At 48.6% G+C, this 287,183-nt stretch overlaps 2 protein-coding genes across 3 annotated transcripts; one reads left to right on the forward strand and one right to left on the reverse strand.

The window, feature by feature from the left end:
* The first annotated feature begins 65,169 nt into the window (after nucleotides 1-65,169).
* CPXM2 (carboxypeptidase X, M14 family member 2) lies at nucleotides 65,170-211,979 on the forward strand. Of its 2 annotated transcripts, XM_088020155.1 has the most exons (14): nucleotides 65,170-65,482; nucleotides 77,292-77,390; nucleotides 99,884-99,993; nucleotides 118,365-118,504; nucleotides 169,817-169,901; nucleotides 170,870-171,020; nucleotides 183,285-183,373; nucleotides 189,531-189,654; nucleotides 190,874-191,070; nucleotides 192,076-192,255; nucleotides 197,564-197,861; nucleotides 203,088-203,227; nucleotides 205,234-205,333; nucleotides 210,693-211,979. In XM_088020155.1, exons 1-14 carry the CDS (start codon nucleotides 65,170-65,172, stop codon nucleotides 210,944-210,946), a joined length of 2,280 nt encoding a protein of 759 aa, XP_087876281.1. In that variant the 3' UTR covers nucleotides 210,947-211,979. The 2 variants fall into 2 exon arrangements, with proteins under 2 accessions (XP_087876281.1, XP_087876282.1); XM_088020156.1 differs by lacking the exons at nucleotides 65,170-65,482; nucleotides 77,292-77,390 and adding an exon at nucleotides 84,166-84,293.
* A 35,908-nt stretch (nucleotides 211,980-247,887) lies between these two features.
* Nucleotides 247,888-272,197, reverse strand: GPR26 (G protein-coupled receptor 26). The gene is made up of 3 exons (XM_028119881.2): nucleotides 271,530-272,197; nucleotides 262,211-262,324; nucleotides 247,888-248,119 (listed from the first exon to the last, which is right to left on the reverse strand). The coding sequence occupies exons 1-3, from the start codon at nucleotides 272,195-272,197 to the stop codon at nucleotides 247,888-247,890; spliced, it is 1,014 nt and encodes a 337-aa protein (XP_027975682.1).
* Nucleotides 272,198-287,183: the final 14,986 nt, after the last annotated feature.

Here is a 287,183-nt window from a genome sequence, read left to right on the forward strand (position 1 = left end):
GCAGGGAGAGGGCTGGTCTGCACAGAGGAATGCGAATCACCTGCCGGGAGACGCACTTTAACCAGAGGAACAGCCGAGAGAGATTGGAGGGAGAAAGCCCGGCTGGAGCTGCGAGAGGCTGGGTCCTCCCTGACGCCTGCCCCCCGGGTCTGGATTCCACTCACTGTTACTAGGGGAAGAGGGGCTGGGCTCCCAAGGTTAAGTCCAGAGGCGGAGAGCTAATGCCTATCCTGCCCCCTGGGCTGTGGCCTGTCAAGTGCATCCTTGCTACGGATGGTGGCCCACGAGCTTCAAAACCCAGCTGGGGGAGAGCAGACTTTCTCCCACAAATACTCCAGGAAAAGCAGCTGATGAGAAGCCAGTCTGACCGGAGGCTGGGATTTTACTGGTGATTAAGTTGGGGTCATGGAAAGATGCAAATCGGCTGGATTTCTGAGCCTCTGTCGCTGTCCTGTGGGGTCAGAGAGCATGTCTGTGGCAGCCGGTGAAAGCTTTGAAGATATCTAGACTGACTGACACAGGGGGATGAGCAGAGGGGAAAAACCCCTCATAAAAAAAAGTTTTCTTCATGCTGTTTTCTGAACCCACTTCAACACCTGTTCTTAAATGTTGAGGGTTTCTGTTAAGCCCTGAGTCCAATGTTTTAGGCATTTTGGTCTTGACTGTTGAGTTCCAAGTGGCCTCTGGACCCTGAGCTACGGCTTGTATCCCAAGGTCCTTGTTAAGGACCTCCTGGCAGCCGGTCAAGGGGCTCTAACTTTGAAAACAGAGCAACACTCTTACCTGCCACGTACACGTGAATGGAGCCTGGCGTGTGGGGATGGGGTGACCTGGAGCCCAGCCCTTTTACCCCCAGCCCTCCGCACCCCCTCCCTGCCCCCAGCTCTGCTGCTCACACACGTGCAGTTCAAGCAAGCAGCGATTTCATTAACAAGCAGGACATAAACGAACGTTCTTGGTCCAAATAAGTGGGTAGAATGGGTGGTACAGGGTTACGTGGGATTCTGTTACTGACTTGGTGAATTGTCACTCCCAGGTTAGGAGCGGGGACCTGAAAGGGACACCCGAGTCCCCAACTTGAGAATGTGGACTCCATTTTCCGGTCCCTCGACAGGCCCAGCAGAGGGCAGGCTGGCCCTGGGAATGCGCTGGAGGCGGCTCCAAATGGGAGGCGCCGGCTTCCCAAGCAGGAGCCCGTGGAAGCCTGAATCTGTTACTCCCTCCAAAGTCTCTCTCCCCACTGGGCCCTGCCAGGACCCAAGTTACTCCCCATCAAAGGTCTTTTACCTCTGGGAGTTCTCAGCCAGGTCCCCCTCCCTTCCTACACTGCCCTGCCCTGCTCCATCAATAACAATGTCCTGGTTCACCTGTCTCCTGGGGGCTGGGGTTCTGGGCGCTTGGAGTCCAGGTCTTGAGAGAGGGCTGGCTCCCTCCCTCCTTGCTGCTGCTTTAGTAGGGCCAGCTCACTTGGAGCCAGCTCTGGGCCTGCTGAGCCCACATGGCAGCCCTGGGCCATCTCCCAGCCCACCTCAGCTCCCCGCCTTCCTGCCCAGAGAGCCCGGCCCAGAGGAGAGGAACCTGCATTCTAGACCAGCCCGGGCTCTCCCAGGTAGTGCCAAGTGACCTTGGCTCTCCACACCTTGTTTTTTCATCTGTAAAATGGGACTCAGTGGGTTCAATTTGGAGAACTGTTGAAGAAGAGTGTCTGAGATAGATACTTGATAGATGATAGGCGATAGAGATGATACACATAATTTTCTTATGCTGTGGGGCACTTTGTTTTTCCACCTGAAACCTTCAGTGACCTCAGTGTCCTGAGGCCAAGTGTCTGCGGCCTGAGGGGCCGCCCCTCACCCATCAGAAACCCGCTTGCGTCCGAGCTTTGTCAGCAGGCGGGGCCGGCAGCCGTCGCCCTCCTGGATCTCTCGGCTTCTGCGGCCCTCGCCCCGTGCTCTATGTGCTTTGGAAGAGACATGAAACTGCAGAGTGCTGTGGAAGGAAAGGGCATTGAGTTTTCCAGCCCTTTCTTTTAAATCCTTAGAGGCTGAGTTTCAGGGCCAGGCTGAAGAAGTAAGGAAACCCTGAAATTCTATATAGGTCTGGATCATTCCAGAAGCCCCCAGAGATATGCAAGACTGCAGAGAGCTACCAGGAGCTGCAAAGCCTCCTCACGGCCCTCCCTGGCGCCTGGGCACAGGTGGCGGCTGCTGAGGCCGGATTCGCCTGGGCACAGGTGGCGGCTGCTGAGGCCGGATTCGCGTGTGGCTGGAGGAAGGGGGAGGAGTGCAGAGGACGCAGCACCGCCCAGGGCATGCTCATGTCCACCGTTTGGATCACAGCACAGGAGATCGGCCCCTTCACGAGGCTTAGCCCCAGCCCCGAGTTTGCTCCCCAGGTCACCCCAGGCCCCCGCCCCACCCCAGCCCATCCCGCAGGCCATTCCTTCCGACAAAGTCCCCTGGGAATGGCTTTCTTTCCAGCTTCAACAGCATGGTCGGCTTCTGTGGCTTAATAGGATGTGTGCCTTGTGTGAATTCCCATACAAAACCTCTTTGGGCTCATCATCTTCATTTTGTTGGGTTTCCTCTGACTATGTAATCAGTTGAAATGTTAATTCTAAAAAGATGGCCCGGCGCACAGAGCTGGAGGTGATTTGGTCTGGCTCCTTCATAAACAAGGAGGAAGAGGGCCCAAGGAGTGACTTGCCCTAGGTCGCCAACCCCTGGCAGAGTGGGAGGGTGGGGGCTTAAATCCGGGTCTCCCGAGCCCCTTCCTCGGTCCCCAGGGCTTTCTTCTATGCCGCTGCTGACTCAGCTTGCATTTCCAGCACTGATTTCCCTGCAAGTAGCAAAGCACTAGAATGACCCAGGAACTCAGGAGGCCCCAGCAGGAGCTTGGGCCTTCTTGGAAAGGAGGTCTGGAGTGGCGTGCACCCACTGTTTGCTGCAGGTGTGGGACAAGGGGAGGGGGCAAGGAGCTCTTTCTTTCCTGCTTCAATCATTCACTGAGTGGGGATCGCAGCATCCCTGACCCCCCTGGGGGTATGGGTGACATCGGGGCTCTGCTGTCACAGAGGCTGCCTTCAGACTGGAAAGGGGAGGGGCGCTGGCGGCCAGTGCCCCCGCAGGAAGGTGGCCACGCTGGCCCATCCAGGACGGGGGACCAGGAAAGCAGCACTCATGGCTATGCCCGGGGCCCTTGGGCAGATCAGAGCCTTGGTTTTCCCATCTGCACACAGAAGGGGGGGAGGGGCACAATGCTAACAGTTTATTTCACAGTGTTGTAAGGATAACATGGAATCTCTGAGAGCCTTTACCAGCAAGAAAGGTCAAAGAGGAGCTAACAATGACTATCATGACCCAAGCGCACAGGTCCTGTGGGTTTGGCTGGTGGGAGTGGGGAATGAAAGAGCCATGTCACCAGTGTTAAAGTATCAAACAAGGAGGCTGCTAGGCTGGGTGGCTCTGACACATTGGTAGCTTCCTCAAGCTAACCCAAACCGAAGCTGAGTCAGTGCGCTCGCTCGGAGAAAACGAAGCTTGAGAACAGTGGATCACGGGCAACTAGCTTTCCCCCAGGAAGGCAGCCACTTAAGCTATAGCCAGTCAGGGGCGCCTGGGTGGCTCAGCCGTTGAGTGTCTGCCTTCAGCTCAGGTCATGGTCCCGGGGTCCTGGGATCGAGCCCCGCATCGGGCTGAGCCCCGCATCGGGCTCCCTGCTCCGCGGGAAGTCTGCTTCTCCCTCTCCCACTCCCCCTGCTTGTGTTCCCTCTCTCGCTGTGTCTCTGTCAAATAAATAAATAAAATCTTAAAAAAAAAAAGCTATAGCCAATCAAATACATTTCCTTGCTTTGTTCAGCGTCTTCTGTAAAAACTTCTCCCCAGCTCCTGTCAGTGAAGTATTCCTAACCTTTGGATTCAAATCAATGTATGTTCAAACAAACGTACCTCAGTTTATCTTTTTACCACTAAGCACGTTGCACAGCATGCCACCGTCAGCCTCCTGCAGTCCCTGAAGGGAGAGCAGGTCTCCAGGGGGAGACAGGAGGGGGCGCCCAGGCAAGTGGCTCAGGGACTGAGAAGGTTTTCGGCCCCCTGTGCCCAATGCCCTCGAAAACCTGCTCTTTCCCCGGGGGCAGCTGTAGCTAGCGGCCCGAGGGGGCCCCTCACACCCCAGGGCCCCCCTAGCATCATGAAGGATGGGAGATGGGCAGACCTGCCCCTTCCTCCCAAAATGAATCAGACCATTTCTCGTCACCGAGGGCCTGCAGGTCTGGCTGGGGAGTGGAATCCAAGTTTCTGAGGGGGGAGGCTTCTAGGTTCAGGGTAAACTGAGCCCGGCCACTGCTGAGGCTCAGGGAGAACAGGCTCAGCCTCACGCGGAGGCTCTGTGTGGTGAGAATGTGGGGATTTGGGCACCGGGTGTGAGTAGTGGCTAGTAAATACCCACGGCCTTTCGAAGAAGGTCGGTGCTAATCTTGGAGATGCAGGGTGTGCAGGGTCCAGCGTCGACACGCAAACCATGCCCCTCAACACTGCATTTACTTCAGTCTGTTCAGTGCAAGCCATGGAAGGTCAGAGTGCCTGATAGTGGGCGGTCGGTCTCCCTCCCTTAACAGCTGGCCCAGGTGGCGCGGGTGCGCAAATGCGCACATGCGTGTGTGTGTGTGTGTGTGTGTGTGTGTGTGTGTGTGTGTGTATTTTGGGTGGCAATGCTTCCCAGACTGGGCTTGGAGCACATGGGATCGTTCCAAGTTTAGAAAGCAAATGTGTGAAGGATGAAGGGGGCGCTGCCAGAAGGCGTGGTCTGGTGCATCTCGGTGCCTCTTCTGGAAATTAAGGAAGAAGAGTTCTAGTCCGAGTCCTCCTGCCACCGGCCGTGTGGTCTCGGAGAGGCACTTCCCTCCTGGGGCTGCCACTTCTCATCTGTTATCATTCATCACAGCCACGGCAAAGACTCTCCCAGGGGTGTGTTTTGGGGTGAGGAGGGACCCCCATCTTCTTAGGGGTTGGATGGGGTTGGGAGATGGCAGGGGAGACTGGGAGTCTCAGGCTTATTCTTCCGGGAGCACAGAGTGAAGGCGCCTCCGGCTGTAGGCTCCCGCCTACCTGCCGTCCTCCCACGGGTCTCAGAAAGTTTGCATTTGGCACAAGGATTCTGCAGCTCCATATCATTTGGACATCTTTGCATCTACAGCTCGAACATTCAATGATTCTGTGGCAAGTCCTCCTTCTAGGATACCAACCATGTTGGTTTTCCCAGGACTGCGGCTTCGGTACTGAAACCCGGAATGTTCTAGATAAGTTAGGCCAGTTGGCCACCCTATCATGTCCTTACTGAAGCAGCTTATCTTTGGGGAAGGGAAAGACACACCATTTAGAAAGCCTCCTTGATGCCCATGTGCCAAGAAAAATGGGATCAGTAACCCAATCCAGTAGTAACACTGGATGGGAAGGGGAGGGAAGCTCATCCCATCTGTTTCTGAAATAGTAGCTTTTATTTTAACTTGCAAAACACAGAGGGAAAGCAGCTGGAGCCCATGTTGGTGTGACTGATGGGAGCGGAGGGGAAGGGGGCACTTTTAAAAAGGAGAAGAATTTCACAGTGAATCTCTTAATCTGTTTCACAAAGAGACTCATAAAACCTTAATATAGCCCCAGGGCTGTCATATTTATCGGTGCGCAGCAAGCAGCCGCAGCGCTTGGACCGAGCCCAGAGAGCCTGCAGCCATGCCCCGGGGTGGGGTGCAGCCCACAGCAGCAGAGCCCCCGCTGAGCTGGGTACAAGTGGCACAGCAGGCCCCACACTCCGAGGAGGCCGAGCTAGGACCCCATCTGAGGTCCCACGTCTCTCACTCTGTCTAAGAGCTTGATCATGCCCAGCCCTGCCCCAGGGAGGAGGTGGAGCCCAGGCCCTGGGAAACCCTGGAGCATATCACTCCCCAAGCGCAGACCACATCTACGCAGCGTGAGTTCACGAGCACGGTGGACACACTTGAGGCATCGGGTATGGCTGGAGGTAGCTGAGAAGGAAGGGGGGCTGGCTCAGGGATCAGGGAGGCTCCCGTGGCTTCCTGGGGAGGGGCCCCGGGCTGGGCTCCAGAGCATCTGGGAAGGCAGGAGGGAGGGCGCTGAGGGCCGTGCAGGCTGGGGGTGGCCTGGGGAGGGCAGGAAGGGGCGGGCACCCAAAGTTAGGATGAGAGATGAACTCCACCCTCGTCCTGGCCTTGGGGACAAGAAGAAGAAAAGCAAAGCAAAGCCTGTCCTTCCAAAGGGCTTACCGTCTAGACTCCACCTGAGGGAGATGAGCTTAGAAACCCGTGCAGGAGCAGAGGGCGAGCCAGGACCACGGGCCAGTCTGAGCCAGTGGTGGCCGGATGCTCCAACAGAACTGGGATGAGCCATGGCCATGGGCGCACCTTCCAGATCCTGTTCTCCCCTCTTTCTGCTCTGCTCTATCACTGGCCCAGGAATCTGGGAATTTTTATCTCTTTCACGCTTTAAAGAAGTAACTTCCAAACAGTGGTCTATGTGGGAACAATGAAGAATCAAGCGTTTCCTGCTCAACGGCAAAATGTGAAAAATAGAGAAAATATGAGTTTTTCATAAAGCTGAGTTTTTCCACCTTATAGGCGCGCCCTCTGCACGGAGAGCACACTGTCCTTCCTCCGTTGCTGTTTGATGGGCATCAGTTAGTGGAATTGTGGTGATGGGATGGGGCTCTGGTCGTTCTGGCTCTGCTTTGTTTAGTATATTTGTTTGTTTTAAGCTAGCAACCCAGTATCAGTCCCTGATTCAACTTAAAATGAAAAGTAATTTCAGATTCCTGAAATCCTCAAGCCTGAGGACCGCTGATTAGACCACCGACTCTCTCCCTGGCTAGAATATATGTCTGTGTAACTTGGAAGTTTGACGTAGGGACATTTGGCATCAAGAAGACAGAAGCGTCTGGACCGTGGGGGACCAAGACCTAACTGACTGTGCCCGAGAGTACGCTGTGTCCACGGGAGAAGCCAGGGCCCATAGAAGGCGAACCCCACAGCTTCCCTCCTGCCTCCTTGGCTCCGCCCCTTGGAAGACATGTGCCTCTGTGGTCATGGAGGGTGGGGACAAAATGGGAGGGGGTTTGGGTGATCCTGCAAGATTAGAACCTACACAATCTTTGCGAAAGTTTGTGAAGGTTTGAAGCAGGTATGGGAAGGGAGAAAGGGGAGGGCAGGCTGGGGGCCAGCCACCCTCACGCCGCACGTTCCGCGGCAGAGGTCCATAGAGAACCCTGGCAGGTTGGAAATATGACAGCGTCATGTACACAAGCCATAGACAAGTCAGAAGAAATCGGAGAAAAAAAGAAAAAAGGGGAAACAGGGGAGACGAAATAGAAAGTTAGAAGATCAAGTTAGAAAGTCTAATATCTGCAGAAGAGAGCCAGAAAGAGCACCCAGTGAAAATGATTAAATTCATCTGCTAATGTGATGTCTTCAGCTGGGTGAAAAGTAAGCGTGTTGAAGCCAAAGCAGAACTCTGAGCCCTCTTGCACCCCACTCCCCGCTTGTAACGCACCCCCTGCTCCCAGACAGGCCTCCCCTGCTGTCCTACGTTAATGACGAGCATGGTCATGGGCTCGGGAGACGGAGCTGGGAGGAGGCAACACCTGGCTTGCCATTATGTTGTCTGTGACTCTCTTCCTAAGTCAGGAGAACTGCTGGAGACGAGGCAGGGCTGACGCCACCCTTCTGGACCCGGGACCCCGGGGAGAGTCATGGCCCCAGGGAAAGACCTGACTTGATTGGGTGAACGGTGCCATTTGCTTCTGTCGTCCCCACCGTTTTCAGCAGAGAGCTGCCCCATCAAGCTGAGTGGCGGGCAGGAAGGAACCAGCCTCAAACTGGAACCAGCCTCAAACCAGCCTCAAACTCAAACGCAAATCTATGCGTAGATTCAGCAAGAAGAAAAGACCAGGAGGAAAGGAATCTTAAGTAAAAGTCAGATGAACAACCTGCCTCCAAAGAGGGCTTGCTCACAGAAGCGAAGGACAAGATCAAACGAGTTGCCCACAGTCCAGCAGAAGCCACAGACACAGCCGTCTGGAGAGTGGGGCTCACCTGAGATCTGGGGATGCTTCCGGGAAGAAGCTCTGGGACAACAGAAAAAGATGAAGGGCAAGTTGGCAGAACGGGGAGACAAGTGGAAAAGAAAAAGAAAACATCACAGGGACGGAAACTATGTGCAAAGCAACAAACCCCCTGAAAACACGAGTTTGATCCAATCATGCAAAACAAACCCGCATGAACAAAGATGCAAACGTGATTGTGGAGATGATTTGTGTGGAAGGCAAAGGATGAGCAGGTGCTTCCGAAGAGGAGAACAGAAGGAACAGAACAGAAAAGACATTCAAGGGAATTACAAGAAGCAAACTTTCCAGAAGAAGGACTTGAATCTTAATTCAACAAAGTACATTGTATCCCAGGAAAGAAAAAATGAACAGAGTGATGAATGCTGAGACATAACTGCGTTTAGCTACTGAACACCATGACGGAGGCAGAATCCTATAAAGAACAAACCCAAACAGGGGCGCCTGGATGGCTCGGTCGGTTAAGTGTCTGCCTTCGGCTCAGGTCATGATCCCAGTGTCCTGGGATCGAGCCCCACATCGGGCTCCCTGCTCAGCGGGGAGCCTGCTTCTCCCTCTGCCTCTGCTTCTCTCTGACAAATAAATAAATAAAATTAAAAAAAAAATGAACAAAGCCAAACAAACTGAAACAAAACAAAGATTCTCCCCCGACATCCCAGTGCCTGTGGATGGTGGCCAAGGTCTACAGAGTGTGGAGAGAAGAGGAGAGAGACCTAGTATCCCTGGGATGCCAAAGGTAGCAGTGGCAGACGGTTCCAAAAAGCCTTTTTAGGACAGAACCCTGAGAAATCAGACCACACATCTCAGAAACCAGCCACCCTCCTGCTAGAAGGGTTGGTGGTGAGCACTGAGTCTATTCCGTCCTGGAATTAAGACTCTGTAACTCTTGGATTGACGGTATGGGACAGGACGTCGGCTTCGCAGAGCTGGCCAGCATGAGTAATGATGCCAGTAACCGAACTGGGGGGGGTGGGGGGGAGGGCGAGAGGCACTATTTCCCTCACCTTTCGCAGCCGGAAAGACGAACACACCTGAACACACAGTCATCTCAAAATATCATAGCCCCAAGCTCTTATTATTTGTATACTCTTTCCCTCCCTGAACTTTATTTTTTTTTTAAAGATTTTATTTATTTATTTGAGAGAGAGAGAATGAGAGAGAGAGAGTACATGAGAGGGAAGAGGGTCAGAGGGAGAAGCAGACTCCCCGCCGAGCAGGGAGCCCGATGTGGGACTCGATCCCGGGACTCCAGGATCATGACCTGAGCCGAAGGCAGTCGCTTAACCAACTGAGCCACCCAGGCGCCCCTCCCTCCCTGAACTTTAAAGAGATCTTTTGGTCCTTCTTATATTGCATTTTTGCGATTTTTTTTTTTTTAATGAGCATGATTTTTTTTAATCAAAAAAAAGGTCGTTATCCTGAAAACATTTCTTTTTGAGTTTTCTCTTTTCCATCTGGTTTGTTTCATTTAAAAGAAGGAGAAGGAGAAGGAAGAAGGAGAAGGAAGAAGGAGAAGGAAGAAGGAAGAAGAAGAAGGAAGAAGAAGGAGAAGAAGAAGGAAGGAGAAGAAGAAGAAGAAGAAGAAGAAGAAGAAGAAGAAGAAGAAGAAGAAGGAGAAGAAGGAGAAGAAGGAGAAGAAGGAGAGGGAGAGGGGAGGGGGAGGGGAGGGGAGGGGAGGGGGAGAGGGAGAGGGAGAAGGAGAAGGAGAAGGAGGAGGAGGAGGAGGAGGAGGAGGAGGAGGAGGAGGAGGAGGAGGAGGAGGAGGAGGAGGAGGAAGGAGGAGGAGGAGGAAGAAGAGGAGGAGGAGGAAGGAGGAAGAGGGAGGAGGAGGAGGAGGAAGGAGGAGGAGGAGGAGGAGGAAGAAGGAAGAAGAAGGAATTCCCATGCCTTCGAAAGGCAGCTATCCTGACTCAACATCCCCAGGGCGAGGAAGGAGCTGAGGCAGTTGCGGGCCAGAACCTGGGAAGGGTAGGTGCGGGTCTCCCTGCTTCCTGCTGAGCGGCGCCAGGCTGAGAGGCTCTGGGAGCCCCTGGCTCTTGGAGAAAGTGTCCGTGGCCAGCAGGGGGCTTGAGGGGGTGCCCTGTGCTGGGGATGGGTCCTGCTTTGTAGGACAGAGCCCTGGGAGGCAGGCAAAGAATATGATTGCCCAAAGCCAATCTGGAAGGAGATGACTGGGGGCTCCCCTTCTCCCTCCTAGCCCCCTACCCGCCCCCCCGTCTTTATCTGGGGTTTGGAGTCAGACTCTCCCAGAACAGCAATCTGGCCTTCTGCTTTGTCTTTCCCCGGTCGTGAACTGTGCCCTGTCCCAAGCAGGAGCTTGAGCAGAGAGAAACTGGGTTATGCACGTGGGGGGAGGCAGAGACAGGGGGCACCATGCATGCATCCTTGTATTTGTGCCTTGAGCGGCCCCTCCCTGCAGGCTCGCACAGTGTCCCAGACACAGAGGTGGTCTGACACTCTCAGGCCTCTTGGCGTCTTTGTCCAGCGTGAGGAGACCACCGAGGAAACCGTCACAGAAGGCTCAGGGCCCTAAGGGAGTTGCAGGGGGCGGGCTGTGTGCCAGGCACCACCCGAAAAGTGGGCACAATGGTGGCTCCAGGCTGGGAAGAGGGTTGCTTTTTGGAGGAGGGCCTTCTCTGGTGGGCCTCAGAGGGTGACAGTGGAGTGGCTCATGTGGGGTGTCCTCCTGGCTCTTCGCTGGCAGAAGCTCCCCTTTCCTTCGCTGCCCGTGTCTTCTGGCCTCCAGGCCTTGCTGACTGATCCGGGGGTGGGGGGGGCGCACCTGACCTGCTTGGCCCAATCAGAACGGAACAGCGCCAGATTGCTTGCTTCAGATCCCTGCTCCCTGACCGATGGGTTGGGTGAGCTAGCACCCACTCTGTGCCTCTGTCTCTCAACATGAAGTGGAGCCAAGTGCACCCACCACACCGGCTTGTGGGATCCCCCGCTGAAAAGCATGTGGCACTGTGCCAGGTGCCTGGTGTGTGGCGGCACAGTTGTACCCAGGAGATGGGAGGTGTCTTGGGTCTCCAAGGGCACAGCTGGCTGTGGTTCTGGTCCTTCCAAAAGGCTGACTTTTCTCTCGTTCTTGGAGTTCATAATCCAACCTGTGTTTTTATGATCAATTCTCCTTTTTGCTAGCATGGTGGTGTTGGGGGTGGTGGTGTTCTGTTACTCGCAATGGTGTCCCGGGGCGGGGGCGGGGGGCAGGGATGTGCAGATGGGGTGGGCTGGGGGATGCCTTCTAGGGCCTGATGGACAGGAGCAGAGCTAAGCAAGCTTGGGCTCATGCCATTCACCGGGAGCACAGAGTCTTAGAAGGGGCAGCATCAGCTGGGCGGGAGGGCGACCCGGGACCAGGCTGTAGGGGATCGAGGTGGCAGCCAGGAAGCTGAGTGTGGGCCTTGGCACATCGTAGGCACGCAAGAGGAATTAGCTTTCACCTCCTTGCCGCCTGACACTAGCGAGCCACTGCCCCCCCCCCCCCCCAGATCAGCCTGTTCTGTAAGGGGGCGGTTGAACTAGAGGATCTCCCAGACCCCTTCCAGCCCAAGAAGCTGAGTTCTCTGGGCTAAGTGATGTGCGATTTGTGAAATGTAATAATACGGCTTATGCTGATGTAGGCACCCTTCAGACCCCCACGCCGGCTTCATCCCACCCAACCCTCACATCCTAGCTCTCTGTGGATAGACGGGGACGTCGAGGCTGGAGAGGTGCCCACCTGCCAAACAGTAAGTGGCCGAGACACTTGTACCTGGCTTTTCTGACTCCAAATACCTTTCGTTCAATCAGTATATTGTTCCTGCGTATTGGTGGCCTATTTAAATAATGCTTTTTTCCCCCTTCTAACTGGTGAGTAACAAAATCCCCGAAGGGAAGAATCAGTCGGTGCACAGAGAAAGGACAGTGGGCAGGGAGGGAAAGAATAAAGGGTCGTCGGGGAAGAGCTGTGCCAGAGCCGTTTCCCCTTAATTGAGAAAGTGTTTGGAAAATACCCGCTTTCCTGCATAATGAAAGACTGGAGAAACCAGCTTATTTTAAGATACCATGAGCTAATGCATATGCATGTGAACACTGATGTGCAAGCTTGTGTGATGTCTGCCTTCTCATTTGTTTTCTCCGGATGTGTCTGCATTCAATATACATAACAAAATGCCTCCATTGTGGTCTGTTTCTCGTTTAAAGAAAGAAAGCTCAAGATTTAGAAACGCAGTATAGACCCAAACGCTTTTAACTCATCCGCGTCATTAAAAAACAAAACAAAATAAAATAAAATAAAATAAGGCACCTGGTTTCCTGAAAAAGAGGTTTCGCAACGGTCCGGGTAGGCTGCCTCTGTGTGCAGCCCACCCTCCCCCAGCGGGTTGTTATTACTTGCCCCACAGAGCCTCCCTGGCCTGAACTTTCAAGTCAGTATTTGCTGTGTGGACACACAAGCAAAGAGCTCTCCCTTTAGAGAGAATCCAATTATCTGACCTTTTGTATCAAAGACCCATCTGGAGAATTTTAATCATTCCAGCAGAATGGAAGATTCCGGTGGCTCCCGGTTGGTCTCTGTGACTGCATTTTAAATCTCCATGATTATGCGGTTTTATTATCTCTCTAGGTAAACAAGGACGCTCTCTCCGAGATGCTCATTGCCAGGGCGTGTGGGCCAAGCGCCCTGTGGTCTTAGGAGGGGATGTTGTGTCTCCAGCTGAGATGGGTTCTGCATTGTATTTTAAGGGGATTAAATCGCATACATGCCCTTGGTTCTTTGGGCCCCGTTAGTATTGCTGACCTGGCTGGCTTAGATCCTAGGCCGGCACTGTCGCCGCCTGGCCGCGGCGCTGCTTGCGGTGAGCAACGCCCTCCCCAGGCACTTTCACCAGGCTGAATTAGCAGGTGTCTTGCCAGCCCTGGGGTGAGCAGGGGATGGTGGCCATGGTCCAGGAAAGGCTTGGGTGGAGAGGAGAGGTGTGGTAGGGAGGGGATGGGGACAGTGAGTATTTTCAACAGCGACCTGCCCAATTTCCTCCGGTTCCGGCGACCCTGCTCTACTAAGGGAAATGAGCTCTATCCTAGTGGCAGTGGGAAGGTTCCAAAGGGCTGTGAGCAGGAGAGCACGGGATTATAAACGTGGCTGTGGGGAGTGGGTTGGAGGAGGAAGGAGAGGAGGCAGAAGCAGCAGCTGGAGGTGACGGGTCTGCTCTAAGGCTGTGCTGGGGAGAAGGGTGAGGGAGATGTGTTGTGTGTTGGGAGAGAAGGGGGGTGTGTTCTGCAGGGCTTGGAGCTGGAAAGCAGCAGCGCGCTGAAGACAGAAAATGCCCAAGCCATTGTAAACACCTTCAATGAATAACAACAGTCTTGTAAAATTAGCTTCCATTTGTCATTGCTTATGCACAGAAACTTTCCAGGATTTTTCTCCTCCACAGTTTTAGTGATGCTTGAAAAATTATTTTGCTTGTTGCAGATAATATGCACACTCAGAGGCAGTTCCTTGTTTCACTATCTCTTCTGTACTGATGTTCCACACCTTTTCTCTCTCTTTCTTTTTTGGAGAGACAGAGAGAGAGAGAGAGAGTGTGTACACATGTGTATGTGGGTGGTGGGGTGGGGAGGGGAAGAGGGAGAGAGAGCGAGATCCCAAGTAGGCTCCGTGCTCAGCGTGGAGCCTGATGCAGGGCTCGATCCCACGACCCTGAGATCATGACCTGAGCCAAAATCGGGAGTGGGACGCTTAACCTACTGCGCCACCCAGGTGCCCCAATACCTTTTCTCTTTTATGACTTAAAGAACGCATTTGATTCGTACAGTTCTCCCACCGCCTTAGTTCTGGATAAATGGAAAAGCTTGGATGCTTGAGATGGAAAAGCAGCAGTGCATCCAGCCCCAAGTTTGCGTCCATACCCTCCCCAGTTAGTGCTTGCAGCGATGTGGCCTCAGCCGTGGCCGAGCACCCCCAGCAGAGTTTGCTAGAGGCTGACCCCACCCCACGGCTCAGCCCCTCACCCTCAACACCGAACGGTTGCAATCCCCTCACCTCCTTTCTGCCTCCACGGCTGCCCTGAAAACAATCCGTCCTGCTTGGTTGTGTCCCAGCTGCTGTGTTCTGCATAATAGAGGAACTGGAGTTCCTCGAGGTAGGGGTGAGGCAGAGGGAGGAGCGGTGGAGGGGAAGAGAGGACCCAGGGACACATGGGGAAGATGAGAGAGTTTCTGGGGGGAGAAAGAGTTCCAGTGGCGGCGTGGCCAGAGACCCAGCACGCGATTCGGATGGAACTATCTGCACAAATTTTGTGTGGGCCGGCTGTTCTAACAGCAAAATCCACCCAAGTCGTGTTTCGAACCAGGGCTGTTCACTTGTTGCTCTCAGAACAGCCTGGGGGTTGGCTCCCCTGCACAGTCGCTCAGGGACCAGGGCCCCCCTGCCCCTCTCGGTCCTCATGCGCATCGGTCAGCGGGAAGGGAGGGGACCCAGAGCGGGACCTGGGCGGGGCTCTTACAGCTCAGTCCTGGGAAGGGCACCCTCACTTGACTTCACTGAAATATATCTTACATATCATAAAATTTGCCCATTTCAGATGTACAATTCAATGCTTTTTAGTAACTTCGGAACATTTTCATCATCCCCTCCCCCCATAAGATCCCGTGTGCCCATTTACCGTTTCTACTCCATAGATCATTCCTAATTCACTTTTCATCTCTACCGATTTGCCTAGTCGGAACATTTCCTATGAAAAAAAATCATACGACACGTGGTGTCTTTGTCTGGCCTCTTTGAGCACAATGTTTTTGAGGTTCACCCTGACACCGCTTGGGTCAGTCGTTTGTTCCTTTTCAATGCTGAGGAGCATTGTCCTATACGCAGGGATGGTGACAGGTTCCCTCCTGCTCCCCTTCCATTGGCTAGAGCTCGAGTCACATGGCCTAACCGGACCGCAAGGGGAGCTGGGAAAGGTAGTCCGCGTGCCCAAAGGAAGGCAGCCTAGTGTGAGCAGATATACCGGGCACTCCCTCGCTGCCTCCGATTACCCCATTAAAAACCTGTACACATGCAGATGCCACACATGAGTGGTGTGCGTGTGTATCTATAGAAACCACGAAGTCCAGGTCTCAGCTGGCTCCATGAGCAGCACACGGTGTGCATGGCAGGACGTGGGAGGGGACACAAACCATACCTTGAGGGCCAGAGGTGATCTTGGGGACATGAACGTAACTCCTCCCCTGCTCTGCGAGACTGCGGACTTCCACGGACCCTGGAGGAGCGGTTGGTGCAGATCTTACCCAGCTCCTCCCAGGCAGGAAGACGCATGGGTCACAATTAATGGAGTCCTTTCAAATGCACTTGAAACGGTTCTTGAGAGGGACCTGGGGGCGGGGGGTGGCAGTTCTAAAGACATCTCTTTTGTGCTTTCACATTTCCACATCAGCAGCTTCTTGTTGACTCTGCTTAGCTGCTGATGCATATACATCAGCCCCCAGCTCAGAGTCTGGAGGCAGAATTTTAGAAGAAAATATGAACTCTCCTTACACTTGGAATAGTCATCAAGGGGGAAAACGACTTTCAGAAGAAGCGTGGTCTTTGTAGGGGAGGGAAAGAAATTGTACCCTTGGGCCCTTCCCAAAGTCGATGCTGCCGCCAGAAGCTAGGTGGGGCGGGGCGGGGGGGAGAGGGGGAGAAGCTACTGAAGTGCAGCCTGGGAGTTATTTCAGGACACGTCTCACCCTGGCTCTCTTTGATTCCCGGCAGTGTTTTTCACTTAATATTAATCATTTGACCAGAACGGGGATGCTAATTCTTTCATGGACCCGGGGAGCTTTCCGGGCCAGAGAATTCCATCACCTTCCATAAAGGCCCAGCTGCCCATGCCGACCTGCGGGTGGCCAGCTTCTCCTGCCACTGAGGTCCCGCACCTGCTCTGCGGAGCTCACACGCTGGCCTCGGGTGCCTGAGACCCACCAAGCATCTTAATGACAGAAAGAAGTATTGCTCTTTCTTCCCTTCGGAGGTGGGCTGTTGGGAATGTGGCAGAGATCCTGTCTGTTTTCCAGAAGGTAGGGGCGTGGGGGTTATAGAAAATCCTACAAATAACTCTGAGGAGTTATCCGCAGATTTGCTCTGCCCCTTCCAGAAATTCTTGTCCAGCCACAAAGCATCTGGGGACGGTCAAGAGGAAGAGAGAGTGCGGTGGTGTTTTGCCCAAACTTTGCAGTCATTTCTTAGGAAAGCAGCTCCATTTTCTCAAGTCCTGCAAAATGGCAATGTTGAATGCTTGGCTTTCATACCTGGTTCAGTCCCCTTATTTTAATAAGACCCGGGGAGCAGAAGTGAGTGAATCTGTGTCAGAGGTGGAGGTAAAACACTGCAGATCTTGTTCCGTGCTTTGAAAACCTAATTCAGCCCTCCTGGTTCCACTTGACACAAAGGAGAGGTGGGCAGCCAGTATTTGGATGGACTCTGCTCTGTACCAGCGACCGTTTTCGGCATGTTTCCTATGTTCTCAGGTAATCCCCCCAACCCACTAGGTGCACACTATTGTTATTCTCCTTATACGAACTGAGGAAATTGAATTGAGTACCTCTCTGGAGGTCACACAGCAGGCAGGAAAGAGAGCCGGGATTCGAACCTAGGTCCGTCTCATGCCCAAGCCTGGGTTCTTTGCAGCACATCATGGATGAAGGGTTTCTGACTTTCTAACCTCACAGGGCTCCCATATCCTGTGCCAAGCTGTGAAGTATTGCAGGATGGCCCCAGTTAGAAACAGCCACAGGTGACCAAAATGATGGGCTTCTTCATTTTTTTTTTTTTTAAGATTTATGTATTTGAGAGAGAGAGGCCATGCGAGCATGTGCAAGCAGGGGGAGGGGCAGGGGCAGAGGGAGAGAGAGAATCCTCAAGCAGACTCCCTGCTGAACGCGGAGACTGACATGGGGCTCCATCCCAGGACCCTGAGATCACAGCTTGAGCTGAAATCAAGAGTCGGATGCTTCACCGACTGAGCCACGCCAGTGCCCCACGGTGGGCTTCTTTAATTAGAATTTCACAAAGGACCTGCCCCAGCTCTGGAGTCAGAAATGCTTTCCTAGAGTCACCAAGCTCAGAGACCCTTCTCCTCTGTGGGGCAGCAGGGGCTCTGACTCCTCCTCCCTCCAGGACCAAGGCAGGCTGTGTTTGTCTGTGCGGGTGGAGTAACCACAGTGAGCAGCCCCACCATGGCCTTGGCCCTGGACCCGCACTCACTGGGGCTGTCAGCAGTATCTCGGCAACCTGGCTTCAGCCCATTGGCACACGCATACCCCGACATACAGCCAGTGGTGATGCTCTCATGATCCTGCTTGTTATTTTTCTCTGCACTCTGTGGACCTGAAATACAGCCCAAGGGAGCGTCGGGCCTTCCTTGCAACCTACTGGCCACCTGAAACTTGCCTCTTGCAGATCATTCTGAGATGATGCTCGGGTCCACAGAAATCCCTGGGGTGTCACATCCTGGTATTAGTATTATTGTTGTCGTTGTTGTCATCATTTGTGACCATACATCGCTCCACTTTCCAGGAACTCGTACATTCACGTGCTTTACTGTTAAAAAGATCATTTAGTAAAGATTAAAAGCATGAGTCTCAGAAAAATGTGAAGTGAATACAGGCAAGTTTAACTCAACACTTAATGAGGAAACCAAGAGTATGTTACCATCAGTTCAAAGGAAAAGTCAAAGAACACGCAAATATAGAGGCAATCGGGAATGCTGAAGTGAATGTAGAAAGAGATGCAAAGCTGACCAACATCCATGGGGCAATTGTCAATTGCATTCTTACAAACAAAACTCATTTGCACTTCTAGGGATAAGCACCATTTGTATTGTTCTAAGTTTTCTTTAACTTGTAGAGTAGTCAGCTGGCTCAGACAACGAGAGGTGCAGACCCCTAAAAAATCTGATAACCCTGGCTGGGTGCATTAGGCAGGGCGCCAGTAATCCTTTCTCTCTATTTCAAATTCTTGCAAACTTCCCCGACGCCCTTATAAAGGTCTACCCACGTGTGTGCTTGTGAGCCATCATGCCTGCTCCTTCCAGGTTTGCATATTTGCGTTCCCTCAACCTTATCTCAGATGACGCTGGGCGGGGGTAAGTGGCCTGCCCAAGGAAAAGGCTCTTTTCCCCAAGGCTCTCCCCCAAAGGCAGAGGGGGGGTGAAGGACGTCTGAGGTCCCGTCTGTTGCAGGTGCAAAGGTCTTCATTATAGCCTATGTGGATTTTGCATTTTATTCCCTCATTTGTCCATGTTGGGTTAAACATTAAAAGGATGTTTTAAAATTACTCAGTTATGGGTTGAAATGTGTCATCCAGAAAGATATGTTGAAGTCCTGACCCCTACTGATGTAGGAAAGATGTTAGGGTTTGAAGCCAACAGCCAAGAAAGAAATCTTGAGACATCTTCAGTGCAAAAAGGCGGTTTCATTAAAGCCCGGACACAGGACCCGTGGGCAGAAAGCTGCGCTGGGGTCATGAGCAGTGGCCCATTACATACTTTCAAGTTGGGAGGGGGTTAGGGAGAGCGTAAGTCCCTAAGGAATTTTGGAAGCAAGGTTTCCAGGACCTTGAGGGGGCTAGCTATTGTTGGGAAATTGTCCTTTATTACTGTCTAATAAAACCTGAGTCATGAGACCCTTCAGATGTATATCGGAGGGTCATATGCTTGGGGGATGATTGCCGACACGTATCTTGGGGGGTAGAGATAAAGGAAGTTTCCAAAGGAATTTCTATATGTTAAAGTAGACTCACAGGATCCCGGGAGTCGGGCTAAGAATACCTTTTGCCCTTGCAAAGTATTAACATCGAGGCAGCCGAGGTCCTAGAGGAATGTTGCTCTGCTTGTTTCAAGGACTTGTCAGTGGGCTATAGGTAGTAAGGAAATTTATTTTTTCTTTTTGTCTTTGTTTTCACTACTACCTCAGCATGTGACATAATTTGAAATAAGGTTGTTGCAGATAAAAATTTTGATGGGGTCGTACTGGAGTCGGGTGGGTTCTTATAAATCCAACATGACTGGTGTCCTTAGAATAAGAGGGCAGAGACCCCGAATGGCAGACAGGAGGGGAGAACGCCATGCGACGGTGAGGGCAGAGACCGGAGGGCTCCCGCTGTCAGCCAAACGACACTGACAACTGCCACCAAGCACCAGGGGCTGGGACAGGCAAGGAGCTGCTCCTCCAGAGCCTCCACAGGGAGCTGGGCCTGCCGACACCGCCATACCGGACTTCCATCCTCTGGATCTGGGACACAAGGCCTGTCTGTCCTTTAGGTACCCCCATTCTGAGGGACTTTGTTATGGGAGCCCCGGGAAATGAGCCCCCACCGCGGAGCCCATAGACGCTTCCCGGAGAAGTGCGGGCTTTTCTGTCCCTTGGCTTCCAGACCCAGGGCGCGCTCATGTCCCGGAGAGCCACGGGCTGCCGCTTCCCACCCCGCCTCCCAAAATTCAGTGTCAGCTTTAAACTCAGAAGAGGACGGAGAAGAGCTGCTGACACACAAAGGTTTCTTAGGTAGACGCCGAGGGATCCCCGAGGACTTGGAAATGAGGGAACGCCCATGTGACCACCAACCCGGCAGCCTTCCGATCAGAGGTGCGCACACCTGCCGGAGAGGGATCGCCGCGCCTGGAAGCTCCTCCGTGGGGCTGATTCCTGGGACTCTCCCAGAACGTCAGGACCAGGGCTCGTATGTCAGCCACGGGCGGGTCAGAGAAGAGGCACCCAAACAAGTGTAGGTGGCGCCTCCCAGGGAAGGAGGCAGACCAGGCGGCGCCTGTGGCCCTCTCCGCGGGGGCTGCGCTTTTGGGGTGAGCCGGGTGCAGGGAGCTTTGTAGTCAAGACACCAGGAGGACGATGTGCCCAGCCAGCTCTGCCTGTGGAGGGGAAGGTGCGCCAGCCACCCTTCGGATGGCCTCTCTCTCCGTAGACGTGGCCTCTACACCACCCCAGATGCGGGTCTTCTGGTGGCTCGGCACCAGGCGCTGGGCCCAGCCCCACACATGCATAGTCTTCTTTTGATCCCAACAATCGTGTATAGCAGGGACGATGCCTTGCTCTTCCCCCATTTTAAGATGGAGAAATCGAGGCCGAGACAGATCAGTAACTTGCCTAAGGCCACACCCGGGTCATTGGCCAAGGCAGGATTGGAATCCAGGTTTGACTCCAACGCCGGGCCCCTTCGACTTTGCCTCACCAAGAGCTGCCGCATAACCCAGCAGGTCCAAACCCACCGGGACACAAGAGGGGAGATTTCCTGAACCCTCCTGCCCTCCGCCCCAGGGCCCTGCTCTGTGCTGCTGTATGGCTTTGGCTTGAATACATGGGTCCTGTTTCCAGCCTTACCCGAGGCAGGCCCAGGTAGAAAACATCACCATGGTAACCCTTGTTTCCGAGGGGCAGCATGTTGCTTCTGGAAAACATGACACCTTGGTTCCCAACACTCAGTGCTCTGTGGGTCTGCAGGGCGAGTTTAATTGGCATCGCTCACAGTTGGCTCAGTGGCTACGCTTCTCAGCTTTATGTCCCCGATGTGGTATCCAGGAGACCAGGAAACATGATGTGTTTGCTCCAAGAGAAGAGGGAGAAGGGGAGTTGGGTGTGTCATCTGCGTTGGCTCCAGGCTGTCTGATGAGAGGGGCTGGCAGGGCTGGTGCTCTGGCTGGGCTATGGGGACACCTGGGCTGGGTCCCACCTGCGTCCCCCCAAGGAGAGTCACCTGGGCTGGGTCCCACCTGCATCCCAGATGAGGGATGCCTTGCATTGTCACCACCTGTTCCATGTTGAAACCTGGCATGACCCTCCCCCCAATTTCCATTGGCCCTCAGTAGACAGAGAAGAGAGGGGTGCCATCGATCACTTGAATGACGGCTATGGCAGACATTGCTGGCCGGTCAGCCAGCAGCGAGTCCCCTTTCTTGCTTACTGAAAGCGTCTGTCATGATAACCTCTTTCCCTTTTGCCAGATGCCCATTCTCCCAGACTCCCTTGCAGCCCAGATGGCCATGAGACAGAGCGCTGGCCAGTGAGATATTTGGGGATGTCTCCTAGGAGGCTTCTGAGGCAATTACTCCCTTCCTAGTAAAAGGACCAGACCCTGGAAAAGTGTGCCTTTCTGCCTCCTGTCAGGGATCACTCATGTGAGGACATGCCATTTGCAGCCATCTTGGGATCAGGAGGATCGCAGACACAGCATGTTGACATGATGGGGCTGCAGACTGCCCTACATCTTTCCATTTCAGTCCTCTTGCTTGGTGACAAAAAAAAAAAAAAAAAAAGAAGTACTTTGTATCGTCTGAGCCTTTGTTACTCAAAGTGTGATCCCAGATCAGCAGCTTTGGTATCACCTAGGAGCGTGTTAGAAATACAGATGCTCAGGCCTGGCCCCAGACCTACTGAATCGGAACATACATTTTTTTAAATTATTTTTTTCTAAAGATTTTATTTATTTATTTATTTGATAGAGAAAGAGAGAGCACAAGCAGGGGGAGCAGCAGAGGGAGAGGGAGAAGCAGGCTCTCCGCCGAGCAGAGAGCCCAATGTGGGGCTCAATCCCAGGACCCTGAGATCATGACCTGAGCCAAAGGCAGGTGCTTAACTGACTGAGCCACCCAGGCGCCCCCGGAACATACAGTTAAAAAAGATCTCCAAGTGATTTGTGTGTACATAAAAGTGTGGGAAACACTGATCTCAGAGTGGGGGGTGGTGGTGGATATAAACATCTTGTAAGAACTGAGATTTTTCTGGAGATTAATTTTCTTGGTGGTTTTTTTGTGTTTACGCCTCTTTGAGCTAGGAACAATGAAATCTTAATTCTATTAAAAGGAAGGCGAGGCATCCCCACCCCCTCAGCACCTCCTCCCCATCCAGTTGCAGAAATGCAAGGGGGTGGGCGGGGCTCACAGGTCCATGATTGGTGGCTGTGGGCAAAGGACCCCTTTGAACTTGGCTCATCGCTCTCAGGGTTTGATTATCCCTCATCTTTTCTGAAGTCTGAGCTTTACATTTAGAAAGATTAAAACCTTCGTGTTCAAAACAGAGCCCTGAGAAGTAAAAAATGTTGCCTGAGGCTTTTTCTTTTAAAAAAGCTCGTTTCCCTTCTCAGACAAGCAGTCAGGATGATTGGAGGAGAAAACTCGCTGTGTATTTTAGCTTCAAGAAATAGTCAGGAGACTTTGTGGAAAAGTGGAGTTCTTTCATAAGGAAGGGTTTTTGGTTCCTGGAAGTACACAGAGAGCTCAAATCCTGTGGAGTTTCTCTCCACAACGCCAGGATTTTAATGTTTGGTTTTGCCCTTGTAACAGGGCTCAACACTGGAGAAGCACGGTGGCTAACAGGTGGGATGGAGGGACTTAAAATTTGCAGAACATCAGAGAGGGTGCTCAGTACCAGTGTGAGAAGGGAGGCTCCTCAGCTTATAGTTCAACACCTTCGCCTCCCACCCCCCATGCAGAAGGAGGTCTGAGGCCGGGAGGGAACCAGAGCTTTCCAGAGTGTGGAGTCAGGTCCAGAACCCAAGACCATGTGAGCACGGGCCCCGCCCCTCCCCCAATGCCTGAGTTATCAGGAGAGGAACTTGGGCCCAGGTGGGTTTCCCGTAGTTTGTCAGGGAGGCCAAGGCCCGGAGAAGGGGTATTGCTGGTGCATCAGATTTGGAAGAGGTTCCAACTTTGCTCCTTCTAGCTGCCCTTGATCTCTCAGAGTCTCCATTCCCTCCTTTGGTTGCGATGACAAGAGATGTGGTATTCACAAGCTTCCCCACCCACCTTCCAGGGAGGAGCCTTGGCTTGTGGCACTTGCTGCCTGGTCTTCCCCCTGCTGAATGAGGTGAAGGGTTCAGAAGTTGCAGAAGAAGCCAAGGGAAGGGAGCTGATGAGTGCTCGCAGAGGAAGAGAAAAGATCAGGTTGCGGCCTGAGAACCAGGGAGTCAGAGTATGGGGAAGAAAGAGGAGGGGAAATGCCACTGCGTGTGAGATCTGAGGACAGTAGAGAATGTTTTAAAGACATCTTGAGTGTCCTGTCATTTCATTCTCCCTCAGGACAAGACATTCAGCCAAGACCTTCATTCCTTTCCATGGCTTATTGGAAGTGTATTTCCATTTTGTTTGGATGCACATCGGTGGTGATGAAATGGGGCTCAGGGTGGCCTCATTTTACTTGGGAGACATGTAAAATGTGCATAATACCTCTTCTGTGTGCCTGTTGCCCAGAAACAGAACCCCTGCACCAGCCTGAGGCTCCCACATGCAGGAAGCTGGTGTGCAGCCAAGAAGAGTCACAGACCTTTCTGGAATCTTCTGAGTAATCATCAGTTTCTGACCCATCTGCTCCTGTAGTTACTGATGGATCTTCAGATGGCAGTAAAGGCATAATGGCTCAGACCATATGGTCTGGAGTCAGGCAAATATGGCTTCAAGTTCTGGACTGCCTGGTGACTTTGGGAAAGTTGATTTGCTGCCTTTGAGCCTCAGTTTCCTTATCTGTAAAATGGGGATGATGAAGTTGACCTCACAGGGTTGTTTTGGGGATTAAATTAAATAATAGATACAAAGGACGGAGCCTAATCCTTGGTAAAAAAAAAATTTAGTAATCATTAATGAGGATGATGATGGTGCTGAATATGATTATGATGGTGGTGGTGATGATGGTGATGGTGGTGATAATGATGATGGTGGTGATAATTATGATAATATGATGGTAATGATATGGTGGTGATAGTGGTGATGGTGGTGATGATGGTGGTGATTATGGTGATGGTGATGATATGATGGTTGTGATGATGGTGGTGATGATGATGATGGTGATGATGGTGGTGATGATGATGGTGATGATGGTGGCGGCGATGATGGTGATGATGATATGATGGTGGTGATGATGGTGGTGATGATGATGATGGTGATGATATGATGGTGGTGATGATGATGGTGATGATATGATGGTGGTGATGATGTTGGTGATGATGTGATGGTGGTGATGATGTTGGTGATGATATGATGGTGGTGATGAAGATGATGGTGATGGTGGTGGTGATGATATGGTGGTGATAGTGGTGATGATGGTGATGATGGTGGTGATGATGGTGATGGTGATGATATGATGGTTGTGATGATGGTGGTGATGGTGATGATGGTGGTGATGATGGTGATGGTGGTGGCGATGATGGTGATGATGATATGATGGTGGTGATGATGTTGGTGATGATATGATGGTGGTGATGATGATGGTGATGGTGATGGTGATGATGATGATGGTGATGATGGTGGTGGCGATGATGGTGATGATGATATGATGGTGGTGATGATGGTGGTGATGATGATGATGGTGATGGTGGTGATGATGATGGTGATGGTGGTGGTGATGATGTTGGTGATGATGTGATGGTGGTGATGATGGTGGTGATGATATGATGGTGGTGATGATGATGATGGTGATGATGATGATGGTGATGATATGATGGTGGTGATGATGGTGGTGGTGATGATGATGGTGGTGATGATATGATGATGGTGATGATGGTGATAATGGTGGTGGTGATGAAGATGATGATAATGATGATGCTTATTTCTCTGGCCAGATCTTTGCTCAGAGTCCCTCCCTGGCCCTCTTGCTCCCCTTGGCTCATTTTCCTCCCAACTGCCTTGGGTGGTTCCAGGCCTGGACTGCCACCCCCTACACCAGCTTGAAAGTGTCTGGCACCTAACTTACCAGCCACAGTGGGAAGAGCATTTAGGCCATGAGGTGGGGTGAGGGGAACCTTTATCTCCCTGCCGGAGCTGTTAAAGCTAGCCATGGACTGTCTCCTCAGTTTCTGGGCCTTCCTTGCCAGGGCAGAGCTGTACCAGCAGCCTCACCCCATCAGAGGTGGGGCTTTGAGTGACAGACGCTGCTGAGTCCTGAATTCTCCAGGCTGAGCTGGAATGGGCAGACGCCACCTGGTCCCTGGAGCCTAGCCTGATGGCTCCCCCCTGGAAGGGCTTTGTTGGGTCATAGCCCCTCAGTTTCCTGTTCCCGACCAGAGGGCCGCTGCCTCTGCTTGAGGCCCCATGGCAACTGAAAATGGCACCAGTTCAAGTCTTTATTCATTTAGAATACAGCTCTCCCTGAGACAGTCCATGCATTAAGCCAGCCATGTCAAACCCTTGTGCGTTCTGGCCGCCGTGTTTGTTCTCGCTTCGCGCAACAGCGTTAATAGCTCACAATTTCCAGGACCGAGCATGCTCTGTGCATCAGGTTTGGTGGCAGGCCACTTACCTCATTCTTTCCTGCTGTACACACCCCTCCCTTTAGAGAGAAAGAGACAGAGGATGTGAAGCTAAGTAACTTGCTAATAGATGCTGGAACCTGGGTTGAGATGGGAAAACATACAGAATGGAACAACCTAGAACTTTCTAGCTGGACTGTGCCTGCCTTACAGTTTTGCCTCAAGAGGGCTTCGGCTGCTTCTTCTAATTTCAGGTAGTGAGGTGCTCACCTTCACTGCAGCCTGACAGAACGTGAAGGCTCAGCATTGGGATCAAGGGGAACGTGAAACAAAGCCCAAGGGACATGGAGCCGACAGGATATGCGACTGCCATCCTTGTGCACGGAATTAGGTTTAAGTGGGAGACAGTGCATGGCAAATCCAGACACAGGGAGAGAGGAAGATGGGCCCCGCCATCTCCTCCCTCCATGTGGGTGGGGGCGGGCATGGAGGAATGGACCCTCATGCTATGTTCCTAGGACGTGCCTCCACAGGAGAAGGAAGAACGATGCCCACTTTTTAGTTTCCACAAAAGAGCCCTGACTAGAAACCAGGCCTGCTCTGGCATGGGATGCATAGGATCTCTTCTTTCCCTTGGGGGTTTGCAGCGGATTGAATAGTGATCCTCCCAAAACTCATGTCCATCTAGAACCTGCCAATGTGACTTTATTTGGAAATAGGGTCTTTGCACATGTAATCAAGTCAAGATGAGGTCAAACTGCTTAGGGGGGATCCCAAATCCAGTATGCCTGGTGTCCTGCTAAGAGGGAGAACCTCTGGATCAGGGACACAGACACGCCGGGGAGAAGGTCAGCAAAGACAGAGGCAGAGACCGGACTGATTCATCTACAAGCCAAGGGACACCAAGGATGGCCAGCCAACACCAGAAGCTGGAAGAGGCAAGGAAGGATCCTCCTCTAGAGTCTCCAGGGGCAGCAGGGCCCAGCTGGCACTGTGATTTTGGGCTTCCGACCTCCAGAACCATGAGAGAATAAATTTCTCTTGTTTTCAGCCACCAGTCTGTGGTACTTAGTGCCAGCAGCTCTGGGACACCCAACGCAGTGCTCTTGTCTCATGTCTTCCAGGGGACGGGGGCCCTGCTGGTTTTCTGCCTGCACATTTCTTCCTTCTCCTTTGCTAACAGAACCTTACCTTTGCTCAGTATATCACCCCCATGCCCTGCTCCAACATGAATAAAATGGAGGTGATTTTCCCTGACCCCAGAACACCCCCAGGGCCCCTGACTCAGTCCTGGGCCCGTCGCCCAGTGTCCCTGCCTGTGCCTGGTTTTGGGGCAACAAGACAGGAGGGGAGTCGGTTGGGGTGGTCGTGGTTTCTGGGAAGAAAGGTCTCCTCTCTCTCAAGAAGGAGCCTCCAGGGAAGACGGTCCCTTCCTCCTGCACGCCTCGCATCTTCCTGAGGGTGTCGGGGCCTTTCTCCACCTGCCTGGGGGTGGGGAAGAGAGGAGGCCAGCACAGGCCGGGTTGGGGCTCCATTTTGTGAGATAATGAATCATTATTGTTGAAGCCAACTTGAGTTGGGGGTTTCTGTTTTGAGGCCCAAGGCGTCCTGGCTGACCCCCAGGCCTGGGCGCCAAGTAAGGCAGGTAAGAGCGGGCCCTGTGGCCAAGCAGGAGAGGGCAGAAATGGTCGTTAAGTCCGGCTGCCCACACAGCTGCTGCCCAGATTTTGGTGTGCCTCCTTCTCTGTCTCTTGAAGTACAAATACGGTGACATCACTTTTTGGCTTTCTTCTTGACCCCTCTAACGGCTTGTCCGTGTTGAATTATCCCTTCCTCTGATCCAGGATCAGAACACCTGGGATTTATTTAATCCAAAGGCAACCAGTCCGGGGTCAACGTTGACCCTGGACGTGAGGTGGTCAGTGCGGGACTCTTGCCACTTGCCGCCACGTGGTGTTGCTGTTGGAGACTGGCCCTCCTTGTCTGCCCTTGTGACATCCTTGCCGTCCACTCCCTGTGCAGGCCACGGCGGGGCCCCGTGCTTGGTTCCAAGGCCATATGCAAGGTGACCTTTAATTTACACCTCCTTGGTCAGCTATTGTCCCTAACGCATAGTCACTCTACCAGGCTGGTTTGGTCTTGAGATCTTCTTGTCTCTGCCGAGGTCCCGGCTCCAGGAGACACAGGCACACTCTACTTCGGAGTTGCGCTCTAGGGGTCCTGTTGTCATACCCCTCCCCGGTCGGCCCGGTGCCTTGTGCACCCCCAGCCCAGGCCCCTCCCTCCTGTGCATTCCTTACTGGGGCCCTTGATACGTTTCATACCTGCCATGCTAGGAAGGCATCTTCACGGACACCAGCTCCCTCTCTCTTTTTAAAGATATTTATTTATGTATTTACTTATTTAATTTATTTATTAGAGAGAGAGTGTGCAAAAGCAGGGGGAGCGGCAGGCAGAGGGAGAAGCAGGCTCCCAGCTGAGCAAAGAGCCCGATGCGGGGCTTGATCCCAGGACCCCGGGACCCTGACCTGAGCCGAAGGTGGACGCTTAACGACTGAGCCACCCAGGCGCCCCTGTCCTCTTGGGTTTTGATGGAGGCTTCATGATTGGCTAAGACATTGGCTATTGGCTGATTCAACCTCCAGCCCCTCTCCCCCGTCCCCTCTCCGGAGGTGGGGGGCACTGATCATTCCAACCCTCGAATCACATGGTTGGTCCTTCTTCAACCAACCCCACCGTTGGTTGGGGTCCAATAGTCGCCTTCATTGATAACAAATCACGGATTTCCCCTTTTTGGCTCTAACGCATTTTCAGGAACTGTGCGTGAAGATCAAATGTAGCTGAGGAATATGTATTTGGTCATCTGAGTGATTGCCCATGAGTCACTCTGTCTTGGCATCTCTTAGTTTACCCCCACATTTCCTGCACTTGGAGCTCCGGGTACAGGCATCAGAGTTCTCAGCCCTGCTGCCCCGGAGGCTCTTGTGTTCCTTGCACATTGGTTCACTGTGTACCCAGAGCCTTGCACTCAAGGAGGAGAAGCAGACTGAAGCACACACTGTCTTAGCACTGTTGGGAGCAGAGTGGGGGTCGGGCGAGTACCCAGGAGGATGGGGAGTCTGCACAAAGATGCATACTGAGTTGGCCACTGTGAAAGACAGCTAGTTAGTTGCCCTATCCTGCAGACTTTCTGAGCATTCTCTGGAATGTGTTTTGGAACTGTCCCACCCAACAAAGTGGGAAATACTCTGCTAGCTCCTGACCCCATTGGTCAAGAGTGTCCCATGGGGTACTAACTAGCAAGTTGAGGGCGAGGACTTTCAGGTTAGCTGAGAGCCCTCTGGAGGGGTGCCCAAGAGCAGTGGGATGCCATCCCCCCCAGCACAAGAGAATGCTTGGCCTCTCGACCTTGCACCTGCAAACCAAGCACGGAGTCTGGACAAAGCCCTGGACAAAGATGATGGGCTTCACTGTGGCCACCATCTGTGCTTGGAGAGGTAGCTGATATGACCCTTCTGCTGTTTCACCTGCACCTTCCTAAGACTCACATCCTTTACTTTAACCGATACCTTGTTGCCCTGTTTAAAAAAAAGACAATTCAGACTTATCTTCTGTGTACAGTCCTGAATCCTGATTTTTCAACTATTGCAGAAGTATTTCTCATGTTATGTCAAACTCTTGTGATTTCCTCCTCAGTGGCCACCTAATGTTCCCCGTGTGGCACACATTTTGGAAACGGTGGTACTACTCCAAACCCTCCACGTGGTGGGCATCCTTCTGCAGAAGTTGTCTTCTCTCCCGTTTAATTGGTGGACAATGACTACCCTACTTCTTTTTTTTTTTTAAGATTTTATTTATTTGAGAGAGAGAGAGAGAGAGAGCGAGAGCGAGAACAAGTGGGGGGAGGGGCAGAGGGAGAGAGAGAGAATCTCCAGCAGACTCCGCACTGAGCACAGTGCCCGACAGGGGCTTGATCTCACCACCCTGAGATCATGACCTGAGCCAAAACCCAGAGAGTTGGATGCTTAATTGACTGAGCCACCCAGGCGCCTCCTATCCTATTGCTGTTTGCTTAATATGAGGGTAGCGGGAAGAGTTGAGAAGCATAATCATCCCTTTTTGATGAAGCTCAATTTACCAGTTTCACAAATGTTGCTTGTTTATGAGTTGTGGGGCTGCCTTCCCCCACTGGAGGCGCAAGTCTTCCACGATCCTGGAGACCCTTGGATTTGACAGTTGCCCAGAAGGACCACAGAACACACCGAAAGTGATTATGCTCACGGTCGTGGTTTATTACAGGGAAAGGACACAGATTAAAACCAGACAAGGGAGGAGGTATGTGGGGCAGAGTCCAGGAGCGTTCCAGGCACGAAGGGCCCAGATGTTCTCTCCCAGTGGAGTCAGGAACTTTTCCCGGCAGCCACGGGAATAGCACACCAAAGTTTGCTGACCAGGGAAGCTCACCTGAGCCTTGGTGCCCAGTGCTTTTATAGGATGTGGGAAAGGCAGGCCTGGTTGGTTGCTCATGGCTGACCTCAGTCGGCTGTCTCTCTGGAGGCCGAGCTGATCACGCATGGCCCAAAGAAGGCACCCACCATAAATCACAGCGTCAGCTTATCTGCTGTGGCCCAGGGCCTCCAGATAAACAGACACTCTTATCAGGCAGGACATTCCAAGGGTTTGGAGGTCACCTCCCAGGAGGCGAGGGCAAAGGCCAGATCTCTCCTTGGGCAAGGTTAACTCCTAAACGCACAGCACCTGAGTACACACGTGGCCACAAACATACACGTCTGCGCATAGACATCCAGGAATGCAAGTTGCATTAGTTTGGGGTTGTTCAAGGAGTCATTTTCCACAAAGTTCCCCTGGTCTCCCTTCCTCCTTTGTTAAGTAACAAATAGACACCTCAAGGCTCTCCCTTGTCACCCCCTCCCTCCCACTGGTGGCCAGTCTCTGCCCTACGTTTTGGGAGCCCTCCCTGCCTGGTGCCTTAGTCTGTGTGGGCGGCTAGAACAAAGTACCACCCACGGGGTGGCCTATAAACAACTGAAATTTATTTTGCCCGGAGTTGGAGGCTGAGAGTCTGCAATCAGTCAGATTCTGGCAAGAGCCCTCTCCTGGAGTCCGTGCAAGAGAGGTGGGGAGCAGAGATGGGGAGAAAGCACACTGGTGACTCTTACAAGGGCACTAATCCCATTCATGGAGGCTCCACCATGACCTCACCAGACCCTCTTCACCTTCCAAGGCCCCCCTCCTCATACCATTACCCTGAGGGGTCGAGTTTCAACAGGAGTTGGGTGGGGCGCAAACATTCAGCCCATAACCACCAGGGAGCCTCCGTGGTCTGCGCTGTCTGTTGAGGTTACCAAGGTCAAGTTGTCCTCACGGATATGGCTGGAGGCTCCAGCCTGGACCATAGACCAGGACATCATGGCAAACCCAGTGTGGGTAAGATCCCCCCCCTGCCTGCACTCAGATCTGCCGCTTTGGGGATGAAAGATTTATTAGCTCATTACCCAGTGCTGGCGACTTCCTGGGTCGCTCATGCTCCACAGCTGTGAAAGGGCTGTGATCATCAAACATTAAACTATCCAATTAAAATTAACGCCAGGAAATGCCATTGCGAATTGTTTGGGGAGCTTTCTTTTAGTGACTTGTTGGATCCACTCTTTGGATGTCTTTTTTGCCTGCTTTTACCGTAACAGGGAAATTAAAAGCACATGGCAGCTCCCAGGCCTGTTTTGAATTTTCAGATCCCGGCTCCCCAGCTGGAGGTCTGAGGGGCCGGCTATCTCTTGGTCGTGGGCACTCTGAGGCTCTGGCGGCGGTGGAAGGCCAGGCTGCTGGGAAGGCGGGTCTGCCGGGCCCGAGCCGAGGACCAGGCGTCCCGTGCGGGGGCCCAGCAAGACTTGCGCTCTCGCGCCGGCTCTGCCCGGCCAGTCCCTCCCTGGCCAAGGGAGGACCGCGTTCCTTTGGAATGTTTCAGGCCCAAGATAAACCGAAAGCCTGGAGCCATGGGGCTGCTGGAAGCTGCACGACCCAGTTTGTTTTTATTCCGCAGACAGCACCTCTCCCTCCAGCTCAGACGGCGCAGCAGAGAGCAAACAGAAGGCCTCTCATCGGCAGGCTGAGAGCAGGGCTGGGAGGCCAGCAAGAGGCTTCGGGGAGAGTCTGGGGTTCCCTTACAGTTCCCCTGTGTGACGCTGGGCACAGATTTTCCCAAGCAAGGCAATCAAGCCATCAGGTGTTTCGTGTTGAGCAGGCCCTTCCATGTGTGTGTGTCGTGTATCTGGGTGAGAAGGGGCCAGGGCCGCAGCTGTGCCCGAGAGAGGTGCTGGGCTCCCCGGGGACGAGCCATGGATGGGGCGGGCAGCGCACGTATGTCAAGTCCACTTGTGCAGGGGCTCGAGGCAAACCAAGGAGGCCCCCGACCTAGGGGAACAGGACCCGGCAGTTGGGAACGTGTGTTTTCCATGCTTTGCCCCTTCCTGCAGATTATGGGCGGGGTATTTAAACATGAGGGAGGGCTGGCTGGGGGCAGGGTATATATAGGTGTGGCGTATACTCGGCCCCCCAGGGAGGGCTGCTAGCCCCTCCGGGCCATCATCCCAAAGCAGGAGCTCTTGGGTGGCAGCTCAGGTGGAGGTAGCCATTTTAAGATAAGGCTTGTAGAAGGCAGAGGAACATTTCCCTGCAGGAGCAGGGGTGGGGCGGAGAGGCACCATCACCAGGGCTTTGGCTGGAGCACCCACTTCAACGCAGGATCTAAAGGGAAGTGAAACATCTGGTGCAGGGGCAAATGAGGCTTCTTCCAGGGTGGCCTCCTGGCGTTCTTCTTCCTAGACTTACTGTCTGCTTGGTCCTCAGTTTCCCTGGTCGCTGCTCAGGTGCAGTTTTGCTATTCTATAATTTCTCTTTTGGCAGGGGCCCCGGAGACGCTACCCCATAAAGCCACCAAGGGACCATCCAGGAAGGCCCCAGCTCCATAAGGGCTCAGTCAGCCTCATTCCCTCCAGGGGATGATCTGCTGGTGCCCCAGCTCATTGGCTTCTCAGAGCCCTCACTGTGTCTGTCCCAATCACAGTCCAGCTTGTATTCTGAGCCGTCACCTATCCTGGTCTGGCCTGCCCTGCCCCATCACCTGGGACAGCTCCCTTTCTCAGATCTTCCGACAAGGACCTCAAGATGTCTTCTGGCTTCAAGCCTGCTGGCTTCTTGAGGATTCTCTGGCCCAGCCTCCTGTCCAGCAGAGGGACCAGCTGCAGGCTGCCTGGGGAGAGGGAGTGTCCCCTGCTCCACTCAGAACCACTAGTGGCTTCCCAGGCACCCACTGGGGCAGCCCCGTATCCTAGTTACTACTGTTATGTAAGCAACCACCCCAAACTTAGTGACGTACAGCATCTACCTTTTTATGCTTCCAGATTCTGTGGGTCAGGAGTCTGCAAAGAAGTCCGTGGGGATGACTCGTCTCTATTTTCAGACGTCTGAGAAGATTTAAAGGCTGTGATCCCTTGGGCAAGGTGCTTCATCTCTCTGTGCCTCAGTTTCCCCATCTATAAAGTGAGGGTGACATTAGTATTCATGGGGTCACAGGGAAGGGTAAAGGAATTACTGCGTGTAAGGGTTTAGAATCGGGCCCGGCACGTGGTAGGTGCTGTGTAAGCCTCTGCTGTTCTGATGGTTTGTGAGAACCGGCTGAGTCATTTCTCACAATTCTTCCAGGCAGATACTGTTAGCATGCCCATTTTATGGATGAGGACACTGAGGCACAGGGGGCATTTTGCCGGTCAGTATCAGTGGAGGGTGGGGCACGGGAGGCTGCCAGAGAAGGAGCCTCGAGGAGGCCTCGAGGGAGATAAGAGGAGAGACAGTGCTTCTTGTTAAGGGAGCAACGTCTGCAAAGGCCCTGGGGTGAGCCAGAGCATGGGGCACAGAGGGCACAGAGGGCACTGTGTGTGGAGTGTGGCCAAACCTGGAAATCAAGAGAGAGAAGGGATGACAATGAGCTGAGAAAGTTGGTAGAGGTTAGCGGGGCCCGCCCTCCACACATGAGCATTTTCTGGGTTCTTATTAGGTGCTCGACCCTGTATTTCATCTGAGAGGCTCTATTGGTTAGGGTGCATTTGGCTGGGACTCAGGAAACCAGATCGACAATGACTGAAGGCGGTAAAGGAAGTTTCCTCACATCACAATAAATCTGGCGCCATGCAGTATGGAGCTGATGCTGCAGCTCAGAAGCTAATGGGGGCTCCATTCTCTTCCTAACTTTTTGCTATGCCTTGTGGTTTTAGTCCATGAGGCCGTAGTCCTCATGGTTGCAATTTGGTTGCTGCAACTCCAGACATCACATCATGTTCCAGGCTCTCTCATGTGTGCGCTCACCACCCCCACCCCACCACCAAAGGCAAAGAATAAAAGGCAAAACCAAGAGGGAACCAGGCTAGCTGAGTCCATCTCCTTCAAGAAAGCTTCGCAGTAAGCCAGACCATGCTGTGGAGCCAGCCTACTTGCAAGAGAATCAATCGAGGAAGGGGAATAGTTTCATCAGGACCCACTGCCATTTTGCCTACTGCCCTGTACAAAAAATGATGTTCTCTAAGTTCTGAAGGAGGGGAGAATGGATGTTGGGGAGTTGAGGTTGAGGGAGAGAGATGAACATGTGAGCAGATGATTCCAATAAACCTTGGTTGGTGGACAATAGAGATAAGCTGAGGTCACTGGGGGCCCATCAAGGGGTGTCCAGCCCAAGGAGGGCTTCTTAGAGACGGTGGTGTCTGGGTTAAATCTTAGGGACAGTAGGAGGGAGCAGAGACTCAAGACTAGTCCTTGGAAGACCGGGTTAGCGTTCCCAGGTCCTCACTGCCCCCCAGTGACTTGCTTTTGGCCAGTGGAACATTGAGAACATGGCACAGGCGCTGCTGGCCTTGCCCTCTGGCCCTCCTGTGACCGACCAAGAGAAGGGCACGTCCTGGGTAGCTTCTAAAAATGCGGTGGTCTTGGGGTATATGACCTCTGGGACCCTTCTGGACCTGCAATCCTGCCATGCTTTGAAAGCATTATACGCACATATCTGTTACTGGGATTTCATTGGGAGTCAGTGGAAATAGGGCAATTTTACCTAACGTGTAGATCTCAGAGGCTAATTTTGACTGTATTAAGTTATTGCATCTTGTTATAGTTACGTCTTTAAACTCCATGAATTTTGTTCACCACCACATCTCTCGTTTCCAGAACCGAGCCTTGACACTTAGCAGGTTATCAATAAGTATTTGGTGAATGAATGAATGAATGAGTGAACGAACGAACAAATGAATGAGTCTTATAGTCTAGAGGAGGAGCTCACAGGTACACAGAAGACAAAAACCTTGTGGCAAGAGTGGAGAGTGGGGAATCACAGCACGGCAGGAGCCGGAAACTCTACCTTGCAACACACAAGAGAGAGATTTGGGAGATGCCAGTTTTGTTGGATGTGTACAACTTACGACTATTTTGGCATAGGCTTGGATTTCCAAGAGGATGTTTTCAAATTAGAATGTTTTTGAAATTTATGCATTTCAATTAAATTCATTTTATTATGTGAAATTGTTGTTGAAGCCACTATTTCTCTTCGTACACTAATTAGCAATAAAAATACCGATGTGTTTTGCAGATTTAACAAAGCCTGGCAACGATGATTTTTGATTCACTGGGAAAAAAATTAATAAGCATGTGAGATGCTTTCTAATAATCTCCACTACTTAATGAACTCTGGAAACTTGCCAAAGAACTAGGCAAGCATTCAGAGCTGACTTCCTGGGTTATTTTAAAGTGATGCAGTTTTGGCGCCTGGGTGGCTCAGTTGGTTAAGCGACTGCCTTTGGCTCAGTCATGATCCTGGAGTCCTGGGATCGAGTCCCACATCGGGCTCCCTGCTCCGTGGGGAGTCTGCTTCTCCCTCTGACCCTCTTCCCTCTCGTGGTCTCTATCTCTCATTCTCTCTCTCTCAAATAAATAAATAAAATCTTTAAAAATAAATAAATAAAGTGATGCAGTTTTTACATGGTAGAGATTACACTGAATTGAGAAAAATAGCCAATGGGTAGTACCCCCAAATCTCTTGCTGCTAAAACCTTATGGGTGAAGCAGTGGAAAAAGCATCATCAGAGTTGGGGCTTAACTTGGATCCATCGGCCTTGTCTTTCTCCCCCTCTCTGTGGGTGGTAGGTTTCTTAAGGTGAGCTGAGGTTGCTGGACCATATAGAGCAGGTGCTCACTGTCATATCTGAACGGACACGTTAATGAATTGCTACGGGAACTAGAACCCCTAATCCTTTTTTTTTTTTTTAAAGATTTTATTTATTTATTTGTCAGAGAGAGAGACAGCGAGAGAGGGAACACAAGCAGGGGGGTGGGAGAGGGAGCAGCAGGCTCCCCGCCGAGCAAGGAGCCCGATGTGGGGCTCGATCCCAGGACCCCGGGATCATGACCTGAGCCGAAGGCAGACGCTTAACCGACTGAGCCACCCAGGCGTCCCTAGAATTTATCAAATTCACAGAAGGTACACTTCACCTAGATTCATTTGAACATTTTGCCATTATTTCACACCTAAATTCTATTTCTTCAGTATGTATCTCTTGAGAACAAAGACACTTTCTTGTATCAACCAATATTTTTGCTACACTAAAAGTAATTATTTTAACTATATGATATTCAGTCTAAGCTCATATTTCCTCAACTGTCCTAAGAATGTGTTTCACGGGTATTTTTTTTTAAAAAACTGCCTCCATTTCAGCCACACCTTTCGTTTGGTTGTCATGCCTCCAAGTCTTTTTAATCCAGAATGGTTTTTCCACTTTTTCTTTTTTCCACAACATTAGTTTTTCGGAGAATGCAGACCAGTTGTTTCTAGAATGCCCCACATTTTCAATTTGTCTTATTGTGTCCTTGTGGCTTTTGCATGTTCTTCTGTCCCACAATTTCTTCTGAGTTGGGAGGGAGGGCTAGAGGCATCATTAGATTTCTTTGGTGAAATACTGTGTCATCGGGTGAGGAGGGGGCACGTTGTCGGTATCGGCAAGCCCACAGCATCAGGCTGAGCCACTGCTGGGAATCTCGTCACTTGGTTAAGGGAGCATTAAAGTGACTTTTCTCTTCGTAGTTCGTCTTCTGTGGGATGACGTGCCATCCCCTCAGGAATGTCTTGCTTCCCCAACTACTTTTCACCCGTGTTTCCTGCCTGAGTTCATTATTGCATTGGGTTTGCCAAATGGAGCTCTTTTTCCCCTTTCGCTGGAGCTGGGGACATTCCATAGAGCAGAGATCCCTCCTCCACAGTCCTACCCAACTGGGGAAAGTTCTCTCACTTCTCTGAGCCTCCTTTTCTCTGGGGAGATCAATCTCAGCTCTCAGCGATATTGTGGGGCTTCTGCGAGGTAAAGTACAGCTTAAAAACTGCAAAGTTCTGTATTTGTTTCTGCAAACCAGGGAGGTGGTTACAGAGGCGAGCTGACCAGACCAGCTGCTGCCCAGCGAGGAGCTCTGCAAACACCCCACGTAACGAGCGTGGTTGGAGCGGATGAATGAGCACCCCGAATGCAAGAGGAGTAAGAGGAATATTCCAGTGGAATAGCAATAAATTAACATGGGGAAAACTGTATTCTCTCCACACAACATTTTACCCTTTTTCAAATTAGAAAAGCAAATCTTGAACCTGGCCTGTTTGGCCCTTATTCCTCTGGGCTCTGCTGGCCCCTGTGACTATGCTAATTAAGACAACTGGACCCACCTCCTGCTCTTCAGCAATCACTGCCCCTGGAGTTTCTAAAATGTTCTAGTTGATTTTGCTCCCCAGGGGGTATTGGCAATGTCTGCAGACGGTTTTGGTTGTCAGCCCTGTGGGGGTGGGTGCTTCTGGCCTCCAGGGGCTACAGGCCAGGGGGGATGCAGGACATACTACTGTGCACAGGCCCCCCCGCTCCATGACAGAGAAATGGATGCCCCCAAAGCCGACAGTGTTCAGGTTGAGAAATCTTGGAATAGACGAGAGACATTCTCAGTTCGAGGGAAAGGATCCAAAGGGCGGTGAAGGAAAGACGGGGTGGGGTGGAAATCCCACCTTCTCTTGGCAGAAAAGCACTGTACGAAGAGGAAAGGCTTCCGCCAGCCAGGATACCCTGCAAGCTTCAGACCTCAGTTTTTCCTCTCGGCTCCCGGAAGAGGTGGAAGACAGGACTTGGTTGTCCTCCCCGAGCCCGGAAGCTGCCGGGGAATGGTCAGCCCTGGCTCTGCACCACCACATCTCCAGGATTCTCCCCAGCTTCCTAAATGCCTGTCTTTCTCTTGCTGACACAGGCCGATCATGGCACAGAAGGCCGCCTCCATCACTGCCCTGCCCCTCCTCCCCCCCGCCCAACTGCCCTGAGTGACTCTGGTTGCATCTGAGCCTCTCAGTTTGTCCATGGTCTGGAGGCTGACCCCACGCCCCTCAGCAGGGTGTTCCACCCATTTGTCCACCGCTGGCTCTTGTCTCCTGTGCCCAGCATCTCAAGCTCTTCAATCCACTTTGGCCATTTGTGGCTTGCTGGTTTTTGTTCTTTTGGGTTTTTTGGTTTTGTTTTGTTTTGCCTTGGGCTTTGTTTGCTCCTTTAAATGGATGGTGCTATCAGTTGTAGGACAGTGATCACCATTAGCACCGTGGGGAGTCTTTTCCACAGAGACCTTGTTTTCCACGTCAACAGATTTAAGAACTTCAGGCAGGCTGTAGCTATAATGTTCAATGATACTGAACTCTAGTTCAGTAACGTGCCATTGGACATAATTGCAATCATACGTTTATTTACATCTGTATCATGATGTTTTAAAACATTAGGTTACGGGAACTTTTCAAGGTTATTACCAGCCCTTTGTAAAATAATTGTGTAGTGTTCTGACTTTTACAATTTATTTTGTAATGTATATACTGCTGGTGAGAGATTCTTCTGGTTTTATGTCTTTACTTCTCTTTCATTCCTAAGCAATATTTGTGCTACATGGAGGATTCTTGCCTTTAAGAACTTTAAAAATGGGGCGCCTGGGTGGCTCAGTCGTTAAGTGTCTGTCCTTGGCTCAGGTCATGGTCCCAGGGTCCTGGGATCGAGCCCAGCATTGGGCTCCCTGCTCTGCGGGAGGCCTGCTTCTCCCTCTCCCGCTCCCCCTGCTTGTGTTCCCTCTCTCGCTGTGTCTTTCTCTGGCAAATAAATAAATAAAATCTTAAAAAAAAAAGGAACCTTAAAATTAATTTTCAGCTGTCCTCTGGGCTGCAAGGTTTCTGATAAGAAATCTGCTGCCATTCAAATTGCTGTTCCCCTATGCATAATGCATCATTTCTCAGACTGATTTCATGAATTTTTCTTTATCTTTGGTTTTCAGCAGTTCAATGATGATATATCTTAACATGGTTTTATTTAAGCTTATTTTGTCTGAGTTTTGCTGAGTTTCTTGAATCTGTAAATTTATATCTTTTACCAAATTTGAGAATTTAAAAACATTTTTTATTCTTTTTTTTAATATCACGCTCTCTCTGGGTCTCCAATGACATAAATACTTGACCTTGTGGTATTGTCCCAGAGGACTTGGAGACTGTTAATTTTTTTCCCAATCTTTTTACTCCCTATCATGGGATCATTTCTATTGATCTATCTTCAAATTAATTGACTTGTTCCTTTGTCATCTCTATTCTGTTGTGCTCCTCTAGTGATTAAAAAAAAAATTATTTTTTTGGCTATCATATTTTTCAGTTTTAAGATCTTCACTTGGTTCTTTCTTATTGGTTCTATATCTCTGCTGAGAACTTTTGACTTTTTATTTGTTTCAACAGTGTTCTTTCCGACTTCGTGGAGCATGGTTGCCTTACTTATTTTAACTCTTTTTTCTGATCATGCCACCAACGGGGTCATCTTGGAGTTGGCTTGTCCTGATTATCTTTTCCCTTGAGAGTTGTTGGGATTTCCCTGGTTCTTTGTATGCTGAGTGATTTCAGATCGTATCTTGGATAGTTTGAATCCTATGTCATGAGACTCTGGGTGCTATAAAAAGCCTCTGGCAAACGTTGTTTTTTGTTTGTTTGTTTGTTTGTTTGTTTGTTTGTTTTAGTAGGCAACCAACCCTACCCATCTTCTGTGGGCTGCGATTTCAGTGTCAGCTTACTTTTCAAAGCCTTTGCAGTGCTATTCAGATGTGTCCTGTGTATGCACCATGTGGGGTCCGGCCTGGACTGTGCTTGTATTGGAGTTAAGTTCTGGAAGACATGTCTCTGCTGCTTTGTGTCAAATCCATACACACATGTGGTTCAGAGATGAGTCTGGGGCTTCATACACAGATCCAAGGGATCTCTTTCTCCAGCTTCCTCCACACATTCCAGCTCCCAGGGTCCCCTCTCTTGGTGCCCTGACTGGAAAGCTGGGGTTTTTAGCTTCCTTATATTTTCACACACGCCCCGTGCCTGGGTCTGCCTTGGGGACAAAGCAGCTCGAAAAAAAAAAGAGAAAGGAGAAGTCCCAGACATTCTTCCTGCCTCACTTCGAACCCTAGGGACCCCTCTTCCAGGTTCCTCTAGTCAGAGAAAATAGTTTTCTCAGAATTTTCAAGTGCTTGCATGACTGCCATGCCCACGGATGCTAAAGGGTGGCAGCTTCCTGACTGGGACTCGCTCAGGGTGGGGCTGGAGAGGAAAAGGAGAAGACTGTAAAACAAATTTGGGATTCTCCCCACACTCTCTATTGCAGGGGCTGCCCTGCTGGTTCTTCGGTCAGGTAGAGAGGAATTCTCTTGGAATTTACTTTGTCTACATCTGCTGCATGGTTTCGGGATTTGACTGCCTTCATGTCTAAGCCCGAAAGTACGGGAGGGGACCCCAAGATGCTCACTACCATATTTGTATTTTTTCAAGTTCTGATTCTCTCTCCACTCTGCTTTTTCTTATATATTTTTTAGAGTACTCTGATAGTTGATCCATATCATCTACCAAGGTTTTTAGTTGTAATCAGTGGGAGGGATGGAGTGGGGTGCACCTCCCAGCCAGAATCAAAGCCTGTAAGATTATTTTTCATGGCTGCATAGTATTTCATTGAACACATGTGTCGTGTTCTTTGAAATTTTCTCCTGTTGGATTTCAGGTCATTTTCATTTGTTTCCATTATTATGAATAAGCCACAGAGAATAACTTTTTTTCTGTGTTAAGAATTATTATCTTACAACAGATATTCAGGAGTAGAATTACTGAGTCCAATAAGGTAAACATTTTTAGACCTTGGGTTTCCTTCTGCCTGGAATGCTCTGCCCTATTTCTTCCTGCAAATGGGTCCTTCTTGTCATTCATCTCTCAATTTAAGTCACCTCCTCAGGAGGCCCCTGACTCCTCCATCACCTGCCATATACTCTTGATCACGACATACTGTTTTCATTTCTTCCTGGCTCATTTCTCTGTATAAAGTTGTCACATTCATCATTTCCCTGGTGAGTGTCCCTCCTATAATGTCATCCTCCAATACAGGGACCTGTCTCTCTCACTCCCTGCTGCTCCCTGGCACCCAGAACAATGCCTGACACATAGTAGGTGCTCAAGAAATGTTTATCAAACAGATGATGTGGCATAGTGTTTAAGAATATGTGTTCTTAGGGCGCCTGGGTGGCTCAGTTGGTTGAGCGACTGCCTCCGGCTCAGGTCATGATCCTGGAGTCCCGGATCGAGTCCCGCATCGGGCTCCCTGCTCGGCGGGGAGTCTGCTTCTCCCTCTGACCTCGCCCCCTCTCATGTGCTCTCTCTCGCATTCTCTCTCTCTCAAATAAATAAATAAAATCTTAAAAAAAAAAAAAGAATATGTGTTCTTAGACTGCCTGGGTTTGAATCCTCACTCAGAGCTCCAAAATTGTTGAGGGTAAGGGCGATAACATACGAGAAGGTCAGTGCCCGGGGTTTGGCAAGCGATCAGGGAACATCTGCGCTTACTGGTGCTATCCTCAAATTGTTCCCCTATAAAATGCGGCTACAAATCCTTCTCCCCTCTTCAATGTACAAAAAGGGAACGTTAGTGGGAGCACGTTTGGTTGTTAGGTAAGAAGGGGCCATTAAAATCTGAGGCATTCTGGCTGTAATGCGTACAAAATAGTAAAAAAATGTCAAATGGATTGTGAGCCCATTACATCCGTCTGCTTAGAGCGGCAGTTGAAATGAAGGTTCTGTCCGCGGGCTCTCTCCAACTCCCCAGTGGCTTTGCAATGTTTCATTTTGAAGGAAAGCATTGAAAAAAGTCCATGCTGGGTGTGAGAAATGACTGTGTAATTTAATTATTTTAATGACATTAAAGATGTTAGTCACTGTAACTTTCCTTCCTGTGGCTGGGTACCTCAAAGTGGATCCTTAATTAGAAATGGAATGAAGGATCTTTTCTATGGGCTTCTCTAGAGAGACGTTCCAGGGAGACTCATGACATTCGGAATATTTTGGCATCTGGTGATTGTATAGATCTATTTTCATCTCCCACTCCCTGCCTCCCTGCCTCAAGCTCTTTCTGCATGTCTGTGCCTCCACCCAACCTCACTCAATTTCAAGAAAGCCAGGCTCTCAGCCTCTCCACCCCACTCTCCCTCTCCTCGCTCCTTCCTGGCTTCTATTTTTGCATCTGTCCTTCTTCCCACCCTCTCTTCCTCCCGTTCTCCCTCCCTGCCCCAGGGCAGGTGGGAGGCAACTTGAGCCAGAACTTGAAGGGGCCCTTGAGATAATGCAGGCAGATCAAACCAGTGAACATTAATTTGATGCATGTTGTATGCCCGGCTCTGAGCTGAGGGTAGTTGAGATCCAAGGTCCTGCCCTTGAGGAGCTTCTGAGTTAATGAGATTAGACCCGTGCATGCACATGCACATGCAAACACACACACAAGCGCATGCATGCGCCCGTGCGCGTGTGCACACACACAGGAAAGTTAACAGAGAGAGCATAAGGCAATCTGAGAAAAAGGGCCAGCTGCAGTGGATAGAAACTCCGGTGGGGTGGGACTGTGGGAAGGAGTGGTCCCTGTCATACCTAGTTGGTGTATGGGGTGTTGGGGGGATGTTGAACTTTGTAGCTTGGTGGCTTGGCTGTCTCAGGCTCACAGACCTGGATTGAGAAGCCCAGAATAATTCAGAGCCTTGCGCAGTTTATGGCTCGTCAGTGCAGAGTGGCTTCTGCACCCCAGGACCCCGCCCTCACTCCATGGGTCCTTCCTCCCCTTCTCCCTTTACCCGGACACCCCTGTCACACAAATCATGGCGTTTTGCCCCTACCCCTGGGATGCAATTCCAGCTCAATAGTGGCCAACACATTGCTCCCAGGGCTGGAAATCTGTGGTGGCCGAGTTGGTCTCCCTCCTGCAGGAATTTGAATTTGCACCCACCTTCAAGCCTGAGAGCAGAACAAGTCTTATGCCAAGTGTCCTGAAATCTATAAGCTTCCAGAGCTGGAGGTTGGCTCCCCAGAGGGCATGGAGAGGGGCTCTGGTCTGGGCACTAGAGAGGACTCTGGCTGCAGTAGCAGAAACCTGCTCAACCCCAGAAGGGGACTTTGTTGGAAGATTCCAGAAGTCTTCAGGGGAGCTCCAGGGCTGGGGCTGCACATCGGCTTCCAGAGCAACCAGAACTAGAACTGGAATATCTAGAGTACACTTTCTCAGTCTCCTGTAGTCTGCTTAGCTTTCAAAGTAATACGGACCAAATGTTGACTCTGGACAGATTTTCTGAATTACAGTGACAGTAAGTCAAGACACAGTGCCTGTCCTCAGGGAGCTACAGACCCGCAAGGAAAGTTGATGTTATACAAGGCAACAAGCTAATAAAAAATGACCAGCCTGCTAAGTGCCAGGAAGGAAGCAAGCAGCTGGCCGAGATGGAGAACGGTAGGTGGGGCTTATTTTGGAGAGAGAGAGAGAGAGAGAGAGAGAGAGAGACGGGGAGGAGGGAGGTCTCTCTGGGGGATAAAGTGCAAAGGTATGAGGAAGAAACAGGTGCACAAAGGGCAGGGCAAAGAACATTCAGGGAGAGAATCAGTGAGCACAAAGGCCTGGAGGCAGGAAAGACCCCACATTTTGGAGACAATACAAGAAGCTGGTTGGAGGGAGGGATGGGGAAGGAGCCAGGGAGGCTGTTGGCGGGAACAGGTCCAATCTCAAATGCCTGCGAAAGGAGTTGGCCCTTGATTCTTAACGTGATGCGGGTCCTTGAAAGGGTTTAAAGCGGGGGGGGTGACTCGATCCAATTCTTGTAAACTGATCCCATGCAGAGCAAACTGGGGCGACCAAGAGTGGGCATCTGGACTGGTGAGGAGGCCGTTGAGCAAACTCAGGCTGGAGACAGTGGTGGCCAGAAGTGGGGGAGTTTAGAGAATAAGAAGAGGAGGGGGACCGAGGGTTCACCTTGGAGGCTGAACGGAGCCGTGGCGTGCTGATGGTGGCGCGGTGCTGCGGGTGTGGGCATCAAGCTGGGTACCAGGTTCAAGTCACCATCTGGGAATAAGATGGTGTCATTTACTGAGAGGAGAAAACAAGTTTGGGGGAGCCAGTCAAGAATTCACTTTGGATTGCCATCTGGGATGTTGACGCAATGTCTAAGTGGAGACGTCCAGGAGGCTGTGGACATCCGACCTGGAGTTTGGGGAGCCTCTGGGGCCGGGGGGCTGCCTGGGATCCATCTGCATGTGTGGCGTTTGAACCCACAGGAAAGAAGGAGAGCCCCTGGAGAGAGGAGCAGGGGAACTCGAAGAACAAGGGTTCACCTTCCCCAGGAGCCCAGCCAGGTGTCCCAGGGGCGGCCTGGCCCAGGACTCTGATGCTAGAGCAAGACCCTAGTGCGATGCAGCTGAGAGAGGAGGGGCTGTCTGAGGTCTTGGCAAAGGATGAGGAGGCAGAGCCGACCTGGTCAGGGGGGCGGGAGGACAGCCACGGAAGTCAGGCATTCAGGATCCAAGATGGGGGAGTATTTGGGAAGCAAGCCACGGTCCACTGTGTCCAACGTTGCTGAGAGATCGAGGAGGAAGAGGCCAAGTCGTGCTTGGCCCCCAGGGAGTCCACGGCCGACCTTGACAAGAGCTGCGTTGACCTTCAGTTTGACCATACTCACCTTCCCGGCTTCGCAGTCCACAAAGCGGCTTAGAATCCCTCTGAGCTTACGCGCTCCATCCACAGGATGAGCCTCCAGCCAACACGACTGCCCCTCCCTTGGGTGGAACCCAGGTCCCCAAGGGAGGGAGTTTGCGGTGGTCACCCCGGGGCCAGCAGGGGCAGCCAGGGCTGAGGGCAGCTCCCAGCCTCCGGGGTGCAGGAAGCTGCTGCTTTCTGGGCTGGACCAATGACTGGAAGGAGGCGCGCCGCATGTGGTTAGACCACTGGTCCCCAGCTTCTTCCCGAGCAGAGCATCAGAGCCTTGTCTCCATGGCCCTGGAGCTGCTGGTCACCATGGAAACAGAGGCTCTGTTCACCACTTCCCTTTCTCTCTCCCTCCTCCTCCCCCAGGTTTCCCCTTCTTTCCTGTCCTCACAGCCACTCGCGTCTCCCTTCTCCTTTTCCTTCCTCGATTTTTATTCCTCATTTTCTAATTCACTTGCCCTGCTTTTCTCACTTGTTATTCTATCATGTGTAGCTTTGTTAGCCACCTTTAATTCCCTCTGTGGGCTTCAGGTGGTGAATACATAGCTGCGTTCATTTGGACGTGTGCGCATCCCCATCTACACGCATAAGCACATTCGTGATGTGAGAATCCTGGCGCTCTTTGACCACGCCAGTGCTAGCCCAACGATTATTGAAAAGAGAATAAAGATCAGGGAAGGTGCATTCTAGCCTTGCCATTCACCCGATGCTCCTTGGAGTACAGGATTTTCTTTTAGATTCTCCTGAGATCCGCACTTAGATAAGACAGCTTCTTTGGCCTATCCGTGAACAAGTTAAAACAGCCAGGGTTTGATTGCTCCTATCTCAACAAGCATAGCTATCAGTCATGCTCAGCTACAAACACCCACAGCGCATCCTTTATTTTATGTACACACACAACCAATCCAGGTTCTTCCCAGAATGCAGCTTCCAAAGTCTATCCATATTAATCAAATCAAGGCTGAGAGCCCAACAGCCAAGGGAGAATTGTGCCGATCGAGAGCTCCCACCTCCTGAGAGCAGAGCCTGGAGCCTTCTCGTCAGTAGGTGGTCCCCCAGCATAGCAGGAGTTCTGGACTGGGGAGCTCCCCCAGCGGGCTAGCCCCGTCGGCTGTGGGGCGCCCTACCCAGGGAGGCGAGGGACCAGCTCTGGTACTTCCTTCAAGACCTGCAGAGCCAGTTGGCAAATGAAACAGCAACAAAACAATTGAACCTGTGAGCTGGCTTCAGAGAGACAAAAATAACTTGATGGTCAACTGGATTGGGAATGTTTGTGTCTTTTAAAAAAAAAAAAAAAGTTAAGTCATGAGAGTCAAATGGCAAGAGTGGATTGTTTACAAGGGTCCAGCACAAAATGAGTTCATTGCCCTTCACCCCTGGGCTGGATGGGGGGTAGGTGTGTTTGAGGTCATGCTCTTGAGCCCAGGCAGGTCTCCCTCAAGGGGTGAGCCCCAAGGCAAGTGCCCCAGAGGATGCTAAAAATGAAAACAAACTACCTGTGGCCATCAGCCTCCTCTCTCTTTCCCCCTTGAGGACTGTCTCTGGAGGGCCAGTCTGCAGATATGGGCTGTGGCCTGGGCTTTGGAGCAGGGTCCCAGAGTCCAGCCTTAGCTGCCCCTCACACGATCTGGGGAGATGGGCTTGTTTCCTCAACCGTGCGGTGGGCACGAGAAGCTCCCCCGCCGCCCCAGCAGGACTGCTGTGGGGCACAGGTGTGGATGCGGGCCCAGCAGCTGGCTCACAGAGGGTGGGCAACAATGGTGCCCAGGGGCGCTCTGGGATGCCTTGGCCTTCACAGTGACCTGGCAGGTGCCTCATGTGACCTCTGGGCTCACTCTGCACGCTTCTGGCCACCTCTCTGTTTCAGCGTTGCTAACTCTCCCGGTTCCTAAAGGCCCTATGCTTCTCTTTTCTGGGCTCTTGGAACTACCCTTGCCCTGGGCCTCACTGCCAGGGTAGCTGGTATTCAGCTGCAGTCCTCAGCTCTGTCACTGTCCCCTCCCCTCCGAGAAGCACCTGGTTGCTCAAAAGACCGGGAGAGGAGCCCCACCAGGGAGAGGGGCTGCTGTGCCCCCGAGGGTCCCAGCTCTGCACTATGTTGCAGTTTTCTGCTTACTTGTCCCCTGGCCCGTGAGGCTTTGAGGCCAGGGGTCCCTACACTTAGCATGGGGCCTGGAACATAATAGACACTCAATAAATGTTTGCTGAGGGCGCCTGGGTGGCTCAGTTGGTTAAGCGACTGCCTTCGGCTCAGGTCATGATCCTGGAGTCCCGGGATCGAGTCCCACATCGGGCTTCCTGCTCAGCAGGGAGTCTGCTTCTCCCTCTGACCCTCTTCCCTCTCGTGCTTTCTATCTCCCATTCTCTCTCTCTCTCAAATAAATAAATAAAATCTTAAAAAAAATAAATGTTTGCTGAATGACTCAGTGATATATCAAGGGGAACATAATTCAGGTTCATTCTGGGCTGAATTGTGTCCCCACAAAAAAGACATATTGAAGCCCTAACCTCCAGTATCTATGAACGTGGCCTTATTTGGAAATAGGGTCTTGGCAGATTTAATCACATTAAGATGAGGCCATTAGGGCGGGCCTTAGCCCAGGGCCGCTTCTGTTCTTATAGGGAGCGGGAGATCGGACCCGGACACACAGGGAGAATGCCACGTGACAGCAGAAAGGGACATCCAGAGGACAGTCTCGTGTTCTTTGAAACCACCCAGGTGGTGGTACTTCGCTACAGCAGCGTCCACCGTGAGTCAGAGGTGAGGGGCGGTTGGCCGAGAAACTGTTGCCACCTCTATCCTCTGCCCATTACAGTCTGGCTTCAGGCTTGATTCATGCTGAGATGTCATTGGAAGGCCTCTACCGGGGGAGGGCACATGGTCTTGGTCACTCCCTTGAAGAAGAACCCACGTTCAAGGCCATGGAGGCACAGAGGGGGCGGGTGTGAAAGAGCCCAGCCAGGTTTCCCAGGGGGGCCCTGGCCCAGGACTCTGACGTTAGAGCAAGACCCTAGTGCGATGCAGCTGAGGAGAGGGCTGCATCAGGAATGAGGCAGGCGTGCAGGGCCCAAGGGCGCAGGTTGGCCAATACAGCAGGGCTGGGCTCAGGGGCCGCGTGGCTACCAGAGGCTCACCCCGGTGTGCCAGGCCTGTCTGCAGAGTGGGCCCGTGGCGGTCCTGCCTACCGACCTCTGCACGGCTACTATCCTGCGTGGAACCGCCCTTGGACATTGAGGAAGCTCCGAATCCTCCCCTCCATTGTTCAAGAACATGACAGGAGAGAAGCATGTACACAGTTATCCACCCATCCCTCGCCTTCTTGGCTTATTTCAAATGAAATCAGAATGACTTGTTGAAAGCTGTTCCTGAGGGAGCTTTTACTGGCTTTCCATTTGAGGCATGCTTTAGACTTTGAGCACTGACTACCAACCTCTGCATGTGGGGATGTGTCAACAGAGGCAATGATATGCAATGGAAAGAGAAATATTCCAGGGTCATCGACTAGCCCAGCAAGTAAACATCACTGGATACAAGCAGGCCTGGACAAAGGCATTTAGAACTAAATGATGGGCCGGGGAAGGTTAACAAATGGCAGGCACACAGGCTCTGATTTGTTACATGTGACTGTGCAGAACATAAATTATATAGCTGCTTTCTGGGCAGGGCACCAGTTAATTACTTTATTCAACCCAGATTCGTACTTTGGCAAAAGAGGTTCTTAGAAAAGAGTTAAGCCTGGTGTTGACTGCAGTCTGAATTTACAGAGGCAGAATTTGGGAGGTGGAGGGAACTTGCCAGGGGCAAGCCATACCCACAGGCCCGAAAGACCTGTCACAGATGGCACGTGGGTCAGTGGGACATTCCCTGGAAGCCTTTCCTGGACGTGGAATCTCAAAGTAGGTGAAAAGCAAGTATCTTGTGATGCAGGCAATGCATGGATCCTGCTCTCTGGTGAGGGCTTCTTTAAAAAAAAAAATATTTATTTATTTATTGGGGGGGCAGAGGCAGAGGGAGAAGCAAACTCCCTGCTGAGCAGGGAGCCCAATGTGGGGCTCGACCCCAGGACCCTGGGATCATGACCTGAGCTGAAGGCAGACGCTTAACCGACTGAGCCACCCAGGCGCCCTGTGTTCACTGTTTTAAACCCTTTTTATTTTTTAAAGATTTTATTTATTTATCTGAGAGAGAGAGAATGAGAGACAGAGAGCACGAGAGGGGAGAGGGTCAGAGGGAGAAGCAGACTCCCCGCTGAGCAGGGAGCCCGATGTGGGACTCGATCCCGGGACTCCAGGATCATGACCCGAGCCGAAGGCAGTCGCTCAACCAACTGAGCCACCCAGGCGCCCATAAACCCTTTTTTTTTTTAAACAAAATTAAGGTTGTGTACTCTGTATACTATAACGAGGGAGATGAGTCGTTTATACGTTTGTCCAAGCCCCTTAAAATGTACGGTACCAAGGGTGCTCCTGAAGGTGAACCACAGACTGCGGGTGAGAGTGACGCGTCAGTGTCAGCGCAGATTCATCCACTGTAAGGAACTCTCGGCTTTGCTGGCGTTGTTGATAGTGGGGAAGGCTGTGTGCGTGTGGAGGGGCGGGGGGTATATGGGATTCTCTGTACCTTCCTCTAAATCCTACCGTGAGCCTGAAACTGCTCTTAAAGAAGCAAAGTCTTTCACTGAAAGAAAGTTAAGGCATAATGTAAGGATGGTGAAATTTACACATAGCAAACTAAGTGTACAGTGTGCTGAGCTTCAACGAATGTATAACCAGCACCCAAATCAGGATATGGCACATTTCCATCACGGCGGGAAGTTCCTGGGCACCTTGTTGCAGTCAGTAATTTCACAGCTGTTTAAACTATCAACTTTGAGCATGTGGACAGATTTGGCCAACTCCAGATGCTCTGGAAGACTGTCCTTGGTCGCCTGGTCCCTGTGGGGCTGTCCCTAGCACCTTAGGCAGACGGGCCAGCTGGCCCTTGAGACTTCCTCAGCGAGGGCTTCCCCACCCAACCCCTTCTATCTGCCACAGCTCCCTGCCCCCCTCACCCCCCTGCCTCCCTGTTCCCTGTCTCCCTGCCTTCCTCCTCCATTCCTTGTTCCTTGCCCCTCCCTGCCTTCCTCTCTCACTTCCTGTCTTTCTTCTTTGTTTCCTTTTAAAGTATCCAAAGCTGTATGTTTTGTTGATGCATTGGTTTATTTCCTAACACCTCCCTCTCTCTGGAATATAAGCCCCACGGGGGCAGTGGTGAGGCCCCTGGTGCACATCCGTGCATCCCAGGCCCTCGGGGTCAAGTCCCTCTCTTGATACCCAGCAGACGTTCACGGACTGTTTCGGGATGCACGAATGAACCTAGGGGAGGGGATCTGTGATTCTAGGATGGGAACACTGGAAGAAACATTTAAAAATTACTCTCCGGATAGGCCAGTGCTGTCAGGGACTCTTAACTGGATCCTAAGAGAAAAGTACACAGGGACTGCTCTGTGTCCCCTGCCGTGATCCTCTGCGGAGTGGCAGCAGGGAACCTGGGGTAGTGACACTATCCTCCCCCTGCTGCATGGGTGCCCTGCTCAGCTCACCCCAGCGACACGCTGGCTCTGTACATTGTACGTTCCAAGTAGATGCATTTTCATGATAACATCGTATAAAGCACAGACATTTGAGAAAGAAGATCTGGCTTGAAGAATGGTCTCTCCAAATTACAGAAAGCTGTGTGGTTTGAAAGGGAAAGAGTTTTCCATCAGGAGGCCTCTAAAAATAGTCACTGTGATTTGAACCACCTCCTTCAGTTTCAGCCCAAATGTTAATTACATTAGCAAATCATTCTGGCAGCTCGAACAGGTATCCCCACCATCCACGGCAGCCTCTCATAAACACTCCATGCTGATGGGAGCCCTCTGGAAACGCAGGTCTTTAGAACACATGCACACGCACACGCACACACCTGCACACACACACATACACACTCACACACTCAACCCCTTCTGGCGCTTTTCACAGGTGTCTCCCAGCATGAAGTTCATTGTGCTGAACTTGTAGGGGCAGAAACTCATAAATCCTCGAGGTGAGCTCCAGATGTGTAGCAGACATCCATCAAGCAGCTGCTGGGTAGTTGGAAATTTCCAGGGTGGAAGAAGACAGGGGCTGGTCATGGGGGCAGGCAGCAGTGCAGGTGTCCTCCCTAAGCTTTCCCCTGGCACCGTGTAGGGCTCGCTTTACATCGTTCCAGCCCATGGTGGCTCGGGACCCTGCTTCTCTCTCCCCTTCTAGAAAATGCACGGGAACAACGTGACTCCTGAGGAAACGTGAGAGGTTTCCTGCACAGATTTCTTATCTTTGGAAGGTCCCCAGGTCTTATGGAGCCCAGTTTGGGAAAATTCAGCACCCATGGAGAAAAATGTACAATTTATTTATTATTATTATTTTGCTTTGGCATCCCATGGCAGGGAATTTGCAGTGTGAGTTTTATGAAGTGTAACGGCTTCTGGATTTAATTTAAACTCTATTCCGATATTGTGCACAGATGGCCAGAGGCTCAGAGACAGCTGAGCGGGGCTGACATGATTGATGGCAGGGATATTTGGGGAGCGGCAATCCGGCACACACCTCAAGATCTCGTTGCTGTCTGAAGATGGGCCACATCTACTGGAGTGGGGAGGCTCCCATGGGCAGGAGGAGAAGCCAGCCTTAGCTTAGCATCAGCCTGAATTTTGTGAGGGGTTTCCCGTTTGTGAGGCATCTTTGATTCCATCTCTTTTCTGAGCTTGGTCAGCATTCGTATCCCGTTTTATAGATGAGGAGGCTGAGGCTCGGTAAGGTGAAATGATGAGGTTAGCCCGTGGTCTGTCCGTGCCTCCCTTTTTCACACGTTTCTAAGGAGACTTCTGGAACGAAGTTCAGAGACAAGGGAATCTGGAGCGGGAGCAGGTGGAGGAGCACAGGGGAGGCTTCCTGCAGCGGGGTGTGGGCAAGCAGGAGTGTGCGGGAGCCATGGGGACGCTGTGACTTCGTTTCCTACCCGGCCATCACTGGGGGGGGGGGGTGCGGGGAAAGCGTGGGGAGGTGAGGCTTGGCCTGTGCATGCAGACCAGGGGTCTGGACATCATCTTCCAGATGGCAGGGAAGCACCAAAGGGTTTGACTTGTGCACTGACAGAGGCGGAGAAGGCAGACTTTCAGGGCGAGGAGACTCAGAGCAGGACGCGGGATGGAGTCCGGTGGGTTGGTGGGGGGAGGCAGGGAGGCAGTGAAATGAGAGAAGTCACTGGTGGGAGGGTCTATGACTCTGCTGACTGGGTGACCTGACACGGGGTACACAGAGCCAGAGAAGGGGGTGGCCGGGTGGGAAGAAGGAGGAGCCGGGAACGTGATGGGCAAGGCAAGCATGAAGCGGGTTGGGTCCCGGGGCCACAAGGAGGTCTGGTGCCCCGTGTGGTGAGTCGAGGCACTTCTGGGTCATTGGCATCCTCTGTCCTGGGCTGAAAGCTTCAGAGGTGCAGTCATGGTGCATCAGAAGGTCAGGGAGCCTCCAGGGTCACCTGCCAACCCCCCTGGTTTGCAGATGGGGCAACCAAGGCTCTGAAAGATTAAGGCAGAGAGAGTGGTGTCCCTAGAACCAGTAACTCGGGTCCAGCGCCCTCTCTTTAGACTGCTGTCTCTGGGACTATGGCTTCAGCATCCTGGTCACACCTTCCGGAAATCTGGAAACACCTGGCTGCAACGCCCAGCAGCCAGGCTGCTGTGTCCCTCATCATTTTGTCCCGTTCCCTCTTTGCCTCTGTTGGAAGGACGAGGCACTGCGCGTGCCCGTTAGAAGTGGCCTCGCTGAGGGCAGCACGGGACATTTGATTGCAAGCACCTCGGAAGAGAGCTGCAAAGCCCTGCTCTGTCCTGGTCTTAGGGTCACTTCCCTGCACGGCTGCCACCTGCGTGGCCCTGAGCATGGTCACTGGACGCGCTCTCGGGGACTCTGGCTTCCCAGGGCCAGCGGGGCCGTGTCTCCATGAGGAAGGAGGCGCGGGGCAGTGGTTGGTGCCCCAGTGGGTGGGCGAGGTGGGGGATGGGGGAGGGGTGACAGAACAGGAAGCAAGGATAGGACAGGTGGTGGCGGAGGAGACAGTGCTGGTGGCAGGAGTGGGGGAGTCCGACGTGTGAATGCGGAAGAGACAGTTTGGCCAGAGAAGGGCTTCACGAATAATGAGGTAGGGGTGAATTTGGAAACACGGGTTAAGGGCAGAGTCAGGGAGAGCCTGTGCCAGCCTGTTCCGACCTTGACCCTGCACCAGAAATTGTGCTCAGTGTGGCCACGCCGCAGGGAAGACGACATACGAAGTTAACAGCGGGGGTGGTGATAATATAATTGAATCCTTCCCAGGCTCTGTTTTCAGCACTTCACACACGTTAGCTCATTTACCAGGTCCCACCAGTCTGTGAGGTGGGGACTGTTATTGTCCCCATTTTCCAGAAGGGGACACTGAGGCACAGAGCGCTGAGGGACCTGCTCCAGGACATGGCTGGTGAGTGACTGAGCCAGCATCTGAACTCAGGCATTGCTCCAGGGCCCACTCTCTTAGCCACTGAACCCGCCTGTCTCTTAGCTCCTCAAGCATCAGGGTGATGGGGAGAGAGTGAGCGACCAAGGGTGGCAGGTGCCATGAAGTAAACGAACAGGAAGCAGAGCTAGGAAATGAGGGGAGAAGGGTGAATCCTATCTGAAACAGAAGTGTCCAGAAAGGGCTCTCTGAGGAAGGGACACTTAACCTGAGCCCTGAATGGGGCGCCTGGCTGCCTCCGTCGGCAGAACACGTGACTCCTGATCTTGGGGTTGTGAGTTCCAGTCCCACGTTTAGAGATTACCTTAAAAACAAACAAACAAACAAACAAACAAACAAACAAAAAACCGAGTCTTGTAGGATGAAAGGGGTAGTATTTGTTTGGAAAGTATTATTTGGAGGGATTTAACTAAGACCGCGGAAGGCTTCGTTTGAAAAAGAAAATACTGCATATTGGCTTTAATTGTTGTTTTGCTATTTTTACTTCACCTCACCGCCTTTTTTTTCCTCCACAGAGGGAGCTAAGCACTCTACTAGCTGGAGCGAAGTAAACTCACGAAGCTCGACAGGGCAGGCACAGGTCCTGACCAGGCTGACCCACGTCAGAGGCTGAGAACTTCCCAGAAAGTCTCCTATTTTTGTCAGGCTGTAGCTATGCCTGGCAAACCGTGTTTAATTTGGACCTCTGGGGTGTTTAAAAAATTAATTGGTTTGGCTCCAGCTTTCTTCCTTTGAGAACAAGATCTGTTGTAAAATTTAAGTGGCCGTGCCAGCTGGGGAATGTTCTCTGCACCTTGCGAAGAACCTCCTCTCCCTGGCAGGGGGAGCTGCCCCTGGGAGAAGGAAAGACTCTGAGCTGGGCTCGGGGGAGGAGTGGGGTCTCCCTCCTCAGGTTGTGCACCCTTCCCTGGGGTGGAGGGAGGGGACCCGAGGGCTGGGCAATGATACAGGTGGTGGGATGGGATAGGATAGGAGGGTGTTCCAGATCTTCCGGCTGCGGCAGAAGGCCTGAAGGGGCCCCTTGGACGAAGTTGATGTGGACTTTGGAAGTTTCAATGCACAACCGTTCCTTGAGCACATACTGTTAGCCAGCCACTGGGATGGTGGTGGACACACAGAAAAATCAGGCTCTGGACCCTGCCCTCAAGTTCTTTTTGTGCAGCCATCCCGCCAGCATTTACTGAGCACCTTTTGCATGCAGGAGAGATGCCAACTGCTTTCCAACGTTTTCTCCCTTGGAGGAGATCACTGGGTAGTGAGGAAATCAGGGCTATGCCCACACACAATGTCCCGAGGGCTGTGGGGACCACGTGCAGGACGCCATGGGAGCCCGGTGGGGCAGGGAGGGAGGGTCAGCAGGGAGAGAGGACCTCCCCCCACTGCAGGGGCGAGGGCTTCCCCAGGAGTGGGACCTCAGAGTGTGAGCAGGAGTTTGCCAGGAAAGGAAGGGCCGGGGAGCACCCAGGTAGTGGAGCAGTGTGCACAAGACGGGGGTGATGAAGAGAGAATGATGGGCATGATGTGGAGGTCTCGTTCCTCCATTAAGCAGTAACGAGCATGAGCCCTGCTCCAATAGGGCAAGAAGACAAGTAACAGCCACATACCACGTGGCCAGCTTTATGCTAAGCAGCCATGTACATTATATTACTAGTGTCTCACCACCGTTCTCTGCTAGGTCAGCATGGGAGTCTCCCACTTCACAGATGGACAGACTGAGGCAAGGATGGTGCAGTCCGTCCCTGCCCCGGGCCAACAGTTAGTGAAAGGTTGGGTCAGGGTGAGAGGTCCTACCACCCACGTTGGTCTGACTTGGGGGGGTGACCTGCCTCTCTGCTCTGGGCTGCACTGCCCCAGACGGACCACTCCTGGTTGGGAAATTACAGTTGCAGGCTCTTTATATATCAAAATATACAATGTAAACACTTCAATACCTAACAGGCCTCACTCCCACCTCCCGGACGAAGAATGGAAACAAGAACAAGCATACTTTCTGTTTTATCCATTGGACTATGGAAGCTTGGGTTTAAAAAAAGATTTAAGAATTTGATCCAGGTTGTTCCAGTGGCTGCCAACTTTGGTTTGATACACAGAGCATCGGATTTTCAGCCTTGAAAGCTAACCTTCTTAGAAATAGAAATGGATTCTTTTTTTTTTTTTTTTTAAGATTTATTTGACAGAGACACAGAGAGACACAGCGAGAGAGGGAACACAAGCAGGGGCAGAGGGAGAGGGAGAAGCAGGCTTCCCGCTGAGCGGGCAGCCCGATGCGGGGTTCGACCCCGGGATCCTGGGATCGTGACCTGAGCTGGAGGCAGACGCTTAACGACTGAGCCACCCAGGTGCCCCTAGAAATGGGTTCTTAGTATAAACTTCACGGGGCGGGGCGGAGGTGGGGAGAAAAGAGAGTGAAAGGAAAGGGAGTGTTTGCTGCTCCCAAGAGCTCCCCGTCTTTTACGCCTGAGCACCTCCGAAGCTGCGTTTCAGTGCGTGATTTATGACTCGGCGGGAGTCGGCGGCAAAGCCCAGGTGTGAAGGAAAGATGCCAACACTTCTAAAAAAAATGTTTCCTGATTGTGCCCATTAAGGGTAGATGTAATTAAGCTGAATTTTAAAAACCACTGTGCCTCTGCTTTTGGTTTATGCTCGGTGTTATCTTAATCAGGTAATTGTAGCTTGAGAGCAGGATCTATTTTTCTCACCGTATGGGTGTATTTATATAATTTAGTCCCCGGATGGCAAAAGGGCGTATTACAAATGATTTTCATATACTGCATTTGCTTACCTGTGCTGACAGCCGTTGCTCCTTAGAAGTAATGAGAAAGGTAAGGAAGAATGAAAAGGTCACTCCACATTCCCAAATAATTAATTTGGGCTGACTCTAGAAGGTAGTGCCATAAAATTGATTGGTTTATTTAATTCAGTGAAAACGGAAAAAAAAATCAGTCTTCTGTTTTCCAAAGGCAATGTAGAAATTGTTTCTGTGGTGTGCATCCTGAGTTAATGTACTATCCTCTATTGATACAAGCATTTTAGCAGGAAAAAACTGCTTCTCAGCTAAATTTCTCTTTTCCATTGGGTTCGTCATTTTCTCTTAAACAAATAATGGGCATTCAAGGTTGGTGGCTGTGTGTGCATTCGGAATGCATCAGGGCATGAGTCTAGTCTGCCTGTCAGATTGACGTCACCTGTCTCCGTGCCCTGCTCAGTGCTTGAGGGTTCCTGTGACCCCCACCTCATCACCAACACTTGACATGACCCAGCTTTCTCATTTCTGCCCAGCTGATGGTTGCCAGTGGATACCTCCTCATTTAAATTTGAATTTCCCTGATTACTAAGGACTATGCGTCTCTTTATATATCATTAACAAAACTTTTGAGTTTTCTATCAGTAGCCTGTTCATATTCTTCGCTGTTTTGCTATTAGGGCTTCTCCTTTTTTCCTTCCTTATGTATCATGGATATGATTTTTGGGTCCGATTGAGACGTTGCTGGGTCACCTCCCAATGTGTTGGCTGCCCGCCCATTCGTGTCCTTTTGTGGAACAAAAATTGTGTTTCTCGGGGCGCCTGGGTGGCTCAGTCGTTCAGCGTCTGCTTTCGGCTCAGGTCATGATGTCAGGGTCCTGGGATCGAGCCCCGCATCGGGCTCCCTGGTCGGCAGGAAGTCTGCTGCTCCCTCTCCCACTCCCCCTGTTTGTGTTCCCTCTCTCGCTGTGTCTCTCTCTGTCAAATAAAGAAAATCTTAAAAAAAAAAAAATTGTGTTTCTCAATATAAGCAAGTTCACCAATTATTCCTGTTCTTATTTTCTCCTGGTGGTTTGTACTTTTGAGGTTTTATTTAAGAAGTTTGTTCCATCTCTAGGTTCCAAAGATATTTCCATTATCTTTATGGTCTCACTTTTCACATTTAGTTCATTCATCCATTTGGTGTTCACCTTTGTGAGCAGTGTTAGAGCAGGATCCACACTTAGTTTTCTGCCACAGAGAGCTGGATCTCCCAAGGCTGTATGGTGAGGATTCCACCTGGATTCATAAAAACGTTCTCATGTGGCGCATTGTTCTCAATGTGCTACACATAACTCTACCTAAGCTCTCCTTTTGCTACATGAGTCTGTGGCTTGTTTTGTGCTCATACCATGAATTCTATTCCTTTTTTTGAACTGTGGCTTTGTAAGGTGTCCTAATATCTAGTCAGGTAAATGTAGGCTATTTTAACTATTTTAGGACTTCTTTCTTCCATATATATTCTAAAACAAGCTTATTGAATTTCTCAAAAAATCCAAATGGATTTTTTTCTTGCATTTAACTTACTTATAATTATTTTATTTCTAGATTAATTTGTGTGTGTGGTGGTGTGTGTGTGTGTGGGGGGGGAGAATTGAATCTTTATAGATGCTAAGTAGGCCATGAAAAAGTATGGAGTATCTTGCCATTTGCTCAGGACATTTTCCATGTACTTTATTCAATTTCAAGACTGCTTCCTTGCAGAGCTCCTGTATTCTTGGTTAGACAAACTCCAAAATAATTCCAGCTTTAATTAGCTAATAATGTGAATTTATCTTATCTTGTATTATATTTTCTGGTTTGTTATTATTGGTGTAGAGAAATGTTACTGATTTTAAAAAAATTTATCTTTTATCTATCTTGCAAAACTATGTTTTATTTTGTCTGATGATTCTAATGGTCTTTTCCTGGAGAAATTATAAGATTATTAATCCCTAATAATAAAGATTTTTTTCTCTTTTCTTCTTAAATGTACACACTTTCTGTCCTTTTCTTTCCTTGTAGCATTGCCTACAGCTTCTAGAACCATAGGAAGTAATTACAGTGATGGTGGACATCTGGCCTTGAATCCAGTCTTAAAGAGAATGCATCTAACTTGACTCATTACTTATCATGTTTGCTGTGGATTTTTGGTATATAGCCTTCATCAAGATAAGAAACTTCCCTTTTATTTGTAGTTTGCTAAGGGTTTCTTCCCTAAATGGGTGTTGAATTTTAAGAAATGCTTTTCTGATTCAGATACTTCATTGACAATTCATTGATTCATATAATCATATAATTTTTGTCTTTTAGTCTGTTGATGTGATGAATTACATAGATTTTTTTTTTTTTTTTTGCTGTTGAACTATCCTTGTGTTCCTAAAACAAGACTGTCTTCCTTGTACAATATATAAAAAGAAACTATTGGATTCAATTAGCTAATATTTGACTTGGGATTTTTTGTTCATTATGTTCATAATGAAATGAGCCCATTATAGTCTTATGTTGCCATTCTCTGATTTTAGAATCAAGATTACATTAGCCACATAAAATGATTTAAGCAGCTTTCACTTTTTTTGTTTCCCAGAATAAAACTTTTGTAAGATGGGAATTTGGGCTTTTTAAAAAATTTGGTAAATTCATTTGTAAACGCACTGGAACTACTTTATAAAGACTAGTTGACTCCCATTTTAACTTTGGGTTCTCTCTTGTTTGGGTTCTCTCTTGTGTCAACTTGGGCATTTTTTATTTTTTCTAGGAATTTATTAAATTTTTTAACTTGCTAAATTCACATTACTTTCTTATTATATTTTTAGTCGCTATGCTACCAAGCTCAGTGGTGTGGGGAGATGAGGGGATGTTCTCCTACAGAAACTGCAGTGAGATTCCTGGTTTGGGGTTTGGTTGCCTGAGAATGGGCTACAGGTATAGGTTGACTTTTCCATCCCTAGGGCCTCCCCGAGTTTGTGGACCAACTGCATTTGGCATTGGTGTTTTAGACAGCCCTGCACCCTGACAGGGGGGAGAGACAGGGGAAGGCCTGAGCTTCAGGCTTTCCAAACCCTTTCTTCTGATTCTGGGCCAGAGTGTGGCAGCCCCATGAACATGGTAGTGGTGAGCTGGGGGACAGGGCAGTTTCTTCCTAGGCTTAGCTTCTTGGCCTTTTGCATTGAGTTTCTCTTCATGCAAATGAAAAGATTGTTGCTCCTTCTCTTCATGCATTAAGTGACCACAGGAGCAGCTCCAGAATTTCTGAATTTGTGGAACGTAGAGCTTAAGCAATCCCGTTGGAAGGAAGGGCTAGAGATGTGCTGGGTGAAAGCCAGCCCTACAAGAGCCCCTCATGATCAGCACCTGGGGCCTGTGCTACACCCCACTCCACACTCGGCTGAGTGCTTCTTGGACCATGTGGTGGGCCAGAATTGCCTTTGCCCTGAGATTGTGAAGGGCATACTGGAGGCAGAGATTTTGGAGCTGGACAGTTGGAGCTTAAATTCCCGATTCAATCACTTGTTAAGTGGGTGACTATCAGCAAGTGATTGAACTATTCCTGGTTCCCTCTGCTGCAGGATGGAGGAGAGTCATTCTCCCCTCACGAGGCCTGGGGAGGATTGTGTCAGTCAGGGGCCCAGCAGGAACAGAGGCACACACAGATGAAGTGACTTGAAGGAAGCTGGGATGCACGGGCGGGATTGAGGAGGCAAAAATGGGATACTGAGGCACCAGAGACTGGTGACATCAGGCTTGAGCCTGCAGGAAGTCATTACTGCTGTGAATATTAGTAAAGGGAGTCCTCCCTAAAATGGAGTTGGGGGCCGACCGGGGGAGCACTCACGCCCTACCTCTTGTCCTCAACTGCAAATCCAAAAGGAAGAGATAGACCTTGCCAGGTGGGTACTACTTTGTTACCCAGCAGGAGGAAGAAAGTTTTTCCTTCTCCAGTGACAACAGCCCAACCCATGAGAGATGGCCACAAATCAGCCAATGAAAAGCCACCATAACTCAAAACCCCAAGGGACATTTTGTTTATAACAGCTCTCCCGGGGGGCCTGGGTGGCTCAGTCGGTTAAGCGTCTGCCTTGGGCTCAGGTCATGATCCCAGGGTCCTGGGATTGAGCCCTGCTGCTTCTCCCTCTTCCCCTGCTCGTGCTCTCTCTCTCTCTCTTTCAAATAAATCAATAAAATCTTAAAAAAAAAAATAACAGCTCTCCCAACATCCCCCTTTCCTCTATAAAAGAGGGTTCCTCTCCTTTGTTCTCTGGACTTGCCTGTTCTTTTGCCATAGCTGATTCCAGATTGCAACTCTCCGCTATTCCTGAATAAACCTACTTTGGCTGGTGACATAACTGTCAGTTTTATTTTTTAAGGTTAACACCGCCCACTAGCCTGTAAAAACTGGAGCTGAGGAGGGGGGCTTCGAGGCAGCAAAAAAGATGCAGCCACCACCAGGACCCCTGGGGCCAAAGTAGGGAGGGATGGGGAAGGGTTGTAGGAAAAGGGACGAAGTACCCAGATCTCTCTCTCTCCTCTCTCCTGCTGGCACCTTCCGTTGATCATACCCCATCAGAAACCAGAGGGCAGGGATACTCAGCCCATGAGGGTCAAGCTCCAGGATGCTGAGGGCTGAGAGGGCTGGACATTGGACCGGCTGCAAACAGACAAAAACCAGCATAAAGCTTAGATGCGGTCGTATCTGCTCGTTGTCTTGCACACAGTAGGTGACCAGGAAATGCTGGCTCTCTGGGGCTGGTGAGCAGCCCCTGGCTATTCTGAGTCCGGTGTCTCCCCAGGTGTCCATGGGGTTGGTTTCTTAACAGTTTCACAACAGCATCTTATGTTTACAAATGCAATCTCTCAAGCCAAAGCCAATTTCCCCAGGTCAAAATGAAAATGAAATCACAGTAGTAGAGGTAATAGTGAAGAAGGGGTCTGGGTTGCAGGGGGACCCATGAACTAAGAATGAGCCTTTATCAGAAGATGCCGAATCTACAGAGCCTAGGAGGAAGAACAAACATGTTGAAAATTAAATATGAAATGGGTAATTATGTAGTAATGAGACTGAGGACATTACAAAGGACACTGTCATTTAAACCACCACATCTCAACACAGTAATGAACGGGAAAAACCCTCCAGCTTCGTAATTATAATCATAGTTGCCATAACAACTTAGTATCTCTTTCTGTGAGCATCTATCTCAAGACTATATTTTTAGCAACGACTGTGCCTGAGCATGTATTTCTCTTTATATAGCAGCTAATTTTTCAAATTACTGATCTTAAAAAAAAAACAAACCCACAATTCCATCTTCATTCTCTCTGAGTGTAAAAGTCTCCGGGATAATTAGGGAAATGAGCAGGTGTGAAAGTCCGTTATGAAAAATGCTATAAAAGTATTGATGTCTTGACAACATTGGTTTCAACAGAATGTTCTCTGGACCTGTACACTCTATTGTTCCTTGTCAAGCAGCTTAACATAAATCTTTGCTGTGCAGCTCATAAATATTTGAAAAATTATTAGCTCTGTAAGGTGTTTGAGGATTATTTGACAAGTACAGATTTATGTTTTGTAACAGAAATTGGCTTAATGGAATCCTGAGTCTCAGGAACGAATGAATGAGTAAATAAACACGGGCTTAACTTGCTTAATAGAAATGCCCATAACAGATTCCCAACTGAAGGAAACAATGGGTTGACTTTAAAGGACATCATTTTAAAAAGTCAGAAAAACCAGGAGGGATCCTGAGCTGCCATTTTGGTTTCTAAGTTTGTCCCCAGCTGCTACGCCCAGCTGGAAGGTTTGGTTTTATAGCATGGCAAACGTCCAATAAAAGTGAACGCTTTACCAAGCTCCACTTACACCCTCGGGAAATGCCAAAAGCCCCATGTTAGGATCCCAGACTTGAGCTAAATAAACAAATTATTAAGTTGAGAACAAAAAGATCTCAGAAAGCAGCAATCTTTGACGATGCTACAAAAAACCCTTAGCCAAGATTAGGCATGCAACAAGAATTTATTGAGAAGTTTCTGTCTTTCTCGTACTCTCTTATTTCTGTGGAGGATGTAAAATTAGCAGGTTAGAATAATTGCTGGTTTATAAAGAGCTTATAAACACCGTGTGAGGGGAAATGAAGAGTATGCCTTATTGTTTGGGGCCATGGGTGAACCAGGAGAGCCAAGTGTGGGTGAGCAGGTGAACCTGAATCCTACGCGGAGGGATTACGTGGGATTGGTAAGCAGCCTGTGCTTCAGTAGGACAGCAACATTATAAAATGGGTGTCTTAGGGAGAAAGCTCGGTAGCTTCTCCTGTGGGGCGGACAGCAAGTCATAGAGGCCAAGGCAAGGAGGCCTGCTGAGCACGTGTTCCAACAATCTGGCCTGGGGCTCTGAACAATGGGAACATTGTTCCCATTGCCGGAGGGAACGGAGGAAGAGGTGAATTCAAGAAGGTGTGCCACAAGAAGCACTAGGACTTCCTGAGGTGTCAGATGCAGTAGAAAGAAAAGCATAAATGGGACAAAGTGTTGATCTGGGGGGCTGAAGGATGAGCAGAGCCTCCGGGGCAGATGGTGGCTGGGTTGAGAAGCAGGATGAGGCTTGAGAATGAAGAGCATGAGTAAGCTTGGCCATCCTGTCTTTCTAAACTTCATGAACGCTGGCTGTGCCCAGCCCATTTCCAGGCAAGCAGCCCCAGAGGGAGGGAATCGGAGGGAGACAAGGCAGCTCCAGGAGCCTTGCAGGAGGCTGCTAATGTGTTGGGAGAATTGGCGTCGATGCAATCAATTCTTGTTCTCTTTGTTCTGCTTGCTTTAATTATGTGTCTCTCTGTGAAAAACAAGCAAGCCATACGAGGGAGAGCTGTGATTAGTGGGATTTGTTTCCTGATTTTAGGGATGTGTTGAGACTCACGTTTGAGTGGGGGCATTCTCTGAACATTTACCAGACACTGCAGGGTAGGTGTATGTTATTTTATTTGCCTAAGAGGTGCCAGGAAAGTAAAATGTTTTTAGAACTTATGCGTTTGGGGTTACCAAGATTCATACTGCCTGACTTTAATTATTGGATAAATGTTAGTCTTGGCTATAGTCTGCTATGTGTCCTTGGGAGAGTCTGGGCTTCAGTTTCCTCCTCTGTAAAATGGGAGAGAGAAGGTCAGTCTCAAGTTTTAACTGTATCAGAATGAGTTGTGGAAGTCCGGGGTGGGGCCCGGGCACCTGCGTGTTTAGCAGGCTCTGGGGGCTCCGATGGAGGTGGTGCACAGTGCCACCCTGTCTGGATGGGCTCTCGGCCCCTTCTGGTCAGGATTCTAGGCGATCCTCTTGCTTGCGCTTCGTGTAGCTGCGACTCCTGAGTGCACTACTTGCCGCAGCCCTGTTTTGTTGTCAGGAGGGCCCGGCTTCAGATAAAAGAGCCCCGCAAGGTTGAGCCCTGGGGATACATCATGGGCAAGGGTGGGCGAGGATCCACAGGGGGTCATGAACCGGGCCCAGAGCAGGCCTACGTGGAGAGTGGAGGGAGCGGAAGGGGACCCTTCTCCTCTGTCACTCTGGAGACCTCTGCTGGCTCTGGATTCCAGAATAGCCGGGGACCTCAGAAGACCTGCGCTAACGGATGGCCTGGTTGGCCGCCTGCTGGAGGACAATGAGAGAAAACGAGGTGGTGAATGGAGAGGCCAGTGGTAAAGGATGGCAGCTGGCCCGGCCCAAGCCCTGCCCACTGTGTGGGCTCAAAAGTGAGACTCCAGGGAAATGGGGCGGCCGTGCCCCGATGCCCAGACTCAGCTCAGTGGTCTCCTGGGATATCAGAGCCCAAAGGCCTGGGAAGGGGATAGCCTGATCTAGGGTCGAGGCTCAGGGGTAGGCAGAATGGCCCCCAAAGACCTCCCTAGCCGAATGCTGGGGACCTGTGAATGGGTTACAGGGCAAAATGGATTGTAGAGATGGGACTGAAGTTACCTGAAGAGAGGGGGTTGTCCTGGATGATCTGGGTGGGCCCATCTAATCACAGGAGCCCTTTCTCCAACCAGAAGGAAGGAGGTAAGATGCAGCAGAAGGGGACGTCAGCATGCCGGTGCTGGCTGAGGTGTCCGGCCCACAAACAAGGACCAGGGAGAAACTACTAGAACTCATGGAAAGCATAAGAAGGAATGCAGGCAGTCAGGCGGATTCAAGAGCGGGGTGCCGACAACCAGCCAGTACTCGGGGCCTGGGTGCTCCCATCTGGCAGAACTGAACTGGGCCAGCACCCGTCGGAGCCTGGAAGCAGGTTCTGTCCCAGAGGCTCCACTGGGGAATGCAGCCTGCTGATTTTAGCCTAGTGACACGGCTCACACTTCTAACCTGCAGAGCTGCGAGATAATAAATAGCGGTTGTTTTAAACCACTAAAGTTTGCCAGAGTTTGTTACAACAGCAAGAGGAAACCAAAGCAGCCTTCGTTTCCGCGATCCCAGCCTGAAGGACCAAAACATAGTTGTTCAAGGACAGAAGGGTACTTTTTCAAAAGTGACTGAGCTCCCTGCCTGCCCAATTAGAAAACCCTCCCGCAGGAGCCTGCTTTTTGGATGAACCGAATGACCTCTGTGACTCCATGTACGGCAGCCCTAGGGTAGCTCCGCTTTGTCTCTCTTGTCCAACAGAGTCCCTGTCTCAGGAGCTGGGGCCCTCCAGGGTCCCCAGGGCCCCCGCCCTCACGGAAACTTTACTCCTTGGAGCCCTGGGGACCCGGGGTCTCAGGAATCCCTTCTTCACAGTTCCTGAAATAGGATCATGGTCAAGTTGAGCGAAAGGTTTGTATGGTCAGTGGAGAACCGTGTCTGGTGTGGAGCCAGGGACGGAGCATTGATCAGGAGGGCTGGAGGCTAGGCTTCGGCCCCTAACTGGCTTTAGGACATTGGGCAAATCCTTTCTCATGGCGGGCCGCGCTTCTCCAACCTGTGAACCCGCTCAAGCTTCCTCCAGGATGGAAGCTCAAAGCTTGGAGACTCTGGGGAAGCCGGCGCCCAGCAGGGCAGCTCACCCGCCGGCGTCGGGGCAGCGGGACCGGACTAGGCTTGGAGGCGGCTCGTGGGATGAAGGGGGCTCCAACACCTGCCTCTGGGGCCGGCCTCCGCGGGGTCCGGGCCGAGAGGGAGGGCTGACGGAAGGGCGGGGCCGGCCCCCTGCGCCCGCCCCGCGCCTCGGCGCGCCCCTGCCCGCCCCCGGCCCGGCCCAACCCAGCCCGGCCCAGCCCCGCGGGCCGGTCACACGCGCCGCCGGCCGGCCGCCTCCCGCGCCCCGTGCGCCGTGCTGCAGTCCCGGCGCCCCTGCTCCGCGCCGCCGCCCGCGCCCGCGGCCCGCCCGGCGCTCCCGGGGCCCGTGACCCTGCCTGGGGCGCGGGGCCGAGCGGGCATGGCCCGCCGGGGGGCTGCCGCGCTGGCACTGGCCCTCGCGTTGCTGGCGGTGGTCCTGGCCGGGGTGGGCGCCCAGGGCGCAGCCCTCCAGGCCCCGGACTACTACGTGCAGGAGACCTGGAGCCGGGAGCCCTACTACGCGCGCCGGGAGCCCGAGCCCGAGCCCTTCTCGCCGCCGCTGCCCGCGGGGACCGGGGACGGGGAGCGGGAGCGGGAGCCGCGTCCGCCGGAGCCCAGGCCGCCCAAGAAGGCGACCAAGCCCAAGAAAGCGCCCAAGAGGGGCAAGTTGGCTCCGGAGACGCCTCCACCAGGTAAGTAACTGTGCGCGGGGCGGCCCGAGGGGGCGCCCGTGGCTGCGCGCCTCTCCCAGCGGCTGGCTGGTCTGAGGGGACAGCTGGCTTTCAGGCCTGTGGGTCGGCGACGCCAGAGCCCCCGAACCCACCCATCGCGCCCCCCCACCCCCCCGCCGCCTCCCTGGGGACTGCGTCGCGCATCCCTTTGGCCTCTCGGAACTTCCCGGACCGACACCGGACGGCGTTTCCCCCGCAGGTGGAGGCGGAGTGGGGAAGCTGCCTGCGGAGCTGGTGGCCCAGGTCTGAAATGGGCTGGGCAGAGGCTCTTTCCGCCCGACACCGCTACAGTCTTCCTACACTTCTTGGGAGTGAATTTACGATTTGGCCACGTGAAGGGCTGGCAGGCTTTGGCAAGACGGCCTCCTGGGGGGAAGCTCAGCAGTGGGCCTTTACCCAGCCAGCGCGCCTCTCCGCTCCCTCCCTCCCGCTTTCTGTGGGTCCCTGGAATCCTCTGCCCAGGTGGGGCAGGATGGCAGAGCCTCTGCTGGGGAGGCTCCAGTCCCCGTGGAGAGGGGGCGGGCTGCAGACGAGGGAAAGCCCAGGGGCGCCTGGCAGCTTGCAGTGCCCGCCTTCCATCCGTCCGCACACCCTTCTCCCATCCATGCGTCTCTGCCAGCCCTGTCTTGGCAAATGACTTCCATTCGGTTTCACTCCTTGTGAAGGGGAGACTTTTCTCTTAATTGTTCCAAATGTTCTTTGCTCAAATTGCAGAGGGTCCTAGTATTTCAGCACTGGGGAGTGAGCAGGATTGTAGCCAAATTCTCTGGCCCTGTAATGGCCTTCTTTGAAAGGAGATACATGCTGGTGGCACCGTTACACCGCTCCTGGCATGGAAGGAATTGCTTTTGTTTGGTTCAAGTCTTCAGAAAGTCAGCAGGAGGCAGCGGGAGAGGGGAGGAGGTGGAGACACAGATCTCTTGAATGTGTCGACCCATCTCAGCAGCCACGCTGCACATGTGTGGAGGTGGGGGTGCGTCCTGCCGTGCTCCAGCTTGTGAGCGACTCTGCCAATGGGCGGGCAGTTCTTTTAGTTGTGTGACCCCCAACAGAACCATCCAGAATTTCCAATGTCTTCTGGGGAATTATGGGAATTAAGATGTGTAAAACCACAGCGGTTCAGTAGGAGTAGGAAGAGACAGTCATGTTTGGAGAACATCTGCTGGGACTCTGTTAGGAGCTTCATGTACAACTGTCTCGTCTAATTCTTTCAGTGGCTCTGAGGGGTGGGTGTTCTTTTTACAGATGAGGGACCGTAGGCGCTGACAGTTTAAGTAACTTAGTGTCACTTGCTGGCTTAGGAGATTTGAAAGTCCTTCTGTGCTTATTTTTAACTCAAGGCCTTTCTTGTTTGATAGTTTGAATCAGATTTGCATGTGTTTTTGGTTTTTGGTATCTGCTGTGTGATTAGCGCAGTGCTGGGCATGGTGGGTGGGAGACACGTATGTGGGGATCTGGTACTTGCTGGAGGGAGTGCAGGGGGAGTGTGGAAGAAGCCCAGACTGAGTCTGAAGACCATACTTCATACCCAGGTCTGGGGGCTCAGCACTCAGCGTCCTGGGACTTGGTGTCTTCATCTGCAAAGGACGCCTGCACCTGCTACCTCTCTTTACTTGGTCAGGTGCTTTATTTTATTTTGTTATTTTTTAATTTTTTAAGATGTTTTAAGGTAGTTACTATTTATTTATTTATTTATTTATTTTAAATTAACATATAATGTATTATTTGTTTCAGGGGTACAGGTCTGTGATTCAACAGTCTTACACAATTCACAGCGCTCACCATAGCACATACCCTCAGCTTTTCCACAAAAGCTTTCAGTGTGTCAGCTGATGGTTGTGCTAGTCCATCTGTGAGCCATTCATTCGTTCTGCAGGTGGTTACCAAGAACCTGTTCAATGCCTGGTGCTGGGTGAGGTCCTGGGAGTAGAGAGCACAGGTCATCCCCTGCCCCTGTAGACAGCACAGAAGTTGGGGGACTTTGAAAAAGGGATCACAGTTGTGCTGAGGGCTGGACTGCTAATCCCCAAACTGGAAGAATGTTCTTGGAAATTCCAGAGACTCAGCTTTGAGGCCTCCTGGGACAGCTGCCTCCCCAGGCCTGCCACTCTTTCTAATGATCTGTGTGGGGTTTTAAAAGCCTACCACCTAGGACAAGCCAAGTGGGACATTTATCCCAACTCAAGACTCCTGTACTCTTTTTTTCCCCATGTTTTTGGGTGTTTGGCCAGTGGGACCCTCCACCCTGGAGTCTTTTTTTAAAAATTTTATTGTATTATGTTAATCACCATACATGACATCATTAGTTTTCGATGTAGTGTTCCATGATTCATTGTTTGTGCATAACACCCAGTGCTCCACGCAGAACGTGCCCTCTTTAATACCCATCACCAGGCCAGCCCATCCCCCCACCCCCCTCCCCTCTAGAACCCTCAGTTTGTTTTTCAGAGTCCATAGCTTCTCATGGTTCGTCTCCCCCTCCGACTTACTCCCCTTCATTCTTCCCCTCCTGCTATGTTCTTCTTTTTCTTTTTTCTTAAGATATGTTGCATTATTTGTTTCAGAAGTACAGGTCTGTGATTCAACAGTCTTGCACAATTCACAGCGCTCACCATAGCACATACCCTCCCCAATGTCTGTCACCCAGCCACCCCACCCCTCCCACCCCCCACCACTCCAGCCACCCTCAGTTTGTTTCCTGAGATTAAGAATTCCTCATATCAGTGAGGTCATATGATACATGTCTTTCTCTGATTGACTTATTTCGCTCAGCATAACACCCTCCAGTTCCATCCACGTCGTTGCAAATGGCAAGATCTCATTCCTTTTGATGGCTGCATAATATTCCATTGTGTATATATACCACATCTTCTTTATCCATTCATCTGTCGATGGACAACTTGGCTCTTTCCACAGTTTGGCTCTTGTGGACATTGCTGCTATAAACATTGGGGTGCACGTACCCCTTCGGATCCCTACATTTGTATCTTTGGGGTAAATACCCAGTAGTGCAATTGCTGGATCGTAGGGTAGCTCTATTTTCAACTGTTTGAGGAACCTCCATACTGTTTTCCAGAGTGGTTGCACCAGCTTGCATTCCCACCAACAGTGTAGGAGGGTTCCCCTTTCTCCACATCCCCGCCAACATCTGTCGTTTCCTGACTTGTTAATTTTAGCCATTCTGACGGGTGTGAGGTGGTATCTCATTGAGGTTTTGATTTGGATTTCCCTGATGCCCAGCGATGTTGAGCACTTTTTCATGTGTCTGTTGGCCATTTGGATGTCTTCTTTGGAAAAATGTCTGTTCATGTCTTCTGCCCATTTCTTGGATTATTTGTTCTTTGGGTGTTGAGTTTGATAAGTTCTTTAGAGATTTTGGATACTAGCCCTTTATCTGATATGTCGTTTGCAAATATCTTCTCCCATTCTGTTGGTTGTCTTTTGGTTTTGTGGACTGTTTACTTTGCTGTGCAAAAGCTTTTTATCTTGATGAAATCCCAATAGTTCATTTTTGCCCTTGCTCCCCTTGCCTTTGGTGATGTTTCTAGGAAAAAGAATTTAAAAATTCTTTAAAAATTGCTGTGGCTGAGGTCAAAGAGGTTGCTGCCTGTGTTCTCCTCTAGGATTTTGATGGACTCCTGTCTCACATTTAGGTCACATGTCTCACATTTAGGTCTTTCATCCATTTTGAGTCTATTTTTGTGTGTTCCACCCTGGACTCTTAAGTGGAGGAGACTGGTTTAAGAATGACTCGATCAGGGCAGTCAGTGGTAGTTGTATTCAGTGACACTGTGCTGAGAAAATTCATTCCTGCATTGGAATGTCTCACATGCAGCTGGTCATCAGGTCGTGGGGAGACATTAATAGAGGAAGGAACCTTGTACTGGGGTGTGTAGTGTGGGCTTCCGGACCCGGCTCCACGGGGTGGCTGATGCGTGCTACGTAGCAGGCTCTGCAGGACTAACCTGAGAGTGAGGGGTTGGATTTAGAGATGGATAAGAGGTAAATGTGTATATAACTAATTTAAAAGTCAATTAATTGCTTTGTCTTTATAGATGATAACATCTTTTTCAGATAGCTCTTGTCTTGCATCAAGGTCAGGCTCAAGGGAAGATGGAAGGCAAATGTTCTGTGTGGCAGACTCTGGAAGGAGTCTTGTCTTAATCCCAGAGGAAGGTTTGCTTAAGGAACCTAGGACACTGGGGACTTGATCTTAGTGTGAATTTGTCCCTGACCCATGGCTCTTCCTTAATGCCACCACAGAAATGTGCGGTGGATGGCCCATGTTGACATTCTCCTGGAGGTAGCTTGGGCAGCTGAATCCTTTGGTTAATTGAGACCATTGCATTTTCCATGAGGGGCTGACAGGTTCCTGGAGAAGAAGAGCTCTGATATGCTCAACAGAGTGGGATCTTTAAAGAATTTTTAAAATCTTCTGTTTTGAGACAATTATAGACTCACAGGCAATTGCAAACATAGTACAGTGAGGTCCTGTGTACCCCAATGATAACACTTCCTAGAACTCTAGTGCAGGATTGCTCTACCTTGGCAGTATGGACATTTTGTGCCAATAGTGTGTGCTGTGGGGGTGGGATGGAGGGGCTGTCCTGTGCATTGCAGGATGTTTAGCAGCCTTCCTGGTCTTAACCCCCTGGCCTCCAGTAGCACCCTCCTCTTAGATGTGACAACCAAAAATGTCTCTAGATATTGTCAGATGCAGATGTCCCCAGTGGGTTGAGGATTGCTGCTCTATACAGTCTCAAAGCAGGAAATTGACATTGGTACAGTACTATTCACTAGATTACATACTAAACGTTTCAGCAGTTTTTATGTGCACGTGTGTCTGTGTGTGTGTGTGTTTGTGTGTGTGTGTTCTCTGCAGTTTTATCACATGTACAGATTCCTGGAATCACTGTCAGCATCAGGATACAGAACTGAGGACCTCTTACTTATTTATTTATTATTTTTATTTGAGAGTGAGCGAGCACTAGAGAGAGAGAACAAGCACGAGTGGAGGACAGAGGGGGAGGGAGAAGCATGCTCCCCGCTGAGCAGGGAGCCTGACGCGGGGCTCGATCCCAGGACCCCGGGATCATGACCTGAACCGAAGGCAGATGCTTAACCAACTGAGCCACGCAGGCGCCCCTGAGGACCTCTTTTTTTGAGGTTGTGTGGGACTCCCTATCGGACAGTTTCTGAGGTCCTCGTTGTGACCATCAGTTAATCCCAGAATTTCAGAACTTGGAGGAAACCATGTGGTCGTTACATGCAAATTCTTGTTCACTGTAGGATTCTAACCCTGGGCTACCCAGTCTCTGCTCACACACTTCCACCGATGGACTCCTCCCACCATGTTCATTGGATGAGCAGTACTGATTGCTGGAGTGTTCTTTCTTGTAGAGACCTGACTACCTGCTTCTCTCTAATTCCATTTATTCAGCTGTTGCTAGGCAAATTCAATAGTTTCTAGGTCTTTGCAGTTGGACTGCTTTGGGGCCCAGAGACTGAGGCCCGGGTCCCTGATTTCCATTATCCCAGCATGAAGAATAAGATAGGGAGCACATTTTTGGCATGTGCGTGGATTTGGGGTGTACTTACCTTGTATGTCATCTCCAAATTGACGAGCTTGGTTTGTGGCCATGCTTTTGGTAGAGAATAAAATGGAAGAGAGAGTAAACCATGGTTAATATAAGTCATTTACCCTTTCCCTTCAAAGTGGTAGTAAGAAACAAACAGGCTAATAAACAAGACTCTAAATAGGTGATCTGAAGATTTTTTTTTCTCCCCCCCCCCCCCACTTTGGCCCTTGGGTTACTTTTGGGTTCCTGCTTGTTTGTTTATTTGGTGCTTTCTTCCAGGACTGGCAAGAATGCGGCACTGTTTTGAGTATGGGCACGCCTGCATTACACCCTCAGGCCTGGTGCATAGTCCTGAGCCCGTGGAATTTGCAGAATGGGCGGCGAGCCACGTTTGTTTGGATGTCTGTGCCCGGAATGAGCGAGTTTGTGTTTTGTACTGTGTTGTGCCCCAGCCACTGGGGGATATAACCAAAGACTTGTTATTTGAGCATATGTGGTTGTAAACAAAGCCCTTCTGTTGTGTGCTGCAGGCCAGTTGCTGGAAAGGGCCTCACTTTTGAGCTTTGCCTGGTCACTCTTCGGAGTGTCTTGCTATGTTTGGCCCTTGGATGGAAACGTCTTCTCTTGGGCCAAGCTGGAGCCTGAGGATCAGGAGAATGTTTTTGTCAAGATTTCATGATGTATTTTAAAAGCAATCACAGTGCTATCAGCACATGTGAACAAATAGCAATAACTCTTTACATCAGGATATTATACGCTTGCTTGAGGAGTTATATCCAAAGTGTTTGTCCAGATAAACTCCCTACAGAATCCTGAGGGAAAGGACATTTAATACAAAAAGGTTGCTTGAGGGGCGCCTGGGTGGCTCAGTTGGTTAAGTGTCTGCCTTTGGCTCAGGTCATGATCCTGGGGTCCTGGGATTGAGCCCCACATTGAGCAGGGAGCCTGCTTCTCCTTCTGCCCCTTTCCCTGCTCGTGCTCTCTCTCTCTTTCAAATAAATAAATACAATCTTTCAAAAAAGGGTTGCTTGATGTGCATCGGCAAGCAGCTTTCTAAGACACCACCTCTCTTTCCAAGATGCTTTCCAAAGTCAACTATTCATGCTGGCAAGTCCCTAGCCTGTGCCCATGGTTCCAGAAGCCAGCGTCTGTGCGTGGATCATGAAGACACTCCCGTGTTAGGGGAAGCTGGGCTGGAGGCTGTGGTTCTTAAAACTGGCCATCATGTTTTCTGTGGGCCTCAGGTGTCCATGGCTGTCAGATCTCATGGCAGATGGTGCCGTCAGTGCCAGGACAAGGGTAGCCAGGGCCTCCGGAGCTGGGCTTGTAGAGGTGAGTCTCTCTTTCAATATCCATAATGGGGTCGGGGAGCCTGAGTACTCAGGCTTGGCTCTGCCCTCTGTGGCCTTTTGAGGTCCCTGCCACCATGCTGCCACTCTTCAATCACGAGACCCATGAAATTAGGGTATCTTGGCCAGGGGGAAGGGCTGGTGTCCATAATGGGCTGGCATCCAGTTGGCTACTCATTCAGGCATCATAGAATGGTTGGAGGGGCACAAAACACCTCCAGAGTGTTAATTTAAGACTCCAGTGTCCCAGATTTTTATGGAATGCTCGATCATGCAAACCACGTGTGGTTGTTTGGCAGTTTGTTCAGGGTTCAGAGAGAGCTGGGACCAGAATCTGGCTCTGCTGCTCACGGGCATGGGTGTCTTCTCCAAGGCTCGGCCTCCTCGTTGTGACATGGCAAGGATGATAAGGCCATGCTTCCAGAGGTGTGACGGGTCAACTTCCAGCCTCCTGCGCTGAGACACGGTTCGGGGGCACCTTCTACCCTCTTCCCAAGAGTCCCCAGCCAGGCTGAGTCCTAGTGGGTCCTGCTCTGCACACAGCCCGAGTTACTGGAGTTTCCTTCTCCAGGTCTTTCTCCTTCCACTTATTTACTTGAACTTCATGAAGTCCCTTTCCAGATAACATGTCTGCACCTAAGTAAGGCTGCATCTTGGGCTCTTTCCAGATGGAAGCCAGACTGAGACAGGCCTGTGCCCGCGGTGCCCTACCCAGCGCCCCTTTGCGTCTGCACCTGCTGCTCTTAACTGTGCTGGCTCTAGAAAAGCAAAGGGCTTCTTACTTGGTTGCAAGTCAGGAAGGTGTCCACTGCTGCGTAGAGCATCTCCCTGGGGCCCTGAGGGAGACCCAAGTCTACACAAAAGGCTGGCCCAGAGGAACAGAGGATGACCACCTAGTTTCCCAGGGAAGACACAGCCGAGCGGGGAGCGGAAGGCTTTAGACTGATTGGTTGATGGGTTGATTTTGGCCTGGCCCTGGTCAAAAAGTACTGAGAACACTGCCCTTGTGCCCCCATCTCCACCCCAGACCTTCAAGGTCACCGATGAACGGAGCAAGCATCTCGTTCAACCACTCAGCCTGCCTTTCAGGATCTACCCGCTCCCCCGGTTGCTGTTTCGACCGGTAGCCTGCCTTTCTCAGAACTGGATACCTCCCTGCGTCAGGGCCCTTGGCCTGCTAACAGCCACACGGAGCACGTGTTTCCAACCACACCTGCGTAGTCGTGCCGGCCCTCACTCGAGAGGGTTCTCTGCAGACGTTCCTGTGTCTCGGTGCTTTAAGAAAGCCGTGATTGCTGGCTGGCCTGTGAGACTCCGCATTCCCGGGCAGTGCCCCTCGGGCGAGGCCTTTCCTCTCCAGCGGGTTCCTTAGCTAAGCAGGAGAGGAGCCTAGGGCCCTGGGCCGACTCCCTCACGGGAGAGAGAGAGAGAGAGAGAGAGAGAGAGAGCGCGCAGATGCTGTGGGGCTGGAATTTCCTGGGGAAAATGCAAATATGCAGCAAAGAATTTTTTCAGTTTCTGGGGTGGGGGGGGGGGTTGCTACTGTAAGCTCCTTGTACAGAGAGGGGAAAAAATAGTTTCCTGTCAACCCAGAAGCATGTTTATCACCATCGCCCAGAATAGAACATGTGGCCCGCGTCGGCACCTCGCTTGCTACTTTTAAGGAATTCGTTTTTGTCACGCGGCCCAGATGGAGTTGTTGATTCCTTTCTCTGCACACTTCTTGCACTGCACGCTCGTCTTTCATCCCTGCCGACCGTGAGCTGCCTTTCTTGCGGCAAGAGAGAGGACAGGCCTGGGCAGGGCCTCTCCCTGGAGTCCGCTCTCCCGCCTCCTGGCTCTGTGGCCGACCCCTGGGTGGGTCTCTTCCCCCCTCTGTACCCCAGTGTCCCTGTCTGTAAAGTCATGTTCATTGCAAGCTTCCTGCCCTCAGTGGGAACTTGCCGAGGTCCAGTGTCGTCATCCCTGTGAAGGTGCCGCCTTGAAGACTGTGAATCAGGCTCCGCGGGTGAGCCATGATTCTTCAGCGGCTGGGATGGCGCTTTGTGCCTCACGGGGGCTCGATGACGAATCCGGGACGGAAGGCCAGCCGCTGTCTTCTGTTGGGTGGTTGCTGCAGGCCCAACATGGCCTGAGGCGCTTGGCATGTATTGTTTGTTTCTTCCCCATAGCTTCCACGGGAGCAGGTGCTTGTCTTGTTGATGAGGGAACGGCTCCTCGAGAGGTGACGTGGGTCACCTGAGGACACACCCGTGGTCCGGGCTGTGGCTGGGACCAGATCCAGAGGCCCGTGATGAACTGGAAGGGTGCCCCCTGGAGGAGGTGGAAGGGCCCCGCCTGTGGTCTCTGCTTCTTTGCCTCCCCCTCGGGGGATTCTGTTCCCCACTGCCGGTCCCCTGGGGAGTCAGACTCTCAGAGCTTTAACATCTGCCCTGCATCTGCATCTGGGGCTTTGTCGGCTGCCCAGAGCTGTGTGGGAGCGTGTGCATCACGGGTGTGGATCCGGCACACGGGGCAGTGGGGGGGCGGTGAGGCTGAGGGTGTCACTGGGCCATGCTCTTTGACTCTTCTCCTGTGTTGTGAGGGAGGCCCCAGAGAGGTTGCCCTGGGAGACAGAAGGCTTGCAACCAATGGCCGACTTCTGGGGAGGGTTGGGATGGAACATTCTTTTCCAGAACTTTGGCTTTTTCCTCACATACTTTGTAAAACTTTATTCCCCCTTAACATCTTATCTTTCTGCCAAATCAGACTCCACATTCTTCAAAGTGATGGCACCAGTTTTTCTGAGCAATCAAGGTCTTTACAGACCCCTAGTCAGGCCCTTTCAGAAGGGGCCGTCTTTGGAGGTCACCGGCCATGACATTCCGACCCACAGAAGTGGGACCGATGCTGAGGTGACACCGGGCTGATGTCAGGTGCTCCTGATGTCAGCTCTCTTCCTCTGGCCTTTCTGAACATTCTGGTGTTTTGACTTTCTGGACCTGAGGGGGACACTGACCTGAAAACTGAATGATACTCCCAGCAGGCATCGCCCCAGAAGATGATGGAGAGAGCATTACTCTTGGCTGGACCCCACGTGGCCTTTGAATTTTTTGAAGATTAAAGCTTTTCTTGATAAGTATCTTTTTTTGGTGGTGGTGGGGGGGAAGACCGTAGAACAGACTGAAATGATTCATTAATTGGCACACAGTCCACTAAATGTTTTTGGTATTTCGACTTGCTTTGTAAAGTCCAAGCTAAGTGTCCCTCTCCTAACCCCTCCTCTTATTTTTGTGTTTGTCATTCAGTGACTCATTAGTACGTTCATTCACTCATTCATCACAGCTCATTCTGCACCAGCCTCCAGAGACAGAGCAGTAAGCAAAATGAGACACAGTCCCTGCCCTCACGAACACACCAGCCTGTGTTACGTGCATGTGATGAGTCTGCACAGCACAGGTGTGTGCACCTGCAGTAGGGGCCCTTTTCCTGCAGGTGCACACCCCTATCCCAGCCGCTGGGGTCTTGACTGTGATGGCTCATAGCTGATCCTTTCTCTGGAGCATTGCCCCCGGAAGCCTGGTTCTCATGCCCCAGTCGGTCCATCTGTGGCCAGAGGCTAACCAGCAGTAGAAAAGGTGGCTTCTGGTCTCAAGGTGGGGACAATGCTGTGTGTAGTTCCCACTGCAGAGGTCCCCATGGGCTCAGGCTGAGTCAGCCTCTGGCTGAGAGGGGGGGACAGCCTTACTTAGCTCCTTCCTCTGCCCCATCCTGCTCCCTCCCCTTTCCCTTTAGAGCCCTCCCCCAATATATCCTGTCCAACTGAACCTCTACATCAAGCTCTGCTTAAAGGCAGCTCGACCTAAGACAGGTGCTATCAGAGCCCACAAAAGGAGGCGTTGATTTAGGTGGGGAGTTCAGGAGAGCCAAAAGAGGAGATGCCAGAGCTGAGATTTGCAAAATTAGCAGGAGTCAATTAGACAGAGATGAATGGAAGGGTGCTCCAGGAGGAGGGAACAGCACATGAGCTGCAGGCTGCAAAGAGGCTGGTGTTTTCAGGAGTAGAGAGGGAGCTCAGTGTGAGAGGAAGCTGAAGGGGCCAGGGGCATGAGCAGGTAGCCTTCCTGGAACCTGGTAAGGATCTCTCCAATTGGTGGGAGCATCGCCCCCCACCCCCAGGTACCCAGCCGGGGCCTTTGGAGAGAATTGGAAGGAGGAGCCCAGCATGGTGGGAAACGCTAGCTCTGGGGTCAGAAGTCTGGAGTTCCAGCTCCGTTTTATCAATTAGGTGTGGTGTCACTCTCTGGGCCCCAGAGCAGGTCAAAGTACTACCACAAGGTACTTTTGCAATCTTAGAATAGTGGTGACCGACAAGTATACGTTGTCTTTGTGAAGAGTATTTCTTTCTTTCTTTTTTAAAATTTATTCTAATTTTACTTAATTTCAATTAATTAACATCATGTATTATTAGTTTCAGAGGAGAGTTCAGTAATTCATCAGTTGCATATAACACCCAGTGCTCATTACGTCACGTGCCGTCCTTAACGCCCATCACCCAGTTACCCCATCCCCCCCACCCACCTCCCCTTTCTCGACCTCCTCAGTTTGTTTCCTACAGTGAAGAGTCTCTTAGGTTTGTCTCCCTCTCTGAAGGAATGTTTATTTCCCTGGGTGTTCACAGTCACAAGCTGCATCTCCTATAACCTCCAGCAAGCACCTCAGAGTCCAAGGTGCCATCAACCGGACACAGGGGATGCAGAGGGGGCAGACATTGCTTTGCAGAAGATGGTTGAGCTCTCACCATCCTGGGAGAGCTCTGGCATATGTGGAACTAGAGGCATTTCTCTCTATCCTTCTTTTTAGGTAAAAATAGCAACAGAAAAGGCGTGAGAACCAAGAGCTCTGAGAAGGCTGCCAATGATGATCACAGCGTTCCCGTGGCCCGTGGCGATGTCAGCAAGGGTGAGTGAGGCTCTGCAGAGAACCTCCTGCTGGTTCCCTCACCGGCCCAAGGAGGGTGGAGGCCCCTGGAGCAGATACCAGCTGCAGATCCCCCTGGGGCTGCCTGGGGCGGCCGCCGGCCTCTCTGGCCTCTCCTTTGCCTTTATCCTTTGGGGGTGCAAACTTTCCAAGCTGTCCTCTCCCCCACAGTGCACAGTAATCCACAGCGACCTTTTCCCCATTGGCTCAACTGAAGTCATTTCTGAATCTCCCCGAGCCCTGGGTTGCCTTCCCGGCCCCTTCCGCTTCCCCGCCTCCAACCCCACAACAATCTCATTTCCTTTCTTGTGGGGCCTCACAGCTGCTCATGTACATTGCGTGTGCATTTCTTATCTCCCAACCAGACGCTGGGGCCTCTGGAGTCAGAGAGCAAGTCTTCTATTTACAAGCCCCGTGAAGCTAGTCTTGGGGTCTTACTCCCCTGTAAAAATATTAGTCTTTTAATTACTTACCTTAGGATGGTGGAAGCCATTACTTCTAGACTCCTGGGCCAAATCTGGCCCATTTGCAGTAGCTCTTACTATGATTGGCTACCAGCATTACAATTATTGTGTCTCTATTATAAGCTCATACTTCGGCTAATGCTAATAGTTTCCCAAATGCTTCAGCTCTCCATAGCTTAAGGCCGGGCCCTGGGCCTCCCGTTTGATATCTCCCCATGCCTCTCTGTGGTGTCATCGTCACCATTATCCATATTTTATAGATAAGGAAGACCAGACTTGGTAGTACGTGCCGTTTGCCTGTGGCTCTGCAGCCTCTAAGTGGCAAAACAAGGATTTGAACCCAGGTTTTCTGGGTCTAGGCTTTCTGCTCAGCAGTACAATGGCTTAAATAAACACAGCATTTCACAAATTTGCCTTTACAGAGGCGGGGTCCGTGGTCAGCTGCTATGTGAGCCTGTACACCATGTCACAGCGTCGATTGTTGGAAAGGGAATGGCATGTTCCCTTAGGCAGTGGTTGGGGGCTGTGTTTCTAACCAGAAACTCGCCACCAAAGCCATCATAGGTGTGAGTAACAGTGTATCCTTAAATAAAAACACAAATTCAGCAACAGGGACCTTCTGCAATCACTTCACAAATGAGCATCCTGTTCCATCTTAACGCGGCAGTTCTGTAGGGTACCCACGGCCATCGGGAGGACCCAGCGTTTTGGGTGGGGAAGGGGGGTTGTTGAGGACACGTGTGATGCGGGGCTGTGCCTCTGCTCATTCACCCTGGTGAACCCTGGTGACCTTTGGGCTCTCAGCGAGATGGGTGGTAATAAGACTCCCACCTGGGGTTGGCCTTGGGCATGACTTCCGTTCCCTTGTCCCTGCAGGCTGATCTGAACACCAGCTGTTCCTTCAGGATCTCAGATGCCCCAGGGCAAGGCGGCTCCCAGTGCTGGCCTCTACTCTCTGGGCTCTTGCTCCCATCCTACTTGGGCCTCGGAGTCCCTTAACTATCTTGTTAATTTTTAAGTGCTTTAAACATTTAAAAAATAATTTGTCTAGGTTTTTTTTTTTTTTTTTTTTTTTTAGCTGAAGCACAAGGGTTGGTTCGAATTATTTTAGTTATGCATTACCAGATTTGGAAGTTATTAAGATCTGGGAAGGCATTTTCAAAAAGAGTTTTCAGGGCCTATTTCTTTACACACACACACGCACGCGCACGCCCACGCACGCCCACACAGAGTCGCTCCCCTGGCCTTGGCGTCAGAGCTCTGTCTGATGGGCTGGGGTCCCTGGTCTCTAGAGCAGTCGCTGTGGCTCTGATGCACTGAGTGTATGACAAGTGACTCTGGTTTATGAAACTTCTTTACCTTGCTCTTCTGTTAAAACAAGATTGAGGAACTGGGCATGACGCGGGAGGGAGAGACGCTGTGGGGGGCTGTGATATGCAGTATGGAAGGGAGAGAGGACGGTGGCCATGGAGGCAGGGAACACAGCAGTTAGGGATGCTGGCCTCGGGTCAGACGGGCGCCTGGGGGACGCTGTGGGGTGGAATGGGCCTCAGAGAGCTAGCCGGGCACTCTCAGGACCCTGTGCTCAGCCTTTTCTGTCTCTGCTCAGGTGTCCCTTGGGGGGCCTTGCTGGAGAGGTGGCAGAATGAAGGGGTCAGGTGGTGGCTTAAACAGATGCCACCTACGTCATGTGCAAGGTAGCAGGTGGAACGGACCTCACCTATATTGTGTGCAAGGTGGCAGATGGAGATGTGACCCGCTTCATTTTCAAGGTGGTGGGTGGTACAGATATTACCCGCCCCTCTCCACCCCCACCCCCGTTTTGTGAGCAGATGACATCGTGAGTTTGCCTCAGATGCGACTCTCGGAGAGAACACGTACACGGGCTGAGGAGCAGCGTCCGCTCGGGCAGGTGTCCAAAATGCATCTTGGATATTGTCCTAAAATAATTGGCACAGCTGGTTGAATTATTGCTCTAGTTCTTCACCTCTCCTTGCGTCCAGCCCTTTGCCGTGTGACTTTTCAGTTCCTTCTTAAAAGGTGGGAGTGCCCCTTGACTTTGGGCCGGCCCATGCCTCGCTGCGTCTGGTGGAGTAAGGTGGAGTGCCAAGGTGCCCATTCTGAGCTGAGGGCTTGAGAGAATTTGCTTGTTTCTATTGGCTTCTCATTTCTGGCCCCTTCCTCCTTTTCCCCACAGGCAGATGGGCTTTTCTCACACCATGTCCTGTGCTGAAACACATGGCTCACGTGTTTTCTCCAGAGGGAACTGGACAGGCATCTCGGTGATTGAGAGGACAGCTTTGGATCAGGCTCTACTCTCACTGTCTGTGCAACTCTGGACAAGTTCCTCAGTTCTCCGTGACTCAGTTTCCTCCTCTGCAAGAGTGGGGAAGAGATCCCTTTAGAGGGTTATTTTGAAGATTCAATAGTGTCCGAAGGGTACAGCACACACAGTCCACAGCAAGCTCTCAGCGAACATTAGCGATGGCTTTTACTTGCCATCTGGGTTTTTTTGTGCCCCAGTTAGAGGGCTTGGCAGGCATTTTTAAAGGATCAGATCATAAATATATGGTTTATTGGTCAAGAAGCAAAATTGAGGTTATTATGTCATTACATAAATAACCATTTAAAATGTAACCATTAAAAAAGTACAACACTATTCTTACCTCTTGGGCCATACAGACACAGGTGGTGGCCTGGGTCTGGCCGTCCCAGGCACTGAGGCTTGTCAACCCCTGCCGCAGAACTTCACTTTTCTGCAAATGCTGCCTCCGGGAAGACTGCCCTGATCACCTCTCTTTCATTTTCCTACACCTCCTCCTCAGGGTCCCAGTCCGTTCCTGTCTCACATCCTGGTGATTCCTATGGGCAGCTCCTCTCCTCTGGGAGGATATGAGTACTCAAGAGCTTGGTCCCCCTGATTGTTCTCAGGATACACCCAGCCTTGGAGTAGCACCCAGCCTTGGAGTAGCACTCAATAAGAATAGCAAACTTGTTTACTGAGCACCTGCCCTGTGCTGCAACTAGTGTTCTGGGCTCTAGAGCAGGTATTTCATGTATGTTCAAGTGGCTTCTTTATGACCCAGAACAGCAGGGCTCGCCTCCACAGGAAATGCTCTTGGATCTGTAGGAAAGGAACATGATTTCCCACCATCGTGGAAGTAGAATTTTTTTCCCAAAGTGATGCATGTTGGTGAACCGGAGCTCCCTTGGGCCTGGGCTGGGTGAGATTTGAGGCCTCAGCCAGGTATCATGCTTGGGGATTGACCCACTTTGTGTGTGTGTGTGTGTGTGTGTGTGTGTGTGACACTGGAGAGTTTTTCACTATAGCAGAGACAGTTTGGGTTTTCATCCAAGCCCTTGTTGTGAGCCTTTCCCCGGTGTTGCATGGCTGGGTGCTTCTCGGGGGCTCAGCTCTGGTCTTCCCCAGACATCTGGCACAGCGGCTGAGGGCATGGGAATGAGTCCTGGCTGACCTGGCAGACGCTATGATACACGGTCACATCTCCTCCAGGGGTATTTCAGACCCTTTGGAAGTGAGAGGGGAGGCGAGGGGCCAGAATTGGGACAGGGTCACATCCCTCGTGGACCCACCTTGCTTGGGAAGCCTGATGAATGTGGGCAGGTGGGACACCATGGGCTCCTCCATACCTGTCTGGCTCCCCCACTTTCCACTGTATCTCAAACATGCCTAGAAAGTTATTCTTCAGTCTCTGACATGAAACGTGTCTTGTGAGGATTTTCTGGCCTGCCTTTGCAGTGGGGAGAGATTTATTTTGTTCTTCCAGTGGTTTTGTGGCAGGGCTTTCACTAGGTTCGATTAGGGGTCCCGGGCTCACTGCTGCCCGCGAGTGTAAGCTGAGTTCTGTTAATGCCATGTGGGCAGTGTGGCGAGCCTGGGCACAGGCTGTAGAAGCTTTGGTTTGGAACCTGGGCCATGGTGGAGGTGCCGGCATAGAGATATGTCCCAGACAAGGGGTCTGGAGCCAGAGTTCTGATGTGTTTGGGAGCGCCCACGGGCTCCGCTCATGTCTGTCACCCAGCTGACCCCTCACTTCTGCCTCCCCTGGTTCTGGTTGACCAAGGTCACATGAGTCCTCTTACAGAGTAGAAATATGCTTCTTGTTGCTCTTGGGACTTTGTTCCTGTGACAGTCTGCCTGTCTTCTTTCCATCTTCTCAGCCCTTCTGTGATGAGATCTTCTTCTTGACTTCCATATTGCTGACTCAGGATGGAGTTAGCAGAAAACCAAATTTGCCATGTCATACCCTAAAACTTAAAAAAAAAAAACTAGAAACTTAACTCAGAGTGGAAGCTGTTCTAAAATAGATTTCTTTCCTGGCTTACAAAACATTTTGACTATGAAAGTAATGGATGCACCTTGTAGAAAAAGTGGAGAATGTATAAAAACAAAGAAGGGATGGGGCGCCAGGGTGGCTCAGTTGGTGAAGTGTCTGCCTTCAGCTCAGGTCATGATCCCGGGGTCCTGGGATTGAGTCCTGCATAGGGCTCCCTGCTCAGCAGGGAGTCTGCTTCTCCCTCTCCCTGCTGCCCACCCTGCTTGTGCTTTCTTTCTCTGTCTCTGTCTCTCAAATAAATAAATAAACTCCTTAAAAAAAAAAAAACACAAAGAAGGGAATAAAACAAATTTGTAGTCTTATCTTCCAGGGATAATCACAGTCAACATTTGGAGTCTCTCTCTCCAATCTTGTCTCCGTGTATGTGTGGGTGTGCGCGCGCGCGTGTGTGTGTGTGCGCACTTGCATGCATCAGGAACAAAATTACAGGTATGTGTGTAGATGACACACACGCTTTCTACAAAACTGAACTAGTCTTGTTTTGTAACCTTCTACTCTCGCTTAATGTGCTACTGTTACGTTCCTAGGTCATCAAATACTCTTATGGCATGATGTGAAGTGGTTTTCCATTTTATGATGGAGTCTTAACTGACAGTTCTTCCCAGGTTGTGAACATTTCTACACTCCTTCTGTCTTTGTTTTCACTCGCTCACGCCTTGAGTTCATGCTTCCTGGAGGAGGAATTGCATGGAGTTATCACACTGCTCTCTCGAAAGGTTTATGACAACTTTTTACAGTCTTTTGCCCATTTTCTCCTTGTGTGTGTATTGTTTTATGAGCACTCCTTATGTGTGAAGGACAGGATCTCTGTTTATACATTGCAGTGTAGGGTAGTTAAGAACTCTGGAACCATACTGAGCTCAAAGCCCAGTCCACTGTTGACTAGCTGTATGGTCTTGAGCGTGTTATTTAACCTCTTTGTGCCTCAGTTTTCTCAAATACAAAATGGCAGTAATAATTGGACATACCCGTAAGATTGGGATAAGTATTTAATAAGGTAGCTTGAATAAAGCACTTACAACAGTGACTCGACCAACAGGTTCCATTGCGGGAGCTTTGTATCAGTCATTCATTTGGGCACTTGACTCATTTTTTTTAAGGCCTGTTACAGTGCAGGAACACAGAATGATCTATGCCTTGAAAGCTCGAAAGAACAAGACTGTAAATTCATTGGAACTAGGCATTTTCCCTTGAAAAAGTTCTTTGACAGATCTACTTTCTTTCGTGGTTATGGATTATCAGATTTTCTATTCGTTTAGTTAATTTTGATAAGGTTTATTTTGAAGACATCGTCACTCTGTTGATACATTTTCCTTTTGCAATTTATGTACTTACGTTTTGTTAATTTGTCAGCTAATTTATTTATTTTAGAGACATCTTAGGTTTTGGATTTAGAAAAAAATAAAGGCAGAATACAGAGAGTTCCTCTATATCTCCGCTCCTCCTCTGGGTTCCCTTATTATTAACATCTTGCATTCCTGTGATACCTTTGTTACAAGTGATGGGAATTTTGATATGTTCTTTGTAACTGAAGTCCATGGTTTATAGGAGAGTTCACGGTTTTTGTTGTACATTCTATGGGTTTTGACAAATGTATATAATGAGACGCAGCTACCATTACAGTACCATCCAGAATGATTCCACTGCCCTAGAAATCCCCGGTGCTCTGTCTACTTATTTCTGTTTCCCTTCCCTGATCCTCTGGTAACCACTGATCTTTTTACTGTCTTCAGAGTTTTGCCTTTTCCACAATCTCATGTGGTTGGAATCATATAGCATCTAGCTTTCTCATTTCTTTTGCTTAATCATATGCACTTAAATTTCCTCCATGCCTTTTCATGGCTCGACAGCTCATTTCTTTTTATCACTGAATAATATTCCATTGTCTGGCTCTACTGCATACATTTGTTTATCCACTCATTCATGCAAGGACATCTTGGTTGCTTCCAGCTTTTGGCAATTATGAATAAAGCTGCCATAAATATTCATGGGCAGGTTTTTTTGTGGCCATGTTTTCAACTCATTTGGGCAAATACCAGGGAGCACAATTACTGGATCATATGGTAAGAGTAGTTTAAGTTTTATAAGGATTTTTTTGTGTCTCTTTTATAGTACCCCCCACTAACAAAAAAAAAAAAATTGCTGCTACTATTTGTTCTTTTTTTTTGTCCTTTCAATATGCATTCTGAAATCTTTAGAAATTTGTTAGCGCATCGCTGATGTGATTTTTTGCGTAATATTTCGCTCTTACTGCTTCATGTGGGATATTTCCTACTGTTGTTTTGAGATAAAGCAAACATAGAAAAATTACATAATGATAATATATTTTTTTTAGCAAATATTTTATAAAACCAATCCCTGTGTCACCATCACCGGAGCCAAGAAGTAGAGCCTATCAAGCTTCTCTGTCCCAGCTTTATGCCTTCCACTTGGGAGTTGAACTCTACCCCAGTTTTAACAGATGTTCTTCATAGCTTTACCACTTACGATTTTATCTCTAAATAAGCTAGTTTGGCCTGATTTTGAAATTTATATAAATGGAATTATGCTCTGTATATTCAGTCATACGTATCTTATAATCTTCTATTAACATTCTATATTTGTTTAGTTCCTTCGTTTTCATCACTGGCTAGGATTCCGTCATGGGACTATACAACAGGTTTTTTTTTATACATTTCAGTGCTGATGGGTGTTTGACTTATTTCCAGTTTCTGTATTTTATGAAAAACGCCACCATGACAAACTCCTGCATACATCCTAACGCCCATGGGCTTAAGTTTCTCCAAGTATATATACATTTAGATGTGGAATGGCTGCGTTTAGCTTCACCGTTGAACAAATGCTCAATTGTTTCCATCCGTGGGGGGGAGGTGGGCACGCCGTTCTGACTTCCTGTCAGCATTGTGTGGGCTCCAGGCTTCGCGTTCTGAATAATTGTTGTATGATCAGACTTTAGTATTTTGCCAATCTGGCAGGTGTACGGTGGTGACTCACTGTGATTTCGTTTGCATTTCCTAATTATTAATGAGGTTCAGCATCTTCTCATAGATTTATTTGTCATTTGAATATCTTTTCTGGTGACATTTCCATTCTATTTTCTTCCTTATAGATTTATCCACTCTGAGTTTGAATTTTGATTTTATAATGTTGGTAGCAAATATGTTCTCTATTTTTTCCTTTTCATTCTTGTCGGGTCTTAATGAACAGAAGTTCCTGATTATAATGTAGCCAAATATATCTTTCTCTTTTTCTTTTTGGTTGCTACTATTTGCGACTTGTTTAAGAAATCCCTTCTTACTCCAAAGTCATAAAGATATTTTATACTGTCTTCTAAAGCTCTCTTTCCTTTTTTATTTTGCACAGTTAGGTCTTCAAATACTCGGGATGGATTTTGTTTATTTATGATATGAAGTTAGGATTCAATTTTATTTTTTCCTTGTTTCCCTGTTGTTTTGCCGTGCTACCTTTGTCTTTTGGGGATTCGGAGTCCATATATATATATATGGCTTTGTTTTCAGTCTTGCTATTCTTTATCATTAATTCATTTTTCTACCCATACATGAAATACCTTACTCTCTTAACTACTATAGCGTTATAACACATCATGATATCCAATAGAGCAGGACCTAGTTCTTCTTTAAAAGTGTGCGTGCACACACATATATTTACACCACCCAGTCAGGTTCATCAAATACCTCACTGAAAACTTTTGGAATTTTGATGACCGTTTCATAGATTCCATAAATCAACTTGGGGAGAATTAACATATTTATAACATTAAGTCTTCTAATCCATGAACATGGTATATCTCCTCACTTGTTAAGTCTTTTTAAATATCTCCCAATAAATGGATCTTGCCCATCTTTACTAGATTTATTCTTAGATATTTGCTATTTTGTGATGCTTTTTAAATTCAGTTTTCTAACTCTTTATTGCCAGTATACAGGAGGACAGTTGATTTTTTTTATGCTGATTTATATCCAGCAACATTGCTAAACTCTTATTAAAAACAATTATTTATATATTTACTTGGGTTTGGGTACAAAATCATAATATATGCTAAATAGTGGCAATTTTGTTTTTTTTTTTCTTTCCATTTCTTAAACTTTTTACTTATTTTTCTTTACTTCATTGGCAAAGATCCCAGGTTAAAAATAATGGATCTTTCCATAGGGTTTAATTCTGCCTTTGGGTTTGTAGTTTTTTTAATATTTGACCTTTTTTCTTTTAAAGATTTATTTATTTATTTTAGAGAGAGGGAGAGAGAGAGGGAGAGGGGGAGAATCTCAAGCAGACTCCCTGCTGAGTGTGAAGCCTGACGTGGGGCTAGATCCTACGACCCCTAAGCTGAAATCAAGAGTTAGATGCTTAACTGACTGAGCCCCCCAGGAGCCCCTGGCCTTATTTTAAATAATTTTTCTATAGTTAGGGTGAACAATTTTAGGAAAAATATTTTCCTCGTTATTACATTAAATCACTTTTAAAGGTACTTTATTGCTTGGAGTCTTTCGGGTGATAATAGCTCATGTTCTTTTTTTGTGGAATTTTGTCCTTCATAGATGGCATATCAGTGATTTGTTCTTTACTCTTCTTTCAGTGAGGCAAAATGCAGCCATATTTCCTCCACTGGGGGGCAGTTGCAGCCCTTTCTCAGATCTACAGATGTTGACCCAGTAGGCATGCAAACGCTCAGTACAGTTTTCAGTTTCAAGCAGCTCTTTATCTTCTACATATTTTTGCTTCCCCGAGGTGCTGATTTCTTCCCTGGCTGCAGTTCTTAGATCCTCTTTTCTGATGGGATACATGGGGGAACTATAATTATCTTCCTATGCTGTCGTCAGTGTTCTTGTCTTTGCCCCACACTGTCCTTCTGTGTGACAATTGTCCCTCCTTCCTGTTGTTTTCTGAGAGTTTCCGATCCAAACAGTTGTGGAAAGCTGATGGGGGTCGGGGAGGAGAGGTGAACACCTGGCCACCTCAGAAAGCTAGATCTGAGCTTTGGAGATGGTGTCCAATTTTCAGTTTTCTCGTTGCTGCAGACCTTGGACTTCAAAATGGAGGCACGCAGGGGGATGAAGGGTTTTCTGTCCCTCCTCTGGTCACCTCCATTTTTTTTTTCTCCAGCTGTCAATATCTGATTCAGCTGTGGGGAATATTCTTGCACATCTGGCACTAGGTTGAAGCATGGTTGAGAATCTTTCTTTATAGGAGTCTTTGTAGGTTTTTAGGATGTGTTTGGGAGATGTTGCAAAAGCTTAAACTAGAATTCCCCAAAGTCTGTGATACTTCTGTACAACTGGTGATTTTTTGAGATACGTTAAATAACCTGGAACATGTTGTGAGAGAGTTTTTTTAAGGGGTCTTTAAAAAAAAAAACAAAAACAAGCCTTTATTTTGAAATAATTAGAGATCCACAGGAAGTTGCAAACAAATGGGTCCTGTGCACCCTTCACTCTGCCTCCCCTGGTGCTGACATTTTGCATAACTGTGGTATAATAGCAAAATTTATGGAGCATATTCAGATTCCACCCATTATCTGTGTGTGTGTGTGTGTGTGTGTGTGTGTGTGTGTGTGTGTATGTGCATTGGTCCTACATGCTTGTACCACATCTGCCATTTCATGGGAATACCATCACAGAGAGATACAGGGCTGTCTCTTCACTGTGGGGCTTCCTTGTAACATCCCTTTCTAGCCACATACCCCCTCCCACAGTCCCTAATTCCTGGCAACCGCTAGGCTGCTCTTCATCTCTATAATTTTGTGTTTTCAAGAATGTTAGATGAAGTAAACCATATGGTATATAACTTTTGAGACTGGGTTTTTTCACTCAGCATAATTCTCTTTTCCTCTTTCCGAATTGGACAAATAGACTTAGTTGATACTAGCATGATATAGAGGTCAGGAAAAGGAAAGTCTTCTTATTATTACTATTATTATTAAAGTATAACACACACGGAAAAGTCTAGAAATCTTCAGAGCATAACACATTGGATTGTCATATGCACCATGTCACATGTAATGTAAATGCACTATTTTAACTAACATTTAGATCATAAATTGATGACCAGACCATGAGGCCTCCCTCTCACCGCAGTTAGTCACTAGCCCTGTTCCCTCTCAAGGATAATCACCATTAGAGATTACTTTTGCCTGTTTTTAAACTTAATATTCATGGAATCATACATTGTGTCTGATTGCAGTCACTTAATAGTATGTTTATGAGATTTCTCCATGTTATTGTGTATAGTTATGATTCGTGTATTTTCATGGATTTATAGTATTCTGTGGCATGGCTGTACCACAGTTTACTTATTCATTCTCATATTAATGGACATTTGGGTTGTTTTCAGTTTTTGGCTATCACAAATTGTGTTTCTGGGATCATTCTTGCATATAAGTCTCTTGGTGTATGTGTGAGTGAGTTTCTGTTGGGTATCTGCACCTTGGTAGAGTTGCTGTGTCACAGGGCCTGCAAATTTATATCTTTAGTAAATTCCCCTAGAGAGCTTTCCGGATCGGTTGTCCCGTTAACACTTCTCTACCAGTATTGTTGCTTCGCCTCCTTGACAACATTTGATATGTGTCTTTTTAATTGTATTTATACTGGTATGTGGGTCCTCGCATTTTGTTGTGGTCTTGATCGGCATTTTCCTGAAGACAAATGGCTTATGCTCACGCACCATTAGAATATCTTCTTTCATGTATGCCTGCTCAGATCTTTTGCTCATTGTTTTTCTTATTGATTTATAGGAGGGTTTTTTTTGTATGTTTGCCTTTTTTTTTTTTAAGATTTTATTTATTTATTTGTCAGAGAGGGAGAGAGAGAGCGCACAAGCAGGGGGAGCGGCAGGCAGAGGAGGGAGAAGCAGGCTCCCTGCTAAGCAGGGAGCCCGATGCGGGACTCGATCCCGGGACCCTGGGATCATGACCTGAGCTGAAGGCAGACACTTAACTGACTGAGCCACCCTTGTATGTTTGCCTTTCTTAAAAATACTGTGGATGTGAGTCCTTTGTCAGATGTTTGCACAGCAATATCTTCTCGCACTTCCAGGCTTATCTTTGAACTCTAGTAATGCTATCTTTTGAATAACAGATGTTCTTAAATTTAATACAGACAAATCGTCAGTATTTTCCTTTAGTGCTTTTTGTTGCATGTTTAAATGTTTTTCGCCTACTGCAAGATCATGAAGACATTTTCCTATGTTGTCTTCTAGAAAAAGGCTTCCTTTTGCAGTCACTTATTTCCATTAAAATTCTTGATTTAAATAAAAATACAAAGTAAAAGTGCAGGTGGTACTTGGATATGGAAAAATTCATGAAGATAATAAGCAGGTGATTGAGGCTTGAGAAATGCTATTTTGAAACAATAATTCCTCCCTTTTTGGCCTGATAAGCAATATAGAAAGAACAAAACAGTGTGCAAGCTAATGATTATCAGTTCTGTTGGATCATAATACACGTTCATTCATTTACTTGGGGAATATTGATGGCTTTGGGGATTCAATGATGGGCACTCATAGTTGCTCCCCTGTGAGGAGAACAGGATGCTTTGTACCTTTGTTAGCCAGGGGTGGGTAGGATGAGAGGGGTGGATGTCGGGGAGGAGGTCTTGGAGGCTTTTCAAGTGAGCAGCCACCAATCAGAAGTCAGAGCCTCTGTGATGCAGGTGCTCTGGGCACGGTTTGTGCAGGGTTTTCAGCCCTCGGATACCGCTCCCTGAGGATTTCCTTTGCCTCATCCACAGGACCTGCGTAAGGGGAACTCTGAGCCTCTGTAGCTTTAAGGGAAGAGACAACAGCCAGATTCTGAGGGTCTCAGAAGATCACCTGGGAGCCTTAGAGACAAGGGCCCCTCTGCAGTCCTGTCCATCAGAGTCTCTGGGGAGGGCTCTGGACAGCAGTGTTTTTGAAGTTCCCCAAGAGATTCTGATTCTGATGTTGAGTCAGGGTGAGGGAGTCCTGAGGTGAGGGAGGTGCTTTCCAAGGGTGGCTGGATAAGGCTGACATTAACTCCTTTCCCCAAGACCTTGGGTGGGGGCGCCGTGCCCCTCTGGGAAGCTGGGCATGTCTGAGACCTGCAAAGAGCCACTGTAGACCCATCCTCCAGCGCAGCAGGAAGCTCTCTCCACACTCTCATCCATCAAAGGGAATGTCATGTTAGGAAAGGTGAAGGATAGAATGTCATAAGTCAGAGCTATGCGATTTCTGACGACAGTGCATCTGTGCACTTGTCCCTGCCAGCACTCTCGAGGTCTTGGAGAACTCTTTGCTCTGCTTCCAGCCGACGATCACAGCAGGCCTGATGGCCTGGGACGCTGAGCTCCCCTTGGCCAGCCGGTGACGCCTGTCCCGGCCCCACTGCCTTTCTCTGGTGTGACCCCAAACACCACCACGAAACTTGCATTTGCCTTATGCTCTTTGCATTTTCAAGTCAAGCAGGTGGCGTACCAGCTGTCCCTGGGCTTTTATGGCCTACCTGATCTTCAAATTTTAACCTGCGCATTTAGCTATTTCACTCTGTGTAAGCCTCCTCCAGTCTTAGTTTGTGTATGTGTAAAATGGGGATGATGACGCCCTTCTCTCACGGTGCTTGGGGAGATGAAATCACAAAATGCCTTCAGAGCATCGGGCTCATGGTGGTTGCCTGCGTATTAGCCCCATTGTTCTGCAAATCATCAGCCTTTTAAAAATACCTTTCGTGACTTGTCTCTCATGACTGCTGCCCCCGGATGGATTGGGGTTTTGGGGGTGGGATGTTGGGGTTGGTGCTCCAAACCCAGAATTCTAACTTACACCCTGCATTTGGACCTTGCCCTGTAACTCTGGCCACTGGGTCCTCCACTGGGAGGCCAGGGCATCGTGCATGGTCCTCACAGCCGTTTTGGGAAGTGGCCACAGCACAGAAAATTTAAGCTCGGGGAAGACTGAATGGAGCGTACATGTGTGTGCGTGTGCTTGTCAGAGGGGGGAGGTAGAACAGGGCCCAGGCCTGGTGGATGGTGGATGGTGCCCGCTTGGCACAGGGCCTTCTCATAGAGTCGTGTGCTGCCTTTAGGAGCCACGTGGAGTCATCTTTGATGACTGTCACCCTCTTTCCTTCTGGTTATGACACATCTCTTTTCTCTAACATCCTCCTGAAGTCTTCTTTCTCCCACCCATTTTCATCTTCTCCTTTCCCACCTGCTTCTGAGCATTGATCTTTTTCCTTTTAGAAACAACAAAAACTTGATTTGATGATACAGGATTTTTTTGTGGGTTTGTTTTGTAGGAGGAGCAGGGAACAGTGCTGTGGGGGGCTCTCTGGCTGCTGTGGGGTCCCTCTGGAGTCCCTGGCCCATGGCTTCAGCGCAGCCCGGCTGGCTGTGAGCCGGGAGGGTTGGGGGCGGAGCTTCCCGGGGGACTCTCAGCACCCTGTCAGCCTGGCAGTGATCTCCTTCATCAACCTCACAGGCTTGGTTGTAATACAAGCATATTTCGGTTCCGGCTTCTGGCCTTTTGACTTCTGACTTTGGACATTTATAAATTGAGCTTCAAAGCACTTGTTTCTTCTCCATTTTACTTGCTAATTGGGGCAGCACCCCTGGCCCCTCTGTGAAGTGTTCGGAAGGATGCAGATGAGCCCTCCACGTGGGGGTTGGTACTGTGGTCAACAGCTCCTCCGACAGGGCAGGATGTCTCTCTGAGAATTTAAAACCAAAGGAATTCTGACTTCTTGTTCTAACCTTGCATTGCCGGAGCGCTTTAGTTGGAGAGTTCTCTGGGTTTCTTTTAGGGGAAATTACTGTATGGAGTGATCTGCTCTTCCCATCTGCTGTGTGTGTATCTGCGGGTCTCTGTGTCTCTGGCTCCTTATTCCAGAAGTTCTCTCAGCAAGAGTCTCTGGTTCTGGTGGGAGGGGGTACATTTTCTAAGTATTGTAGCTCTGAAAATGCCCTTAGTTACCTGGACGGTTGATTGGTAGCGCATTCTAGGTTCCATTGATTGGTAGCGGATTCTAGGTTCCAGTTTGTTTTTGTGGAGCCCTGGGGAGCATAGGTCGCCAGTGAGAAGTCTCGTGTTGGTCTGAGGATCACTGTCTTGACCCTCTCCAGAAGTTGGACAAGCCAGGGACTGGAGCTGGGCTGATGGTTTGTCTCTCTCTGACCTTCTCTGCCCTCCTCGAGTTCTGGTTTTGAAGATGTGGAGGCTGATTCATTCTGTGGATTTTGTTTGGCTGCTTTCTGCCCCTGGGGTTATGTTAGCAGCAGTTCCCTGTGGTGTCCAAAACCAGGGCCCAGATGAGTCACAGGAGTCCTGCAGATGTCACCTCAAGGAGTGGGAGGCGGTCTGGAGCTTTGGCCCGAGGTCATGGAGCCTGGTGGCCAGATGTGGTACAGCCTGCCATTTCCGGATCCTTTATCTTTGTGTGACTTTTTGGTCTTTGATAGCTTGGAGTGCAGCTGGAGGGAGGAATGGTCCCCGTGCCCCTCTGTAGGCCTCTGCAGGGTGGGGGACCTGAGGGGGACTTTAGGGCTATAGCAACATGGGGCACACGCCTCGCCCAGCTAGGTCTGAGGCCTCCAGACTGTTCTGTATGTTTTTGATTTCCTACCCACACCTTTCTCCTGAGCGGCTGAGTGTGCTTGGCAGTGGTTTCTTAATTGTCCTCTGTGGATTTCCTTCCAGTGCAGTATTGTTCCGCTTTGCGGATGCAACCAAGGTGGAGGGGCAGCTCATTTTGCTCATTGTGGACCTTGACTAGACCTGCCAAAAGTCTTGAGGATGATGTTCCCAGGGTAGAAAGAAGAGGGGAAAAATGAATCAGGAGGAAATATACTGAAATTCTTCAGAGTTAAGTATTTAATATGGACATTGCAGTACTCTATATTTTGAATTTACTTAAGAATCTCTAAATCAAAAGCTTTTTTTTTTTAAAAGATTTTATTTATTTGATGGAGAGAGACACAGCGAGAGAGGGAACACAAGCAGGGGGAGTGGGAGAGGGAGAAGCAGGCTTCCCGCCGAGCAGGGAGCCCGATGCGGGGCTCGATCCCAGGACCCTGGGATCATGACCTGAGCCGAAGGCAGACGCTTAATGACTGAGCCACCCAGGCGCCCCAAATCAAAAGCTTTTTGTCCTGTGCTTCATTGTCCCGTCCTTCAGTATAGGAAAACCCTTCATTTTTCTAAATGTGGAGATCCCTGTGTAACACTTTCAGTGTAAAACATTAAGATAGACCTAGGAACTTTTTGTCCAGAATAACATGGTTTGACCTGGGATTTTTGCCTCGCCGATCCTTGCATCAAGGCATGTAGGATAGAGAGTTTGTGCTAAATTGCTTTATGTTTCAACATTTTATTAATTAAAAAAAAAAGTTGTGGGGGTGCTTGGGTGGCTCAGTCAGTTAAGCGTCTGCCTTCGGCTCAGGTCATGATCCCAGGGTCCTGGGATCGAGCCCTGCATCGGGCTCCCTGCTCGGCGGGAAGTCTGCTTCTCCCTCTCCCTCTGCCCCTGCTCGTGTTCCTTCTCTCGCTGGGTCTGTCAAATAAATAAATAAAATCTTAAAAAAAAAAGTTGTAAATGTGATTCTGGGGAGGCAGGGAACTCCCAGCTGGTGTAGCGTATAGTCTCGGCCGAGTGGCACCACGCCCTGAGGATGGGGCTGCTCTAAATGTGTGTTGAGCTACGTTGTGCTGATGGTCATGGGAATCAGGCGAAGCCCATGTGAAACAGACACGTCGTGGCAGGAAGGGAGTGGATGAACCCGAAGGAAGGAGAACGTCCCGTGGGGGTGGGAGATGGAGGGGAATTTCACGGGTGAAGACAGCAATAGTGCTTTGTCTCCATGACCCATCCTGGGGCTTCTGCCATCTGAGTGTGCAGATGATGCAATTTTGGAATATAGGTGGGGTTCAGCGGTGGAGTCCGGAGCCGACGACTAAGAAAGAATTCTTGAGGTGTCTTTGGTGCAGAATGGTGATTTATTAAAGCACAGGGACAGACCCCATGGGCAGAAAGAGCTGCTGCCCCAGGGTTGTGAGGGGTGGCTGATTATATACTCAGGAGTTGGGGAGGTGAGGAAAAAGGGGGTGTCCAAAAGGATTGTCATATGCTAAAGACTCTCAGGATACTGGAGACCTGGTTATTGTCAAGCCAAGGCTGTTTCCCCCTCTAATGAGGCACTAATATGAAGACGGTTGGGAGTTTCCTGGAGGAATGTTACATTCCTCCTATCACATGTCCTTGTCAATGGGCTTTAGAGTTAGAAGAAATTCCATGTTATTTACCTTTCCTTCCGCCTCAGCCTCCCTGAATTTTATGGATGGGAGGGTGATGTTAGGGCTTCAGGAACGGAGTTATGGGTCTCTGGAAGTGAGGCTATTGATAAGAAAGCTTCTTCCTTGTTAAGCACTAGGACATTTATCAACTGAGGGAGACTCCTGTCCTGCAAGGCTGTAATCTCCATCAGTTAACCGTTTATTTTTCCTTTAGGGCAGTCAGGGGTGCCTGAGGAATGTCACACGTACCACCACATGGTGGGGGGGGTGTAGGGTACCAGCTTCTGCTTTGTCCTCGGTGAGCCTTCTGCTGTCTCATCACGGGGACAGCATGCCGAGGGGGAGGAGAAAGTCACTGCAGCCTCGGAGAGCTTCTTCAGCAGTGGGCTGGGGAGGATGGTGGGGACACGTCAGTGATGATATTCGCATCCACAGCCGGCCGGGCTTCTGCTGCCAAGCAGGCCTCACATATGGAAGGTTGTGGAATGGTCCGGTCTCTGAAGACGCTCACGGGAGGGGTCCTGAGTTGAAACCTCACCTGCTGCTGTAGATGGCATCTGTCATTGTGTGGATGAAGCCGTGGGCGCCGTGCCTGGGGACAGAAACCAGAGTGCAGAAGGCAAAATCCAGAAGGGGAGGGGTGGAGAAGAGGGGGACCTGGGGCTGGGTGGTGAGGGTGGACAGCTGGAGAAGCCATCGCACCAGGAGGTGCAGGGCGGTGCAGGGCGGTGCAGGGTGGTGCAGGGTGGTGCAGGGAGGGACCGGCCTGCAGGGCTGTGCAGGCAGCTCCAGATGCCCCTCCACCCCTCCCACGTGCGCAGGTGGGAACCGGAGACCGGCATCTGCCCCCTGCTGACAGCACCTGACTTTGGTGGGCAGACTGGCCATGCAGGGGGCAGGCCCTCCCTGGGATGAGCGGTATGAAGCTGGGTGTGGCCCCTCGGGAGGGGTGGTGTGACCGGAAGTGCTGGCGGGGTCTGTCCCATCCCCTGGAGGAACACGGCTCGTGGTTTCTGCTGCTTGGGTGATGAGGGCTCTTGGGGCTCTACCCTGCACTTGTCCTGTGTCCCTGCCTTGGTCCCTCCTGGGAGCTTCCTGCTGTGTCCCCAGCAACCCCCATTCCTGCTTAAGGTTGGTTTCTAACAACAACCAGAGATGCCTCACTGACCTTCGTGTGTCAGCAACTTTGCCGTGGCCTTTCCCAGTGTCTGTCTCTAGTGTCTTTAGCAATGGCATGGACAACAGACAAGGCTTCCAAACAAAACCAAATTCTCTGAAGATAGTGTATCCTTCTGTTAAGGAAAAAAAAAAATCCTTATTAGGATTCAGGGAAGCCGGCATTTGCTTGCAGGCTGAGTGTGTGTGTGTGTGTGTGTGTGTGTGTGTGTGTGTATCTGGTCTGCTCACCAAAGACATCATCAGCTGTGCTGTGGACCGAAGGAGTGGCTTTTCTGGCCTATGCTGTCACATCATCCCAGGAGTGGGCAAGAGTGGACATTTGTCAGATGGTGGTGCTGGCTTGGTGGGACTCCACATTTGCTTCGTGTGCATGATGGTTGAGCCCTTGGGAGGGTAGGCATCGAGCTTTTGGGTTGATATTAGATGTGCAATCGACAAACACCCCACTTAGGGGCACTTTCTTTTTCACCCCTTGTGTATGCTGGTGAGAGGATGTGTGGAGCTTCCCCTTAACAATATGAGTAGTTTTGGTGAATATGCAATTTTATTCAGGTAGTTCCTTTTTTTTAAGATTTTATTAATTTATTTGAGAGAGAGAGAGACAGAGCATGCACGCACAAGAGAGCCAGCACGAGGCGGGGAGGGGAAGGGTAGAGGGAGAGGGAGAAGCAGATTCCCTGCTGAGCAGGGAGGGGGCTCTCCTGGGATGGAGTCCCTCCCCTCCTCCCCCCCCCCCCACGGGGCTCCATCCCAGGACCTGGGGATCATGACCTGAGCCAAAGGCATATGCTTAACTGACTGAGCCACCCTGGTGCACCCACGTAGTTCCTTTTTGAATTATAATATTCATGTGCATATGAGATATTCTCTTTTCCAAAATGGAAGAAATGCTTTGGGTAGCAATTATTCTTCCTTATTTAACTAGTAAATAATATGTATTTGTGTGGTCCGTCTGTCAGTTTGCCTATCTATCTAAATGAGTGAAATGAGTAATAGAATGTGTTAGCTCAATGAGGTACCTGGAGTTCACCACTTGCTGTGTTTTTTGCTCAGAAGGAGGGACCAGGGGATGGGAACATGTTTGATAACAGCTGTGAAAGAATTTCATTGAAATGGCAGTGAATCTTTTTTGCATTTCTGATGTTTGCTTATGTGAGAATACCGAGCTTCTGAACGGAGCACCAGGACATGGGAGGGACAGACCAGTGCCTTGTTCCCGGTCGGGGTCTGAAACCAAAGCTGGAGTAGCTAGCAGAATTGAGATGCAGAGGCCATTCCCAGGACACAGGGAGTTGTCCAGCAGAACCACTGGCCAGCCATTTTGGTGTTGGGGTCCAGGAAATGTGGGTTGTTCCTGAGGATGCTGATGTGTCTGAAGCAGCGCAGGCTGGGGCTAGGTGACGAGGAGGGGGGTAAGAACTGCGGACGGTGGGTAGCATCTCCAGCTGAGGGAGCCCCAAGCCTGGGGTCAGGGCCAGGGCTGAGTGGCAGGGTGAAGGACCTTTTGGAATCTAACCTCCCAGAGAGTATAGGAAGTGAGCCTGACCCTCAGTCCTTGCCCTGAATCTGGACCAGGGCCTCATGCCTACCAGTGACCACTGGGGTCTGAGAGGCCGGAGGGATATGGCCCAGAGAGGCAGGCAGCATGGAGAGGAGGTGCCGTCCATCCTGAGGCCACAGTGGGACCTCGTGGGGGCTCGGGCTCCTGCTCGCTCACAGCCTGGGCCCAGGGGCCGAGCTGCGGAGGGGCAGGTGTGGCTGCTGCTGGGTCAGCATGAACAGGTTCCATGACTAGGCATGGCTGGTGGAGGCAGGCAGCATGGATTTCTGAGTAAGCACGTAAGAAATGTCTTTGCTCAGTCATCAGATACTTGGTCAATTTCCAGTAGGCATGATGGAGAATTACTCTTTTTTTTAATATTTTATTTATTTATTTGACAGAGAGAGTCTCAGCAAGAGAGAGAACAGAAGCAGGGGGAGTGGGAGAGGGAGAAGCAGGCTTCCCGCCGAGCAGGGAGCCCGATGTGGGGCTTGATCCCAGGACCTTGGGATCATGACCTGAGCCGAAGGCAGCCGCTTAACTGAGCCACCCAGGCGCCCCAAGAATTACTCTTTTAGCATTGGGACCAAGGAAATGCCACCCACATGGGTCAGACCCCTGTGTCCTCCAGGCCTGGAAAGTGCCTAGGCAGATCCTAGTGGGGGAGGGGTGTTAGGAGAACTAGAATACCCTCTGTGAGGTCAGCCTTGGGTGGTTAGGCATGCTTGCCTCCTGGATCCCCACCGGCCACACGCCCCGCTCTGGCTGCATGCCCGCCCCATTCATTCTGTGGTCCCCACTGGATCCACACCCTCTGCCCCCGTTCACTGCCTGGTTCCTGCTCCCATGCCCCCCCTCATTTGAGGCGTGGCCCCCCTCTGGCAGAATCCGGCAGGAGCACTGTTGCTCACGGTGCCACCTGAAGCCTCCTGGGGTCTCCTGCTACGTCATGTGGCAGTGGCACCGTTACCCCCCTCTTGGTGCTCCTTACCACCCTGGGCTCCAGTCTCTCTGCCCCTCCCGCCCCAGCACAGATGGCTGATGCATGTGTATCAACCCAGGCAGCCGCGTGGCAGACGTGGGCAGGGCCAGGGAAGCAGCGTGGCAGTGTTTGAAAGCCCAGAGCCGAGAATCTGGAGGCCAGGATCCGAGGTCCAGCTTTATCGCTGGCAGGGATGCCTGGGAAGGCTCACCTCCAGTCTCAGGGCCTTGGCTTCCTCTTTGAGGACTTCCTCAGGGGCGGACTGGATGGCGTCTCGGGGCCTGGCAGGTCTGAGTCCCTCTGATGGCAGCCCCTGGGCCAACTTATTTTTTTTCTTTTCTTTTCTCTTTTTCTTCTTCTCTCTTCTCTCTCCCTCCCTCCCTTCCTTCCTTCCTTCCTTCCTTCCTTCCTTCCTTCCTTCCTTCCTTCCTTCCTTCCTTCCTTCCTTCTTCTTTCTTTCTCTTTCTTTCTTTTTTCTCTTTCTCTTCCTTCCTTCCTTCCCCTTCCCTTTCTTCCCTTTCTTCTCTTGATTTTATTTATTTGAGTGAGTGAGACAAAGAGCTCGAGTGGGGGGGAGGGGCAGAGGGAGAAGCAGACTTGCTGCAGGGAGCCCGATGCGGGGCTCAATCCCAGGACCCCGAAATCACGACCTGAGCTGAAGGCAGACGCTCAACCTACTGAGCCACCCAGGCACGCGCCCCTCCCCGCCCTGGACCGACTTTCTTCCCCAGCGGCCTGCAGAACACCCAGGGGGGCTCCTGTCTTGCCAGGCTCCCCCAGCATCCTGAGGCCAGAGGGCTTTTTTTCCCCTGCAGGGGTTTGTCATGGATGGACAGATAGCCCACCTCCTCAGGTCCCCATCTCAGCAGTGAGCCACATAGCTTTTTAAACGTGCCTCTTACAGGAGGGATTTCTCACACTTGTAGTAGAAATAGCTTTTGCTTCTCCTCCAGAGTTTGTGTTTTCTTTCACCAGGGGCAGATTTGAGGAGACGGGTAGCATCGCTTGGAGACTTCCAGCCCCACGGTGGGCTGGGCGGTGAGAATAGCAGCCTGGGAGTCCCGAGGCCTGGGATCCGGCCCCAGAGCTGCTGTTAAAGCTCTTATCCACAGGGTCGTTGGTCTGGACAGGGAGGCTTGCCAGGGGCCTGCCCATGTGCCAGCATCTTCTTCCAGGGGCAGCTTCAACCAAACTGTGTTTGGTAGCTGTTCTCAGAACTACCAGTTTTGCTAAGAATGGAAAACAATAGATTTTTTTCCCCTATTTATATTGCCTTGCTCATTAGCATGCACAATACAAAGGCCAGAGTTGCTGAAGCAAAATCACAAAGTTCTGATTAATTTGCAGAGCTTAACCACGGCTTGCTCTGAAATTTCTAACCCATAGCACTCCCTGGCTGAGTCACACTGTGGAAGGATCCTTAATTGGAAACAGCCTCAGACAGTAGCATGGACAGCAACAGAGAGAAGGAATATCAGAGCACAAACAGCCAGAGAGGAAATGCCGACGGGAAGGGCAGTTGGCACGCTGTTGACGTTGAGTTGACTGCATCTGTCTGGACATGCCTGGGGGGTGCACTGCGCTAGGGGGTAGGGGTTCAGGGGCAGATTGGAAAGCGGGAGGGTAGATTTAGAAAATCAAAAACTTGCCTTTGAACATCTGTCTTTGTTTTTAACAAGCGTTGTCCTTTCTAGGTTGCCCACCTCTTGGTCTGGAAACCTTAAAAATCACAGACTTCCAGCTTCATGCGTCTACTTCCAAGCGCTACGGCCTCGGGGCGCATCGAGGGAGACTCAACATCCAGGTACCAGCGACAGGAAGGATTTTGGTTGCGTTGCTAGTTGCTCAGGCAGGAGACGCAGCCCGCGGTTGGTTGAGCTTGGGTCGGATACCCTGTACGATGTTTCAAAAGCGTTAGCCCCACCTCTCCCACCAGGAAGAGCGATGCCTCAGATCCTCGTCTTAGAGAGACAGCCCTGAGATGAGACTCAGGACACTTGTTTTCTGCAAAGGGCACTTAGTACAAAGGATGCTGCCGGTACCTGGAGCCAGGTCGGCCCGCCTCCACCTCTTGAGCTCGTCCCCTTTGTGTGATCTCTCTGGACCGGGCAGGAGGAGGGCGCTGGACTCCAGTAGGCATCGGCAGCCAGTGGCTTTTGTTCCTCTTCCGCGCCCCCAACCAGTGCTCCTCACCACCACGCACACCTCTTCTAGACTGTTCTGTGGCTCCCCCCAGGACCCTTAGTGGCTCTCTTGGAGCCCAGCACCTCGTGTCTTGGCCTCCTCCTCTGAGGCTCAAGGGTCATGTGACCTTGGGCCTCACTACTGTCAAGGTCCTGCTCCAGGAAGGTGAGCTCCTCCTTGCACAATTTATATACCATGCGGTTCTTGACCTCTTGCCTCTTCTCAGGCGGGTCCCCCTGCCTGCAGCCCCTTGCCCTCCACCCTGCCAGGCAGCCTAAGTCCTGCAGTGTCCATGATGATCAATTCCTCATGCTGCTCTAACAGTTTATCGTAAATGCGGCCACGTAGGCCACCCACACTTAACTCTCTTCCAGTTCTGGAGGACAGAAGCCCCACTGGGCTAAATCAAGGTGTGGGCAGGGCCGTGTTCCTTCTGGAGCTGGAGGGGAGGGCCCATTTCTTCACCCTTCCCAGCTTCTAGAGGCCCCTGCATTCTTTCTCAGTCTCTGATCCTTCTCCTTCCCTCTTCCACTTCTAAGGAGCTCGCGATGACACTGGGTCCTCGTGGATGTTCCAGGATCATCTCCCATCTCAAGCAACCTTAATTACATCTGCAGCCTTCATTTCCGTTTACCAGATAGCCCTGACCGTTCCCAGGTTCCAGGATTAGCGAGTTGGCATCTCTGTTGGGGAGGGGGCGTTATTCCACCAGCCCATGCTCGAGGCCTTTCCCCTCCTGCTCCAGCTCCTACCATTCCATCCCAGTTAAGCGTTTGGTTATGCGCTGTCCTGTGTGCGTGTCTGGTATCTCGCTGTCTTTCCCCAGCTGCTCCATAACTCCGTGTGTGTGTTCCAAACCCCTTCTGCGCATGCACCATCTCATCCAGCCTCCTGGGAGGGGGGTGGTCCTTCATCCCTGAGACGTGGGGCCGTCCAGGGCAGCAGCTTCTGAGCGACAGCGCCAACACCTCGTGCTCTCGGCGGTCTCTGTAAGCATGCTGCGGGCAGCCGCTGTGCCGGGAACCGGACGAAGGCGGACGAGACCCCCTGCCCGGGAGCTCACGGGCTCGGAGCCGAGCTCCGACTCTGCACGTCCGCTCTTCCCTCCTCGCTCGACACTCAGCCGCACCCAGAGACTTTGAAGCCGCTCTACTGGCGCCACTTTGCAGGCCAGGATTCCAGCAGAATGTTTCTAGAACTAACTTTCATGAAGTCCGAAGTTTGGTTTACATAAGTAGTATTGTTTTTTTAATAAGAGCTGATAAGAAACATTTGGATGTGTGCAACTGGACATTGTGTTTTTCAAGAGGATGAAGTCTCCCAAGTTTCACCAGCGTGACCAGTAATAATGGGAGGGCCTGCAGCTCCGTGAACAGGGTCGGGGCTAGCAGGGCTGGATCCCAGTGGGTGTGGGCCTGTTTTGTGTAGCAGTGAGAGGAGCTGTCAGCTAAGGCCTTGAATGCTCTCTCGATAAATGAAGTTATCCTTTATTAAAGAGGAAGTGTTCACATTTATCCATGCTTTCAGTCAAAAATTGGAAGGCCTGTTAGTCCTGAGTTTGTTGGTGGGTGTAGCGGGAGGAGTTGTGTTGTTCCAGTTGGGATTCTACTCCTAGAGTGGGCGGGTGGAGCATGGGGGGGCGGTGGCGGTCATAGTGCAGGGGTCCTAGGCATGTGGAGTTCAGACCTTGGCCTTGACTTGACACTTCTAGATTTTGGGACCTTGGAACTATTACCTTATGGCTCCAAGCCTTTGCTGCCTCACCAGAGAAGAGGGAGTCCTGAGAACTTATAGGATTTGTTGAGCAGTGAAATTAGGTGATTTATAATTTTAAAACACTTACTGGATCATTTTTCACTTCTCTGCTCATAGCTTCTGGTAGCTTCCAGGTTCTCTTGGAAACTCCCAGCGGGCCTTGTGTGACTGGCCCCTCTTAATTCTTGTGCGGCATTGTCCCTCCCTGAATGCTGTCTCCTTGGGTGTTAGCTGCCCCTCCTTGAGCAGAAGCCCCAGGTTAGAAGGGGCTTGGTCTTTCCTCTCCCTTCCTCCCAGCCCAGAATGTCACCCGGCACACAGGACATGCACAGTGGGGGTCATGTGAAGACCTGGCTGAAGGGGAGATGGAGGGTGTTCCCTGCCCTGCCTTTACTGGGCGCAACAGGAGGGCCCTTTGGTGGACGGTCATCCAGCAGGAGGCAGCTGGCCAGGCCGTCCTTAGGTCCTCATCATCTTTCCTGGCTACTTCATCCTCCACTCAAGGGAGGCACAGCCCAGGGAGAAGGCAGGCGCCCTGGGCTAGAAGTGTGGACAGACCCACCTTCCTGACTTGAGGCAAGGGGAAGTAGGAGAGTCATTGAAAACCTCTTCAGTGCTGTTTGTCCTTATGGGGATTTAGGTTTTTTTTCTTCAGTGGTGTATCATTTCCCCAAATGCTCTCCGAACAATCTCTGCACCTGCTCTTACGATGCGAAGTAGCTGCTTTAACAGGCCAGCTGCCTACCCCCAGCCCTTGGGTGCCTCCACCCCCGTGGGTGAGGTGGTGTTAACCACAGAGGGTGGAGTGTTGCCTGCAGCTGTGTGAGGGCCTTCAGCACAGCCCCCACGGGGAAATAATGCCTGGGTTGGGGCCCCTCTTGTGGTTCTCACCTTCCAGGATCGGTGCCCCATGAAGCCTGATTTCACCGCCACAGGTGCTCTAAAATACATCTTCCCCCACATACCATTTGAAATGCGGTTTAAAAATATCATCTGGTCTCACTGTGGAGTATTTTGTAGGTGTGTCAGGCTAATGGGATTTGATGTGTGAGAAACACCAAGGTGTCAGAATTAGAAACTGTTCAATTGCCGACGTTCAGGATGTGAGGGGGCGGCCCAGCCCCCCTCCCCCCCCCCCCCCCCCCCCCGCAGGCTCCGCCGCGGTCCACCCGGGGCCCCGGGCAGTTCAGGCTTGCCGCGCCTCCTGGGTCCGCTGATGACCAGCTCAGCGGCCCTAGGCAAGAGGCCGCCTTGTCTGAGGCTTGGTGTCTTCATCAGAGAATCGAGGCCCTGCCACCAGCACTGCCTCCTTCTCAGAACGTGAGGATCCAACAGAGTAAAGAAAGAGAACTGTCCTCAGCAATTTCCAGATGCCCTGTTTGCGACCATCAGAATTCATTCACTCCTCCCCCCCCTGCGAAGCGCCCATTATGTGCCAGGAACCGTGCTGTACTGTGGAAGGGCGAGGACGAGCTGCTCCTGTGTACCCCCTTCCCTCAGATGCCCAGGGAGAGCGGACTCGGCTCCGGGCCGAGCACATTCTGCCCAGTAGTTCATTTATTCCACGATGGGAGACAAGCACTCTTATTACCGCTGTCTTGGAGAAAACAGACGCACGGATCAGTAGAGTAACTCGGTTAGGGTTCCCTGGGAGAGGCAGTGCGCGAATCCAAGCTACTTTCAACCCAGAGTTGCTGCCCCTAACGACTCCACGAAACTGCCCCCAAGTCAGCAGATGGAAGTGTTCTCGGCACGTCGGGGGTGATGATTCGACTGCGTACACCTCTCGTTTCTGACCGTGATCGCACCCCCATTGACTCACCTGTCACCCTCACCAAATGATCTTGCAGATGATGGGAATCTTGCTTTTGTGGGTGTTCCCACACTTGTTACCGCCGCGTCTGCCCACAAGTGTGTGCTTATTAGACGTGTCTGCGCAGACGCGGCGACGCTGGGGGGACTGGGGGTACCGCGAAGGCGTCGTGAAGGGGGCGGGGCCGGCTGGCGCGCTGTGGTCCGGCTGTTGTAGATTCGCTTGGCAAGACCAACACTGACGTCGTTTTGACCCAGAAGTAGCCCTGGTTCGTGTGCCCTCGTTGCCAGTATGTGAATGATTCGTTGGACCCGGTACCAGCCCCTGACCCCAGAGTGCAGCCGCGTGGCTGAGCGCAGAGCCTCAGAGGAACTCCCTCGGGCACGCGGTGCTCATCACTTCGTGTTCCTCTGGCGCGCGGGGGTCGTGTGCCCTATTTTTGGGTGCTTATAGCTTAGTTCCTTTGCCCCCTCGCCCTTGTCCCCGCAGCCTAGCTTCTTTCTGTCTTCCTTCTCCTGCCTTCTAGCACCCTGCCTTCACTTGTAGCTCCTTTTTTTTTAAGTCCAGTCCTATCACTGTGGCTGTATTTAATTTTTAGTCTTCTGATTACATAGATTTTGAGTAGTCTGGCTAGAACTCTTTGTTTTTCCTGTGACCTCAGTTTTCAGAGTGCACATGTTGCAGCCGGAGCTTCTACTGAATTGCATTTGCCACATTATAGCAGAAAGGCTTTTCTTTGTCTTTGTCCTCTTGAGCCGCTATGACAATATCCTATCTCCAAGGCCTTGTAAGCTACACAAACTTCTTTCTCACGGTTCTGGAGGCTGGGAAGTCCCAGGTCAAGATGCCCGCAGACCAGGTATCTGGAGAGGGCCGGCTTCCTGGTTCACAGATGGCCACCTCCTTCACCTTCTTCTGTGTCCTCAGGTGGTGGAAGGAACTAGGGGCTCTGGAGCCCTCTTTTATAAGGGCCCTAATTCCACGCACAAAGGCTCCGCCCTCCTGCCGTAGTCACGACCCTGAGACCCTGCCTCCTAACACCCTCACCTTAGGGGTTGGTTTCAAAATACGAACTGTGAGGGGACACACACACCGTCAGTCTCTGGCACTCTTTTTTCCTCATTTTAAGCAGAAGACTTTGGAAGAATAAAAGCACTTTACAACTCCACTTATAACCTCTCTTTTTTTGCAAGTGGAATTTTACTGATGTTGATTTAATAATGTAAGCTTAGAGAAGAAACACAAGTTCACATTTCTTCTTACTGAGGGAAGACAGATCTTCCAAGAATTCAAGGAAGAGATCCAGTTCAGCAGGATGGCAAAGGCATGTCCTCTCCTGTGATTATCCCTCCAGCCTGCCCATGATCCTCTAACACCAACCCACTTGGGAGCCCGTGGTCTCATTTAGAAACAACCATGGACTTCTGCTCCAGGAGCAGTCACAGGCACAGTAGAAACAAGCATTTTAAGTCTCAGAGAGAAGGTTTCGGCAATGAGCTCTAAAGTCACTCTTGGTTCATCATTTGCCTCTAGTCGATCTGAGGAGGTGGCTCTGTACTCAGGCGGGTCATTTAATGGCAGCTCGTCTGTCCTGTCCTGTCCTTGCAGAATCTTCTGAAGACCCCAAGAGGTGTTCCATGGCTCATAAACTAAGCAAGGTGGAGTCCAAGTCCGCCCCCTGAGTGATTTATCCCCCTAGCCGATGTTATGTCACATGCTTTCGTTGCTGCAAATCCTTGAGCAAATCAGACCATCCCTTGCCACTTCAGAGGTCTGGGTTTCAATTTCATTCTTAAGACTCTAAAGCTACGGTAAGTAGGAGCCTGACATGGATCAGAAGAGCATGGCTGGAATTCAGGATACTACCATGATTCTTGCCTAGAGCTGGGAATGCAAGACAGTCTGTACTCAGATCAGCGTTTTGAAGAAAGAGTTGACATTTGGAGGTCACAAGAAAAAACTTGGCACCCTACGTGAACACCTCCAGATGTCTCTGTGGTGCCTGCTCACGGTCACGTGGCATTCTGTGGCCCATGTCTTGTCTCACTGGAGTTTGACCCCTGAGAGAAGTTCACCTCTGGTACCCACTCTCTCGTGAGGAAATGTCTGGTTATAATGACAGCCTCTGTCCAAGCCGTTACTCAGCACCACTGAAACCAATCACAGCTCCTCTTATTAGTCATTCTCTTAAAGGAATTCTCTGGAGCACCTGGATGCTGATATTAGGATCCAGTTCCAACATTCTGATAATCTTTGTACCTGAAATGAGGTGTAAGCCTTGAAGACGGCCGACGCCTGTGGCTTCGGATGCGCCCCCCCGGGAGGGCCTGAAGTCGGTTATAGAACAGTCGAACAGGTTTCATCCTGGTGTCCAAGCTGATGTGCGTGGGCACATCTCATCATCTGTCTCCCTGTCTCCTTTGGCCTTGAGACACCTGGTGCCCCACTTTGCCCAAATATGGGGGCCGCTTGGGGTAGCACTGTTTTCTCAGATGTCACCCTGTGCCTGCCCCACTCCTGCTTTATCAATGGAATCGTCTGTACCCAGAGTCCTCCGACCCCCCAGCCTGTCTGTCCCATCAGATCGTTCCGCTTCTCTGGGTGCTCAGCCTCCAGTCTCTTTCTGGCTGCACCAAACCCATCTGTAACTCTGCAGGTCCTAGTGGGGGCTGTAAATGTGCTAGGTGCTGCAGAGGCAGAAGTAATCACAGTGGGGATGGCTTCCAAACCAAGGAATGTCCTGCTTGCTCTGATAAAGGGATTTTGTGCTCTATCTGGCTTTAAGAAGCAGTCTGGGAGACAGTGTTTGGAGGCCAAAATGCTGGAATTTTGGATGTTTGGATTTTTATGGGAATAACAGGACCAAAGATTCTAAATCATAAGTCTCTTGGCAAATTGAGAAGGAGAATTTACCAGAATGATGATAATGCACTGTTCTTATTCTCCAGAAGCTTAGGGCATAAACACCGGAGAAGGTCGAAGAGTAGAAGAACAGGGAAACAAAAGGAAAGGGCCCTTTGGGGCTCCCCAGCCTGTGAACCACAGATTATTAAGAAACCACAGGCCTTCTGGTTCAGATGCGGATTCTGTTACTTGCCATGTGAATTTTCTTGACTATTTTATTGAATCTCATTAAATTGGTATTTCATTTCATCTTCAGTATGCTCGGAGGAAAACTTGTTTTAGAGATAAGGAAATTGAAGTCAGAGGTTAAATGACCTGTCCCAAGCCCATAGCTAATGAGTGCCCAGCTGAGACTCAAATTCAAGGTTTCTGGCTGCATTTTCATCCTTTATTTTCTCCGGTACCCACAAGAAGGTTTAGTGTGTTCTCCAGCTTGTGGCCTTGGCTAGCATCCCATTCTGTGACTCATGTCCTGGACCACTGGCTTGAGCATCTCCCAGCACCTTCCAGGCCCCACCCTGGCAGGGCCCAGAGAAACCTGAGGGGCACCAACAGTCATGGGCATGGGCCTCGTGGCCATTCGGCTACGAGCGAACTGGGCCTCCGCAGATACTGACTCGTAGGGACGGGCCCTCTGGGTTGTCTGCCTAGCCACGCGCAGGCCATCCTGGCTGTCTCCTGGATGTGGACAGGCGGGGGTTGGTGTGCTAGGCATTCTGCACCAGGGATTCCATGGGCACAACACCGCACGGGTGGAGAAGCTTGCATGGGGGGGGGGGGATTGGAGGAGAGGGACAGGGAGAGGAGAAGAGAAGAGATCAGAGCAAACGCTTTGATTGACTGCGGGATCGGTTGATTGATTGATTGATTTCATTAACACAGACCTACCTCCGGTCCTGGGGAAACCGTGAAGAGCAAGAACAGAAATAGTGCTGACATTTTAGCAAATATTTAGGGAGGACCTGCCCAAGTGGTGGTCCCTGTCTAGGTGCTCGGGATACTTCAGAGACCCAAGGGACACAGATCCTTCCCATCTGAAAGCTTCCATGGAGGCAGATAAAGCAGGGAATGTAATAAAATAGAGCTTTTCTAGTGTGTCAGAGGGTGGTGAGCGTTATGGAGAGAAAACACAACAAACTTAGAGCTGGCCGCGGGGGTCAGGAGGGCCGGCTCTGGGGAGGGGACCGGCTGTTGTTAAAGGTAAGCAAGGGTGGCTTCATTGAGGAGGTGGTCCTGGGGCTGAGTTGGCTTGAAGGAGATCATCAGGGAGTCAGGCAGGTGTAGGAGGAGCACTCCAGGCAGTGGGAATGGCTTGAGCAAAGGTCCTGTGTTGACCACAAGTGTGGCACTACCACGGAGCTGCAGAAGGCTGGTGTAGCTGGAGCAGGGTGTCGTGGGCGTCCCGCGGTGTCCCTGGGCTTATAGCTGTATCGCTCACATCTCTGTCTTTAGGGTCACATGGCGGTCCCCCATGTGCCCCTGCATCATCTTCCCTCTGTGTGTGTCTGTCTCTGTGTCCAGATTTCTCCTTCTTGCAAGGACACCCATCATCAGATTTAGGGCCCACCCTACTCCAGTCTGACCTCATCTCCACTGAGCTAATTTCATCTGCCATGCATGACTCATTTCCCAAATAAGGTCACACTCTGAAGTTGCAGGGGTTAGGACTCGTATATATCTTTTTGGAGGACATAATTGAACCCATAACATTGTGATTCTCTATGCTCAGTAAACCTGCCTCAGACTGCAGATCAATGAGACTTCCCTGTGGGTGGGTACTTGGGCTAACACTTGAAGCAGGATGAGAAGTGAAGAGGTTATCAGACAAAGGGTTGGTGGAGAGGGAAGAATTCCAGGTCAAAAGGAATGGTAGGTACAAAGGCCCTGTGGTTGTAGGGAACAAGATAAGATGTTCTCAATCATTACTCATCAAGGAAATACAAAATACATAATGAGATATGACACATATCCTTTAAGGAGAATGGACAGTATGAAGTGTAGGCAAAGAAGTGGGACAATAGAAACTTTTATACAGTGCTGAAAATGTAAAATAGCACAGGTTTGGAAATGTTGTTTTTTTTTTTTTTTTTTTTTTTTTTTTATTCATGAGAGTCAGAGAGAGAGAGGCAGAGGAAGAGGGAGAAGCAGGCTCCCGCCTAGCAGGGAGCCCGATGCGGGACTCTATCCCAGGACCCTGGGATCATGACCTGAGCCGAAGGCAGACGCTTAACCATCTGAGCCACCCAGGCGCCCAGGTTTGGAAATGTTTTTGGAATATCTGCTAAAGCTCAACATTCTCATACCTGTGTTCATCTGACAAATTTACTCTTATGCCTAAAAGAAATGCATTCATATGCTCGTGATAAGGCAGGGACGGGTAGGTTCATGGCACCATTATTCATGACAAGCCAAAATGGTAACAAGACACATGCCCCTCGACATACAATGAATAAGGCACTCTATATGCGTATGATGGAATACTATACACCAGCGAAAAAGAATAAGTTATTGCTACCTGTGATAATATGGATTGATCTCACAGATATAACATTGAGCAAAAGAAGCCAGACACAAGAGAGTAGTTACGGTAAGTTTCATTTACATAAAATTTAAAAACAGAAAAACAAGTCTGGGGAAATGGAAGTCGGAGTAGAGGTTATCTTTGGGGGGCAGGTGATAACTGGGAGGTGGCCAGAGGGAGGCTGTGGCAAGCTGGTCATGTTCTACATCTTGATGTGGGTGTGGACATATGGGTGAGTATGCAGTAAAATTTATTGAACTTAGGACTTGCGCACTTTTTTGTATATATTTTATTTTTAAAGAATTTTATTTCAACTTTTATTGAAACTTGAAATAAACAATAAAATCATGTGTCTGTTCTCCTGCTTTACCATCATATTTCAGAATTACCTTTTCTTTGCTTCTTAATAAATTTAATTCCAGTATAGCATACCTTGGAGATGTTGGGGATTTGGTTCTAGGCCACCTCAATAAAGTGAATATTGCCATAAAGTGAGTCAAATGAATTTTTTGGCTTCCTAGTGCATATAAAAGTTATGTTTACACTATACCATAGTCTATTAAGTGGGCAACAGCATTATATCTAAAAAATAAAGTATATACCTTAATTAAAAAATACTTTATTACTAAAGAACGCTAACCATCAACTTAGCTTTCAGGGAGTCATAATCACTAGTCACAGATCACCGTAACAAATATGATAATAAGAAGTGTGAAATATTGTGAGAACTACCAAAATGTGACAAAGAGACAGGAAATAAGCAAATGCCATTGGAAAAATGGCACCAAGGGATGCCACAAACCTTCCCACCACAAACTGTAAAAATACACAGTATTTGTGATGTGTGATAAAGTGAAGCACAATGAAACAAAGTATGGCTGGACAGGACTACTATTTAGTTACTAAAATGATTTTAATATTTTTACATAATGTAAACATCAGATTCTTTAAGGGAGTAATTTTTAAAAAATTTTTAATTAAGGTGTAATTGACATACGATATTATATTACTTTCAGGTGTTTGATACAATGATACAGTGTTCGTATATATTGTTGATATTTGTATATATTGCGAAATAATCACCATAGTTAGTCTGGTTAATATCCATCCTTATACATAGAAGCATTTTTTTAATTCAATGGAAACTTTATTAAAAAGCTGGTAAATCATAGAAAGGTATATTTGATTTAAACTTTAAAAGTGAATGTTAAGAATATGGTGAATGAAATTAGGTGATGAAGGAGAAGAAGGGACATAGCAGGTAGAAATGAATTCATCACTGCCTATAGTAGGGAGTCAACAGGGACTTTCTAAGATTGTTGAATTAAGCATATTGCGCAAAGGTATGTTATGTAAGTTAGTAGTTATTAAATTAATAACTGAAACAAAGACATACCTTTAAAATTTGTAGAGGATAAGAAATGAAACTGATGAACATAGGGGAAAAAAAAAGAGAGAGGCAAACCAGGAAACAGACTCTTAACTAGGGAGAACAAATTGAGGGTTGCTGGAGGGGAGGTGGGCGGGGAATGGATGAAATGGGCGATGGGGATTAAGGAGGGCACTTGTGATGAGCACCGGGGGATGCAGGGAAGAGGTGAATCCCTAACCTCTACACCTGCTACAAATATCACACTGGGTGTTAACTAACTGGAATTTAAGAACTTGAAACAACCACCACAGAGAAACCAAAAACAACCCCCCAAAAGAGTACATGAAGAGTAAAAATCGCTTAGAGTTCCAATAATAAATAAAATATTTCAGAGGAGGTGTGGACTTAAAGCCAAGAAAACAGCTCAGTACTCAAAGATGAAGCACAACAAAAGAAGCAGGAAAAATACAATATCTGAGAAAAGTTGATGACTCCTATGACGACAAAGAGTATTTGTCAATGGGCTAAGTTGAGCACTCACTTGTTAGTAGAAGAAAACTTAGGTGTTATCATAAAGCGAATTCAACCACATGTCTCAGCAGATACAAACCCGAAACAAAGTGAGTTTTTCTTAAACAACAAGTGGCTTATAGTATATTTAATAGATTTTACTTTAAAGTGTTTGAAATTTCAAGCTCTAGGTATTTATTGACCAGTGCAAGGAACTATTTAAGACTTTGATTTTGGGTTTTGACAATCACTTCAAAAACAATGAATATTTCTTTTCAACCAGCTCTACTGCTGATTGAGGTCTGAACTGGGACAAGATGCTCTGCTGATTTGCGGAAGGATTAGCTGACTTGTACCTGGGCAGTTCTATGGGTTTATCAAAGGTCTATCACAGAGGTTTACCAAAGGAGATATACTGGCAAGATGATGGCCCTTATATGGGAGATTAACTCTTAATCATATGTCACATCTAATATTTTTAGCTAAGGCCACCCCCTGTCCAGTGGCGGTACCTTGTTGGCAACATGTAAGGTTTCAGCGAGTACTTCTAAGATTTTCTCAAAGATATTTTAAAATAACCGTCACATTATTCTGTTTTTGTCCAGATAGTCCTGGGCTGTGTCTGCACAGTGGCAGCTCTAAGTAAGTTATCCTGGAATTGCTAAATAGTTCTATTCAGTTGGATATAACTTTTTAATTCATTCCAGGTGCTTCTGTAGAGAGGCAGCCCATGATTATGAATTACAGTGCACATCAATGACTTTACAACAGCATAGTAATTTTGAGATTTGTTGTTTTCTATATATACCATAAGGCAGAGCACTTTTCATGATGTCTAGCATGTAGTAGGAGCTCTGTAGACACCTGGAGAATGGAAGAGTAAACAAATCAGGCTTTCTTTATGCCATTGCCTTTCCCTTCGCTTTTTAAAATTAAAATTTATATTTGTAAGCAAGTAGTTTGAGAATCAGAGTGTTAAAGGATGATTTAAAAAAAAAAAAAACCAAGAGAATGGTGGTTGCCAGGGGCTGGGGGAGGGGAGGTGGGGAGGTGTAAGACAAAGGGTACTGACTTTCAATTATAAGAGGAATAAGTTCAGAGGATCTGATGCACAGCAGGGGACTGTGGTTAATATCATGGTGCTGTACACTTGAAAGTTGCTGAGAGCCCATCTTAAGCATTCGCAGCACATAAAAGGTTAACCCGGAGGTGATGGATATGTTAATTATCTCGATCTTGGTAATCATTCCACAATGTACATGTACATTGTATACTTTAAGTATAGCAGATATTTATGCCTGATATATTTATGTAATATATTAAATATATAATTATATTTGTCGATTATTCCTCAATAAAATTGGAAAAAGCAAAAAACAAAGGTGCCTTGCCTGTGCATCCCCACACCCACCGACCCCCTGAAGCCATCACAGGCTGTGAGTGAGGCAACTACTCCAAACTCCTTTTAATTGTTTCTTTGGGAATTTAAATATTTATTTCTATTTTTTTAGGTGGGTGGGGGTAGGGACGAGGGAGGAGAGAATCTGAAGCAGTCTCCACGCCCAGCACAGAGCCCAATGTGGGGCTCAACCTCATGACCCCGAGATCATGACCTGAGTTGGAACCAAGAGTTGGGTGCTTAACCAACTGAGCCACCCAGGTGCTCCAAATATTTATTTCTCAATAGTATGCACATATTGACATGTATTGGTTTGCACGTTTTTGACTTTTTATTCTGAATTCATATTATAGAGGATGAAAATTTCAGCTCATTTTTCTGATCCCTTTACCTTAACCTCTTTAATCCTTCCAGTGAAATTGTATCTCAAATTTTGGGTAAATCTACATTAAAGGTTTTCATTATTAGGACTGTGTAAATAGTGCTTACTGCTTGAGCCCAGAAATAGTGCAGTTTTGAGCCAAGGGAGATACACTCGGTATCCTTTCTTGACACCTTTTTGTTTTCCTAGAGCTGCTTGTAAAAAACATTTCCCGTGCCCTGTAATAGGTCTGGGTCTGTAAAATACCCCCTAATACAATTTTCTGTAAGGTCAAACCTGTTCAATGATTTTTAGTCTCAGAGTTGTTTTTTATGTTTCTGTAAGACATTCCTTTAGGAGCCCTTGACCTGCTGTGTTGTGAATGGCTTGCTCTCCAGATCTTTATACAGCTGCTCTCCTGGGACTATCTCCTCCCTCATTCTGGGAATTCTCTCCTATGTCGGCACCCTTGATTTCTGGATCTTGTACCTTCTTTTTGGTGTTCTGCCTCATTTTTGTGGAGCGCATTCGTCTTACAGCTTTATGGAATTGGGGAATGAGAAATTTTGGGGGGGGATCTGTGAATCCGAAAATGTATTTTACCATCGCAATGGACAGTTTGGCCGAGTGTAAAATTCATGGGTGAAAAGTCTTTTCCTTCAGAATTTTGAAGTCATTATCCCTCCATTCTTTGAGCTTCAGATGTTGCTACTAGGACTTCTGGTACTATGTGGATTCCTTTGGCTTGGTTTTACATATTTCTTTCCTCTCTGGAAGCTTCTAGAATCTTCTCTTCATGTGTGATGTTTTGAAGTTTTATAAAGATACATTTGGGTGTGGGTCTTATTCATCATAGTGGATTCTTAGTGTTTTGCGGACTTAAACCTTACAGATCTGGGACATTATTCACTTATAGTAATTTTTTTTTAATAATTTCTTCCCCCACTCTTCTTATTTTTCTTTGATTGCCCATTGTTACTGTAATTTTCACATTACAAGAGCTCCTTTTTCCTTTCTAAGAATATCCTTTTGTTTTATGCAAGCAAGAGCTGCTTCTTCAAGGGATAGTCATTATAATTTCTTTGAGATTTTCTTCTGTTCCCCATTATATTTTTAGTTTATTTAATTTCTGTTTGTTGGAAGCCTGGCTACCTTGTGTCCTGGAGCTGGAAGGAGGAGGTGAGCTGGGGTGTCTCACTCTTCAATCTGCGGCTATCCACTGACTGAGTTCTCTGTTTTTATCCATCATATCACACCTGCCCTCCTGTGTCTGGAGCCCCCAAATCCAGAGCCTCTAGGATTGTTTGGTTTTTTAAAGAGAAAAATTTCAGGTCTTCTGTGGGGTAGGGAGATCTGTAGACAGAGCTCTGTGGGAATCTATTTTTTTTTTTTTATACGTTTTGAATCAGTTCCCTGTTTTCGGCCCTGCCTCGCCTTTCAAGCTGCCTAGGAGTTTAGTTTCAGAGCTTTTTAAAGCCCTGGGTGACTTGCTTCTCACTGGTGTTCCCCTTGTAAGCTTGCATCTCCTTCTCTTGCTGAGTCATTCGGGACTCCTCCATCTGATTTCTGTCTTCATATATTGTTATTTGGAGATTATAAATGTCTCCCAGTTTTGTCAGAGATCTGACAAAATTTTGTCAGATCGTATTTCCTTATCTTGTTTTCTTTGGGGGGAGTTTTTGAGAATAGAGTGCAGAGAAATCAACATTTACTCTATCATCTTGAAACAGAAAAATCTCAGTTGTTTTTTGTTTTGTTTTAGAGAGAGAGAGAGATTCGGGGGGAGAAGCAGAGGGAAAGAGAGAACCTTAAGCAGGCTTCACACTCAGCCTGGGCTCGATCTCACCACCCTGACATCACAACCCGAGTTGAAATCAAGAGTCAAACGCTTAACCAACTGAGCCACCCAGGTGCCTCAGAAAAATCCCATTTGATCTTAAGTGGATAGTATCACGTTTTCTCTTTGTTTTGGATTTAATAATTTCCACATTTATCTTAAGCAAAATTTAGTCTGTTAGATGCATTGGTGTTTTTTTTTTTTAAGGTAAAGAAATGATGAGTATGACTTAATTGCCTAGAGAAAATTATATATATATATTTAAGATTTTATTTATTTATTTGACAGAGAGAGACACAGCGAGAGAGGGAACACAAGCAGGGGGAGTGGGAGAGGGAGAAGCAGGCTTCCCGCGGAGCAGGGAGCCCGATGGCGATGCTCGATCCCAGGACCCTGGGATCATGACCTGAGCCGAAGGCAGCCGCTCAACGACTGAGCCACCCAGGCGCCCCTATATTAATTCTTAATTTACGGAGCCCTTCAGTGTACAAATTATCATTCCGTCTTAGTGGTGTTTTCAAGACTAGCTTATACTCCAAGGAATCCCACTTCTTATTCCAACAACTTCTGATAGAAATTTCTCCAACATCTATGAAGTCTTTCCTGCATTTTTGAACAGAAAGGGATGAGTGTACCCTTCTCTTGGTCTCCCAGACGTCCTACTGACATCACGGATTGCTCTCTGCTGAAATTTGGTGACACCTCTGGGACCGGCCCCTCCTCTTTTGCTGAATCCTTCCAGGCACTTGCTTTATAAATTCATAATTGATTTTGCAGAGGTAGCTGTCCCTTCCCTGTGAGTCAGCTTTGGAAGGGGCCTTCCAATCTCCTGACACCTTACTGCAGTTAATTGAAGGTCTAGTGTGCTCAGGAAGAGCTGAGATCAGCAGCAGAAGCAAAATACCCGGGCTGGCCCAAAACCCGGAGCCCCAAATTTAATTCCAAGTCGGAGTCAAGTAGACTTTGGTGGAATGGAATGGCCTGGGGATAACTCCTCCACATTCTGTGATTCTCTCGGGGTGAAAATCCCAGGCTCTGTGGCAGCTCTGTTCTCGTCTCCTCAGCCCGCAACCGGGTGTTCTCAATCTTGGCACAGCTGACACTTTGGAGGAGACGCTGCTTTGTGGTGTGGTGGTATTGTCCTGTGCGTTGCAGAATGGTGAGCAGCATCCCTGGTCTCTGTCCATCCGTTGTCAGTGGCACATGTGTGCCAGCTGGGACAGCCAAAAATGTCTGCAGACTTTGCCAACTATCCCCCGGGGGACAACATGGATTCCTATTGAAAACTTTAGACTAGGAGTCTCCTCTTTTTTCAGATTTTGTAACTCTGTTCTGGATACTTGAAGTTGTAGAAAATGTGGCAGCAAGGGCCCGGAATGGTATTGTAATTCCTTATAATTTTGTAGAATGTGAGATAATTCATAAAGCACCCATATTTCCATAATATGCCAAATAGTCATTGTTTTAAATATACGGATAACTAACATTTGTTAAGTGCTCGCTTTTTTTTTTTTTTTTTTTTGAGCCCACACAGGGTGCCAGGTCCTGTTGTAAACACCGTCAATACCCTAAGGGAGAAATGAGCGTTGCCCCCATTTTGGCAGATGGGGAAACTGAGGCCCAGAGCGTTTAGGCAAATTGCTTGAGTTTATACAGGGTGGAAGTGGCTGATTGGGATTCACACCGAGGCAGGAGGACTTCAGAGCATAAGCTCTTAACCAGCACTTTGTGCGGTGGTTGATTTTAAGGTGCCGAGACCAAAACACAAGCTGCGCGTGTAGACTTTAGTCCGTCCATTCTGGGCACCAAGAGGGCAGGAAGGACTGCACACGTTTTCCACCTTTCCATTCCTCTTAGCCGGGCCAGTACCTGGCAGATCATAGAGGCACGGTGAAGGTTAATTTTAATAAAAGAAGTAAACACTAGTCTCACAGGTTGTTTACGCGAAAAGAGGAGCCCAGCAAAAACTTAAGTGTTACGGTTTCTCAAAGGAAGCTCGATGGTGGTATTGATGTGCTGTGCAGGTGTCTGTCACTGGAGGATCCCTGCCTTTGGTGAGGAAGTGCAGGGGCCGTGCCAGTAGCCTCCAGCCTGGGGCAGTGGTCTCCTTGTTGGCGGGCAGTTTTGGGAAATGAGAGCTTGGGTGTCAGAGAGTCACCCTCACTTTAACAAAGCCCACCCAAGCATGGGTGAATACCGGTAAGACACACTTGCCTAATTTAGCCTTTCTTTGACGGTTCTAGAAGGCAGAACCTTGTAGCACTCCCAGGTCCCGATCACAGACGCCCCGTATGCCATGAGATCCCAAGGGGCTGGTTAATTGAGAGCTTGAGTTTCTGGAGAATGTTGACTAATGGGTGTTTCCCATCACCTTCACCTGAGGTGGTAGTGCTTTCAGGAGACCGTCATATGTGAGTGTTCTGACATTTCCCTCAAAGCTCTTTCCAGATTGTTTCAGGACGGGGTGGGAGTGCATGTATTATGGTTTGGTCCTGATATAAGGCTGATGTTAGCTGGCGCCGAGACGGTAGGGCCCCACTCATGGAAGCCTTGGCCATGTTGTTCGTCTGCTGTAGCTGGACTGTGAGTTTCACAGCACTGATGCCCATTAGAAGTAAGGCTGCCCCAGAATTTGAGCTGAAAGGTGCTCAGAGGGGGGAAAGGTGGGCTGGCCTGTCTTTCAAACATCACTTAGACTTTTTTTCTGATTCTGTCTTTGTGAAATAGCTATGGGAATAGCCATGGGTTCATGTAGAAAGGGTCTTAGTGAATTAGGAAGCTTCACTTAGTTCCAATATCCCTTTTTCCCCCTTTTATCTCATCCTTCCTTGGAATTCTCTCTTGAAATGGTGATAATATAGGGAAAATTCCAGAGCAGAAATGTCACATGCCTTGCAAATTCAGATCAAAAGAATCTTTGGTAGCAATAGTAGCCAAAACTCAACACGTCAGGTGACTTAAACGCCAGTATAAATAAATACTCACTAGATAAACTTACCCTTCAACACCCAGCTCAGATAGCACCTCTATCCTGGCCTCCCCCAGACCAAGTTAGCCATTATCCTTAAATGCTCCTGTAGCAGTTTGCTCTGGCTCCCGAAATAACACAGGCCCCATTGTGTTTCTAATTCATCTGTTTTCATGTCTTTCTTCCTGCCTGGATGGTGAGGTTCTGGGAGGGAAGGATTCACCTTTGTATCCCCAGCACCTGGCATGTGTAGGCTGGTACGTAGGAGACGGTCTGTGCCTGCTGGATGCATGAGTAATAGGGGAGCTCATTAAATTTCATCTTCAACACTGGGCAAGAAGAGGACATATCATACTGAAATATTTCCAACTTTTTAATAACAGGCCACTCCATGTTATGATTTAGGAAATGGAGTGTTCAGGACATAGTGATTTTTTTTTTTCCTTGTCCCGTGCTCATTTTCTTCTACACCCCCCTCCAACCCCCACAAGTCTCATGAAAATATTCATTGATTCTGGATCTTTCTGAAGAACATCTCTCTTTCTTTCCAGGCAGGTATTAATGAAAATGACTTTTACGATGGGGCGTGGTGTGCAGGAAGGAATGACCTCCATCAGTGGATTGAAGTGGATGCTAGACGTCTGACCAAATTCACTGGTGTCATCACTCAAGGGAGGAACTCACTTTGGCTGTAAGTGTGGGTAGACCTGTGCTTTTCTAGACTCCATGCCTTGGGTCTAATGTTACAGGGTTTGGACAGAGACAGGGAAGATGCAGAGAAGTATCTGGTGATAAGCAACAGAAGGGAAGAAAATTGGAATGTGGACAGGATGCTGGGATTGCTGTAGACACAAGCATCTCTTGAAATGTTGTTATCCCCTGTACAAGAAGAGAGAGAAGGACCCACCTGGCAGGTTGGGCTGAGTAGACAAAGGTGTTGTACAAACAATGCAGCTTAGGCAAGTGGCTGCCATCTTGGATCTGTGATGAGTTACTGGTACCCTGACTGGTAAATGGAACACAGCCCAAGGTGGGAACTCTGACAGTGAGCAATAGGTAACAGGTCCAAGCCACTGTTCTGGAGTAGACAGTAGGAGTCCTTTAGAATCTGAGGACTGGAAGCCCAGAGAGGTTCCCAAATAAAGGACTATAGAGAAGTAGTAGAAATGAAGGGTGAGCCAGTATGAGGCCTGAGAACGAGATGGAGCCCATTTCTCAGAATTGACCTTGGGCCCAGGGTTGGGTCAATAACAAGATGAAACCGATAGTAACCCTAAGAGAGGTAGGCTCTCCATCCTGCGGTACACGCATACAATGGAATATTACTCAGCCTTAAAAGGGGAGGACATTCTGACACGTGCTATACCATGGATGAGCCTTAAGGACGTTATGCTAAGTGGAATAAACCAGTCACAAAAGGACAAACATTGTGTGATTCCACTTAGTGAGACCCCTTGGTGGCCATCGGGGCCTGGAGGAGGGGGAATGGGGAGTTGTTGTTTAATGGGTCCTGAGTTTCAGTTTGGGGTGATGGAAAGTTCTGGAGCTAGATGGAGGTGGTGGTCGCACAAGGATGTGAATGCGCTGAATGCCACTGACTTGTACACTTAAAAATGGCTGGAATGATACATTTTATGTTATGTATCTTTACTGCAATAATGAAAAATTGTATGTGCCAAATCAATGCGCACAAAAAAAACCAAAGAACCTCCCCACCTCAACCCAGGGCTGGCCGTGGAGATGGAAGCAGGGCTGCATCTGTGGGGTTGTCCTGTGACTCCAGCCGTGTGGACGGCAAGCAAGCGGAGACCGGGTGCTAGGCAAGGCCTACAAGGGTCCACAGGACCTTGGGTGCTCTCTGAATTTAAGCGAGAATTTTCAAGTTCCTCTAACATCTGATGACAACTGAGAAGCCAAGGGCACAAAGGTGTCCCACGCTGACATTAGGGACCTGGCCCAGTTAGCTAAGACCCCTCCTGCCCTGCCCGCCTCACTTTCCTGTCTGTGCCACACTCTAGAATTTCATGTCAGTATTTGCTCATTACCTCTTGGCAGTTGTGTAAAATCTGTCTGTAATTTGTTGATTCGATTAATTTTTAATTCCTGGAAAGGTCAACGTTAATAAATAAACCAGGATAAAGGAGGGGAACCTGACATCTGTGCTCACATTTAACTGCCTGTCATTGTCACTGTAGAGGGGACTTTCTTACATAATGACAGTTGTCAGGCAGTGACTCATCATCTATTTTCCTCTGAGCTATTTTATTGTAAAGACGATATTATAACATCTAGCAACATTTAAAAACAGTACCCATGATTCCACTGTCCTTAGACAAACATAGTTTTTGGGGGACATATTTGTAATCCTATTACATATTCAATCATGTTATTTTAACTTAAGAACGTATCAAAGCATTTTTCATGCTGTTACTGAGACGTCGTAATGGTCATTTTTAATAGCCTGTAATTTACCTGGCCATGGCTCCAGCTACCTTCTCGGTTTTCTGGTATCACATATCATTTTGCAAGAAAGCATTTTCATACTTTTTTCTTCCTTTGAATTATGTCATTCAAATACATTTCCGGAGCTGGGATGGTTTGTGCATTTTGACAACATTTAGTTATGTATTTGTGCAGTGCGTTTTTTTTCACTTTGCTTTTCAGCAGCGCCCATGTATGTGCTCATAATGATGATTTTTGCTCCGTGGTGTGCATTGTGCTCTAATCAGCTTATTACTGTGACAATTGTTTTCACTGTTTAGATTCTGAAAGGCAAGAATTTGGGAGAAGAAAATGTTGAATTGCTCAAGGGGAATGGAAACTTGGACAGAAAGACTGATCTTGAGATTATGCATAGGGATGAATGAAGGGATTTTACCTTAATGCCGGGATATTAACCTGTCTAACCACCGTCATTAGAGAGCCAGTAGTCGAGTTATTATTGGATTAGAAAGACCGAGCAGGGTAGGAATAACACTCACATTCCATTTCATCTAGAACACAAGAGCATTTTAGGTGAACAAGAAATTGCAGTAGAACAGTATCTTTCTTTGACTATGCCTAGGATAGGAACATCTTAGAAGACAAGGGATAGAATTGCTTTTAAGAGTCAGAGTTTTTTTTTTGGTTTTTTTTTTGGCTAAATGTATTTCACGTCAAATTGTCCTTCAAGGACAATGGAAAGAAATTTGATGAGTTTCAGTTTGTCTTATGTCCTGGAATAGGACTGTCTCCACTAAGGACTGAAGAGGAAATGGGACAAGAAGGATGCATTTTGGTATCTGAACCTTTTTTTTCCCCAGAGGCATGAATAATGTTAGAAGCATTGGGGTCTGTTCCAGGATGACCAGAAAACATGTCAGCCATAGGAACCATCAAATAGTGACAATGAAGAAGGCAACAGGTGTCCCTCTTTCCCTCTCCCCATGACTTCGATCCCCACGCTGTTCCCAGGACAAGCGTCTATGGTACCATTTTTTTTTTTTTTAAGATTTCATTTATTTATTTGACAGAGAGAGACACAGCGAGAGAGGGAACACAAGCAGGGGGAGTGGGAGAGGGAGAAGCAGGCTTCCCGCCGAGCAGGGAGCCCGATGCGGGGCTCGATCCCAGGACCCTGGGATCATGACCTGAGCCGAAGGCAGACACTTAACGACTGAGCCACCCAGGTGCCCCTCTGGTACCATTTTTAGTATTCCTAATTACGGGCTCCTGTATTTCTCCCTGCCGGTCTGGGAGGACCGTTATGGTAGAGATAATGCCTGGTCGCCTTGCCCCGTACCAGGCATCTATTAAGACGCTCAGGTAATGATTTTTTAATGAACGAATATTGTTAGGAAGTAACAAATTGACAAAGGTTCGTTCACACGGAATGGTGATGAGTTCATTAATCTGCGAGTGTCAGTCACTGAGAGCAAGTTTGCAATGGGAGTCGGGAGAGGAGAGGGGCCGTGGAAGATTGAGGAGTGACGATTTCTAGTGATGGACGATGGCACGGACAACAGAATGCCTTTGGAGTCACGTCACGGCTCTTGACTCTTGTTGGTTATGAGATTTCCCTTCTTGGAACCTCAGTTTGCTGCCTGAAATAAGATAACTATTCTCTATGGGGTCAAAATGCAGTGGAGCTCAAACGAAATTACCCAGCACATAGTAAGTGCTCAGTAAATGTTAGTTTCTTCCCTCTGCATCGCTTTGGGTTTATTTAAAACCGTGGCTTGGAAGCTTTATTTTTAGCCACAGAAACCTTTGGAGGATACAGGGAGGCGAGGCTGCGCTGTGTGATTCTGGGCCGTGCAGGGGAGCTTTGCCTGCCTAGCCTGCCCGCCCCCTCCCACCCCCACCCCAGCGCAGGAGCCCTGGAGGACACCTTCATCCACGTAGCTCTGGTAACAAGCATACTGAACGGCCGGCCTGAGTGGGCCGGTTACAGCCCTGCCTGCTCCTCCAAAGGCCCGTGGCCACTTCCTGAATCTTACCGGGTAAAGGGAAATTGTGGAATTCAAGCCAAGACAAGCAAGGGCAGGGTAGGAATTAGAGCTTGATTTTTCTAGTTAAACATGCAGAACCTACCCTCATCTCAGAGAGTTGCATTTTGGCTGGGAATGTCGTAGGAATGGAAGGGCAAGGGGTTGCCGGCCCTTTGAGGTGGGAGCCAGATGGGTATTGCTGTGTATAAAGGCTTCTGTCTGGTTGTTAGAATATGGGAGCACGTGGGAGTTACAGTGCATATATATTTAAGGATATTATTAATACTTTTCATCTGTAGGACTTTCATAGCTGGTATTTTTGTGTGTGTGAAGATTTTAATTATTTATTTGTCAGAGAATGTGAGAGAGAGATGAGAGAGCACACACAGGGAGAAGCAGGCTCCCCACTGAGCAGGGAGCCCGATGCGGGGCTCGATCCCAGGACCCTGGGATCATGACCTGAGCCGAAGGCAGACGCTTAACGACTGAGCCACCCAGGTGCCTCGTATGGTTGGTATTTTTAAGTGAACATCCATAGTCTTACTTGTTTCTGACATTCTCTTCGTGTGTTTATGAATTCATTCAGCTCTTACTGAGCACTCCGTACTCAGCACTAGGGATACAAGGTGAGCAAGGAGTGGCCTGCTTGCAGGGAGCTTTCAGTCTAATGGAAGAATCCAGTATGTTAACAGATCCACTAGCATCCGCAAAGTACCCGTTGATGAGGGATGGGGATAGAGCTGTTATCAGATTTGGGATGTAGGCGTGAAGGACCATATGGCAGGTCACAAGGCTTAGCCTAGGTCTGCGACTAGTTCATAATCCAGTTGATGACAAACTATAATTCTAGTTTTAATAATTTTTCTATTTGAAAGTAATAAAGTATAATTATTTTCATGATACTGAATAATTTATACTTTTCACCAGTAGAAATTATCCTTCTCCATCGCACTGCAATTTAGTGAAATGTTAGTATACTAATAAAAGCCAATCTTTAATTTCCCTAACTTCAGAAAACTTATTAGACATACGGGTGTTACAGTTATAACCAAGGTGATGATTGAAAAGTTAATTATTCTGCTGGAGGTGAATAGATGCTGTAATGATGTGGGCAAGATACAGGCAATTAAAAAATAACCAAATGTTTTAAATTTTAATTGTTTAATAAACAAAACGATTCTCATTCTCTTGAGAGTCTGTAAATGTGTCCTTGAAGTGAGGTAGCTGTTTGACTGATGAGTTTATAAGGTGAGGACTGGGAGGGTTTGGCTGGTTGGCTGACTTTTTAAAAAGCAGGTGGGCTCATTAGAGCCAGAGGAGTGGGGGCCCCGGCTGTGAGCCAGGCTTGTGACCGGGGACACAGTGATGGTGGAGCTGGCTTTCTATTTGTCAGGGGAAAGCTGTAGCAGAGGTTCTTTTTTTTTTTTTTTTTAAGATTTTATTTATTTATTCACGAAAGACAGAGAGAGAGAGAGAGAGAGAGAGGGAGGCAGAGGGAGAAACGGGCTCCCAAGGAGCAGGGAGCCCGACGCGGGACTCGATCCCAGGACCCTGGGATCATGACCTGAGCCGAAGGCAGACGCTTAACCATCTGAGCCACCCAGGCACCCTGTAGCAAAGGTTCTGGGTGTGGGCCTTCCCGTACACAATTCTGATGGTGAAGGAAAGGAGCAGACGAGGTGCCCCAAGGAAAGGCTTGTCTCGCCCTTCTGCCCCGGCGACAGCTGCGTTCACAGGAGGGGCTGGTGGCGACGGGGCAGATCGCTGAGGGGCGCGGGGGTGACTGGGAGGAGTGGGACTGACGCTGGTGGAGGAGCTCATCCCGGAAAGGAAGAGGGTCTCCTTGTCCCTTGAGACGCTGAAGGTGGGGGAGAAACCCTGAGGTGGATTCACAGCCTTGGCGCTAGAGGGTTGGTTTTACATTCTTGCTGAAGCAGGAGGCGGGGTCCTCTGCAGACAGTGAGTGTGGCCGGTGTAGGGGTTGGACGCTTCTAGCAAGAGGACAGGGAGAGCTGCCGAGCGCTCGGCTGGTGTCCGGAGCTCCTAGAGTTGTAACGGTCCCACTTGGCACTGAGGGCACTTTCTGCACTAGGGGGCGGTAGAGTCAGCGGCCATTTCCCTGGAGGAGGTCCGGGGACAAGGGCGTTTTGCGAGCTGGTAGGGCACAGAGCGCGTTTGGAAGGAAGGGTGTGAGGTTCAGCTCCCGGGCTGGTGGGGGGGGGGAATCCAGGGCAGAGGGCCGATTCGCTGGAAGTGAAGGGCAAGTTCAAGGAGCCACTGGGGGAGATGAGGCTTTAGAAGTGACACAAGCGTGGCAGGGAGGACAGGGGTCATCTGAAGACTCTGCAGGGCCAGCAGAGGTGATGATCTGGGACCCGGGGGTGGGGGGTGGGGTGTGAGTGGAGGGTCCGAGAGGAGCAGACGTCTGGAAATCTTGAGGCTGCAGGGTTGGCACTCCGTGCTGTCCCTGTTGGGAGCATCTGCAGGACACGCTGGACCCCAGCTCAGGAGAGGTGAGGAGGGGGCGGCTGAAGAGCTGGTGGGGACTGGTGAGGAGGGAAACGCAGGTAAGTAGAGGCAGAGGCGAATAGAGACGCCGCTGGAGGGTGTTCATGGGCTGGAGGGGGAGCCTTCCCAGCACCTGCCTGGCCTGGGGTTCTGCCCAGTGACTGGACCTCCGGCTCCCCAATGAGCAGTGTTCACCCAGGCCCTCCCTTTCTCTTCTGTTCATGTGGTTTTCTGCCTTCATGGCTCTCTCACTGCCCCCCCCCCCACCTCCAAGAATGCACAGCAGCAGCCCATCCGGGTGCAGAGGGAAGGGGCACCAGGGGCTGGGGCCGGGAGCTCGGAGGGACGCCCAGCAGTCCCTGGAGCAGAGCTCGAAGGGAGGCTGGCTGGCACATCATCACTCATCTCCTGTTGAGTGTGTGTGTGTTTTCAGAACGCGTGGTGCTGTGTCTCCTCACTTACTGGTGACACGAAATGTTTGCCACCTGCAGGGGGCTGGGAAGACAGAAGCTTCCACACTCCTTTCTAACTTCTTTGAAAACTGACAGTCTTTGAATTGCTGAGTTTGGCACAAAATGGAAGGGTTTTCGTGAAAACCTCTGCAAGTTCAAGTAAAAGGCCAGGCATGCGATCAATTCTTCATGTTATGTTTCCACAATGCAGAGAGAGTTGTTTGAAATTAAATAAAACTCTCACTTATGCCTGCATGGCTCATACCTGGTTTCCTGGGTGCCAGTGACTAAGAAAGAAGCTCTCAGAAGGTAAAATCTTTGAAATGGAAAACAACTCTAGAGCTCCTTCCCAGGGATGGACTTTCCACCCTGCTTTATTCAAGGGTCCACTTTCCCTAGCTGTGACTCCCCAGGAAACCCTCCAGAAGGTTGCTGGGTACACCCTGTCTTTTCTCGAATCTGTTTCCTGGTGGAGGGAGGCCTGCCTGCAGTGGGGCCCCTCCCCTACTTAGCTCATGTCATGCTTCCACCCTGGACCCACATAGCCTTTGTGGATTGGCTCCCACTATCTGTCTGACTCATTCCCTTTGCTCACTGCACCCCTAGCCGGAGCCTCCTCTTTGTTCCACAGATAAAGGAAGCATGCTCCTGCCTCAGTGCCTTTGCACTTGCCATTCTGTCTGAAGGCTCCGCCCTCTTGCATCCAGAGGCTTTTTTCTGACCATCCTTTTGAAACCCACTCTTAGTCGCTCTGTGTCCTAACTTGTCTTTATTTGATGACCAATTTATTTGTTGGTACTGGCACTGATCTCACTCCCAGGCAGCAGGCAGGACCTAGCTCTTGCGTGCCACTGAACCCGCAGTGCTAGATAGCACGCTCCAGAGGGAAAGCTCAGCGACCGCCCCTCCTGCTGCATCACTCAAAATTGTTCAGATCATGGCCCGACTCTCCTATCCAGAGGCTGGGCTGCTGCCCCCTTCCCAGAATGCACTCAGAGTAGGGGGGCTCTTTGGTGCGCAGACCACTGAGAGACCACTGAGGGTAGGGGGGCTCTTTGGTGCGCAGACCGCTGAGAGACCACTGAGAGTAGGGGGGCTCTTTGGTGCGCAGACCACTGAGAGACCACTGAGAGACCACTGAGTAGGGGGGCTCTTTGGTGCGCAGACCACTGAGAGAAACTCCTCTGGGGAGGCAGCTCTCCCATGCCTTCTCTGTCCTTCCTTCTCCGATGACCGGGTCCTCAGCTGGTGTGGGAGGGCAGACAGGAGCACCGATTCCGGGGTGAGTCGGGGATCCAGACTTCCTAGTTGGCGTGGCTCTGGCTATGTTTCTGAGCCTTTCTGTGCCTCAGTTTCTTTATCTCTAAAATGATGACAGTAGTACCTGCCACAGAAGGTGGCTGAGGGGACTGAACCAGTTAGTACACGGCAGGCAGTTAGGATAGCCCCTGGCACGCAGTGAGCGCCCTGTTGCTGCTGATTTGGTACTTCTTCCGGTCTTTTGCGGAGGGTCCCGCTCACGCTCCAGCCCCTGTGCCAACCCCTCTTTCTTCTCTCCAGCCAGTGCTCTTAGGGCACTCAGACCACGTCCTCCCCTCTTTCCGATGGGCCTCGCTCCCTCTGTGTGGTCTTCGAGCCCTGACCCTGCGGCAGGTGGGTGGTCCAGGTGGGCTCCCGGCCCTTCCCAGCCTCTGTTTCCTGGTCTGTAGGGAGAAGTGACGACTCCCTCTCTCAGCCTGTTGTGAGGGTTCAGTGAGACACAGTGCTTCAGTGAGAAGCAGTGGCACGTTCGGGACACAGCAGAGACTCCGTGAACCGTGGCTGCTGTGATTTATAACGTGGCCTCACCCCCACTTTCCTCGGAGCTCCCTCCTCTAGCCATTCACAGCTCGAACCTCCAGTGCCCCCTCAGCCCCAGAGGGCACCCAGGAAAGACTAGAACTGGCTCAGTCACACTGCAGCAAAGAAGTAGAGCCTGACATTTTGTGAAAACCTTCCTGTGACTCATCTGTATTTGGTTGACATTAATTTGGCCAGCAGGAAAATTTCGTTAAATAAAACCACATTGGTTCCCTATGCCAGGGTGGCTGAGCGCTCTGCCTCACTATACAAGGTGCCGTCAGTAACTCTGCCAGGAAGGTCCCTTTCTTGTCCCCACTCTGTGGATGAAGAAACTGAGGTTTGGAGAACACAAGTGACTTGGTTATCTCCCTCTGTATGTTCAGAGTGAATATACCTGTGCTTTCTGTGTCCCCCCTTCCTCCTGCTATTGCTCATGACTTTTCCCTGCGCCTTGAGGCCTCAAGCCCCACGGATGGACTCGTGGGTGCTTCTGCTTGAGGAATCTGGGGCCAAAGGGCATTGCCGGCTGCACCCAGGGCCCACTTACCCATCAGGCACAGCAGGCATGGTGCCAGGGGCCTTGTGACCTTTAGGGGCCCATGACAATGTTTAACCTCTTTGACAACCTGAATAAAACAAATGAGCTTTTAGATGGAAGAAAAGGTTTTTTTCTTTTAATTTTTTTATTGTTATGTTAATCACCATACATGACCTCATTAGTTTGTGATGTAGTGTTCCATGGTTCATTGTTTGTGCATAACACCCAGTGCTCCACGCAGAACGTGCCCTCTTTAATACCCGTCACCAGGCCAACCCAGCCCCCCACCCCCCTCCCCTCTAGAACCCTCAGTGTGTTTCTCAGAGTCCATCGTCTCTCATGGTTCGTCTCCCCTCTGACTTACTCCCCTTCATTCTTCCCCTCCTGCTAACTGGAAGAAAAGGTTTTAATAGATAATGTTCATATATTCATCTTTATACTCATGCGGTCAAAAAACGGTTTAAAAAAATTTTTTTTAGGGAGGAAGTGGCCTGTGCTCAGCAGAGTAGTGGCCTGCCCTGATGTTTATGTCCTAGATCAAGAATCTGTGAACGTGCTAGGTTTCATGGCAGAGGGCCTCGAGGTTGCACACGGAATTAAGATTGCTAATCAGCTGACCTTAAAATAGAGAGATGACCCTGGGTTGTCTGGGGGGGCTCAGGGTAGACACAGGGGTCCTTAAAAGTGGAAGGGGGGGCACAGGACAGCTGGTGAGATGGCAACTGTTGCTGCTTTGAGGCTGAAAGAAGGGGCCCTGAGCAGGGAATGTGGGCAGCCTCTAGAAGCTTCCAGAAGATGCACAGCTCTGCTGACACCTAGATCTCAGGACTTCTCATCTCCAGAATGGTAAGGTAATACATGTGTACTATTTAAACTGCTAAGTCTGTAGTGATTTTATGGCATCCATAGGAAACTCATAGCATCCACAAAGGCAAAAGTTTCTAGGGTCCCCAAAAGTCCTCAAATGGCCTGGCTGCCCTGCGGCTTTGCTCTCTGATGCAAGGTCATGCCATGCTGGAGAGTTCCAGCTGAAGGCAGGGCCTGCCAGGTAGCTCCATGCTCGACGCGCATTTTAACTGAATGGAACTGGGGCCAATTCTCTTCTCTCTATTTAGGATTCTTGTGAGCCATTTCTTTGGTTCCTTTTGTCCTGGTCTCTTGAGTGACTCTTCCAGATTTAAAGGGCTTTAAATACCTTCTTTTTACTTTAAGTTCTCTGCAGTGGAGCTCCTTAACTAGGAGCTGCCTCATCCTTTACCCAAGTTTATTGGACTTGGCCCCCAAAGTGGTATTTTTCCCCTCTTACCCGGTAGGCATTTTTTACTGGAGGTAATGGAAACTGGATAATATTTCTAAGTTTATAACATTCCCTCCTATCGTCTGCATTTTCGGAAGGCCATGGTAACTGGTCCAAAGTGAAAAATCTAATAAATCAATGGGCTGATTTTTCAGTGCCCAACATTTGTCTGTACTGAGAATATAGCAGACCCATTTAACCACGTAGCTGATTCCAGCAGAGAGAGGAGGCAGGACGGAGGGAGAGAATAAGGAGCATGTATTTTGTGTTCTTGAGTGCCATGGGAACCATGCCTATTAGAGACAAAAGGCAACACCCCCCCCCCATATTGTTTCAAGATGCTACAAAAGGCAAGTTTTAGACCTCTGGGGAGCAGTGGTCTTGCCAATATAGCTCGGCCACAGCCAGGATCTGAGCCTGCAAAGCTCTGTCAAGGAGGTGATGGGCAGGAAGAGAAAGCTGCCAGCCTCCTCATGGTTCCAGCAGAAAACTGGCCTAAACACTAGGAGAGATTGTTGGGCCCTTCCTTCTCTGATTGAAAAGGGATTAGTAGTGTGCTTTCCCTGCTTGTGTGAGAAAGTGGACAACCCTCAGTGCTATTTACAGCTGGGGTCGTGGCTTATTCGTGGTCCTTTGAGTTGATTGATTTTGCTCGTTTGCCATAGCCAGTGGTATTTGCCGAAGTAGGTGATAGTTGTTGGTGAGGATTTGGGGAGAGTCTCTCCTGTGAGGTGGAAGGAGAGAAGAATCTGACCAGCAAGACCAAGTGTCATGAAACTCCACCGTGCTAGAGCCCCGATGGGCGCCTCGGACCTTACCCCGTGTCCACCCAAAACTCGTTCTTTGTGATTTGAGCTACTCATGTTTTTGCCAGTTATTCCCTTCCTTGTCACTTTGCCTTTTGCTGTACAAAAACTTTGAATTTTTACGTGGCTAATGTAATCAGTCTCTGAAAGGTTTCTGTCGTACTTGGAAAGGCATGGTCCCTTCTGAGGATGTAAATGATTTCCCCCGTATTTCCTTCGAGTGCTTTTATGATTTCGACTTCTTTTTTTTAATTTTTTTTTTAAAGATTTTATTTATTTATTTGAGAGAGAGAATGAGAGATAGAAAGCGCGAGAAGGAAGAGGGTCAAAGGGAGAAGCAGACTCCCTGCTGAGCAGGGAGCCCGATGCGGGACTCGATCCCGGGACTCCAGGATCATGACCTGAGCCGAAGGCAGTCGCTTAACCAACTGAGCCACCCAGGCGCCCCTATGATTTCGACTTCTGCATTGAAATCTTTGTACCGTTGTATTTTGGAATGTGTGCTGGCTTAGGTGTAACAGATCAAAGTCATTCTCCAATGGCCACTAGGGTGTCCCAACATTATTTTTTCCCCCATCTTTTCTGCAACTGCTATGGCCTGAACGTCCGTGTCCTCTCAAAGTTTGTATGTTAAATCCTAATACCTGATGCGGTAGTGTTTGTGGGTAGAGCCCTTGGGAAGAGATTAGGTCATGAGAGTGAAGCCCCCATGATTGGGATTATAAAAGAGGCCCCACCAAGCTCCCTAGCCCCTTCTGCCATGGGAGGTCATAAGGAGAATCTGTGACCTGTGGCACCCTGTGACCATCTCGGACTTCCCAGCCTCCAGGACCGTGAGAAATGAGTTGCTTTTATTTATAAGCCACCCAGTCTGTGCTGTTTGGTTATAGCAGCCCACAGGGACTCAGACTCCAACTGAAGGGATGCCAGCTTGATATTCTAAATTCCTGTCTTTCATAAATTCTAGATATGTCTTTGGTCAGATTTATGGTTTGCAAATAGTTTCTCCCAGTCTGTAGCTTCTTTTTTAATCTTTTCCACATTGGCTTCACATGTTAACCTCTTAGAGGAAAAGGTTTTAATTTCAACCAAGTCTACTTTATTGATTTTTTTTTTATTTCCTTTATGGGTTGTGTTTTGGGGTCATGTTTAAGAACTCTTTATTAAGCTCTAGATCCCAAAGACTTTCTTGTATAGTATCCTCTAAAGTTTTGTAGTTTTATGTTTTACATTTAAATGTATGATCCATTTTGAGTTAATTTTTATATAAACTGTTAAGTTTAGTGGGATTTAATGATATATCCGGTTAAAACTAATGCTGTATTAATTGTGTATAGATACGTATTTGCTTCCTCACCAAAGCTGAACAGACTATCTCTCCACCATAAAATTGCTTTTGCACCTTTTTGTTTAAAGTCAGTTGGCCATGGGGCACCCAAGCTGGCTCAGTCAGTAGAACGTGGGATTCTTGATCTTGGGGTTTTAAGTTTGAGCCCCGCATTGGGCATAGAGAAAACTTAAACATAAAATCTTAAAAAAAAAAAAAAAGTTGGCCATATTTATGTGGGTTTATTTCTGAGTTCTCTGCTCTCTTCCACAGATCTGTGTGTCTGTCGCTCAGATCTGCGTGTCTGTCCCTCCATCCGTACTGCCTTGTCTTTATTAGTGTAGCTATATAATGTCTTGAAACAGGGTAGATGGATTTCTCTCACTTTATTCCCTTTTCAAAATTGTTTTAGCAATTCTAGTTCCTTTGCCTTCCTATATTAATTTTAGAATAATATTGTTTATATCTATAAAAAAGTCTTAAGAGGATTTAACAGGAATTGCATTAAACCTGTCTATTAACTTAGGGAGAATCGACAGCTTCCCCATACTGAATCTTCTAATCCACAAACAGGGAATGGTTTCTCATTTATTTATAGTTCTTGATCTCCCTCACCAGTGTTTAGAGTTTTTTTAGTATACAAATCCAGTACATGTTTTGTTAGATTTACACCTAAGAATTTCCTCTCTTTTGAGCACACGTGAATGGTACTGTTTGCTAATATTTGATTAAGGATTTTTGCATCAATATTCATATGTGACATTAGGTTAAAGTTTCCCTTCTGTGAGCAATCTGTTGATTTTTGGTATCGAATCTTCCACAAGTGAGGGAGGGAGGATTTCCTTGCTTTTCTATGCTTGGAGTACGTCCAGGCATGAGCTTTCTGTGGGGCTGGGGGGGAGCTCTTGCATGACTGCCTCTGCACCAGTCCTCAGGCTGTTTAGATTTTCTGTCTCTTTAGTTGGTTTTGATAAATTCTATTGTCTTAGAACATTTGTGTTTTGAAATATATTCATATTCGATTCAGCAAAATTGTTTAAGGATTCATTTCTTCTGGCCAGTGATTATTTTCTCATGATTTTGAAGTGTTTGTGCATTTCCTTCTTTTACTTCACTAGACTATCTAATGTCTATCTTACCATTTTCCCCTCCTTTATTTATTTTTAATTTTTAAAAAATTATTTATTTATTTATTTGACAGAGAGAGAGAGCACACAAGCAGGGGGAGAGGCAGAGGGAGAGGGAGAAGCAAGCTCCCCGCTGATCAGGGAGCCCGATGTGGGGCTCGATCCCAGCACTCCGAGATCATGACCTGAACCGAAGGTAGATGCTTAACTGACTTGAGCCACCCAGGAACCCGTCCCCTTCTTTTTTTTTTTTTTTAAAGATTTATTTATTTTAGAGAGAGAGTGCGCGCGCACATGAGTGGGGGAGGGGCAGAGGGAGAGAATCTTCAAGCTGACTTCCCACTGAGCGTGGAGCCGGATGCAGGGCTTAATCTCATGACCATGAGGTCACGACCTGAGCAGAAACCAAAAGTTGGATGCTCAACTGACTGAGCCACCCAGGCACCCCTTTCCCTTCCTTTTTTAAGAATAGCAATCCTTGGAATTTTTTATTTGTTCTGCTCTTTTTCTGTTTTTGAATTCATTAATTTCTGTAGATCGATTCTTTCCTTTTGCTTTGTTTAGATTTATTATTCCACTAACTTTCTGAGTTGGACTCTTCATTCATTCATTTATTTTTCTCCCTCTTATTTAGTGATACCACTTTGTAAGACTGAGAAGCCTCTGCTAAGTACTGCTTACCTCTGTCCTGGTGGTGCCGACATGGGATGTGTTATGACTGTTGTTTTCTAGATGCTCTTTAGTTTCGATTTTGGTTTTCTCTTGGATCAGAGATTGTTTAGGAGACTGATTTACGTTTCCTGGGGCAAGTGCGTTTTGGATTTTTGATTTCATACATGGCTTATTGTATCAGAGAATATTGTCTCTACTTTCTAATTTCTTGGTACTTGGGAAGTTTCTTTTGAGATCTAAAATAGAAGGACTATTTTTGTTTTCAGACTACAGAACACATGTATAGCTGTTAGATTTACCTTATTAATTATGGTGTTTAATCTCCTTTATGCTGATCCATCATGGCCGAGGGAGACTGTCTCTCTCCATCCTGTGTCTCCTCTAATTTGTTTCATTAATGTTGGTGCTATGTTTTAGCGCATAGAGATTCATAACTGCTTAATGCTTTATTGTGAGCTCTGTCCTTTGGAATCACATTATCACATAGTGCCATTCTTTGTCTGGCTTAATGCTTTTTTAAATGCAGACTTTACAATTACAATCCTGGCTTTTTCTGTGTTTGCATTTGCTGATATCCATGTGCCCCTACTTCTGTTTCATTGTTTCTGACTCACTTTGTGTGTTTTTTGTGTATATCCATAGAGTTGTGTTTCCTCTGATGATTAGGAAGGTCTGTAATGTAGTTCTTGTGGCTCTTTCTCTGACTACAATTTTCTATAATGCCCCTAATACAGTATTTCTTCAGACACTACTGATGAACACCCTGTTATGAACAAATGATTAAATGTGTGTAATTCTCCATATCCTCCCCTCTCCCTCTGCTCCTTCCAATTTTAGCTGACTTGTACCTGGCTTACTGTTCACCTCTGCGTGGTAAATGTTCCTAAACCTCCACTACCTAATTTATTACTTTTAATATCTTTTAATTGCCCTTCTCCTTCTTTAGCTATTTGGGGCAGATTAAAAAGCACCAGGATACCTGGGTTTGGGGTCTGAACTGGGAAAGCCTCTTGAACTTTCTATGCTCAGTAGCACCATCTTCCCAAGGAGGCAGTAATCCTGCCAGGTGCCGCCTTCTGTGCATGGGACAGGCTGCGAACTGTCCGTCCTCTGTGTGACCCCGAGCAAGCCACCGGACTTCATTGCTTCTGTTTCTTTATGCAAAATGGGAATAATGATTGTTACTGACCTCATAGTGTTGATTAAATGAAATAAAATAAGTAACAGAGCTAGAAGTGTGGCTGGCACAAAATTCCCATCCGGTAGGTGTTCCTGATTATACCCGATGATCCTGGTTCCTGGAACCAAATGAAGCTGTAGTAGAAAGTGGGCATCCCAGAGGGTGTCCACACTAGATACCTCTGAGGGCTGTAAGGAAAACCATGGAGCCCTCTCCCCCCCTCTGCAAGAGCCCTTTCTGCAGCAGAGACGGTGCACTAGAAATAATGGAGCTTATATGGGCAGACCTCGCAAAACCCAAGCAGCATGGAACCAGAACAACGAAAACTGACAACAATCCTAATAAAAACATCAGCATCAGCATGTTACATCCGATATTCAAGTACGTAAAAGGGTACTACTTTGAACAGAAGGCTGAAGTTAGCTTGGAAGGGTTGAGGCTGCTATGTTAGGCTTGGGAGACAGGGATAGGTCGGACATCGCCGTCAGAAGGTAGGGTGGAGGTTAGCAGCTGCGACTCCAGCCAGATGTCATGGGGACAGAGATGAAAGCTTTGGATCATTATCTTTTGCCTGTTTCTTTTGTGCAAAGATAGTAAATAACTGTGCAACGACCACTTCCAAGTTAGAGTGCGTGGCCAAACTGCGCAGAGAGGAAGAAGGAGGGTGAGTGTTGTGTTGGGATCCTCGATGGCCTGCTGCACCCAGCTGAGCTCGCGCGGCTTCCGTTTGGCTCCTGTGACTCAGTGGTACAAACATTAACATGCTGGGAGACCGTCGTGTATGGACCACAGTGAATTCTGCCTTCTACTGGCATTATTCCTCTCTGTACACACACACACACACACACACACACACGCTCACATACACACTGAGTATCTGTGTATAACACAGGTGCGAGGGCCTCTGTGAAACCTAGCCAGTGGAGTCTCTGTATTACCAAGTCCATTCTGAATTGTGGTCTCAAGGCACAGCTGAGGTCCAGAAAAATGAGTGCTTTCCCCTCATAGTCCTCTACCCAGAATCTTCTGGTCTTTTTGGAATTTCTGGTAGGTGTCCAACCATCTCAGCACAAATTTCCAAACCATGTTTGGTGATTCTGATTTGGGAGAAAGGAGACTTTTAAACAGGAAACGACACGATTTGGCGGGGTCCATGTTCTTCCCGCGTGGGCTTGGCCGCTTCCACCCACGCTGGTGAAATGGCAGCCCGCGGCCAGGCCTGGGCGTCATTCTGCACTTGCCGCTGCCCTGTTTCATTACAGGACGGTCATGATGAAAATCACGACCACGTGGTGAGCTCCTTCAGTAGCAAGTACATCACATATACTAACTTTGTGCCTTACGACAGCCCTGGAAGTCAGAATTCAACAACGCACCTTTACAGGGAACCATGCGGAATTAGGACAAGGCAGAGTGGGCCTCTGGGCCCAGGTCTGTGGCCCGATCCCAGGACGCCGTCTGCTGCAGGAATTGTGGCCAGCAGCTCTGCATGCCCCGAGACACTCCAGCTTGGCCTGGGAACATCTACTTCTCCCGGTGATGTGGATTGTGCTCCCTCCATACCATCTCTCATGCCTGGTAGGAAGGTTCCTGTTTTCTTGTTAGAAAGAGAGACTTTGGGGGAGACTTTCCATGTGGTGCTAGCTTCAGTCTGGGTGGAGGGAGTGGTTGAGCGCATGTTCTTTTTCTAAGCATCTTTTTAAAGTTAACATCTTTGCTAAGTTTCAGAAAGCCACTGTTTTTCTTCTTTTTGAATAGCCTTCTGGTCTCCCGTGTTTCTTTAAAGTCTATTTAAAAAAATAACAGCAGCGCGGCCAACAGACCAGTCAACTGGCAATGCATTTAGAACACAAGGCAGGCAATAGGAAGTAAAAAGCAAAATGTTTTCCAGTTTTCCTCATATGAAATTCCACTGACTTTCTCTCCAGGGTCGCATAGTAAAATGTGAACTCTTAAAAGAAAAATAAAAAAGAATCCTTGTTTTTTGATCCTGCTTTGAATTTATAACTGGGATGTAAATTGGCCTCAATTCTTGCATGCCTTGATGAAAATGACCCTAACCTGGGTGGGGAAATTGAGAAAGTGCCAGAGCACAGCAGACATGAGAAAGAAATATGGGCATTAATTTTTAAAAACCATGGGTGTAGTTTTAAAAGTCAAATAGCACTACTTATACTTAAAAATAGTAGCCTCCATCTCAATCGGTACCAAAAGATTGGGATCATTCCCTGCATATTTTCAGACCACAATGCTTTGAAACTAGAACTCAACCACAAAAGGAAAGTCGGAAAGAACTCAAATACATGGAGGCTAAAGAGCATCCTACTAAAGAATGAATGGGTCAACCAAGAAATTAAAGAAGAATTAAAAAAATTCATGGAAACCAATGAAAATGAAAACACAACTGTTCAAAATCTTTGGGATACAGCAAAGGCAGTCCTGAGAGGAAAGTATATAGCAATACAAGCCTTTCTCAAGAAACAAGAAAGGTCTCAAATACACAACCTAACCCTACACCTAAAGGAGCTGGAGAAAGAACAGCAAATAAAGCCTAAACCCAGCAGGAAAAGAGAAATCATAAAGATCAGAGCAGAAATCAATGAACTAGAAACCAAAAGAACAGTAGAACAGATCAACGAAACTAGGAGCTGGTTCTTTGAAAGAATTCACAAGATTGATAAACCCCTGGCCAGACTGATCAAAAAGAAAAGAGAAATGACCCAAATCAACAAAATCATGAATGAAAGAGGAGAGATCACAACCAACACCAAAGAAATACAAACAATTATAAGAACATATTATGAGCAACTCTATGCCAGCAAATTAGATAACCTGGAAGAAATGAGTGCATTCCTAGAGACGTATCAACTACCAAAATTGAACCAGGAAGAAATAGAAAACCTGAACAGACCTATAACCACTAAGGAAAATGAAACAGTCATCAAAAATCTCCCAAGAAACAAAAGCCCAGGGCCAGGTGGCTTCCCAGGGGAATTCTACCGGACATTTAAAGAAGAATTAATACCTATTCTCCTGAAACTGTTCCAAAAAATAGAAATGGAAGGAAAACTTCCAAACTCATTTTATGAGGCCACCATTACCTTGATCCCCAAACCAGACAAAGACCCCATCAAAAAGGAGAATTACAGACCAATAGCTTTGATGAACATGGATGCAAAAATTCTCACCAAAATACTAGCCAATAGGATCCAACAGTACATTAAAAGGATTATTCACCACGACCAAGTGGGATTTATCCCTGGGCTGCAAGGCTGGTTCAACATCCGCAAATCAATCAACGTGATACAATACATTAACAAAAGAAAGCACAAGAGTCATATGATCCTCTCAATAGATGCAGAAAAAGCATTTGACAAAGTACAGCATCCTTTCTTGACCAAAACTCTTCAGAGTATAGGGATAGAGGGTACATACCTCAATATCATAAAAGCCATCTATGAAAAACCTACAGCGAATATCATTCTCAATGGGGAAAGGCTGAGAGCTTTTCCCCTAAGGTCAGGAACGCGGCAGGGATGTCCACTCTCACCACTGTTATTCAACATAGTATTAGAAGTCCTAGCCACAGCAATCAGACAACAAAAAGAAATCAAAGGCATCCAAATCGGCAAGGAGGAAGTCAAACTCTCACTCTTTGCAGATGATATGATACTGTATATGGAAAACCCAAAAGACTCCACCCCAAAACTGCTAGAACTCATACAGGAATTCAGTAAAGTAGCAGGATATAAAATCAATGCACAGAAATCAGTGGCCTTCCTATACACCAACAACAAGACAGAAGAGAGACAAATCAAGGAGTCGATCCCATTTACAATTGCACCCAAAACCATTAGATACCTAGGAATAAATTTAACCAAAGAGGCAAAGGATCTGTACTCAGAAAACTATAAAAGACTCATGAAAGAAATTGAAGAAGACACAAAGAAATGGAAAAACGTTCCATGCTCATGGATTGGGAGAATCAACATTGTGAAGATGTCAATGCTACCTAGAGCAATCTACACATTCAATGCAATCCCCATCAAAATACCATCCACTTTTTTCAAAGAAATGGAACAAATAATCCTAAAATTTGTATGGAACCAGAAGAGACCCAGAATAGCCAGAGGAATACTGAAAAAGAAAAGCAAAGCTGGCGGCATCACAATTCCGGACTTCCAGCTCTATTACAAAGCTGTCATCATCAAGACAGTATGGTACTGGCACAAAAACAGACACATAGATCAATGGAACAGAATCGAGAGCCCAGAAATGGACCCTCAACTCTATGGTCAACTTATCTTTGACAAAGCAGGAAAGAATGTCCAATGGAAAAGAGACAGTCTCTTCAACAAATGGTGTTGGGAAAATTGGACAGCCACATGCAGAAGAATGAAACTGGACCATTTCCTTACACCACACACAAAAATAGACTCCAAATGGTTGAAAGACCTAAACGTGAGACAGGAGTCCATCAAAATCCTAAAGGAGAACACAGGTAGCAACCTTTTCGACCTTAGCCGCAGCAACTTCTTCCTAGAAACATCGCCAAAGGCACGGGAAGCCAGGGCAAAAATGAACTATTGGGATTTCATCAAGATAAAAAGCTTTTGCACAGCAAAAGAAACAGTCCACAAAAGCAAAAGACAACCGACAGAATGGGAGAAAATATTTGCCAATGACATATCAGATAAAGGGCTAGTATCCAAAATCTATAAAGAACTTATCAAACTCAACACCCAAAGAACAAATAATCCAATCAAGAAATGGGCAGAAGACATGAACAGACATTTCTCCAAAGAAGACATCCAAATGGCCAACAGGCACATGAAAAAGTGCTCAACATCGCTCGGCATCAGGGAAATCCAAATCAAAACCTCAATGAGATACCACCTCACACCCGTCAGAATGGCTAAAATTAACAAGTCAGGGAACGACAGATGTTGGCGGGGATGTGGAGAAAGGGGAACCCTCCTACACTGTTGGTGGGAATGCAAGCTGGTGCAACCCCTCTGGAAAACAGTATGGAGGTTCCTCAAACAGTTGAAATTAGAGCTACCGTTCGATCCAGCAATTGCACTACTGGGTATTTACCACAAAGATACAAATGTAGGGACCCGAAGGGGTACGTGTACCCCAATGTTTATAGCAGCAATGTCCACCATAGCCAAACTGTGGAAAGAGCCAAGATGCCCATTGACAGATGACTGGATAAAGAAGATGTATATATACACAATGGAATATTATGCAGCCATCAAAAGGAATGAGATCTTGCCATTGGCAACGATGTGGATGGAACTGGAGGGTGTTATGCTGAGTGAAATAAGTCAATCAGAGAAAGACATGTATCACATGACCTCACTGATATGAGGAATTCTTAATCTCAGGAAAGAAACTGAGTGTTATTGGAGTGGTTGGGGGTGGGAGGGATGGGGTGGCTGGGTGATAGACATTGGGGAGGGTATGTGCTACGGTGAGCGCTGTGAATTGTACAAGACTGTTGAATCACAGTTCTGTACTTCTGAAACAAATAACGCAACATATTTTAAGAAAAAAGAAAAAGAAGAAGATAACAGGAGAGGAAGAAAAGGGGAGTATGTCAGAGGGGGAGACGAACCATGAGAGATGATGGACTCTGAAAAACAAACTGAGGGTTCTAGAGGGGAGGGGGGTAGGGGGATGGGTTAGCCTGGTGATGGGTATTGAGGAGGGCACGTTCTGCATGGAGCACTGGGTGTTATGAACAAACAATGAATCATGGAACACTGCACCAAAAACTAATGATGTAATATATGGTGATTAACATAACAATAAAAAAATTAAAAAAAAATAGTAGCCTCCAGGGGCGCCTGGGTGGCTCAGTTGGTTAAGCGACTGCCTTCGGCTCAGGTCACGGTCCTGGAGTCCCAGGATCGAGTCCCGCATCGGGCTCCCTGCTCAGCGGGGAGTCTGCTTCTCCCTCTGACCTTCTTCCCTCTCGTGCTCTCTCTCTACCATTCTCTCTCTCTCTCTCAATAAATAAATAAAAATCTTAAAAAAAAAAAATAGTAACCTCTGTCCCATACCCTGGGTCTTGATTCCTGGTGTCCCGAGGCAACTACTGCTGCAAACCCTTTAGCCGTCTCTTCTATTTTATTTATCTTAATGCCTGTATTTCTGAACAAATGCTTTTAGTACTCTTGCATGATTGTTTTATTTTATTTACTTATTTTTAAGATTTTGTTTATTTATTTTAGAGAGAGAGAGAGAGAGTGAGCAGGAGGAGGAGCAGGGTGGGGGGGGAGGAAGGGGGAAAGAATCTCAAGCAGTCTCCCGGCTGAGCACGGAGCCTGACATGGAGCTCAATCTCACAACCCTGAGATCATGACCTGAGCTGAAACCTAGAGTTGGATGCTTAACCGAGTGTGCCACCCAGGTGCCTTTCTTGCATGATTGTTTTAAATTAGTTATTATCGGTCCACTTTCTACTGTGAAAGCTGAGAATGTCTTTTTTTTTTTTAAGATTTTACTCATTTATTTGAGAGAGACAAATAGTGTGAGTAGGGAGAGGGGAAGAGGGAGAGGGAGAGAATCTCAAGCAGCCTCCAGGCTGAGCATGGAGCCCAGCACGGGGCTTGATGTCACAACCCTGAGATCATGACCTGAACCGAAATCAAGAGTTGGACATTTAACCAACTGAGCCACCCAGGTGCCCCGAGAATGTTTTTTATTGACTTACCTCCAATGGGAATGCACACACACGTACACACACACACACACACACTCATTTTGTCTGTCTCTGTCTCTGCGTCTCCTCCCATCCTCTCATGGGAGTTATGTTATCAATTTTAGCTAAATCAGTATTTAATGTCTGCATCGTGGTCATATAGCTGGGTCACATGATATACTATAATTATATTCTTTCCTCTGTAGCTTTTTTGCTTTTCCTGGAGGTAACAATCCCTTCTTTTTAATGGTTCCTTGGTTTTCTCGGTGCCTATTGCCAGTTCACTCCAAAGCTTTCTCATAGACCTGAAAATCTCCCCCGAATACATCTATAATATCAAAATTGGGTCTTATTCTTGTCTTCCCGGAGACCCCTCCTGGAGCCATGGGGCCTCTGCTGGGATCTGAGCTAGTCTGGTCTGCAGGCCCGTGGCCGAGCTCTGGCCGGCCAGTACTCCTGCTGGAACTCTCTTCACCTGCCTCCTGAGTTGGATTCTGTGTTTCTTGGATCCCATGTCTGTTGGTTTTTCCATTTATTTTGGTGGCATCTGTCTTCCGGGAATGGAGCTTGGGAGGTAAAATTTTGGATTCCTGGAATGTCAGCATAGGCATTTTTGCCGGGCTTACCCTTGATGGGTAGTTTGGAAATAATTTTCCCTAACAATTTTTTTTTTTTGATGTACTGTTCCATGATTCATTGTTTGTGCATAACACCCAGTGCTCCACACAGAACGTGCCCTCCTTAATACCCATCACCAGGCTAACCCATCCCCCCCTCCCCTCTAGAACCGTCAGTTTGTTTTTCAGAGTCCATCGTCTCTCATGGTTCGTCTCCCCCTCCGATTTACTCCCCTTCATTCTTCCCCTCCTGCTATCTTCTTTTTTTTTTTCTTAACATATACTGCATTATTTGTTTCAGAGGTACAGATCTGTGATTCAACAGTCTTGCACTGTTCACAGTGCTCACCGTAGCACATACCCTCCCCAATGTCTGTCACCCAGCCACCCCATCCCTCCCACCCCCCCCACTCCAGCAACGCTCAGTTTGTTTCCTGAGATTAAGAATTCCTCATATCAGTGAGGTCATATGACACATGTCTTTCTCTGATTGACTTATTTCACTCAACATAACACCCTCCAGTTCCATCCACGTCGTTGCAAATGGCAAGATCTCATTCCTTTTGATGGCTGCATAATATTCCGTTGTGTATATATACCACCTCTTCTTTATCCATTCATCTGTCGATGGACATCTTGGCTCTTTCCACAGTTTGGCTATTGTGGACATTGCTGCTATAAACATCGGGGTGCACGTACCCCTTCGGATCCCTACATTTGTATCTTCGTGGTAAATACCCAGTAGTGCAATTGCTGGATCGTATGGTAGCTCTCTTTTCAACTGTTTGAGGAACCTCCATACTGTTTTCCAGAGTGGCTGCACCAGCTTGCATTCCCACCAACAGTGTAGGAGGGTTCCCCTTTCTCCACATCCCCGCCAACATCTGTCATTTCCTGACTTGTTAATTTTAGCCATTCTGACTGGTGTGAGGTGGTATCTCATTGAGGTTTTGATTTGGATTTCCCTGACGCCGAGCGATGTTGAGCACTTTTTCATGGGTCTTTTGGCCATTTGGATGCCTTTTTTGGAAAAATGTGTGTTCATGTCTTCTGCCCATTTTTTGATTGGATTAGTTCTTTGGGTGTTGAGTTTGACAAGTTCTTTATAGATTTTGGATACTAGCCCTTTATCTGATATGTCATTTGCAAATATTTTCTCCCATTCTGTCAGTTGTCTTTTGCTTTTGTGGACTGTCTCTTTTGCTGTGCAAAAGCTTTTTATCTTGATGAAATCCCAATAGTTCATTTTTGCCCTGGCTTCCCTTGCCTTTGGCGATGTTTCTAGGAAGAAGTTGCCGTGGCTGAGGTCGAAGAGGTTGCTGCCTGTGTTCTCCTTTAGGATTTTGATGGACTCCTGTCTCATGTTTAGGTCTTTCAACCATTTGGAGTCTATTTTCGTGTGTGGTGTAAGGAAATGGTCCAGTTTCATTCTTCTTCATGAGGCTGTCCAATTTTCCCAACACCATTTGTTGAAGAGACTGTCTTTTTTCCACTGGACATTCTTTCCTGCTTTGTCAAAGATGAGTTGACCATAGAGTTGAGGGTCCATTTCTGGGCTCTCTATTCTGTTCCATTGATATATGTGTCTGTTTTTGTGCCAGTACCATACTGTCTTGATGATGACAGCTTTGTAATAGAGCTGGAAGTCCGGAATTGTGATGCCACCAGCTTTACTTTTCTTTTTCAACATTCCTCTGGCTATTCGGGGTCTCTTCTGGTTCCATACAAATTTTAGGATTATTTGTTCCATTTCTTTGAAAAAAGTGGATGGTATTTTGATGGGGATTGCATTGAATGTGTAGATTGCTCTAGGTAGCATTGACATCTTCACAATGTTCTTCCAATCCATGAGCATGGAACGTTTTTCCATTTCTTTGTGTCTTCTTCAATTTCTTTCGTGAGTATTTTATAGTTTTCCGCGTACAGATCCTTTGCCTCTTTGGTTAAATTTATTCCTAGGTAGGGCGGAGCAAGATGGCAGAGGAGTAGGAGACTTGGATTTCGTCTGGTCTCAGGAATTCAGCTGAATAGGGATCAAACCATTCTGAACCCCTACGAATTCAACAGGAGATCGAAGATAAGAAGAGTAACGACACTCTGAACAGAAAAGCAACCACTTTCTGGAAGGTAGGACGTGCGGAGAAGTGAATCCGAGGCGATCTTCGGGAGGATAGATGGCGGGGGAGGGGGCCTCCGTCAGCCGCTTCTTGCAAGTGCTCGAGCCGCGGAGCACAAAATCGGGAACTTTTAGAAGCCGGCTCCGCTGAGGGACGTCGCTCCAGTGGCTAAGTGGGGCGTGGAACCCTCGCGGGACAGTGTGGTCTCAGGACCCCTGGGGTCACAGAAAGACCGGGGGTGCCTGAGTGCGGCAGAGCTCCCAGGGATCGGAGCGGGGAAGCCGGCTGCGGAGACGGAGCCGAGGCGCGGGCTCTCAGCTCGGGGTGGCCATAAACTGTGATCAGCAACCCAGTTGGGCCACTGCTCCTCCAGCAGGGACCCAACAAGCGGCAGAGCCGGGGAGACTCCCCTCCCTCCCCTGGGAGGAGCGGCGCGGGAGCGCACTGCAGGGATCTGCTGGGTTTGGAGACTCCACACGGGGTCGGGTGCCAGAGATAGAAACGCTCGGTCACAGGCCGGGTGAGCACGGAGTGCGGCCGGAGACCGGGGACACGGGAGTGACTGCTTTTCTCTGGGGGCGCACTGAGGAGTGGGGCCCCGAGTTCTCAGCTCCTCTGGGCAGAGATTGGGAGGCCACCATTTTCACCCTGGTCCTCCAAGGCTGTACCGAGAACTTGCAGGGAACAAAAGCTCCTGAGAGCAAACCCAAGCAGCTTGCTTAGCCCGGACCGACAAGGGCGGGGCAATTCCGCCTCCGGCAAAGACATTTGGGAACCACAGCAACAGGCCCCTCCCCCAGAAGATCAGCACGAACAGCCAGCAAGCCAAGACCAAGTTTACCAGACAAGGAGAACGGGAGAACTCCAGCGCTAGGGGAATACTGCACATAGAATTCATGGCTTTTTTACCATAATTCATTAGTTTTTTAAAGTTAATTTTTTTAACTGCTTTTTTTTTAATTTTTCTTTTTCCTTTTACAAACAACATCTTATCAATCCCTTTTTTTAAAAAAACATTTTTTTTTTATTTTTCATTTTTAGAGTCATTTTTATCCCTTCATGGTAGTTACCCTTATTTTTGGCATATATATATAAGTTGCTCTCTCTTTAAAATTTTGAGATACAATTTCTTCTAACAGATCAAAATATACCCAAAATCACTAGTGTATGGCTTTGTTCTATTCTCCTGCCTGATCACATTCTCTCCCTTTTTTTTTTCTTTTTCTTTTTAAATCTTCTTTCTTTTTAAAAACAACTTCTTATCAATTCCTTTTATAAAATCATTTATAATTTTCATCTTTATAGTCATCTTCCATCCCTTCATTGTATTAACCCTTATTTTGAACATATATAAGTCTTTCTTCCTTTAAAATTTTAGCAGGCACTTTCTTCTAACAGACCAAAATATGCCCAAAAGCTAGTGTGTGGCACTGATCTATGCACTAGCCTGATCATATTTGATCATATTCTGTGTTTTTTGTTTTGTTCTGTTTTTGTTTGTTTTTATCTTTTTCTTTTTCCTTTTTTTTTTTCTTCTTTCTTTCCCTTTCTTGTCCCCTGGTTTCAGGTCTTTTCGGATTTGTATAGAGTATATTTGCTGGAGACATTGTTAACCTGTTAGCATTCTGTTCTCTCATTCATCTGTTCTCCTCTGGACAAAATGACAAGACGAAAACAGTCACCTCAGCAAAAAGAACAAGAGGTAGTACCGTCTGCCAGGGACCTACTCAATACGGACATTAGTACGATGTCAGACCTAGAGTTCAGAATCATGACTTTAAAGATACTAGCTGGGCTTGAAAAAAGCGTGGAAGTTATTAGAGAAACCGTTTCTGGAGAAATAAAAGAACTAAAATCTAACCAAGTCAAAATCAAAAAGGCTGTTGATGAGGTGCAATCAAAAATGGGGGCACTAACTGCTAGGATAAATGAGGCAGAAGAGAGAATCAGTGATATAGAAGACCAAATGATGGAAAATAAAGAGGCTGAGAAAAAGAGAGAGAAACAACTACAGGATCACGAGGGCAGAATTCAAGAGATAAGCAATACGATAAGGCGAAACAACATTAGAATAATTGGGATCCCAGAAGAAGAAGAAAGAGAGAGAGGGGCAGAAGGTATATTGGAGCAAATAATAGCAGAGAACGTCCCTAATGTGGGGAAGGAAACAGGCATCAAAATCCAGGAGGCACAGAGAACCCCTCTCAAAATCAATAAAAATAGGTCAACAGCCCGACATCTAATAGTGAAACTTACAAGTCTCAGAGACAAAGAGAAAATCCTGAAAGCAGCTCGGGAGAAGAGATATGTAACCTACAATGGTAGAAACATTAGATTGGCAACAGACCTATCCACAGAGACCTGGCAGGCCAGAAAGGACTGGCATGATATCTTCAGACCACTAAACGAGAAAAATATGCAGCCAAGAATACTATATCCAGCTAGGCTATCATTGAAAATAGAAGGAGAGATAAAAAGCTTCCAGGACAAACAAAAACTAAAGGAAGTTGCAAACACAAAACCAGCCCTACAAGAAATATTGAAAGAGATCCTCTAAGCAAAAAGAGAGCCTAAAAGCAGCATAGATCAGAAAGGAACACAGACAATGTACAGTAACAGTCACCTTACAGGCAATACAATGGCACTAAATTCATACCTTTCGATAGTTACCTTGAATGTAAATGGGCTCAATGCCCCAATCAAAAGACACAGGCTATCAGATTGGATTAAAAAACAAGCCCATCCATATGCTTTTGGGTGCAATTGTAAATGGGATCGACTCCTTGATTTGTCTCTCTTCTGTCTTGTTGTTGGTGTATAGGAATGCCACTGATTTCTGTGCATTGATTTTTTATCCTGCTACTTTCCCGAATTCCTGTATGAGTTCTAGCAGTTTTGGGGTGGAGTCTTTTGGGTTTTCCACATACAGTATCATATCATCTGCAAAGAGTGAGAGTTTGACTTCCTCCTTGCCGATTTGGATGCCTTTGATTTCTTTTTGTTGTCTGATTGCTGTGGCTAGGACTTCTAGTACTATGTTGAACAGCAGTGGTGATAGTGGACATCCCTGCCGTGTTCCTGACCTTAGGGGGAAAGCTCTCAGCTTTTCCCCATTGAGAATGATATTCGCTGTAGGTTTTTCATAGATGGCTTTTATGATATTGAGGTATGTACCCTCTATCCCTATACTCTGAAGAGTTTTGATCAAGAAAGGATGCTGTACTTTGTCAAATGCTTTTTCTGCATCTGTTGAGAGGATCATTTGATTCTTGTTCTTTCTTTTGTTAATGTACTGTATCACGTTGATTGATTTGCGGATGTTGAACCAGCCTTGCAGCCCAGGGATAAATCCCACTTGGTCATGGTGAATAATCCTTTTAATATACTGTTGGATCCTATTGGCTAGTATTTTGGTGAGAATTTTTGCATCCATGTTCATCAAGGCTATTGGTCTGTAATTCTCCTTTTTGATGGGGTCTTTGTCTGGTTTGGGGATCAAGGTAATGGTGGCCTCATAAAATGAGTTTGGAAGTTTTCCTTCCATTTCTATTTTTTGGAACAGTTTCAGGAGAATAGGTATTAATTCTTCTTTAAATGTCCGGTAGAATTCCCCTGGGAAGCCATCTGGCCCTGGGTTTTTGTTTGTGGGGAGATTTTTGATGACTGCTTCAATTTCCTTAGTGGTTATAGGTCTGTTCAGGTTTTCTGTTTCTTCCTGGTTCAATTTTGGTAGTTGATACGTCTCTAGGAAAGCATCCATTTCTTCCAGGTTATCTAATTTGCTGGCATAAAGTTGCTCATAATATGTCCTTTAATTGTTTGTAATTCTTTGGTGTTGGTTGTGATCTCTCCTCTTTCATTCATGATTTTGTTGATTTGGGTCATTTCTCTTTTCTTTTTGATAAGTCTGGCCGGGGGTTTATCAATCTTGTTAATTCTTTCAAGGAACCAGCTCCTAATTTCGTTGATCTGTTCTACTGTTCTTTTGGTTTCTAGTTCATTGATTTCTGCTCTCATCTCTATTATTTCTCTTCTCCTGCTGGGTTTAGGCTTTATTTGCTGTTTTTTTCTCTAGCTCCTTTAGGCATAGGATTAGGTTGTGTATTTGAGACCTTTCTTGTTTCTTGAGAAAAGCTTGTATTGCTATATGCTTTCCTCTCAGGACTGCCTTTGGTGTATCCCAAAGATTTTGAACAGTTGTGTTTTCATTTTCATTGGTTTCCATGAATTTTTTTAATTTTTCTTTAATTTCCTGGTTGACCCATGCATTGTTTAGTAGGATGCTCTTCAGCTTCCATATATTTGAGTTCTTTCTGCCTTTCCTCTTGTGATTGAGTTCTAGTTTCCAAGCATTGTGGTCTGAAAATATGCAGGGAATGATCCCAATCTTTTCGTACCGGTTGAGACCTGATTTGTGACCTAGGATGTGATCGATTCTGGAGAATGTTCCATGGGCACTAGAGAAGAATGTGTATTCCGTTGCTTTGGGATGGAATATTCTGAATATGTCTGTGAAGTCCATTTGGTCCAGTGTGTCATTTAAAGTCTTTATTTCCTTGTTGATCTTTTGCTTAGATGATCTGTCCATTTCAGTCAGGGGGGTGTTAAAGTCCCCCACTATTATTGTATTGTTGTCAATGTGTTTCTTTGCTTTTGTTATTAATTGCCTTATATAATTGGCTGCTCCCACGTTAGGGGCATAGATATTTACAATTGTTAGATCTTCTTGTTGGATAGACCCTTTAAGCAGGATATAGTGTCCTTCTTCATCTCTTATTACAGTCTTTGTTTTAAAATCTAATTTGTCTGATATAAGGATTGCCACCCCTGCTTTCTTTTGGTGTCTGTTAGCATGGTAAGTGGTTTTCCACCCCCTCACTTTCCATCTGGGGGTGTCTTTGGGACTAAAATGAGTCTCTTGCAGACAGCATATGGATGGGTCTTGTTTTTTAATCCAATCTGATAGCCTGTGTCTTTTGATTGGGGCATTTAGCCCATTTACATTCAGGGTAACTATCGAAAGGTATGAATTTAATGCCATTGTATTGCCTGTAAGGTGACTGTTGCTGTATATTGTCTGTGTTCCTTTCTGGTCTATGCTGCTTTTAGGCTCTGTCTTTGCTTAGACGACCCCTTTCAATATTTCTTGGAGGGCTGGTTTCGTGTTTGCAAATGCCTTTAGTTTTTTTTTGTCCTGGAAGCTTTTTATCTCTCCTTCTATTTTGAATGATAGCCTAGCTGCATATAGTATTCTTGGCTGCATATTTTTCTTGTTTAGTGTTCTGAAGATACCATGCCAGTCCTTTCTGGCCTGCCAGGTCTCTGTGGTTAGGTCTGTTGCCAATCTAATGTTTCTACCATTGTAGGTTTTATACCTCTTCTCCCGATCTGCTTTCAGGATTTTCTCTTTGTCTCTGAGACTCGTAAGTTTTACTATTAGATGTCAGGCTCTTGACCTATTTTTATTGATTTTGAGAGGGGTTCTCTGTGCCTCCTGGATTTTGATGCCTGTTTCCTTCCCCACATTAGGGATGTTCTCTGCTCTTATTTGCTCCAATATACCTTCTGCCCCTCTCTCTCTTTCTTCTTCTTCTGGGATCCCAATTATTCTAATGTTGTTTCGTCTTATCGTATCGCTTCCCTCTCGAATTCTGCCCTCATGATCCAGTATTTGTTTCTCTCTCTTTTTCTCAGCCTCTTTATTTTCCATCATTTGGTCTTCTATATCGCTAATTCTCTCTTCTGCCTCATTTATCCTAGCAGTTAGTGCCCCCATTTTCGATTGCACCACATGAATAGCCTTTTTGATTTCGACTTGGTTAGATTTTAGTTCTTTTATTTCTCCAGGAAGGGTGACTCTAATAACTTCCATCCTTTTTTCAAGCCCAACTAGTATCATTAAAATCATGATTCTGAACTCTAGGTCCAACATCGTACTAATGTCCGTATTGAGTAGGTCCCTGGCAGACGGTACTACCTCTTGTTCTTTTTGCTGAGGTGATTTTTTTCATCTTGTCATTTTGTCCAGAGGAGAACAGATGAATGAGAGAACAAAATGCGAAGAGGTTAACAACATCCCCAGCAAATGTACTCTAAGCAAATCAGAAAAGGCCTGAAACTAGGGGAAAAGAAAGGGAAGGAAAGAGAAAAAAAAAGAAAAAGAGAAAAACAAACAAAAACAGAAGAAAACAAAAATCAGAATATGATCGAATATCAGCAGGCTAGTGCATAGATCAGTGTCACACACTAGATTTTGGGTGTATTTTGGTCTGTTAGAAGAAAGTGCCTCCTAAAATTTTAAGGAAAGAAAGACTTATATATGTAGAAAATAAGGGTTGATACAATAAAGGGATGGAAGATGACTGTAAAGATGAAAATTATAAATGATTTTATAAAAGGACTTGATAAGAAGTTGTTTAGGGCGCCTGGGTGGGTCAGTCATTAAGCGTCTGCCTTTCGCCCAGGTCGTGATCCCAGGGTCCTGGGTTTGAGCCTCGTATCGGGCCTCCTGGTCAGTGGGAATCCTGCTTCTCCCTCTTCCACTCCCCCTGCTTGTGTTCCCTCTCTCGCTGTGTTTCTCTCTGTCAAATAAATAAAATGCATTAAAAAATATTTCAAAAAATATAAGAAGTTGTTTGGAAAAGGAAAAGAAGATTTAAAAAAAGAAAAAAAAAGGGAGAGAATGTGATCAGGCAGGAGACTAGAACAAAGCCATACATTAGTGATTTAGGGTATATTTTGATCTGTTAGAAGAAAGTGTATCTCAAAATTTTAAAGATTGAACAACTTATATATATATGCCAAAAATAAGGGTAAGTACTATGAAGTGATAGAATATGATTCTCAAAATGAAAAATAAAAAAATTTTTTTAAAAAAGGGATTGATAAGATGTTGGTTGAAAAAGGGAAAAATTAAAAAATTAAAAAAAATTAAAAAAAACAGTTAAAAAATTAACTTTGAAAAACTAAAGAATCATGGTAAAAAAGCCATGAATTCTATGTGCAGTATTCCCCTAGCGCTGGAGTTCTCCTTGATTGGTAAACTTGGTTGTTGGCTGGCTGTTCGTGCTGATCTTCTGGGGGAGGGGCCTGTTGCCGTGGTTCCCAAATGTCTTTGCCGGAGGCGGAATTGCCCCTCCCTTGTCGGTCCGGGCTAAGCAAGCTCCTCCCGTTTCCTCTCAGGAGCTTTTGTTCTCTGCAAGCTCTTGGTACAGCTTTGGAGGACAAGGGTGAAAATGGTGGCCTCCCAATCTCTACCCGGAGGAGCCGAGAAGTCGGGGCCCCGCTCCTCAGTGCGCCCCCAGAGAAAAGCAGTCACTCCCATCTCCCCGGTCTCCGGCCGCACTCCGTGCTCACCCGGCCTGTGACCGAGCGTTTCTATCTCTGGCACCCGACCCCGTGTGGAGTCTCCAAACCCAGCAGATCCCTGCGGTGCGCTCCCGCGCCGCTCCTCCTGGGGGAGGAAGGGGAGTCTCCCCAGATCTGCCGCTTGTTGGGTCCCTGCTGGAGGAGCAGTGGCCCGACTGGGCCGCGGATCACAGTTTATGGCCACCCCGAGCTGAGAGCCCGCGCCTCGGCTCCGTCTCTGCAGCTGGCTTCCCCGCTCCGATCCCTGGGAGCTCTGCCGCACTCAGGCTCCCCCGGTCTTTCTGTGACCCCGAGTGTCCTGAGACCACACTGTCCCGTGAGGTTTCCACCCCCCGCTTAGCCACTGCAGCGACGTCCCTCAGCGGAGCCGACTTCTAAAAAGTCCGATTTTGTGCCCCGCGGCTCTAGCACTTGCCAGAAGCGGCCGAGGGAGGCCCCCTCCCCCGCCGTCTATCCTCCCGAATATCGCCTCGGATTCACTTCTCCGCACGTCCTACCTTCCAGTAAGTGGTTGCTTCTCTGTTCAGAGAGTTGTTGCTACTCTCCTCTTCGGTCTCCTGTTGAGTTCGTAGGTGTTCAGAATGGTTTGATCCCTATTCAGCTGAATTCCTGAGACCAGATGAAATCCAGGTCTCCTACTCCTCCGCCATCTTGCTCCCTTCCCTAACAATTTTTAACAGCTTTAGATAATGGTTCTCATACCATATAATTCACCCATTTCCTGTGTACACAATTCACTGGTGTTTAATATATTCATGGAGTTGTGGTATCATCACAATAACCAATTTGAGAGCATTTTCATCACCCTGAAAAGAAACCCCTCAGGTGGAAACATTTTCCATTGCCTCTTTACCTTCGGTGTTACAATATAGGCATCTGAGGGTACTCATACTTGTAACTTTTTGAATTATTTTTCCGAAGTAAAGTTTTAGGGTTTTTTCTATATCCCTTATGCTAAAAACTACCCAATGTGTGCCGTGTAACGGGCACTTGACATGAGCTGGAAATATGGAAAATTGTATTTTTCAGTTTGGGGAAGTTCTAATTTTTCTTCTCCTTCCTCCTCGACTCCTGTACCTTTTCCTCTCCTATTCTGTCCATTTCTCCTGCCAATTTTTTTGAAATTACTATTATTTGCATGTTGAATCTCTTGCATTAATTTTTTCCTTCTGGCTTAAAATGCTAAGCAATCTTCACCTTGTTCCCTCCTCTTCATCCTTCATATTTCAGCTCACACACCGCCTCCCCAGGAACACCTTCCCTGTGCAGCCCTAGACTAAGTCAGCCCATCCCCACCCCCACCATTTGTAAGCTGTGTGTGTTTTCCCTTTGAATAATGTCACAGTTGCAGTCTGGTAGTTACTTGTATAATTAGTTTTACAATCCCTGTCTTCCCCAGCAGACAAGCTCTCCGAGGAGGAGAGCCAGGTTTGCATTGGGCTTCCCTCTGCCCCAGCGCCCGGCACACCCTCCCTCTAGCGGCTACTGACAAATATTCGGTGCACGAGGCAACGAGGGTGGTATGTGCTAGGAAGAGCAAAGTTTGAGCTGAGGTTGGCACAGTTTATGAAGACAAGTTTCAGTAAGCAGAAAAACGATGTTCACCCTGTCCGGGGGCTGTCCAGAACATTTGGAGAAAGCCAGTTTCTGTTCACGGAACAGCTGTTTATCGCACGAGGCTGTCAGGCGGCTGAGCTGTGTTCCGTGAGGTCACTACAGTCCCCACCTTCTTCATGGGTCATGTATTTGTTTCTGAGTCCTTCCTTTTACTTAGGCAAATTAATGGGAGCATGTGGAGGGAGCTTGTGTCATGTGATACCCATCCTGATAGGTAAACGGTCATATAAGCCCTGGAAAACTCTGTGCCTCAGTTTCCTCACTAATTAATCAGCAGTGACCCTTGCCCCTTCCTCAAAATGGGTTTGAACAAAGCAAATGGAGAATTACCGTGTGTTTTTGAATTGTCAGTTTGGGATTTCTAAACTTCAGTACTGATGGCACCTTGGGCTGGAGACCTCTTTGCTAGGGAGTCTGTCCTCTGCATTTTAGGATGTTCTGTGGCATTCCTGGCCTCTGTCCGCTAGGGGGCCCCCGGTAGCACCCTACTTGGCACCCTAACCCCAATTCATGAGTCAGCAATGTCTCTAGATGTTGCCAAATGTCCCCTGGGGGGCAAAATCACCCCTAGTTGACAAACATTGTTGTACACACAGACATGGAGTCTTTTTCCAGTCAGATACCACTGGTGATAGTGTCCAGGGCCAGCTGGCTTTCCCCAGTGTAGGGGAGACACACCCACAACAGTTGCTGGAGTGCTCAGCAGGGCATATTGAGTGTTGGGTTGGATTTGGAAGAGTTTTCAGAAGTCTCCCATGGCCAGTACAATGACCCTCTTGTTCTTGGCAGTTGGGCTCATGGTGGGTACAAAACAGAATGCACCTCTTTCTGGAAGTGTTTCTGACATTGGGTTGAAGAGGCCAGATGTTTTGAGAAACACCAGGTAACTTAAACTGTGGTAAGGGGACCGTGACGTCAAACATTGATTTGTCAGATTGGAAGGAATTTCCTTAGTGTGTGTTTGAACTCTCCCATCCACTCTTGGAGAGAGACTGGTGTGTTGGGGTAGGCGGTGACTTAGATTTCTGTGGCTGTCATTTTCTGGCCAAGCCCTAAGCTTCCCATTCATTGCCTAGAATTAGGTAACTTTTATCCTGCTGGGACCAAGGTGGTAGGACATGTCGGGACCCACAAGCCTAGGGAAGGAGAGAAGGGGTCTAGAATGAGTCTAAGAATGGAACTAGAATCAGAGTGGGGTTCTTGTGGTAGGCAGATGTTCCTCCCACAGAATGTCCACATTCTAATCCCCAAAACATGAGACTATGCTACCTTAGATGGCAAAGGGGACTTTGCAGTTGTGATTAAGTGAAGGACTTAGAGATGGAGAGTGGATCCTGGACCAAGTTGGACAAAGCAAAGAAACAGATTCTCTCCTAGAGCCTCCAGAAAGGAACCAGCCCTGTTGACAGCTTGACCTTAGCCCAGTGAGACTTCTATCTGACAGAACTGTAAGATGATAAATGTATGTTGTTTTAGGCCACTAAATTTGTGATAGTTTGTTACATCAGCCATAGGAAATTCATATAGCTCTCAGAGTCTTTAGAAGACAAAACAAGAGTCCATAAGGCCCAGAGCAGGGCACTTAGGAGCAGCCATTCTGGAGCGAGTGCTGATCCTTGTTTCACATGGTAACCCTTGGCCTGCTAGAGGGTTGTGTGTTTGTGTGTGTGCATGCGTGTGCGTGTGTGTGTGTGTTTGCACTGTCCAGCATACAGAGCCTTACAGAATGGAGACATGGCTCACCCTGAGCAGAAACTCAAATCCCAGCTTTCCTGGAAGGGCTTATGTCCAACTACTTAGAGCATGACACCCACACATCTCTATTCCACTTTAGTGCTTACATATCCTTTGTCTGGTGCTATTATTATTATTATTATTTTTTTTTTTTTTTTGAGAGAGAGAGAACACAGGGAAGGGCAGAGGGAGAGGGAGAGAGAGAGAATCTTAAGCAGGCTCCATGCCCAGTGCAAAGCCCAGCATGGGACACGATCTCATAACGCTGAGATCATGACCTAAGCTGAAATCAAGAGTTGGGCACTTAACCGACTGAGCCATCTGGGGTGCCCATTGGTCCTATTATTTTTATCAGGGCATTGGAAAGAAGGTGAGATTTTTTGTAGTACATCTGCTGTGTTCCTGAGTACTGGAGTTGATACACACACACACACACACACACACACACACACACACATATGTATATATATGAGCTCATTTAATATTCATAAATGGCAGACGTTACAGTATAGTAATAATGCTGATCTGCCATTTCTCCACATTCAGTTTTGCTGGAAAGCGCAATGAAAAGTGTAGGATTTGGGAGACCAGGCTGCCCTGTTTCTTTTGGCTCTTCTCAAATATCCCTAGTAATGGTAGCGATCTCTGTTTCCTAATCCACCTGCTTTCCTCAAGCTGCGGTGGGGAATTTGGCTCCTGGCTGGCCGGGCACATGATTATCTGCCCTCAGCCGACCTCAGTTACTTGGTGGGGCCAATAGGGATTTCTGAGAACATTTGCCCTTGCCTTGCTGTTCCTTGCCTGTTTCCAGGTACAACAGTCTGGACTGGAGGTTGTCTCCCCTTACGACACATACTTTACTGAAGTCAAAAGATGTAGCCGACCTACTCCAGGATCCTAATCAAGGCTATGTTGTCCCAGCCTCGTTGGACCTATGGACTGAGTCACAAAACACAGCTGGCCTCAGTTTCACTGCTTTGCCGCTGCAGAACAGTTGTCAGCTTCCCAGCCTGGGCTCATCCTCTCTGCCTCCCTCTGACCTAGCATGCTGCACGTTTAAGGATCACTGAACCTTCAGTTCCTTTTTGAATAGGACTTCCTTGGGTGACAATTGCCAAGTCCTACGTTGAGACACATGGTATGTCTCAGGGAGCTTAAGAGCAGGAGTGGAGGTTGTGAACTCTGGCTGGAACCTGGGGTCCAAGCACTGTTGGGACCCTCTCTCTGAGGGTCTTGATTTTGAGCTTCCCTGTGCTTCCAGCTCACTATTCTCTCTCTGTAGACTGGCCTCTGGCCTCTGCTTCTCCAACTACATGATGGGGAATGGGACTGCCATCAGCACCCAAGGTTTACAACTTATAATTGCAGCTACATCTTGGTTTCAAATCCAGAATTCCAGGGAAGAAGGTATTGGCCCCACTTGAGTCAAGTGTCAAGTGTAGGCAAATCAACTGGGCACATCGTCAAGGTACTGTGATTGGCTGACTACCCACATTAGGCTGTGCAGCTGTGGCCAAGGTGCAGAGTCCTGCTACCTAAAACATTTCCAAAGGTAATCAGTCATGTAGAAGGATACTGGTGAAAAGGTAACACCCGAAAATGATAGGGCTGAACACACAAAATAATGCGTTTAGACAGATAGAGTTATAGTCCACTACTATTTTTGGAACACCTTCAAATACTTGAGATTCTCATCTCTTTATTTATTGAAAACAACTGATGTTCCATAATATTCATTAGGAAAGTTTAAAGTGTAGATTTCAGGTTTAGTTCATGTTCTTGATGTTCAATTTCTTGAGTTTTGAAAGTTGTTTTAGTGACCATATATCACCCTGTGTTTGTGTTTGCAGAAAGTGAGATTATTTGCAAGTATTGAGAAATGCTGATTATAGGGTTAAGATGTAAGCATTTTTGACGGAGAGCAATTACTGTGCGTCAGTGTACAGCTCCAGAGAACTTGTGTAAGTACCCCAAACATTTGGTGATTGCTCTGGGGATGCTGAAATCCTGTAGGTAGAGCCTAGGGAAGAAAGTATGAGGAAGACCGAAGGATGGGAAGTGGGAACACCGAGGTTTGGAGAAACAGGAATACAATTGGTCTGACCCTTTCCTCCTGACCAGCCCAGTTAGCAGCTACATCCTTCACGACAAACTTGGCCTGTTCTTCTTAGATAAAGTAAGATCCTGTGTGTGGAGGCATTTTATAAACTGAAGTGCCATATGAACTCTTATTGGGAAATGCTACTATAGTTGCTCTTTCAAAAAAGAAAAAATTGTATTTATATGAAATTACAAGGGCAAAGATTTTATTTTTTTTCTTAAAATATGTCTGTTAAGAGGTGAATGTGGCGTCTTCACATACATCCCTTCACAAGAGATGATTGTGACATTTTCCTGTGTAGAAACCTATTATACAACATTAGATAAATGTTTTAGCCTTCTCAGTATGTAATATTTGATAGATACGAAAGAACTGATGTAATATATATAAATGTGTTAAGCATTACAGTGAAACCAACACTCATGAACCCATTTATGCCAATAATACAGCAATTATCTGTGTGCTCTTTCCTGATCCCATCTATGCGCTTCTTCCCAGGAATGGAACCATTCTCCTTCTGAGGAGTTCGTCATGCCCTTGCCTTTTAAAAACAGTCTTATCACTGTGTATCACACATGCAAAAAAAAAAAAAAAAATTCTCTTTCTTGTTTTGAGCTTTACAAAAATGATTTTATACTTTAGGTGGCTTTTGGAACTTGGCTTTTTTCACTCAACGTTATGCTTCAAAGATCATCCATGTTGTTGCCTGTAGTTGTGATTCATTCATTTGTATTATTTAACTCTGTGACTATGCCATTTATACACTCTTCCTTGACATAGACTGGATTTCTCCCTTTTCAACCTTTTATTATTTTATTTTATTATTATTTGTTCGCTCGTAAAAATAATGTTGCTCTTTCCATTCTTGTATCTGTCTCCTGGAGCACGTGTACAAGGAAATCTCCATGATCTATATTTAGGAATAGAATGTCTGAGTTGAAAAGTATGCAGATGTGACAAATTGTTTCCCAGAATGGCTATCTGTGTATCCTCTCTTTCTCCAGTGGTGTTTTAGAGTTGCTCCACATCCTCACCACTGGTTTCTTTATGGTGTCTTTTGAAAAGTAAAAGTTTTTAATTTTTTTGGTTTGATTTTAATTGTTTTTAATTTTTATTTTTTAGAGGGAGAAAGAAAGAGTGTGCACATGAGCTTGCAAGTGGCGGGGAGGGGCAGAGGGAGAGGGAGAAAGAGAATCTTAAGCAGGCTCCACACTCAGCACGGAACCCCACACGGGGTGCAATCTCACAACCCTGATATCAGGACCTGCGCCAAAATCAAGAGTTGGAATCTTAACCGACTGAGCCACCCAGATGTCCCTAAAAGTTTTTTAATGTAGCTCAATTTATTTATCTTTTATGGCTAGACTGATTGTGTCTTATATATAAGATCCTTACATACCTCATGGCTATGGGGTAATTCTCTTATGTATTCTTTAGCTTTTTTAAGTTTTAAGTTTTTAAAATAGTTTATCAATTCAGTAGTGATTTTTGTGAAAGATACGAAACATAAGGTCCAATTTCGGTTTCCTTTAATATTAATATCCAGCTGCCTTAAGACCATTTATTTAACAGTTCATTTATTTCCTGCTGATATGCAAGACATCGCTATCAAGTTTATATATGTGCATGGGTCTGTTTCTGGGCTCTCAATTTTGTTCCATTTATAAATTTGTCTGTATGTCCATCATTATCACAATATCTTACTAAAGCTCTTCAAAATAAGTTCTGATATCTTGGTAGGACAGTTCCCTCCACTGTTTCTTCTTTTCATAAAGCATCTTGATTATTTTCCTTCATATAAATTTTAGGATCAGTTTGTCAAATTTCTTTAATATGCTATTGGGATTTTTCGTGCGAATTGACTCGTTTACAGTATTTTTCTATCCACCAACATGGTATGGATCTCCACTTATTTATATCCTTTAAAATGTCTTTTAATGAAGTCTTCTCCGTAAATGTCTTACACGTCTTTTGTTCATTTTATCTCTAAGTACCTGATTTTTGGCTGCTAGTGTATAGAACTGTAATGAGTTTTGTATAGTAACCCTATATCCAGTCACCTTGCTGAACTGTCTTAGCAAATATAATTATTTTTCTAGTTTCTTTTGAGTTTTCCTTGTAGACAGTTAAGTTCTTCAGGATTTAAATTTGTCGCTGTTTCTTTCTCATGGAGAATATATTCGTGTGTGTTTAATTAGATTTTTAAAAATTTGAGCTCTCATGTGATTGAATTTAGCAAAACCTCTGAGAGCTTAAGCTGAAGACTCTTCTTTAGAGAGGATTTGTGTTTGCTTCTTTGGGGAGCCAAGCAGACCACTGTGGTTCTAAGACCATTTCAGTCCCCTTTAAGGGTCCAAGGAAAAGTCCCTGGTTCAACTTCTCTAACTTTTGTTGTCCTAGGCTTTGTGTTTTTGATCCCAGCACTGTTACCTGCATGTGCATTTTTCCCTAAGGCAACCCCCCCCCACCCAGCTCTTCTTTTCCTTGGAGATTTCCTTTACTTGCTTGCAAGCCCACTGATGGTTTAAAACATGCCTTCGTTTTGTGTGTAACCAGGATCCAGTTGTATTGTAGCAGAAGGCTTGGCAGGCATTTAGTATGCCATTTTGTTGGTGGGGGGGCATTCTTGGTTTTTATTTAAACCAAAGCCAAGTCAGGTAGTAAAATATCTGAATGTGTTCCAGTTTTGTTTTGTTTTGTTTCTGTTTTGTTTCTGTAGCCCTCCTTCCCTATTTTCCTGATCTGAAGGAAGGCTGAATTGGTAGGGAGTGTGGTAATCTCATACAAGATCAGGATTTTTGCTTTTTGTTGTGGTTTGGTTGCTATTTATTTATTTATTTTTTTTGTTTTAAGTGAGGGAGCCGGCTGGAGGCCAGAGGCGAGTCCCCTCCCTCTTTCTACAGTCAGGAAGTCTTTGACACAAATGCTTCTTTTTTTTTTTTTTAATTTTTTTATTGTTATGTTAATCACCATATATTACATCATTAGTTTTTGGTGTAGTGTTCCATGATTCACTGTTTGTTCATAACACCCAGTGCTCCATGCAGAACGTGCCCTCCTCAATACCCATCACCAGGCTAACCCATCCCCCCACCCCCCTCCCCTCTAGAACCCTCAGTTTGTTTTTCAGAGTCCATCATCTCTCATGGTTCGTCTCCCCCTCTGACATACTCCCCTTTTCTTCCTCTCCTGTTATCTTCTTCTTTTTCTTTTTTCTTAAAATATGTTGCGTTATTTGTTTCAGAAGTACAGACCTGTGATTCAACAGTCTTGCACAATTCACAGCGCTCACCGTAGCACATACCCTCCCCAGTGTCTATCACCCAGCCACCCCATCCCTCCCACCCCCAACCACTCCAGTAACACTCAGTTTCTTTCCTGAGATTAAGAATTCCTCATATCAGTGAGGTCATGTGATACATGTCTTTCTCTGATTGACTTATTTCACTCAGCATAACACCTTCCAGTTCCATCCACGTCGTTGCAAATGGCAAGATCTCATTCCTTTTGATGGCTGCATAATATTCCATTGTGACACAAATGCTTCTTTACTTGGGCTGCATTGCTTTGAGTTGAAATCTCCAGTCACAGAGAATTAAATGTCAAGGTGGTTTTGTGATGTGGAAAAATCTCTCTGAGGCAAGTGGAAAAAAGCCACAACGTGCTGTGAATTTCAAACCTTCCCCAAGGATTAAGAGGCCAGAAACCATGGACATCATAGCTCCAAGAGCTTCGAAGCTGGCTCTGTAATAACAACGGATGTGCCTGTGACAAAACAATAAAATACGCAGCTTTTGTGTTAGATAGGGAGTAGGAGCACTCACTAGCCTGCCCCCCCTTTCCATTCCTCTAAGCCACACACCCTTCCTCTCTCCCTCCACCACTGCCCTTGTCATAACACTTAATCATATTCTCTTCAAATGTCCAGCTTACCTCCCTGTCTTCCTCATTAACCTCTGAAACCCTTGAGTAAAGAGATCATATATAATTTATCTTTGTTTTTTCTGAGGCTGGCATGATATTTGTAATACAGTAGCTGCAGGGTGAGGAGCAGGACTTAACACATTCCACAATGTTTTCATGTGGATAGAACTTTCAGGCAAAATTCAGTCCTACTATGGCATTACTGATTGCACAAATCCCTCTTCTGTCATCCTGCATTATCAACCTTCTTAATTTTAATTAAGATTTAATTAATTCTTAATTTCTTTATGGTTGTGTCAGATTGTTACCATTACTGGGGTGCAAAGGGTTAAGCTGGAGGATTAGTTGCTTCCGGGAAGTGTCTGGAGGAGCACCTGAGTTAAGTTTACAGTTCAACTGCAGTCCTGTATGTTGTATAGCATTTGACATTGTCTTCATTACAATAATGTCATTCTTCTTAAGAGCTTAGGTTTATGGATCAATTACTATGTTCCAGGCACTGTGCTCAGACCCTCTATGCATTACCTCATTCAGTCTGCATTCACTGTACAAAGACATAGAGTTGTTACCTTGTTTCACAGCTGGAGCTCAAAGGTTACATAACTCTCATACAGGTCATAGCTAGTAAGGAAGAGCTAGGATTTTAGTTTAGGCTTCTTCTTCTTTTTTTTTTTTTTTTTTTTAGTTTAGGCTTCTTGACCTCAAAGCCTGAGTGAGGTCTTAACCACTATACTAATAGATCTCCCAATCTATAAATTAACATATGACCTCCTTGTAGGTATCGTTATTTTCAGAAGGTTTGGCAGTTTGTCAAGTTTATAGAGTTAGTAAATGACAAAGCTGGATTTGAGCTCAAATGCTTAGCACTCATTTCCCTACTCGTACTCTCACTGTACATTTACTAAATGCCATAACAGTAGCTTCAAGTTGTGTGTGTAAATAAAACAATGTGTCAGAAGCCAGTATAGTCAAATTTTTAAAGTACTGAAAGAAAATAAATGTCAACCTAGAATTGCCAGCAAGAATATCGTTCAAAAATGAAGAAGAAATAAAGCCATGTTCAGACAATAAGGACTGAAAACATTTATTGCCAGTATACCTGATTAAAAATAAATATCTAAGGGAGTTCTTCAAGCAGAAAGAAAATGATCCAGATGGAAATATGGAAATACAAAAATAAATGAGGAATACCAGAAAAGGTGGGGCACCTGGGTGGCTCCGTCAGTTAAACTTTGGACTCTTGGTTTCAGCTCCGGTCATGACCTCAGGGTTGTGGGATTGAGCCCCACATTGGGCTCCATGCTCAGAATGGATTCTGCTTCAGATTCTCTCTCCCTCTCCCTCCCTCTCTCTCTCAAGTAAATAAAATCTTAAAAAAAAGAATACCAGAAATGGTAAGTAAGTAGGCTTATGAATATTAACTGTACAAAACAATAGTAATTTACTACAAAACTTAAAAAATATGTAGGATAAAAATGAATTAAATATTAACTATAAATATACTTAATATGACTATTAACACTAAAAATATATATAGAATTAAAAATTAAAATTGAGTTCCAAAATAATGCAAAAGTTAGAGAGGTAAATGGACTTATTGGATGGTTCTAGTATTATCATGGAAGTGGTAGAATTGTAATTTGAATAAGACTAGAAACTTAAGGATACATATTGAAATATTTAAGGTAATTATGAAAAGAATAATGTGAGTGTGTAACTAGTAAGTTAATAAAGAGAAAATAGAATAAGAAGGATATTTGATTATCAAATAAAAATGTAAAAAAGAGAAAGAGAAATGAAACAGATGGGTCAAATAGAAAAAAAATAGTAAGATGATAGATATAAATCCAAATATAACACTGATTACATTACCTTTAAATGAGCTACAATCTCCAGGAGAAGAGTAATATGATCATACTGTACTTAAAGAAGAAACCTCATAAAACTAAACCATGCTATTTACAGGAGACATAGTTTAAATTTTAATGGAATGGAAAGAAATACATATATCCTAACCAAAATAAAACAGGTTAGCTATCCTAATATCAGACAGAGCTGACTTTAAGTCAAGAAACATTGATAGAAATAAAAAAGAGAAATCTTTTAATCATAAAGGAGTCAGTTTACTCGTACTATACGACAGTCTTAAATCTGTATGCACTCAATAGCATAGCTACATTTTTTATATATTTATGGCAAAGGTTTAGAGAACTAGAAGGAGAAACAGATAAATTCACAGTCAGATTGATATTCTTTTACAGACCTCTTTCCATAGCCAATAGAATAAGCAGACACAGACTCATCAAGTATACAGAAGATGTGAATAACACAATTAGTGTAAATTTATCAAAATTTTATATGCGGAACACTGCACACCATAATTGCAGAACTGACGTTGGTTTTAAGTGCACTGGAACATTAGTCCAAATTGACCATATGCTGAGCCATAAAGGACGTCTCAACAATGTCAAAAGATTGACATGATTCAAAGTTTGTTCTCTGTCCATGATGGAGTTAAACTAGAAATCAGTAATAAAAACAAAACTGGAAAAGCCCCCACACCTGTAAATTTAAAATTATACTCCTAAGTAGTTCATGGTTAAAGGAGAAATCACAACTGGAATTAATATTTTGAACTAAATGATAATGAAGATATGACATATAAAAATTATGGCATGTGGCTAAAGCAGTGCCCAGAAAGAACTTTAACTTAAATGCATATATTAGGATTGAAGACTGAAAGTTAATGGTCTTAAGGAACTATACAAAATGAACAGCAAATCAAGCCTAAAGAATGTATCAAGAAGAAAACAGTAAAGATAAGAGTAGAAAGTAATAAAATATTAGTTTGCACCTTAGGAAATTTCTGGTAGTCAGCCATTTTGATCTATAAAAATGATTTGTTTCATGTGGGCCATATGGTGCCCAACAGGAGATCCATATGGTTTTATGTGGTTCCTCTAGGAAACAAATAATAGGGTAAACAAAGCCAAAAGTTGGTTCTTTGAAAATATTAATAAAATTAATAAACTCTTGGCTGATTAGGAAAAGAGAAAAAAATCAACTATCAACATCAAAACTGTAAAAGGGAGAATCACTAAAAATGCTACAGACATTAGGAAGACAATAAAGTAATTCTAAGAACAGGTTTATGCCAGTAACATTGAAAATAGTTGAAATGCAATAATTCTTCAAAAAGCACAAGTTACTAAAACTGACAGAAGGAGAAATAGAATATCAGAGTAGTCTAATATCTACTAAAAATATCAGTTCATTTTCAAATATTGCCCCTCCAAAACCTCTTAATTTCAGAAAGTTTGATTGAATTCTTCCAAACATTTAAGAATGAAATGGCACTTAAAAAAAATACAGAGAATGGAAACAGGGAAGCATTTCCCAACTATGAGTTAGCATAACCTTGATATCAAAATCTGATGAAGTCATTACAAAAAGCAAAATTATGGAAAATTTTTTTTCATGAACATAGATACAAAAAATACTAAGCAATATATTACTAAATTGAGTCCAGTAGTATATAAAAGGGATCATGTATCAACACCAAATGGAATTTATTCCAGGAATATAAGGGTGTTTTAGCCACAATTGTAATCAAACACTGTAATTCACCACATAAACAGGACTAAAGAGAAAAATCATATGAACACTCTGATACATGCAGAAAAGGCATCTGAGAAAATTCTATAGTCATTTGTGTTTAAAAGAAAAAACTCCTTTTAAACTAGGAATAAATACTAACTTCCTTAATCTGAAAAAAAAAATCTGTAAAAAAAACCTATGGTATAGTCAAGCTCCTTGCAGTGAGGGGCCGCAGGGCCCATACTGCAGCATCTGCTTAGATGCTTCTGCAGTGGGTCCAAAGTTTGTGTGTATGGACTCATTTCAAGAACTGTAAGTTTCTATAATGTTAAAAAACGCCCAAACAACAGGAACTGCACATTGTGCTATTATATCATTAGAAAGTAGTTTGATAGAAACCGAAAGACTTTATCCAGTGTTTTCTGAACATGGACATGATATGGAGCTGCAGCAGCTATATTACAACCCAAAGACAATAAGTGTGAAAAATGAGTATAGCTTGATGTTTTCTTAGAACTCTGAGACAAGTATGGAAAATGAACGTAGAAGGGTGTCTTCTTAGAACTCTGAGACAATATGGAAAAATGAATGTACACCGAGTCCTCTTGTGAACATTCTCTTAGGGCTCTGAGATAGCAAATATGACAAATGAATGTCTCTTGATGTTGACTCTGGCACAATCAGTCAGCTGAGTGAGTCCCAGCGGCTGCAAACATCCAGATTTTATTGTTATTTGAAAAATAAAGAACTCATACTTCATTAAAGTAAAAACAAAGAAACAAAGGGAAAACCTTACAGGAAATGTTTTACCCAGTGGGGGAATACCTAAGCCTTTCCTTCAATCTCGGGAGTCAGACCAGGATTGCTATTATTACTGCTTCTTTCAGTGTTGAATTGGAGATCCTAACCAGGGTAACAAATAAGGCAAGAAAAAGAAATAATAGACTTAACATTTGGAAATAAAGAAGCACAACTGTCATGGTGCTCAGGTGACATCGCCATGTCCTTAACAACCTCCAGAGGAATCCCAGACTATTAGAATTAATTAATGAATTAGCGAAGTAGCTGGCTAAAAAATCAACATACAAAAAGCATTTGTATTTCTACATACTAGCAACTAACAAGGAGAAAATAATATGTAAAGTAATACCATTTATAAAATCATCAAAAACATCAGCTACTTAGGAATAAATCCAGCAAAAGATAAGTAAAATGAGGTCTAAATAAAGAGAGGAATATACCATGTTTATGGATTAGGAGACTTAATATTGAAATATCTTGATTCCCTTAAAACTGACCTGTATATTTAGTGCCATCTCAATTAAAATCCAAAAATCCTTGTTTTGGAAATTGACGAGGTGATTCTAAAATTTATATGGGAACACAAAGGGCCAGGAATAGTCCGGGGAACTGTGAAAAGCAAAACCAAAATGGGAAAATGTACACTACCAGATATAAAGACTTACTATAAAGCTGTAGAAATCAAGACAGGATGGGTTTAGCACTGATAGGAAATAGACCAAGAGAAGAGAATAGAGCATCAAGAAACGTGCCCATCACGTGATCTATAGCAAATGGGTCACTGATGTGCCGTAGGAAAATAATCATATAAATGGTTCTAGGTCGCGTGAAAGGCCTTATAGAAAAAAATGTATCTTGACCCCTACCTATACCATATAATAGTCAACTCTTTGTGGGCTACAGATCTAAATTAAAAGGCAAAGCAATAAAGCTTTTAGAAGAATGCCTAGGAGAATATCTTTATGATCTTGGAATAGGCAAAAATGTATTGAAAAGGGCACAAATACTGAAAAATGTAAAGAAAACAAAGGTTAATTGGACTATGTAAAGATTAAGACGTTCTGTTTATTAAAAAATACCACAAAGATGGGGTGCCTGGGTGGCTCATTCGGTTAGGCATCTGCCTTCAGCTCAGGTCATGATCTCAGGGTCTTGGGATTGAGCCCCACATCGGGCTCCCTGCTCAGTGGGCTGTCTGCTTCTCCCTCTTCCTCTGCCCCTACATGTGCGTGTTCTTTCTCTCTCTTTCTCTCAAATAAATAAATAAAATTTAAAAAAAAGATACCACAAAGAGAATGAAAAAGAGGATGCAAACTGGAGAAGATATTAGCAATCCATATACCCAACAAAAAACTCCTATCTAGAATATATAAAGAGCCCTTACGAATCAAAATAAGACAGACAATTTAATTAAAAAGGGGGGAAGTTTTTAATAAGCATTTCACAGAAGGTGATATTCAGATGCCCAATAAACATACAACGTGTCAAACTTCATTAGTCATCCAGGACATTAAAATAAAAATCACCATGAAATAACAGGGCACACCCATCAGAATAGCTAAAATGAAAAAGAAAGATAATACCGAGTGTTGACAGGAATGTGGAGCAACCAGAACTCTCATACATTGCTCGTTTGAGTGTAAGTAGTTAGTTACTTTGGAAAGCTACTACTGTTGACACATCTGTATCCTGGGACCCTATGATCACACCAAACAGAATTTTGTATACATTCACCAAAAGATACATACAAGAATATTCATGGAACCGCTGTTCATAACAGCCCAAACTGGAAACTACTCAGATGCTCAGTAGTAGTAAAATGGACCAAGTGTCCATTCTTTGAGTGGAATACTAGACAGCAATGAGAATGAAAAAAATCATAATGTGGGCAACAGTATGAATTGTCAAGGACAAACCTAAGCCTGAGACAAAATGAACAAAGGCTTGTTTATGCATAAACCTGTGGCAGGAGGACCTCTGCCATCACTTTCATTTCAGCAGGAAGGGTAGAAAGGTGGTAGAAAGGAGAGTCGGTTTCACAGAGTAAGTGGGAGACACTAAGTTCGTCTCTGGGTTCCAAACGTTCTGTTAAGGTAGAAATTTTGGAAGTGGAGGAGACTTTCTAATTGGTCTTGAGGTACTTTTGACCATGCTTGGTGGACTGCAAGGCAGCCAGCCCCCTATTGCTTGGCAGAGGAAGTTTCACCCCCATGAAATGGTCTGCATAGCCCACCCAGCCCTGTTTGTCCTGCCTTGTCCCTCGCTCTGCCCTCCAGGAGCACCAGCTTCCTTTTGCATCCTGCAAAGTGCCATGATCTCTTCTTCCTCCATCTGTGAGATGCTTAAACTCCAGTGGGATATAAAGACACTATCAGATAATTCTAGAAAGGTGTATAAAATTATAAGTGGAACTAAACTATGAAAGAAAGGAACGCATAAGAAAAGAAATTGGCTAAAATGGAGGATTAGACCTGCCTTATCTGATAAGGTTTGAAGTCTGAATGATTTAGAGGCAGACAGGGTGGGAGAGGAGGATGAAAACAGTATGTGCAAAGGCCCTGAGACAGGAGAGTATGATCATTATCAGGAATTGAAAGAAAGAGCCCAGAAAGCAAAAGGTAAGCAAGAGTCTTACAGAATGTGATGAGGATTTTGGTCTTACTACCAGAGAAGAGTGGTATTTTAAGCAGGTGGTGACATGATAATACTTCATTAGAAAAACCGGTCTCTAACTGCAGGATAGATTGGGAGGCAGCTTAAATGCCAGGAGACCAATTAGAGGGACCTGCAGCAGTCCTGGCCAGAGAGAATGGGCTGGGGTGGTGGCCGTGAAAATGGAAGGGGTTGGGTAGATTCCAGAAAAATGTGGGAGGTGACATTGACAGAATTTGGTGATGGTCTCAATGGAGGTGTGGGGGGGGGGTGCAGAGAAAGTGGGGTATCACGGAGGACCCTGGGATTTTGTTCCCCTGGGGGGATGCCAGTACCCTTTCTGAGGCGGGAGCTCAGTCTGGCCCAGGTCGGGATGGAGAGCAGGAGCCATGCACCCACCGGTTGGGGTGGGGCAAATTTGAGATGTTGCTGGGACATGAGAAGTGGCGAGAGGTCAGGCAGACAGAGCGAGGGACGGAGGTCTGCAGTCCAGACAGGAGGTCAGAACCACGTAAACAATTAATTGCCCTTCAAACCTAAGTAGTGGATTTGTCCACGTTTGTTTTAAGTTTGAGAAATTATTTGATTTTCATTTCTTTGGTTTTTTTTTTCTCCCCCTTTCTTTGGACAGCTTATTTTAATTTTTCTTTCTACCCCTCTCTTACTGTGTGTGTGTTTCTCTTGACCCGAGAGGCTTCCTAAGGCTATCACCTCCATCTCTGCAGGTGGGATGGGCCCCTCACCTCGGCAGGCTGCCTTGCCAGATCACTGTGGGGCGTTAGCAGCACACAGACCGACAGACTGCAAAAGGGACTGCAGTTGCAAGGTCTTTAGAGATTATTTGAATGTGGGACACACGTTGGTATTTGGGGTGAGGATATTTTCCAGTGCAGAGGACGTGCGCTGTGCCTAGGTGCCGTTCAGAAGGCGCGCTGATGCATCTGGGTCTGCAGGCGTGGGCTCAGCCTTCACCCTCCCAGGGGGGAACATGTTGTTTAACAGCTTCCAGCATCTGGCGGGGATTCAGACAAAGCTGGTAGGGAGGAGAGAGGAGAGGAGGCTCGAGGGGAGGGTTTGTTTCCAAGCACCTATTAAAGCACCGAGGAATAATTTTCACAAGTCAGATGAACCAGAATGAAGAAAAGCAGCTCATCTTTCTAAATGAACTTTACTAGGCCATGCTGATTCAGAAACTCAGAACCGTATTGGGATATATCTGGATCCTGAATCCAAGGAGATTTCACAGTAGGAAAAGAAGGACTCCAAGTACTTCAGCTGGCAGGATGTTCTAAAGGATTACTGAATTGGTGTTTCGTTCCAGTATTTTTAAAAATTAAAAAGGATGATGCTCCGAAAGAATCTTCTATATTGGTTAACAGTTAATGTTATGAACAGCTGAGGCTGAGAGACCAAAATGTGTTTTCCCCATGTTGTTTTTTTGGTATGGCCTATCAGATTGACCCCCACTCTGGGAAGTCCATTCATGGCTGTTGTCACCTCAGTGATTTCTCTGCAGCAGGACATGATGGCGGGTCTGGCGTTGGGCCCAGCTAGTGCTGGATTATCACAGGGGGTGGAGGGATTGTCTGCATGGCTGTGACAGCCAAGGAGAAGCCCAGTGTCTCCTAGACAGGCAAGCTGTTTTTTTTGTGGTTGGTGGCATCTAGTTTCTTATGTTCCCAAATCATTTTCGAAATGAAATTTCTAGACCAACTGCAGTTTTTACAGAGGTTACTTTTCTGCATGGAACTCTATTCTCGTGTGTGATGTAAACGCTCAATATAAAGAAATATGTAAGTGTTTGTAGATCTTTGTGTGTGACCAGTGTGCAGGACTTACGTGGTACCATGCACTGTCCTAAGTGTTTAAGGAGTATTAAACCACCGAGGGCTCACATTAATCCTTTAAGCTTGGTGCTTTTAGGATCCTCATTTTATGGATGAATCAACAGTGACATAGATGGGTCAGTTAGCTGGCTGAGGCCACAGGGAGGGTGAGCAGTGGGGCCAGGCTGTGAACCAATGTTGTCCACCGCTGGGACCGACCGATGACCCTTGAACAATGCAAGGGTTAGGGGCACCGACACCCTGTACAGTTGAAAATCTGTGTATAACTTTTGACTCTCCAAAATCATAAGGAGAGAAAATACATTTATAGTACTGTCCTGTATTTATTAAGAAAAATCCACGTGTGAGTGGACCCGTGTAGTTCAGACCCGTGTTGTCAGGGGTCCGCTGTACTTCCTTATTGCTGCACCTCTACATTGAAGAGGTGAACATTTTAAAGATTTATTTATTTATTTATTGAGAGAGAGAGAGAGAGAGAGAGAGAGAGAGAGAGGCGGGGGGGGGGATGTGGGAGGGGCAGAGGGAGAGGGAGAGGGAGTCTTAAGCAGATTCTGCTCTGAGCGCAGCTCGATCCCATGACCCCAAGATCATGACCTGAACCGAAACCAAGAGTTGGATGCTCAACTGACTGAGCCACCCAGACGCCCCAAAAGTGAACATTTTAAAATGTGTAGTTCCAATGATGTTTTATTTTCTTTTAGGAGTGACTGGGTGACCTCCTACAAGGTCATGGTGAGCAATGACAGCCATACATGGGTCACTGTTAAGAACGGATCTGGAGACATGGTGAGTTTCGTGTTCCCTCTGTCCATGTCCTTGGTGTCTGGCTATGTGGGTCCCTGCAAAGAGAGGCAATGTGTGCCCCCTCAGTGTCTGCTGATGCTGTGTCAGCTCAAACCGATGATGGATAGTGTCCCCCTCCCCCCTTGCCCCGCTTCCATGCCCTGAAGCTCAGCGCCAAGTGGCCCATGTAGAGCTAATGTGAAATTCTGAGCTGCTGGGATGCAGTTTCTTCCACAATCCACAGGTCAGCCTTGGGGGACACGTGGCACAGGCAATATGCCTGCGCCCCTCACAGCTACTCGGGTGCATCAGTTCTCCGACTTCCTTTAATAATCCATCTTTCCGCTCCATGATTCGCTCCAGATTAGCCAGTTCTGATGATCATGTCACCCTCTTCGTCAGGTTCTCAAGCACATCCTTCCTCCCATGGTATCCAGAATCTTCCCCAATCTGATGGTATCTCTGCTTTCAGCCTTCTTTCTCTTTCTTGCCCCCTGCACACACTCCCCCTGTGTTCCAGGAAAAGGGGGCCAGTTGCTCTGCTCCTTCTGAAGCCCACCTCTGGGCTTCTCCAGCCATTCCTGCTGCTTGTCTCTAGAATCCCTCCCATCCCACAGATCTAAATAGTTTTCCTTCAAGGCCAATTCAAATACCACCTGCTCCCTAAAGCTCTGCCTGGTCCTTTCCTTCTTCTGAAATCCCAGAGCTCCGTGGCTGTCCCTCTGCCATGGTACTAATAGATTTCACCCAGATTATCAAAGTATTCCCTCCTCCTCTCTCCGCCACCCCGGTAGAGGGGGGCTTCCTGAGGGCAGGGTCCATGCCTGATTCATTTCTCTTCCCCTCAATGCCCTGCACACAGTGGGTGCTCCTCAGTGAAATCTTATGGAATCAGTGAATTACCCTTTATCCCTTGATAATCGAGCTCTAAAAGAGTCGCCTTCCCCCCCCACCTCCTTGTGCATAAGTAGATATTTGAAGGAAACAGTGAAAAGGAGATCCCTGTCCTCAACGAGCTGCCCATCCCCATGGTGGCCCGCTACATCCGCATCAATCCGCGGTCCTGGTTTGACAACGGGAGCATCTGTATGAGGATGGAGATCCTTGGCTGTCCACTGCCCGGTGAGCCTGCCCTTCCCAACTTGCTGCAGGGGGGTTGCTGATGGAGAACAGGTACCTGGCCAGGGTGACCGCAAACCAAGCAATCTTGTTCTCCTGTAAAAAAAAAAAAAAAAAAAAAAAATGTATCGATTGCAGAATATTTCGAAAACCTAGCTGAGCAGAAAGAAAATAAATAAAAACCTCCCCTAATCCCACTCCGAAACGCCATGAATATTTGGGGGTAGCAAAGTGAGGTGCCAACTGTGGTTGTGCCTCCTGGGATTTTTAAGATGATGCACGTTTCAGGGCTGAAAATTCACTCAACGCTACCACTCAGAAGCAAGCAAAAAAAAAAAAAAATTAGAGAAAATTTTTCGTAGCATATTTAATTGTCCCTGAGTGCTCCCACTACTTGGAGTAGAGGAGGCGGCAGAAGTTAATCTTAAATGTGACCACGTACACAGTCTCTTTCTGTTGAAGTCGCTTTGCTTGGGTGCCTGTGTCTTTGGGTAAATGCCTCTTTATTTCCCGCAGCCTATTTTCACACGATGATATCTGGGTGTGACCTCGGGGTCAGGAAGAAGGGGGCTTGAGTTCACGTGTGTGTCCTCTGGATCCTAGCTGGTGTCTGCTCTGGACAGGCTGATCTGGCCTGGCTCGTGGCTGGCTTGGTCTGGCCTTTCAAAATCTGTGAGTTTGTGCCCATATGGAGCCTGTAGATGGCAACCCCTTCATCTTGCCCGGACATCTTCAGGGCAGGAAGCTAGCTCCTAGCACATTCCTAAGGCTCTTCATTAGGGCCTATAGGAATTTCCACATCCCTGTCAACCTACGGTCCATCTCTAGGAACAAGGAACACGGCTTTGGGTTATAGCTTTCCTAACCACTCTTGTCTAGTGGGAGAGTGAGGCCTTGCTACTTTGGGGGCTTGCCCAGTTCTGATGCTCTCAGGAACCACTGTAGCCATCAGGCTATTTCTCTAGCCATCAACCCCCCTCCCCCACTGTGAACTTACCTTTCTTGCTTTTCAAAGCACATTTAATGTCATTTATTGCTTTCCTCTCAATCCATAATATCCAAGTTCTTGCTTTGCCAAGTATGAATTTTTAGAACACAAACTCTGTATTGGTGAGAAAGATGGGTCTATCTGCCTACCTACTCACGCTCACACCAGACAGATTCTTTGTTATATATTTGGACTTACTAGCTTGCAAAAGCTTTTTTTTTATGTCATTAAAACTATTAGAGACCATCTGTCTTGTGGATGCATTTATCTAGTCTATAGACAAAAATCCTGTTTTTAATCTGCCTTACAGTGGAAAGTTCAGTTTTTTCCAATATTTTGGTTCCATAAAGAACCACACGAGGAACATCTTTGTTTCTGTGTCATTGTGCATGTCAATGATTACTGTGTAAATTACAGGATTATTCAGTTACAGGATGAGTGCTTATGTCAGATTATGATAAATAGGGTCCCTGGTGCAAAGGGTGTGTGCATTTTCAAGGCTGATCCGGAGAGGATGCTGAAGGCCGGCCTGATTTGGGACCTGGGCCTCCTTTTGTAGCTTGTTGGTGCTGGAGTGGTCACCCCAGGTCCCCCCTGCTGCCCCCAGGGCCCGCTGGGCTTTCCAGAGCATGGAGAGTCTGCAGACACAGACACAGGCATGTGTCTGAGAGGCCCTCAAGCAAGGCCAGACTTGCTCTCCTGTGTCACTCAGCACAGCCTCCGTCTGCTTGCTTGAAAGAGCAGGGTCACGGTTTCTCTCTGTGGGCAGGAATTCATTCATTGTTGGTAAAGGGCAAAGGGCACCCTGTGAGAGTCTCATGAAATAAATATTTCCCTGTGAAGTTATGCTTGGTGTGTGTGTATTTGAAGGTAGGTCCTTGGGGCAATTTAAACACAAAGACACAACGATTACAATGTGAATTCTAGGTGGGTTTCAAGTACCGACTTGGAATGGCTCTATTTCCAACCCCAAATATTTAGGGCCATTTCTCTTCTAGAAGTTACTTAGCGGTCTGCCCAGAGGGGAACTGGCCCTTGTGCGTGCCTCCTGGTGGCAGTCATATCTAAGGGACTAGGGCAGCCCGGGGGCCCCCTCGTCCACGTGGGTAAGTGAGCCTTGCTCACTGCCCTGCTGTGGGCACCATCCCTTTGTGCAAGTTAATGAGGCCAAAGACGGAGATGACCCAACCAACTCAGCTGCTCAATCCCAAGGTCACCTTGTGGTCTAAATGCAAGCGTCCAGAGTCTTTTTTTTCCTGGAACTCTTGTTTCTGAAAAATTCATTTACCTTTTTTCTTCTGCTCTCTTTGTTCTGTGCATACCATCTTCCTGAGAACTCTCAGTTCAGGGCAGAGGGAGGTGGTGATTCTTTTCAAGCTTTCATGAGTAATGTGTCCAGAAATTTTTGAACTGGAAAATGAATTACCGCATGCCATGGTCTATTAATAGGATTTTTAAAGCTCAAAAGGAAAAGAAAATGGAGCGTTGTTTATGGTTACAGTTTCAGTTTTGCAAGATGAGAAAGTTCTAGCGATCTATGGATCACAACAGTGTGTTTATCCTTAACACTGCTCAACTGGACTCTTAGAGATAAGGTTAGGATGGCAAATTCGATGTGTATTGTACCACAATTAAAATTTTTTTAATTCAAAAAAATTTTATTATCCTTTTTTTTTTTTTTCAAATTTATCTATTTGCGCATAGTTGACACAATGTTATGTGAGTTTCAGGTGTACAGTATGGCGATTATGCTGTGCTCACCACGGGTGTAGCTCCCATCTGTCACTGGAAACGCTGTTGCAGGATCAGGGACTGTGTTCCCTATGCTGTGCCTTGTATTCCTGTGCCTTATTCATCGCAGAACTGGAAGCCTGGATCTCCCGCTCCCCTTCACCCTTGTTTGCCCCCACCTCCCACCCCCTCCCCTCTTGCAACCACCGGTTTGTTCTCTGTAATTATAGGCCTGATTCTTTTTGCTCGCTTGTTTATACATTTGGATTTTTAAGATTCCACATGTGAGTGAAATCATATGGTACTTGTCTTTCTCAGTCTGACTTATTTCACTTAATGTAATACCCTCTCAGTTGTTCATTATTTAAAAAGCAAAAAAAAAAAAAAAAAAAAAAGTCGGGGCACCTGGGTGGCTTAGTTGGTTAAGCGGCCGACTCTTGACTTTGGCTCAGGTCATGATCTCAGGGTCCTGGGATCAAGCCCCACGTCAGGCTCCATGTTCAGTGGGGAGTCTGCTGGAGATTCTCTCCCTCTCCCCGTGCCCCTCCCCACTCGTGCTCTCTCTCTGTCTCTCTCAAACAAATAAATAAATAAAAGTATAAAGAAGTCCTCTTCCCCACATTTGATTGGACTTGCCCATTTTGGATGAGCGTGCATAAAGATCTATGCATATCAGAAGCTGGGGAGAGCTTCCTAAGATACATTTTTAATAATGAATGTTTCAGGTTAAGACACATGCTGGCTGACTTCAAGGTCACAGAGTTGGTGGTTTTTAGCTATTTTGCTGTTGTAAACAATACTGCCATGTGTGCTCTCTGTTTCTGAAAAGGGCCCCATTGCTCTGCCTGCGATTTCCCCACAAGATGACAGGGGCATATCCAGGGGCCCGGGAAATGACTTTCAGGGCCGAGGATGGCTGTGCTTGAGCCCCGGTGCTGCTGAGCAGCTACTCCTGTGAAGGTGTGATTCCGACCTCCCTGGGGAAAGCGCCACTCCTCCCGCCTGGTGTTTTCTGCCACCGGGTCCAAGCGACTGCCCTCCATCTGCGCAGGGCTGAGGTGTCTGGGGTTCTTGGATTCAACTCAAGACCTTGTGAGGAGCTGTGCGGACACCTGGGGGCAGGAGCTTGTTTTCCCTGCAGCATGGAGGCACTGCTAAGGGCAGATGCCCCCCAGTCATTCCTGTGGGTGGACCAGGACCAAGCGACACGCTGCATCTCCTTCCTTCCTCCTCATGCACATGCCCTCCCAGGCATAAATCACTGAGAAAATATTCCAATCATAAGACCATCACCTCTCTGGCTGACTTGTTTCAGCCAGCCCCACCCCCGTCTCATCAGTATGGTGAAATCAGGGGCAGGATGGGCTCTGTTCGATCAGCAGAGCTGCAGAAGACTTCGTCAGTCTAGTTGCTTTGCTACCTTCCACTTTTCTTCACAAAGGCCACAGTTTGCATACCTACGCATCCCATGGAACTGGTCATTATTTTGGGCCCCGGCCTGGGTTTTGAAAAGACAGGCATCAGAACACAAAGTTGCTGGGGCCCTTATTTTGTCTTGCTTTGCTAAGGGTGACATGTTCAGCCTTTTTTGGATGAAACTAGAAGCGCTCATGGGAAGGGCTGTGTCCCAGCTGCAGGCTGCCTTCGTTGTTACTGGTTGCCCAGGCCTTGTGTGATCTGAAAACAAAGAGAAGAATTCATGTGCCTTTCAGGGAAGCTGGGTGGACAGAAAGGGCAAGAGCTCTGACCTAGATCAGGTTCACGGTCTCTATCATCCCCCGGCACCTGTGGTCTTGAGTAACTTGTGGAAATGCTCTGTGCCTGGCTTTTCTTCTGCCTGAAGTGGAGATAAGAGCTTCCCTGTAGAACTGGGACTAAGTCTTTCCACTCCTGTATCGCCCTTTCTTAAAGCATCCCTGTGAGATGACTCAAGCCCTCCCTGTGTACCTGTGGAAGGTCCTGAGTCTCCTTTCCCCTCCTGCCCCCCGGTATTTCTGGGGGCTGCCTGGGGTGGTCGCCTGCACTTGCCAGGGGGTTGCTTTCTGCCTCCTGTTTCCCGTGCCTTCTCCCAGCGCTGCTCCTCGTCAGCTCACGCCATCATCCCCCTTCCCCCTGGATTTGAGAGCAACAGTCCACAGATGCTGACTCACATGAGGGCTGACTGCTTGAGGTTTGGGGATAAAAACAGGGTTTTGTTATGCTGCACATAACAGAGAACTACACAGACCTGACAGTTAACATTTCAGTCCCTAAGACTCCTGGTCATCCCAGTGGAGGGGATCCATGGCCTGCCGCCATGCTGCTGAGGCTGTGTTCTCTTCTTTCCTCTGCTTCCCATTTCTTGTCTGGCTCTGTCTTCCTCTGACTTCTTGTCTCTTGGGCTTCTGGGTTGGGGAAGGGGAGCGAGTGGGATTGAAATATCATTTCTTTTTTATTTATTTATTTTTAAAGATTTTATTTATTTATTTGACAGAGATAGAGAGAGAGAGAGCACAAGTAAGCAGAGAGGCAGGCAGAGGGAGAGGGAGAAGCAGGCTCTCCGCCGAGCAGGGAGCCCGATGTGGGACTCGATCCCAGGACCCCGGGATCACGACCTGAGCTGAAGGCAGCTGCTTAACCCACTGAGCCACCCAGGCGCCCTATCATTTCTTTCTTTCTTTCTTTTTTTTTTTTTACATCATTAGTTTTCAATATGGTGTTTCATGATTCATTGTTTGTGCATAACACCCAGTGCTCCACGCAGAACGTGCCCTCCTTAATACCCATCACCAGGCCAGCCCATCCCCCCACCCCCCTCCCCTCTAGAACCCTCAGTTTGTTTTTCAGAGTCCATCGTCTCTCATGGTTCGTCTCCCCTCCGATTTCCCTCCTTCATTCTTCCCCTCCTGCTATCTTCTTCTTTTTTTTTTTCTTAATATATGTTGCATTATTTGTTTCAGAGGTGCAGATCTGTGATTCAACAGTCTTGCACAATTCACAGTGCTCACCATAGCACATACCCTCCCCAATGTCTGTCACCCAGCCACCCCATCCCTCCCACCCCCCACCACTCCAGCAACCCTCAGTTTGTTTCCTGAGATTAAGAATTCCTCATATCAGTGAGGTCATAGGATACATGTCTTTCTCTGATTGACTTATTTCACTCAGCATAACACCCTCCAGTTCCATCCACGTCGTTGCAAATGGCAAGATCTCATTCCTTTTGATGGCTGCATAATATTCCATTGTGTATATATACCACCTCTTCTTTATCCATTCATCTGTCGAGGGACATCTTGGCTCTTTCCACAGTTTGGCTATTGTGGACATTGCTGCTATAAACATCGGGGTGCACGTACCCCTTCGGATCCCTACATTTGTATCTTTGGGGTAAATACCTAGTAGTGCAATTCATTTCTTTTTTAGATAGAGACCAGGAACTCCCTCCCCCTCCTTTGTCCCATCCTGGCTTGATGGAGCCTTTTGCCTTTCAAAGCCATGAGTTCCATGAGAAGGACTCTGTTGCTCTCCTGGAATTCACGTGGGCTGCACTCCTTCTTCCTTGTCACTGTTCATCTGCTCTTCCATTGCTGATGCACAGACCCCCCCCGAAGGCGAAGCAAGAGCCATTTGTTGAGTGCCCTTACATGGTCACTGCAGAACAGATGTCATTCTCCCCACTTTTGCCTCCTTTCTTCTTCTCCTGCCCTTGGTTGGACCGTTGGTTCTGTGGCTAACTCATTTCTAAGGTCATCAGTCCGCACGGATGGTGGGAGGGTGAGCGAGAAGATGTCTCATTTCTTCTCATCCTGGTTTTGTTTTGTCCTCTGTGTGTTTCCTGCAGGCTGTGGCTGCTCTCAGGACCTGCTGATGGGGATAAACCTCTACTTCTCCAGAAACCAGAGTGCCTCCCTCTCATGTCTCCCCCTTGTGCAGAGGACTCAGATTTGGGGATGAGAGAGCAGGTCACATGGGGAACCACAGATTTCCCTCCTGCCCTGGGTTCAGGAACACAGCAAGAAGCCTCCCTCTTACTATACCAGAGTAGCTCCGTTCGGCAAGGCGGGCGGTCCTGCCCCGGTGGGCCTTTCTATGGGGCATGCCATGACTGACTGCATTGGGTTGAATAGCGTTCCCCACCCCCGCCAATTCTTGTCCATCGGGGACCTCGGAATGTTATCTTATTTGGAAAGAGGGTTGCAGGTGTGATCAGCTAAGATGAGGGTGGGCCCTAAATCCAGTGACTGGTGTCCTTAGGAAGAGAAAACAGAGACAGAGGGAGAAGGCCATATGACGACAGGGGCAGAGATTGGCATGATGTGGCTACAAAGCCAGGGGTGGCCATCAACTGCCAGAAGCTAGGAGGAGGCCAGGAAAGCTCCTCCCCTCGAACCTTGAGTGTGCACAGCTCCTCCCACACCTTGATTTCAGACCCCTATCGTGCACAACTGCAAGAGGGTACATTTGCTTTAAGCTGCTTAGTTTGTGATACTTTGTTTTGGCGGCCCTAGAAAACTAGTCCACTGGAGACCCAGAGATGGCATAATGTCCCATAATTGTTCTCAGCCCCAAGGATGTGGCTGGCATTCACGACGCCCTCTGCCCTACATTTCCGCCTTCGTTCCACCCTGGTGATAGGGCATAGCATCGCAGCATGAAGTGGGCCCCTTCTCAGAGGTCTCCCAGCCCCAGAAAGTGTTAACTTTTTCGTAAGTAGTCTTTCTTGAGTAACTTGATTGGGATCTCTATCCATCCGTAACCCCATTCATTCATTCCTCACTCCTGCATTCATACATCAGACACGTAGGATGTGCCCGTTCTGAGGCAGGGCCCTGGGATTCTGGGAGAAGACAGACACCTTCACTGCCCCCAGAGCTCTCGCAGTATAACCAGGGAAGCGTGTCAGGCATCCTTACCCCATGGGAACCCCTCTCAGTTCAGGGGGATCCAGCCTTGCTGGGTGCTGCCTCTTCTCCCTGCAACTGAGGGCAATGTGCCCTTACTGAGCTTAAATAAACTCGTGGTTTCTCTTCTTGGTCCAGCCGCTCCATGTTGATTATTGGGGAACTGTAGAAACATCAGCACTTTTGACAACTGTCTTTTCTGGCGATGTGTCTCTGGTGGCTTCCTCGTCTGCAGAGGAGGCAGGCAGCCCTTAAAAAAAAAAAAATGAGGTGAAACTCGTGTAACGTCCAATGAACCATTTTAAAGATACACGTCAGTGGTATTTAGCATATTCACAAGGTGTTGCAATCACCGACTCTGTCTGGTGTCTGAACTTCATCGTGGACCCATAAACCCACCCACCGGGGCCCATCGAGTCATCACTTCCTGACCCCCTCCGCCATCCCTGTGACCTCTAATCTCTGCCTCTATGGATCGCCTGCTCTGGATAGGAATGTCAAAGGCATTGTGAGCCCAGTGATTCTTGATTGCATGTGAGCCTCCTTTCCAGCAAAGATAGCCTCTCCTGTCCCCACTGAACGCCCGCTCCCATCAAGCAAGGTCCCCAAAGCAAGCAAATAGCAAAGCAGAACAGTCCAAGAATCTTGATACCATCCCCCCCACCCCGGATTTCCAGGAATTCGGTTTGATCTGGAATGATCACTGTTGTCTTTTAAAAAGAGCCCCGTGGAGTGAGCTGGCGTGTGTGTGGGGATGGGAAGAGCGGGTGTCCATGGCAGTGAGGAGGCAGGAATGTCCCAGGTTCCTAGCAGTCTTCTAGGGCTGCCGTAAAGAGTGCCCAGACCTGGGTGGTTTGGAACAATAGAAAGTTACTGTCTGAGTCCTGGAGGCCAGAAGTTCTTTTTTTTTTTTTTTAATTTTAAAGATTTTTATTTATTTATTTGACAGAGAGAGACACAGCAAGAGAGAAACACAAGCAGGGGGAGTGGGAGAGGGAGAAGGAGGCTTCCCGCGGAGCAGGGAGCCCGACGCGGGGCTTGATCCCAGGACCCTGGGACCATGACCTGAGCCAAAGGCCGACGCTTAACGACTGAGCCACCCAGGCGCCCTGAGGCCAGAAGTTCTATCTAGAGCTAGGCGTCAGCAGGGCTGGCTCCTTCGAAGGCTGTGAGGGAGAACCTGCTCCCTCTTTCTACCCCAGCTTCTGGGGGGGGGTCACCTCTGGCAGTCTTTGGTTTCCCTGTCTTGTAGATGCATCACCCCATCTGTGCCCTCACCTCCACAGAGCCTTTTCTCTGCATGCTTACCTCTGTGTCTGCACCCGCCCCCCCTTGCTAGAGACACCAGGCATAATGGGTCAGGGCCCGCTCTAATGACCTCATTTTAACTTGCTGACCTCTGTAAAAACCCTCTTTCCAAATAAAGTCCCATCCGGAAGTGCTACGGGTTAGGACTCCAACATGTCTTTTTGGGGGGGACATAATTCAACCCCCACAATGCATACATAATCAGTAGACAAATTCAGGCAAAGCAGGATTTTAAATAGCTGAATAAGAGAAGAAAAGTCAAGGGCATGGTTTTAGGCTCTACACGCCCCGTCGGGAGTTTGTCCCTGTAACTAAGGTGTTGCGGAAGGAATCGGCTGGTGTTCAGGACATATGACGTGTGAAACCACACACTCTAAGGGAAGCAGGAAACTGATTCTCCCAAGCTCCATCTGTGAGGATAAAGGCCTCACAGACTGAATCAGGACTTACGTTTCAAATGTCAGAAGCCCTATTCTAATTAGCTTATGGGGGGAGGGATTTTGGCTCACATAAATGAAAATTCCAGGGATGGATCTGATTCTGACTCTGGCTTCAGGCAAGAATAGGTCTCCCCTATGTCACGGTCTTCTCAGGGAGTCAGGCCTCCCCTTTTGTTCATCTCACAGACAGGGAGACCAACACCCCAAACTCATTCCACCATCTGAGCAACTCCAGGGGAAGGAGACTCTCCTCTTATCTCTGGGAGGAAAGTCGTCTGATTCCCAGCTTGGATCCTAGGATCTTGGGATCACCTCTGAGCCAGTGACTATGGGTAGAGGACGCTGTTTCATGCCTGAACCTCAGTCACATACTCCTAACTGTGCATACTAGGCAAGGCAATTTTATCTGAAACATCTGGAATAGATTCCCCACAGGAAAAGGGGGTCTTTTGCCCACAGAAAGAGGAAGGGGCCAGTAGTTTGACTAATTGCCTGGGATCGCAGACTCCGGGCCCCAGGAGGACCAGATTCGGTTCTTGCTCATCTCTTTACCCGCAGTACTAAGCTCTTAATAGGTTCTCGGTAAAACTTCATCTAATCAGAATCAGTTGATAAAGAATTATTTGCTCCAAATGTGGGCAATGGGAAGTTGTGAAGAATACTGACCTGTGGTTTTGAGATAGTTCTGAAACTTGTACCCTTGTCCTTAGGCAAATTGACTAGTCTTAAGGAAGGCAGAACATTGCCAAACGTGGAGCTCCTTTGTACTTAGAGTTCTGAGTTTTTCTTCAATCCTTTTTAAGAACCTTGAAGGCATAACTTGTGTTTGAAGGCAAAGGGGCTTTAAAGAGTTTTGGAAAGAGGCCCCTGGACTTGGGGAGTGTTGAGTAGCTCTTAGAAAACATCATATGGGTAAACGAAGTGTAAATTAATGTGAAAACTATGCTTTACCTTTGCCTTGAGACATACAGGTTTGGAAACCCAAGGGGAGGCAGCTTGCCTGTGGCCAGCCCACACTCCCAGAAGGAAAGTGCTTGAAATGTGTTGGGGGGGGGGGGGGCTGTGCAAAACCTGATCGGCTTCTGCTCTTTCCTGGACAAAATGGCAGCCTGCCCTCCTACTTTCTCCCTTTCAGGGATAGTCCTTGTTTGTCATGGTATTACTGGCAAATAATACTTTGGTGGATACTAAAATCTGGTTTGTTGGCGTTTGGGTCTCTCTGTGATTTTCAGCGCATTGCATGGAGCCACAGTTCTCAAGGGTGAAGCCAGTGCAGGCGAACCCTGGCAAGGTCGGTTACGGCGGTCATGGCCATGGCTCGGTGGACGGGAGCTGTGTGCAGTGTGCATCCAGGGCCTCGTTCCTGCCGGCAGCGTGCTTGGTTCTTTAACAGAGTGCTCCTCAGACTTCCGAGCCTGTGGAGTCAGCGGGGATTGTTTTTACTGTGGGTTCTGATTCAGTAGGTCTGGGCTGGGTTTACAGGCAGCTGGAGTGCTGGTCTGAGGAGCACCTTTGGTGGCACAAAGCGGGACCCGCGGCTCCTGATACCACTCGGAACAAACGCTCATCCCTCTGTCACCCACCCCTGCCACTGCCTCTGGACTCCCCCTTCGAGCCTCTTGGATCAAACCCACAGCTGCTGTGGCTTCAGCCTTGCCTACAGGGGTCTGGGTTAGGAGAGTCACCTGTCGAAAGCAGTGTGTTCTCTCTACGTCAGGAGCTGGCCAGGATTTCTGTCTTCCTCGTCCAGTTGGAGATGCCATGGGGCTGGCTGCGGCCAGGGAAAGACCTGCGTCCAGGTCCAGGGAAAGCCCTCCAGGTTCACTGAGTGCTCTTCCCCTTTATACTCCTCCTCAGTCTTCTTCCCCAGCCTGTCCTTTGAGGGTCCTCTCTTCTCCTAATTCTGAGGGTCCTTTGTTCTCATAATTATATAAACAACAGGGCTTACATGTATTAAAGGAAAAGGTCAGTTTATGTGGGGAAGAGAATCAAGTCAAGAGCAGACCTCTCCTTCCAGACCCCTGAATCCCAGTCCCCATAGGTGACCAGTGTTAATATAGCCTGATCCTGCCTGTTGGGGTCTCCGGCTCCAACAACAGAAACCCCAGCCCCCCTGGCTTAGTGAGTAAGGGAATTTGACAAGTCACGTGATTGGAAGTAGCTCCTGATGTTGGTGGGGTTCTTTCTGTCCTCTACTCCGGAGAGATTCCCACTCCTCTGTGCCTCCCTCCCATCTGGACCAGGAAGAGTGGCCAGGGTGTGCTGGGCTCTGACTGGTTGCCACCAGTCACGCTGGCTCCCTGGGCTGGGATGCGAGGTCTGTTTCCTGGAAGCTTTGGGGTGATTCCCAAACCACACAGGGTTTCTGTTAGGAAGGATGGAAGTGGACTGAATGCTGGATGAGTAACTAATAGTGTGCACCATACTTCCAGAAGTTTCCATTTATGTATAGAGTTGTGATATTCATTCAGTGATTCATTCATTCACTCACTCATTCATTCAGTGCCAACAGTTTGCCAGGCACATAGATTATTCCAACTAACACCAACCGAGAACCAATGAGGGAAGTACCTTTCTTCCCTGTTTCCGGGTGAAGAAACTAAGGCAGAGACTGCTCCAGGGACTTATCTAAGTTCACACCGCACTTAAGTAGGAGAGTGGAGATTTGAACCAGGCATTCTGGCTCCAGGTCCATCTCCACCACTGGCTAATTCTGACTCCTGAGATGCTTCTCGAAAGTTGGCTGTCTCACCTCTGTGCATATGTTAGAAGCTTGCTTGAGATTGGGTTGTGTCTCCACATGCATCAGGCAACGTGGTCAGCCCTCCTAACCACCCCAGGAAGGCAGGGACTGTTTCCTGACCTTACAAGTAACCGACTTATGTGAGTGAATTCAAAACCGTATTTCTATCCCTAGATCCAAATAACTATTATCATCGAAGGAACGAAATGACCACCACTGATGACCTGGATTTTAAGCACCACAACTATAAGGAAATGCGCCAGGTAAGCTCCAGAATTCTCAAAGAGCATTATATCCTGTGCCCGGAAGAACATAGTTTTTTTTTTGTTTGTTTGTTTTTCTCTCTAGAAATTAGGATAGTGTGTTTGGGATAGGAATCTGAATGGTCCTTTTGGTTTTCTGAAGCCACACCGAATGCTTGTGGTTTCTACATTGAGAATGCCTCACTGGGGTTCCAGTGACCAGAGGAAGGCTCCCTATCCAGCAAATGGTTGAAACAGAATCTGGACCCAGACTTTTCTGATTTAATAATAGTTCTTAAGATTCACTGTGTGTTTGAGTGATAACTGACTTGAGGATGTTAGTCATAGGCAGAGTTAACGAAGAAAAAGGATCTAGAACACCACCGATAAAAGTCATAGCTGGGAGCCTTCATGTAGGACCCATGTTAATTTACTACCTGAGCAGTTTACCTGCATCAGTGTGGTCAGCCCTCCTAACCACCCCAGGAGGGCAGGGACTATTTCCCGACCTTACTGATGGGGAAGCCCAGTCACCAAGGAAATCTAGAACTCTACCCCTTGTTATTCACTCTCTGATTGTCCGTCTTGGTTATGTCATGGAATCACCTGGGGAAATTTGGAAAAATATCTGTACTTGAACCTCACCGCAGGCCACTTTTTAAAGCAGAATCCTTAGGAGGAGGGCCTGGAGGTCTAAATTTTTAAAAGCTCTCCCCGCGTTTCTAACGTACGGCCAGGCTTCAGAACTACTGACTGATACCTTTCTAGATCTTAGGATTTTAGTGCCGTTAGGAGCAAAAGTCCACCCCAGCCGAGATCGTCCCCAGATTTAGTTACAGAAACCAAGTAATTCCGAGCCGTGGACAGTGTTTGCATACTGGGCCCGAAGGGGAGAAGGGACCAGCCATTTATGAGGACAAGCTGAAAGAAGTGTCTGTGCTGAGTGCTTTGCCTATAAAATCCTGTTCAGCCTTTGCCCCCAGCACGGTGCTTGGAATGCTTGGGGGACACTGACAAATGAGAAATCCTTGGATACCTGAGAATCTGTTTGAAGAGACAGAATGGAGAGATATCCCCACGAATGCATTTACAGAACAAGGATTCACCAAGAGCAAATTAGCAAGGCGCAAAGCAAGGGCTCATGGGTGCTGAGAGAAGGAGCCAGAGGCCCAGTCCAAGTGCCGGAGACATTCCTGAGGTCGGAGCAATTAGACTGAGCCCAGAGGCCTCTCCGCCTCATCCCAGGGAATCAACAAGCCCTGTTTGTCTCAATGTCATTTAATCTGAGACACTCCCACAGAGCTTCCAGACACCTGTCAGCTTAGACTTAGAGGTGGAACACGCTAGAGAAATTGTCTTGCTGTCGTGCTCTTTAGAAATCAGGATAATGTGTCTGGACCTGAGGTCTGTGAATCATCCCTGCTGCTCTGCATTCTCTGGCACTCATATGGCTCAGCTCACCCTTCCATTTCACGGAGCACTTGTGGGTTAATTCAGCTTTGCTTACTGCACATCTCGGGATATCTTTGCGAGTCCAGAAACTGGGCAAATATCCACTCAGCTGGTGCAATTAATGTCAAAAGCAATGAATCTAAATGCATTTAAAATGAGCTACTGCACAGAGACTCTGGGTAGCTGGTATCTTTAAATAGTTGTTCCGTGTAGAAAATCGGGGTCCTTGCAGAAAAGGAGAACTAGTGGAGTGTACTTCATTTTCCTGGGCAACTCTGCTCACCATCACTTGGTGATGTAGAGCCAAGGAGACACTTGGAATGGCCAGTGCAGCCCCTGCAGGTGATGGTGGGTGACCCCAGGGCTCCTCAGACCTCAACTGGAAACCGTTCAGGGGAGCATCTATCAATCCCGAAGGGTGTTCAAGCCGGAAGTGATTTGCCATTTGGATTCCTGGCTCCTGGGGATGAAAAAGAAGCCAGCATTTTTAGTAATTCCCCATATGGAGTCTGCTGGGTTACTATAGAAATCTTTCTACTTCAGAAAAAAAAAAATGTTAGTTTATCCTAGTATTGAGAGAGACATTTCCAACCAGCCAACCAACCAACCAACAAACAAACAAAACAATGAGAAACAGCAGCGGAGCAGGAAGAGAAAAGAGAAAATAGAAAAACATGTTGCATGGGAAATGCTGAGAATGTGTGCAGGAAATATTTCCCGAGCACTGACTTAGAAGGTGCTGTTCTCCTGCAGGGGGACCCTGGCGGGTGGACGGGAAGGGAAGGAGACGGCAAAGAGCAGGTTTCGCATCATTGATGTCGCGGGGCAGAGTGAGGCCACCCCTCCTGGAGCACTCCAGCCTTCACAGCATGTGTCACCATTTCTGATTGCTGGGTCACCTCTTTGTCTATACGCATCTCTTTCATTGGGGACCATGAGGGCAGAGACTCTGTCACTTTGTCATAAACCTGTAACGTATACTAGATAAATATATACTTCAGAGGTCTGCCAGGGGAGATTTTTGGGGGATGGGAGGGAGAAGTGACCGGCCCGGTTGGCCTGGTTGGGATGGGCTTTGGATGCACATGGGGTCGGCTATGATCCGGGGCCTTTGGCCAGCCTTGGGCAGGTGGAGACAGAAGGGAGGGCACCCCAGGCAGCAAGAGCAAAGGGGTGGAAGTAGGAGCAGAATGGCACGCTTCTGGAACAGTCTGCTGGGACAGAAGGCTTGCTTGAGTGCTGGGAGAGGCTTTTGTATAGCGTCTGAGAATCAGAGGAGGTTTTATGTGGCAGAGCAGTGTTCTAGGGAGATCCGTCTGGAAGGCTTGTGGGGAGTGGACTGTTGGGGACGGCCGTGGTCCCCAGGAGAGGGGCCACCAGGCCTGAAGACGGATGAGAGAGAGGCAGTTCTGAGGAGGACTGGCTAGTCCTGGGTCTCCTGTTGGAACGAGTTGGGAGAGAGAGAGGGGGGTCTGGCATGCCTCCCAGGAGGGTGGGGTACCATCCACAAAGGGAAGAAAATAAGTGGTTTTGAGGAAAAGGTTCATGATTTGACTTTGATTTCCAGGGCAGCGAAGGCGGGTCAGGGGCGCCAGGCTGTGGGGCACCTGCCGGGGGCGGGGGGGGTGATGGTGGCAAGAAGCCGGGGCAGGGCAGCCCACCAGCGGACCCAGACGAGCCCATCTCCTTAACCCTGGGTGCCTCCTACCACCATTCTCCCCTCCTGCTCTCTGGGATTCCTTCTTCATGGGACCAGATGCTGTGCCTGTTTCTCAGGCAAATGAATAAAGCTGGTGGAAGGGGACTTTTTCTCTTCTCCCTCCACCCTTTTTAAAAAACACTTTAATTCATTGGAGAAACAATACTATGTCAACATCAAATGCAAACCCAAAGTCTAAGGTCCATCTTCCCTCTGCCCACTGCCCTCAAGAATCAGCCGTTTGCATTTTCCCCCATTCCTGTCCGGGGTTTCAGTCTCTACATTCACAGAATTCATTCGATTTTGATGAGAGGATGGTGATAATTTTGCCTTGCTTCCCTCAGTTAATGTTGGATCACGAGCCATTTTCCACGCTTTTGTGGAAAATTGTGATGCTGCAGAACGTCCCAGAGAGCAGATGGAGTGTGCTCTTGCCCGCTGCCTTGTGCCCTGGAGCACTGGGACATCTCCCGGCTTAGTGTCCCCGGGGAGAGGGTGAAGCCACCACAGCAAGTGCCATGTACCTGTCATTGTAGCACCCTTTATGCAGAAGTCCCTTCCTGTATATTGCTGGAAACTGAATTGCTAGAGAAAAGGGCTCTGTTTCTCCCGCAGAGGAGGAGGGAAGCAGCAGAGCCTAGGTTTTAGTAGATACGAGGCTGGCAAAGTGTATTCCCATCTCAGGGATGAGGAAACAGAGTTTCAATGAGGCTCAGACTCTGCAAACCCACACGCTCTCTAGGTGATCGATCTCAACGTGGTTTCATTATCACCACCCCACCCCCAGGAGGCTTTTTAGACACTTTCTTAATTATCCTCTGCGCATTATATTAAATATTAACGAGTAAGATTTTTGTTGGGTTAGGGCTGAGCTTTGGAGGGCCACAAAGCATTGTGATGTGTGAGACCTTTAGCCCCAGACAACCAGTTTTTGCCTCTTGGGGGGTGATGTTGCCCCCACTGAGAATGCATGCTCTGAGGCCAGGAAGAAGTTCTAGTCTTTACTGTCACTTTAACCATCAAGACTGCAACTCCAGTAAGACATCTTTGACTCTTTTCGGGAATAAGCAAGGTGGGTCACCAGCTAGGTCGTTAATGGGGCTGGTGGCCACTGGGGAAACCCTTCCTGGCATTTCAGGGAGAATTTCTTTCTGTGCAGAGAGAACTGGAAAGAACCTCAAATGCCTGTGTCCTCATTCTCATGTGTAAAGGTGCTCATGACACCACAGCACATGGAGGGAATGTGGCTGGGAGGAAAACGCTAGGATGGCTGGGGTATAAAAAGGTGACTGGTGAGTCACGGCTGAGGCTGTCCCATACCGAGAGATGTCTCCACGGCTAAGTGTGCGTCCAACGGAAGGTGGAGTTTGTGCTCCAGTGTCAAGGTCCTGATCTCAAACACAGGTGGCATGTTGCTCCTGCAGCTGATCAGACGGAGGAGGAGGGTAGGCATTAAGTGACAGCCAAGCTGTGTGCTGGATGGTTGTGTTTGTTGCCTAGTTTAAGGATGACTGGAGGGGCTGTGTCTGCAGAACTAGTCATTGATCTGAACCAAGGCAGTGGACCATCTGCTGCTCAGGATTTGCTGAGGTTGATGGTGGTAGATGAGGATGACTGCAGTCTGCAGGGACTGGTACGTGGGACCCTAAATCAGATGGCGATTGTGCTGTGGCCATCTTCAGAATGGTCATGGCGTGCAGCTGACAAAACGGGCAGCAGAGATGTGCTGGTGTTCATTGCTTTGCTGCACCTTCAGGGACACAGAAGAGCCCTGAGTCCACAGCACCTGGTACCAGCTGGGTGACCCTGGGCAAATCATTAATGGTTCTCGAGCCTCAGTCTCCATATCTGTAGAATGGGGACAATCACCTCTGCCTTACTTACTTCACCTGCAGGTCATGACAGTGAAAATCAGTGAAGAGATAGAATGTGTGGCTAATGCAATAGTTGACATTATTAGTGACACTATGTCCCTTGGGAAGATGTGGTGCTGTGCACGTGGTCCCACTTCAACCCTGCAGCATGTTATGTGTCCCCATGGTGATGGGCGTACAAGCCGTGGTTCCCTCACGTGCTGTCTCTCCACTGATGGCGGGCCTCTGCTTTTGCCCTGTTGTGGACGAGAGTCCCCAACAGCCCCCCCCCCCATTCCTCTCAAGGGCAGCCTGTACTCCTGTGACCAGCAGAGCCCTCCTTACCTCCTTTGGCAGCTCATCTCATCCCTTCAGACCGAAGCTCTCGGTCTAACGAGCTCAACTTTAAATGTAAAATTCAGGAAATAACACATATCGATTTTTACTTCCTCATCAAAGCCTGCTTTCCCCACCTTTTCACCACGTGATGCGCCATTATCATGGCTTCCCTGCAGCCCCTTACTTAGCATCAGTGAACTGGGTCATCAGATGACTCCCCTCTGTTTTGCACCGTAAGCTCCAGGAGGGTGGAAGCTGTGTCTTCCCTCAGCCTGACACACCAAAGATGCTCATTAAATTATGAGAAAAAATTGATATTTGGTAATAAATATTTATTTAGGCAGGGTTATGGAGAGCAAAGGCTCAATCTGTCCCTTAAAAGATCTGTAGTCTTGGGGCGCGTGGGTGGCTCAGTTGGTGAAGCGTCTGCCTTTGGCTCAGGTCATGGTTCCAGGGTCCTGGGATCGAGTCCCGCATCGGGCTCCTTGCTCAGCGGGGAGCTTGCTTCTCCCTCTGCCTGCAGCTCCCCCTGCTTGTGCTCTCTCTCTCTGTCAAATAAATAAACATAATCTTAAAAAAAAAGCATCTGTAGTCTAGCGAGGAGACAAAAATAAAACAGGAAACCACAATAAAAAGGTAAGCCCACAGCCAAGGAAGGTGAGAATCACAACCCGAAGAGAACATTCCAGGTGGAGGGGATAGCCCTGGTGTTTGGGGAGGGTGAGGGCATGCAGGGGGGCTGTGGGAGGGGACCAGCGGGTGCTATCTTGGGAGCTCTGTGCCTTTAGAGCACGACCATCATTGCTTAGAGCCTTAACTCCATTCTGTTTTTCAGCTGATGAAGGTTGTGAACGAAATGTGCCCCAACATCACCAGAATTTACAACATTGGCAAGAGCCACCAGGGCCTGAAGCTGTATGCCGTGGAGATCTCTGACCACCCTGGGGAGCATGAAGTCGGTGAGGTTACCCCTCTGTGAGGCACCTGTCCCTCCATGTCTTGTGCCTTCTTAAAGAGCCAGGAGATGGCTCCCCTCTGTGAGAACGTTCATGAAACAGGCCAGGCGCTGTCCACTCACCACTCTCTCACACAGAGTCTGCCAGTTTTGGTTCCGTGACGCTCTTATCTTGTGATATGGGCTGTTGACTTATTTAAGGTAGAGATACCTTCCTTTTCTCCAAATGAACCACATTTAATTCTATTCTCCAGGTCTGAGGCCAGTCACACTGGCCAAAGGAAAAAGTGGCCAGAGTTGGTTAGGACTGAATCCTTTTATAGAAGAACGTTCTGGACTTAAGTTATTAATGGCTTAAGTTAGAGGGAGGTCCCCTATTTTTTTTTTTATTTAATTCTACTTTCGAGCATTTCCTATCTTCAGCCATTTCTCATTCAGTCCCTCTGGAACCTGGATTCTCCTCCAGGTCAGAGGGGCTGCTCAGGTTTTCTTTTTGGTAAATCTACGAGTCCTTTAGAAATCCACCGATGATTAAGTCTGAGATTTGTCTGCTTCATTCAACTCTAAATTTGTCAGTATTCCAGGAGTTCCTCTTAGGAGTTTCTTTGAAAGGGTAAGGGCTTGATCTGCAGGTAAAAATCACATTTCCTTAAAAGCAGTAGCTTTGCCAGTGAGAGAAGAAGTATTGTCAGCCCATGCTGGGCACTGATAAGCCCCAACACTGGAAAAGCTGAGCTCAGAAGAGGAAAACCTCAAAGGCAGCCAGCCCCCTTACAAAATTGTGTCGGTGTTGATGTCCCCTGCTGATCTGTTTTCTGCTTCTATTTATCCATCTTTGTGTCCTTGTAAGATTTAATAGGACCTTCTTTTGAGAAGAACGATTGCCTCCCAAAAGAGAAAAATCATTGTTATGGCTTGTGTTTCATTTGTAAATTTTAAACCCTACGCACTGTGTTACTTTCTCCATTCTTGTTAAATAAAAATAAACATGATTACTCAGGGGCTGGTATCATCTAAGAGTTTTCTACACATTTTCTTATATGCCTATTTGGGAATTAAAAAAAAAGTATAGTGATATAATTTGGGGGGGCCTATTTGAAAGAAGAGATAGGGTAGAATTGTAAGTTGATATTACTCAGAGGTTTTTTAATCCTAAATGGTAAGGGCTGTCCTGCTAGAAGCATCGATATGAACCTGTATTTTTTTCCCGTCTTTGAGTAAAGGTGAGCCGGAGTTCCACTACATCGCAGGGGCCCACGGCAACGAGGTGCTGGGCCGAGAGCTGACCTTGTTGCTGATGCAGTTCCTGTGCCAAGAGTACTTGGCCCGCAACGCGCGCATCGTCCGCCTGGTGGAGGAGACCCGGATTCACATCCTCCCCTCCCTCAACCCCGATGGCTATGAGAAGGCCTATGAAGGGGTAATGATGCTGTTCCTCTTGGTCAGGGCAGCCCGTAGGCCCCAGCCGCAGAGCACGCTGGGCCACGAGTCAATTTCTGTTCCGTATCACTGGCTTCCCTTTCAGTGTCTCTCTGCTGAGGCAGGGAAACTCACAGGGCTCGTGAAAGATGCAAAGCAGGAATTGAGAATCGTGGGTACCCGAGAGGTAGACATGCCAACAAACTGGAAAAAGTGAACATGAAGGAATAATACTGGTTGCATTTTCAGTGATCACAACAGAACAGAATAAAAATAACACTGAACATTGATGGAGCACATAATCAAAGCAGGCCTTCAATTCACTTGTTGCCTATAATTCTTTCAGTACTCCGAGAAGAGTTGTTTTTATTATTCTGATATATTGTTTACATTTCATGTTCTAATTATGACGTAGAGTTTGTGTAGGTTATAGTTATGTATAGGCTATTATTAGTATTATCTGGGAATAAAGTGGAAAACTGTGCTTGGTACCCATCACACGCATGCCTTATAATACAGAATTGTGGTTGTGTTTATGGGTACAGAGTTGGCTAGGGATTTTCAGTGCCCGATTTGCAGGATCCGTTGGTCAGGGATTTGCAAGCCCGACTCATGGGCGTGGCAGGGAGAATAAGTTAACACGGTGGTGGTTGATTTTGCAATGCCGGACTCTTGGATTCATTCCTACACAGAGTTTCATCTGACCAGTCTAGAAGCTCTCTGGGGGTGGGGGGTAGGGGAGAAGAAATTTTAATACTTCTTGAACACTGCCATGTGACTGGGGTGAGGCTCTGCATTCCCTCTTGGGGTGATTTGGCGATATTACCCACCACCCACCAAGTAGTACTAGAAGATGCTTCAGTGTTCTGGGTGCTGTCTTTGGGCCAGAGGGCCATGAGGCTTAGAGACACACCCAGGTGGGGATGGTGGGCGTGGAGACGGGGACGTCTTGTGTGAGAGAAGTCTGGAAGCCTGTGGGTCCCTCACGCTTGGAATTGTCCCCCAGGGCTCGGAGCTGGGTGGCTGGTCCCTGGGGCGCTGGACCCACGATGGCATCGACATCAACAACAACTTTCCCGACTTAAACACGCTGCTCTGGGAGGCAGAGGACCGACAGAACATTCCAAGGAAAGTTCCCAATCACTATATTGCAATCCCTGAGTGGTTTCTGTCTGAAAATGCCACGGTGAGTAAAAATACCCCGTCATCTGCAGAGCAGTGGAAGGCCAAAGTTAACACCCGCTGGTATTTGCGGAGGATCTGACATTTAAGAACAAGACAAAACTATTTTTTTTTTCTTTCATGTTTTCTCCTAAAGTGGGGAAGTGTGCTAGATAATAACTACCTTTAAAGTTTACATTTGTGGATATTCTTCATAAAAGAGAAATCGTTGAATTAGATTTCTTTACAACCACACAGGGCTTTAAAAACAACAACAACAAAAAAAGCCAAAAACCCTGCCCCTGAATTCTACGTGGTCATTACTATCCTTACTACCCTCAGCTTTGGCAGTGCTATGGAATTGCTATGAAATTGTCCTTAGACCTTATTGATTGCTTGAGAGATCTTAATTTTATTTTAATAAATCCCCACGGATTATTACATGTCATGCTTCTTTGGAAAGAAAAAAAAATGCATTGAATGAGAAATGTTCCCCCCAAATTTTCCAGTCTTCTTTTGCAAAGAATATATGTTGGAGAAAGAATTTTCACAAAATTTTGCATGCCTTTTATTGCCTCCCCTGCCCATAGTCATCTACCTCTTTACCCCTGACCTCTGATAGTATATGTCCTTCAGGAGGGCTGTCTTGATTGCTTGTATGAGTTAGGGTTAGGTTCAGTGGGAACAATGGAAAAACCAAAATGGCAACAGCTTAATGAGGGAGAAGTTTGTTTGTTTGTTTATTTATTTATTTATTTATTTATTTATTTATTTATTTATATATAGAAGGACCCTAAAGGCAGATGATAGAAGCCCGGCCAGATAGAAGCCCCATGAGCATCAGGAACCAATGATTTGTCTGTCTTTCTGCCTCTGCCATGTTAGCATGTGACTTCCATTCTCAAAATCCAGGATGGCAGTGGGTCCAGCTGTCATCTCTGTGAAGGAAGAGGGAAACAAGAGTTCAGAAAACCAAAAAGAAAAAAGATCCTCCTCTTAGATAATTCAGTTAATTTTAAGAGTCATTCCTAGATTTCCTCCATAATACTTACGCTTCAATCTCATTGGCCAGAATTTAGTCAAAACATGCTATCAACCCACTGCGGGGAAGGCCGGAAAATGCTATGTTTTAGGCAAGCACATTGCGAGCTCAAGAAAACAAAAATAAACATAACGAGCTTCTGTTCCTGAGGAATCAAGGAAGACATGATGAATGGATAGAAGGCAACTCCCCCGCTCTGCCTTGGGGCTCCAGCCCACCGCGTGGGTGGGTACCACTTATTGGAGGAAGGCCAGCATGGTTGCCTCATTTAGGGATATGCGGGATGGTGTTATCCAGGTCCTCAAGAAGCAACCAGTCAAGTGATGTAGACAGACAGTGGCAGTATCTGTGGTGTGGTTAGGGTGCCCATGGGCAGCTTATGGGGGGGTAGAGGGTTCAGGGCCTCTGAGTCTTCTGCATTCTCTCTCATATTTCCTAATTCCATCCTATACAATCCCCTACACACACACACACACACACACACACACACACACACACACACACACACATATTTTGCTTTCAGACTATTGTACTAATGACATCTGGTAAAGCTGAGAATTCAAGTGATGTTATAATTTGGGAACTCTTGGACCAGAATTGGAATATGGTTGCCAGCGTTCTTGGCCCTGAGGCTATGAGAAATAAGGAATTCTTCATAGCCGTAGAAGGTCCTTGGATATCAGTCTTTGCTTTAAGACTTGAACTTAGCTTTCTGAGCTTGTTTTTGGGAAACACATGGGGAATTACACAGATCTGCCACCGCAAATATCTTTTTCAATTGTGGTTACATTAGATAAGCAGTCAGCAAAGATAAAGACCTGAAGAGCAGTCAACAGGCTTGACATAGTGATCTATAAGAAGTCTACAACCACTAGGTAGATGATAATATATTCTCCTGAGTAATCCCCGGAGTGTTTTCAAAAATTGACAATGCTCTGGGCTGTAAAGGAAATCTCACCCAGTTTCAGAGAATACGAGTCAGACCATGATGCTCTCACCAACGTACAGTTCAACCAAAGACAGTAATAAGGTTAATGAAAATATCACCACGTCTTTAGAAAATAAAAAAAAAAATACTTCTAGAAATGAGTCAAAGAGAAAGACCGTATTGGCAACTAAAAAATAATCGGAGCCCAACAGTAATGAAAACGTTACAAATCAAAATTTGCAGAGGGCCACAGAAATTCCTGTGCTTTCAGGAATTTTATACCTTTCAGTGATTATATTCCAAAGAAGAAAGGCTAAAAAATAGGTAAAGAAACTAGCACAGGAATAACAGAAGAAACCCCCCAAAATGTATAAAGATTGTGATAAAAAAATAAGAGTATAAATCAATGAAGTGATAGAAAACCAAGAAGAAAATTACGAAGGGATCTGTCTGTAGAAAGAATCATTTGATAAGATTTAATAATCACTCCCAGTAAAATCTCTTAGTGAATCTTTATAATACGGAAAACTAGTTTCAGGGTGAAGAAGGCTATTTTAAAAGACATTAGTCAATTAGTCATAAAATAAAAGATTAATAAACTCAACTACCTCAAAATAAGAAAGCTTGCTCATCAAAAATTTTAAAAACTGTAACAGAGAAGCTGAAAACCGAGAGAAATTATTTGCAAAATAGGTAATTGGAAAAGAATGAGACCTTTAAAATACATAAAGAAGAACAAATAAGAAAAATATAAACGGCTCAATAGAAAAATGGTATAAGAATATGAAGAGGCAATTTGTGGAAGAGGAAACATGGTTAATAAACACGAAAATATGTTCAGCCTTACTAGTACTAAGGAATGCAAATAAGAGAACATTTTACACCCACTGGCTGGCAAATTAAGAAGTCTGACAGTAGTTGGGCGTTGGAGAGGATGTGGGGCCAGTGGATCTCTCATGCATTGTGGGTGCAAGTGTAAATTAGCACCGTGACTTTGGAAAATAATTTGATTATCTTGTAAAGTGGAATATGTGTATTTCCTATGACTTTGCAGTCCCACTTCTGGCGATTTATGCAAGATAAATTTCAGCACACATATACCAGAAGAAAGCTCAAAGCAACGCTGTTCAGTCCAGCAAAAAATTGAAAATTACCTGTTTGCCCACCATCACAAGGACAGATAAATGATGACATTGTCATACCGAAGTGGAAAAGACTGAGCTACAGCTTTGGGCAGTTGGGCAACAATGCAGAGATACACCTTGGAAACATGAATGGAGAGAAAAAAATTGCAGAAGACAACAATCAGTATGGTTACCCCCCCTTTTTTTAAAGAGCAAAAACAAGTAAAACCAAATAATGTATTTTTAAGCACACACATAGAGGATAAAATAAAAAGAACGAGAATCATATCATTGAGGATACAGGGGTTACCTCCGAGTGGGAAGCGGGGCAGGGGAGTCACATATTACACAGAAATTGTCCGTAAGATCTGGTTTTGGGCACGGATGGTGGGTTTATGGGTGTTTATTGTATCTACATAGAGAAGAGGACATGCATGGATCAGCGATGATACTGTGTCATGAGCCAAGTTCTACAACAAGTAGTCCCGTCCAGGGCCCCTGATGTGTTTAGGAATAAAAACAAAACTTAATCCTAAGTCAATTTCATTCCTCAGTCAACTTTCTGTACTGCACAGCTAAGCCATTTCGAGTGTTTATTCCTTTTCCATTATCAAATTTTCTTCTGCTGAAATTCTCTTCATAGGAATCAGTAACTTAGGATAAATAATTGAATTCGTATCAGTATTGACCATGTCAGGCTTTCTAATTTTTGCTTCTAACATCGTGAGTTCCTTCCTTCCTCCCTCCCTCCCTCTCACTCTTTCTCTTTCTTTCTTTCTTTCAACTTTTTATCATAAAAAAAAAAATGCCAATCATATGGAATTGGAGCAAAAGCTTTCAGGCCCCCCGTGTGCCCATCTCACCTTCAACACCTGTCCGTTCTCGGTCCATCTACATCTGCACCCACTTTCTCCTCCTTCCCAGAATTACTGAGGCAAATCCCAGGGGTGGTGTCATTTCATTTGCAAATATTTCAGTAAGTATCTCTAAAAGTTCAGAGCCTCTTTTAAAACCATGAACAATTACCATTATTATATCAAAATCAATTATTTTTTAGTATTATGAAATATCCAGGCAGGGTTCACGTTTGCCCTATTACCATTCTCTCTCTCTTTTTTAAGATTTATTTATTTGTTTTAGAGAGAGAGGGAGGGGGAGGGGCAGAGGGAGAGAGAGAATCTCGAGCAGTCTCCCCACTGACCGTGGAGCCCTTTGTGGGACTTGATCTCAAGACCCATGAGACCACGACCTGAGCCCAAATCAAGAGTCGGCCGCTTACCCGACTGAGACACCCAGGTCTGTTTAAATCAGGAGCCAACTAAAGCTCCCTCATTGTGATCGGTGCACCGGCTTTCCAGTCTCCTTTAACCCGAAGCTTTCTCCTGTTTCACTTCCTGCCTTTTATCCTCGCAGTTTTGCTGTTGTTCAGCTCGTTGCTTATCTCGTAACAACTAGGTTGTCAGCAGCTAGATTAGATCGTCTTGTCGCGTTTTCCACCGTCTGGGTGCTGCCAACTATATACCTACCGTGTCATGTAACCTCTGCCTCTGTGTTTCCCGTAAATTGGCATGAGATGTAGAATGGACTGGGCTCCACGGAACAGGGTCGGCAAGCTACAACCTGTAGGTGGGCTACTTCCCACCCAGGTTTGTTGGTGTAAATGGTGTTTTATTGGAACACCATTCGCATATTGTCTCTGGTGCTTCCCCAGCTACTAGGACAGAGTTGGGTAGTTGGGACAGAGACTGCAGGGCCCTCAAAACCTCAAGTATTTCCCATCTGGTCCTTTGCAGAAAAAGGCTGCCGGCCCCCAGATTAGAGGCTTGGTCATTTTCCGGGTTGATGTTTTTCTTTGAGGTGTATGTCCTTCCCTCGGGAGACACATTCTGTTGGTTTTCTCTCTTTCTCTGCGCTCTCTGGAGCCAGGGATGAACATGCCTGGCCCATTGATTCATTGGAGTTGCCATAGTGTTGATACGCTAACTCTGTCTTTCCCTCTGGGCATTAACTGGAACATTCCTGCAAAAAAGAAACTTCCCTAGATTTCTCTTTTTTTATCCATGATTTGCACAAAGTCCAGTTTTCCTCGGACCGATTTTGAAATTCTACATTTTTCCTACAAGTATTCCATAAAATGGTGGCTCTTTCAACTACGCTCCTGTTTGGAAAGTAGGACGAGACTGCAGTTTCCTTCTGATTTTTATTTCTCGAAGCCTGCCTAAATTCGCCATGTTTGCAGGTGGCGGTAGAGACCAGGGCTGTCATAGCCTGGATGGAAAAAATCCCCTTTGTCCTGGGCGGCAACCTTCAGGGCGGCGAGCTGGTGGTGGCGTACCCCTACGACATGGTGCGGTCCCTGTGGAAGACACAGGAGCCCAGCCCCACGCCCGATGACCACGTGTTCCGCTGGCTGGCTTACTCCTACGCCTCCACACACCGCCTCATGACCGATGCCCGGCGGAGGGTGTGCCACACAGAGGACTTCCAGAAAGAGGACGGGACCGTCAATGGGGCCTCTTGGCACACTGTCGCCGGAAGTAAGTCTCTGGGGGGCCTTGCTGTCGTTGTGCAGCCAAATGTGGCGGTGGACGACTGGGACAGGGAGGGACCCAGCCGTCCCTTATCATTTGTCATGGGATAGTAGCGACTGTAGTCTGGCTTGGACAGGGTGCCAGCACTCTGCGCACACTCCTCCTTCATCCTTCTGATAGTCTTGGGGTGTGTGGCTACTCCCCGTTTTATGAACAAGATCACCAGGGCTTGAAGATCCGAAGGGATCTCTCTAAGCAAGAAAGGGGGCAGAGCTGCGTCTGCTTGGCCTGCTCTCAGCACCAAGCCATTCAGATTCTGTAGGGTCAGAGATGGGTAAATGTAGACTTGCGTGGAAGTATCAGACCAAAAACAAACCCAGCCGAGGGGCAGAGAGCATGTGTGTGTTGGTGCTGGGGCTGGGTGTTTTTACCCAGAGCCGTGCCCATCATGCGGGTGTCCCATGCTGTAGGTGCCCAGAAGGGCCGGGCATCGATCCCACGCTCAGGTGTGAAGTGACTCCAAGCTGCGGGTGTGTCCTGAGGCCCGATGTGTGGTGAACACTGTTTCACACACCTCCCATCTGCTGGAGGTCAGTGGCCCGGCCTCCCAGGCGGACCAGGGCATTTGGTCGAAGCCCGCCTGTGTGCGATGCGGGGAGTATACGGTTTTGCTCCTGGCATCCACACAGGACCAGAGGGGCCACCAGCAGGGACTTCGGGAATTCCTTCATAGCAGCCACAGAGGACCCCGGGGTCCCATTTCAGGATAAGCTTTCTTTGCTGCGTCTGGGACGTGCCGGCCCAGGGCTCCCAGACGAGGAGAGATGAGGGTGTCACATTTCCTAAGGTCCCTCAGCTTTGGGATGGCAAGACCCCAAGCATGATGCTCACTGCTTATTTTCTTGACTTTGTTAGGGTTGTCGAACCACCGATGAGTTTGAAAAACGTTCCATGTCAGCTAGACCTAGATTCACATTCCAGTTCATCCCTCAGATGCTGTATGACCCCTGGGGAGTTCCTTGACCTCTCTGAACCCCATATTTTCCATTTGCAAAATGGGCATGATGGTAATGATGAAGATGGTGAGCTCTTTGGGACTGTCGTGAGGCTCACGTGGGTGGCGGGTGTGAGGTGTTCTCCGTCTAGCTTACCAGAGAAGCACACGGCTGGGACCCGCTCCCCTGTCTGCCTTCCCCCTCTTCCCATAGTATGTGCTCACATTCACGCCTCCTGCTCTCTTTTTCCCTAATTAACCATCATATTATTTCCCTTTGCTAGATTCAGCCTTCACGTGCTGAATCAGGTATGTGTCCGTGCTTGGGAAAAGAAAACTAAAAAAATAGTGAACAGATTTGTTCCCGTGGCCATCTTTTAACATGTACAGAAAGTTTGCCATTTTCTTCTGGGTTCCCTACCCAGCAGAGGTGTTTTATTTATTTACCATCATAGTTTTGCCCTGCACAAAAAAAAAAAAAAAAAAAAGCAAATCCCTGCCGATCAAGAGAATTTTCTAATGGCCCAAAACCATTCTTGCTTTTCAGTTCTAGCACTGAAAACCGGCAACAGCCTTAATGTGAACGATCTGTTTATTTTTCATGGCTGCTTGCAACTACCTCGGGTATAGACCCAGCTGGATTCGCCGGCGCCAGGTCAATAGTCGTGTTTTGAAAAGTTGGCTGCCACATAATCACATAGGCAGCACTTGATTTTTTCCTATCAATTATATTTTCCATTATTTCAGGGTCTTCTGTGGCAGAGCCATGGGGCAGCTCGAGCCTTCTTAATCATTCTTCCTCCTGGTGGTGTGAGGAAGTGTGCGGATTCCTCTCTCTGTAGATTAATGAACTGTGACTTCTAATTTCCTTCCCTCCGCTCCATCTTTTTGTTCAGTTCTTGCTCGCTCATTAGCAGTGACTGACAGGGATTAGTGAATGGAGATGGGGCTGTGGAGAGCAGGCTTCAGGAAAGCTCAAAACACACATCATTTGTAGCGTGTGCGTTTCAACTCCCAGAGTGACGCCAGGCCCCCTTGGTTCCCAGGCTGCCATCCTGCGTCCTCTGCCCCTTGATGAAGCGCACATTGAGCTGGTGATGGGCACCCGGGCCTTAGGGAAGGCACAGCTCCGTGCTCCACGCGGGAGCCGAGACAGTAGGATTCTAGGCCGGGAGAGCACAGAGGAACATCTCGCCCATCCCGCTGGGACCTGGGGCGTGGGGGAGGGGTCCTGTCTGGGTCACGCCACCGTGCCTTGCCCACACGTCATGCTTTCGAAACCATTCTTCACCAAGTATTCTCGGCTCATGCCATTTGCTGCCGGGCCAGAAGTTAGCGGCAAAGGTAGCCTGGCTCAAGCTCTTCCACTCTTCTCCTGGCTTCTCAGCATTTCCCCCGTTCGTCTGGTACTTGCAGTGCTTTGAAGACACATGGCAGGGTGGCAGGCCCACTCCAGAGTTTCATGTGTAACACTGATTTATTTCCGTATCAACAAGGCCTGAACGACTGGGCATAATGAAAATGTTATATGCACAGAGGCATCCAACCCTCTCTGTTGTGTCCTGCCCGTGTTAACTGGTGGGCATGGTGTCTGTCAGCCACGCTGTGCCCTCCTGTAATTCCATCCTTCGGGTTCAAGTGGATGCGTTGCTGTGGCCTTTTAACCAACCTCCTCCAGCCAGACCAGGCCCCTGTGAAGGATGTCGCATTGACATGACAGGGCCCCACCCCTTCCATCCCGTAGCTCTCTGCCTCTGTCTTATCACAAACGTGGTCAAAGGCCCATCTGGTGACAGGTGAGTGGTTCAAATCTGGAATCCTCCAGAGAGGGCTGCTCTATGTTTTGTACCATTTTGCCCATGACGTTAGCGATTCGGCAGCAGATTGATGTGGAATTGCTCTTGCCTCGCAAAGCCATGATTTTTAACCAGGCATTTCTACTAAGCAGTACATCACTGAGCACGATGGCGAGGTAGGCAAGAGGAGGGAAGATGCATGGTGAGGACCGAGGCTGGTTGTGCGGGAGCACCTGCTCCTTTGCTCAGTTACTACAGAGAAGCCCAGCACACCCCACTCAGCTCTCTCAGCCCCGACCCTCGGAACCCAAGGGGGGCTCGTAGAGGGGCTGCTGCCGGGCATGTGCTTCCTGTGGTCACGCACAGCATAGCTGCACTGTGTTCTTGCTAATCACCCTGCTGCCCCAAAACAAAAATGTCAGGAAGAACTTTATGCCATCTAACATTCAGTTCTTCGCTTTGCAAATATTGGGTGCTATAGTGGGTTGAATGGTGCCCTCCCCTGAAAAGATACATATCTGCTTCCTAATCTCTGCAACCTGGGAATGTGACCTTATTTGAAAAATGGGTCTTTGCGGTGTAGTGAGGCAAGATCGGGTGCGTTCAGGGTGGTTTGGCCGTAGACGTTGCAGGTGCAATTAAATTAAGGGTCTCAAACTGTGGAAAGAGCCAAGATGTCCATCGACAGATGAATGGATAAAGAAGATGTGGTATATACACACAATGGAATATTATGCAGCCATCAAAAGGAATGAGATCTTGCCATTTGCAACGACATGGATGGAACTGGGGGGTGTTATGCTGAGTGAAATAAGTCAATCAGAGAAAGACATGTATCCTATGACCTCACTGATATGAGGAATTCTTAATCTCAGGAAACAAACTGAGGGTTGCTGGAGTGGTGGGGGGTGGGAGGGATGGGGTGCCTGGGTGATAGACACTGGGGAGGGTATGTGCTATGGTGAGCGCTGTGAATTGTACAAGACTGATGAATCACGGATCTGTACCTCTGAAACAATGCAACATATGTTAAGAAAAAAAAAAAGAAGAAGATAGCAGGAGGGGAAGAATGAAGAGGAGTAAGTCGGAGGGGGAGACGAACCATTAGAGATGATGGACTCTGAAAAACAAACTGACGGTTCGGCGGGGGGATGGGTTAGCCTGGTGATGGGTATTAAAGAGGGCACGTTCTGCGTGGAGCACTGGGTGTTATGCACAAACAATGAATCATGGAACACTACATCAAAAACTAATGATGTATGGTGATTAACATAACAATAAAAAATTATTTTAATTAATTAATTAATTAAGGGTCTCAAGGTGAGGGTATCCTGGGTTACCTAGATGGGCCCTAAAATCATTGATAAATGTCCTTACGAGGAGGTGACACACACAGGAGAAGGCCACGTGAAGACAGAGACAAAGGTCAGAGTGACGTAGCCACAAGCCAAGGGACGCTGGGGGCTACCAGAAGCTGGAGGAGGCGAGAAAGCTTCCTCCCCTAGAGCCTCTGGAGGGAGCACAGCCCTGCCAATACCTCGATTTCGGACGCTCAGCTGCTTGCACTATGGGAGGATATATTTCTGTTGTTTTAAGCCCCCCAGTTTGTGGTCCTTTGTAACAGCAGCCCTAGGATGCTAATGCGGAGCCTGACCCCATGCCAGGCTGGGCGTTTCACATCCTGTTGCAATAGTGTCGGGATGTTCGAGATCCATCTGCCGTCAGGCTCGGTGGGTGAGTACGCTCGTCCTGCGGCCCCCAAGCAGCCCAACCCTGGAGATAAGAGCAAGGTCTTGGCATCACACACACCTAGGTTCAAACCCTGAATCTGGCACTTTCCAGACACATGGTTCTGGATACATTTCTTAGCTGTTCTCTACCTCCATTTTCTTATTCATGAAATTGTGCAGTGCTGCCTACCTCTCTGCTGAGTTTGTGGTCAGTGGGGACAGAGCACTAAGGACAGGTCCAGGCTCATTGATGGCGCTCAGCGGAGGGCGGTCGGGGTAGCTCTTGGCATGAATGAGACCAGAACGCTGTTCCAGAACTGTAGCTGAGAGAGAGTAACTGAAGAGAGAAACTTAATCAAATGCTTAGAATCCATACTGTTAATTCATGGTAGCTTTATTCTAAAAATAGTGTGTTAAACCGAATTTAATAAGCAGAATTTTATCTGAAAAGCACTTATTTCAGTCTTCCTTTCGTCAGAGCTGTTCCCGTGTATACCTGTCTTCCCCAGAAACCCTTCTGGCTACCTCTTCTCTCTCTCTCCCCAGCCCCTCCCCTCATCTTTGCTGTAATTCATTTGTAGTCTACAGTAGATACTGGACACCGCCTTGTTCAAATGAGGTCTTCTGAATTCCGTTCTTGAACATTCTTGCTGTCTCCCTCCTGCCCCTTGGAGCGCTGTTTGGTGACAACATTGTCCGGTTGGCTTGGCAGGTCTCAACGATTTCAGCTACCTTCACACCAACTGCTTCGAGCTGTCCATTTACGTGGGCTGTGATAAGTATCCGCACGAGAGTGAGCTGCCCGAGGAGTGGGAGAATAATCGAGAGTCCTTAATCGTGTTCATGGAGCAGGTATGGCATAAGCACACATTGGGGTGGGGGCTGGCAAAGGAATGGGGCCTACTCGGGGACTGAAGCCTGAGACTGAGTTGAGTTAGTACTTGGGACTCCGGCTGTCATGCTGGGCCGGCCCCAAACAGTGCTAGAAGAACCACCGTCTGTCTGCACTTGATTCAGCCCTGCAGCGTGAGCTGTAAAGCCTTGTTGATGGCTCACACTGGGTCATAGTGAGTGTGACCAGATGTTGCCCTGTGGGCAAGGGGTGACATGTGTCCGAGCCAGCATGCTCAGGCCCCTTGTGCTAGTCCGCTAGGGTTGCATAAAAACATAGACACCGGGGCGGGGGCAGGGCTCAAGCAACAGAAATTACAGTTCTGGAGGCTGGACGTCCAAGATCAAAGTGTTGGCAGGTTTGTTTCATTCGGAGGAGCCTCCTTGGCTGGCAGGTGGCCGTCTCCTCTCCTTGTCCTTACATGGTCTTTTCTCCATGCACACACGCTCCTGGTGTCTCTGTGGGTCCCCGTTTCCACTTATAAGGGAGGGAGTCAGATTGGATCAGAGCCCACCCAAATGACCTCATTAATCACCCCTTTAAAGACATGGTCTCCAAATACAGTCACATTCTAAGTGTGACTTAGAATTCTAAGTCACATCCCCTTACTCCTGGGACTAAGGACTTTACCATGGGCATTGTTGGAGGATGCCATGGTGCCCACCATGGCTGTGAGGCTGAGAGGCTCTGCTGCAGGTGTGGGAGGCTCCTGGGAACAGGTCTCCCGAGCCCCTGCCAGAGTTCTGCTTGCAGTTGGTGAGGAAGCCCTGCTGGATCCACTAGGCACCTCCCCCGCCTTCCCTTCCTCCTGCTCTCAAGGACACGCCCATCCTGTAGCATTGAGTAAACCAGTTCTAGTTCCGTGCTACAATGAATACAATGACATCCACGCCCCACTAAGGAACAGACTAACCGGAAACCAGAGGAATAAACAAAAGGAACGTCGGGCCTCAATTATGTGACTCTACTGTGACTCCCATCCATTAGGAAGTGTGGTTCTGAGGCTTGCAGGATCATGCATGGAGGCTGCCCTTTCCACGGGTTGTTGTAGATGAATCAGAAGACACTTTCCAGGCAATGCTCAGGCTGCCAGCTTCCTGGTACCTGCACCTCCACCTCCACTGACCTTGGCAGAGGTGAGCCCTGGCACCTAGCGTCCCAGTCTGCCCCATGAGGGTCTCTGGAGACTCTGTGCAGCCCTTGCACAGAGTGCACTCGCCTGGCACAGCGGGTGTGAACCTGTTCTTTCCTCTTGGGAAGCTGTGAGCACACTCTCTGTCCACATCCTGAAATTTTGCGAGTGAAGGCTCTTCTTCATTTCATCTATGAAAAGAGAGAAGGCTCTGGTCATTCTAAAGTAATCCCGTGTCACCAAGGCACCTGCTATGGATAAAATGCCCAGGCACAGTAATACATATAGTGTCACTGGAGATGATAGTATGCCGCCTGGGGTTGTCACATCGTTCTACGGATGGGGAAACTGAGGCACGAGGTTCCGAGTGATGTGTATCGTGTGACACAGCTCATCAGCAGAAGGGCCCTATGGACGGAGTTGTAGTTTATAGGAACGCCTTTGACTCTTTCCTTTTCTCTCTGACCCTTAAGTGCCTGGGTCTACGTATTAGGTCCATAGAGTTCAGGAAAGTCTAAACAAATGGGCCTAGAAAAAATTAAATTCCATTTTTACTGGGTGTGCTTGATACGAACCATCTCAGATCCTAATATTTTTTAAGCCTCTGGAATATCTGAACTCCGATGGAAGACTTCCCAGTACATGGACCCAAAGGGAACACAGAAATTTACACACCTAATCCAGGCACAGCCAGGGAGCTTTTGAGCTAGATAAGGTGCTGCGAGGGTTCCCCGTGGCCCTGGGGTGGCGTTCGGCTTATAGCCTCCTTCACCATGTGCTTTGGGTCAAGTGCATCATGAGCTCACCCCGTTTCTTGTCGTGTTTGCTGAGCAGGTCCATCGCGGCATCAAAGGCGTGGTGAGGGACTTCCATGGGAAAGGAATTCCGAATGCCATTATCTCTGTGGAAGGCGTTAACCATGACATCCGAACAGGTAACCGCGAGCATAGACGAACTGTCTCTCGGTAGGGAATGTCTGTTTTCTCGAAGCATTTTACTTGGGTTAAAATCACACGTCAAGTGCCGGAAACTTCTTACAGAGAGCCGAATTCTTGTCTCGTTCCTCAGACTCCCCATGCAGACCCTGGAAAGCACGGTTTTCAGCCCGTGCTTTCTGCTTTTTCCCTTATTCAGGTGAAAACCAGAGGTGCAGGAAGGTAAAAGGACCCACTGGTGGTTTAAGGGGCAGGTGGGGCCTGGGTTCGGGTGTCGGACTCCCAGCCCCAGCATGCCCCTGCTCACTCAGGGCTTCCCCGCTGCTGGGAAACCCATGTAGTTTTCCCTTGTGCCCAGGACCGTTGTCACCCGGGATGGTGCTCGGTGCACCCAGGGCCAGGTAAGGGAAGAGTGACCTTGACTGTGACAGGGAACATGTGCAGCGTGATGCAGTGACAGGTGCGCGGGGGAGAGAATTGGCTAGAAGCCTAAAGCAGGTTGTCTGCAGGGGTTCTGGTGGCAGTGGTGTGTCCGGGGGCCTGCTGAGGCCCACGCACTGAGGTTTTCGGCCGTGGGGAGACTGCGGGGCGCGGTGTCATCGCCGTGGGCAGATGGCTTTGCTTTGGTGTCAGCTGCAGTGGGCGGGGGGCTCTGGGTCCTGTGTTGGTTTCCAGTGCGTGTCTTGAAAATGACCACAGACTTAAAAGATCAGAAATGTATTCTCTCACAGTTAGGGAGGCCGGAGGCATGAAATCCTGGTGTCAGCAGGGCGGTGCTCCCTCCGGAGCCCCCGGGGAGGACCTTTCCTTGGCTCTTGCAGCTTCCTTGGCCACGTCACTCTACTTCTTGCCTCCATCTCTGTGGCCTCCTCCTCTGCGTCCTCCTCCCTGCCTCTTATTAATAAGGACACCTGTCATTGGATTTAGGGCCCACCCGGGTCACTCAGGACGATTTCATCTGGAGATCCTTTATTGTATCTGCAAAGGGTCTTTTCCCAAATAAGGTCACATTTAGAGGGTCTGGGTAGTAGGATGTGGGCTTCTGGGGACCATCATTCAACCTGCTCCACGTCCCACCCGGACACCAAGCACAGACTCAGCAGCAGGAGAAGGGAAATCGTGATTGCCACGAGAAAGACCTGTTCAGCCCTCGGACACTTTCAAACGACCGGGAGAAACAGAATTGGAGGCTGACTCGGCAGGTGTTTAATGCGGTCTGACCTTGACCTGTTGGTTCAAGAGCTTACGCTGGATGGGGCAGCCAGCGGCCCGGGACTGAGAGGGTTCTCGGGAGGTGGTGACTGTCAGATTTCAAACAAGGCCAATCCCAGGGAAACTGGGCCAAGTCCATGTTGCTCCTGCGCTCACCATGTGTTACCACTTTTATGGCCTGTGACGGCTGGAATGATCTGCAAGGTGCGGACGAGGAACAGAGGCTTCGCCTTGGTTCTGCCTCCCCCCCACCCCCAGTCTAACAGCACATAGATGCAGAATCCATGCCCACGCAGCACCTCCTCGGCTGCTGGCTGGTTTCAGCCCCGGCCCCTGTTGGGGTCACTGTGGTACCCCCCAAAGGCCATACGGCATTGGGCTACCGGTTACCTCCCAAACCTCTTCTTCTGGGGTGACCAGCTCCCTTGGTTTGCCCAGGACTGTCCCCATTTAAAACTGAAAATCACGAGTCCGGTTTTGGTCAAACAGGAATAATTGCTCCCCTGTGCTTTCTGCCCCCTCCGACACCCCTGCAGGCTCCTTCCTGGAGGGCTGAGGCCACACTCTAGCACCTCCTGCTGCCTGAACCTCCTTTCGTCGAGAATCCCTTGGTTCCTTCCTTGTCCTTTTCGGGTCTTTGTTCAGCTGTCACTCTGTCAACAAAGCCAACCACAGTGACCACTTTTTCTAACATAGCACACCTGCCCCTACCACCTGCGATTCCTCCCGGCCTCCTGCCTTCCCCTCCCATAGTGCTTCCACACCTGACATCTGACTACCGTCCTTCTGGTGTCTCTGCCCCTCCCTCACTGGCTCCTAGACCAGGGGCCCTTGACCCTTTTGTGCCTCAATTAAGTACAAGCACACTGCCTGGCATTCAGTAGGTGCTTAATAAATACTTATTGAATGAACGAATGAGTTCGAATGAATGAATGGACCCGACATGATGTTTCTGGTAGTGCAGAGGGGCTGAGCTGGGATTTGAGCCAGGGGTAGGGACTGCGAATGCGGTGCCCCTGCCCTTGCCCCCATGCTGTCCCTCCTGAGAGGGCAGGAGCTTCTCCAGACTGTTCACAGGCATTAACAGACCCAGTCCTTCAAATAGGCGATCCCATCTGACCTTCGAGGGAACGGAGCCTCTGGGACCGTAGGAGGGGGTAGGCTGGGCTTCACACATCGCCCGCGTGTTCTTCAGCGCCAGGCTGACATGACTGCCTGCTGACATGCCCGGTACAGGAGGCCAAGGATTGTTTAAATGGGTGAATTGTAGCTGACACGCCACAAGATAGCAGACCGCTGTGTAATGCCATGACGCGCCTTCGCATTTTCTGAACCTGCCTACTGTTTGTCCTTGAGGACCTCACAGCCGCTGCCCGTGAGCTTTCCCGCCGTGCAGCAAGGCGTTCGGGACATAGCCGCCCTTCACCGCCGTCCGCGGGGCCGTGCGTTCGTTCCCGGACTCATCCGTCCGTTCGTTTGTTCACAGGCTCTGAACTTGTGCCGGGCGGGATCGCCGCGGGGTGCTGGTGATCGTTAGGAATAGAGGGGGCTGCTGTATCTGGCTCCGCATAGGACTTGTATTTTAAGCATTGCTAACAAGCTCCCTCCTGTAAAAGAAAGATTCACAAAAGAACCTAGAACGTTCTTGGGACTACGAGTGCTTGGTACGCCATGTGAGAGAAAACAGGAGGGTTTTAAGTGGGGTGGGAGAGAAAGAGCCCCCCGAGCCCCACAAGCCAGAAGGGAGCGCTGTGCCCAGTGAGCTCGGAACCTCAAGGCCCTGTGATCACCGAAGTGGTTTGGATGAGCCGATGGGAGCCGCCTCCCCCTCTCCTTTATTTCCCCCTAAAATAATGTCCCAGTGTATTCTCCTGACAGATGAACTCTGTACTTTACACGTGGTTCCTTATCGTATTTATTTCGGCGTCTTTCATTGCTCAACATACGATCTGAGTTTGCCTTGATCTCTCTCCGAGCCTTCTGTGAACTGACAAGTTTCCTTTCAGGAGGGATTTTGCATAAAATCAACAGGGGAATTGAAGTCCAAGGAGAGAGAAGCTAGCCAGAGTACTTTCTAAATGCATGCAAATATGTTGGCCAAGCACCTGGCTCAGAATGCCCCATGAATGTCCTCTGTTTGGTGGACATTAGCACGACCTGCTACCGAATGGACATTTGTGAGCATCTGGGTTGTCCCTCTGTCCACCGTGCTGAGCGACACCAGCTGCGTACCCACCCCCCACCCCACAGCTCGACAGAACATTCACCCTTGAACACAGACCTGGTCACCCTGTGGGATAGTAACCTACCATGCTGACCCCTGAATTTTATGAAGTGGATGATTCTAGACTTTACTGGTGGTCGGGGGAAGAAACTGAGATTACAAGAACCTTGGGGAGAAGTGTGGGGAAAGCCTTACCAAGAACTTTTGGGGGAGAGCGTGCAGTGCCAGGTAGAGGAGAGCATCCATGTTTCAGAAGTGGAAACTTGGTGATTCCAGAGCGGACACCCCTCATTCCGATTCTGTGAACCTAAACAAATTCCTGATAGCTTCATTTGTTCTTTGAACATACCTTATGAAGAACATCCTGTGTGTTGGCCTAGAGCTACTGTGGTAAAGGAGACAAATATGGCCGCTCACCTCAGGGAGTAGACATTCTAGTGGGGGAGATCTACAAACAATTATAAAGGAAAACTTTAAAGTTAATAGCAGACCACGGTGAGAGCCAACGAAGAAAGAATTGGGATGATCTGTAGGAACCGGGGAGTAAGCCACCTGCGCTGGGTGGACCGCGACCCAGCACACTGAGGCCTGTTGGCCAGTGAGCGGGCTGCATGTACGTGTGGCAGACGGCTGCCTACGGAGTTCATTTTTCACAACATGTTCTCACGAGCTCACTTACTTGCATGGGGGTGTCTCCACTGAATAAAGGTGGTAACTTTGACCTGATGCTTCAGAGTGTCCTACGTGAGTCTGGGGGAGATAGACAGTCGTGCACACACACATGGCGCTGCTCCCGTCCCTTCGAAGATTTCGGGGCTTGTGGTCGACAAGGGAGCCTGGCCCGGGGCCTCATTACCACTCTCCTTTTTCTTCTGGCACCAAAGCCTCAGACTGGGTGGGACACCCAGGTTGCTGTGAGAGAGCCGAGTCTGGTGTTGGGGGGCCTGCTGGTGACTGGCCGTGTGACCTCATGCCGGACATCACGCCTCCCTGGGCATCAGATTACTCACATGGAAAGGGGACTCATCATGCAACCTGCCTCAGAAGTTTGCTTGCAGATTCAGCGGATCGGTGCCTGCCTCGACCTTCTGGGCGCCATGTCCTCCACGGGTGGGTGGGGGAGGTCACTGGTGACCCCTTCCTCACCTCAAAGCCTCTTTTCAGGTCGGGGTCTAAGTGTCCTCAGCCTGTTGTAGGCTCCTGGGAGGAGAACGTTGGCCGGGAAGCCCTCTCTGCAACAGAGATGGAGTCCAGAGCTAAGGGTGGACCCGGGGCCCCGACGTGTTATTGGGTGGCTGAGCAGCCGTGTTGTGGGGGAGGGGGGAGCTCCGCTTTGCAGCACCCCTGTCTCAGCTCCTACAGCTTCGCGTTTCTCTTGCCACTCCCCACCCCCTGGGCCGGGGAATGCAGATACCAGGCCTCCTCCCAGATCATTTGGCCCTGGTCCCCTGAGTCTTTTATTTCTCTTTTCAGAAGTGAAGAGCCCCACCTCTTAAAAGAATTACTCTTCTGTATTTATCGCCAGGCTAAGGGAGACCAGAAAGCCAGGCACTGATGGCTTTTCAAGATGGCATTTTGTGGTGAGGGCATAGCATTTGGAAGCTCAGGCTCATAATGAATGGCATGTATTGTCACAGAGGAAGGAGTGTGAGTGATCATTTCTCCATCTTCACTCATGTGTATGAACACTATGGGGAGCCTACACCCCAGCCCTCTGCCTGTTAAAACCATTAAGGTGGCTTCCAAAGAGGAAAATAAGAATTTGCAAAAAAAAAAAAAAAATTGCCTCTGCAGAGGCTCGAATTCCACGAGGCCAGCCTCTGAGTCTCTCTCTGGCTGGGACACCGGTTATGGAATAGCAGGGCTGGTGGTGTCTGCCTTAGAAGAGAACCGCTCTGAATTCCCCTCCTTTCTCTTCACAGCCAGCGATGGGGATTACTGGCGCCTCCTGAACCCCGGAGAGTATGTGGTCACAGCCAAAGCCGAAGGGTTCACCTCATCCACCAAGAACTGCATGGTCGGCTATGACATGGGGGCCACGCAGTGCGACTTCACACTCAGCAAAACCAACCTGGCCAGGATCAGGGAGATCATGGAAAAGTTCGGGAAACAGCCCATCAGCCTGCCAGCCAGGCGGCTGAAGCTGCGGGGGCGGAAGAGACGACAGCGCGGGTGACCTCCCAACACTTGAGACCTGTCCCGGACCCCTGCAAATTAAACCACCCCCAGTTGTAGCTCCATAGAGGACTCGCTCCCTGTTGTTTTCTCGGTAATTCACGAAGGCCTGGGAGAATGTGTGTATTGAAAGGCTGGTCCTGAGGGGAGGGCCGAAAGCTTAGGATATTTTCTGTAGTCTTTGTCCCATTTAATCCAAATAACTCAGATCAGCAGAGAAAGGCTGGTAGGAGTGAGAATTCAGCAACTCAACCTGAGAATTAGAGACAGAGAGGGGCTTGCCAGCTCTGGGCCTCCTGGCTGCGCTGGAAGGGAAGCCGGTGCTCCCCTCCCCCCACTTGCTTGTGTGACAGCAAGAGTTCCTCGTGCATTTGCATTTTGCGTGGCTCCAGTTGCAGCACTCCTGGGGCCCTGCGGTCCCAGAAGTTACCATCTGAGATGCTCACGGGCATTCTGAGAGAATCCACCCTCTCTGGCCCCAGGCCATTCCAAGAGCCTCTTGAATCCATATAGTCCCCCTTTCCACCAAGGACTGTGTTTAGAAAAGGAGAAAAATGCGGAACTAGTTCACCAGTGACTGGTGGACAGCCGGAGTGCAGGGTCCACAGAGAACCCCCCAGGCTCCCTGCTGGCCCAGCAGCCCCGGGTGCTGCCTGCACAGGGATAAGTAGAAGGAGGCGCTCTTCCCAAGGGAGTCGATCACGCAGCCTGGCTCCCCTCTTTGACCTGCAGGACTCGAGAAGGGCCAGAAGGAGGCCGACTTGCAACCCTCTCTCTGCTCAAGATGTTCCTCCTTTCATAGAAATGAGTGCTCATAAGTTGGCCTAACATCACCAAGGGAGTTATTTTTGATGTGTGGGATGCCAGACCTTCCACTTAGGCCAAATGTGATGAAAAGCTCTTAGAATTATCTGTGGAATGTTGGCTTGGGAGGGGTGATACAGGAAAACAGTTCGTCTTCTTTGTATGAACCTTGCTGCCTCACTGACCTGGGGAGAGTGAGAAGAATAAAGCAAGCTGATGGTGAGATCCTTCCGGCGTGTGGTTTTCCTGGGCAGACTCGCCGCCACCCAAATGCCATGCCCCACTGCCTCTCCCTGAGGGCAGGCCCTCCAGAGGCGGTGCCGGCCTGGGGAGGGGTACCCTGTGCCCCCCACCAAGCTTGGTACTGCTGCTTACAGCTGCGTGTCTCCTGCCTCCTTCCCAGGGAGCCACGTGCCTGGGGAAAGTCATCCAGATGCTGGGCATCCACGGGTGCTGCTGGGGATGCCAGCGAGCATCTTTCCAGAAAAGATCTTTATGCAGCTTTCTGACCGTCTACACCAGAGATGGCAAACTTGCCTTATAAAGGATCAGGGGGTAAGGATTGCAGGCTTCGCGGCCGGTTTCGGTCACAGGTACTCAGCTCGGCTGTGGTAGCTCAGAAGCAGACAGGCATGTAATACACCAAAGAGCAAGTGTGGCTGCGTTTCAATAAAACTTTATTTACAAAAACACGTGGTAGTTGGATTTGAACCCCCAGGCTGGGGCACAGCTCGCTGACCCGCGTTCCAAATCAGCGCTATGCAGTAGAACTTGCCATGACGATGGAAATGCTCTATTCTGTGCGATCTAACACACTAGCCCCTGGCTGCGTGTGGCTAGCGAGCGCCCGAAACGTGGCTTCTGCAGCTGGGGGCCAGAATTGCTGGTGTTACATAATTTCCATTCATTTAAATTTCCCTTCTAATAGCCATATTAGCCCGTGCAGCTCCCCATGCAGCCCACGGTAGGAAGAACTGACCTGGCGTCATCAGATGGGTGTAAGAAGCAAGCCCTTGCAGTGGTGAACTGGCACTACCGTTCAGAAGGGCTGTAGCTGTTCTGGGTGCCTCAGCAGACCGCCCTTGTCAGGGCCCCGCACTTGGTGCCAGAGTGGCTCAGTCTTACTGCTGGTGACTAGCGCTGTCTCCTTCGGGCGACGGTACACAGCCTGCACGTCCGTGCCGTGCTCTGCCGTCTGCAGGCCCGCCGTCGGCCCTGGCCCACCGGCCGGCATTCCAGGCTTGCAGGCCAGGGCTGTGGGCTCTGGGCCTGTGCCACCCCCAGTGTGTGGCCTTGGACCCGGCAGCCTCTCTACTCTCCCATCTGTTCCTGCAAAGTAAAGCCAGGCTGGCTGTGGTGCCCCCTGATTTCTGGTGGGGAACGGACACTGGATTCCTCACGCCCTGTTCTGTTGGAGCTGTTTCTCTACTCGGCCCTTTCAGTGGGCGCCCTGGCACCTCCATAGTAGCTGCCCCTCTCCAGGCCTTCAAGCCCCGAACACCTTTCCCGACCTAGCTCCTGGAGCTTCTTTGCTATGCGACTTCCACCTGCTTTCAGCCAGAATTACCCCTCCTGGATCTTGCCCACAGGCTCGGCGTGGGCCTCCGCAGGTCTCTCCACAGATGGAAAACCCTTCTGCTTTTCTCTCGAGACCCGTCTTGAAATGCTGCCTCCTACAGGAAGCCTTCCGCCCTCTCCTGACCTGGACATGTTTGAACAGGTCTGCAGAGCCCTCAGGGCCTCAGAGGGACAGTTCCCCATCCCTTTCCACTGGAACTTTATTGCTTCTGGTTCTCTCTGCCTTTGGACCAGAGGCTCCCCAAGGGCAAGAAAGATGCCCCCTGAGTACCTGCTCCCCCAGGGCTGGCTTAGCTCCGCCCTCAGAGCAGGTGCTCCACAAACACGTATAGAATCGAACTGGCCTTGTGCCTTGTGGTGTTTTGCTTTCAGGATTCCCTTATAAGCTAAGAAAAATGTGACTTCAGAAATTGAAAATTCGCCACTTGAATTTCGTGTCTTTACCTCGTCAGTAAAGTCTGGTGTTCGGCTGAGCACAACAACATGTCTAAAAAATTGTATAGGCTTTACTTTCTATCTGGATGTTTTCCGACAGCATAAAATCAACACAAAACCTCTGTGTCTGGCAAAGAAGCCTGCGTCTGTGAATCCCTCTCCTCCTCGAGGCTGGGGAAGCTGCTGCAACACTGCTCTTTTTAACACGAGCTGTGTTTTGTGTTGAAGGACTCTTAAGGAGCTGCCCCAGATCTTCTTCAGCCATCACCACTCATTTTCTGTCACTGTAACAGGAAACCTCAGGATTTCTTCAGTCTTTGTGTCACAAAGACCTTAGGAACCACTTTAAAACGACATCACACTATTAATGTATAAACTAGCCACGTGGTAGCAAGGATGCTCTATTGATGTGGGGTCCTAGGTGGCCGGGCCCGAAGAGTTCTCAAGTGTGCAGGTTCTGAATTGGCTCTAGGGGTCACCCCCCTGCCTGGAGGAGCTCAAATTTCCATGCCTCTCTGTTGGCATCCTTCTACCAGTGGTTGGTGTAGCTGCCACCCGCAAAGCCACCCTCAGCAGGACTGGCCAGAAAGCTGCAGAGCCTGGTTCCCCACGACTCGATTCTGCCGTTGAGCTCTGAGCACCAGGACAACCTCTCCTGAGGCCGTGGGAGCTCTTTCTCCTGCCTGTCTGTCCCCTGTCACCTAATCACAGCCCCAACCCCCCAGCCAAGGCACAAGGAGTCCAGGGAAACCCAGACAAAAGGAACAAGGGGACAAACATATGGGCCACAGAGGAGAATGACAGATCTTTAGAGCTGAGGGATGCCTCGAGATGAATGTGTCCAAGGGCAGCAACCAGGTCTCCTCTTGCAAGCCAACTCTTGATTTATCGGCAGTAGTTGCTCGGAGCTCTGTGTCTAAGAAGGATTCTGAGGCAGAGTCCTGGCTCAGTCGGATCAAATGGTGCAGTTTCTCTGGGTCCCCAAACTAGTTCCAGTCCTCCTGGGATTAGAGGGAGGACAACTGAGGCCCGAGCAGAGGCCTCCTGTGTCCGGAGCTGTGTTCCAGCCTGTGGCAGGGGCAGGATTCAGCAATGCTCCTTCCTGCGTCCTAGGAGAAAACTCTAATTCGGTCCCAGAGCAGCCTGCCCCAGGGCTGTGCCTCTTGGCTGACTTTCTTAGGAGCAGATCAAGCTCTGAGGCGGTGATGGAAGCCTTGGGGGCCGCAGGTGCTTTTCAGAAATCAGAGGACAAAAGATCGGAACCCTTGTTTGGTCAGCTTCCCCGGGAGACTGTGAGTGAGGAGCTCAGGACATGTGTGCTAAGGCCCCGAGTGTGCCCACAGGCCCGCTTCTGCAGGCTTTTTTACCTCATAGCTCCCTGTCCGCTTCAGATGACCTAACAGCGAGGCGATGTCCCGACTCCCCGGCCCCATTTTGGTTTTGGGTTGGAGACGTGCATCAGGGTGCTTCCGTGTCCTTGGCAGCCTGGCCGGGGTTCTGAGCAGCAGGAGGCCGGCGCCGCGCCGGTGTTTCTGGTTATGTCTCCTGAGAGCAAACCCTACAGAGGAAGGGGACAGGGACTCCACTCACACTCATGAGTGCTGCCGTGAATGGGCCCTGTCCACGCCTCATCCGTTTGTCGCCACTGCAAGAGGGCCTCTTAGAGCCTCCTCCAGGCTGTCTGTGGAGCCAGGCTGAGGGTGACACTGAGCTGAGCTGGGCCGTCCGTCCCGCCACCAGCAGTCAGCTCCGCCTGACTCAGCTCCAGGCTGTTACAGAGCAAGGTGTTGCAAGAGCCTCATCTTTGGAGTCAAGAAGGCTGAGTTGTGGTCCCAGCCCTGCGTCTTACTCCCTGCACAGTCTTATCACCTCTGAGTCTTGGTCTTCTCCTCTGCAGAGTGGGTGGAAGTGCAGGGCTGCACACACATCTGGGACAACGATCCCCGTCGTGAGCATTTAGGCCGGCAGCTGGCACGCTGCCGGCACCCAGGTGCAGAGGAGAGGCCGAATGTTTATCTTCGGGTACTGTGTTCCCAGCACGAGCAATACGACTTTTCATCCCCACAGCTGCATTAGAGGTAAATATTGTTTATTTTTCAGAGGAAGAAACGGAGGCCTAGGGCATGCCTAGGTACGTGTAGCCAGATAATCTACTTTGATGTTTTTAAGTTAATCACTCTGATGGAACTTACCCTGTGGTCTACTCCGTAATCTGCTCTTGAGACCTGAAGCAGCTGAACAGTGAGGAAGGAAGAGGGGAGCCGAAGAGACGGACGGCCCCAGAGCTACAGAAGAGACCTGTGGAACGTGCGGAGCACTTATGCTCTTGCTTTCAGACCCCCCAGATGCGCCGGGGGTCATAGCAAAGCCGCTGTCCTCTGGATGTCAGCCCCTCCAGCTCCGGCAAGTCCAGAGCCTCAAGGATGTCAGGATCCAGCTCTGCATCTCTGCTGGTTCATACGAAACACACTGCACAGGGTCTGGGGGATTCACTGGGGCAAGAAGAGGAAGGAGAGGAAATTTCCATGGCACCCCTTGGCCTGTGGAGGAAGGAAAGGGCCCACCAATCACTCACCTCCTGGGGGGGCAGTGGGAGCCAGCGGGGAGGGACAGAGCTTTGGGATTGAATGGACTTAAGTCTGTGCCAGGGCTGCCTCTTATCATCTGAGTGACGTTGAACAAGTAGCCTCATTTCTAAGGTGGGCTTAGTAATCCCTGCCTCGCAGGGTTGTTGGGGAGATTCGGTCAATACTAATAAATTTACAGTGCTTGGAACCATCGGCATTGAAAAGATCTAGAAATAAAAGCGGGCAATCTTTAGAGAAAAGTACAGCCACTTCTGAAAACAGTCTGGCAGTTTCTCAAAATGTTCAGCATGCAGTTACCACATGATCTGGCCATTCCACTCCTAGGTCCACAACCAAGAGAAGTGAACACTTAGGTCCACAAGGAACTGGTCTGGGAATGTTCACAGCAGCCAAAAGGTGGAGACAATCCAGATGGCCATCTACTTACCAATGTGTAAATGAAACATAACATCCACAAAATGGAATATCATTCAGCCAGAAAAAGGACCGAGGACGTTACAACATGGATGAACTTGGAAAACATGGCGCTAAGTGAAAAAAGCTGGTCACAGAAGACCACATGTTGTGTGATTCTGTTTATGCAAACTGTCCAGAGGAGGCAAATCCATAGACACAGACCGTGGTTGCCCAGGACTCGGGGGATCAGGAGACGGGTGGGGTAGTGGCTAAAGGGTAGGGGGTTTCTTTTTGGGGTGATAAAATGTTCTAAAACAGATTGTGCACAACTCTGAACAACCACAGAGTTGTATACTTTAAATGAGTGAATTGTCCGCTATAGGTTATATCTCATTAAAGCTCTGTTTTCAAAAAACATGGCCATACCAAATCAATAAGCCTCATTTTCAAATATGACATTCTAGGCAAGACCTTCATTGCATAACCAACTTTTCCAATTATATCCTAGTAACAAGGAGGACAGTTCTATTGAACCTCTACAAATAACTTCACAGGCACACAAAGTCAGGGGGCTCAGTCGGAATTTCTGAATTCAGGTATTAAAAACCAAACCAGATAAAAATTCCAAGTTTGTCCTTCATTAGCGCCTTCCTGCTCTGGAATCCATTGACGCTTTACTTGAGGACACCCATCAGGGCTCTTCAGGGAAAGACTAGCTTAATAATGCCAACAGGTTATTAACATGCAACGCATTCTCTGTTCTCTTCAAATGTATCCGTAAATAAGCATTTAAAAAAATTCTCAGTTTCCATGGGGCGCCTGGGGGGCTCAGTCGGTTGAGCGTCTGCCTTCGGCTCAGGTCATGATCCCAGGGTCCTGGGATCGAGCCCTGCATTGGGCTCCCTGCTCGGCGGGGAGCCTGCTTCCCCCTCTCCCTCAGCTTGCTGCTCTGCCTACTTGTCTTCTCTCTCTCTCTCTCTCTCTCTCTCTCTCTGTCAAATAAATAAATAAGTAATCCTAAAAAAAATTCTCAGTTTCCATTTCCCATTCAGAAAACAGCGTTGGTTCTAACCATAAAATCAACAGCTCTTTGGGGTCTTCCGTAATTGTGAGGTAAAGGTATCCAGAGACACACACACACAAAAATCTGAGAAGTGTTGCTTCAGGACACAACTACTGTTTTCCTTGAAAAATAGAAGCGTGTACACAAATTGTTTTTCTCCATCACTGGTGCCAAAGTAACTTCCTTTTCATAGAGCAAAGTGGGGGACGGTTGTTTGAGACTTGCTAACACTCATGAATCCACAGATTGTTCTATTCTAGCCACATCGCTCCAAAAAAATCTCTGAAAGAAGCAAAAATGTACGTGTTCGTTAATATGCCACAATGTATTTGAAAATATGAAGCAAAGGTCTATAAAATTTAAAATTATGCTTAGTAATCACTGTTTTGATATTCACCTTGCTTAGAAATGGTCCAGGCATTCAACAATTATCCACTGATTAGTGCCATATTGGTCTGAAGGTTTAAATTACTTAAAGATCTTGGAAATTGTCTTCAAGCTGACACACTACAAAACATAATTACTGTTGAAATAGAGTTTTTCAGAATAATTCAATTCAGTGGAACACAAATTTCAGGGTCGTGATTTCAAGCTCTGGATTGGGCTCCACACTATGCGTGGACCCTACTCAAATACTCTGGAAAACAGTATGGAGGTTCCTCAAAAAGTTAAAAATAGAGCCACCCTATGACCCAGCATTTGCACTACTAGGTATTTACCCAAAGGATACAAATGTAGGGATCCGAAGGGGCACGTGCACCCCAATGTTTACAGCAGCAATGTCCACAATAGCCAAACTGTGGAAAGAGCCCAGATGTCCGTCGACAGGTGAATGGATAAAGAAGGCGTGGTACATATACACAGTGGAATATTACTCAGCCATCAGAAAGGATGCAATCTTACCATCTGTAACACTGTGGATGGAACTGGAGGGTATTATGCTGAGTGAAATAACTCAGAGAAAGACAATTATCATAGGGTTTCACTCATATGTGGAATTTAAGAAACAAAACAGAGGAGCATAGGGGAAGGGAGGGAAAAATAAAATAAGCTGAAATCAGAGAGGGAGACAAACCATAAAAGATTCTTAACCATAGAAAACAAACTGAGGGTTGCTGGGGGGGAGGAGGGTAAGGGATGGGGTGACTGGGTGAGGGGCACGTGATGGAATGAGCAGTGGGTGTGATATGCACCTGATGAACCACTGAACTCTACATCTGAAACTGATGATAACGCTGTATATTAACTAATTGAATTTAAATAAAATAAGTTAAAAATAAATAAATGAATAAGAAAAAACATGCCATTTTTAGTAAATCAAAATGTTTAAACCAGTCTCATTTGCCAAAGAGTTACCTTAATTACATGGGTTCCTCAAATGCTTTGAAGTTAGTTCGAGTAACAGAGTAAAAGTATTAGAAGTTTCATGTTCTTATTTTCTAACAATTATAGGAAATAATCTCTATAAGTGTTTATCTCTGTAAGCCAGCCAGATCCTCACTCCTTTAAGAGACTTTGTAATTTAATTTATTAATACCCTCTGGAGCTAGGAAAACATCCAATACCCAATGAATGGTGGAGTTCTTTCTGAATTACAGACATGCAGACACGGATGTCCCTAGAGGAGGACCCATAGCTTCACTCTACCATTTTAACCACCGTTTATAAAAACTCACAGATCCGAATATCAGAGCGATTTTTGTTTTCTTACCTGGTAGGCACGCGATTCTTAGTTGATATGACCTGAAAATAGACAAATGGACCAACAAAAGACTGCTTATGGGTGAGCTCCTACTTTCAACCACCAGTAATGGCCTTTCTAGGCACAGGGCTGCCGTCAAATTTCAGGGTTTGCTTTACTTGTGCTTGTAGAGTCAGCGTGTCTGCGAACACATCTTCCCTGGAGCATCCCCTCCTCAGTGAGTGAGGGTTGTGGGCGTGTAAATACTCCAGTTCCTTTGATTCTGATCAGGACTTTTCTGAGTGGACCCTACACGGTCCCAGAGCTCTTGGTGGGACTGGCAAGGTTGCCCTTGGTGGGACATGGCTTAACTCAACATTACGTCCGTCCCACCTTAGACCTTTTCCTGATCCAAGGTCTCTGTGCCCCTGCCAGGTTTTCCTGGACTCCCTCCCCAGTAAATCTCCCTTTTATACAAATTCTCTTCTCAGAAGCTGCACCTGGAGAGCCCACCCTCAGGGTCTACCTATTATCTGCTTCATGTTTAGTAGCTGAACCCTGGGTATATTCAGGGGTTATTTTATATGGACAAGAAACAGGCTCCATTTCTAAACTGTCCTTGTGGGTAGGGGTGGCACCATGCTATAAAAAGGTTCTGGATAATGAGATGTGAAAATTCTAAGAAGTGAGAATAAAAGGAAGGCATGCTTTTTTTGATCATTTCTCCTTCTGTCAGGCTGGAACAGAGGCATGAAGGCTGGCACCCCAGCAGCTATCTTTGATACTGACCTTGAAGATAAGAGACCAAGAAGTGAGGATGGCAGAGCCCGGAGCCTGGCGATAGCCAGGTGCCACCCTGTCCGTCCCCAGCTATCTCCCTCTAAATGTTTCCAACCTAATTTCAGCCACGATGAGAGGGGGTCGTACGTCATATGTAGCAGGTCTTCATCCTAACTGAGTCAAGGCTCAAATCCAGGTCCCTCTGATGCAAAAGTTAGCATCTCCAACCCAGAAGCAATGCTGAACTCAGGAACATTTTTTTGCGTATATTTTTCTAATTTAGTCTGTCTCAGAACTTTAGAAACCAAGAGCCAAAATGCTAAACTGTGACTAAAAAGAAGAACCATGTTGCTGGGGTATTTTCAGCTCGTGTTCAGATGTTCCGTTATGCACGGAGGTCCTTTATAAACACCCCCACCGAGTCAATTTCTCATGTTCCTCTAGCTGTCGCCGGGCACCACCTCCTAACGCGGCACCATTGTTACGGACTGTAAAGTGAGAACGGGACGCTTCAGTACGCCAACCTTGGTGGAGAATGCCGCCGCATTCACGCGTGTGAGGGGGAACTTTCAGCACGGGGCATCCTTGCCCGTGACCCCGGGGTCATTTTGCTCTTGCAGAGAATATAAGCCCGATGTTTTAAAACTTTCCTTCACACCTTCTAGCTGATCAATAAATAAAGAACTTTTCAAGGTATTTCTTTTTTTTAAAGATTTTATTTATTTATTTGACACAGAGGGAGCGCACACAGGCAGGGGGAGGAGCAGAGGGAGAGGGAGAAGCGGGCTCCCCGCTGAGCAGGGAGCCTGACACGGGGCTCAGTCCCAGGACCCTGGGATCATGACCCGAGCCGAAGGCAGACGCTTAACCGACTGAGCCACCCAGGTGTCCCTCAAGATACTTCTTTTAGTTGACAGAAAGGTCGTGAGCTGTCAAGGGTGTTTTCTTGAGTGTTCAGTTGCTTCGTTAGGGATCCAATTGCCTGGGTTCTCTTAAAACCCCAGGAAAGAAACTTGTCCCTTTTTTTAGGGCATACGTTTTGAGTCAGGCGGTAGAAGGGAGTGAGACACTGAATGTGCACATGGATGGCAGCCAGACCAGATATATAAGTAGAATTCTGACCCACAATCTTCAGAATCCAGCCCAGGAAACCAGCCCGCTGTCTGCAAGTCAGACTTGTAGGAAGCTAGACTTCTATCTCTTGTAGTCATGCAGGAAGTCAAACATTAACCCCCGAAGCAATCACCACGGAGTGGCCGGGACGTGATCAATAGCTGACACCTTCCCGATTTTCTGTCCCTGCTTCCAAGTTAGGACCCACCAGAGACGGTCCACTATGGTCCCCTAGCCAACCACATAGGACACCCTACTTCTTGTTAGCCAGCCTACAGCTGCCCCAAGCCAACAGCCTCCAATTCGAGCTCACTGGAAGCCTTCCCTCTTCCTGCTATGAAGCTTTCCTGCTCTTCTGCCCGCGTCTGAGTCTCTGCTAAAATGCAAGAGATGGTAGCTGACTCCCTCCTGCCATAGGCTCTGAATAGATAGCCCTGGCTTTGGTGGTCTTCATGTATTCTGCACGAGAGAGAAATGGCTTTGACTTCACACTGTCCCTCACTGCCTGTGTGACTCCTGGCAAGTCTCTTGACCTTGCTCAGACTCAGTGTCCTCACCTGCAAAATGGGCCAGCAAAGGTGACCCTGCAGCGTCTCTTTCATGATCTGTAAGGAGGCGGTGACACAAATCGTGCTGCCTGGTGCTGACACAGAACAGATGTGCAGGAAGTGAGGACGCCTTCTGCATTACTAAAGTCACTTCCTAAAAATCAATTCTATTTACTCTCAGACTTTTTTTCTTTTCTTTCTTTCTTTTTTAGGAACACTGGGTAAATAATTTTTTTCCCCATTTACACGGCAGTTTGAAGTTTACAGAGGATTTGCATGTCCATTATTTTATCTGTCCCTCCCAACAGCCCCCTGGATTCTGATCAGCTCTGAGATGCAGCTGGGGAAGTGAGGCTGGGGCAGATGCTGGTTGACCAGTTGCCTCACTAGCAAGGGCCGTGCAGGCAGAGTTAGGCAAAGGGTGGGCTCTTACCCACCCTGTCCCTGTTAGCACGAAGATGCAAACCAAACATGTTTGTTTTGCTCCTGGGAGTACGTGTGTAGGATTTACAGCCTTCCAGAATGGAATGTGGACCCTGACTCAGAATAGAACTTCCTTCCATGATGCTGCCAACTCCTGGGCTTTCCCCACGTGCAGCCTCGGGTTGGTTCTTAGGGCCACTTTCTAGGTCACTCTCTGGTCTGTTGTGCTGACACTCCATTATCAATGCAACAGGGACCATTCAAGATGGGAATGGGATGTTGGTGCTCTTGAGGGTCTTAAGACCAGCAGTGTAGAGGTGTCCAGGTCCCTCTCTGTCAGTCCCTGTCCCTAGAGGCTCCATTCAAGGGAGTGCAATAGTGCCATGGGAGATCTGAGACAGTCTGGGCCAGTGATGGCTCCCGAGGCCACAAACCGAGCCCTGCCCCACCCCCAGTGGCAGCGCCGGACCAGTGATTTCAGCAGGGCTCAGTGCCCTGTGCAATGAACGGGGACTCCAAGTGAGGGCCTGCCTAGGTCTGAGTAGGGGCTCAAGAGGGAAAGAGAATGGAGGTTTGTGCCTTTAAATGTGTAACCCCACCCAGTGCAAAAACATAGACCTGTGATTATCATGGGTTCTGGCCAAGCGACAACCAGCTCAGCCCTCAGGAGCGACCGGGGAACAAGGAAAGGGGAAAGTTTGGGGCAGACTTTGATGTGGAAGAGACCAAAGTATCTGCTATACCTCCTGGGATGCATTATAGCTAAGATGTAAAGGTATCCTACACAGAAATGGAACCCAACCATTCCAGCCACCACGTGGATCATCTCCCCTTCTCTGAAGAAACTGTGTGTCCTGCGCAAAGCAATATATTGTGGAGTCCCTTGAAATGAAGTTTTGTCATAAGATGAGCTTTGTCATCAAAAGCCTTCACTGAGTGTCTGCCGTGAGCCCAGCTTAAGAGGCCCTATGGCCTTAGGATGGAAAAGACCCCAGCCTTGCTTTCAGAATGCAGGCAGAAACAGGGCTGTCAATAGCCTTTGATGGCCATCCTAGGGACTTGCCAGTTCTCTCTGATGACTTGGCGTGGCGCTGGGCAGGGAAGCTGACCTTCAGCTGCATTTGGAAGATAAACCGGAAATTGCCTGGCAGACCAGGAATGGAAGTGCAGGCCTCTCCGGGGACAGGGGAAAGTCTGCAGGGGCACAAAGACGCAGAAATTGTATTATATTTGAGGCATTGTGAGAGGACCCCACATTAGAGAGGGACAAAAATCGGGTAAGGGAAGGCAGATCCTAACCAAGAGGAGAGCAGGGGCAGGATGGTGCCAGGCTCAGGTGCCGGATTAGGTTTTAAGCAGGGTGCCGTGGGTGTCCAGGGAGGACTCAGCAAGGGGCATACACCCAATTCCAAGAAATACAAGAGCGCGGGAACGTGGCTTCTCGCTGAGAAGTAACGGGGCCATTTCCATGAGTGGTTACTTCAGTCTGAAAATACCCCTGTCAAAAACCTTTCTTTTAATAAATGGAATAGAAAAGTTGTTCAGTTCTTAAGAAAGAAGGATAAATAGGCTTTTTTTTTTTTTTAATCAAGAAACTGAGGGATTTCATTGCAAACCTGAATTTGGCAAATCTGGTGCCTTTACAACCACGTCTCGCACAGCAGCCTGCCCCACGCTGTCTGCCAGGACCGCAGTGAGACTGGAAGATCCGTGTGATTATTGCCGTTTTATCGACGGGGAAGTGAGGCTTGGGAATGGTCAGGAACTTGCCTAAGCTCCTTTCAGTTTATCAAAAAGCAGAATATTTTTTTAAAGATTTTATTTATTTATTTGACAGAGAGAGAGAGCACAAGCAGGGAGCGCAGGAGAGGGAGAAGCAGACTCCTCGCTGAGCAGGGAGCCCGATGCGGGACTCGATCCCAGGACCCTGGGACCATGACCTGAGCCGAAGGCAGATGCTTCACCGACTGAGCCACCCAGGTGCCCCTAAAAAGAAATTTTGAGAGGACAGCTTTGGCAAAAAGATAGATACTTGAAAGGTTTGCAAGATGGGAATTTGGGGCAGAAAATATCCACAATGGGATATTTTGTCTAACTTGTATGCCTTGGGTTTGGGGTTCTGTGAAGTCTGGGATGAACACTGGGTGCAGGGAGTTTATTTGGGGGGTGACCCCAGGAAGCAGGAGTGAAGGAGGCAGGAAAGGGTCTCCGGGAAGAAGCCAAGATGAGGCCACTGCTGTAGGCAATGGTGGCCCATGCCCCCAGAGACTTTGAGAAGAATGTGACACCCCCCTCTCGTGTCCGTCTGTGGGACAGGAAGCTGGAGCTGGCGTGAAGCCTGATGGGCTGTTGGGTGTCCGAGGAAGTTCGGGGTGTGAGAAGCAAGCAGCGCAGAGCCTGGAAGGGGACACTCCCAGCAGCAGGTGCGTATGAAGCTCCGTGGCAGGTGGACCTGGGGGCGTGGGGGCACCAGCTGCCAAATGTGTCTGTGACCCCAGAAAGGCACATGGGGCAGGTGGGTCTGGGAAACTGACCCATGCACCTGATGACTGGGTGGAAGATGCTCTGAATTCACACCTCAGTGCCCTGGACTGGGGAAGACCTGGGTAATCTCTCTCCCCTCATCAACATGATACACTGTTGGTTTTAAGGCATCGAAACCACTGGTAACTGGAGGACAGGAAATGAAGGGGAAATGTGGCTGAACACTTCTATTTGTTGCCTCATTCACATAACCAAGGTTCACTGAAGCCTACTGTTTGCCAGGCACTGTGCTGGGGCTCAGGGGTACAGCAGGGAAGGAAAGGGGAAAGGTCTCTGTCCTTAGGTTGTCCTGGGGTGTTTCAACTCCCTTGGGCTGGCTGTGGATACATCAAAGACGGGACATGAACTCCCAAGGGGAGGGAATCAGGTGAGGCGCCTCCTTGCCGAATGTAGTGACGTTCCTGGCTACTTGGCAGGTAGAAGTCATCCAGGGAAAAGATGTGGGAAAAGGTCTGCAGGATGTGGATTTCTGGAGGGAGATATGAGGCTGGGAGTAAATCTCAAGGCTTCCTGATGGGAACAGGAGGCGGAGGGATTAGGAGATGGGGGCCCTTTCACTGCAGGGGAACAAGACCTTCTGGGGGAAAAATACACCCTCCAGCCCTGTGAGGTCCAGCTAAGTTGATGGATCAGGTGTTCAGGTCTTCACACATGTGGTTGAGGGACACTGAAGACTGCTGTAGATCGAGGATGAGCGGTCTTCCTCCAATTCTTTTGTTCTATATTTTAGGAAGAAAGTTTTGACGGCAGCAGGAAGGATGGCATTGGTGGGGGGAGTGGGGGGAAGACTGGGGGGAATGAGGAGCCAATTGGAAGCTACTCCACCAGTCCCTGCGAGAGATGATAAGGGTCTGGAGCAGGACAGGGAAGTGACATCACATTTCAGACATTCCCGGGCTTGCTCAGAGGGATTCTCTGCTTCAGGTTCCAGGGGAAATGTCAAGTCTCGAGTCCAACACGTCTAACTCGCCTTATCAGTACTTAACAATGTTGAGGCTCGGCGTGGCCTCTGGTGTTTCCAAGCCAATCCCTCTTCCCCCCCATCAGATAGGACTGATGCCAAAGCTGAGACTCTCCAAGGGCTTGAGATCGGCCAGGCTGCCATGGATCATCCCCATCCACCCCGCTCATTCAGACCACAGTTCTTGAGTTGAGCTGATGAAATCCATTGGCTTTAGCAAAAAAACAAAAAACAAACAAAAAACAAAAAACAAACAAACAAACAAAAACCCCAGGAGGCTGTTATCACATTTTAGAAGCTGTCTTCAGGCAGGATTCTCTTCCACTCATAAAAATCTTGAGCAAAACTCACTCTCCCTCCCCTTTGTACTAATGGGAAGAAGACACGAATCATCATTTTCTCCGAAGAGGAGCATATGCTTAATTGGCTATACTTTCTGGAAATGAAAGCATGAAAGCATGGTATTTTTCTATACACTGGGAACGGATTTAAAAGTGTGCCAATTTTTTGAAAGACCTAAACGTGAGACAGGAGTCCATCAAAATCCTAAAGGAGAACACAGGCAGCAACCTCTTCTACCTCAGCCACAGCAACTTCTTCCTAGAAACATCGCCAAAGGCAAGGGAAACCAGGGCAAAAATGAACTATTGGGATTTCATCAAGATATAAAGCTTTTGCACAGCAAAAGAAACAGTCCACAAAACCAAAAGACAACCGACAGAATGGGAGAAAATATTTGCAAATGACATATCAGACAAAGGGCTAGTAGCCAAAATCTATAAAGAACTTATCAAACTCAACACCCAAAGAACAAAGAATCCAATCAAGAAATGGGCAGAAGACATGAACAGACATTTTTCCAAAAAAGACATCCAAATGGCCAACAGACACATGAAAAAGTGCTCAACATCGCTCGACATCAGGGAAATCCAAATCAAAACCTCAGTGAGATACCACCTCACAGCCGTCAGAATGGCTAAAATTAGCAAGTCAGGAAACGACAGATGTTGGCGGGGATGCGGAGAAAGGGGAACCCTCCTACACTGTCGGTGGGAATGCAAGCTGGTGCGACCACTCCGGAAAACAGTATGGAGGTTCCTCAAACAGTTGAAAATAGAGCTACCCTACGATCCAGCAATTGCACTACTGGGTATTTACCACAAAGATACAAATGTAGGGATCCGAAGGGGTACGTGCACCCCAGTGTTTATAGCAGCAATGTCCACAACAGCCAAACTGTGGAAAGAGCCAAGATGTCCATCGACTGATGAATGGATAAAGAAGATGTGGTATATATACACAATGGAATATTATGCAGCCATCAAAAGGAATGAGATCTTGCCATTTGCAACGACGTGGATGGAACTGGAGGGTGTTATGCTGAGTGAAATAAGTCAATCAGAGAAAGACATGTATCCTATGACCTCACTGATATGAGGAATTCTTAATCTCAGGAAACAAACTGAGGGTTGCTGGAGTGGTGGGGGGTGGGAGGGATGGGGTGGCTGGGTGATAGACATTGGGGAGGGTATGTGCTACGGTGAGCGCTGTGAATTGTACAAGACTGATGAATCACGGATCTGTACCTCTGAAACAAATAATGCAATGTATGTTAAGAAAAAAAAAAGAAGATAGCAGGAGGGGAAGAATGAAGGGGAGTAAGTTGGAGGGGGAGACGAACCATGAGAGACGATGGACTCTGAAAAACAAACTGAAAGTTCTAGAGGGGTGGGGGGTGGGGGGATGGGTTAGCCTGGTGATGGGTATTAAAGAGGGCACGTTCTGCGTGGAGCACTGGGTGTTACAGCTAATTTTGAATAAAGACCTGATCAAAGCCAAAAAAAATTGTTAAAGATAATGATATGGTTGTTGCCTTAAGCCACTAAGTTTTGGGGTGGTTTGTTATACAGCAATAGATAACCCAAATGGGTTCCTACATCCCAGTAGCTTAGTAACTCTGGTCTCAAACCTGTTTATAAGGATTTCCTGTGAATATCCTGGAGTCACCCCTCATAGGATTGACTTGAACCAGTGTCCATCCATGAACTAGTATGACCACAGTCAAGGAAGGTGCTGGTCAGCTAGACCTGGGTCATACATCCAGCTCTGGAGCTGGAATGGAGTCAGCTCTCAAACAGTGCCGCCCGGACAGAGAGTGGGGAAAACCCTTTCCCAAGGGAAGACCAAAATATGGTTATGAGAAGAATGGCACCGGGTGTGGGCAGAGCAGACCAAAGCAAGGCAAGAGCCCATCCTGCTACAACTAGACCACGGAGGAGTCCCAGAAGAGGGAGGAAATGAATAAATTTGGGAATCTGAGAGCATTGATATAACCACAGAAAGAGTCATCTTCGTGCAGATCATGGGAGATAATTTTAGGTAAAGCATTTCACCCAGTATCTGGCACATAGTAAGTGCTCAACTCTTGATAGCTGTTTTTTTTATATATATTTGTTATTACCACTACACTGTAGCTATAAATTATTAAGATACCCCTTCCTCTGCAGACATTAGCCCATACTTGGTCCCAGCACTGGCCATGTTTACATAGAAGTACATTTGGCTTTATTTGAAGGACTGTTCCCAGACTATGAGGCCCCAGTAATCAGAGGCGGAGAAGTGTTGTGCTTGTCTATTTGAAAAGCTGTTGTCTTATTAACTCTTAGCTCCAGGGACTGGACTCCGCGGTAACTCCTCATTTAGGAGACAAATAGACTGGCCTAGTCCTGTCTGGTTTCAAGGTTTCCATGGAGACTGGGATGGAGACAGAGGTAGCTTCAGAAGCCCTGACACCTTCTCGTGCAGCCAGGAGCCCAGCAGTCCTGGGGGCTCTTCCTTGAGGGGTGTGTTTGTGTGCACACGTGTGTGCATGTATGGCCTTATGTAGCCACATGTACACAGGGGGTCCTCGCATACGAGAGGCAAAGTACTCCTGGAAATCACAGCGGAGAGCCACCACTCATGCCCTGAATGATGTAAGAAAACTCTCCAGGCTGGCTGCCCCCAAAGCCTCCCACGAATGGGGCCTCACTGCTGAAGACTAGCTGGCTACTTGGCGCCCAGCATTTGTTAACCTTTAAGATCAGAGGTTGGACTGCGTCCCCGTTCCAGCTATTTGAATGTGCCTGGCTTGGGTGCCGGCCCTTGGTCTGCTGCAGAGGCGATGGTGGCAGCTATGACATCAGTCTCTTGGAGCCTGGACTTCTTGCTGTCACAGGTAGCAGGTGGTTTGGGAGGGGAGAGGAAGGGGAGGAGGTATCTGCGTGTCTCTGGCACACGCACCCCATGTAGGAATCTATGTCTATGGTTTCACTGCAGAACTTTTGCTGAGCACATACTGCTCGCCTGGCACTGTTCCGCCCGCTGCTGAACAAGACACAGCCCTTCTCCTTAAGAAGCACACAGTCTACGTGGGGAGGTGGACAAGCAAACCAGGAACTGGAGCCTGTGGGCTGCAAGCTGCCAGGGAGCCCAAGGATAGAGCCACCACCGTGCCCCCCGGGGACCGCCATTTGCAGAGACCTGCTTAGCTCCCCTTCTGCTGAGACTGGCGTCTTCAAACCGCCCAGGGAATGGTGTATGCACCTTCTTCCAGACCCCACCTGCTGTCAGAGGCGGTGGCCATGTGATCTGCCATCCTGGCCTGACACCTCTCCTCCCACCAGGACATGACTTGTGTGACCTGGTTCCTAAACAAGGCACCCCTTGTCATTTGGTGAAACGGGGAAGAGCTCTTCAAAGAGGAGAGCAGAGGGGAGGACAGTGTGGAGGTGTCTGGACAGGGTCGCCGAGCGTGCCCAAGGCCGGCTGTCAGGGCGGGCTGGGGAGCGGCTTAGTGCTGGACTGTGGAGCCTGGGAATTATCCATAAAATAGGGATTCACAGGTGTCTGCCAAGATGGCAGATGTGGAAGCTCTCTGAATTATTTTATTTTATTTTATTTTTAAAGATTTTATTTATATATTTGACACAGAGAGAGAAGGAGGGAGAGAGAACACAGGCAGGGGAAGCAACAGGCTGAGGGAGAAGCGGGCTTCCCGCGGAGCAGGGAGCCCGACACACGGGGCTCCATCCCAGGACCCCGGGATCATGACCTGAGCCGAAGGCAGACGCTTAACTGACTGAGCCCCCCAGGCGCCCCTCTGAATTATTTTTAAAGGACTATGTCCAGGTAGCACCGTTGCATCACACGCTTACTGCTGTGAATGTGGGGGGTCGGGGGCAGGACTCAGATCTCAGACCCCTTCTCTCCTCTAACTAGACTCGGCCTCACTACACTGGGGAGTCCAAAGTCACCGTGGACACCCCACTTAGATGCTGCTTCACCATCTTGCACTCACGAGCCGAGCCCCTGACCTCACCTCACCCAACCCGTTCTCCCTGCCACATCAAGTTGGCGGAAAGTCCATCCTTCTGCTTGCCCTGGATGAAAACCCTGGAGTCCTTCAACTTGACTCCCTCCTTCTCGCGCACCCCCAGCCAATGCCTCAGTCCGTCACGTTGGTGCTGCTCTCCCGATACTTCCAGACGGGTCGGGTACACATCACTATGTTCCCGTTGGCCCTATTCTATTGGGACCAAGAGCATCTTCCAGACGTGGCCGTGTGGGCGCCTCAGAGTGTACCACTTCTATTGTGAAAATAGAAGTGCAGCCCTCCAGGAGGATCCGCTCGAGCTGCTGATCGTTGACATTAAAAGAAGGAAGGAAAAAACCAACAAGTGAGCGCGCTGGACCAGTTTAGTCTTGTTAAATACACCGTAAGAACCGAGTGTGGGAGGGAGCATTTTATCGGCTTCCCGACTGTTTGGTATTGAAAAGGCGCCTGGTTGCTAACACGTCGTGGAGAAAGTCACTTGGAGAGTACAACTGTTGGATAAATAATAGGATGTTCCCCTGAATCTTATAGGCCACGTGGGGGGAGTTTTGAAGAAGTTGAAAATCGCCCGAAAAGGTGGAATTGCAGGGGTTTTTTTCATGACTTATTGGGGCGATCGGAGATCCCCAAGTCCTCCTTCCATTTTCTAATGTTTTATTAAAGGGATATGATATAGATGGTGGTCAGCGTGTGCATCCGCTTGCCCGGGCCAGAGCCGCCAGCTACTTAACCAAATGCTCGTCTACGTCCGGCTCTCAAGGAGTTTTGTAGATGCGGCTAACATCTCAGTCAACTGACTGTCAATAAAGGAGATTATTGCCCTCAGTAATGCAGAGGTTGGGGTGGGCGGGTACTCACCCAGTCAGTTGAAGGCCTTGAGAGCAAAAATTGAGGGTTCCTAGAAAGGAATTCTGTCGGAAGACAACCTGAGTTTCCAGCCTGCCAGCCCTACGAATTTCAGACCTGCTAGCCCCCATAATCACATGAGCTAATTCCTTAAAATAAATCTCTTACTATAGTTAGTTCTACTTCCCTAGAGAACCCTGACTGATACGCATTTTTTTTTTTTTTTTGCTTTTTTAAGGCAAGAATCTGAAAGTGAAGTGACTTAAACGCAGTGCACACCACCCCCTCCCCAATCTATGAGGTTGGAAGAGGAGACCTCCCCGCGAGTGAGGGATTGGGAAACAGGGGCGTTAGTCTTTCTTTGTTTATTGCCAAGCTTATCTAGGGTGCAGAGAGAGCAGCCTCTTCTCTCGTTCTGATGCGGGAACCCCTGCCCCAGCTCCCAGTCTTGGCTCCATCGTCTGTGCTCTGCCTTTCACCTCCAGCCTGCTCCCCAAACCACACTGGCCCCGTTTGCGCAGACCCCTCGCTCCTCTGGCCAAGGTTACTGAGATAGCCTGGTGTTTCTAATCCTTTCTGCCGCATTTGTGTCTTTCTCGAAACTTCTCCTGACTTGGTCTCCGTGCCAGCCCCCTCCTCCTCTCTCCTGGCTTCCGTGGCTCCACCTGGGGCTTCTCTTGAAGACCGGGGTCTCTCTCACTGAGCACACAGTTGAGGAGTGATCCCTTCATTCATACAGTTTCAACCACCACCTGGATCAGATGATTTCCAATTCTCATCTCCAACCAAGAACCCTCTCTCCTTCAAAGTCATCTCACCAGCTGTGCCCTGGACGTCCCCGCTGGGGGCACCCCCAGCACCTCGGACTCAACATATCGCCAGCAGACCCATCAATCCCATCCCGTGTTCCTGATCTCGATGAGCAGAATTTCCCTCCACCGGCTGCTGAGCCAGTGTCTCCTTGATCACAAGTCAGTCACTTTTGTTCATGTCTGATTTCCTTACGAGCAATACAAATGCTTCCACTTTATTTGGGCAAGTGAAGTTGGATTCCCCTGATTTCTGTAATGGCATAATTGGCTGCCTCTGCCCCAGAGAACACTTGCAGTAAGCATGGGTGCTCCTGTGTTTGTAATCAAAGAGCAAAATAATAACCAGGGGCAGTCGAGAGGCACAGTAAATGTGTTCGCGGTGCTTCTGATCAGTTCCCAGCCATAGGGAGCTGGGACGCATGGACGCATTTATCTCCTAGTGAGGAGAGGGACAGGGCGAGTTTGGGGAGGGCAGCACTCAGAACTCAGGGGGACTTTAGGCCTTTAAGAGGACACAGTCTGTGTCCTGCGTACAGTGGGAGGGGTCGTGAGATGCTCAGTTGATGCTCCAGGTTGCAGATGGGGCAGGATTAGAAGGGCCAGCTTGGAGCCCAGATTCCTTCTGGGGATTCAGCTGGTCTGTGCTGGAGCCCCCCAAGAACGATTTGCAGCCTGGTGACATGCTGTCCTTCCGGGGTCATATGGGCTCCCCTTCGGCTCTGATGGCGGGAGCACTGCCAGGTGAGGAGACTCCCCGGAGCCACACGTCCCCGTGGGCTCCGAAGCCACCACTCGGCGTTGCAGCAGCCGTGCTAATGTCCTGCACCCAGCCCACACGGTGTCTCTGACAGAAGTCCTTGCAACTCTTTTCCTCTGGGTTTCCAGAGCTGCCCCTGCCCCTAAGCTACTGATTTGGGTCAGAATGAGCCTTCCGGTTTACCAGTTTCTAGAGCTTGTTCCCATGCCTCAACTACCCAGGACTCACAACAGCCTCATGGGCTGAGCTGGGCAAGCCTGGGCCAGAGTCTCCAAATCCTTAGCGGCCCCCCAGGGAGACCCAAAGATGGGGGATGGGGGCCACGGCCAAGGTCACAGGAGACTCAAACTCCTCTCACTGACCCTCACTGTCTCTTCCAGAGAGACTGCCCTGGAAGGCTAGAAATTTCAGAGACCCCAAAGAGTCTGCCCTTCACTCCAGAAAACGCGCTGGGTTTCTCAGACATCGGAGACTAAGCAGGACACTAATGTAAGTGGAACACCCACCGTGTTCCAGCACCTTCCAGGGGGAGCTCACCCCATCCTCCTAATGCTTGAGGTACCACGACCACCATTTTACTGGTGGTGGCTCTCACAGTTTAAGGTCACATAGATAGCGATGCTTGGATTCTGTTCCAGGTCATTCTGATTCTGAAACCCATGATTTTTTCTCTCATGCGTGCTGGAGGAGAAGCTAAGCAAGATTCCGGGTTAAAAAAACAATCTACACCTGCTCTGTAACAGCCCAGTGGTTAGGGGCCCTCCGGTGCCCTGCTTAGGTCTGCTGCTGGTCAGATTACACTGGGTGCAGCTGGTGGGAGAGACAGGGAGGGAATGGGCAAGCCAACCGTCCCTGACTGGTGTTCAGGGACCTGCAGCCCTGAGAGCAGGTGCCAGGACCCTTCCCTGACCGAGAGGAGAGAGGAGGTCAGCCCAGTGCCGGCAAGAGACGGTGGGGGGCGGGGGGGAACGTCAGAGTCAATACCAGGTAAGGTCAGGAAACAAAGAGCTGGAGGCTTGTCCAGAGATGCTCCGCTCCACGCCTTGCTTTGATTACCATTATGTCTGAGTCGGGCTTCATTTCCGCATGTCCTTCAATTTCGAACCCATCTGCTGCTCTTGCTTACCCAACTCCCACGCACTTCCCTTGTTCTCATTCTCTTTGGGTTTAATTTCCATGGGAGGCTCTGCCTTGAGCTGGCTCACAAACCTGCAATTAGGAGGAGGCACCTAATAAGACCAGGAGCAGACTTCTGCACTGGGCAGCTGATTTTTTAAAAAATGAGATAAACAGGGGAAAATGTCAAAGGGGATCTCCACGCTGCTCCAATGACAATTAGTGTGTGTCCAGGGGATGGTGACCCTGGATCCTTAGGCTTATTTATTTGCTTGCTTGCTTGTTTCTTTATTTTAGAGAGAGAGAGCAGAGGGGAGGGGCAGAAGGAGAGGGTGCCCCTCACACAGTGTTGCTAATAATGGAAATTCAATTACAGAGGCATTTATTTAGTACCAGCTGTGTACCTGGCTCTGTGCTGAGCACCTGGGATACAGACATGAGTAAGCTGCAACCTGTTCCTTTAAATCTCATGGAGAGAATCAGAGAATAAAATAATGGTGGATGTAATGAACGCCCCTAAGCATCCTCCTGAAGTTTAGATTTAGCCAACAAAATAAAAAGGGTAGGTCAAGGCTTTGATTTTTCTTTTTCCTTTTTTTTTTTTAAAGATTTTATTTATTTGACAGAGAGAGACACAGTGAGAGAGGGAACACAAGCAGGGGGAGTGGGAGAGGGAGAAGCAGGCTTCCCGCGGAGCAGGGAGCCCGATGCGGGGCTCGATCCCAGGACCCTGGGATCATGACCTGAGCCGAAGGCAGACGCTTAACGACTGAGCCACCCAGGCGCCCCTAGGCTTCGATTTTTCTTGAACCAACACCTATTTCTGGTCCGTTCTTCCTCCCCAAGAGTGACATTCTCCTTGCTCTCTACCCACAGCTACAGCCCAGTGCGAGGGTCAGAGGACCCGAACCAAACTCTTCCTAAGACACTGCTGGGAACAGCTCAGCGCCATGGGCCCCAAAGTGGCCACACACCGGAGCCATCTGGGTTGCTCATTGCCGGTGTCGATGCCAGGCCCTGAGCAGATTCTGATGGTGCAGGTTTGGGATTGGTCCCAGTGGTCGTGTTTGCAGTGATCAGTGCAGGCAATTGTGATGCACTCAGGTTTGGAAACCACCAGCCTAGAGCCAAAGGACGGTTCTGCCACTTCCACCTGCTTCTCCTGGCAAGCACCTCTTCCCTGTCTGGAAGAATCTCCGGGTTAACTGAAAGAGGTCTGATGCAAAACTTCACACCAGGGGTAAATGACGAAATCACACGCTAAGCTGGGGATTCTTAAACTGGGTTCCACCAGACAAAAGTCAGTTTATGAAGTTGGATAGAAAATAGCATCTTCAGGGCGCCTGGGTGGCTCAGTCGGTTAAGCGTCTGACTTTTTTATTTCAGCTCAGGTCATGATCTCAGGATTGTGCGATCGAGCCCTCTGCTGGCCTCCACACTCATCGGGGAGTCTGCTTGAGATTCTCTCTCTCCCTCTTCCTCTGCCCTTCTCCTCCCCCAAAATAAATAAATCTTAAAAAAAAATTGCATCTTCCTTTTCACTAACTTCCAGCTGAAATTCAGCAGCACCTTCAATTATAAATGCGGATAGGGCTATGTTCACCTGCCTGTGACTTTGCCACCAATGGAAATCACGGGAGCTTCATATCATTTTACAGTTGTTGCAGATACTTGAAATATTGTCGAGGCTCATCTTTTAAAGTGATAGTAATTCCTAGACTGTCACTAGAACTTAACATTCAATATATTAATAACAAAGCACATACATTACTATGTTGCAAACATGTTTTAAAAATATTTTGGAAACTACATTTTAATATAATTCATTTACTTTGAAATCTTCTGTATTTTACTTCATTCTTTTTTTTTTTACTTCATTCTTTACAAAAAAAATGTTATTTGTAAGAGGGGTCCATAGAGTTTACAGACTGCCAATAAATCCGTGGCACAGCAAAGATTAAAGACCCCTCCTTTAAACGAAGACTTAGTAGGGATGAATTTCCTCTGATTAGGAGAATTTCGGGCAGTGTGCAGAAGTGAAGAAGTTTTGATAATGGTAAAAGCAGACATATTGTGTATTGATCAAGATATCTAGGAGTTGGGGGCACCTGGGTGGCTGAGTCGGTTAAGCATCTGCCTTCAGCTCAGGTCATGATCCCAGGGTCCTGGGATCGAGCCGCATGCTAGGCTCCCTGTTCAGCAGGGAGTCTGCTTCTCCCTCTCCCTCCTCCGCCCTTCCCCCTATTCGTGCTTTCTCTCTCTCAAATAAATAAATAAATAAAATCTTAAAAAAAAAAAAAAGGATTTCCAGGAGCTGGAGGGAAGCTTTGGCGATTTAGAGCTTTACTGGTTGTTGAATTAACTTTATTCAGCTTAAATCTGTACCTAATAAGATGCACCCATTTTTTTCTGTGTGTTCATTGTTATAAAATTGTGGCAAAAAATACATCAACTTTACCATTTAACCAATTCTTTGAGAGAGAGAGGGAGAGAGAGTGCAAGTACATGAGCGAGGCTGGGGGGAAGGACAGAGGGAGAGAGAGAGAGAGAGAGAGAGAGAATCCTATGCTGGCTTCATACCCAGTGTGGAGCCCAACACGGGGCCCAATCTCACAACCCTGAGATCAAGACCTGAGTTGAAATCAAGAGTCGGATGCTCAACCGACGGCACCCCCCCCAGGGCACCCCACCATTTAACCATTTTTAAGTGTACACAGTTCAGCTGTGTTAAGTATATTCACACTGTGGTAAAACGCATCCACCCGAAGCGTGGCAGTTGGGTGAGTTCTGACAAATGTAAACACTTATGTAGCCATCAGTACAACTAAATACACAGCATTTCCATCACGCCCAAATGTGCCTTCATGCCTCTTTGTAGACGCCACTACCCCAAACCCAGCTCACCCAGTCACCGTAGACTAGTTTTGTCTTTTTTTTTTTTTTTTTTTGACCATTTCATATCAACGGAATCCCAGAGAATATACCACAATGTTTTACTCATGTGTTGATGGATGTTCGAGTTGTTTCCAGTTTGGGGGTGATGAATGAAGTTTCTATGGACACATGTTCACAGGTCTTTCTTCAGACACGTGTTTTCGTTTCTCCTGGGAAATCTGAGGAGTGGAATTGCTGGATCCTGTCGTAAGTGTAAGTTTACCTTTATAGGAAATTGCCAGACTGCTTTCCAAAGTGGTCATGTCATGGTGCATTCCTGCCAGCAATGGATGGGACTGGCCTGTTGTTCCAGTCCTCCCAACACTCACTATTGCTAAGCTTTAATTTCAGTCATTCCCTGGGTAGTGGGGTCTCACGCGGTTCTAATTTGCACTTTCCCAGTGGCTCATGATGTCGAGCACCTTTCTCTATGCTTGTTGGCTCTTCTTTGGAAGCATCTATCTGAAACTTTTGCCCCTTGTTATTGGATTGTCTTCCTATATATTCTGGGTACGATTCTTTTGCCAGACACATATATTGCAAATATTCTCCCCAATTCTGTAGCTTGTCTTTTCACTTTCTTACTGCTATTTTTACTATGATAAGATCTAATTCATTGACTTTCTGCAGTCATGCTTTTTGTATCAAAGACATATTGGCCTGCCCCAAAGTTGCAAGGCTCTTCTCCTATGTTTTCTTCTGGAAGCTGCATGGTTTTAGTCTTTATAACATTTGGGTGTATGATGCATCTCAAGTCAAGCTCAGTGCATGGGCTGAGGGATGAGTCAGGTTTATTATTTCTTTCTGCATGTGAATATCCAGACACTCCAGTAATATCTGGCTACAAAGATGATCCTTTCTCCTACTGAACTGCTTTAGCAACTTTGTCAGAATCAATGGACCATGTACATGTTGGGTCTATTTCCGGACTCTCTATTCTTCTCCATTGATTTATATGCCTGATTTACACCACAACTTTATTTTTGAAGATGAGAAATCTGGAGCCGAGAGAGGGAAGAGACTTGAATGAGATCAAACCAAGTAAGTTAGAGGCTTGGGACAGAACTTGTTCATATTCACCTTTAACTCTTGCTGGAAGTCAACAAAGAGGGAAATAGTAAATAATAGCATGGATATTGATACTGAAGCATAATGCTTGCTTGGGAGCCCACCAGCCTGACTGTAGGGCCCCTGCAGAAGTAAGAGGCTGATGGGGCTGGAGGTGGTTCCCCACACGGCAGCCGTGGGACCTTCCAGGAGCCTTTCCAACCCTGTAGGTTTCTGTGTCAGTCAGGGTTCTCTAGAGAAACAGAACTAACGGATGCAGATACAGACACACATGCACACACATATAAATTTATTCTAGGAATTGGCTCATGCAATTTTGGAGGGTGAGAAGTCCTCTCATCCGCCCTCTGCAGGCTGGAAACCCAGGAGAGCCATCAATGTAATTCACTCCAGGTCCAAGTCCCCAAGAAGCAGGGTAGCCAAAGGCAAGAGCAGATCAATATCCTGGATCAAACAGTTTGGGCAGAAGGGGCAGATCCTTCCTCCTCCTTTTAGTTCTATTCAGGACCTGGAGGAACTGAGTGGGGCCCACCCTCACTGGGAGGATATATTGTTTTACTGAACCCCACTGATTCAAGTGCTAATTTCGTCTGGAAACACCCTCACAGACACACCCAGAAATAAGGTTCAGCCAAATACCTGGGCAGCCCATGATCCAGTCAAGTTGATCAATGAAATTAACAATCACAATTCCTCAACTGGAAAATGGTTATAAGAAATAAAACCAACCCCATAGGAGTATTAGGGAATTGAAGAAGGTGATGCTCTGGAAGGATTTAGCACAGCATCTGGGACACATAGGTTCTCAGAGGTTCTCAGGAACCTGAAAGTCTTCATACCCTTAGGCAAGATAAGGGTCTTTCCTCCTGCAGCCAACCCCAGAGATGTCCCCTGGTAGTGATGAGCCTCTCGTTGGCTGGGACATCCCATTGCCAGGACATTCCAGTTCCCTCCTCTTTCTTCCTTGTTCCCTTGGGGCCTGGGCTGGGACCTACATGCCACTCCCCTGAGGCCACCCCAGCCCTCCTCGAGGCAGCTGGGTGCTCAGCTCGGCCCCGCAGGGCCCAAAGAGGCCCGATCTGAGCAGTGGTCTGGACCCCACCCTGAGAGGATATCTGTGGGGCACACCCCAAGCTCACCTAGGGAAGGGATGCCTCCTGCGTGGTGGCCATTCTGGAGGCATCTGTGGGCCCAGTGAGATCGGGGCAGGGACTGTGGGTCCTTGAGGAGGTGTTGGAGATGCCTAACACTGCACAATACCTGGTTACTGTCGGCAATTAGTCATCTAGCAAAGTCTAAGGAACCGGGCCCAAAGTGGCCAAGTTGCATGGTGTCTGGGAGGGGTGGGGGATGCGTCTCCCAGGGACAGGCAGTCAGTCCCTGGGCAAGTGTGTTTGGGAGGGGGTGGCTGCTGTGGGCTTGGGTGAGTCAAGAGATGGCCCCAAAAGATGAAGACCTACCCCTCAGAAGGCTGTGTGAGGGCCGGGGCATCTGCGGAGTGGAGATGGGAGAGAAAATAGAATCCGATAGAGGAAGATTGGAGAGAAAAGAAGTATACACTTACGTCCCACCGTGAAGTTATGTAAAGCCAGCATTTCTGACAATTAACCCGTACATGATAAAAATGTGTTCACACCAGGTCATCAAAGTGTGGACAAGATTTTATAACAGGAGGCTTTATTGGACAGAATCACAATATATACCCCCCCGTATTAACTATCGATTCTATCATAAAAATATATTACAACATTTGATATGTTTTCACAAAACACAAGCCATTGTAAACAGAGCAGGCAACATTGGCCTTGGATTCAAAAATCTTGAGTCCCGTTGCAACAGAAAAACAGTGTTGGCAAGTGTGTTACATGAAAGGTAATATTGTCACATTGGGAGGGCTTCTAATGTGTGTGTGTGTGTGTGTGTGTGTGTGTGTGTGTGTGTGTGTTTAATGGAGCTATATTTATGGTTAATAGATTAGGAGAAAATAAAGTTAAAGCTACAATGTTAACAAACATTAGAGACTGCTAAAATTTTGCTTCTTTTTTTTTTTTATACTCAGTATGCAGCTGTTTGAGTTTTTGAACATTGACCCATACGCATATACTCATGGGCACACAGAATCACGGTGCACGTGTTCATGGGCACATTTGCTCCAACATAAACATATCCATTTTCCTATGGGTCTGACGTTAGGGATAGAACATTGTACAGGAGCCAGATCGCTTTGTCTCTGGGAATGAAATCTCTTTTATTTTTCTAAATCCTGGTTTCCCAAAGTATTTTTCAAGTATCCAAATATAAACTACACTTCCACGTGGAATGCTAAATGAGGTGGCACATACCTTAGGTTTCTTTAATGTGGGCTCCCTTTTGTCATCTACCGGCCTGTTCTCTGGATGCCCCAAGCTATGGGCAGTGTGAGACCCCCACCCCACTTTGCACAGACACCAAAAAATAATGAAATCTATGAAAACTCACGGTAAGCCGAGAATTTGACTTTGGTGCTCTCATTATGTGGAGCTTCTAAGAGTTCCAAGGGTAAAATCTAACTAGTCTCCTCTCACTTAAGGGAGGTGATGGTTCTCCCACTGGGCACTGAGCAGGGTAAACCTCTGTGTGGGAGACGGGCATGCTCCATTCGGGAGGATGAACAGGGAGGTTGACCTCCACAGGACACGACAGAGGGATAGATTTATGTCCTCCTCGGAGCTGTCTCACCAAAATGGGTAATGCATGTCCAAATGGCAAGGGTTTCAATCTCTTCTCCCAAATGAGCCTACAAATGTAAAGACAGGCCTATTCCAATATTTAGAAAGACGCTCCGTGGGGTAATGAGGGGAAGGCAAGTCTCCTTTATGATGTGTCACCGGAATGCCAACGCTGTTTGTGACCTGCAATCAACCGGCTTTCCCCTGGGGAAACCCTGATGGGCTTGGCGAGACACCGTCCTCATTAAATGTCCCTTAAATATTCCAGAAGAGGTTATATTTACATGCTTGTTGTAAAACAGGATTGCTGAGGTTTGGAATGATTTCAGTTTTCAGGGGAACTTGGCATTTAAAGGTTTTTAGAGCATGGGGTTTGGTTACAATTAATTCAAGCAGGGACTTGGTATTAAATGACTTGAAGGCAAGGCAATGGCAGGCTGAGCCTTTAGGGACTGGGTGTTTGGCGTTTTAGCCAAGCATGAGCCATCCATCGCTTGGCTCTGGTCATCAGGAAATGGACCGGCTTAGATGAAGGGATCAATGGCATGCCATCATGATGGCATCTGATGCTCTCCCAGACACAATCCCTCTGGACAGGATAGGGTGAGACTGAGGCCAGGGCCTTGATGGTGATGATCAGAGTGAGCTTCCATGTCCAAATACAGATCCTGGGTTCTTTGAAACTATCGGAAACATGGACTTGAGGTTCTCCTGAATATGTGCAACAGCTCTTCTGCACCAGGGGAGAAATAAAATCCTGACTATAGAGTCACGGGCCCGAGGGAGAAAGGACTCAGGAAATGTCACAACTCAGTCTTCCTAAGAGCACAAGCATTCCCAAAGGTGCACACAGTCATTTGAGTTGACAATCCAAATTATTTTAAAAAATCCTTAAAGATGGGTATACGTGATAAACTACAGCACTGCTAAGATTGAGTAGATTCATAATGTTTGACCTTGAAATGCCACAGACATCTTTATAGGACGCTGCGTGTGAGCTCATTGTACAAAGCCTGATGACAGTGTGGGTGTGAATGGGGGGGGGCTGAAGGGCCACATGGCACAGGAAGCCTTTGCAAATATGGTTGTTCCTGGTGGCCCTGGTGGTACATGGTAGTGCCCCTTAGGACCCTGTAGTCATACTGCATATGTACAGTCACTACTGAAGATACACCTTTGTGCCCACTCGTGTACATTGTCAGGGAGGTGCCCTGGCCAAGTGTGGTTGGTTTCTGAGGAATGAATTATGCCTTCCTCCTGCTCACAGTTAAATGTAGATGCCCCTCAAAATAAATGCAATGCATTTTGGTCCTCCTTCCCTCCCTCCCTCCCTCCCTTCCTTCCTTCCTTCCCTCTTGCTTCCTTCTTTCGCTCTTCTCTTCCTTTTCTTTTTTGATAGCTAAATGCATGTAGATTCCCCCACCCCCCCACCCCGCGTTTTCTCCAAGAGATCTCATTTTGGTACTCCTAACTTCAAGACTTGGATCATCTCCCACGGACCACAGATCACGTTCACTCCCTCAGGAGCCGCTTTCTCTCCTCTGGGCTCACTTGACCCCAATCCTGAACATGCACTAAGCTCTGAGCCCATGAGACTCCTTACCCGGCACATTCACCTCTCCTCTGTGTCTCGTCCTATGTTCTTTCCTACTACGTGTTCTGGGCCAATGTCATTGCCTCTAAAAAGCCTTCCAGAACCCTCCTTCCCCACTGGCCAAGTGCTTCAGCCCTCCCTCTGCACCCCCCAGCGGCATGCTCACCCCACCCGGGGCAGCCCCACTTACACTGTAATTTCCCGTCTCCCCCAGAGGCTGACACAGTGCAGGGCCGGGCACACACAAGGTGCTCAGGAAACATCTGAGGAGTGACAGGCACGTATTTCTGCAGTTCTGGGCTGGAGCCTGCAGTTGCCACATGGCACTCCCTGAACAGCTCCAGGATTCTGCTTTCCTGGACCCCCCCACCCCCTGCGCCCCCCGCAGACCGCCGCGTCGGCCGTGATGTCTAGGTCAGGCTGCCCGAAACCACGTGTCCCAGCCACTTCCCTGTCCCGATACAGATTCCCCGGAAAGATGAGCAATTTTGTGCCCTGTATTTGTGGAAGGAGGCACGAGGAGGCCTTTGACATCATGGCTCCATCTGAACTGGAGAGGCACCAGCAAGCCTGAGGTTTCTGCTTCTCTTCCTTCCCCCGGGCCATGCTGGTCAAGGGCTGGACTAGCTCTTCTGGGGCTGAAAGGCCAGTCAGTCTTGAGAGAACGTGGGAGCCCGCTGGGGACGTGGAGAGGCTTACAAGCCACACGGCTCCCAGCCAAGTTTCCCCTCTGAACACCTAAGAGCAAACCAGGGAGGCCACCTCCACCCAACCTCTCCTCCTGGCCAGCTCAGCCTGGGGTCCTAAGCCAACACCAGGGTCTTCCACGGAAACCCTTCCGGCTTCAGGACATGAAGAGGTTGACTTTGGTGCCAGGACACCGCTGTGTTGTTCTGATGTCGTGAGGGCTATTGGCCCAGAGTTTCAGGAAAATTCAGGTTGACAGCGAGCCCTTAGACACCAAGACATCTGGTCAGATAGATTTCCTGGGGGTGAAAAGGGCCTGGGAACCATAATCCCGGGTACAGAAGTGGCTGCTCAGTCTCCCCCTCTCCCCCCGAACTCCCCTAGAAGAAGAGAAGTCCTTTCCAAGCAAGCGGCGGCCGAGCGAGGCAGGGGCCCCAGGGCCCGGCTGGTGCGAGGGGGTGTTAGCACAGAAGCTGGGAGCCAGGGGTTCTCTGCTGCCGATGGAAAGACGCCCGCTGTGCCTCCAGCTGCCTCGAGTTGGGTGCCGCTGGGGACTCCCCACTGGCACGAGCCTACCCTTCTGGAGACCGTGGCCCTGGTTTGCGTTGCCCCTCACGTGTCTCTAACTGTCGCCCCAGGACTTACAGATCTTCCTAGAGGTCTGAAAAGGAGATGATAGTACCTACATCCTGGGGTCACGGTGAGGACCCATGGAAACACGACCCGAAAACCCTCAGCCCAGTCTGGGCTTGTAGGCTTCACTCAGTGCACACGAGCTGTTAGGACTCTGGATCACGGTCATGACAAGGAGCTGATCCCGGGGGGACCTGGCCGGGTCAGCCTTGCTGGATGACGTGGGGAACCGAACACAGACCCACACCCAGGGGCTGGCATCCGGCACTGTCTCCCTCTGGCCCGGCCTCGGCCTGGCTCTGCTGCCGGGGAGAGAGGCTGGGTGGGAAGGGCGCTGGCTAGCTGTGGTTAGCGGCAGAGGGGCCAGATGCCATCGGCCCACAGCCAGGCTGCCTAGGCAGAGGTGCGGTCGGGACCCAAGCAAGTGTCCCCGTGGGACCCTCTGAGCACCAGCTTCCTGCTCTCTAACAAAGTGTCCTGGCCCCATCCTCTGCCGACACCCTGCGGACACCCGCGCTTACTACCCGGGAGCCCCACGGAATGGAATGAGGCTGCTTTGCAAATACCTTTGGAGGGGAGGGGGGGGCAGCTTTTCCACCCGAGTCTCTGAAGACGGGTTTTTAGAATTTCACAGAGTGAGTGCTATGTGGCTCTGAGAGCGAAATGACTCAGCCCTTAAATGAGGCTGGGGATTGAACTATCTGGAGATCCGGGGAAAGATACAGGACGAAACAGAGATATTTAGAAAGGTCCAGCTTTCCATGGAGTTAATCCAGGTGTCCAAGATCCCCTTTCTCGGGGAAGAGCTGGGAAGCCCCCTGCAGCAGTCACCTGGGCACGAATGTCTGAAAATGCAGAATCCCAGGTCCTGCCCAGCCCTCCCTGGACCAATCTCCAAGGATGGGGTACAGGAATCTGCATTTTTAAACAAGCTCCCTTGGTGATTCTTGTGGATAATGAAGTTCAAGAGCCGAAGGCTGTTCCAGATGCTTTAGACCTTCCAGGAAGGCAGCGGGAGCCATAAATATATCTGGGACCTCGCTCTTCCCCGTGGTGCTCACGCTCCAGAGGAAAGGAGCCGATGCCAGGGACTTCTGGCACCTAATAAAATATCCTCATTAAAACCATAAGCCGTCTGGGTTATCCTGCATTTGGGTTAAATTCTAGAAATGCACGGCCACAGGCCACACCCCAGGCATTCTCTACCTGCCCCCACGTGGGCTCGGTCTGTCCTGTCTTCTCTCAGAGAGAAAGGCACCATGAAAAGAAAACTAATTTCAGAAACACGAGGAGAGAGGTTTATTGCTCAGGGTGACAGGAGACTGAGCTGAATCCCAGAAGGCATGGACTGATGGTATCCGGTGGCTCAAGTCAACTTCCCTCAGGACCCAGCTGCTTTCTAAGTAAAAACAGGCTGGCTTTTAGCGGCACAGCTTTGGGAGGTCAGCTGACCATGAGACACACAAACCCCAGATGCCATGACCCTCACCTGAGCTGGCAGTCCCTTAGGGGGGTCCCAGGGCTCCAACGTCCTCTCTTTCTAGAAGAAGTGCAAGAAAAAGATGGACTAGTTGCAAAGTGACTGAAAGAGCCACCCAGGGTGGGTTTAAATCTACATTTTAAATTAAACAAATTAAATCTACATTTCTGATCATGTAGGGCTAGAAACAGAGCCCTGTGGGTGGGGGGGGCAGGAATTGGACGTCCCCCCCCCCCCGGGCCAGGCTTCAGTTCCAAACTTCCTAAAATGCCTCCCCACCTGATCCAGCTGTCCCCAGAGTTTGGCCCTTACACATCGAGCCTCAGGCAAGACTGAAGTCAAGTAAGTATTCCCAGGCCCGCTGATCTTGCTGTTTCTGAGTGTTTTACCTGAGAAACCCATGTTACGTTTGATAAATTAAATTACCAAATGAGGTAGATAATTCACCTGGGAACAAGGAAGCCAGGGGAAAATTTTATAGACTGGGTATAGATGAATACCAACATTCATCTAAAGGTAATTACAGCAGAGTTGGTTGGTGCTGACCGCTAATGTCATGTTTTTCTCCTTGCTTCTCCTTGGCTTTTAATGCCTGTCTGAACAATAGTGAAAACACCCCCTCGGCTGACTTATGTGGACTTTTGTCTACATGATGCCAATACAACTGGTTTTATTGTGGGTTTTTTTTAGCAGTCTATGGGCTTGGCAAAAATTATGACATGTATCTTTTTAAGATGCATGGTGTTGTGGGTGACAGATCTTTTGTTTTGTTTTGTTTTGTTTTAGCGCAAGAAGAGGTAAAAGAGATCTAGTTGCATCTGGGAGTGTAATAGGTTGCCTACATAGAACAAGCAGAAAGAGAACTTGACATAGTCATTCCCCGACATTGATGAAAACACATCTTGCTGCTTGACCTTGACTGTCTACTGGCATCATCTACTAGGTCACTACTCCTCTGTCGCCCAATTTTGAGAAGATTTGTGTGAAAAGGGGGATTGTCGGATTCAATTGTGTGTATCTTCTTGGCTCCATACTTATTTTGAACCTCATCGGTACCTTTGCTGTTGGGACAAGCAGGGTGGGAGTGAACAGCTGCTTGTCCCTAGGAAAGTTTACAAAAATGAATGTCTGCTGTGATTCAAACTCGATTCAAACGAATGCGCTCTGAATCAGAGCAAGTTTTCGGGAACACACAACGTCATGTCCGGGCAGTGGTGCGCGGCTAGGTGCTGAACAACCAGCTCTCGGTGGAGCAAAAGACCTGGTTTTAGTCTTTGCTGATTTTCTTGGCCTAAATATTCCCATCATGGCTGATTTCAAGCTACCAGCGTGATGTCTCCTAACATGGAACTGGGGGTGGGGCGGGGGAACGTGCCCCACGGGCTCTTCCAGGCAGGTGTGAGCACACCTCCAACTATAACTGACAGGTGCCAAGGCCTGGGAAGCTACATCTGTCCCTGTTCTGGTCTCCACGAAGACCTTGAAAGTAGGCAAGACTAGGCCAGGCTCAGCTATCTGTTTTCTAAATGGGGAGCTAAGGTAAATCAGACAACAGCTTTTCAAGGAGATGTGATGACACTTCTCTGTCTTTCCATACTGGGGACCCCTGGCAGTAAAAAGTGTCAGACTCTTCCCAGTCGGTCCCTGCTGGACCATGTCCTTCCCCCTGTACTTCCAAAGTTAGGACACACAGAGCTGGAAAGAGAGAGCGAGCGCTCGGAGTCTGTGGCTCCCCATCCTCTCTACCGAGAGGCATCAGAACAGAGGACCAAGAAATAACTGCTCTTAGCATTTACACGTCATCCGAAAGGATAAACAAAGACGGATGGGCAGAAAGCTCAGCCCACTCACCTTGGCTTTCCATAAATCAACATGGGGGCCGCTAATGGGTTGGCATAGGTATTGAAGTTATCATTGTCAATAAAAATGTCACTCTCCCTTCACTGGCACAGGGCACTTTCTTGATCACCTGGGATAGCCTCAACTTCTTGTTGATAGACTCATGGAGACTAGATGTGGAGCCACTGCGATCCTGGAACCTAGTGCCTTAGAACCGACGCTAAAACCCTGCCCAGGTCAGTTCTTGTGGGGGGCTCTCACAGAATGTGCCGGACGAGATGTGTGAGACAAGGTGAAAAGCCTCCTGCAAAATCAGGTCACACCTAGGGGTGGGGGCACCAGACAGCCGCCTTCCTTCCACCTCTCCTTGGCTCCAATAGTTATGACGTGTGAATCAGAAGAAGGTGAGTTCAAGGTCAGACGTCCAAGAACATTATCACATGTATTTCCTGCCTATTTAAACCATTTTCATGCTAAGGTTGTCTACACACACAGACGTTAGCTTTTGCGGGGATGTGGGGGACCAGAGTTTAATCCAATGTAACATCTCTAAGACCACCGCTCGGCAACAAAGGGGTAGCTGCTAGTTGTTAAACATTTTCCCCTTGGGCTCAGGGTCCCGAGTCCCAGCTGAGCACAATGCAGTGAGTCCCAGCTGGATAATATTTGGGTTAAAGCAGCCACCACTAGCACGTGGAGAAGAGTAGCCATCCTGGACGTAAGGCCGAATGGCCACTGCCAACCTCACTTTCAGCATGACTGATGTCCCATGGAGACCACCACTATTCTTCAGCATGGAGCCCAACGCCTAGTGGTTAGGAAGCAGGTGGATGCCATGCTTCCCCACCTGCCACCAGCACTGCCTGTCCTTGATCAAGACCAGACTCAGCGTCACTCCTGGGGAGTCTCTGGTGAGTCCAGGAGCCCAAAGGAGCTTCTCCAAAACAAAAGCCCAGAGCGAGTAACCATGGTCATCCTTTGGTGCAAAATAGGCACAGTCCAACCTCTGCCCTTGAGGAACCAGGAAGCAGGCTTCAGGGCCCCTGCGAGCCAGGGAACCGGAATCGCTGGCCGGACAGGTGGGTGGCAGCTGGGGGTGTCCACCCAGGACCCCAAGCCCTCCCTCCCCGCTTCTCACCAACTGTCTCATTCCTCAGTCTCCAGCAAGAGCGGCGTCCTTCACTCAGAGACCGGCAGAATGTTCTGGCTGTGGGAGTCGCCCGTGAGGCCCGAGGAGTGGAGGGAGCGCCTGTGGAGGATCCTGTTCAGAATCTCTTTGCAGCTTTTGCGGTACTGGTGTCGCAGTAAGGAGTACACGAAGGGGTCAGACGCGGCCTTGCTGTAGGCCAAGCACTTGGACAGCACCCCCCAGTGGGAGCCAATGGGCACCGAGGAGGACAGCTCCACCAGCCTGCGGAGACACGGGGAGCCTGTTACCGAGAGCACAGCCTCCTGGCCAAGCCTCAGCTTCTCTGGGACTGCCTCCCGGACTACAACTTACAGCAGTAACAGGGATGGACGGTGGACATCCACCAGGCCCTTAGTTCATTTCAGCTCCTGCAGTAACCATGCACTTTACACGTGTGACTTCGGGGAACCCCGGGAGATGGGACTACCTCCATTTTGTGTGTGAGGCCATACATGTCCAAGGAGGTTGAGTAATTCGCCTAAGGTCACGTGGCCAGCAAACTACAAAGGCAGGATTTGAACCCAGGTCTGTCTGACTCTGGAACCCAGGCTTACCTAAGAAACAGGCTAGTGGCTAATTGTGTCCTGGCCAGGGACTCCAACTCTGCTCCTGTCCTGCTATGTGACCCTGGGCAAGTCATTTCCCTTCCTTCGGCCTGTCGGTTTTATATGAAAAAGGAGGCGGTTGAATAAGATTATCTCTACAACTAGAAGAGACTGATTCTTTGCTTCAAATCCAGCGCCACCCTTTTAAGAAGGTTGCCTGGGAGGGAGGGCTGAGAATAATTTTGCAACCATTTTGCAAAGCTCAAAGTATATCCCGCATCAGGAAGAATCCACAGGTGACAAAGGCCTCTTCCCAGGGTTGCGATTCTGGTGGCCCTTGGCCACGGCAGCAGTCAGGGGACCCTCAAGTGACCTCATGATACATGGGAGATACAGCCCGTGTCTCAGAGGGGCATTTTTCTGAAAGTCCCCCGGTGTCCATCGAAAAACTCCACTCAATGGCGGTAACGCCAGGCTGTGAGGAAGTGAAAGCCTTCCTCTGTGTAAATGGAATTCCCCCCAAATCACGCCACTTACTCTTTCTCAGGTGTGTCCAGCACCGGTGGCCATATTTGGACCTTATCCAGCATGGACATAAGGTCAAAAAGGCCACAGCTTGGAAATCCCAAGTTACCCTCTCCCTGCCCACTGCCAGATGAGGAACCTGAGGCCCAGATAGGAGAAGGGGTCACCCAGCGTCACACTGCAGGGAGTGAGAGAGGAAGGTCGGGCTCCTGCGCTCTAACTGGGATCCGGCACCTGTCTTCCCCCGGGGCCCGGGCTGTCTGCACGATGGCAGGCAGCGGCGTTCTCAGTGCGGTGGGCCACCCGGGTGAGGCTGCAAAACAGACTGAGCCTGGGCCGTCACTCTGTGCCGCCAACCGGAGTTTTTTCCTTGGCTTTCTTTGGGCTGAGGGCTGTGAGGACAAGCTCAGGAAGGGAAGGAAGAGAAAGCTGGTAGGGTTCAAGCCTCCATTGCCATGCCACCCCCCCTTCTAAAAAAGATTTTATTTACTTATTTGCCAGAGAGAGAGAGAGAGAGAGAGAGAGAGCACAAGCAAGGGGAACGGCAGGCAGAGGGAGAAGCAGGCTCTCCGCTGAGCGGGGCTCGATCCCAGGACCCCAGGATCATGACCTGAGCCGAAGGCAGACACTTAACCGACTGAGCCGCCCAGGCGTCCCCCTTTTTGGAACAGACCCTTAATGAACCCATTCTGAAGCCCCCCTGTTTGGCTTCCTGTTTCCAGAACCACTGGCTACCCTTGCTCTCTGACCTTGGGGGAGAATGTGGCCTGGTTTCTGCTCATGCCCTCATCAGCCCGAATGGGGAAATGGAGCTGTTAGCATTTGGGAAAGCTGCACTTTTAAGAAACCTATTTTGGGAAGTGATGACTTTAAGGGGACAAAAACCCTGAATTTAGAATTCACACCTAATAATAACAATGAAATAGCTGAATGCCAACACATTGTTGCTATGTGATGCCACATGGCTTTTCCAAAATGTCGGCTCTCCTGCATGTCGCTAAATTCAGTCTTAGTGTTCTTGGCTCTCCCGAGAGGACTTATTAAAAGAGCCAAATATCATTAAACCACCCGGCAAGATCAACATGATTATTTGCAGGTTCTGTAGATTTCGCAGAATAAAATGATTTGAGACAATGTAAAATTTCACTGCTAGATAATTAAGAGATAAAATTTATTTCGTTTGCCTCTCAGAGATTTTATGTGAAGTCTCAATTCTCTGCCAGGTCAGGTAATAATAATGCCCAGTTAGTTGCGTGTCTCCTTTGGGCAAAGAACTTGATGTGCGCAGTCTCTTCTCTTACAATGATCCTGTAGAGCGGGAATTATTCCCATTTCACAGACCAGGAAATCCAGGCTCAGGGAGCCAGAGGCTCCTACTTGGAAACCTGGTTCCACCAACTGCAGCCCGAGTGCTGGGACTCAGATCCTCCACCGCAGATGGGACAAGAGGAGTTCTACATCTCCCCCAGCCCCAGAACCCCTTCTCCACGGTTCCACCTGCCCGGGACTTTATCACTTGCCCCTGGCCACAGTCCACACAGTGACTCCTGCTCTGAAAAGCCAGCGTGTGCCCTTCATCAGGGCCTCTAGGCAAAGAGATGCTCTGGATCCGCACAGCCTGGCTGCTGCTCTGGTGGAGCTGCAGGGCCGGGCTGCCTCCTCGCCATCCCCTTCCGTGCTTAGAGGTGGTGGCGGGCAGACCCACTTCCTGCACCTCTGAGCACATGGACCCCTGCCCCACCCTGTGCACCTGCTGTGACTGGCTTTGCGTCCACCTAGCTCTCCCAGTTCCAGGTCCCCATTTTTTCACGGGGGCCGGGATTTCCACATTGCCACGACTGCTTCTTTCTCATTCTAGATCTGGGCAGGGATACCATGTGGCCCCCTCCAGATGACCTCCAGCCCATCTTACATCAGGTCTAGCTCTGCTCAGCCCCTCCGAGTGCCCTCCCCTCCAGGAAAGGGACATTATTGTTCTGATCAGTCTTATTCTCCGTGTGGGCAAGGTCACTGCATGCTACACGTTCCTGCCTTGCTGGGTCTCTTCTCTCTTTAGGGAAAGGGAAAAGCACTTGGTGGATGACTGAACTCCCTTCTCCTGCCCCGGATGGCTCTGACCCAAGAGCCCCGAGTTTAGGGATTATTGGGCTTAGGAATTCATAATGTGGTACATTATGTTATAACCCTTTGTTATATCACCTGCCGTGGGTTGAACTGTCTCCCCGAAATTCCTATGTTGAAGTCCTAACCCCCAGGACCTCAGAATGTGACCTTATTTGGAAGTGGGGCTGTTGCAAACATAATCAGTAAGGACGGGGTCAGCCTGGAGTTGGGTGGGCCCCTAATCCAACATGACCGATGTCCCTATAAAAGGGGTAATTTGGCCACAGAGGCACAGAGAGAAGGCCATGCAGAGATGTAAGGCAGAGAGACTGGGGGATGCTCCTACAAGCAGACTGGGGGATGCTCCTACAAGCCAAGGAGCACCAAAGACTGACAGCAGACCCCAGAAGCCATGGGAGGGTGCTGAAACAAATTCTCCCTCATCCCTGGCCTCAGGAGGAGCCGACCTTGCCAGCACCTTGATCTTGGACTTCGAGCCTCCGGAACTGAGACAATACGCTTCTATTGTTGAAGCCACTCAGTTAGTGGCAGCTTGTTCTGACAGCTCTGGGAAACTAATACACACCCAGTGAGGAAGCCTCTGGGGACGCGGGGGGGACGTTAGGCAGGGCCGGTTGTCTGTGGCTATAACAACACAAAACGGCACCAAGTCCCCGTCCCGTTCCTAGAGCCCTGTGTGCAGCGAGGTAGAGCTCAGGGTTTGCAGAAGCATTGGGCACTGCCTCTTCTTTGACTTCCAGGAAGCAGAGCTTGCTGCCCCCCTTCCCTGACCTTCCATCAAGCACCAAAGTGACTCTCCGTGTATTTACTGCCTGGGATACCAGGGAAACCTCTGCCAGCAGGCTCTATTCAGGGGAAGACGTTTATGCTTCCTGCCCCTGACGCCCTCACACAGCTCCCCACTCAAAGCCCCTAGGGTGAGAGCCCACGCTCTGGGTCCGCAGGGCAGACTGGGGAGAGGGAAGGAGATCCAGGAGCCCGCTTTTCCAGCATTCCAGGTGCTTCTGCAGCACGTGGTTCAGGGGTGCGCAGCGAGTACCCCGGGGGTCTCCGAGCACTGCCAGGATGGGGGGGAGGTGTGAGATGCCGCTGGACTGGGGCCTGTTCACACGTCGGAAGCAGAGCCCAGAGATGGATATTCTTCTGACTCCGGGTGACGCACAGCAGGTCCCTGCAGACCCCCGCCCCGCACCTCACTCCGCCAGTCCTAGGTGCCTGGCTCCAACTCCGCACCCCTCTGCCCTGTATTTGTTAGGGGGATTCTTCCAGGGAGCCATGCTCCTCTCTCTCAGCAGGAAGCCCTCGGATCCAGGTCACTGGCTGGTCCCTGTGCTGGCTGGCACCACAGAGGGCGGATGAGGCCCGGGAGCCCCTGACCCCGCACCCTTCACCCCTATGTCTCATCCCTACCCGGCAGCCTGGCAGTCCTGGTCCCCGCAGGGAGGATGGGGGTACCTTTGCCAGAACTCCAAGACATTTTCTGAGCCTCCAGAGAGACCCGTGTCTCCATTCTGCTCGACAATGAGAATCTCCAAGGAAACTAAATTCTGGGCTGAGGCCAGGACCAGTAAGATCAACAACAGTAGGCTCAGCTCCCCTTCTGGGTCCCCTGGGGCTCAAGGCTTTGACAGCCACTTCACAAACATTCTCTCAAGCCCCTGATAGAGGCCCCCCTGCTGTACAGAGGAGGAACCACAGCACGGTGATGTGCCAAGGCCACACAGCCTGGAAAACCCAGGATTGGAAGCCTGGGCTGTGGGCACCAGTGACCACGTGCCTGCCTGGCGCCAGGATGCCCCTCCCAGCTCCTTGACCCGGTTCCAGGGTACAAAGACCTTTACCTTCAACTCTTGCATGTAAAGCGGTAAATTAGCGCCCTCTCTGTACACCTTCAGTACCTCCTTCATCTCTCCTCCCCACGCTGCCGTGCACACGCATGCCTGTACATACACACACACACACACACACACACACACACACGCTGTGCACCAAAGGCAACGTGGGCCACAGAACATTCTTTGGGAAGCCAGCCTGATGTCTTCCCAAGACTCCTGGAGAACTTGTGTATTTGAAGAACTGTAAGTAATAAGCTGACATTTTACATTTTCATGAGACATTAGAATGGAAGGCATTTTATTAAAAGAATACTAACACTGGACAACCACCTGCATATTAAACCGCTCTGCCATCTACATAATTCCATGACTTTGAAAAGCCACAACAATGGTGCTGTCAGATCCACTAATGCTTCAAAGCCGCACTCTGGTGATTTGGGACAACCGTAATTATTCGGAAGCATATGTCACTGCAGAGATAATAGCCTTAGGAATGCTTCTAGACATGTGAATTTTAATTCAGAGAAAATTAATTAGAGCTTTTGGATGAGAATCTGTTGCGGACCTTCAGACCCTGCTCAAACACTTGGATAAAGTCAGATGTGACCCATCAGGGCTTCAAGGACATGGGAGCCGGTATGAGTAATAGAAGGTAGTGACTCCCCGTAAGAGCGAAGGTGGAGATTTCCAGATGTTTTCCACGGTCATCTGCCATGCCCCAAGGTGCAGGTTTAAGTGGCTCTTTGGTTGGGACAGTCAGTGGAACTTTCTGAAAGGTATTTATTTGCTGCACGGTCCGCACTGTGCCAACCAAGTCTACTGATAGGTCCAGCTGCCAGAGCTGATCGCCTCTGGGCCCTACTCCCGGTCTACCGAAGCTGCTATCAGCCAGGTGGTCAGAGGTGGCCCCATGCAAACCCACCACTTCTACCTGCCTTTACCCATAAGAGTCTGGGGCTATGTCAGGGTTCATACCGAGATGCTCGGGCATAGGAAGTTGGATGGACATCCACCTTGTAGTTGGGCATCTCTATATTTCCAGTTGCCTGGTCCCTAGGCTTTGGAGATGCAGCATGGCTGCGAGGCTAAATTATTGCCAACAGGTTTGATACTGACCTTTAACCCATAATTCTGCCAGTTATTACTCCTGTGACTTGAGGTAACTCATCTTACCTCTGACCCTTGGTAAGACAAGGATTCTAATACTTACCTTGCAGGAGAGCTGTACTAGGTGCAATCAGGTGTGTACTGGTAATCCCTCGGTGCATTACAGGTGTCCAATGAGAGGTGACAGGTGCAGTTATCAAGACTTCGTGTTCTCCAAGAAGGGGAGCTTGAGAACCTATCTGAAGACCTGAATGGTTCTTGACCCAGGCATGATGCTTTCCCCCACCTAAGAAAATTATCAGACAGATGGGAATAGTTGGGGACCCCCTCTGAGCCAGCCAGATCTTCCTGATCGACTCAAAAAGGTGGCAGAGCTCACCGCAGAAGCCCCTTCTCTTCTCCAGTGTTCCAGTTCTGCCAGCTCCCAGCGTTCACCACTGTGGTCCCGACGCGGACCCACCCTCTTGCACGCATCCCCATTTATAAGGCTGGAATGGGTGCAAGCAGCAAAACAGGCCACGTGGATAGACAGTCACTGCAGAGGGGGGGCAAAGATGAGCTTCCCAGCTGGCAGCTCAATGATGGGTTTAAGCGACACCTGGACAGCTGGCTCCCGGTCATCCCCCAAACTGCATCTTTCTGGTTCTGAGTGGGTCACGGCACAGAGTGCCTTCCTACTTCCTTCTGGGAGGAAGGCGGGAGTCCCCGTGTACCCAGAGGAGAAGCAGAGCAGTGCAGCGCGGACTCCGCGCACGGGCTTTGGTTCCAGGCAGACCTGAGCTGGGACCACGGCTGAGTCAATGACTGGATCGGGTGAGGCTAGCACCTGTCTGAGCCTCAGTATCCTCATCTCGAAATGAGGATGGGATGTAAGCATGGAGGGTGGCGCAGGTCCAGGCACAGAGGTGGGGCTCAACAGGATTCGTTTCGGAGCCAGAGCTGGTTCTGGGTCTTGACCTTTTTCCTCTCTGAATTCCACAGGGTCTGGCAGTTGCTGCCTCGGTGGTTTTGACTGTCATGTCCATGCAGGGAGCGAGGTAGAGAACAATGAGTCGGTGCTGCATCTGGAGAGTCCCCGGTGCCGCTCCGTGGCTACCCAAGGCTGGCCTCAGGCCGCCCTGCTCCCTGTGCCTTGTGAGCCCAATGACCTTTGCAGTTCCTTCCCTCTCTGTGCCTCAGGTCCCCCGTCTGCAGAGTGCAGCTCCCACGGCTTGCCCAGCCCACCCCTCAGGAGCACTGTAGGGTCCAGGAGGATAACATGAAAGTGCCTGGAAGGCACAGCATGTCAGGTCCAGCTAACCTGGTGCCAGAACGTAACTCCTAGCTCCCACGGGCCCACCTCTGCCCGACATGCTGCCTCCCGGTGCTTGTTAACCCTCGTGAAGCCAGGAGCCCTACACACCTCAGGGACCTGACTCCTGGCACGGTCCACACCCACCTCATATTCTGGTTGCTTCTTTAGACCCCAGACTGCCGCTGAGCTCAATTCACTTGAACCATCATCAACCAAGCACCTGGCAGGTTGGAGAGACACAGATGCCTACCGCCCCCAGGAGAGCCTGTGTTGCGTGACCAAGGAGGTGACCTCCTTCATCCTGAGCTCTCAAACTCTCCAGGGCTCACCCCTGCCCTCTTCCCAGGGTTTCTGCCTGTCTCAGGGCAGGGTGGCACTCCACAAGGCTTGCTGAGGGTCAGCCGGCTGCCTGAGTCCCGGAGGACCTATGTGATGGTTAATGTCACGTGTCAGCTTGACTGGCCACGGGTGCCTAGATTAAACATTCCGTTTCCAAATGTACTTAGCAGTCGAATCAATGCGCTCAATAAGGCAGATTGCCCTCCCCAACTGGATGGGCCTCAGCCAACCTGCTGAGGACTTGAATAGAGCCGGAGTCAGAGGAAAGAGGAATTTGCCCCTTTCTTTCTTGCCTCAGTGATTGAGCTGGGACATCTCGTCTCACCTTCTCTGGCCCTTGGGCCACGACTTATACCATCAGCTCTCCCAGGTGGCTGGGCCTTCAGATTCAAACGGAGTCACACGCCAGCTTTCCAGAGTTTCCAGCTTACAGAGGGCAGATTGGGGGCCTTCTCACACTCTCTCTACTATCGACCGCTCTGTCGATCTATCGACCTATGTGTTTGTCTTACTTGTCTGTTTCTCTGGAGAATCCCGATACAACATGGTCATTTGACAAGGTGACCTACCCCCGTGGGCAAGAGGGCTCTGGGGAAGGGAGTCAGGGAGCAATCTTTGCATGCCAGATACTACCATGCCACAGCCACAGACGTGAGTGAGAAAGCAGGGGAGGGGTGGAGTCTGCGAAGACCCACTGGAGAGTTCTGAGAGTATGAAGAGCTGGTAGACAGCCCATTGAGGTTGGAGGCCCAGATGCAGCACGGACTCAGTGCGAGACTCTAGGCAATGCAACAGCCCCCTACAACCCAGGCTTGTTTCCTCATCAGTGAAGTGTGTGTGTGAGTGTGAGTGTGTGAGTGTGTGTGTGTGTGTGTGTGTGTGTGTGTGTGTGTGTGTGTGTGTGTGTGTGAGAACTGGAGCTGTGGTTCTCAACACCACTCAGGATTAGAATCCCCTGGGAGGTTTTAAAACCACCAATGCCAGGCACCACACCTGGGGATGCTAATTTAACCGGTCCAGTGTGAGGTCTGGGGGTTTAAGCTCTCCAGGTAACGCTAATGTGAAGCCAAGTTGGCAACCCACAGCAGCTGATTAGGAACTGAAAACCACACAGCCGGTGCCCCTCTCCTCAGGCAGGGGAGGCACTCATTCACTGCCCTTCCCACCCACTCCCGGCCTGGCTTCACACTGCCTCTCAGCACGTGTTCAGCTGGGCACAGGCTGTGGGTTCCTACTGGCCCCCAAGGTGCAACCAGCTTGCGCTCCCTGTATGAGATGCCCATGAGGGGACCTTCCGCTTCCAACACCCACGGCTCTAGGCTCTCCACAAGGAATCACTTCCTGCAAGAAGTTGAATCCTGAACTACGCTTCGGGAGCAGGGTCTCTCTTCAGCTTCTACTGAGGTGGGAGGTCGAGTGTACACTTGGAAACCAGGTTGAAAAGAGCAGGAGAATCTGTCACCACCTGAAGCAACCTGCATTCCAGTGTTGGTGACAATAGACAGGGTTATCTGATGGACTCCCTGTACTCAGTGTGTGGTTCCTGGCCTGGACTTTCAGCAAGAAGGGAGAGTTTGGGGCAGGTTCTCTGGGGGTGAATATGAGAGCAAATCCTGCCCCACCCCACCCTGTTTGGCAGCGTGGACACCCTGGCCATGGAACTGTGGTTCTGATGTGACCTGGGCCACACCCAGCACACACCTGGAGCCCACAGAACTCCCCACATGTAACGAGCACGCGGGCACACGCCCACCTCCCTGGGGTGTGCCTGGGGCCTCCCGTGACCATAAACACGACGCACCCATCAGAATCTCTTCTCCCCTCAGTCATAGGAGGGGTGTAGATGGAGCAGGTGGTTCCAAGACGGGTATAATTTTATGGGAGCTAACTCTGTGTTTATGTGCCAGCCACAAACATCGCTCCCTGCCACCCTAGTTGGGGCCTGATGTCCCCCCATTCAGGCCGTCCAGGAGCCCCTGCCTCGGTGCCCCTGAGGTGGTGGAGGGAGGCAGTGACTTTGTTGCGCCATGGATGCTCCTCAATAAACTCTGATATTGGGCAGGACACTGGATAGGGAAGGAAGGGAGGCAGAGAGTCCTGAGCACTCTTGGAGCGCAGCAGGAACGGGGGCTCCAGGGAAGTGAAGGTCACGTGATATGAGCATCTAGAAGTCAAGGGGAAGACGAAGCTGGGAGGAAGGGCTTCAGCACAACTCCTGGCCTAGGCCTCTCTGACTACAGACGAGTGCTGTCCAATAGGGGACAAGGCAAGCCACAGGTGTGCAAAGATGCAGGTGCAATTAATTTTAATCGTATAGTTTATTTAATCCAAGATATCACCATTCCCCATGGAATCAATATAAAAAGTATATATATATTTGGTCATGCTAAGCCATGGAAACCCAGTGTGCATTTTATACCTACAGTGCGTCTCAATTCAGACAGGCCGTGTTCAAGTGCTCTAAAGGAACCCATGACTGGTGAACCCCTGCAGGGCTCTAAATCTGGCTCAGGCTGTCCCTTCTGCTTGGATCGTCCCTCCAGCATAGCCACGCCCACTTCACAAGGTTGGTCCAGGAAGCTCCAGCCAGGCGAGCTCGTTCTTGCCTCAGAAATATTGGACGCTGTACGTATCGGATGACGTCACATAGTGTTCTGTCTGGGTGCGAGGGCCGTATCTACAGGGTCAGTGTCTCCGCAGAGGAGGTCTCCTGAAGGACCTCACCAACCTATGCCTCCTCTGCAGGGTCTTTTTGATGCTCTGCACAGAGAAGGTGCTGGAGAAACGTGTGCTGGAATGAAATGAGGGAATGTTTGCATATTTTATGAGGTTTGCTTAGGACGGTTCCTTTGTTCACATAAGAAAGCCAGGACAGGAGCAGGGTGGACTGGTGGCGGTGGGGGAAAGAGTCTCTTCGATAAATGGTGTTGGGGAAACTGGATGGCCACATGCAGAAGAATGAAACTGGACCACTTTCTTACGCCGCCCACAAAAATAAACTCAAAATGGATTACAGACCTAAATGTCAGACCTGAAGCCATAAAACTTCTAAAAGAAAATACAGGCAGTAATTTCTCTGACATCAGCCGTAAAAACACTTTTCTAGATCTGTCTCCTCAGGCAAGGGAAACAAAAGCAAAATTAAACTATTGGAACTACACCAAAATAAAAAGCTTCTGCACAGCAAAGGAAACCATCAACAAAGTGACAAGGCAACCTACGGAATGGTAGAAGATATTTGTAAATGACATATCCGAAAAGGGGTTCATCTTCAAAATGTATAAAGAACTTACACAATTCAACACAAAAAGAACAAAGAATCCAATTAAAAGATGGGCAGAGGACCTGAATAGGCATTTTTCCAAAGAAGACAGACAGACGGGCAACAGGCACATGAGAAGACGCTCAACATCACTCATCGTCAGGGAAATACAAATCAAAACCACAATGAGATAGCACCTCACACCTGTCAGAATGGCTAGAATCAAAACCACAGGAAATAACAAGTGCTGGCGATGATATGGAGAAAAAGGGGGCCTTCGTGCACTGCTGGTGGGGATGCGACTTGGTGCAGCCACTGCGGAAAACAGTATGGAGGTTCCGCAAAAGATTAAAAATAGAATTACCATATGATCCAGTAATTGCACTACTGGAGATACATCCCAAAGAAAATGAAAACACTAATTCGGAAAGATATATGAATACCTGTTTATAGCAGCATTATTTATAAAAGCCAAGATATGGGAGGAACCCAAATGTCCACTGACTGATGATGAATGGATAAAGATGTAAGATATATATTATATATATATAGTGGAATATTACTCAGCCATAAAAAGAATGGAATCTTGCCATTTGCAACAACATGGATGGAGAGCTGGGGAGTATAACGCTAAGTGAAACAAGTCAGAGAAAGACAGATACTATGTGATTTCACTCATATGTAGAATTTAAGAAACAAAAAAGAAGAAACAAAGAGAAAAAACAGACAAAAAAACAGACTCTTAAATACAGAGAACAGAGAGGTGGTCGCCAGAGGGGAGCGGTGGGCAGGGGCTGGGTGAAAGAGAGGGCATCAAGAGTGCACTTGTCAGATGAGCACAGAGTAATGCACAGAATTGTTGGATCACTGTATTATACCCCTGAAACTAATACCACACTGTTTGTTAATTATACTTCAATAAAAAAGTAAAGTTAAAATTTACCCCCCCCCAAAAAAGAGTCAAGATAGGAGCCAGGACGGTGGTGGCAGTGAGTGGGCCTGGGGGTGGCTTCCCCAGAGCTGTATTTTGTATGTATGAGGTTTTCTGGGCATAGCTTTTTCTCCTTAGTAAGTTGCCATTCATCCCCATAAAAGAGGAACAGTTCTGTGAATATTTTTAAAAACCCCAAGTGCATCAAATCCATTTGGAGGGAACATATTGCATTGTGAATCTACTATCAATTTTACTGAAATGTTATTTTCTGGGCACCATTAGATGAACCAGGCTATAATCAGAAAAAAAGGAAAATTTTGTTGGGAAATGAGATTAAGCCAGAGAAAAATCCAATAGTTTAAAGCTGGAGCCACATTACCTAGTCTCCTCTGAGGGTTCAAGTTCCCGTCGTCAGCCCACAGGTCCCCTCTCCGGTGGGATCTAAGAGGAGAGCCGTCTGCCTGCCCTCCCCTGCCATTGCCTCTTTCCTCGTTGGATTAATCCCCTCATTGCACGCGCCAGCCCATCACAAGTACAAGGGAGGGAGGGCCAACCACAGATGTCATCCATGCCAGGCCTGTGCTATCCACGCTCCCCATGCTCAAAGGCTTCAATCCTCAAAACAACCCTAAGTGGCAGGCACTGCTCACTTCGATGGGAGGCCGGAGGCTCAGAGAGGTGGTATCACTGGCCCAGGGTCACACAGCAGGAAGAAGTGCAGCTGTGGTTTGAACCCAAGTGGGCACGTTCCAGAGCCTATGCTGGTCACCGCCCCGTGGCCCCGCCCTTAGACAGCAACAGAAACCCACTTGTCTCTGCCTGGGTTTCGTGGACCTTGGAAAACCTGATCTATGCAAGCTCCGGAATCCCGGCGGGATGTGGCGCATCTAGACCAAGGGTTCTCACCCAGGGGTGATGCTGATCCCCAGGGCAGTGTCTGATGACATTTCTAGTTGTGAACACTGGGGAGCAGGAGCGGGGTAGTGGCGAGTCGTTGGGTAGAAGACACAGTGCTGCTAACGGCCTCCAATATGAGCGGCCCCACCCGAAAGGGGATCCCACACAAAATGTCAGTAGTGGGGAGGGGAGGTCTAGTCAACGGTTCTAGAAGGAAGAACTATCGGCTCTTGCTCTGCCCAAGTCAGACCTACCCAGAGCCCTGCAGACCGTCCCAGGTCCTACATGCAAAGCGAGAATTCCCCCAGAGAAGGCGGCTGTGAAGAGATAGGGGAAGACGCTCCAAGAGAAGAAAAGATGGGGGCTGCCGTGGGGGAGTAGGGCCCCTAGGAGGAGGGGACAGATGTTCTCCTGGGCCAAAGAAAGCGGATGGCACTACAGGGAACCAGATGTCAGCTCAGGAGAAGGACGCACGGGAGGTACAGGGAGACCTTACAGTGGGCTCCGCCTCCCCAGAGCATGCAAGCCCACCCTGGGAGAGAGCTGGGCAGGGGGTCCCTTCCGCCTGCCAGCTGAGGACACCACGGGATGCTGGGATGCTGGGCTGTGTCCTCATTCAATCTCTCTCTCTCTCTCTCTCTCTCTCTCACACACACACACACACACACACACACACACACACCCTGCACAGATCCTACTTCCCAGGCTCAACACCCACTTCCTAATCAAACATCAAAGTCCCTTTTTATCGTCAACTTCCTAAACAGTGAAGCCATTCCGGATACAGAGTTGTGGTTTCTTTTTCCCCTCCAGTGTGCAAAACTGATGGGATGATGCTTTTTTGCCTGGCTAAAGCACAAGAGAGAAATCCTGCAGCTAGAGCGGGTTGGGTTTTGGAACGCACGGCCCCGCGGTCAGCAAGCTGCACCTCGGAGCACAGGCGGTGGAGGATGGGAGCGAAGGTGGCCAGCTCACAACGCCTGCGCTAACGAGCGGGAGGTGCCCAGAGCGGCGGGGCAGGCAAGCCTACCTGGCTGGGCACGGGGCGAGCTCCCTGCTCCCTGGGCCAATGGCACGTGGTGCCTGCTGTTGACCAGGGTGTCCAGGCAGAGGACGCCCAGGGAGCAGGGCCACACCGTGCTCAGTGGGCAGTGGGAACCCAACCAGGGCAAGGTGTTTCCTCTGTCCATTCTCCACTTTCCTTTCCTTTTGGGGCTCTTGGGGCTACACGGTTAGACGATGTGATTTGGGAATCAAGGGGAGAGTCTTTCCCATCCCTTCTGGTTCTGAAGGCTGCATGCGCCCTCCTTCTCACCAAACCTGTCAAGTTCACTGTCACACCCCAACACCCGCTCTGGAAACATGTGTCCGAGAGAGAGGCCGGTGACTGCTCCAGGTCACGTGGGCCCTGCTTTGCCCTTCAAAGGCCCAGTCCGGCCGGTGAGGCTCACCTGGTGATCACGTAGGGCGCGAAGCATATGAGGAAGGTCCCTATGAAGGTGCTGATCTTCCTGGTGGCGCGCTGCCGCCTCCTTCTCTGCTCCTCCAGGCAGCGTTCCCGCACACTGCGCATGAGAGAGGGGAGGATGACTTGCTATTAATGAACACAGGCAGGGCGTTGAGTGCAGGGGCTCGGGGAGGAGCCAGAGAGACCTGAGGTCAAGTCCCGGCCATAGGCGTGTGAGACCTTGGACACGTGCATGACCTAGGACACGTGCGTGACATCGCTAAGCCTCAGGGTCATCATCTGTGAAATGTGCATAGTAATATAATAAAATGCCACCAAGGGCTCTTTGGAAAATTAAATGCAAAAAGCACACAGATGCACGGAATGCATTCAATGCGTAAAGCACATAAAGCAATTAACACAGTGCCCAAGGGCAAGTAAACATAAATTCTCATTGTTACTACTCATGAAATTCACTGATCACCTGCTGTATGCCAGTGCCAGAGTCTACATTCTCTGAGTAGTATCTCCAATTCTTGTCTTTACTGATATTCATCTTGCTGGGTGTGCTCGACCTGCCATGTGGGTTTCACCTGCCCTGTTTTACAGTGAATAGCATGAGCTCAGTGAAGCCAACTGGTTTGCCCAGCTGGTAAATGGAGACAGGATTTGAAGCCTTGGCTGTTTCTCAAAGCTGGTCCTTTCTACCTGGGCTGACCTGGACTCTTCCTTTCCTCCACGCCTTCAGTCCTGGATCTTCCATCCCAAAGCCTCAGCCCTGCCTGCAGCTATAGACACTGCCTTAGGGGGTCACAGGGAGAAGTCACTTGGTTCCTTCAGGGACCAAGCTCAGTGAAGCTAATAGAACGTTTAGTCTCTGGGAAATCAGGGACACAGCTTAGAGGATGGAATCAGGAGCTTGCTGCCTATGCTTCTAACCACAGCCCGGTCCTGACTCCACCAGCTCCAGGGACTTCCGAGAACTGACATCTCATGCCAACTGAGAGAGGTGGTTTGTGCAACCTATTTCCTGTAGGCACAGGGTAATTCATGAGCACCAGTGAGCTTTCCGTTACCACCATCAGAGAGCCCGAAGGGCCAGTCCAGCTGTAAGGTCTCACATGCTCCATTTCACGGGATTCCATGTGGGCAGGTGTTTCTACTATTTATTTATTTATTTTTAAGATTTTAACCATTTGAGAGACAGAGAGCGAGCATGAGCAGGCCGGGGGGGGGCGGTCAGAGGGAGAGGGAGAAGCAGACTCCCCACTGAGCAGGGAGCCCGATGCAGGGCTCGATCCCAGGACCCTGAGATCATGACCTGAGCCGAAAGCAGATGCTTAACCGACTGAGCCACCCAGGCACGCCATCTACTGTGTATTTTTAAAATAAATCACATTATTCCAAAAACGCACAAGGAGGAAGACTGCAGACAGAGCTGCCCAGGATGTGGAGATAATCTGGCCGATAATATAGGCCCTTGCTATAGAGCCCCAGCTCCAGAATTAGGCCAGTCTGTTCGAGGAAAGCAAGGGGCGGAGGGAATGTGCATGAGCCAGGTTCACAAGCAGCAAGAATGCCAGGGGGGCGACCTCCCCCTCCTTCCACAAGGACTACTGTTTTAACAGTGAATTAAAACGGGCCCCTGAAATTCTTGCAGGACTGCTTCCCCTTGCCTTGGAATGTAGAGTTGGGAACGGGAGTTTGGTTTTATACAAACAGGTTTCACACTGGCTGAAAAAGTATTAACCATTAAATCACACTAGTAATTAATTTATAATAACTAATATTAATAAAAAACCACATTTCTTGAGGCTTTAACCCGTCCCATCTCAGACACTTTGACGGAGCGTCGTGTGCGTTAGTTTATTGATGCTCACAATGTCTCTGTACACTGACAACAGATACAACTATAATCTTTGTTTTTTTTTCAAATAAGCAGATGAGGCACAGAGGGGTTAAGTAACTTGCTCAAGATCACACAGCTGGTGAGTAGTGGTGATAGGATGACCAACTTGTCCTGGGTAATCGGGACTGTCCTGGTTTTAGCACAGAAAGTCTCATATCCTGGATGCTTTGCATGGGACTGGCCCAGTTTTAAAATGGAAAACCCGCCTCCACCCAGAGCAATCCAGGGCAGTCTGTTGCCCCAGGTGATAACAGGATCTGAACCCAGGCCATCTGACTTTGGAGGCTTGGGTGTCGTCTCCCAACTAGTGGGGGGGTCTTCACCAACCCCTTGGGAGGCACCAGGGTATCATCTTATCCAGAAAATCTGAAGAATACAGCCAGTGGGGGAGGAGGACTGGGGGACTTCGTCTGAGGTCACCCAGCGAGAGTCAGTCTTAATCTCCTGGCTCCCCATTTATACTTGGGTCTCTGCAGAGTCTTCTACCGATGTCCTCTGGCTCTCGTAACGTGTGCACGATATGGGTGGGCATGGAGAGAAGGCACAAGTCCCCACCCAGGAGGTCTGGATGCCATGAGGTAACCAATTCATCTTGGTCTGCCCGAGATGGTCCTGGTTTTAAAACCCAAAGTCCTGCATCCTCAGAGAGCCCCGTCAGTACTTGGCAAACCAGGACGATGGGCACCCTAGGGCATGTGCGTTTGGTATATTCTCCATAACACAGGCCCTTTTGTTTTAATATTGAAATATATCCCCCCAAATGTTCATGTAATGGACTTGAGAATTGTTGGAGATTTGGGACCTGAGCCATCATGGTACACTCAGCCCCTGAGAGGCATAGGGCATTCTAGGTATCTCCTAAAAAATGAGCACCACATCAAGGGTACCCCAGAGAAACTGACGGTGGCACTGGGGCTGGGCCCTCCTCCCGTCTGTGACCGTGACAATGTTGTCCATTTCTCAGATGCTTCAGAATAACCCCAATGAATGAAGGAGCTCTGAGTGAGATGCCCTAGTCCCAGCTCTGCCCTCATTGCTGTGTGGCCTTGGGGAAGTCACTAAACCTCTCTGAATCTGGTTCCTCGTTTACCCAAGGGGAATTTCATAATAGCTATAACTAGAGCTACCATTTATCAGGCACAGAAATGACTCATCAGCTAGCAAGCTCTTGAGGAGTGAGGAGCTTCCTCCGGCACCCCCAGGACGGACTGAACTCCCTGCTGAGGGGCTGAGGACCCAGTTGTCTCCCCTCTCCTGGCTGTGCCAGATAGTCCTTCCTTAAAGACATGAGGAATACTTAAAAGCAGATATTGGTAAAAGCTTCGGAGGTCTTTGGGAAGAAAAACAGACATATTTCAGTGACCCGAAAGGAATAAAATAGACATTGTATAGACTGGAATGATCAGCGTCCCTACTGTACACGGTCAAAATCTGTGGGGAATAATTCTCTCTGTTCTTGCAAAGCTTTGTACAGCAGGAAGCATTGCATGGCGGGCACTTACAGACAAGTTACTTCTGTGGGTGCCTGCAGTTCAAAGCTCAACATCTGACAGACAGAAAACACCTAATCCGTCTATGTGGTATGAAGGGATGAGCCCTTAAAAAATCTCTTAGAAAATTAAGTCTCAATCATTTTTTTTAAGTGACCTCCTCAAAAGAGATGATGGTAGAAACCTGTTCTGAAACCGATTTTTTTTTTTAAGTGAGCCTTAAAAATCTTGAGCCAATTGGACAAAGCAAGACCACGAAAGCTGCCACTAACCTGGAGGCCTTTCTTGTTAATAGTGTGGTAGTAAGCGTGTGGCCCCAGAGCCTGACGTCTGGGTTCAAATCCAGGCTTTGCCACTTAATTGCTGTGTGGCTTTAGGCAAGTTACACAACTTCTCTGTTCATCAGCCTCCTCATCTCTAAAATGACAGTTCTAAGAGTACCTATCTCCTAGGGTCTTATTGAGATTAACATCCAAAAAGTACCTAGGACAGCGTCTGACTCAGTAAGCACTCAATAAACGCTAACCATGATTATTATCTATTCAACATGTTTACTGAATGATTACCATGTCCCAGCACTATCTTGAGCTCCAAAACCACAGGGCTCCCTCCCACTATAAAAGTCTTCTTTCTGCCCTGTGCATGTATGAGAGACAGACAGACAGAAAGACAGAAAGAGCGGCAACCAGGGGCCATGCCAGAGGAAGGAGGTCTGAGCTGACTCCTGACTCTCATGCTGGCTCTGTGACCCTCTCTGGCCTCCAGGAACCCAGTGGATACTGTCTTAATGGCCCTTGGCATGCCGCAGGTGTCTGAGGTGGATGCCGTGTCTGGGTTAGCATCCACATGGGCCTAGGCATGTCTCTGCTCTGAGACAGACTGGCTAGACCCTACAGTCACACAGTCATGTCTAGTATGGGAAACCCCCTCATCCACCTAACTCAGCTCACAGATGGAGAAAATGAGGCTCAGAGAAGAGAGGAACTTGCCCCCCTCCCCGAGAGAGTGAGATGCTAGCAGAGCTAGCACCCAGTTACTGACTCCCGGTATGGCGCTCCTGGTCAGGAACCACACGGCTGCTTCCCCGAACTCCTGCAAGAGGACGGATCCATCTTCCCTGCCCAGAGCCCCTCCTCCCCCCCCCATTTCCAGGTAAGGCCAGGGGGATGGCAGCAGAAGGAGGGCAGGGCAGCCGTGCAACCCTCTTGCTTATCATTATTGTGAAGCACAGGATGAGAGCAGCTTGCCTGCGCCCAGAACAACAGAATAAAATCACTCTGCACTTGCTCTCATTTTTTCCTCCACCACAGCTTTGCAAAACTGAGCTCCTTGACATCTTGTAGCCCTGTGAGCTGTTATTTTATTTATTTGCAGATAAGGACACAGAGGGCCAGCTGGGCTTACGCCATGCCAAGGGTCCCACAATGAGTTTAGGACAGAACCAGGACTCCTGACTCCAGGATCTGGGGTGTTTCCCCCAGATCCCACTGCCCTCCATAGGATCACAGAGAAATAAGCAAGCTGCGTCTAGCCACATGAATGCATTCTCCAGATAGTTCTGGGCAGCTGGAGTCCTCAGACTTGTAGGCTGACTCTGCAGTGCAGAGGGTAAGGGGCCCCAAATTCCCCTGGCCAGCAACATCCTCCCCAAGTACAAGCAAGGGCACCAGCGTAGGGCTTTCCAAGAGCTGACATAGGACACAGCTTCCTTGTGACAAAGAGATGGGCTTTCTGGCATCGTAACATATGGGGCCAAAGAGATGTTCCCCAGTAGGCATCAATAAATGGCAGAATGAACAGAGAAGGCCAGGAATATCTGAAGTGAATAAATGAGGCAATCACAGCCCAAATCTTCCGGTCCCAGACACCACCATGCCCAGCACGATGGTCTGGGCCCTCAGTGGTCTCCAGATGACGGCAGTTGGTCCTGAGCGCATGCTCCAAGTACCCCCAGGGCAATCCAGATTTGTTTTCTGGCTTTTAAAGAGAACAAAACAAAAGGCAAAGGAACAGGCTGACCAATAGTGGAGCTGACCTTGAGTTTGGGGTCAGGATGCTGGTGTGGAAAGTCATGTCCTCAGATCTCACAAGAGGGGACCTTATCCTGGGTCCTGGATGGTGAGGCGGACTACGCCCCTCCCCACGAAATGAAGACTTCATGTGCCCACCCAGAGCCCACATCATCCATTCTAGATCAAGCTCCAAGGACCCGGAACCCGGAATTCCCTGCCCAAATGCCCCGATCCTACTTCCAGAACATGAGCAGGCACCGTCCCCAGGCCCATCCTCCAGAGGGTGGACAATGCCACAGGTGTGCTCGCTTGGGGCCTGAGTAGTGGAGGCTCCTCGTGGTACTGGGTAGAGCCAGGGGTGGGGAGGAGAGGCAGGGGCTGTGTGCTTGGAGCCAGCTCAGCTTTCCCCACCATGGACGAGGCTGAACTCCAAGGAGCCTGAGAATTCTAAATTTGAACCCAGCCTTGCAAAGTGTTATAAATGTATACTTGTCAAGGTAGGAGGATAGAACATATTTCATTTAACAGTTTGTAAGCTTAATTTAGAACTTCTAAATATTTATATAGATGATTTATGAGCCTCTATTTGCACTTTTGTCCCATCTATAAATCTTAAGGGCAGAACCAGGCACAAGTTTTGGCTTGAAACACATCCTAGACCTGTTAAATTAGGCAAGTGCCTTTGCCCTTCTTCCCTGGGTCTCCCAATTTCCTCACCTGTAAAATCAAGGGCACAGTGAGGTTATCTCCATGGGCCCTTCCATTTCCTATGCCACAGCTCGGATGCCCTCCAGGGTGGACCCTTTAGCCAACCCTCCCTAGACCCTGATCACAAGGATGAATGTGCTTCACCATCCCGTGGAGAAGTCCCTGACCCATCCCGATGAGTGGCGGCCCTCAGCTGGACTGGGGGACCAGGGATGTCACGTCGGTGCCCCGGCACCCCACCTTTGTCCCACGTCAGGTGAAAGCCCACAACTCTCAGCACCAGGGAGAGGACCCACCATCCCTCGTCCGGAGCTGTGGTTTGGGAGAACAGAACCAAGCAAATGGAGCAATCAGAGGACCAGGTGGGTAATAAATATTAGGAATTCTTAATTGCTTTACGAATGTCGCAACTTGAAAAACCACCACAGGAAGACAGGAGTGGGGAACGTCTCTCAGGACAGATTTAATTTAAACCAGAGGGTCTTTTGGCGTTATTGAAACCAAGGAGTCCAGTCTGCCACTCACGGGGTTAAACACTCTGTGGGAAGAGCAGGCCCCAGCAGGGAGCTTTCTGACAAACGTCACCCTGGGCCTCAGGGAACTCAAAAACGGGTCCCTCCTAATTAAGTCTCAGGAGGCCGTTAGTGTGGTGGCTGTTAAGGAAAACTTCCAGCGAGCAATGACTCCACCTCCCGCCCTGGCTGTCCAGATAAGGAAGCCTGGCTTCTGCTGATCCCCAGGTGCCCCTGGCTGTCAACACCAAACCAGCCCGGGAGGCTTGGCTGATCTTTCTGGAGCTTTCGTGCCTAGGGCTTGGAGGCTCAAGGGGCAGCCTTCTCCGTCAGACCGAGCTAGCTCTGCAGTTTCTCCTTTACGGAGAGGAAGAGTTTAGAGCTGCCAGGAAAGAAGGCTGTGGATCAGCTGCGAGGAAGCTGGTGCCCTCCTGTGTGTGCCCATCACCCACCCTCTCGCTCTGGGGACCTGACTCTGTGCAGAAGGCAGGTGGGGTTCACTGAAGGGACAGTGCCGTCACATCTGCTTGCTACGCCGTAACCTCAGGCCGGCCCTCGGCCGGTGGGGTCTGTCTGAACTGGCCGAGGGCCATCCCTGCCCCAGGAGCCCTTCCCCTACCCTGGTGCAGACTAGCGCTATCCTTTGGCCCCGCACGGCCCCATGGCACTGGGAGTCGGGGTTCCTGAAAGCATCCCAGGGCTTCGAAGAGGTCAAGGTTCCCCCAGAGGGGACCAGAGGGAGCATGCTGGCCTGGAGCCAGTGACGGGTTTGCAAGAGTGGAGATGGCCTTATATCCCAAATGGGCTAAAAAGAAGCCACGGCCCCTCCTGTTCTGGAACGTGGAATGGCAGCAGGGATGGGACGTGCACTGGTCTGAATAAGAACGGATTCCTTTCCTGGTTCAACACCTTCTCTGCCTAGACTCATGGTGGGAGGGCCCGTGATAGGAATCGTTCTGGTCCCGGTTGTTCAACAACATTCCCTCAGCTTCTAAAACAGCCCCAGTCAAGTCCTGGGGATGCACCTTCTAAAGTGAGGTCCTCACGCCCCGGGAGATGGCAAAGGGGAGCAGTTCTGCAATTGCGGCTGCGGAGTATTTCCGAAAGCGACACTGAACCGTCAACAGATGCGGGCAGTGAGTCAGCCGTGTCTTTGTAGTCGGCGTGAATGCATGTCCCCTATGACGTGCACATGTGGTGACCCATCTGTTAGACGTGCAGTCTACACATGAACACGTGCAACTGTGTGCGTGCGGCTCACACGTGTGTACACGTGGGTTCATAGGCCCTGGTGTCTTTGTGCTATTGGGCATTCACATGTAAACACTGTGCATGATTCCGCGGGGAACACTCTGTGGCTGGAAGCCTTGGCCCGGCACGGAATGAGGGGCCATTCTGGGGCGAAACAGTGGACACACGCGTGCATGCCTTTGCGTGCGCAGACACAGTAAAGTTTAAGGGCTCTTCTTTCTATTGCTCATGGGCAGAAACAACTCACACTGAAGGAACGCTTGCTCAGACTGGCACGTCCAGTCTGTCCACCTCAGCCACAAGCTTGCTTCTCCTTGGGTGGGGAGGGGCATCCACACCGTAAGGACCCAACTCCCTCACTGCCCCCAGCCACCCCCCTGAGGAGTTCTCTGTCTAGCTCGCTTTCTGCACCATCTGGAAGCCAAAGCCCCCTGATTTAGGGTCCTGGGCGACAGAAGGGAAGGCTGCCCTTCCCTGGGGTGATGAGATCTAAAACGGCAGAGTCCTCAGAGACACCACCAGGTGTTTCCTTCCTTGGGTTCCTAGTGCCATAAGGAAAACCAAGGTGAGCTCAGGACACCTCAGCTAAGAGTTTCCTCCTTCCTTCCCCGAAATGCTCCAGGGGATGGCAGGAGTTCCTAGGGAGTGGCTGCACCTGAAATGCCCACCCCGACCTGCCTTTCTGAGACAGTGGCCCGGTGAGGGTGCAGGTGGGGTGGGTGGGGTTTTCCCAGGAACCTCGTGGGTGACACTCCCCCTGCAAGTGCCTCCGGCCTCCAAGTCTGGGGGCCACAGGGCAGTGCCGTTTGGGAAGAGCAGGAGAAGCCCCCCTCCAGTTCCCTCAAGAGCCCTTCAGATGCTCCTTTAAGGATCCACAGAGGAAGGTGCAGCCCGAGGACTGTCTCACACACACAGGATCAGGAGACAGAGGCAGTGCCACACACAGAGAAAGGAAAGACCCAGAAAAGCACCATGTTCCCACAAGAGCTCTCGAGGGGCTCCCCAAGCATCTAAGCCACACTCTCAGGGCCCTCATCAGAACCCTTTAAAGGACTCAAGCAGTGAACAGAGATCACTGCCTTCTCGCGCGCTGTTTAAAGTGAAATCTACAAACACATCAAAGAAGTATCAGAGAAGTCCAACAGAGTTCTGACTCTGCTTTCTACCCCGAGGCTTCAAAAAACGTACATACTGTTTCACCCACGTTTTTGGTGGTTTGCTTTGTGGATGCTCTAAGCACCCGTCTCAAGACCGGCAGCACTTGTCCCTCCCCCGACCCGAGTTTTCAGAAGCAGGAATGGAGGCTCCGTGGCATAGGGGCCTGCTCGAGGCCACAAGCTGGGGCGTGGGGGGACACAAGAACCCCCTTCCTCCCACCAAGAGCCCTCCCCAAACTGAGCCTCCCCTCCCACAGCCCTGCCCCCGGCCCCCCCACCCTCACCTGGGGTGGATGTCGACGAGCAGCACGAGCGTCTGCATGGTGATCACGTCGATGCGCTTGCAGTGGAAGCGAGCCACCTTGAGCACCTTGAGGTACGTGCAGCAGAGCACGACGAAGGACAGCAGGAAGCTGAGCGCGTGGAAGGCGCCCGTGAAGACGGCGAAGCGCAGGCGCTCGTCCGGCCGCCGGCTGCACAGCGTGCACGACGCGTACAGCTGGTGGAAGCCGAGCCAGGACAGGGCGAGCGCGGCGGCGGGGAAGGCGAGCGCGTGCAGCCACGTGTAGGCCACCATGAGCGCGGCGTCGCGGAGGCGCATCTTGGCGCGGTAGCTCAGCGGGAAGACCACGGCCACCCAGCGGTCGATGCTGAGCGCGGCCATGCTGAGCATGGAGTTGGTGGCCAGGAAGGTGTCGAGGAAGGCGGCCAGGCGGCACAGGCGGTCCCCGGCGGGCTGCCGCTGCGCCACGACGCCGGCCAGCGTGAGCGGCATGTTGAGCACGGTGCACAGCAGGTTGCCGCACGTGAGGTTGAGGGTGAAGAGCGCCGGCGCCTGGCGGCGGATGTCCGCGCTGTGCAGGAGGCACAGCAGCACCAGCGCGTTGGACAGCAGCGAGACGCCCATCGTGCCCACCAGCAGCCCCGCCAGGCCCGCGTCCCACGAGTTCATGGTGCGCGCCCGCCGCGGCGCTCAGGGCCCGCCACCCGGCACCGCCATGGCGCCCCCGCCGCCGCTCAGCCCCGCGTCGCCGCCGCCGCCGCCGCCGCCCCGCGGTCCCCCAGCGCCCGCCGCCATGGGCCCCCCGCGCCGGCGCCCCGGAGCTGGCTGCCCGGCGCCCGCCCGCGGTCCTCACCCCATCCCTCTACCCGCGGTCTGCCGCCGCGGCGCGCACGCCCGCCGGCTCCCTGGCTCTCTCGTCCTGCCCTCTCCCTGCTCGCTCTCCCTTTCTACTCTCCCCTCCACTTTCTCGCTGCCTCCCGCCCGCTCCCTCTCCCGCTCTCTCCTGGCTGGGCTTCTCTTCCCTCTCTCCCACTGCTGTTCTCTCCGTCTGTCTCTCCCACCCCCAATTTTCTCCTCCCCTCCGGTTCCTCCCCCTCCTCTTCTCTCCCTCTCTGGAATCCGGCTGCTTCTATCACAGAAATCCCCGCTGATGCGCACACGCGCCCTCACACACTGAAGAGAACCGGCCCTGAAGGCTCCGGTGCAGGGTGATTGGCTCCTTGTAGCTCCCCCGCCCCTCCAGCCCTCCCAGCCCTCCCCTCTGTGTGTCCAAGACAGGCTGAGTGAAGGAAGTCTGTCTGAGAAAAGGGACGGATGCCTGGGCACCTTCACGCCTCAGTGCCACCTGTCCCAGCCTGAGCACCAGCCCCGCCAGACCCTGACATGGAGGTCCTACCCATCTGTGCCCGCCGCAGCTGCCCAGGGCTGATGTGCTCCTCCCTCTCCAGGCTGAGCTGGGAGAACTCAGGGAGACTCCTTTGGCTGAGAGCTGAAGGAACCCACATTTCTCCATCCTGCATGACCAAGGGCCTGGCTCCAGGGCACCTACGGTGCTCCTGTGGGTGCTCCGTTTGCCAGGTCCTCTTGCCCTCACCTTTCAGCCACAGCTTCTCCAGTCCGCTGGGGGGATGCTGCAACTCACTGTGACATCCTCTGGGCATCTCCCGCAGCCAGGAGAGGGCTTTGTCTGACCGCGAGCCCTCACAGTTGGATCAGCCTGTCTGTCCACAGTCAGCCTCAGCAGAGCTGTGGTGGGGCTCAGCATTCCCGGCCTGAGTTCCAGCTGCTGCCATCAGTCAGCCACACACACCATCTGCCCTGGGTCTGGTGAGACAGCAAGTTCCAGTTTATGAAGGACCTGGATGACATAATGTGCGGAAGCTCATTAGAGAAAGGGGAAGATGGTGGGTGGCCTGGCTTGGTGGCAGCCTCAGGGACTCTGGGAGTGCAAGGTGTAAGCCTACCCTCAGGAAAGTGTGCAGAGACAGTGGCCCTTCTGTCCTTTTACCAAGACCCTGTGGGGAAGGTGTGTGGATCAGAGCTTCCCTCCCCCACCCTGAGAGCCTGATTAAACATTTACCAGCACACCACTGCCATCCTAGGACCCCGCACAAGTCACTGAACCTTGTTAAGCCTCGGTTTCCTTCTTTACCTTTCAGAGCTCTGATAAACAGTAACCCACGATGGTGTGTGCAGAGCTTTGCCTCCCAGGGGAAGAAACGGAGCCGAATGTCAGCCATCTCCACATCGCTTGGCCCCCTCACGGGGCGCACAGAATTCAGGGTTGGATACGTGTCTTCATTAGATTCTTGGTGTGTGACATCAGAGTGAGATGTTCATCTGTGCGTCTCCCCGGCTCCCAAAGACTGTCCCCACACAAAGCCCCTGGCATGAGATAGGTGTCCGCACACTGCTGTAGAGTAAACGAATCAAGGAATACATTTCTGGGGACACCATTGGGTCCACGATTCTCACACTTTGGTATTTCTCAGGCTCACCTGATAAACTTGGGGTACTGGTTAAAGATCGAGGTTCCTGGGTCATACTTGGGGTTTCCAAATCAGCAGGTCGGGGGCACTGCACTGTCAGTGGGCTCCTTAGGTCACTCCAATGAGGGTGATCTATGAGGATGCCCGAGGAGAACGCTCAATGAAAAGTGGGCCAGTGGACTGGCTAGATGTCTGCTCAGCACCTGGGCACATCCTCCAACAACAGCCTGACATTCTGGCCTGGAGGGACACGCTGAAGGGTCACCAGTGTGTGTAGGAAGCACAACATCAAGTGCTGATACCCTCATAGTGCTTCGGCATTTACAAAACACATCCAAACATTATCACACTGTATTTAATCCCTGCAACAATGACAAGAAAAGGACACCGAAGCTCAAAGAGCATGCATGGGTGAGTGGGTAAGGAGGAAGCAGGTATCAATAGCTCCCTAGATTGGCCCTTCCTGCATGCTCCAAAGGCTTCTGTCACCTTCTCAAGCAGGGGTTCTTGGTCAGGAACTTGAAAGCATCTCAACTTAGCAACATTAAAATGATGTCAGTGACCATGTAACCAGGTCTAAGAGCAATAAGCTAGTGAATGTGCACACATACACACACACACACATGCACACACATCATTTTGAGGATCATTTGCCTTCTGAATTCCTAAAGGCAACATTGAAAGGTTAAAATGCCAGAAAGACACTCAGAATATTTTAACTCAGTTTCCTAAAGAACAGAGTTCATTTTCTTCTGGTTGTGAACAATACTTCCTGTTCCTAGTAGGGATGAAGGAGGAGTGGTCTCCCTGGTGACCAGGTCCCCAGCCCCCGTGGCTTCAGCCAAGCTGGGCCTTACTGGATGCAGGTCCTGACAGAGCCCCAGACATCAGCAGGAAGGTCATAGTCACCAAAGAAGGGAGATGCCTGTTCCTGTCCAGGCCTGGATGCTGGGTCCCCACTGCCTCTTGTGAGTGAGCTCAAGCAGCTGGTACATCTGATTGGGGGACATGGGCTGTCAGTGCTTGGAGCCAGTCCTCAGGGGGCCACACTATGGCCAGATCTGTATGTCTGCATACTTCTCTGAGCTGGAGAGAAGTGATAGGATGTTCATGACAGTGTTAACATGAGTCATTAAATAATGTAACTGGGCCCCATGGGCATGCTCAAAAACAGAAGTGAGTCTCACCCCTTCAAATTGTTGAATATAGTTCTACGTGGAGGCAGGCACAGGCACCCATGGTTGGGAATCATTCATGCAACCCTCCAGCATAAGTATCATGAGTCTATCTCGACAAGCGAAGGAGCCAAGACCCAGAAACACCCACAATGTGTTCAAGGTCCCTCCAGGTGGGCATCAACAGATAGGACAGAATGAATTAAGATGGCAGAATCAGGATTAGAATCCTTATCTATTGGATGTTAAAACCCATGTTCTTTCCAATTGTGACACTTTATCACACACAATTTGTCACATGTGAAAAATTTTTTTTAAAAATGTGTCACGTGTGTGCTTGAATACACACACACACACACACACACACACACACACACACCCACATATACTCACAATCAGAGGTGGTCCTTTCCATGGCTATCTTTAAAAAGAGGTGGAAGATTTATATAAGCTGAACAGAAACTGGAATGTCACCACCGCTCTGAGAGAGGTCTCACTGAAGTCTATGGCCACAGAGAGCACTTCCCTTTAGGGAGTCAGAGGATTCTGGATTTTTGCAAGTGGAGGAGGGCCTAGGAGCTGGGGGGAAGGAGTTAGTTGAGCAAATGCATAGAGGCCAAAGTCTGGTGCATATTTGTGATTCTGAAGAGAAGATCAGTCTATAGAATGGACGGAAAGAAAGGTGGTGGCAAATCCTGGATGTGAGCCCAATGCCAGGCTGAGGACAGAAAGGTCAGTCCCTTTCAGATAATGACTTTCAGGATCTGGAGCATCCAGCCTTCATGGGTATACATCCCTGCCAGCTCTCTACCTGAGCCCGCCAGCAGGTCTCCATCTTCAAAGCACTTACACACCTGCTAATTCATGTGACCCTGTAGAACCCTGGGGATTCTAAGAGTGACACAGACATTCTTGTTGCACATATAAGGAAATAAATCCTAGAGCTAACACTCCTTGCCTAGGAACATGTGGCTGGTAAGTGGAAGACCAGGGCCTGGAACCCAGGATCCTGATTCACTATCTAGAGCCCTCTCGGCTGCTGGCTTCTGCCCACTCCTGGAGTGGTACCTCTGTGGTGGTACCTCTCCAGGCAGGCTGTTTATGCATACTCCCTGGCCCAGCTGTCAAGCTGGGTGAGCAGAACAAGAAACTGAACAGAGTTTTTCCAACAGGACCATCAGGCCTCTGGCTTCCTTGCCTATTAGCAGGGAGGAGAGGAATTGGCTGTCTGGACAGGGTCTTTGCCACTCCTGAGTCTCCATGGCTGTCCCAGGCCCCACAGACCAGGCATAGAAGGCAATGGGCTCAGCAGAAAGAAGGAAGCCTGCTGCCTGGCAGTCTTAGCTGGTGATCTCCTGGGGGAGACCATGGGACTCATGATGCTAAGAATATTTATCAAAGGTTCGTGATGATCCAGACATTCTGCCTATCTAATCTCATTTGATCTTCACAGCAACTCTATATGAGAGAAGTTTTAGTTACCACCATTATGCAGATGAGGAAACTGAGGTTTAAAAATTTAATCAGTGTACCCAGGGTGTCAGTTAAGGAGGGAAAGGATGTGGACACTATTCATGTAATCATTGAGACTCTGTTTTGCTGCCCAGATTTGGTCTCTTCTGATGATATTCATCAACCATCACTCTCATCCTGCCCTCCTCTGCCTTCCTTCCCAAGCTGGATCTTTGGGGTGAATATCAGCTTGGTGGTGTAAGAAGTCTCTGTGTGACACATGTAAGCTTGAGAGTTCCTTGTGGGTCAGGCCTTCTGCTTAGCACTTTACACTCATTTCCCAACTTAGAGCTCATAGGATAGGACTCGCCATCCCACTTGTGGGTGAGATGATAGGGTCTTGCAGCTATGCAGCTTGCCCAAGGTCTCCAGATAGTTGTGGTAAGTCTGAGATTGCAATGTTGATCCCCTCCCTGCCCCCCAGCCCAGGGCTCTGCCACCTACACTGCAGTTGCCCCCACAGCTGGGTGGACAGAAGGAGCTACAGTCCAGCTAGAGTCTGCCTGGCCAAAATATAGAACCATCCCTCTCCACTGGAACTCACTATGGCCACACAGCCAGCCAGTGCGGTTTGCACTTTGCCTTGAAAATCCATTAAACCTGCCCATGGCAGCAGCAGCTCCTTTATTTGCAACCTGTACTGGCTCCAGGAGGACAGAAATGTGTGATTGATCTTCCTGAGTGTTAGACTGTGAGGCACTGAACTGGTCCATGAACAATGGCTTCTCTGAGTTTGGACTGACTTCTAAGGATGTCTGGCTTCTGTTCATTTCCTGTCTCCGAGCTGCAGCGGAGCAATGGAGCTTGTCTTATGTCCATAGGACTATAATCTTCATCAAGGGCTGTTTCTCCCAGTTTCTTGTCCCACTTCTGTCCCTACTCCCCCCACAATTGCAGACTGGAGGTTTAGCAGGGGTCCTGAGCGGTGGGAAGTTTCTGGGCTCGTGCCCAGGATTGAGTTCTGGACTGATCAGCACTGAGACAGTGGACAGCTCCTCTCCTCTCCGCCATTTTCTGCTCTCTGATCACTTTCAAATAAACACTGGTTGTGGAAGCCCAGAGCTGGCTTCCTGGTACTGTGTCTTTTGAGTTCCTAAACCAGGTCTTTAAAACAAGCCGGATTCAACTACCATTTATTGAGCAGATTCTAGGCTGTTTTCTTCCATTCCATATACTCAGAAAATGAGGCTCACAGCCACACATCCAGTGAGGGGCGACATTCAGATCTGTTGGATTTCAAAGCTCGTGCTTTTAATCACTGAACTATACGGCTCTATCATTTTGGTAGGTGGACCCTTTGGAAACCATGTCTTCCATTTTCTCTGTCCATCAGCAGCTCCTGTAACATTTACAACACTGAACCCATGCCAGGCTGCTCCCTGTCCTATGTGTGGCCTGACTTGACCTGACTCCATTAAGCTTCCTGAGGACTGTTCCCATGATCTGTACCTCTGTGCTCTATGTTCCCGGGGGGCTGAAAGGGAGGCATGCTTTACTGGTGATTCTGAAGTTCTCCCAGTCTTGTCCCTACTCCAGGACTGGGGCCATAGTCACATGATATCCTCAGCAAACCATGGCAGGAGCCCCTGGTCTGAGTACCACTTTCCAATACTTGCCAGTAGGAATGAGCCCATCTCTCTGACAGGAAAGAGACCTTGGGCTGACAGTGTCATGCAGCAGACAGTACCCTGCACTGGAAGAGAGGAGTTCAGGATTCTGGTCTAGTCACTGCCCTAACTGACCATATGCCTTTGGGCAGTTCTTTCCCCTCTTGTAGCTCAGACTCCCCATCTGTGAAATGAAGTGAGTGGATGAGGCAATCTCACTTGCGAATTTAGGCTGCTTAAAGATGCCACATCAGGGATTTGATACAGGGAGAAGGAGCAGGAAAGGCGGGGCAGAGACAGGCACTGGGGGGCCTTCCTTCCCTATCTGTCTGGAATTCAACTCCTTCCACTATAGTGGCAGCTGAAGTCCATGCACAACTTTAGCTTAAGAGGTCTGTATAGGGGCGTGTATATGTGGGAGGATTCATTCCCCTCTGACTGTGCACTGGTCAGAACATCACGGGGCTCATCTTTCTGCCCTCACCACATGTAAGGAGACTGTATATGCATATCAGGCCCTATTCTATATATGATTCAGGAAGAGAGCCTACCTGTGGGTCTGCTGGGGACAGAGGTTGTGTGTGTGTGTGTGTGTGTGTGTGTATGTGTGTGTGTGTGAGAGACAGGGAGGGAGAGAGCAAGAGAGAGAGGGAAAGAAAGAAAGTTGGAGAGGGAGAGGGAATGAGTCAGATTGGCTAAAGACATGAAAATGATCTTTTCTTATGGTTTGGGAACAAGAGAAACTGAGGCAGACATAAATCTCCTACTAAGTGACTCAACTTTGGGGGGTCCTTAGCAAGATTTAGAAAGCAGGAAAAAAGTCATTTATTTTGCAGGGATACTAAGGGGCACTTTATGGAAAACCAAACTATTTGCTCAAGGCGGAGAGATAAGGCGGTGTTACAGAAAGGAGTGTGCCTCTCTTAGACCCAGGGCTGATCATGCATTCTCAGTTACCACTTGTTAACATCAGAAGTCACTGTCCCAACCAGATGTTGTAGCTTTGGCACTTAGGGATCCCACCAAAAGGTGTCATACTGGCCTGGCTCAGCCGGATGGGAGTGGAAGGCTTTGCCCCCTCTTCTGCTCCCCCACTGGGGAGGCAGCTCAGAAGCCAGTCAGACTGCGGGAGTCATTCTGGTCTTTGTGCTGTAACTCTGATATTGGAAGCTTCTTTTTTCCTGTGCAGATTCATTTTTTTTTTTCCTTACCGAGGTTTGATCTACATAGTGAAAGATACAAATCATGCCATTGGTGAGTTCTGCACCATCCATGAAATTCACACACTCATTAAGATTCACAATGTTTCTATCACTCTAGAAAGTTCCTTCATACCCCTTTCCAGTCAATCCACCCTTGACCCCAGCTAACTTCTGTCCTGCTTTCTATCATAGTAGATTAATTGTGCAAAGAGCTAGGATTTCATATGAATGAAAATATACATGTGTGCTCTTTTATATCAACTTTATTGTCTTATATTTTGTCTTATTTCACTCAGCATAATATTTTTTAAGTTTATCCATGTTGTCATGTATTTAAGTAGTTCATTCCTTTCTGTTTTGGGGTACAAATGGATTGTATGAATGTACAACAGTTTGTTCAGATATCCTCCTATTAATGGACATTTGTTTTATATTCAATTGGGGGATATTCTGAATAAAACTACTACGGACCTTCTTGCAATCATTCTTTTTTAGTATACATATGTTTTAGTTCTCTTTAGTAAATACCTATGTTTATGTTTAACTTTTATGAGAAAGTGCCAAACAGTTTGCCAGAATGTCTGTACAATTTTGCAATGCAACCAATGTTAAAATAGGCTGTTTGTCTTTTTCTGATCGAGTCGTAGGAGTTTGAAAATCTATTTTGGATATAAATCATTTATTAGATTTATCTGTTGCGATGACTCTCTTACTCTGCAGCTTGTCTACTCCTTTTCTTAAGGGCATTTTTGATGACACATACATTTTAGAATTGGCTTGCCAATTCTAAATGTCATCATTTGTATTTTCTCCTTTATAATGTTAATCTAGTGAAATACATTAACTTTCGGGGCGCCTGGGTGACTCAATGGGTTAAGCATCTGCCTTCGGCTCAGACCATGATCCCGGGGTCCTGGGATCGAGCCCCGCATCGGGCTCCCTGCTCGGCGGGAAGCCTGCTTCTCTCTCTCCCTCTGCTGCTACCCCTGCTTGTGTGCTCACCCTCGCTCTCTCTCTCTGTCAAGTAAATAAATAAAATCTCAAAAAAAAAAATACATTAACTTTCTAATGACAAACCAACTCCACATTCCCAGCTGGCCCTTCTTTTTCCTAAAATTTCAAGGCTTTTTGCATATGTTTTTGAGGTATATCCGCCTATGGTTTTATCTTCCTCTGCTGGCCTTGTCCGGTTTTGATATCAGGGTTATGCTTCCTCATGGAAAGACTTGTGAAATGTTCCCTTTATAAAAAGCTGTCATACTGTTTTGCAAAGTGGTTATGATATTTTTACATTTTTATCTGAAATATATGAGAGCGTGGGTTTCTCTTCATGCTTCCTAGCTCTTGGTATTGTCGGTTTCAGGAAGAATCCATTCTAATAGTGCGTAAAGGTATCTTACTGTGGTTTTGATTCACACTTCCACATTGAATAATTATATTGACCATCTTTTCATTCCTTATTTACCTTTGGCAAAGTGTTCAGATTTTTCTCTTTTTTTAGGTTGGATGTTTTGTTCTTGATTGTTGCGTTTTGAGACTCTTATAAATTCCAGATACAAGTCCTCTGTTAAATATGTGATTTACAAGTATTTTTTCCTAGTCTCTTAGCCAATGTGTTTCATAGAGCAAACATATTTAACTTTGATAAAGTACAAATTCTCATTTTTTTCTTTTATGGATAGTGCATTTGTTGTTCTAAGAACTCTTTGTCTAACTTGAAGTTAGAGACTTTTCTCATATGTTATAAAAATTTATGTTTTATGTTAGGTACATAATTCATTTTAGTCAAATTTTTATAAGGTGTGAGGGATCAGTCAAGATTCATTCTTTTGCATGTGGATATCCAACTTCTCCAGCACCCATGCGTTCAAAAGACCATCCTCTCTTCATCGAATTGCCTTTGCAATTCAGTATATTTTCATTTATTTGTGGGTCTTATCTTCTATTCTCTTTCACTGATCTCTGTATTTGTCCTTTCACCAGTATCACAACATGTCAATTCCTGTCGCTTTATTATAAGTCTTGAAATAAACTATGGTGACTCCCCTTTGTTATTCTTGCTTCTCAAATTTGTTCAGACTAATCTATTTACTTTTCCTTCCCATACAGATTTGGGTATTGGTTTGTCGATATCTACAAAACAATCCTATTCAGATTTTGATTGGGAATGTGTTGAATCTATAGAACATTCAGGAAGAATAAATATCCTAGCAATACTGAGTCTTGTAATTCATAACGTGATACGTCTCTCTATTTAGATCTTCTCTGATTTCCTTCATTAGTGCTATTGAGTTTTCAGATACAGGTACTGAAAATATTTTGTTATATTTATACCTAAGTTCATATTTTGATGCTGTGTAAATTGTGCCAGGTTTCTATTTTAATTTCATATTGTTCATTGCTTTTAGATAGGTAGATAAGTAGAGAGAGAGAGAGACAGAGTTGATTTTGTATATTGACTTTGAGAACTTGTTTAATTCCTTTATTGTTTCCAGGAGATTTTCTGCAGATTCCATGGTATTTCCTATGTAAGCAATTAGGCCGTCTATAGTATGCATGCCTTTTATTTATTTTTGGTTGTCTTATCTCACTGGTTTGGACTTACACTATGTTAGGAGTGGTGAAAATGAGCACCCTCGCCCTGTTCCCAGTCTGAGGTGGAAACATTTAGTCTTTCGCCATCCGTTGTGTTTACCTGTAAGAAATTTGTAGATGTCCTATCTCAGGCTAAAAGCATTCCTTTTTATTTCTAGATTACCAGTGGTATGGACCATGAATGGATGTTGAATTTTTGTCAAACCTGATTGCTGCATCTATGGAAATGACCATGTATATTTTTCCCTTTAATCTCAATATAGCGAATTATATTGATTTTCAAATGTTGAACCAGCTTTGCTTTCCTAGAAAAAAAAAAACCACTTTGTTTTGATGTGCTATCCCTCTTATATATTGCTGAATTCGTTTTGCTTATGTTTTGTCGGGGATTTTTGTATCTATGTTCATGAAAGATACTAGTCTACATTTTTTTCCTTGTGATATCTTTGCCCAGTTTTGGTATCAGGGTAATACTAGCCTCAGAAAATCAGTTGGGAGGTGTTCTTTTTCTTCAAACTTCTGAAAGATATTGTATAGAATTAATATCATTTTTTTCCTTTCTTTTTAGTTTTTTAATTGTTATGTTAATCACCATACATCATTAGTTTTTGATGTAGTGTTCCATGGTTCATTGTTTGTGCATAACACCCAGTACTCCACGCAGAACGTGCCCTCTGTAATACCCATCACCAGGCTAACCCATCCCCCCCTCCCCTCTAGAACCCTCAGTTTGCTTTTCAGAGTCCATCGTCTCTCATGGCTCGTCTCCCCCTCCGATTTACCCCACTTCATTCTTCCCCTCCTGCTATCTTCTTCTTCTTTTTTTTTTCTTAACATAATATTGCATTATTTGTTTCAGAAGTACTGATCTGTGATTCAACAGTCTTGCACAATTCACAGCGCTCACCATAGCACATACCCTCCCCAATGTCTATCACCCAGCCACCCCATCCCTCCCACCCCCCCCCACTCCAGCAACCCTCAGTTTGTTTCCTGAGATTAAGAATTCCTCGTATCAGAGGGGCGGAGCAAGATGGAGGAGTAGGAGACCTGGATTTCGTCTGGTCTCAGGAATTCAGCTGAATAGGGATCAAACCACTCTGAACACCTACGAACTCAACAGGAGATCGAAGAGGAGAGTAGCAACAACTCTCTGAACAGAGAAGTGACCACTTACTGGAAGGTAGGACGTGGGGAGAAGTGAATCCGAGGCGATCTTCGGGAGGATAGACGGCGGGGGAGGGGGCCTCCGTTGGCCGCTTCTGGCGAGTGCTAGAGCCGCGGAGCACAAAATCGGAACTTTTAGAAGTCGGCTCCGCTGAGGGACGTCGCTCCAGTGGCTAAGCGGGGGGTGGAACCCTCGCGGGACAGTGTGGTCTCAGGACCCTCGGGGTCACAGAAAGACCGGGGGTGCCTGAGTGCGGCAGAGCTCCCAGGTATCGGAGCGGGGAAGCCGGCTGCAGAGACGGAGCCCAGGCGCGGGCTCTCAGCTCGGGGTTGCCATAAACTGTGATCCGCGGCCCAGTTGGGCCACTGCTCCTCCAGCAGGGACCCAACAAGCGGCCGAGCCGGGGAGACTCCCCTCCCTCCCCCGGGAGGAGCGGCGCGGGAGCGCACCGCAGGGATCTGCTGGGTTTGGAGACTCCACACGGGGTCGGGTGCCAGACATAGAAATGCTCGGTCACAGGCCGGGTGAGCACGGAGTGCGGCCGGAGACCAGGGACACGGGAGTGACTGCTTTTCTCTGGGGGCGCACTGAGGAGTGGGGCCCCGAGTTCTCAGCTCCTCCGGGTGGAGATTGGGAGGCCACCGTTTTCGCCCTGGTCCTCCAGAGCTGTACCGAGAGCTTGCAGGGAACAAAAGCTCCTGAGAGCAAACCCGAGCAGCTTGCTTAGCCCGGACCGACAAGGGCGGGGCAATTCCGCCTCCGGCAAAGACATATGGGAACCACGGCAACAGGCCCCTCCCCCAGAAGATCAGCACGAACAGCCAGCAAGCCAAGACCAAGTTTACCGATCAAGGAGAACGGGAGAACTCCAGCGCTAGGGGAATAATGCACAAAGAATTCATGGCTTTTTTTTTTACCATGATTCATTAATTCATCAAAGTTAATTTTTTAACTGTTTTTTTTAATTTTACTTTTTCCCTTTTTCAACCAACATCTTATCAATCCCTTTTTTAAAAAAAAACATTTTTTATTTTTCATTTTTAGAGTCATATTTTATCCCTTCATAGTAGTTACCCTTATTTTTGGCATATATATATAAGTTGTTCTCTCTTTAAAATTTTGAGATACAGTTTCTTCTAACAGATCAAAATATACTCTAAATCACTAGTGTATGGCTTTGTTCTAGTCTCCTGCCTGATCACATTCTCTCCCTTTTTTCTTTTTTTTTTTTAATCTTCTTCTTTCTTTTTCAAAACAACTTATCAATTCCTTCTATAAAATCTTTTATAATTTTCATCTTTACAGTCATCTTCCATCCCTTCATTGTATTAACCCTTATTTTGTACAGATATGTCTTTCTTCCTTTAAAATTTTAGGAGGCACTTTTTTCTAACAGACCAAAACACGCCCAAAATCTAGTGTGTGGCACTGATCTATGCACTAGCCTGATCATATTCGATCATATTCTGCTTTTTTTCTATTGTTCTGTTTTTGTTTTTATCTTTTTTTTTTCTCCTTCTTTTTTCTTTCCCTTTCTTTTCCCTGGTTTCAGATCTTTTCTGATTTGTACACAGTATATTTGCTGGGGACGTTGTTAACCTGTTAGCATTTTGTTCTCTCATTCATCTGTTCTCCTCTGGACAAAATGACAAGATGAAAACAATCACCTCAGCAAAAAGAACAAGAGGTAGTACTGTCAGCCAGGGACCTACTCAATACGGACATTAGTACGATGTCAGACCTAGAGTTCAGAATCATGACTTTAAAGATACTAGCTGGCTTGAAAAAAGCGTGGAAGTTACTAGAGAAACCCTTTCTGGAGAAATAAAAGAACTAAAATCTAACCAAGTCGAAATCAAAAAGGCTATTGATGAGGTGCAATCAAAAATGGGGGCACTAACTGCTAGGATAAATGAGGCAGAAGAGAGAATCAGTGATATAGAAGACCAAATGATGGAAAATAAAGAGGCTGAGAAAAAGATAAACAACTACAGAATCACGAGGGCAGAATTCGAGATATAAATGATACGATAAGACAAAACAAATATCTATGTCCCTAACATGGGAACAGCCAATTATATAAAGCATTAATAACAAAAGCGAAGAAACACATTGACAACAATACAATAATAGTGGGGGACTTTAACACCCCCCTGACTGAAATGGACAGATCATATGACCTCACTGATATGAGGAATTCTTAATCTCAGGAAACAAACTGAGGGTTGCTGGAGTGGTGGGGGATGGGAGGGATTGGGTGGCTGGGTGATAGACATTGGGTAGGGTATGTGCTAAGGTGAGTGCTGTGAATTGTGCAAGACTGTTGAATCGCAGATCTGTACTTCTGAAACAAATAATGCAACATATGTTAAGAAAAAAGAAAAAGAAGAAGATAGCAGGAGGGGAAGAATGAAGGGGAGTCAGTCAGAGGGGGAGATGAACCATAAGAGACGATGGACTCTGAAAAACAAACTGAGGGTTCTAGAGGGGAGGAGGGTAGGGGGATGGGTTAGCCTGGTGATGGGTATTAAAGAGGGCACATTCTGCGTGGAGCACTGGGTGTTATGCACAAACAATGAATCATGGAACACTACATCAAAAACTAATGATGTAATATATGATGATTAACATAACAATAAAAAAATTTTAAAAAATTCCTCATATCAGCGAGGTCATATGATACATGTCTTTCTCTGATTGACTTATTTCACTCAGCATAACACCCTCCAGTTCCATCCATGTCGTTGCAAAAGGCAAGATCTCATTCCTTTTGATGGCTGCATAATATTCCATTGTGTATATAGACTACATCTTTTTTATCCATTCATCTGTCGATGGACATCTTGGCTCTTTCCACAGTTTGGCTATTGTGGACATTGCTGCTATAAACATCGGAGTGCACGTACCCCTTCGGATCCCTACATTTGTATCTTTGGGGTAAATACCCAGTAGTGCAATTGCTAGATCGTATGGTAGCTCTATTTTCAACTGTTTGAGGAACTCCATACTGTTTTCCAGAGGGGTTGCACCAGCTTGCATTCCCACCAACAGTGTAGGAGGGTTCCCCTTTCTCCACATCCCCGCCAACATCTGTTGTTTCCTGACTTGTTAATTTTAGCCATTCTGACGGGTGTGAGGTGGTATCTCATTGAGGTTTTGATTTGGATTTCCCTGATGCCGAGCGATGTTGAGCACTTTTTCATGTATCTCTTGGCCATTTGGATGTCTTCTTTGGAAAAATGTCTGTTCATGTCTTCTGCCGATTTCTTGATTGGATTATTTGTTCTTTGGGTGTTGAGTTTGATAAGTTCTTTATAGATTTTGGACACTAGCCCTTTCTCTGATATGTCATTTGCAAATATCTTCTCCCATTCTGTCGGTTGTCTTTTGGTTTTGTGGACTGTTTACTTTGCTGTGCAAAACCTTTTTATCTTGATGAAATCCCAATAGTTCATTTTTGCCCTGGCTTCCCTTGCCTTTGGCGATGTTTCTAGGAAGAAGTTGCTGCGGCTGAGGTCGAAGAGGTTGCTGCCTGTGTTCTCCTTTAGGATTTTGATGGACTCCTGTCTCACGTTTAGGTCTTTCAACCATTTGGAGTCTATTTTTGTGTGTGGTGTAAGGAAATGGTCCAGTTTCATTCTTCTGCATGCGGCTGTTCAATTTTCCCAACACCATTTGTTGAAGGGACTGTCTTTATTCCATTGCACATTCTTTCCTGCTTTGTCAAAGATGAGTTGACCATAGAGTTGAGGGTCCATTTCTGGGCTCTCGATTCTGTTCCATTGATCTATGTGTCTGTTTTTGTGCCAGTACCATACTGTCTTGATGATGACAGCTTTGTAATAGCGCTGGAAGTCCGGAGTTGTGATGCCGCCAACTTTGCTTTTCTTTTTCGATATTCCTCCGG

Source organism: Eumetopias jubatus, unplaced genomic scaffold, assembly GCF_037043125.1.
Source record: "Eumetopias jubatus isolate StellerSeaLion01/CBP00866 unplaced genomic scaffold, mEumJub1_p1.0 scaffold_17, whole genome shotgun sequence".
NCBI classification, from domain to species: Eukaryota; Metazoa; Chordata; class Mammalia; order Carnivora; family Otariidae; genus Eumetopias; species Eumetopias jubatus.

What these genes read in the sequence shown, in the direction of transcription:
- CPXM2 (XM_088020155.1), top strand. Translation starts at nt 65,170, where the DNA reads ATGGCCCGCCGGGGGGCTGCCGCGCTGGCACTGGCCCTCGCGTTGCTG. An exon ending in GGGAGGAACTCACTTTGGCT is followed by an intron (nt 118,505 to 169,816) that starts GTAAGTGTGGGT and finishes ATTTTCTTTTAG; the next exon opens with GAGTGACTGGGTGACCTCCT. An exon ending in ACTATAAGGAAATGCGCCAG is followed by an intron (nt 183,374 to 189,530) that starts GTAAGCTCCAGA and finishes TCTGTTTTTCAG; the next exon opens with CTGATGAAGGTTGTGAACGA.
- GPR26 (XM_028119881.2), bottom strand. Translation starts at nt 272,197, where the DNA reads ATGAACTCGTGGGACGCGGGCCTGGCGGGGCTGCTGGTGGGCACGATG. An exon ending in CTCGTCGACATCCACCCCAG is followed by an intron (nt 262,325 to 271,529) that starts GTGAGGGTGGGG and finishes TCTCATGCGCAG; the next exon opens with TGTGCGGGAACGCTGCCTGG. An exon ending in GCGCCCTACGTGATCACCAG is followed by an intron (nt 248,120 to 262,210) that starts GTGAGCCTCACC and finishes GTGTCTCCGCAG; the next exon opens with GCTGGTGGAGCTGTCCTCCT.